The following is a 270,751-nucleotide window of genomic DNA, read 5'->3' as shown; positions in this document are numbered from 1 at the left end:
GCCCAACTGGGCCCAACGTGGTGCACGTTTTGGCACAACATGGAGAACATGGAGCGCAGCATGGCTGTGGACCGCAAAAGCATGGTTCTCTCAAAAAGAGCGAAACACTTTGGCGATCTGGATCATGTTTCCACCCTCAAAGATATGCTATTACCGTCGAGATTGCCACTTTCTTATGAAATGCAAGCATGGAGAAGGATATACCCGGACCACGGCCTCATGCAGGACTGCCAAGGTAGCCTGATCGCAGTTTCTGGAAACGAGATCTTCAGTATCCACCAAATCTTCGAGTAGGAAAAGTGCCGAAACAGAGGAAATCAAGGAACAACACGCCCTTTGTGATTCAAAAACGCTACTGTAACGACAGGAATGATTGTAAACGACGGTAACGACAGACAAGAAGTTGGATTAGGGGTTTTGCGCCGTTGAGATTGTCAAACGACATGATCAGCAGGGCAAGGGTGGAAGGAGTGAGCCTGTGCGGATGGGCAGGTGGAGCAAATTGGAGCGTCAGGAATGCCCATTGGGATGGAATGGATCACCGGGGAATGTTCTCCATGTTCAGGGATCGCTTCCAGTGCGGGCATATCAGTGAGAGAGGATGCAGAGGACACGGGTCGTCGGCGGTGACACGGCGGAAGGGTGCTGAAGAATGACTGGCCGGCCTTGTTGACGAAGCAAGACCAGCAGGAGTTGGAAATCAAAGGGGCGATAGGGGTAGGAGAGTCGTCCGACAGAGAGGGAGAAGCTGTGCGGGGTTGTTTCGACGAGGAGGACTTCTTGGGGGACATGGTGGCAGAAGGAAAGAAAGAATGAGACGAAAAGGAGAGGCGCCAGGCTTAAATATCGAGAGGAAGAAGCCGTGAAGAAGCGTGAAGAACAAAACGTGACAGCGATGAAGCTTCTGAAGCTTAAACTGTATACACCGGCTCAGGGAACACCCGTGGCTGTAGCCTGTTTCAATCATCCCCGGGAACTGCCAGAAAATCCGATTCCATCATCCCTGTGTGTTGCCAGGTCTCTGACAACACTCAAACCCCACCCGTTTCCGTGCTTCCTTGCCGCTGATCTCCGAACTCCGCTTTATCCTGCAGCTTTGATATCATCATTACGACTGATTTGGTCCGAATCATACAATTTTAACATTGTTCTCTACATTCCCTCTGCCATAAATGTTCCCTCTAATATTTCCCGCTCCTCCTCTGCTGCCCAATGACGGACAGCAGCTCCCATTGTTTTGTCCCACTCCTCTCGAAAGCGCACTATAAATTCAGTATGCAGGTACACGTTACGCAGCGCATAAGCTCGGATTCCAGCCGCCGTCGTTCCATCAACGTCTGAACGAACTTCGTCGGCTCGTTTTTGCCATTCTGAAGCCTCCCACTTCAATGATCGCATGACCCGCTTCATCTCCTCTCGCAACAATTCAACCTCCTCGTTCCAGCGTTCCTTCCGTGCACGTGCTTTTGCCCACTCGACACGCATAGCTATGATACCACGTTCAACCGAAAGCAAATGGTCAACAAGCCATAGTTACTCACAGTCATGAAGTTCAACCCCGTCGGCCTGCCCGCCTGCTGCCCAAATCCAGGAAATTGGCGCCGTCTTGGTTTTCTTCTTTTTTGCAGCAGTCTCCTCTCTCGTAGGTCGCGATCCGTCTGCTGTTCGTAAGCTTCTTGCTGCATCTTCGTCACTCTCGATTTCGATACGAGTGTTCAAATGGGCCTTGTCCAATTTTTGAAACTCGGGAGCGTAACGTTTGCCTTTGAGGTGAACGAGAGCCTCGTAGCCTTCAGTATATTTGGCAGCGGCCTTCGTTACACCTTCTTCCATCCGAGCCATTAGAGTGACGGAGCGCGTTCTTCACGTTGCCCCACCATGTTTTCCCCGGAAAACCAAATCATGTGTTGCTTCGAATGAAGCCTCCCTCGTAAGGCAGCCAGTGCATCTGCACACTGTCCCCGACGCAATTTCGCTGGTCTCAATCAAGTCCGCCATGCTGACTTGTCGACACTCTTCCGCGGTTAACTGTGACGGAAGATAAAGCTTTGTTTTCCGGTTGCGCGTCCTCCGCGTCCAATTTATACCGCGCTGCGTCGCGAAGACCCTGAACCCCAGGCATGTAAGTTAGTTGAAGTTTTTCAAGGTGCGCATTTGTTTGATCAGAGATAGACGTAATTCTTGTATCTGGCTCGCTTGATCTGCTGACTTTTTTGCCTTCAGAGCAGTCCGTATATCGACGCCTGGGGATAGTGAATAGAGTGTGTGGAATGAAGACTTTGACATACTGGATGGCCTGAAGCTGCATACCCGCTCTGATGAACGCTGTTATGGTCATTTTACCTTCCAGCAAAGGTTTGATTCCGGCTCGTGCATCTTCCACCTCAGCTCGTTTCAACTCTTCACTTATTTCGCGTTCACTAGGCCCGGCTGTCGAGACAGGTCATCAATGCTACAACAGGTATTCAACGTCATGCATACTGAGCTTCCCACCCTGGACTTCAAATGGATTCGTCTGGGTGTTATCCTTATACCAGGCATCCATCATCTTGGCCCATTCACGTCGTTTTTTTTAGGAACGCTGTCGTCCAGCTCCTGGAATTCAATGCCCTGCCTTTGACGCTCTGCTACAGCGACAATCAAACGTCTTGCAAGTGTCCGCCCTTGCAAATAGTGAGCTTAAACTCTCAAAGAAACCTTAACTGACCCATGCTCCTGTTTTTCTCAAAATTAATCAGGTCGATCTTGTCCTCCAGGACATCATGACGGGCGCCTTCTCCCATTTCCTTTGTCGACCAACTTGCGGGATTGAGTAGGCTCCACAAACGCCGGTGCTTTCCCCATCCGTCTTTCCAACACCCAACAAGTACCTAAGCGCAAACTGAATTCGACATTTGGGGTCATGAGCTTCAGCATGCCAGACCGGCAGTCCGTATTGCAGGCGAATACGGTCCACCTGGTGAATATCTCTTCGATATCCACGCCCGTTGTCTTCATTCGTGCGACGCGCTCAGGAAAGTATACTTGCCAGTGACATACGATGTCGTATGCAAGCAAGACCCACAGAACTTCCTCGTCTGACAGAGTTGATAGCACGGTCCAATCCACGTTTCCATAGCTGGCACAAAGAGTTAGTATCCAAGTTGTTCCTGGCATCAAGCAACTTGCCGTTCTCCACGTTGAAGGTCTCCCATCCCTCGACGACGTACGAGGCCGTGCCGTGCACAGACACAACCAACTACGCCAGAAACTCTCAGGCCAGTGGTCAATTTGGTCTCCTTCTGCAAAAGAGCAGCAAACGCAGCACAAGCCTGGACCTGAAGTATCGCATTAACATGGAATAGATTCGACTAGAGCGCACTGACATCTTTTTCGTCAACGAGCGTTTTGATATGTTCTTTATATGGTCCAGATCGTGACGGGTATCCCAAGCCATCGGTCAACGCCGGATCCATGCGTTCTCCAGCACGAAGCTTGTTCTTCAGGCGGAAATTGGCATCGAATGCCAACATGAGCTTATACAAGTATCTGCACATTTGTTGGTCAAGAATAGTTTGATTAAATAGCTACTCACGCCTTCGACTCCGGAACCTTGTCCCATCCGGAAGGCAAGTTACGAGAAGCATCTGGGCATGCCCAGCAACGCACAGCCAACCCCCCTGGCGGCGTAGTTACAATTCCATTGGCTTCATGCCCGCGACCTCCACGCTTCATCATTTTAAGATAGCTGTATTGTCGAGCCATTCGACCGAAAGCAACGCGACGATCTGGGACCTTTTCCAGTCCGGTTGAATCCGTCAACTTCTCCAACGTGCGCACATAGTCTTGGACATTGATGTTTGCGATGGAGCGCAGGAAGCGAAATGTCTCCAAAACGTTGAAGGTTGCACAGGTCGCAGGGTTTTGTTGTCGTGGCCGGATACCACACATTTCGAAGCAATTGTCTGACGGGGTCGAATCCGAACGGATTCACGCAGCCACAGTACTGCACGTCCAAAGTAAAAATGCCATTGACATCGATGACCACCAACGGTCGACGGTTACTGGGGAATGGGCATGGGGCACCGTCATGACCAAGTTGATAACAGCCCGCCAAACCACGAGCTCCATGCTGGATGGGTCCGGCATAAAACAAGGAGGCCTTCGTCCAGAAGTGACCCGTCCATTCCTAAACAAGCTAGGTAAACAAGTAACAAAATCGGTGAAGAAATAAATACCTGCAATTCATGGAGCGGCAATTTCTGATGAGCGGCTTCCACACAGGTCTCACAATGGAGTCCGTCCCCACATTGCTTGCAGCGAAAAAACGGAGCCCCGTCTCCTCCATATGATTGGCTTGACAATTCACACATTCTTGGCATGCGTTAGGGTTTCCGAGACCGTCTCTTCGTAGCATTTCCTCCAGAAAGAGAGCCGTCAGTGGTTGCCACATTGCCATAGGATCGTCCTAAGGGAATGAGCTTCTGTATAAAGTCGTAGTATCAACCGACCGATGCATAACGTTTTCTCTTCAATGTCGATTCTTCTTCCAGTTGAATCTCCAACGACGACACAGTATCCACCAGCTCTCTTACGTCCTCCAGTTGCGCATCTGGGAATGGCATCCAGTCAGCGAGTTCAGGTTGAGTTTCAATGACCTCTTGATTAAGGCGAGCCTTTTTTTTTAGGCGATGGATTTGTCTGCTGGCTCAGCACGCGCTGTCCATCCAGAGAATAATGAACTTGTAGGTGGTTGAATTCCTCCTCAGCGGCGTCGTCAAAATATGTGTGTCGCACAACGTTGGGGAGTCGAGGCATGCGAAAAGATGGAGGCATCAACTTGATGCGCTGTCCATTTATTTCACGACAATTATTTCTTTTGGTCCATAAGTAATTACAGGCTACTCTGCGTCAACCTTGGCTGGCGAAGTTGGGGGAAGTTCAGGTCGGGTTGATTCCTTGACCTCCCGCGTCGGGCGCTATGTGAAGATAATGGCAGTCATAGAGACTGCCCGTCTCATCGGACAAGGCCCATCCCGCAGTCCAATCCACATTTTCATAACTGTCCAAAAATGAGGATCGCATTGCTCCCATAAGCCAAGAACTTGCCGCTCTCCAAGTTGAAGGTTTCTTGGTGTTTCGTGGATCTTGTGCAGGACATGCGACTGCGGCTGGTAGATTCGCATCGTTTCAAAGAAGTTGGTCGGAAGGGGGCACCTCGCGGCGTCTGAAGTACAGTGTAAACCGTCACGGCTGGTGGATACAGCTCGCAACGTCCGAGAGTTTCGCGAAAGGGCTTTAAAGTACTGTGTAAACCGTCACGGCTGGTGGATACAGCTCATACGTCCGGAAAGTTTCGCGAAAGGGCTTTAAAGTGTGTAAACCGTCACGGCTGGTGGATACAGCTCGCCAACAGCTCGCAGTGTCAAGGAACGAACTAACAATCGGAAGGGACCGCTTCCGAGTCGTCACATCGTCATCACGAGTCGTCACATCGTCACCTATCGTCACACCTCATCAGACTTCATCGCACCAAGGTCACGATTCTGCCATTTTCTCAGTCTGGATCGTGTTGCGAAGGTACACGCTGAACACTGTTCGTTTCTCATGTCTGACAGTTGGCTGCAAGCACATTCTCACCGTGCTCAAGTTGTGCGAGCGGCGGCGACGACATTGAACACTCTCTTCCTTGTTGCTGGATACTCTCTTCCTTCCTCTCTTGTTGCTGGCTTAGACGCTAAGGCGTCGGGTCGGGCCGTTTCTCAGATCTCAAGACTAGCTCAGGCGCTAAGGCGTCGGGTAACAACCCATTCATGGCGTCATGCGAAATGTCGACGTCCGGAAATTCATTTGTGCGGCTGCTACCTCTCAGCGCTTTGATGAGGAGGAGCGACCAAAGGTAACTTAGCTCCCACCAAACCGGTACTCGGCGTTAACCTCTGTTATCAAGACCTCCCCCAAACATTATACTGGTCTTGTGCGAAATAAGCCCGCAATTTTTTTCGTGTTCAACGGCGATCGGGCTGTCATTTACTCCATCCCCAGTCAGCGGCAAGCCCCTCCCACTTCCTCGAACAAAACGCTTAACGGCGAGATGGCCAAAACGGCCTGGCTTAATATGGACCTACCTCACTTGTTATTTATGCCTCGTTTCCACATCTTGCACAATACTCTATTGAAGCCGCTGGACTTTCAGATCGGTGCAACCCCGCAAGAGGAGCTTGTTGTCCCGCATTTTCGTGGTGCGCAGCACGTTCGAGTTAGGGGTATGAAAGGTGACTTGCGTGATCAATGGCTCCGACTCGAGGGTTTTTTGCGAACGACCTTGACTTGGTTAGATCAAAATGTTATGAAAGCGCCAAAGGCTCCGACGGAACTCAAATCTAACGTTCGTCCGTGGCACTCTCTACCATCAACATTCGGGTATACACAACACTTTGACCTTGAATCCCCACAAGATCTACACAAAGCTGTCTTGCAATCTCTCCATGCTTTTCGCCCGCTGCTTGGGGCTATCACATTATTGACTCTAGTTCTCGATGACATTAAAATGCCAGGATGGCGCGAACGCTATATCAAGGAGAGTCAAGTGGATGCGGCACTGTGGGACGAACTAGAAGAAGTCGTTTTCCAGATTGCCGCGGGACCCATTGGAGGTATCTTAGACTTTTCAAGCCCAGCAGCAATCGAGAAAGCTCGGTCTCTGGATTGGCTATTCTCCATGATATTGAAGAATGACATTCGTGTACCCTTGTATTTCTTCTTGAACAGCACCGATCCCGCGTTGTTCAATGCTCTTCCCTCCATGCGATGTTACCACCTTTCTGTCCAATCAGAGCACATACAGAAAGTTCGCAATCTTAGTGGCCAAGATGCAATCATGGAATGGACATTCATCGACAACGCTAGGCGCCGATTTGGAGTATTCCGCAATGCTGATTTCTATGCAACGTGCGCTCAAGCTGAGGAACTGCCAAAGAAGCCGCCGCGCGGAAATGCCGCCGGTTGATCCGAATAGCGGCCAAAGATTCGGCGAGAGTTATCAAGATTTTTTCCTGCGGCGCACCAGACACAACGCGGCGATCAATTCCGCGGAGGAGAAGGCACAGCTTAAAAAACGACAAGAGCGTGTCACGAAGATGCAAGGACTGGGTCCGAGTTCGAAGAACACACAGGTTTTCATGTGGAATGCTTATGACGGCTTTTTGATACGCAGACCGATAACACATTCATTTGCTGTCAGTGTGTGGAAAGATTATGAGCCCTATCAACGTGTCTATGATGTGGGCTCGAATCAATGGGACCTCTGTCCTGGAATCAGGACTTGGGAAGAGAGCACAGCTTTGACGACAATCGCAGATGATCCGGCACCGAGGACGAGAACCAGTCAGAACTCTGCTCCGGGCCAAGCAAAAACTCTCGAATCGGGTCAAAGTTCTGATGATCAGTCCGATGACTCCGAGTCTAATTCGGGCCAGCTGGAAATTCCAAACTCTCAACTTGAATCCCATCCGGTGACTTTCGACAGCGAGTCTGTAGCGAATGGTGTCGGGGATGATGTTCAGCTGGAGCCTGACGACAAGCTGGAGCCTGACGACATCGAGTCTCAAGTGAGCGACTTCGAGTCGAACACGGTTGGGATAGCCAGTGTCAGTGATGTTGCCGACGACTCGGATGCCAGTGGTCGACCTGCCTTCCCAAATCTTCCCGTAAATCTTCCGGATAACATGTCGTTGTTGCTGAACGATGGAGGTGGAGCCTCCGCCAATGTCGTCGCTTTCTACGAGTCTGAAAGAATGGACTTTGAGACAACGCAACTGGAGTCTCTGACAAATTGGGATGATTGCGGTGTCGTCTTAGCAGAACGCTTTGGTCATATAGAAAATCAATCCTTCGACGCTCCAGGACCTGAGGTTATCACATCCGAGAACTGTTTAAATGTGCTCGGAGACCTCCGTTCATCGTACCTAGTGTCAAATTCGACTCGAGTTCTATTCCAGGAGATTGCAAATGCAAAACCCCTAGCCGAAATCCCAGCAGTGTTGCTTGATTTGGCCCAGGCGGAAGAAGAGACGCACCTCTGGAAAGATCGGGGGATTAACGTTGTTTATTTCCGACAACAAGACGCTCCGGTCCACGAGGCCGCGTTTTCGTGATAAACCCCCCGTGGAAGGAACAGCGACCATGGCGAAAAGATTCTGCTTTTCAGTGCGACCACTGTTTTGCACCTCATTCGACTGAGATTTCAAGACTGGGAAGATCTATTGTCGGAACTTGTTCATCTCGGTTGCCCATTCCATATCATACTGGCGAATTCCAGAATCCCATATGCTCCTAGATACATGAGATGGGTTGGTCTTGGGGTTCGTCAAGAGGGTTATCGGCCATCTCGACTCGATTTCTTGTCCTATGTGGCCCACCGAGACCGATTCCTTCACTCTCCACGAGGTGTGTCTTGCGCTATATTCCGGTGGCATCATCAGCCGTATCGCACGTCATGTTCTCGATGATCCTCTACACAGAATACGTTGGAACTCAGTCGACATCTTGCGGGCTGACGCGGAGATTGTGGATCCAAAGTTCGCCGACCACGCGTACTATTACCATCGCCTCACCCCGCAGGAAGAGGACCTCATTTGTGGTGTGTACTTGGTCGAAATAAGTGGGTGTATCCAGATTATTTCCATGACTATCATCCATTCAGTATGTTATTAGACCACCTGGAACATAGTCGTCACGTCCGAGTGGGCGGTCAGCAAACATCCACAGCCAGATTATCATGGTGGCCTCAGCCCGCAGCATTCTTCAAATCAGGTCTTAATGTTGGATGGTGGACGCCTAATTGCGAGCACTTCTTCCGGAAGATATTGAATGAGATGGAGTCGGGTGGTGGCCGGATGTGGACTCACACAAAATGGCGACGAAATATTAAATACTTTCAGAAGGCCCACCACATTTACGAACATCAGGATCTGTTATGCCAAGAATACCTTTCATCTCGATTGTAAACCACTGCTTTGTATGTACAACGTGTCTTATAAATCTTAAGAATTCTTCCAATCATTCAAACAGCGTTATTCTGATGATGCTGATGATTCTGATGTCACGGGTCACGTCACTCTCATCCTCCTTTCAACCAATGACCACGCGCTTCTGCGAGCGTTGCGGGCTTTGGTTTGCGACTGTCCGCCGTGTTCACCGGCAGCAGTGGTCGATGGGACTTAATGACTTGCCAGCTTTGGTTTGCGACTGTCCGCCGTATTCACCGGCAGCAGCGATGGGCGCCTTGTCCTATTCCTTGTCCCGCCGGTTCTGACCCGCTTCCCGAATGGCCGTAAAACGACTTGTCAGGGACGATGGGTCAGTCTTATCTCAGTAATCGTTGTCCTGCTCTGACCCGCTTCCAGATTGGTTGTGAGAGTCTGTGCCAGCTGGTTTGCGACTGTCCGCCGTATTCACCGGCAGCAGCGATGGGCGCCTTGTCCTATTCCTTGTCCTGCCGGTTCTGACCCGCTTCCCGAATGGCCGTAAAACGACTTGTCAGGGATTCAGACGATGGATCAGTCTTATCTCAGTAATCGTTGTCCTGCTCTGACCCGCTTCCAGATTGGTTGTGAGAGTCTGTGCCAGCTGGTTTGCGACTGCCCGCCGTATTCACCGGCAGTAGTGATGGGCGCCCTTGCCTATTTGTTGTCCTGGCTAGTGTCCGCTGTATTCAACGGCAGCAATTCATCTTAATATATTTTTTTTGTCCTTTGTTTCTTCTCTGTTTCTTCCAAGATCGATGCCCAGCTAGCTACCGTTTGTCTCTCATATGCCGACATTCTCCCACAAGCCACAGTCATTGATTACAAGTAAAGAAAACAAAAAAGCAACATTGGTCACAAAGGAAGAAAATAAGCACTTATGTATTTGACTCTTGATGCACGCCTCCATCGCAAAACCAGGCCCTGCGCGCTGAGCTCTCCAGTGGGCAAGCTACCGAAGCCATAATCCGCTCCAAGTTGCAAGCAATTGAAGCCCACGCCAATAAATGGAGACGTCTACTGCAATTCCAGGTTGCGACCAACAAAGGAGTCAGCGACCGATTGGGTGGTATCGTATTCGACACAAACTCTGCTCCCGTGGAAGTTCTCAATATCATTTTTGAGCACTACGTTACCAACCCCTGCGGGTTTCGAAGGAGAAGGAACACCTACGCTCTTGGCGTCGGTCTGTAGACGTTGGAGGGAAATTGTCCTCCACAACTCTCGGCTATGGGCCTCCTTGCGCTTCCAGCGGGTGGATAACCCAGGTTTACCTCAGCTAGTTAGGCTTTGGGCCGACCGTTCTGGCCAACAACTCCTCACATACGTTATCCGCCCTCGGCCTCTCGTTCCAATTCACGACCACTTCATCGATGCAATAAACGCAATTTGCGCCGTCCGAATGCGATGGAAATCTCTCTGCTTGGAATTGCCTGCCGAGCTGCTCTCTCGATTCGACGGACCCGCCCCAAGGTTGAAGGAGTTGACTGTTCTGGGGGAAGGCGTCCCTTAATCTCGACTCGCCCAGCCAACTGACTCACTCCTGTTTTTTCGCTCATCAACCAACACTGGCTCCTTCCAATCTTACGGTGCTGTGCATCAACGATACTCATCGTCCCAACGAGCTTGAGGCCGACCTTGTCGCGATGTTGAATTTTCTACCAAACCTTCGGCACCTGAAATGGGCTGTGTGCCGCAGTCAATCCGACCTTGAAGCCACCCAGGTTCATTTGCCCGCTCTCGACACACTGTTCCTCTTATGCTGCTGCTCAGAGCCTGAAAACATCCGATCGCTCTTCCATCATATCGTCTATGGCCGTTTGCAGAATTTGGTGGTTGCCAGCGAATCTATGGCAGTCGCGATAGAGGAATTGTCCTCGCACCCTCCTCCTCCGCATACGCTGATGTGGTTTGAGCCGACTAATTATGAGATCGACGCGCACTTTGCTCGCAATGCGATAGTAAAAGCCGAGCAAGTTTTCTCCGGCGGACCAACAGCGGATTCGAATAATGGGTCGGACTATATCCGACAAGAAAATATCAATGAGAAAAGCGAAGCAGATTGCGCAAAAATCCTCCCCGTCCTGGTTTAATCCTTCCGAAGATCGGGATAGCTTGCCATGGGAGAAAGCATGCTGGAATGCGATGATCTCACAATCTCATGCCCGAGGCAGGGCTGTCAACGAGGGATGGGGACACCTCCGTGCGGTCGGGTTGGCGGAGTCTCAATGGAGCGTACACTACGGCTGGGGCGAAGTAGGGGACTTGGACGACATGCTGGGAGTCGTGCATGATTGGCTCTGGTGCAATCCGCAACTAGAAGCAAAGATAGCTGCAGCTGGCGAATTTGGTTCCGATTTCGATTCAGATATTGATGGACAACGCCTTATTCAGTAATTAATACATCGAAAGCACGCTAGAAATGTGTAATGTAGTACTACAGAGCTGCTACCCACTCGGTCGCCGACTTATTTCCTGCTGACCGCGCTCGTGCCTCGCGCAGCCAACAATGTGACAAGTCATTGAGTGTCACAACGATGACTCGTCTGATGCACTGTCACCAGCTGCTCGCCAGCGATGACCTTGTTTCCTACTCTTGCTCTTTCATGAATATCACCAGCTGTTCACCAGCGATGATCTTGAATAGGTCTCGTCGATCGTGCTTCGATTGTGCATGGTAATATGTACTATCTACCAAGGCAACAAGGACTCAATTTCGTCTTTGAGAATGTCGCCATGGCGCATGCGAACTTCAACGTGAAACAAGGCCCAGTATGCATTGAACGCATCCTTTTCCTCCTTCTTGGCCATCTTAGCTCGAGCTAGGTGGTACGCGATTTCTCGATGGTGTTGAGTCGCCTTCACATGATGCCCGACTTCTTCGCACCAGTCCGCCACGCTTTGGTTGGCTCGAATAACCATGCCATGATATTGACCACTCAAATCTCGTTTCTGTTTGACCAGGTCAAAATCTCCAGCTAAGGCTTGTATCTGGCGAATAAGGGTTTGAAGTGCTTTGCGTTGAGTATTCAATCGTTCTCGTCGCTCTCGGTGCCTTTGGCGAAGCTCCGCTTTGTCTGAAAGAGAGTCAGAGATGATGACAACGTCGACGTCAAGCAGAGCGTACCTTGACCAGTCAAAGGTCTGGGACTTGGCCGTGCGTAGGTTTTTTTACCTCGAATGATTGCTGGAGAAGCGAAGCCTAGACAAGTCAACGACAAAGACTCTCAAGACGACTGCTGGATGTCCTTACGACCAGACGACGGAGGCTTTTGCGGTTTTGATGGAGGCTGGAAGTGTGAGGATATCTTGCGAGGAGTCGAAGGAACGGTTATATGTCCCTCATCTTCTCCGCGAGGCGGCGCGTCGTAGGACTGCTCTCGCATGGAAGAAATAGGTTGAGGACAAAAAGACGGGCTTGAAATGAGTGAAGCATAACATTTGATGCTGACGCGACCGACCGACACCGGCTACGCCGATAGATCCAAACCCCCGCGCTATTCCAAATGAGAATTGGGCCCGTAACTTTCCCAGTCACGCAAAAAAAAAAATTTCGTTCCACCACCATGGACTCGGATCCCCATACTGAAAACTTGGACGATTCTCGTCTCTCCTTCGAGACTAATACGCGTTCCTCCACGCCTCCAACGCCTCCGCCCCCTCCTCTTCTCCCATAAGTTTCGATTCAGGTCTATCTCCTACTACTTCAAGTCCTTAAATTGACTGAATTGTGGCACAGACGACTGTATGGACGATGAACTTGAAGACGATTCAAGCCGTGCGTCTGAGGACACTACCCACCAGTGTAAGGCCTCGTTTTGTCCCTCGAAGCTGGCTAAATCGTTTCAAAGCTGGTGGTGCTTACTACGCCCTTCGCGATTCCGGCATTATGCGACAACTTGTTACAGTAGACGTCCGAGGTTGAGCTCGCTGAGCAACGGGCTCGGGCTGCTGGCCGTCTCCCCGCAACGGCCCACCAGCTATTTCCCCTACTCGCAGTGGCCCTCCTCGTTTCAACGTTGATCGTTTTGTCCCGAATTTACCGGCTGAACTCGTGCCTCACATGCAATCCGAGCGTCAACGCCTTGTCGAAGGGGGAAGCTATCGAGACAGCATGGGCTTTAAGCCCTGCATCTCGCGGCCGTCGCCAACTGCGGACTCTCAACATGCCCTCGAACCCTTCGCTGGCCCATCTCGAGTATTATCACCTCGGATCACAAAACCATGCCTCATCCCTACTTCGTCGCTCGGTTTTTGAGGAGTTGTACACTGTTGTCGACGACGAGGGCACGCGATATATCCACGAGGGTCGATTGGCACACACTTTGGACAAAGCAAACACCAGGATCGACGCTCACAATCGAATTGTTGTACAAACGTTGGATGGCCCGGTGACATACGCCAGACGAGCAGTGTAAACGATGATAACAGTAGTCAGCGTGTTATTCAGTATTGTTGCCCAAAAAGTTTTCATAAAGTTCCAATGAATATTTATTGAATTGTCGTTATAATAATATCAACTCTTAAGAGTTGATTTCCCCTTGTGTTAATTTTACCTGTATGTAAATGAAAAAAGTCCCAAAAATGCTGCTCATAAAAAAGTCCCAAATAAGTGATGCTGCTCGTCAGATAATTTCTGACCGCCACCGTTGGATTCTTTGTCGCATTTCGCTGTCGTAGTCCTCAGACATCGCGGCATTCATCAACGAGAATTCTGCATAATCACTACGTAAATTGTACATTTTGAACAGATGACGCCACTAACGGATATTGAAAACCTTCCGATCTGCCGCATTCTGCTGAATCAGCAACTCCTTCGGATAACTGTAAGGCCGTGTCAATTGGCCAGTGCGTCCCTCCCGGTTCCGCCGCGGCTTATATTTCTCGTTGAAATACGTCTGCGCGATAACGAAGTGCGACGTGCACACGATCTTCTGGCGAATGCCCTGAAGGAGGAACAACATCTCATAGGAGAAGTCGCCGACCGAGCGGTCGAAGTCGGTAGAGTAGAGAGCATAAGCGAGCGCATTGATGGGCTGCACATAGTCCAAGTACCAGGCGTGCTTCTGCAGGTTGGATCGACTCCCGTGAAAATGGAGGACCTGCATTGTGCTCTGGTAGTAGGCGGTCTTGAAGTCGTAGTCGATCACCATATCCTCGCCCTTGGCCATTATCTCCAAGGCTGGAACGTCCTCTGTATCCTCCTCCCACGCTGGATGTGCACAAAGATGATCGCGGTAATTGTGCAAGATGTATCGACAAATGGGGAAGCCATCAATTGCATGGTCCACTTTCCCAAGACGTCCGGCACGGACAGAAAGGGAGACGGACTTTTGACCAATGTGAATGAGTTGGCACAGGTGTCGGAGGAGAGGGGATTGAATGAATAGCTCCTCCAGGAACTCCTTCGCTGTGTGTGTTTCCGGCTCCCAATCTTGATACAGGGCCCAAAGAATCGGCTCCAGGGGACGAGCGACATATCACCCTGGTCGAAGGAGCTATGACAGGTACCACAAACTGTAAGATTGAGTTCAGCAACATTGAATTCGTCCTAAGTGAAAACCTACGCCACATGCCGTTCTTCGTGGCATCCTTTATGGCCAGTTCGCTATCATGCTTAACAAGACGATCGCTGACGGCACGGTTTCGAAGTTTGAAGGCGACCTTTGCAGCCGCAGGAAGACAATGGGCCATTTGTCCAGACGGATGGGAAACTCTCCAATGAGCAGGGCCCATGCAGATATTGCAGATTCCCCCTTTCGAAAGGATATCCCGAGCCCCACTGAGATTATCGAAGCGCATTGATTCGATGCCGATTGGTGCTTGCGGGGTGGTACTCGCTTCGTCGGAAGTTGCTGATGGAAGTGAAAATTGTATTTGCGCGGATGGCGCAGATGAAGATGGAGAAGGCGAAGTGTGCTCATAATTGGGGAGCTGCCAGACTGATCGCCCTTCGGATTGGTTGGCAGGTTGCATAGAATTTTGGGGACGCGGAACGACTGGCCCTTGCGTTCCTGTAGCGTTGCTTGGGTTTACCTGAAGGACTTGGGGTACGTCGATTTTCATACGTTTCTGTGGCGATACGTCGGTTTTTGGACGTTTCTGTGGTGGAGGCATGCTGGAGGGTGTCTCCGACACAATAGTCTGCATTGAGTTCCAAGAGCTAGCGCCAAGCGTACTACTCCCGGTTGCACTTGTAAATGGAGTCAACCCCTGAGGAAGGCAAAAAAACCTCGCGCACCTGCTGCCAGTAGCGATCTGGGGATCTGGGGAGGGCCCATAGACTCAGTACTCCGAGAACGGGGCCTCTTTTGCTTCCGACCAGTACTCGGGTTTGTCGGCGGTGGTGTTGCACTCTCAAGGTTCATCAAGTTGTGCATCATCCTATCCGCGTTGCCGGTGATCTCAGTATCGCTGGAGATCTTCTTTGCTGGACTCCCACTTCTGTTGGACTTGTTACTCGACCCTTTTTTGATGCTACTTGCCGTGAGCGATTCTATTGTTCGGGAACATGGGGAAAAACGGTTTACAGTCGCTGGTCGTCACTGGCTAGCGAGCCCTGCCCACTTTGTCGCTTTGGTGCTAGAATCGGCGCAGGGAGACGGGTGTGTTGCGCTGAGAACATTAACTCTTCGGGGTCCAACTCCATGTTGGACAGATGAAAGAAAGGTAGTGACAGTCACATTGCTTTCGTCACAGCATTGAGATGACTCTGAGTATTTGTCACCACCAGCGATATCAAAACCTACCCAAAGGCTATTTCACCAGCTGTTCACCAGCGATGACCTCGAATATCGAAACCTACCCAAAGGCTATTTCACCAGCTGTTTCACCAGCGATGACCTCGAATATCGAAACCTACCCAAAGACCATTCTGTAGCATGTGGTCACCAGCTCAGGCTGTTCACCGGCGCTGACCTCGAATATCATTATATCAAACCTGCACGAACTCTCTGTAGAGAGCATGCGGTCACCAGCTGTTCTGTCACCAGCGATGACCTTGGATATCTATGTAAATCTACCAAGGCACTATGATAGAAACCGAACTTTTTCGTCTGGATCTCGGCGCATGCGGTCTTCGTGTAATAAAGACCAGTGTGTGGATGTGTAGTCAAATTTTGCAAGAGCAATTAGAATGGCGCGAAGGCACTTAGAAAGCACTCGGGCTGGCATCCAATGTTACGCCTAATGAGAAATTGCCTATCTGGGTATTCTAGAATTTTGTCGGGGTGAACCGACCAGAGAGAATACTGGGGGGTGACATTTATTGGGTACCGACATGCCCTTGGGTAGATGACAATTGTTTAAAAAGGTGTAGGGAGGACGATCTTGTGGGTCGCGGACAAAATGAATTCCTTACTCGGATCCTCCAACAGCTTCACCAGCCGACGGGAACACGAAGACAGGTTTTGAATTCCAAGCGCAACAGAACCGTGTCAATTACTGCGTTTGTTTGAAAGGGGTAGGGAGGACGATCTTGTGGGTCGCGGACAAAATGAATTCCTTACTCGGATCGTCCAACAGCTTCACAAGCCGCCGGGAACACGAAAACAGGTTCTGATTTCCAAGCGCAACAGAACCGTGTCAATTACTGTGTTTCCTTATCGTTGACTTGAACAAACATACTGATCATGATGACTTGACCAGCGTTCGTTTTGACTTCCATGTCACACCCATTGGCCAGGAAGAAACGAACCAAACGGCCTGACGGTGGGCAACTTCCATGTAATTACTAGTGTCTGACGATTTAGAGTGGGAACCACCACCAGTGAAGAAAAGTAGTTCTAGTAGTAAACACAAAAACTATCGTTTGCGGTACGGATCCAACTAACGCTGCAAACCTGACAACTAAACGACGGCCTCTAGTCACGGGGATGCGATTCGTGAACGGGATAGAATTCGCAAGGCAAATGCCCGGTAATATTGCTTGGAAATAAAGCGACCACCGTTTTTCTCACTGCCATCAGCGCGAAGGCAAAGGCACTGCGTAACGAGCGCAAACTTCCGCTGGGCCGACGTCCGAGTCAATGCCCGCCACAAATTGAATCTCTTCAAACTATGACTTGGACGGAGACTGTCCCACTGGCAGCGACATGGCCTAGCGAGTTGCTTCCCGACTCGCCAATGTCTGACCTGCCAGACTCATCGGTTGAACTTACTACATCGGAGGCCGATCGTGACCGACTAGTAGCTCAGGACGCGTTCAAGTTGCATAATCCTAGTGCCCCGCATTTTGGACTTCAAGTTCAACTTCTTGTTGCTCCGAGTCTAAAAGCTGCAAACAACTTAGATCCCTCACCACTAGCGGACAACATGTCTGATTTGCTAGACCCATTGCCTCCGATATCGGAAGCCCCGGCGAGTGCCTCTCACACATTACCACTGGCTGCACGAAAATCTGTAGCATACAATGCAACTCAATCGACTCCTACTAGTATCTCAGACTCCGAGTCGCAACTAGTTCAAGTTCTACCTTCGGTGGACCGTCAAAATCCCACTAGCAAGCCGCGGTACCAAGACCTGATGATCCTACTGGACGTGTACTAATGTTTTGCAGACTGGGATATCGCACTGTTTCGATTTTCAGTTACCAGGAGGTCGTTCCCTTTGCCGATTCTGAATGCTATGATGATGTTACTATCTTCAAGTCGAATAGGAAACACTCAAAGACAGACTCCGCGTCCGAGTCGAATCAATCGGCAACGACGATTGAGTCTTTTGGTGGGCTGGGGATGCGTGTGGAGTATGGTCGTTGCTGCGGAGACGGGGTTGGCTTGGATATTGTTCCTGTGCACAGAACTATCATCGCAGAAGAGTAGGATGATTCTTGTCGCTGGTTGTATGCTTACTGACGACCTGTGCAGTTATAGGGTGGCGCGGCGTCGCTGGCGTAACTTCAAAGCCTCATCCCGAGCTCACTGGGCTAAATTCTTTACCCCGAACGTTATGGACGACCTAATGAGAGCTTTCGGCCGATTTCCCCCAGGTGTTGCACCACTCACGACACAGCAACAGCAGCAGTGGGCAAAGCTCGGAGAACTTTCAGTTTCTCCAGTACAATATGGTCAAATGCGGGTCTGGGTATTGAACAATGTATGGATTACAGGGACACCGCCTACGACTCGCTGACATGGAGCGATGGAATAGACATCCCATACTGTCTGGAAAGTATCTCAGCGAAGTCAAGATCAAAGTCATCGAAAATTGGAGACATGATGTGACTGAGTCCGAGTCAGAGTAGTCTACAAAAAACTTAGAAAGTGCGACTTGCACGTTTTTTTTTTGGTGTGTATGTGAGGGCAAAAAATACAAGCTTTATGGCCGGTTCGATGAACAGTCTGCAGCAACAGCCAGTCACTCGTCGACGTCACACATCATTCGTGCTCCTTCTCTCGAAGTTCGTCCCAAAAAGATGTCCTTGACTCTTATTAGCGGGTAGCCGTCACACCAGCGCCTGAATTCGACGCAACAGCAAAAGCCAGCTCTCTGAATTCAGCTAATTGAATCGGTGATTCCTTTTGTTGAAGCAAAGTACCACCTGCCTGACATAGTTTTTGCCCCGCTCAAAGTCAATGCCTCCACAGGAACCTTGACTCTTATGAGAAGGCAGCCGTTACACCAGCGCCTGAAGTCGACGCAACAGCAAAAGCCAGGCCAGCCGCTTCTCGGTCTCCCAGCTCCCTGAATTCAGCTAATTAAATCGGTGATTCCTCTTCGTTGAAGCACCTGCCTGACATAGTTTTCCCCCTTCGAGCTCGAAGTCAATGCCTCAACAGGAACCAGCGAGCGTCGCCGTGCCCAAAGCGTTTTAGGCTCTGGATGTCGCAGGCAGCCGTTTCACCGGCGTCTCGAAGTCAATGCCTCAACAGGAACCAGCGAGCGTCGGTGCCCAAAGCGTTTTAGGCTCTGGATGTCGCAGGCAGCCGTTTCACCGGCGTCTCGAAGTCAATGCCTCAACAGGAACCAGCGAGCGTCGGTGCCCAAAGCGTTTTAGGCTCTGGATGTCGCAGGCAGCCGTTTCACCGGCGTCTCGAAAATTTTATTGTCTCCGTCTGGTGTTGTGCCCTCCAAGCCCTTGCCGTTCTCAGATTCTGCATGTCTTGAGGGCAGAATTGTTCATCCTGATTGTCGTATTCGAGACGAAGATATCAGTCGGTGTTGTTAAAGCGAAGTTTCCCTGCAGCGCTTGGCATACTTAGGAAATTTCACTTTAGACGAGCATTCATCGTTCATCTACTACAATCTTTCGTAGAGTTATTTCCTGGGCCAAGTTCTTCATCGCGCCGAGATATTCTACTACGGCGTCCCTGGTGCTTCCTTCAATATCAAATCAAATAGAACTGGGAGACATACCATGTACCCAACATCTGGCGTGTTTTCACTTCGTACACAGTCTCTTCAGGCGTATTGCACGGTGAATCCATTGCTATCGGCCCATCAATAAACGTCGTTGAAGCGTTAGGAAAGGCGTGAGACGACGAAGTAGTTGCCCCTGCTGTCGTCGTTCTGTCCATCTGAACGATAGGTGACAAGTCCTCCCATATTGGTGGCGAGCGCAGAGAGGGTAAGGGAGATGGTAACGGAGAGAATGTGGTGTGGGACAGTGCTTCAAAGGATGCAGTTTCTGAGTTACACGGGGATGGTGGTTGATTAGAAGACGATTTTGGAGGTAGGGAATGGTAGAATCGCTCAATCGATGGCCCATAATCGCCTTCCATTGGACTAGAGGGTGTATTGCAGCCCGGACAGTCTTCCGCTGCATGCAATGGGTGTGGAATTGGTTTGCGAATCGTTATCTGCATGAAACTGTCGGCCCAGTGCTGATTGTTGTCTCGATGTTCGTGGTGAAAGACGCAATTGGCAGCCCATAGGCGAAGGACCTCCTGCCAGCTGACTATTTCGTAGCAGGGGATATACGGCGTTGTCATTCCCAAAGCAATAGGTGTTCTGAAGTCGAGTGAGCTCGAATACCTTTGATGCAAGTTGACTCACTCGTGGGGTAGGCGGAAAGTCCTATCTCCTGCAGTTAACTGATGGTAGAATATTGGCTGTCCTTCGTGTCGGTCGCTGACAAGTGCACTGGAAGCAATGGGTTAGAGTGGACCTATCGAAGGATGCTCACATACCGAGAGGCGTATGCGCCAGACCATTGACCATCCAAAACTACCCAGAATTGGACAGAGGTCTGGCGATCACGCGTGAGATGCTGGAGCTCTTGAGGAGCAAAGAAATGTGGGTGGCAGACATTCCTTGACAGTGGCTGCATGTTGACAAGGTATAAGGGACACGTGATGTCATTTTTTTTCTTCTTCGTTTACATAGACTACAAAACCATGATAAGAGCTTTCAGCGCGCCCCACACGGCCGCAATAGTTCCTCTTCGGAGTCTTATTTGCCAGGTCATTGCCAGAATTGATCGACGGTCAAACGGTCACGGCGTGACATTTCTCATTCGCACCATGTCGTGCTACGTTTGTGGGAGTAGCAATTTTCTCATGACCAATTTTCTTTTCCAATGCAACGGTTGCGTTAGACGCTGCCATGCTCGTAAGTAGATCGTCTTCTCCGCGACGTGACTTATCGACTGCCTTAGGATGTGCGGTTCCAGCTGTTACACCGGAGGAATTCCATGGGTTGTTAATGGCTTGGGATAAAAAAGCACAACGCTCAGATCGTCGTCATCTCCTCCGCTGGTTCTGTCAGGTCTGCAAGGTCAATTTCTGTGGACAGGTAGTTCCGGGTTCTCAACGTTTTTTTAGCCGGGCGCCGGGCACCAGTTCCTCGTCCGCCATTCTGATTCCCGATGGACCTGTGCAACCTTCGCCGATTATTGACCTCACACGAGATATATCACTCGAGCCGCAACAGGAAGGCCAAACTGTCGAATCTCCAACGACGCAGGCTGTCGTTGACCTCACTCACGACCATTCTGACACCAAGACAACGCGCCATACCCCTGTAAAACTTGAAGATGCCGCGCCAGTTCTCCCAGCCCAAATCGGAGCATCGGCCGGGAGTGGGCGAATTCCGATGCCAAGACAGTTCATCGCGTTGATTCCGGATATCTCGATCGCATCTGGGGAAAGAGCGAGACACAGCCGAACGACATTGACGAATGGGCCAATTACGAGGACAACTGGGGGAGAACCCCGTCACCACTGGCCCCTTAGACTAAAATGCATCGCAATAAACATCGTAGTGTCATGCTTTTGCGAAAGGAAAATCAGAGAACTTCATTGTGCGTAGTTTGCTTAGTATATTGAAGTATAAGTACGAGTATAATTCTTTGCGAAAAGTCACGTGTATGCACAGTTCATCAAGTTCGCCATTCGTCAGTTCATCAAGTTCGCCATTCGTCAGATGCCTAAGTCCGCCAAGGTGAAGCACGAAGGAAAGGACGACGACGCCAAGACAAGGGGACTCGGAGGGGAAAGTCTACGCGAAAACGGGGGAAAAGGGAATCAAACAGCCAGAAGATTCCAGAAGATAAATTGGCACCAGCAGACTGGCATCCGACAGTCAACCACGTTCAAACCCGCAAAACGGGCAAGCTACTCAGACCAAATGGCAAAAGTGAAGCCGGCAAGCTGTGAGTAGTGAGGGCCTCCACAAAAAACTACGCTGAAGTCCTCAAAAGCTTACCATGGCTGGATCGCACAAACCGCGCAATCGTCCGCATCGTCTACGGCAGCGATCGCGGGTCATACCCTTACCGCAGACTTGCGCGCATCATGGGTGTGAACCCCATTCAGATTCTCATGGCGGTTAAGAACCAATACAAGCCGGCTGATGACCTGAGCGAAGATTATGCATGCTTGGACAACAGCGACGCATGGAGGGCAGCATTTCCGCCAACAGTAAGTGCCATAGGAAATTGAAGAATAGAACAAACCATTCCAACAGAAAAACTCTCAGGGGGATCTGCAGAGTCAGCGGAGATGCCAACGTTGTCACCACTGGGAAAGCTCTCGACGACCACCAGTTCCGGCGTTCGTCAGTCGGACCGTGCCGCGTATCAGTCCAATCCAATCCAATCCGACAACACGCAAAGAGATCAACAGAATTTCCCGAATGTCATTAACCCATTAGCGAATCACGTTTCGCACCGTCTGCATCATCCCAAACCACGGCAGCTTCACAAGGCAACGATACTACCAGTTCCAACAACACGCAAAGAGACGTCAGACGTCAACAGAATTTCCCGAATGTCATTCAGCGGTTCAACCCATCAGCGAATCATGTTTCGCCACCGTCTGGTTCCGGCATTGTCGATGCTCAAGTCCGATCCTTCGTCGCCAACATTGTTGGTTACGATCTCACCCACCATATTCCGCTTCTCCGGGCGGTGGGACTCACTAACATGGAAGGTTTCCGAGTTATGGCGGGCTGGAAGGACGCAAAAGCGCCTCGATAATGCATTGAAGCGGTTGTTGGGCGGGGACAACGGAATGAAGGGCTTTGAATTGATGTTTTTGAGTATGGCTATCGAGGCATTGGCAGAGTAGCTACTGAGTTTGGCCAATTATACAAATATATGTTCTAATAAAAAGAGTCTATCGATAGGAACAAATACATTATCTGAGTGAAGAAGAAGAGTTGCAGCTTATAAGCGATATTCTCCGTCTCAGTCGCAGCTCGGTTTCCACGATGTCGCTCCGCATCTGGCCTCGTCTCGTCTGAAGAGGTATTGGTGTGGAGCAATATGTGATTCGTTGTTCACCTTAGCCTGGCAGCCCGCTGCTTTTTAGTGATATTCTCTCGGTGTCTAGAATAGTTAGGAATTTGCACGCTTGGATACTTTTGACGGAGTCAGACGGACAAGGCTCGGTAATTTTGGCCAGTGAGCTTGGCCCTTTCGCGGTCTGCCACGCGTTCGCTAGCAGTGCGCTCTGATCGTCGACTGCATATATCTGCTGAGTGCACGAAAAAGTTAGAGATAGGAACCCACCGAGCCATCCTCTCCCTGTCCTCTCTGCCGAACAAGTTCAGGATTCCTTTTCGACATTAAGTTGAAGCGGAGATGTTTGTTGCCTTACACACCTGGTTCTGTACCTGGCGCTAGCTCGACGGGCGAGCCAGAATCGTGGAAAGAGGACGGGGACGGAAGTTTTGGAGGGCATGAGTCAGCGTATGTTTGATCGCTGTCATAGCCGCGGACCACAGAGACGAGCAAACCCAACCCCGTCGTGGGTTCGTTGGTGCAATGACCAGAGCCAGAGACTGGCTGCTGTCACCTCCAGCTGATTGGTTGCCAGGACTTCCACGGTTGTCGCCGGTTGCAACAGCTGACTTTGTCAAGGCTATGGGAGCTGCCAGACCGTGGGTGCTGTCAGGGTTTTCACGGTTGTCGCCGTTGCAACAGCTGACTTTGTCAAGGCTATGGGAGCTGCCAGACCGTGGGTGCTGTCAGGGTTTTCACGGTTGTCGCCGTTGCAACAGCTGACTTTGTCAAGGCCGTGGGAGCTGCCAGACTGTGGGTGCTGTCGGGTTGGAGCTGGGTGCCGCGGTTAGCCTGTCGCTGTTGCAACAGCTGACTTGGACGGTGTGGGAGCTGCCAGACACTGGGTGCTGCCACGGCCCAAAGGCGACTTAAGATTGCTCAGAAGGTAGATGGTCACACTGTAACATGGTCACGGATTCGATCTGATTCGATTCGATTCTGTACCTCTTGCATTCGTACACAATGAGTGGCTAGCCGTTATACCGGCAGCCGTAGCGAGGTTGACTCTGGCGAGGTTGGCTCTAGCTAGACGGTGGTCGCAAATAGATACCGAGCAGTGGCTAGCCGTTCTACCGGCAGCTTTGGCGAGGTTACAGTTTACCGGCGACCGTCCCTAGTTAGTCGTTGGTTACTTCGCAACTACTTGACCAGCAACTGTGTGGGGGTTTCTGATAGTTCGCGTCTGTTTCGGTCAGCCGTTCTACCGGCAGCCGTGGCGAGGTTCTTGATCAACGTTTGCTCTTATTCTTTACGACGTGCTTTCCTGGCGACCGTCCCTAGCTACTGCGCAAATACATACCGAGCAGGGGCTCAAGATTGATTTGCTTTTCACAACAAGCGGCAGCCAGTTGGTCATCTTGACCGACGATTGCATTATTTGCAGATGTTTGTTGATGTTTGCTAGTGGCAGGTGCCAGAAATCGGCATCTTGCAAAAAACAACAACCTTGCTTGCTTCTTCCAGTCCTTGTTTGCACGAGCGGTATGCCAACAACTTGCTCACGAGAGTATCCTAACCTGCTTGTTAGATGACCGTCACAAAGACGAATAAGAAGTTTCAGCGCATGAACAAGAAAGACCGCAAAAACAAGAAATTTTGGGCGGAGGGTCCCGAGCGTATTCTACAACCTCACGTTCAGCGCTATGCGCTGGCACTGTCACTAGACTGGAGGAAAAATCGCGACTTCATTCAGCAAGTCTGCAACGAGTATCACGCCCGCATCCACTGGCGGCTGGAGGACCACGAAGAGCCTGACCTTCCGGATCCCTTACCGCCTTTCAATCCTCTCGCTCCACATCCTGTCGAGAAATTGTCAACCGAAGACACCCAGTTAATGCAGGAGAAGATTAAATCTGACAACAAGGTTTACCGCGTCCTTCTATCAGCTTGTCCAGTCTAGTTGATGCTGTTGTATAGCGTATCTCGCGGTATCTAAAATACCACGCGAGGAATCTCCGTGGCAAATATTCACATCCCGACCTTGATAGTCCTTATACCCGGCTCTTTTACAAGATGGACTGCGCCCGAAACCAGCGAAAGCGCTCAGCTGCTCAGCAATACATGCACGAAAAACAAAGAAGAGTTGCGGCCCAAATATGAAGAAGAGAAAGCCAAAGAAGAGGCGGCAACTGGCCGTAAGGTGACCATCGACGCGCCCGTTTGAGCGAAAGTGGTGAAACCCATTCTTGCCGAAATGGTTGAAGAAGCAATACAAGCATTGAAGGATCGAGCCCAGGCAGATGTCGCAGAGAAGAAAAAAGAATTCGCCGCAAGTTTAAGAAGGACGGAGTGCCCACGACGCCCGAGTTCCGCGAGCGGTGAGCCTTCCATACGTGCGAGTCTATTAGTTCTAATGAAGGACAGGTGTATCGAGGAATTCCAAAACTTCTTTTGGGGGATTGCTATGCGACTTGCCGAGTTCACCGGATGTCATGTCTTTTGCAGGATTGGTGGACCCAGGCCCTCGCTCGGGGGCCGTATATGGACTAAGTCGTGAGTTGTGTGATCGGTCTGATAAAATTATGACTGATTATACCAGGACCTACTTCGGGGCGAACCAGGCACCTTCCCCAGTGCCGTGGCCTGCTTGGGACAAGGAGCGATTCCAAAAAATGATCGACTTTTGGATGGAGTATCTGGAGACAGCCTTCAGTGAGTTTGGCTTCATCGTGGTTGAGTTAGTGTTAAAATTGTAATGCAGCTGAAGAGCAAAAGGCCGATGCCGCTCTGCCTGAGAAGACAGACGTATTAGATGGGTTGATCTCTATGAATGACGAAACCCAGCATGTCGACTTCCTCCAAGTTACCGAGTCAGACTTGGACGAGTCCGACAGCGACAGCGACGGTAGCAGCAGCGATGATGAGGGCAGCGTTGACAGTGGTGATGACGAAGTCACGTCCAGCCTTCGTAAAAAGCGTGATGTCAAGGCAAAGGAGAAGGGGAAGGGGAAGGAGAAGGCAAAGGAGGGGAAGGGGAAGGAGAAGGCAAAGGAGAAGGCAAAGGAGAAGGCTCAAGAGAAGCCAACACCCTCGACAAAAGCCAAAGCTTCAACCTCGAGGAAGGCGCCAACTGTCAAGAAAGCCAACAAAAGCGCGGCATCGCTGGGCGAGGCCCAGGTCAAATCAGCCACTACTTCCAAGAAAAGGAAACGACAGCAGTCAGGTAGTGATATCGAGACCTCTGAAGGTTCCGACATCGAGTCGTCGCAATCGTTGGCTGCTAATAGAGCTCGGAGGAGAAAGAAAAAGGGGAAATCTATGATGCCGGATTCGCAACCGCCTCCGATTCCTCCCGTTGAAAATCCAGTTGTTCCTCCTCCTATTGGCATACAACCGCCGCCTCCGCCTCCAATTCCTCCTGTCGGCTCGCAACCGCCTCCGATTCCTCCCGTGGAAAATCCAGTTGTTCCTCCTCCTATTGGCATGCAACCGCCGCCTCCGCCTCCAATTCCTCCTGTCGGCTCGCAACCGCCCCCCAATTCCTCCTGTTGGAAGTCAACTTGTTCCTCCTCCTATTGGCATGCAACCGCCGCCGCCGCCTCCAATTCCTCCTGTCGGCTCGCAACCGCCCCACCTTCCTCCCGCTGAAGTCAACTTGTTCCTCCTCCTATTGGCATGCAACCGCCGCCGCCGCCTCCAATTCCTCCTGTCGGCTCGCAACCGCCTCCTCCCGTTGGAAATCAACCTCTTCCCCCAACTGATGCACCTGCATGGTTCCACGATCTACACAACGAGTTGATTAGGATGGAAGCGGGCCCGCAATATCATCACATGTTGCGACTGCTGGGGCAACTAGAAAGGGCCTATGGCTGGATAGACAAACAAGCATCACTGTCTAATGTTGATCGACCTAGCCAGGTTGCGGCTTGGTTCAAACGAGCTCGGAAGTGGACGGCGGCCAACGATGACATTCGTATTAAGGATGTGGCTGTTTTTTCGACCCAATGGCGAGCTTGGTGGACTCGACGTCAGCCCACCTGGCGCAAGGGACCCGCCGGAGAACTTTTGCGGGTGGCATCGGATGGTCGAAGTTGGGGAGATCTTGCCTTGCCAGGCAAGAGCGGAATGTCAGTCATCGTTGCAACCCTTGGGTGGTGGGGACATGAGCTTAGTTTAGCTAAGCTGCCCTTGTCGAAGTTGTGGGAGGAGGCAACTGCGGAGGTGACCTGGGTGCTGGAAAATCTTGTCAAAGATGCTCCCACAGAGATTATCCGACTCCGCGCTGACTGGCAGCAGCAGGAAGCTAATGGACAAGGCAAGAAGGGAAAACGTAAACTGTAGTGTAGTCGCGGTTTGTGTAGTGAGAATGTCGAGTCAAGTTGTGAAAGAATTCGTCAAACTTGTTGTTTTTTACTGAGACTGATTTAAATTGTTTCTGCTCTGTCGTAAACTGTAGTTGTGTGTAAATAGTAAGAATGTCGAGTGAAGTTGTGAAAGAATTCGTCATGTTTTACTAGGACTGATTTAAGTTGTTTCTGCTCTGTCGAATTCGCGATTCAAATCAAAGGTAGTCAATTTTTTAGATGAAGAATAAGAATGATCATGGCAGTCGTTGGGCATGCTCGACTATTGTTTGTAACATCAGAAGTGACCTAAAGTGTAAGAGATTGGGACCAACAAACACAATTTGATTAACTGTGATTGCCTGACTGGCACCCGTGGTCCGTGTGATTGCGCTGGTGACGGAGTGATATATCACCTATTTGGCAGCTGCCAGAGCCTGGCTGCTCACAGAAGCTTTGTAATTGAATGGCCTGACAGCTGCCGGGTCATGTTTGATATATATTACAGCTATGGCTCCAGGGAAATTAAACGTCTTTGTGCGCAGTCGCGGAACCGCTCGAAATGGTTAGCAGCTCAAGGGTCTGGGTGATTTGGAAACCCGCGGTGGAATTAAGGAAGCTGACTATTTTTGTCGATTTTGTTGCTCAGCGCACGTCTCAGAGTTGACATGAGTCCCGAATGGTCAACTAGGGAGTTACCTGCACAAGAACCTATCAAAATCCAGTCAAATCCTATCAAATCGCTCATGGTGATTCCAAAATCTTGACTAGGAAAAGTTCGCAGAGCCCGTTCTACGCTAGAATCTATCCAATTCTACGCAAAATACCCAAAGGGAGTGTATTCTAAAAGGCATATTCGGTTTGGCGCTCGGTGGAGACTCGAGATCGACTTCTCCTAGATAAGGGACACCCCTATCTCTGTTGGTATCGACGACTGACATCATTGGAACGTGGTTTCGGATCATGCTGGAGGGTCGAGAGTGCCAAGGGACGGTTAAACGGCGAAAACCTACTCAATTGACTGGGGCCTGGACCTGTGATCAACGGCGACTCTAAAACACTGTCGAGGAACAGATCATCTGAACATTGGAAATGCGCCAGGAGAGTTGGGACAACCACCGCTGAGGCCATATGCACAAGATACGAGTTATGGGTGTCAATCGAAAGCTGGGAAGCAGAGCTATCCACTTATCCTACTCAAGATCGAGGGATTCTTCACAAGCAAAACTAGATGGTCGCGAACACGGAAGATTTACACAGGTCATTGACTCCAATACACGCGATACCAGTCATCTGGACCTGGATTTTCGACTCTGGGCCGTATGGCGAAACGATACCTATACAATTATGCACATGGACTACTTTTCTTACTCGAGATTTTCCCTGATTCTATCAATTTCTGTTTAGTATTTATATCTCTGTTTTGTATTTGGCAGGTTCACGGATTGCCCCGCTCTACTAGGTGCATCTGGGGATCTAGCTCGTCAATCTATCTTGCTAGCTCTTTCGAAATAGTATCATCGCGTCGGGAAGGATTATTGGTTGAGGGTTTCGGTTGCTGAATACAAGAGTTCCGGTTGCTGTTTATTGGGTTTCGGTTGCTGGTCGAGAGTTTAAGGCAGTTAGTTCCTGACTCGAGACAACTCAGAGGGTTTAAGGCAGTTAGTCCTGATCCAACGAGTATAAACTCTCCGGGCATCGTATTGGCGCTTCTCTATTGCTGAGTTTCGTCGATAGTACGCTTTGGGGCACGACAAATCAACGTTTTTCGCAAGAAACTCGTATCTACCCTACAACCTTACACATCTGTGCCAAGGCTCTGTTCACAGGGGCCTGTACTCGCACAAGGAGTTGACGATTTTTTTGGGTTTTGTGACTTTTCCTACTCGACATTATACATCTTTCTCTCTACGACAAGTGGAGTTTTGGTTGTTTTTGTTGGTTTGGTTAGTTAGAGAGCTCATTTGCAGTCCCCACTCCGCACTCATCACCGTACGAACGTAATTCCGGCCGAAGATATGGCCAACGCCTTCGACAAAACCCTCTTCCACTTCGTACGCTGGTCTCTCTCCTTCATTGACCATTCCACTTATCGTTTCCCAGCGCTATATCTTTTCTCGCACCGCCTGCCTGTCCAAAAGTGAGCCCACCTACGCCACGAAAGACATCGTTTTGCTCGTCGAATTAGCCATCCAAGTCCGGGATTCGTTTCCTCCCACTCGACTTCACTATGACTGGCCGAACATGACACTCGAGCACGCAGCTATCAAGGTTCGTACACCCCGTTCTGCTTTTCCTTCCACTCGCTAACGCTGTTTTCTTTGTTTCGTTAGGATTTGGCCCCTTCTTTCTTGAAAATCGTTCGGGGTTTCCCAGCGAGCATTTTCAAGAACCAGAAACAAGTCTCCCACCACAACCCTTCTCTAAGCGGCTCAATCAACAAATTCTTGGAAAAACCCTCCCTGTCGGACATTCACCAGGCCCCTTCTGACGACGGTGAACTCAGCGAAATCGACTTCGGTTCAACCTCCATAACCCCGAAGAAGGAGAAAGGTCGTTTGCGCAGCTCTCAAGGCAAACGCGGCCCTCCCTCTGATGATTCCGACGAAAACGACGAGTTAGAGGCAGAAGAGCCCGAGTCCGAAGAGGACCGGAAGGATCGCAAGGGCAAAGGTATGCTCCTTGCTTTCACCTCTCTTTCACCCTCTAATCGTTTTCTTCCAGGGAAACCTGCCCCCAAGAAACCCAAGATTAAGGCCGAGACCAACGACGACGGGGATGACGACGATGGACAGTCCGTCCTGACTGTTGCAGCCTTGGGTGGAATGGATCCCGAGCTCATTCCTGATGCTCGCGGTTATTTCCACTATCGCGCTCCCAACGACAAGGTTGCATTCAACGCTGGGGTCCCCGCGCACACACATCGCCTTAACCGCAGTTTAATCAAGTTGATGCAGGGCACGACTGGCAACATGCGCGACGTCGTTACTTTGGCCCCAAACAACCGCGTTCGTATCGTCCTCACCGACGTTTCCAAAACGTTCTCCCCGAATCTCACGGCCCTCGCTGACGAGTTCCAACCCAAACTCCCGAAGTCGAAGACCAAAACTCCCGTTTTCGAGTCCTACTACGAGCCCAACGCTCCCATTCCGATCCGCTACGTGAAGCAAGTCATTGCAGAGGAAGCACCGATGCCCGAATGGCCGTGCTTTCTCTGTATGCTTTACCAGCGCGAATGCGTCCCTGCCGGCTACGGAATCCCTTGCAACGGCTGCCACGACGATCCAACCAAGGGTAGCTTGTGCGATCACGAGCGTTCGTCAACGGAGGTGTACAGGGTCATCGATCACCTTCTCCCACTCATCGAGTCGTCCGCCCGCGACACCCAAACGGCCATTCTTCGGATGAAGTACACGATGGAGCTAGCCAATAGTACTGGCGAAGCTCACCGTCTTGCCATGCACGGAGCTCGTCGTTCCTTGCGCAGTTTCCAGAAACACCTTCAACGTGTTGTCGAAGTCAGCGGAACCGAAGGTCTCAAGCAGCGCTTCCGGCTCGACCCTCTCAACCCATCTGCCACCTCGATCCTCAACCATCTCTTGACTTCGGCCTCTGCTAGGTTCGCTAGCAACAACGGTTCGTTTCCCTGTTCCTTCCTTTTACTTCGTTTTCACAACCTCCAGACTCCGAATGGGCGACGGATGACGATGCCGACGAGATCAGCAAGAAGAAGAAGGACGAGGATGAGAAGGAAACGGTCCCTCCCAACGATCTGGGTACTGGTCACCGTTCTATCGTTCCCGACGTCGACTCCAACGGTGCTGGTCCCTCCAAGTGAGGTTCCACTCTGGTCTGGAGTACGCAACGCTCTTCAACTTGTTCCGGTGGCTTGCGCGGGGTGTCCACGGTCTACGGACCTTAAAACTTTTGTATATCAAACAGTGCGTGGGTCGGCGTAGTAGTATTTTGCTTGTACTACTGCGTCGACAAAATAATCAATAGTAATCATTTGCCTTTCCTTTCCCGCGTGATTAAGTCTGAATTAACAGATCTAAACAATCGAGAGAAGTCCAGAAAACGCAGACGTTATCGTTCGTTCGATTCTTCGTTCTTTGTTCCGTTAACGCGACATCTCAGCAATCTGTGATGAGGATTCTCCGATCCACCTTACTCCATCAGCCCTTCATTCGACATTCCATCATCTTGACAATATTCGTGATCGGTCGCCCACACACTCGTTCTGATGTTTCCACAACGAATTTGTAACTCCCAAAAACGAATATAAGTCGTCCCATCCTCTATTATCCAGCGTTCCCTAGTCGTTCGACATGACTGACGCAACGGCATCCCCAAGTATGTCAACCAGCCTATGGTCCCAATCCTCTACACTGGTCTCTTCTCGAAAGAACCCTATCCTGCTATCTTCAAAATATGTGCAAGCCTCGATGTACGTCCTGTCGTTCTACTCCGTTTTTCGAGCGTTTCTTCTGATATAGAACACAGATTCTCGATCCTTGCAGTTCTTGCAAAGTTCTCAACCGTGATTGCGTTCACATCATGGCAGGAATTCCATGTCTCCCTTGCGGTCTGTCGCGCAATGATTCCTGCGACTATTCCACCCTTGAAGGCTTCTCCGTTCTCTACTCCTTCAACCGTGAATCGATTTTGGCGTTCCTTGGTTCGCTCTAATTCCCGTTTTTGTTTCGGTTGACCGTTTTTCAGATCATGACGATACCAAAAACGACGAGGAGAAGATTGCTAAAACCGTCGCTCTACTCCGCAACTGGGATGAGCTTCGTTCCAGTGAGCATCTCGAAACCTTCCTGGACTCTATGCGCGTCAAGGTCCAGAAAACGCTCGAATCGCGGCATCCAAAGCATTTTCGGCACTCTCGATAACGATTCTCTCCAAGGACTTGAGTCCTGTCTCGAAGGGAGCCCCAGCACCCAGCGACTCTCCAAAATCGCCCACTATTCTCGCATTCTCCTCGAAGACAAAGCTGAGATCCGTCGTGACCAGATCCGCAAGAAGATCCAATCTCTGAAAACGGAGTATTACGCTGCCTGCGAGTTGCTCGCTCGGCTCGATTCTGCTTATTCTCAGGTTATTCCCCCCGGTGTCTCTGTTTTCTTTCGGTTCTCAACCCGTTTCCCAGGCTTCCCTTCATGGTTTCGTACAAGATAACGACTTCCTCACGGAGTACGGACACACAACGATCATGAACATCGCCGATATCGCGTCTTCCAGCAGTTCGTCGCTCACCAGTCTTCCTGACCTCGAGGCGGTATCCCCTGTCATTCACCAGACCGTTATCCGTAAGCTTCCTATGGGTGCCACCGATGCCCCCTGCGTTTCCTGCGCTCCAGGTAGCTCACACTCCTTCGGTTCCTGCCCTACCGAACGTCTCCCTTGATCATCCTCCACGAAGATCTCCCTAGTCCAACTCGTAGTCTGTCGTTACCGTCGAAAACAAGCATTCCTGTCGTTACAGTAGCGTTTTGAAATGCCAAGGATGCGTTGTGCCTTGATTTCCTTTGTTCTGGCCCAACAAAATCTCGTTGATAAGGTACTTTTTGAAGATCTTGGTTTCCAGATATTACGATCGAACTCCTTTCAGCGATAGAGCATACGGTCGAGCTCCGGATATATCGTTCTCCACGTTATTTCACACCATAGTTGGTCCCTTCACCGGTAGTAAGGCGTTTTGAGGGTGGAAACATGATGTTCGTCGTTCTAAGGGCATCGCCGTTGGTGCGATTAATTCAATTGCGACCCACAACCATGCTTTCCTCGTCAAACGGCCACGCTGCGCTCCATCCGGACCACGTTGTGCCCATCTCCCCATTTTTAACATCTTGCTGTCCCAGCAATGTAGCCCACCTATTTAGGATGCCGTGGTTAGACAACCCATTCCAGTTCCTCTCCGCTCTCTACCCCAGAACATTCGCTCCATATCTTTCCCCAAAAAGTACGGTTCATCGATCTAGCGACCCGAATCCTTGCGTTAACGAGCTTCCAGTCGTCCTCCAGTGACGAATCCATGGCTGACTCCGAACACGCGCCTCGAGAACCCTCTGAGGGAGTCTCAGAAGAGCTCGAAACCGACGTTCACGAGTTCATTACAACCATCCAGGACCTGCGTATTCGGACCAACGATGAAAACGTTCGCAAGATCCACCAGCTGTATCGTTATCTGGTACGTGCCTGCGGTCATCGCCCGTTTCACAACCATCTGAGACCGTTTACAGTTGCCCCAACTCAAAGACGAAGCTGTTCACGAAACCCCTCGCCCAGCCCGCTCATTTACAAGGACATTCCTCACTGCCTCCAAAAGCTCCACGCTATCCAGAACAACATTCGCAACGAATCAACCTGGGCCACCAAACAGGACCAGCATCTTCGCGACACGAACGCTTGTATTGCCCACTTCAATCATATCGATGCATCCGCTCGTGCGTACGCAGCACAACGCAAGGCCGCCAAGAAGCGAAGAAAAAGGCCCCTGAGACCAAAAAGGCAAGAACAATTCCCGTTTCGGAAACGCTTATCTTATCAATGACAGGCCACCTCCTCCAAGTCCACCCCGGTTCCTCTTGTTACTATTGATAGTTTCCTTCGCAACTCAAGCTCGTTTCAGAACACTCGTTCGACCAGCGCAGCGCAATCCAACAAGGTAAGTTCTCGATCCACACAATCCCCGCGTGTTTATCGACTGCAGCGCCAGCGTTCGACCGATCCAGAAGACGAAGAAGAAGAGGTCCGTCGTTTGTTTTACGATTCCGAGGACCCCGTTCCCATCGCAGCTCATATAGCTGTATCTTTGCAAAAGATGAGGGCTGAGCTGCAAGGCTGTAATGCAAAAGATGAGGGCAAGTGTCCAAAGAAAAACTTATAAGCAATAAAATAATTACTTATAAGCCCTCTGGCGGGTTTTGATTGATGGGATCAGTGCATTTAGATAATATTACCTAATGTGGAACGATTTTTGATTGCCATCACTAGATCTAATGACCAGGTGATGCCACATCAGTCTTACTTAATCTCTGAATTTATTTTCTTATTTCTGCCACATAAGTCCAAAGTATTACCCTACGAGTATTCGGCCTGAAGAAAAGGTGATTTATATGACTATATCAATTTTTAGCTTAGTCATATCTTTCAATTCCATTGAGAAATTCAATAATTAAACCCTGTTTCACATCTTTTGCATTAGAGTCTTGCAGCTCAGCCCACATCTTTTGCAAAGAATGAGCTATATAGGGTGCCCATCGTTAATCTTCCTGTCTCGCCTCGTTCACAGGTCACTTCGGGCGACACTGATAAGAGTCCTTCCAAAAAGAAGCGCACTAAAGCGACTTCCCCCGAGTTGATAGATGAAGCTCGTGCCAAATCCGCAGCGTATCCTTCGTTTTCCAAGAAGAAGGATTCCAAAGACGTTCCCGTGGTCAGCGTTCCTCGTTAGCTGAAAACTCGATCTGATCGTCTCTACTCAAGATTCCCGCGTCTGCTGTTGCTGGCATCGTGCGTTCATTTCAAAATCGACTTCCGCTCAATCGTTAACCCGTTTCCAGATTCTGACCAATCCCTACACTGTCGATGATTCCGCACCTGCCGATCTTGAGTTTAAGACCGTTCAAGAGCTCCTCGACCAATTCGCACAAGGTGGTGAAGTCCGCGTTACGAACAAGCAAATTTTCGCTTGTCTCGAACTCGCTCAACAACAAGTCCTTCTCGCCGTGCAACGAATGGCGTACTCCCGCGACACCTACGAGGTTGTTGCTCGTCGGTACCAAACACTCTTCGACCTTGCAAAGGACCGCGGAATGAAGGTTGAAAGCAAACTTCCGTCCGTAACCCTTCCGTCTTGTCATCGTGTCTAATGCTGAAGGCTCCCCAGTGATCCATCGCAGTATTTGGCCGTTATTTGAGGAAACGCTCAACTCGCAACTCCCAACGGTCCTTCCCACAACCGCAAGTAAACGCTTTCCAGCGTTTTCCCCTTCTCCCACAATACTATATACCCCCACGCTCGTTTACAAGGCCACTTTCCCTAGCCGTTACTGTCGTTACTCGGATTGTATTGTGTACTCGCGCCTCAAGGCGTTTGTATCTTGATGCCGCGATTCCTCTTTAACTCGGTTCGTTTCCTAAGAACTCTTCAGTCTTCGTCGGGTGATCCCTCGTTATCGGACGTTTCTTCGTCATCCAGGTCCAGATTCCCAAACTGCAAGTCTGTCCCTTCGTCATCCTCTCGACTCAAGGCCAACGAATCCAGTTCTTCTTTTGACATATCAATGAGTTTCTCAATGTCTTTCGAGAACGAAACACGTTTCCTTGCTTCATAAGGAATAACCCTGAAAGCGCCCACTTTTCCCGGAACCATTGCTCCGTTCAGTTCGCAAACGAGGTACGATCCACCAGCCGTTCGTCTAACGACGACCATTGGGCCTAGATACCTCAGTTTCGCTTTCTTATCGAGACTCTTCTCAATCCTTGTGTTCCGAACGAGGACTATGTCCCCGGCTTGAAATCGTAATCCTTTATCGTTGCCGTGTATCCGCTCGTATCTCCTAACAGCTTCCAACTTCTCCTTAGTTACTCGTTCTCGCATCTCCTTTATGTGGTTCCTATGTTTCACCAAGGCGCGTGCTCGATAACCGATCAATTCCATGGTACTAATGATCTGCCCCGGGTATTCCACTAGCCAAGTCGCTTCCACGATGTCAAACGGTAAGATCGGATGACAGCCTGTCGCCGCATAATACGGAGAACAGCCTAATCCCCGTCGGATCGTTATCCTATCTGACCAAACAACTTGCGGTAAGAAGTAAAACCACTTGTTAGGGTTCCCTGCACAGGCTTTCACTATAGACTGCCTCACATCCCGGTGTCCACTCTCTACTGGTCCGTTTGCTTTAGAGTTATAGGGCGATATCCGAATGCCTTTGATTCCATACTTGTTTTCCAACCAATCCAACGCTGCGATGAACTGAGGAGCGTTATCTGTAACGATTTCCGCAGGACATCCCCAACGGCAGATTATGTTTTCCAACAGGAACATGCCAATCGCGGCTGCTGTATCAGACCTAAGTCCCTTCGCTTCCAGCCATCTGCTCAACGAATCCCTTGCTGCGATAACGAGCTTGTGTCCGTTCGAAACAGCCCCCATCACCATAACATCCGTGTGGATTTTCTGGAACAAACTTGGTGTTTTCGTCGGAATAGGAGGTATGCGCAACAGTGTACTCTGCCGAACCTGACACATGTGGCACGTTTTAACGTACCACGACACGTCCCGATCCATTTGGGGCCACCACAGCCTGACTTCTATCAAGGATTTCGTAGCATAAGCGCCCCCGATGTCCCAGACTGTCATGTGCTGAACGCATTGCATACATCCGATGTTCCTTCTTAACCACTACTTTGTGCATTCCATCGTTATCCCTCCTGAAGAGTCGACCCTTTTCACTAAGAAAGAACTTGCGCGCGTACTGTATTAACGCGTCGAACGCTCTATCCGTAAAACCACTCGGTCTCTTCTTTGGATTCCTCAACCATTTCTCCACCAATTCCAGTTTTTCATCAGCCCGGATCGCTTCTACGTTTCGATGCTCTTCAGGGTATGGTTCGCGCTTGCGTGCGTCCCATTTGAAAGCCGAATTAGGCAGCAACTTCTCAGGTTCCCGAACAAAACTCGAAATATACTGAGGCAACTCCGTTCCTTCTCGTTGATAAGCGTTTCGAATGACCTCCGCTTCGTCGATAGACTCCATGTAAGTGTCGAGACACAGCTGGCCATGTTTTCTCCACGTTTCGCTTTCCATCTCGTCATCATCGTCAAGATCCAGCGCTCCGAAATAATATCCACCCCGAGTATCGATTTCTGACTTGAAATCATCGAACTCCCTTGGCTGAGGGATCGAGTAATCCCAGTCTTCATGAACCCCAGGCTTGTTTATCTCCGGTCCGTCGTCAACATAGTCGTATTCCTCGTCTCCTGGAACCTTGTCTCGTCGAGACAGTCCGTCTGGCGTGAAGGTCTTGCCCACAACATGCTTCAATTCGAAATGAAACATCAAGATCTGTTCTATCCAACGGTTAATCGTAGCATTCGGGCCCATGCCAGGGTTATCTAGCATTCCCTTTATGTACGACGCATCCGTTTCCAGAACCAAATTTCGACATCCCAGTATCCAATATTGCATATGCTCAAGTCCCCTCTTGATTCCAAACAACTCTCTCTTCGCCTGCGAAAACCTTGCCTGTCGCTCATCCAACAGAATGGACGAAAACCGCGAATAGTATCGTTTCTTCGAGTTCCCTTCTTGATATTGATAGATTACAATGCCGATTCCTTTGTAGGAACTGTCGATCTGAATGACTGTCGTCCAATCCTCTGAATAGTTCAAAGGACGGATCGCAGGACACTCCGCGACAGCCTTCTTTATAATCGCCATGGATGCCTCTTGCAACTCTCCCCATTCGAATTCCACTCCCTTCTTCAGCAGATCCGTGAGCGGTTTGCTCATTATGTGAAAGTCTTGAATGAAATGCTTGATATAGGTGAGGACTCCTAGGAACTGTCGAATCTCCGACACATTCTTGAGAGGAGGCCATCTGGTAATGACCCCTACTCGATCCGTCGATGGCCTTCTGCCTTCATACGAACAGGTATGCCCAACAACTACGAACTCGTCCGCACACAACACCGCCTTCATCCCAGAAACCGTCAAACCAGAGTACTTCAATCACTGAACGACTCGGTTTACGTTCTGCATGTGTTCCCAGAAGAATCTCCTGATCCCCTTGTTCTCTGGAATCGTTTCTGCCACTCCATTCTCATCTTCATATCGGGTTGCAGGTCTACGAATAGGTACGTCGTCGATGTATGGCATCGAAACGTGCGGTACTTCTTCCCTCAGGACGTAATTCACGTCGTCATGAAAGATCGGAACCGAGTTCGTCCATCCCTGAGGCAGTTTTACCAGTCGCAACGCTCCGAAGGGCGATTGGAACGTAGTATAATCCCTTGAGGTTTCCGCTAAGTCCCTATGATTGTATCCAGAATAGAGATCCAACACTCCTCCACAGGCTCTTCCCGAAAAATGGTCTGCAAGTTCCTCCGTTGCTGGGGTATACCCGAATGTGCGATCGTTACCGCGTTCAACGGTTCCAAAGCGTGCACCAAGCGAATACTCTTCCCATCTTTCTTGAGGACTCCGAAGAACTTGGAGCGATAGGATGCGTTCGATGGTTCGTACACTCCCGCATCCAATTTCTTCTTGATAACTTTACAGAACTCTTCCAGTTGTCCCCTTGGAATCGGAATGCTCTTCTCAATCCACACCTTATGCTCCACGGTCGGTATCTCAACAGGCGGAAAGAAATCATGTCGCAAGGTCCCCCGTTCTTCATCGTTCCAGGCGAACGCAGGCCATTGAAGCATCATAAAATTATGAATAACTTTCAACTCCTCGTCCCACAAGAATCCAGTATTATGAACCTTGTCAAGGAATTCCATCCTCTCCTGCGTGTATCGTTCTGTTGGAACGAAGTCCACTGGCTTAGCTGATAACGAGGGCAGTTCCGCGAGTGGATCACCAATTATCTCTCGTTTGATACGGTAACGCTCTGGCAATTCGCCATAAACCGGTCTCGTTTTTAAGTTATACTTCTTGCCTGCGAACGTCTCAAAGATTTCGACTCCTGGTTCCACTGCAGTCCCGTTCTTCTCCTTATCGAAAGCCATATCCGCACATCTAAGACACGGTGTCAACGGATCGTGTCTGTGGACATGTCCCAGATAAGATGCTTCTATTTCCGCTCTACGCTCTTCGTCTTGACCTTCGTCTTCCCTATTCTCCTCTGCTACAACTCTGGTTTCCACCACATATTTCTCCGTTTTTGAATCTGAAGACCTTTCTCGAACGAAATCCTGCAGCAGCTCCTTTGCTTTCTGGTCCTTCCGCATCGCTTTGGAGTCCATACTTGCTGTTAAGTACGCCATTCGCAATTCATCATCCGAGAAACAACGCCCATCCTCAGGTTCCATATATCCTTCCACTCTCAACTCTCCAGACTCGTCTACTCCTACCCTAATACACAGTTCCTCGCCTCCCCAGTCCTCCACTAGTTCCTGGACGAGCTCTGAAAATCCGACTCCGCTTCGACTTTAACTCGATGGTCTCGGTTCTCCTTTTGCCCTGGCGATTCTTTCTGCGCATTCTCAATCCTCTTCGAATTGGTTGTCGATGAAAACGTTCCCCGCTGGGTTGGAATGACACATCGTCGCTCCTTGTTAGGGTCGCGAATGGTGAGCATTTGATTCCCATTTCCAAAGTTTTCCAATTTTGACTCGGGTAACGATGTCGAACGGTCGTCCCAACAACACCTCATACGCTACTTGGTCGATAACGTGGACTTGCAGATACACGGGTATGTCCCCAAACAAGAAACAAACGTTCCGCTAATCCAGCCAACTTCTTCAGTTGCCCGTTCGCTCTGCATGTAGATTTGCAGATCTGGATCCCAAGGGGATTCCCAGCCGCTCAGCTACCGATAACGCCATCGAGACTATCTGAGAGCCACTGTCTATAACGCATTCCACATGTTCCCTTGCTGCGATCAACGGCCATACAACTCGTAACGACGCAGAGTCCTTTCCCCAAAACACTTGTTTAGGCGGTTCTCCTGGGGATAGCGAGCGACATACTGCAGATAAGGGTCGGTGCTAACATAACACCCTTCCTTTATCCCGTATTGACGATCTTCCTCAGTCGAGATATAGAACGAATCAACCATTGGTAGTTCATCTATATCCACAGCATCATTTTGGAGTCGAGCTTCGACACCCTCGTCCTCCATGAATGGATATTCCGATCCTTCGTCAAGTTTTCCGTTAAGTAACACTGGCTTTATCGGTTGCCTCGTTCGATTCGTTGACTTCCTCATAGCTTTGGCATATTCTGGCGAAAGCGAGATCAAATCGCCCACGGTAATATCGTGTACGACTGTACTCTCCGTTTTCTCGACAATACGCTTAATAATATTTGGGTCATCGAACTTGGTGGCCAATTTATACGCCCGTTCCTCGCCGTTCTTGCGTTTCCCCGTTTCTCGCCCTGGAGATTCCGAATGAGGAGCCATCCTCGCTGCGTATTCCAATTTCTCATCTTCCGAGTCTTCTCCTCTGAAACGCGCCTTTCGTTTCTTCTTTGGCACATCCTCTTTTTCCAACACTTCGGGTTCTGTTTCTTCTCCACTATCCGAATTCGACTCCTCCTCCAGTTCTCTTCGGTCCTGCCTCCGTTTTGACGTTTCCTTCGCAACTTTAGACCGGTTCTCAAGAGACTTCGTTGCCTCGGAAGCTTTCTTTCGTTTACTTCCGGTCTCCATCCTCGAACTATCTAAAAATTTTGGTTTCCACCAGCCGAGTTGTCTTTCTGCGAATGTGTGTTCGCGTACTGCGACTCCATCGACTGTCCTCCTGATTGCGAACCCGACCCAGGCGAATTCTGCATTGCCTGGACCATGTTATACATCGTCAAGAACTGTTGAAAGTTCGAATCTCCTGCCGGCAAGCCCGGTTGAACGGGCGCTTGAATGAAGGAAGGATAGGCTTCGTTCCCAACTCCACTCTCCCCCATTCGCTGCTGCGTTCTTCCACCACTTCCGTTTTGCACCATGGGTTCCCGTTGAAGGATCTGTGGATAGGTCTGCACTGGTGCTTGAGGACTTGAAAAACGCTGCTGTTGGCTACCAGTCAACATGCTATTGGCTTGCACTTGTTTCGCCATAACCGCCATCTGGGCCCGCAACGAGCGGATTTCGTCTTCGCTTGTGTCATACAAGAGATTGTACTGCTCGTTCGGAGTATACTCGTTGAAGAACGACGATTGATAGTTCGGCTTGCGCGTTCCCAGTCGTTCCAGCTCCTCCACCCTTGCTATACCAATCCAACACTCGTTGATAACGCGACACGTTCTCAGGATACTTAGGGATATAATATCCACCAGGTAATCGCAAACCCCCATTCTCCATAACGATCTTTCCTTGGTCCAATAACGCCCTCTTTTTCGGACAATCCCGCACCATATGCCCAGTCTCTTCGCAGAAATGGCACTGTTCATTTCCTTGCATTCCACCATAGTTTCGCTCTCCACCCTGGCGATATTCTCGTTGAGGCTGCCCTTGGTGCTGGTGAGTCGCTGCTTCTTTCGATCTAGATTCAGTTGCTACATGCATCTGCTTCATAGTCTCAATCAACTGCTTATCCCGCACGGCCATGACGTCCTTTAACGCATTTATTTCCAGCGCAAAACTCTCCATCTGTGTCACAAACAACACCAATTCAGAGGATGCCAGTTGGCCAGTGAAGGCAAGCAAGAAGCACCGTGAAAAGATATCGTAAAGATGATGCAATTCGAAGACTGGGGTACAAGACGAAATCTACTCTACTTATATACACTACTACCATGTGTTTACCATGCCTAATACGAGAGGCAATGACATCATACTTTAGCCATGCCTTTACGTGCTGTCTGCCTCATGTCCAACTCCACGCTGTCAATCAACATCAGCATCGACATCTGATGATCCAATCACCATCTTATCGTCCATCTTATCTCCTCCTTGTCTTATCTTATCAACCAGGGCCAAAATAAAAGGTTTAAAGGGCGAAGAAAAAGGGTTTTTGAACCCAGGGTTTGACAATCTGGTCTCTAAACTCCGACTTGACCCTCGTGTCCGAGGTTAACGGACCTCCACTGAGATTCGACATCGAGATCGATGGTTTAGCATCATCCCTCGATACCGCATCCGCTTCTCTGCCCGACCAGTTGTTCGCAAGCCATGCCACCACCTTGAGAACCTCCTTGTAACTCCAACGATCCCCTCTACGAGTGTTTGCTGCGTTCTGATTTGCATTTGCGTTTGGCCCTAGAATATTCGCGATATTTGGCTGATTCAGAGTTGCTTCGACTGCTGACGCGAAGTCGCTACGCAACGTATTCAAGATCGAGGACACCAACTCTTTGTTCGTGACCAACGAGGGAGGCAGGAGTAGTTTTTCTGCTTCTGGTACGAAGAACGCACAAAAACGAGTAACCAACCCCAAATCCTCTAGACTCGCCCCCTTGGCTTCCGCGCAAATCTCTCTCAAACGCCTTCTCGACCCTTCGTTCACCTCATCCAACTCTGGATACATCGACTTTATCGCCGTTTTCCACTCATCGAACGTTCCTTCTTCGTACGGCGTCAAGTTTTTCCACGCTTCCTTCACATATCGAGTATCCAAATACCGCAACACCGTCTTCTTCTTTTCCGCCGCTTCAGTAATACCCGCCTGGTCGATAATGCGGTCGCATTCGTCTAGGAATTTCTCCAACTTGCCAGGAGTCTTCCCATCGAAACTTGGACGACCCGAATCCCAGGTTTCCGGTACTTTAAAACGCGCAGCCATACCCCCAAGTCCTCCGTTATTCACGTTTCCGTTATCCCCCATGTTGTTGTTTTGTTCAATCGGTTGTTCGTTAATCCGATTTGTGTTGTGTTCGCCTTCAGATAGGTCCGTTAAAGGCGAAGATGGTGTCGACGATTGCTGTTCTTCTTCGACTGTAGTGTTCCTTTCGGTTGTTTTGCGCTTTGTAGCTGGTTTTGTTGGTAAGCGCTTTTTGCTCGATGCTTGAATCGATTTCCGCGACGAAGATGCTTGAGGTTTCGTCGATTTTTGTGGTGCCTCTCTGTTCCGAGCTCCTTGTGAGTTGAGCGTGGTTCTCGGTGTTGGTTTCTTCGTTAATTTGGGAGCGAAGAGTGGTGTTGGTCGCAGTTCTCCAACGCCTCTTAACAATCCAGGGAAGTCGTTTGGTTGGGAATCAGTGAGATCTTTCTGTTTCCCTTTTGGTGGAATTTTGTACTTTGATCCAAGCGTGTGGGCGCTTGCTTGTCTTCTTTCTTGTCACAGCTGTTTTTGCACTAAACAGAGTTCTTTGCAATATAACACTCGATCACCCCTCGCGGTGGGCTCCAGATGATGAGGGTGGAATGACGGGTGGGGAGACCGGAGATGAGACCGACACTACACAACTAAAACTCAACAACAAAACAACAAATAGTCGTTCTGTCTGAGCGATAACCGTATAACACCGTTCCAAACGTCCAACAACCACCAATAACCGTCTCCTAATACGAGTGCAGAACCCTGGGAACAGAGCCTGTACACGGTTGTGCAAGGTTGTAGGGTAGATCGAATGAAATCTTGTTAAAGATTTGTTTTGTGGTCGTCCTTAAGCGTACTATCGACGAAATCCAGTAATAGGAAAGCGCCAATACGATGCCCAGAACCGTTTATACTCGTTTGGATCAGGAACTAACTGCCTTAAACCCAAGGAGTCGTCTCAAGTCAGGAACTAACTGCCTTAAACTCTCGACCGCCAACCGAAACCAAGTGTACGCCAACCGAAACTCTCTTATACGGCAACCGGAACCCTCAACTCTTTGATCACAACGCCTTTTTACTTGAATGAAAGAGCTAGCAGGATGATATTGACAAGCTAGATCCCCAGATGCACCTAGTAACGCGGGGCAATCCGTGAATCGCTCAAATACAGGACAGAGATATAAATACTAAAACAGAAAATGATAAGATCAGGTAAATCGCCACAACAGAATGATGGTCCATGTGCATAATTTGTAAGGTATCGTTTCGCCATAAGGCCCAGAGTCGAAAATCCAGGTCTAGATGACCGGTAGCGTGTTTGGTGTCAATGACCTTTGTAAATCCTCCTTTCTTGCGACCGTCTATGCGTTTTTGTGAACGGTCCACTAACCGTTGTTGTTATCGTCGTGTTGCTCCACTTCCTAGCTTTCCATCGATATCCATGACTTGAGGTTAACCCCCAGACACCGTTAGGCAAATCTCTTAACGAGATAATCGCAATCTGTTGTCGAGTTGTTCGGTTGGACGGTTGCGGGTTAAGGTCGCCGCGATCTGCAGCCAAGCCCTTGTTTCCACTGAGTCATGCTTCCCGTTTAACCGCACCTCCACATGTCCTTATCCTTGCGTAAGTTCCGAAACCGCGTTCCAATGCTGTCAGGGACTGATCCGTTCGAAGCCTGGTTGAACCTTCGTCGGAGCGTTCTGAGTTCGAGTCCCAGCGTGCCAGACCGAATATGCCTTTTAGTTTACACTCCCCTTTTGGTATATATAAAGGATTGGATGGATCCTCTATGTTGGTTGGGCTCTGCTGTTGTTTTTGGTTGTTGTAAGAGTCGTTCTGAACGGCCAGTTGCTATCAACAACGGTCGAATCGGAACGTCTCCTCGCAGATATCTCCCTAACTGGCCATTCGGGACTCATGCCAGTTCCTAGACGTGCGCTGTACCCATGAAACGAACAAAAATAGTGGTTTCCTATGTGTGTTCCAGAATGCGGCTTATCAGCGAGACATCTGAGGCCACCAGTAGTTCCGGGAGACCAACTCCAGGGTCTTGAAACGACCTGCGTGTCCGGCGACTCGGGTCTCATGGCAGAGCTCGATGATGCGTCTCCGGAGGTCCTTGTCCTTTGGTACGACGATCTTTCCTCGGAAATGGAGAAGACCGCCGGAGACAGCCCACTCATCAGAACGTGAGGAGCGGGGGCCTCAAGCTTGACCTTGAACCTTAAGAAGTTGCCGGGCCGCTAGTGCGACGGGCTCCTCCAGGTCAGGCTCACCGGAGAGGGCATCACGGATGTCGCAGAGGAGTTCAGAGCCGGGACCGGAACGGAAACGCCCTCGAGTGCGCGGACGTGGAAGAGTTCAGGCCGCAGAAGGACGACATCGGAGTTGTCGGAATCGACTCCGTGGTCGGGTCTCCGGGAGAGGGCGTCAGGCCGACCCATATTGCGGCCAGGCTTGTGGTGCAGCGTGAAGTCGAACCGGGAGAGGTACAGAGACCACCGGGCCTGTCTCCGGTTGAGGTGCTGCGTCTTCCTGAAGTACTCCAAATTCTTATGGTCAGTCCAAATCTCGACAGGGTGCGTGGCGCCCTCGAGGAAGTGTCTATACTCCTCGAGTGCGCGGATGATCGCGAGCATCTCCTTGTCGTGGATTTCGTAGTTGCGCTGGACATCATTTAAGCTTTTGGAATAGAATGCTACAGGGTGCCACTTCCCGTCCGGGGCGGATTGTGAAAGAACCGCCCCCGTCGCATAATCAGAGCTGTCCGCCTTGAGTCGGAAAGGCCGTGCGTCGTCCAGAATCGCCAGGACCGGTTCCGAGGTGACCGCGTCCTTGATTGCTTGGAACACGGAGGCCTCCGCGTCGCCCCCAAGTCCATTGCTGGTCCTTCTTGGTGAGCACGAAAAGAGGGCGTGCAAGGGTCGAGAAGTCCCGAATGAACCTGCGGTAGAAATTAGCGAACCCAAGGAACTGCTGAATGTCCTTCTTGTTTTCCGGAGTCGGCCAAGCGGAGACGCCTGCGACCTTGACGGGGTCCACTTCGACGTGGTTGTGGGAGATGATGACTCCGAGGTACTCGATTGACGATTTTTCAAAGTCGCACTTCTCTGCTCGAAGGTACAACTTGTGCTCCCGGAGTCGCCGTAAGACCTCCTGGACAATCTGCCGGTGTTTCCGGAGGTCGGAATGGGCGATCAAGATGTCGTCAAGGTAGATCATGACGTCTCCGGAGAGGATGAGGTCCTGAAAAATGTCATTCATCATCGTTTGGAACGTCGCGGGAGAGTTTGTCAGGCCGAAATACATCACCAAGGGCTCGAACAGGCCTCGGTTAGTCCGGAAAGCCGCTTTCCACTTGTCACCTTCCTTGATCCGGACGTTGTTGAAGCCCCAGCGGACGTCGAGTTTGGTGAAGTAACGAGCGCCTTTGAGCCGGTTGATGAGGTCGTTGATCAGCGGAAGGGGGTACCGGTTTTTGACAGTCATCGCGTTGAGAGCACGGTAGTCTTGGACGAAGCGGAGTCCGCCATCCTTCTTCTTGACGAAGAAGACCGGAGACGCCATCGGAGACTTGGAGGGGCGAATCCAGCCCGTCGAAAGCCCTTCCTCGATGAACGCGTCGAGCTCGCGTTGCTCGAGGGGCGAGATGGGATACACCTTGCAGTTGGTGGGCTTAGCGTTGGGGACAAGCTCAATGGCGTGGTCCCAGGCTCTCCGCTCCGGTAGCGTGTCGAAGGACTCCTTGTTGAAGACGTCCTGGAACTCCTTAGCCCAGTCCGGGATCTCAGAGGGCGGAGGGGCAGAGTTCCTGGCAAAGGCTTCGGCCAGGCGTTGCGAGACAGTACTGCCAGCGCGTATCTCCTCCGAAGGGGCGGAACGAGGTGTAGAAGATGCGGTCACCATCTTCAAGCTGACCATCGTCATCATCGTCGTCGGAGTCCGGCGTCAGGTCAGGCAGGCCGGAGTCGTCACTGGAGACGGAATCGTCTCCGTCATCAGACCCAGAAAGGTCCATGGCGCAGACCGAGGGGAACGGGCCGGAGCGGAGACGCTTCTGAAGCGACCGGAGTCGCCGCAACTCGGTCCGTTCGACGCGCTCTTCCTCACGGCAGGTCGAGCAATTGCGGGGGCACCGTGTCATCTTGACCTCCTTGGTTTCCCAATTGATCTCTGGGTTATGTTTCCGCAACCAGGAATACCCCAGGATGAGGTCTTGCTTGCCAAGATGGGTGACGGCCAGCTGAACTCGTTCGGCATGGCCCTTGTAGCGCAGGACCGAGCTATATACCGGGTCATCGGCCTGAAGAAAAGGAGTTTAAAGTATTATATATGTATTAATATTAATATTATAGGTATTATATAACCATTTATTCCATCATTGATGCTATATTGATCCAGACACCCTGAGATGATTCTAGCCTAGATCACTGGGTACACCTAGGCTAGGTACATTTAGTATTCTAGGCAATGCATTTCCTAGGTGCACCTAAGCCAGGAGGCTAATTCTTACAGCTATGGGTGGCCCGCCTTGCCCCTGAGGCCTTCGTGGTCAACGGAGAGGCGAGCGAGGAAAAGGCTGTCCGCTATGCCATGTCGTTTATGGCAGAAGGACCCGCTCAGCAATGGGCGGAGCGCCACGGAAAGCAAAGCCCCGTTTCCGTTTCCGTCCTGGGGCTTGTTCGTTTCCGAGTTTCGAGTCCGGTTCGTCGAGGAGAACGAGCAATATCACGCTCTCTCCAAGCTGGAGACTTCCGCCTATCACATGGGTACAAAGGATGTCTACCAGTACACTGACGACTTCGAGGACCTGATAGACCTTGCCGGATTTGAAGACGCGCTGGTCAAGGTGACCAAGTTCCGCCACGGACTTGACCCCTTGATCAATAACGGAATCACGTCCTCGAACGACCCCCCGGACCTCCAGGATTACCTTAGCTGGCGCACCCGGGCCTTCCGTCAATATGAGGCCCTGGTCCGGGCCAAGCTGATCAAGTCAGCCGCCCCCAAAACGCCTGGCGGTTTGATCCGGACTCCGTTTCCGGTCAACCGCATCCCGGCTCCGGCCCCCTTCCGCCCGGTGGCTCCGGTCGTGCCACCCGCGGCCCGCGCCCCCGCTCCGGCGCCTCCAGCTCCCGTCCCTATGGAGTTGGATCGCACCAGGGCTCAGGGTGCCCCTCGTCACGCCTGCTTCAGGTGCGGTGACCCAAACCATCTCGCCCGGGATTGCCCCCTCCCCGCCGATGTCCACTCGATGGACATCCTCGACGAGGTGATCCAACAACTCGGTGACGAGATGTTAGCGGAGTTGATCGCCCGCTACACGGACACAGCTGCCCTGCCGGAGACGGCAGCGGAGTCGATGGCCGGAGAGGATTTTGTCCCCGCGACGAGTGACTGGTGTGCCCTCGTTTGCGTCTATAAATCGTTTTGCCTCTTTGTATGATGAATGCAGTTCCTTGCCCTACAATGAGCCCGGACGAAAGACACACCCTCTCCTGCCCCCGCCTCGACTCCGTCTCCGACTCCGCCCGACTCCGGTCATCGTCCTCCGCCGCTCACTGCCTGGGAAAAGAAACTGCCCAAGCAGTACACCGTTGCCGCTGCCCCTGGGGCGAACTCCCTCCACCTCCCGTTAGAGCTCGAGTCCACCACCAGCGCGCTGAAGCTCTCACTCTCTGGGCTTGTCGACTGTGGTGCCACCTCCGACTTCATTGACACGAACTATGTTGCTCGGAATGGCATTCCGGTCCGCACCCTCGATCAGCCGATTCCGGTTTTCAATGTCGATGGCACCCCCAATGACGCTGGCTCCATCAAACAGATCGCGGACTTGGTCCTGCACCCCGGCGGGCGTAGGTGCGGACCGCATAGAGGAACGCGCGGCCGCGTTTCCGGTCGCCGTTGAAGGTGAACGGGGGGTTTGGTCGCAAGACCAATTTTGAGGCGAGGTTGATGTCGCCAAAAAGGGCTTCGAGTCGCCCTGGACCGAGTCGGAGTCGGAATCGACGTCTCCGGCGATGGTGTTTGGGGTCCGCCAGCATTATTAGCGGCAGCAGCGGCAGCGGAAGCCTGGTTGGTGAGTAAAGCAAGGGCCTCAGTTAGGCTATCGATTTTCGCCTCGAGTGAGTCCAGCCAGGCGTCTGCGGTAGGAGTGACTCCGGACGGCATGACGGGTGCGGGGATCACAGGAGTAGAGGAGGAGGGGACAAGTGGCAGGGGTGGTGATGAGGGCGGAACGGACTCGTACTCCGAGCCTGAGTCAGCGCCGAACCTGGCAATCTTGTCCGGTTGATCCCGTAGAGAGTTTCTTCTGCTGTAAGGGCAACCCCGGAGGCCTGAGATCAAGGTCCTAGCAGGGGAGGATCCAAAGCGTGAACATTGGTAAGCGAATACAAATGAAGCTGACCTAGCAGGGGAGGATCCAAAGAGAAGAAACTCTAAGGGTCCGCCTGCTAGGTAGCTGACTATATACTGCTTGTCCGTAGCTGCCGCTGTCGGGCACAGAAGGCTTGGGCGGCGTCGCAGGCGAGGTCCCAGGGCGACCGTCGGGAGGGCGTTGACGGATCAGTGATTGTGCGGGCGAGATGGAGGGCCGGACCGGAGTCGGAACCGGAGTCGGACCGGAATCGGGCGCATCTCCGGGCCGAAAGGGAGGTTCCCCTGACAGGTATCCTGGAATGAAAGAAAAACAATGGCTATTGCATGCTACTAGTAAAATAGACAAGAACGGACCTGAACAAGGTTGAAGACTAAGGCATAAGAAAGCGTTGATTTATCCAGTTGCTGAAGGAAGTATATTCTGACAGCCATGAGCACACAAAAAGACACAATCGAGACAAGACCCACCCAAGCATTACTGGGAGCAGGTACAAGTCTGTCTTACGTAGGAGGCGCGCGTTATCTTCTGGAGAGACGACGACAGGTTTGCGCAAGTTCTCTCCAAGGATTGTCTGTGCCGCGTCACCCTAGTTTCGGGAGTTGTGAGCATTTGCTTTCGGGTCATCGGTACTTGTAGAATTGATGGTTTCGAGATGGGTTTTCTCAGCTTTGTCGAGGAGCGTTGATGGCATGGAGAACCGGAGCGAGCAGCATCTCAATAGGCCCTTTTTGTCACAAACAACACCAATTCAGAGGATGCCAGTTGGCCAGTGAAGGCAAGCAAGAAGCACCGTGAAAAGATATCGTAAAGATGATGGAATTCGAAGACTGGGGTACAAGACGAAATCTACTCTACTTATATACACTACTACCATGTATTTACCATGCCTAATACGAGAGGCAATGACGTCATACTTTAGCCATGCCTTTACGTGCCGTTTGCCTCATGTCCAACTCCACGCTGTCAATCAACATCAGCATCGACATCTGATGATCCAATCACCATCTTATCGTCCATCTTATCTCCTCCTTGTCTTATCTTATCAACCAGGGCCAAAATAAAAGGTTTAAAAGGCGAAGAAAAAGGGTTTTTGAACCCAGGGTTTGACATTACCCCCCTTCAAGGTCGACGTCCTCGTCGACAGAGGGCATTAAAGCACGTTCATCATCCACCCCCCCTTCAGCCTCCACAAAATGGCCAGTCTGATAATTAAAGAGTTTCCGGGATGGATATGGGAGCTTCTCTTGCGTCGGCTTATAACGTTTGACCAGGTAATCCCAATGACCCTGGGCAAGGACAGGCACACTACGGGTCTTGACCACTGGGTTCTTCTGGTTGAACTCGTCTAACAATTCTTGAGAGTTCTCAAGCCTTTGCGCCGTCTCCCATGTATCCTCGCTATGCGGGTATCCCTTCCACTTCACCAGATACTGCCAACCACGACCACGCTTCCGCTTTTTCATAATCTCCTCAACCTCCCACTCCTCGTGATCATCCACAATGTCCGGTGGTGGCCTTTCTTCTCGCCGGTGGGGTGGTGGCTCGTGGTAGGGTGTCAGCTCTGTCTCATTGTAGACTGGATGAGCCTGACTAGAACCTGGCATCTTGAGTTCGTATGCCGAAGGTCCAACCTTTGCCTCCACTTTGAATGGTCCCACACGTCGATCGTTGAGCTTCTCGGATGGTCGATTCTGTTGCACTTTTGACCCTTCAACATACACCTTATCTCCGACTTTGAACTCAGGTGCTGATACACGTTTCTGGTCATAGTACTTCTTCATCCGCTCTTGGGCCTTCTTAATTGCCACCGTTGCATCCTCACGCACGCGCTGCATCTTTTTCGCGAATTCTTCTGCTGCCTCGACCTTAGAGTCATATGGTCCTTCGACGCCTTTCCAGGGATGGTACCCATGATCTAGGAAGAATGGCGAGACCTTGGTCGAAGCATGAGCTTTGTCGTTGTAGGCGAACTCGGCCAACGGTAACCATTCCGACCAGTCTGATTGGTGGTGATTGACATAGATGCGGAGATAGTGTTCAATCTCTTTGTTCATCCGCTCTGTCTGACCGTCGGTTTGAGGATGGTATGCCGTGCTTGGGTTCATCTCTGTTCCCAGCAGCCGATTAAGCTCACGCATGAAGTCGGATACATAGCGGGGGTCTCGGTCTGAAATTATCTTCCGAGGAACCCCGTGATATCGCACAATCCGATCGCGTGTCAAGCGTGCGATTCCCTCGCTGTTGATCTTGATGCTCACAGGCTCGATATGGATCCGTTTGGTAAACAAGTCGACCCAGACTTGGATAGCTGTAAAGCCATTACTTTCTGGTAGTGGGCCGATCAAGTCCATTGACACTGTCTCCCATGGTCCATTGGGGACACTATGGGGTTTCAGGAATCCATGAGTTCGTTGTCTCCATCGAGTCCGTTGGCATGCATCACAGGTTCGGATATACTCTTTGATTTGGTTACCCATTCTGGGCCACCAATATTTACGTTCAATGAGTTCCTGGGTCCGATATTGAGCCCACGCTGTAAGTATTTGCAATAAACCTGTGGTAGTTGCCAGGCTATTTGATTCCAAATGGGCTGGCACCAGCCACCCTCTGGCAATAGCCACGGAATAAAGGCTTTGCTCCTCGGCTGGCTGCGACCAGGCAATCAGCGGGCAGGAAAAGACGGCTTGAACGGCACGCGGCATGCGGGCCACATCAACCCAATATTTGTATCTAAAGTCCACCCTTTTTGGTTTGTTGTGACGCATTCGACATTCGATATTATGGGCCAGTAACCGCGTCTGCAAAACATGACGACCGTTCCAGGAAACTTGGTTCAAGCAACTGCACAATTCCTCCCCTCACATTGCTTCTCTTCTGAGGCGAGGCGGCGAGGCAGCCTCCCCCCTTTCCGCGCATTAACTGCGACTCTTTTTTTCGCATCATCCTGACTATACTGTCGACTACCAAAACATCCCGAACCGCTCAATCGATATTTTTCCACAACTCGGAGCCCTCTCAAATTCACGCGCCCATTCAGAATATCAATTTCGAGTCAATGTGGCGAGTTACAAAGCATATCGTATTTGTACCTACTGTATGTAATAAGGATTCGTTGTCCAACAGAGAGAAAAGCAGTCCAAGTCAAAGAGTTATCAAAGTTACGCGACGACCACGCTGCAAAGGAGTTCCTTGAGCTGCCAGCCATTTCCGCATCTCTTGCGCGAGTGCCACCACCTCGATCATCTTCAATCCACCTCCTCCAATGTCTCTAAGGTGCCGCCCAACCCATTCAGGACCATTGCGGCGAAATGGGGCACGCAGCGTGAATTCGAGAGTCGACAAGACTGCGGCAAATTCCCACCCAGCAAATTGTTGTATCGCATTGAAGTTGGTCCAGCCCACCGCAGCAAACAAATTCAGTCGCTCTCCAAAGTCGACGGTCGGTTTGACTTGGACAAGGAATCTTGCAAAGCCGGGATCGAAACCGGTAGGAAGGACTACGGTGTAGCTATCTGGAGACGGCTCCCGATACTCTGTCGTTTTAATGAGCAGGCCGAGCACAACGATGTCGAAAGCGCCGAGGCAGTGTGGTTGCTTTTGCTGCTCCCCGTCCGATATCCAACTGTAAGTGTTGCGGGAGAACAGCAGTAGCAGTGCTTCATCCACCTCTTCCTGCGGCCACCGCTTCAAGAGCATCAGGTCTTCAAGGGTGGAAATGTCGTGGGCGTTGAAATTTTCGAGTTTGTTGCTCCAGTCAATATAGGGTGGTTGATATAAGAAACTTGATAGTGCTTTTTCGTCTCCCTCGAGCGGTTGACCTGATGCCTGCAGTATATCGCCTTCAACGACGGACAGAGACTCGTCGGGTTCCATGCTGGCTGTTGTTTCGCTTTCGCCTCGGCCAATCTTCTCTTCGTCTATATCCTTGTCGATTGCGATATTCTCTTTGTCGTGTATATTCTCCTCGTCTTTGATATTATCCTCGTCGTTGTCCTATAGATATATAGGTCAATAATAACTAAGAAAAAGATTCTCAACGCACATGTACCTCACGGCCCGCGACATTCTCCCTGTCGTTCGTATTCTCCTCTTCGTTGTCCGTTTCAGCAATTTCATCTTCGCTGGTAGCATGTTCAGGTTGGGAATCCGGTTGCTATTTAGGGTCAGCCAATCGAAATCCCCCATGATTCACTTGCCCAATCCGTCCCGGTCAATTCCTTGTATCGTTGTTTGTCCAAATATTGCCCATCTCGCGCTAATGTATCTTTTGCTGGCGTCTCATTGTGGACAGCCCGAGTAATGTTCCCAGTCCCAGTTTCAAGCTCAGTTCCCACTTGTTCGCGCGTCCAACCCGCATTTGCAAGAGCACGAGCTAAGGCGCGGTCTTGGCGGGAAAGTTTCCCTTTTGCGTATATGCGTTCTTCAGATGGTCTGTGTAGTATACCTAAGTTAGACAAGGGAGACAGCAGTATTGCTTTCACTCACCTCCTTCCCTGTCCCCATGGCTGCTTCAGTCCCGTTGCCCACGGAGGCATTGTAAGGACGATGAGTGGAAAAGAAGAAGAGCAAATTTAAGCTTTGTCACACCAACGCAGCCACCTTAGTCACTTCCTCACTTGCAAGAGTCAAAGTCAACAGATCAGTGCTTTTCGACATTTAACGACAAAATGGACGTAGTAGCCACAGGAGATAATTGTATTATTGATATTATGTGCTGCATAAGTATCACTGCCGTTGAGTCTTTAGTCCCGTCAACGTCGTCGCAGACGCCGCTCTCAGCCGTTCCAACACCCACTCAACCTCATCCACCGCTGCCTCCCACTCAGATACTTTCTTGTCCCAGACTTTTCGACCCCACCAGCTTAGCGACGCAACCAGAACACCCATCCCACTTGATCCCGGCAAGGCCAATGAACCCCAATCTGGGTTATTCGGTTCCAACCGCGAGAGACTGCCATCGGCATTGGCTTTTCGCCATGACGGTTGCAAGCTCCGCCACCAGGCGACCCACTCCTGGCCGAACTTCGACTGGGTTTGGCATTGTCATTTTGTCGGCCTTGTAGATGCGACCCGTCTTGAACCATGTGGCTACTAAAACAGGGCGATTGCGACCAGAGGACTTGGTAGGGCGATCGAGGAAGCCGTATGCAGCTTCGAGTAAAATGAGACTCCGTAAGAGGCGGTTGAACTTGGTCCCAAATTGACCCCGTAATGTCGGAGTAGATCTTGGTGAACCAGGCAGGAGCATCGGAAGGACAGTCTGGGGGTTTGTCGTTGCTCTGTACAGGGGAGTTGACAACAGGCGCAGTGACAGGGCCAGGAACAGCGAGTGTCTTGTTCGTGGGCTGAATAACACTGGCCTCCCTCGCCTCCTTCTCCCTCGCCTCCTTCTCCTTCGCCTCTTTCTCCTTTGCCTCTTTCTCCTCATTCGCAATCCTTTGCCTGTAGCCCGCCAATAGTTTATCGGCATCCGCTCGATCTTTGGCAAGCTTCTTCTGGTAGGCCTTCTCCTTTCGTTGCTCTTTCTCCCGCGCGAGTAGCTTGGCTTTCTCCGATGCCTCATCTGCAAGACGCCTTTTCTTTTCGGCGGCGGATTCCGTCATGCGTTTTGGGCGCTTTGCAACATCTTGTTCTGTTGCATCGTCACGCCCACGTTTTCGACCCCTGGACTCTGATTGACCAGAAGTTTCGCCGGCCACAACGAGACCATTCGGACCCGAGGGGGTAGTTGTTTGAGCCAGGGTCGAGGGACCTGCTTGGGAGGAGCTACCGCTGGTATTGGCCGCAGAGTCGACGGTGGAGGGAGTGGATTTTGGTTTGGGTTTTGTTGTAGTCGCGGCTTTAGTCTTCGCTGTCTTCGTTGTGGTGGCTTTAGTCTTCGTCTTCATCGGCGCCTTTGCTTTATCTCTGCGCTTCTTCGGACTTTCAGAGTCCGACTCATTCTCTGACATGTCCGAGTCTGAGCTGTCTTCATCGGAACCCTCCAGGTCTGAGGCAGTGACGCGGAACTCAAATTCCTCGTGGTCGTCGGGGGCCTCGGTAGGAAGACGGATAAGTTGATCGAATTGGGGTTGGGGGATAACAGGTTTTGCTGCAACAGCGTCTTTGTTACCCAACGTTGCTTCAGCTCGTTCCTTGTCGCCTGTATCCAGCTGGTCAGAAGATGAACTGAAATAAATAAAAAAGGATCACTCACTGAAAGCTCCCTCCAGATATTCGCGAAAGAAATCGACGACGTTTGTCTGGAATCGAGGTTTATCGGAGGCCGGCCAGGAAACTGGATCTGTGGCGCGATTCACGCCATTATAAACCCTGTAGAAGGTGTCATACTTGGTCATTCAATAAGCCGACAACAACTTACGAGGATGTCCAAATTTCGCCACCGTTCTCTGTCGGTTTCAAGCCGCCCACCATGCAAAAGAAATGGAGTTGAGTAATCTCCGTAAACCTGGTCGCGATGGGCCAAATGAAATCCTTGAAGTCTTGCATGCATCTGTGAATCGAGCGCTTTAGCAGCCAAATCTCGTCTTGAAAAAACCCACTCTTCACGAAACTCTGGAGTCATTGGGAGTCCTTCCTTGTCGTAGATCGAAACCTTGGATTTGTTGGCTGCTGCCTCTGCCTCCGCACGCTCCGCATACTCCTTTTGGCTTTCCTCGGGCAATGCTGTGAAAATATCCTTGACCACCTTTTGCCGGAAGGGAGCGTTGATAACGACGGGTTTGGCGCCAGGATTGGCTTCGTTGATGCGATTGGCCTCCGCAAGGTAAACCGAGCGCAACTCTACGGTGTGTTCATGCTGGTACTGTTGTTGGGGCTGAAGTTTGCGCTTCGCCTTGGGTATTGCCTTCAGGCGATGGAAAAGAACGGTGTAAGGACTGTTGGCGACAGGGCGGAAGAATTTCCCTCGCAGTTTTCGGGCATGATACTTCATGTAGCGAGCAATACTCTGCGTTGCCACATGAGTGAGAGAACAGAAGCGGAATAGCGATCACGTGCATACCCCATTGAGATCTTTGATGCGCCCATGTTTCTTCTCGAGCTCCTCCTGCGTTTGTGGCTCCGGCGACGACGGTCTGGCGTGAGGGTTATATGGAGCCAGAGGGTTGGGGAGGTCGGGCTCTTCGTCGTCTGCCGTTCGCCAGGAAATCCTTGCATGATACTCGTTGCAAGCTTGTTGAATTCTGTCGCGATTTGTTCGCCAGTCCAAGGACATGGCTTTGGCGTGACGCTTCGACGTGAGGCCACAGAATGCGCTCTCTAACGCCTTTTGCCCAGAATTTTCTAGACTTGCGGTCAGACTTCGACATCAACCGCTTCTTGCTATTCGATTTTGTGCGTGCCATCCTGCAAGCCAGAATCAGAAAAGGTCAGCAGTAAGCCAACATGCAGAATTGCCGACTTAACACACACGTGTTGTAGTTCTAGTCAGTCGCCTCGCTGTTGTCGTCCTCAAGTTATTGGAGGGGAAGAAAGGTTCCGAGTCGGAGTTGAAGGCCAGAAGAAGAAGGAACGAATTTAAAAGAAAGGACCGTTACTCTGGTTCGGACACACTTGTTTCGAGGGGTCTAATTGTCAAACGCCAAGGCCCAGAATCTTTCTTTTCTGCGGCATCCGATATAAAGTCTCAAAGCTTTCGACCTCTTCCTGCTTATCGTCTCGCATCTTTTGGAGAACTCATGGCCTCTACGCCAGGTCAGACAGCACAGACGGCACCGACGGTAAGATCCTCACCCGTTTATTTTATATAGCTACAACTCACCCACTCGCGCTAGCGTCGATATATCGTCGTCTATCCCATTTCTGGGCAGCGCCAACACAATCTCCACGATTTCTCTACTCCGACTCCGACGTTGGCTGGAGGCCGCGAGAGTCTGGCCCAGTACTGGGAATCTCGTCCACTGTATTGTCTCGAATGTGCCTTCCGTCGCTTTACGGCGCAACCACGGACTTCGGCGGTTCCCTACGCGCTAACTTTCATTGGGTGTTGCATGCACGAGCGACCGCCTGTCGCGCAAAGCAATCTGGACAGAACTCTCAACGATTCCATTGGCACTTTACTTCCCCCCAACTATCGATCAATTCAAGGCAACTACGTGGTCATAAAGCATGCTCCCATCTCTGGTGGGCCTGATGCCGTTTGGGATGCTCGTATTTTCGATGTCGACGCTGCAGATCTTGAGCTCATCGACACTTTTGTGCGGCGGTGTGTCTGTTTCTTCCTTACCTCCGGCTTCTAGCTGAATACTCGCTGATACAGTATCGTTGTCGAGGCGGAGGACCTCAACCCGGCCTTGCCTCCTAATACTTTTGTTTTGCCCGCACCCCCCATGCCTGCCAATTTTGTCCCTCGCGTACCTTGAATCAATCAGCCTCAGTGTGATCTACTAGCCGTTGTGTTGTCGTCATTTGGCGATATCGATCCCGTTCCAAACGCGCCATCTGACTTCTGACCGCGCGGCACAGAACATTTTCCTTGGTTTCTCCCAAGCTGCCACAAATTGCCAAGTCCAAGTCTGAAACAAATGACTACAGTAGATGCTTTCTCGCCTCTGGCTCCTCCTCCCCCATCATGACAGATAAAGACATCGAAAACCTCAAGCAACGCCTCTCCCGAGTCGAGCTGGACCGCGATCAACTACGACTGCGACTCGCTGAGCTCGAAATCCAGTCCCTCCGCCGACGAGTCAGGCAGCTAGAGCTTCGTCTGCACCAGTCTAGTCAGCGTGGATATGACGACCACTCAAGCCTATCTCTGCGTTACTCAGCTTCTCCGAGTCTGATGACCTCCACAAGCACGTCACTTGTGTCTTCGTTGTCGCTGTCCGAAGGGTCATCGTCTTTTGCTCCTTCCCGTTCGCCGGCGCACGAAGCACAAAGAACCCGTCAATTGCAAGTTTCGTTGCCAATTCAAGTTCACGCTCATCGCCAACCGCAATATGCTTACAAAGTACCTGGCCAGCCAATCATTCTCACAGCAGACTGGTAAGAAGCCATTTTCCAATTGCGTATTAGACCGACCATTCACAGGGCTGAGGCGGGCAGCCGTTCCCAGGGTGTTTCCGGAGGTCATGTCGACAAGCTGCATCCTTCGTCCGTCCAAAAGGGTGGTACTGCGAAGTTCTGGGTTGTATTTCGAGGGAAAAGTATTGGAGTCAAGAACACCTACACGTGAGTTCTCTTTTGGCCTTCGCCCCCTGCTGACATTCAACTTGACTTGCAGGCCTGATGTTGAGGAAGCGGTCCACGGCTTTCGCGGCTCAATATTCTCGTCGTACACTCACATCGAACACGCACGCAATGCATTCAAGCTGGCGCTACAGGCTGGACAATGCACAACCACAAGTTTAGCACACGGAACGCTACCCATGCCGTTAAACATGACGCCGCGCCCATTGCAGTCAGGCGACCCCTTGCTAGTCGGAGACCGTCTTCTGGCCCGCGCCCCGAACGACCTTTGGTATATGTGTTTTGTTGGTATTCATCCTGGTGTCTATCCAACCTGGTGCGCTTTCCCTGTCATGCAAAAGCTGCCTCGTACTGACCATCCGCTGCAGGATAGAATGCGCATTAAATTGCATTGGAATTCGGGGTGGTTTACACAAGAAGGCAACGTCGTTTGAAGAGGCGAAGGAGGAATTCGACAGAGCCAAGAAGGATGGTAATTCATGGGTAGCACGTAGTCCAGCATGATAGCAGCATTCCAAAATGACAATTGATAGCACAATGATACAAAGCAAATAACTTAAGATAGCGAAGAGGTAGTAGGGGGAGTAGGGGACGGACTTCAACATGATGGAGTATCTGAATCACTCGTGTCATAGAACGACAGTAGCTGCCGCTCTTCCCATGGAGCCAGAGATCGAGGGCAAATGGAACCATAGCGGTCTTGAATGCTCTATCGCGCATGTGAATAAGAGTATAAGGGCGGGCAAGACATAACGCACTTTCTCCGCTGAGTTCGCTGTTTGACGAGAATTGTGTCCCGATTTCTAAGATGGAAGATTCAGCAACCCCAAGAGAGTTATTTCGGTTTAGTACGCTTCTCTGTATCGTTGGCTGTACTCTCGAGCGCGCCGTCGAGCGCCCAATGCTTGCTCTGCGTCTGAAAGTACTTCTCTTGAAGTCTGTGGCACCAGTCAGTATTCCCAACTGAGGGCAAAGATTGTTGCTGCAAACGCACCTCGCCATTCGTTCCTTGGCCTTCTCCCGCAGCTTCGAGATATTCCTGGTGGACTTGAGTGTCTTCCGACGAAGTGGCCAACCTGCAGTACCATACGATACTTAGCGCAGGCTTCACGTTTCGCTCAAGCACTGTGTTTTCAGCGTTGCTGGGGAAGTGGCGACTGTTGAGTGGAATGCGAGCGGTCCATGAAGAAGCAAGCCGATCAGCGCAAGATAGAGTATGTGAAGAGCAGAAAACGACATGGGTGTAACACACACTTGACTTGTGTAACGCACACTCAAGTGATGTAATGCACACTCTTCGACTTGTGCTTTTGGCCTCGACCATAACTCTAAGGGAAAGTCATCGTAGCCTCTAAAGCTCGGTCAGCAGGTCGTGTACTTCTTCCCCAACCTAAGTCCAGCAATCCCTGGTCGGCGATCTTTGTTATAAAGGGTTTCGTGTTTGTCTGAATATCAGTCATAGGCCACTATAAACCACATAGAACGACAACGTCTCAACCTTTCTTGATTCATATTGGAACTTGAATTTCGGCTAACGACCTATAGAAGTACTGCCTACATCGTAGACAACCCGCTGTGGCTTCAAAACACTTGTCGACATCAGTCTATCGGCCGCGGATGTTCATGCTTGTTCAATCACAGGGGCTTCCCTTTTATCTCCAGTTCAGCTGGAAGGAGTCGATTCAATGCTTGTAAATCCAGAAATGCCGCATAAGTAAGTGCTTTGAGACAAGCTCAGTACACACTCGGCTGACCTTTTCAAGACAAACTATGGGGTGGAAAAAATGTGTCGGCGACTGTGTTGTCTTATCTCGAGAGATGATCAAATAAGTCGATCATCTCTCTCTCAAGATTCTCCCATCTGACTTTACTTCCCTACTAGCTCCTCGGCGTAATGAATTCGCCTCCTCAGCTCAAGACCTCAGATGCCCGCCGCCGTGCATCTGAAAACTATAGGCAGAGGTGGGTACCAACTACTAGTAGCATAAACCCGAGTAAATTGTCAAACTGTCTGGCCAGGAACCTTGAGGAAGTCAAGGCTCGCCTGGAACGAATGAAGCAGTAAGGCTGCTCTCTGAAGACGAGTCCTGCTCAGTCTGACTCAGGTACCGCTGCTATCAAAGCAGACCCCCTTCTTCATGCGGAACATCGAAAGCGAATTCAGATTGCAAACCGCAAGCAGCGTTCTAAACGCGCAGAGACTGCTCAAATACGAACCGATTTGAGTGAGAGGCATGTTTTTTTTCTTCCTTTATACAAAGCCCAGTGTTTTTAATGCTCCGGTCATAGGGAATATGCTCGGAAGCATGGAGTCGATGCTCTGCTCGAGAAACTCGCGAGTGAGCGTTTACGTCGGACAACAGGAGGAAGAGCAGGAGGAGCTTAGAAAGAGGTTAAACGAAGAAAAAGAGAGGAAACGGTGTCGCGCGCTGCCAGAGATGCCATGTTGCATGAAATATACGATGAAGAAGACCAACGTGCGCAGGTTGTCAAGGCCAGCGCATTGCCCGAAAAACCTGGAGCTGGAACAGGCGACGAATCACACCTTACGGATGTCTTATTCTCAGTCCTTTCAGCGCGCCAGCATTGCGAAGGAAAATATAATTTTGTATCCCCAGTACGAGTCTAGATCTACTTCAAGTTGGGCATAATGTATAATGATGAGTGGAGGGAGTAGTCAGGTCAAAGTTTTGAGAGTGCAGTAACGGGAGACGGAATATGAAAAGGATATAAAGGTAACTCTAAGTGCTGGCGGCGGGGCCTCGAGGGAAACGGAGGTCGGAAAAACTGTAGGAGACTCGGGTGGGATCGATCCATTCAGGATAAGCCAATTGAATGAGATGCTCAAACTTGTAATGACGGTGGGGCTGGGTTTGAATCGGGCTGGCGCCATTCGGGACAGGCCCATCGTGCCTGAAGGTTTTTCCGGATACAAGTGTAACAGAATGTGTGTCCGCACGCGGTACTATGAGAGAGTGAGTAAGCCAACGAGGATTTGGTGTCAGTATAGCTGGCACGCACACGACAGGATGGGAGAGCATTTCGTAACAAATAGGACATTCGAAAGCTTTCACGAGGGGATTTGGGCTCGGTGGTGGGTGAAACAGGCCGCCGTCGAGGTAAAGTTGAGTTGTTGTCAATTCCTCTGAGTGCGCGCGATGACCCTCCGCTCTGCGATTAAGAAACCGCTGTCGACGGAGCTCTCTGAAACGCTCCATGTTCAGCAGCGCCTGAGCGCGTTGGTCAAGTTGCTCGCGCTCGTCGTCCAATAGGAAGGGCGGCGGGCTGTCGGCAGTCCCAGTGGTGTTGGATGCGTCGGAAAGTTCTCCTGAGGAGACAGAACTTGCAGTCTGAGAGTCCTCGACTGGCAGAACAGCGATGGGCGGAGAGGAGGTAACACTGACGTTAACCACGGTGTTGACAATAGTCGCGGCTGTTCGTGCGCGTCGAGTAGGTCGCAGAGCCGCTGCCCGTGTCATTTAGCTTGGAAGCAGTCATTGCCAGTGGAACGAGAGATTACCTGAAAGTTCGCTTGCGGCGCTCTCCGCACGCGGCCGTCTTCGCTGCCCTGATTCGGCTGGCACTGTGGAAACATAGTTAGTTAGTAACGCGGAGCCTGAGATTGAGCAGCGCAGACATACTGGAATTGGAGGTGTCCGCTGAGACGTCGACCGATAAAGATGCCATGGAGCCGGGGGAGAGAAGTTGAAGCTGTGCGACAAGTCGGACCAGGCAAATATGGCCCTGGCACCACGGAGAAGTGCGACTTGGGAGAAAGCGAGGTCGTGCAATCGTTGCTGTGGCCTTTTGTGCACCATTGAAGGGCAGTAACGGCATTCGCTAGCCTTGACCGCGATGCATTTTGGTACCTTTTGGTTACTGTGTCCGGGTCCACAGTGACATTGCCAATTTTCATAACCGCATTTGAGTGGCTTGTGGCCGCATTTGAGTGGCTTGTGGTGGAGATGGCGGAAAGAAGCAATCAATTGGGTCACATGAAACAAAAAAAAAACAGAAAAGGCGATCCCGCGGAGCTCGACGCGTCGCAGCCTGTCGCACTCGCTGTTAACTTGCAAGTATCGCCAAGTCATTTCATGGTTACCAAACTCATCATTTTCTCAGCGTGAAATTTGTTCGCGATCTTACGGCAAAATCTGCCCAATTTGAGCGGTTCATGCCTCCGCGTAACGAAGATCTCAGGCTAACCCGCCTAGTTTTACCTCCAAGGCTCTAGGCTACATTTATTTGCGACCCTGCTGGCCCAAAACAATGGTTCAGCGCCAGTGTGCCAACCTTCCAGTTGTCACCAATGCGACAGGGTTATCTAGATTCAAGAGTGTTTCAACTCTTACAAGCCGCTGTAATGCGCCAGTCTGGCTAGGTTGCACTTCCATATAATCAGCAACGGATTTCAAGACACTTCAACTTGAAGTCCTCGCCGCCGCTCACTGGCAGGCTCGTCGAGTTATGCTCTATTCGCCGGTCCGCCGAAACCAGCGGAATCGCCTCTTGCGCTCCCGTGGCAATGGCGCAGACAACAACAATATTTCTACCGCTTCTTCTCCCATTCGCCCTTCACCCTCCCGCCGGCGACGCCAAGTTACTACATCCAACCCAGGAACTCCTTCCTCCGATCGAGTTCTACGTTCTCAAGCTGGGCAAGCGGCATCGTCAGACTCGTCGCCTCCCCCGACCTTCAGATTCATCTCTTCGTCAACTTATGTTCAACCCACGTTTTTACCTCGCTCGACGTCGTGAGTTGCGCCGCGAAGTCCGACTGGGCGGCCCGTTTCATTGTACTTGGTGCTACTCTTCGAATGGTCCACTATATCGTTGCTGCACTCCTTACTGTCGGACGGGCCTCTATGGCTGCGCGGATTGCTTCAAAATAGACCATGCTCGTCGCGCGGTGTGCCCATATATCGAGGTTAGCCCTCCAATTTGCCGTTTTGATTGGATTCCTAAATGTTTTTGGGTAGCGTTGGGATGGGACTGTTTGGCGGCGCGAGCTTATGAGCTCTATCGGTTACGTTTACCAGCTTGGACACAGCGAGCCTATCCAGGGCGAAGTCTGTCCTCACCCCAGCGAACCCGCCATTACAACATTCACCACGCGAACTGGAGAACCTTACGAAGTTACATATCGACGGTGCTTGTGTAATGAGTTCACTGAATGAAATCTGTGCACTTCTCGTTGACTTCATACTGTCACGGCCCGTGTTTGTACACTGCCACTTGTGCCACGATGACTTCAACTTTCCAAAGCAACTCTGCATTGGTGGCTCGACGAGAAGCTTGCGCTAAGTATCGCACGAAGTCAGTGAACTAAGCACAGTCCTTTATTACTGATATGAGTGCCTTGGCCCTACAGAAATCGCCTAGTGCTGAGGAAAAAAGCACGAGAGCGGATGCAGCGGTAAGCCAAGCCACGAAGCTCCTGGCGCCATTGACATCAAACCCTCTGGCCACTAGGGACCGTTTGATACAGAAGGATGCCTCGGAGGACGAGAGAAGAAGAAGGCGCAGTCGAGAGGCAAGCCGTCGCTATCGACAAACGTATGTCTTCCCGCATTTTCTTTCCTGGGACAGAATTGACGAGCTCCAATGTAGACACCGAGATATTATCGTGAATCGTCAGAGAATGGCACGATACAAGTGCGTGTAAACGACATATTCCAAGCAAGAGCAATGCCAGCCCCACACCTTATTTTCCTCAGCGATATAGGAGTTGAGTGCCAGTGAGGGCAAACCTTGATGTACTTTCAAGTTGAAGATTGGATTCAATACATGCCATTACCACGTTAAACGTACACCCAACCCAACAGGGGGTCTGATTTAATGGTTCTGCCTACTGGTTGTGTCGAAGCAACCCTCGATACCCGCAACTCCCCATCCTTTCTGGCACGCGCAAGGATCTCCAGAGCATCTTCAAACGATTGCGCTTGTCTATGTCTACCGCCCTCAATCCCATGCCAGTTGGCAGCAGACTCGATCCTGAGTTCGCTATCAGTGTCCTTCGACGTCTGGGACTGACAATAGATCTCACCATGTTGCATATACGCCTGGTCGGATACCTTCAATGCAAACATACCATGACTCTCCAGGGCGGAGGCTTGGTTCGGCATCCAGGTCCTCGATGTTGACAGGGAGTGGCGTCATCGAGATGGGTAAATGCAACTCTCCTGGCGCTATCGTCTTGCTGGAAGTCAGCCCAAGCATTTCTGCGTGGGACAACGCCTTGAGAGCCATATCAAGATCGGTGTACGACCTGTAAATCATGCCCGGAAAGCCCCAGACGGCTTGGTGGAGGGCGGAGCTTTGTAGCAAACGGTCAATTGGAGTCGGAGTTCCTATCTTTTATCTAGCTGCACTCACAAGCCCTCAGCCACCCCAATCTTTCGGCCCCGAAAAACGGCGAAGAAGAGCCCGTTTGCATGAGCTTTCAAAATGGTCAATTCGTCTTTGAATGTTGCTGAAAAGAAAGGCCATACTTCTAATTTTCTTGTGTAGTGGGACGAGCTGGATGCCTTCGATATTGGCAACCTGAGACTGGAGTCTCTGAACTTCAAGCTGCGCATCTGCTAATTGCGCCTGAAGGGCGGTGGCCGCCTGCTCCGAGTCGTGGGTCAAGTCGGACATGCTTGAGCTTTGTAAGTTGTTGTCAGTGGCAAACTTCAAGGAATCGATAACGTGGTCACAAACAGGCACGCGCCGGCCATCGGTCTGTAAGAAGCAAACAAACGGGCAAGAAAGCAAGGCCAGCAATCAGTATATTAGATTGGCAACAGTCTACGATTCGTCCCGGGGGTACAAGCGAACTAAACGGAATTCGGCTGGAAAATGAAAACCTCTGAATCGCATATCGACTGTGCTCGCATCGTACCACTGCTGGCAGTACTTGCGTCGGATTTCCCACTGGAGGCGACGATTGGGAACAGGCCGATGGTGGATTCGCTGATGACAGGTGGGGCAGTCGTGGTTCTCGATCAGCCATAACGAGAGGCAGACACAGCAGAAGCTATGGCCGCACGGGTCGTCGACCCAACGGAAATCCAGTGGGATGTGATGTAGTCTGGAGAGTGGTCAACATGGTCGGGATTTGAGCACTTGAAGGAAGGAAGCGACACACTGGACGGGCGAGGAGAAGAGCCGATGGCAAAGGCCACACAAGTCCTCGGTGTCTGCCACGACGTTGTCCATGGACGGGGACGCGTTTTGCTGCGGTAAAGGTTTTCTTCGGTCGGCATGGGCGTCCTTGCAGTGAACTGCCGATGCACGCCAGGAGGCGTGTAACCAAAAAGCGCTTGACCATGGGGGATTTCCCTGGCACCCGGAGGCCGGAAATGCGGAACTGCGAAAAAAAAATTGTGCGTTCGTCTAACAGCTATTGCGGTGCGCACCAATAATAAGTTCTTGTTCCTAGCCGTCTTAGCCATCGAGTGAAGGAGCTGCGAGCGTCACCGTGACGGCCAACTTGAAAAAACGACAGGTTGATGGCTACGAGTACGAGACTAGTAGACCCACTTGGCAACATGCATGCAGTTTTCAAGATGCGTCATTTGGCGATAAGTCCCCAAGCGAGTACGGCAAATTCAGGCCCTTTTTTTCTTCGCCAACGGCGATCGTACTGACAACGCAGTCACATGAGGCGATTGCATCGGGTTCACAGACTTTCACTTAAACCCGAACCACGCCATCTGCTTTTTCGTCGCCCCAACAGAAACGCGGCCCCAAAACTTACGCGCCCAAACAAATGTCCAAGTCTCCTTCGCCGCTTCCAGTGACCACGCCCCGTTGTTCGTGTCCTCTATTCTACCTAGCTCTCAGTACTTACTCACCCTTTCGACTCAGCACGACGCACACGACGGCGATCCCCTGACCAATGTGAGCAATGCACTGGCACACATCTAACTTGAATGACGGCTGATATCTGTTCGCCCATAGCCCCACGCCGCCCCTACCAACGCCGCCGAGTAGTGAGCGGCGACCTTGAATGCGCAAGTCTTGACTCGCCGGTCAGCCCTCCTTCTGACGCGACGAATCCACCCACGACCATCTGCGGGGATTCGGACTCGGAGGACTCTGGGACTCTAACAGCCTCCGAGTCGGAGGCTGAGGCCTTCATCGACTTTTTCAACGACACCGCCGAAACTCGTGCTCTGCAAGCGCAACTAGGTCTCAGCTTGCGTATGTTTTCAAATCGGCTTTAGCCTTCATTCGCTTACTGGATCATTTGTAGAGTCGTTTTACTCGACTGACCAAGACCCCGTTGTGTTGAGGCAACTCATCGCCGTGGAGGCAGATACGGAAATTTTGACTCGAAGAGCTGAGGCTGAGGGCCGCGTCCGCCCCATCCCGGGTCTTTCGCCTACCCGCGCAAATGCTACCAGTTCGCGTGTCGGCCGCTTCGATGTGGCCAGTCTGCCAGCATCTGTCCAGGCGAAAGGACAACAAGAATTTTCGCGCATCTCCAGGTTCACCCAGACTCAAACGACCCCTGCCGCAGAAAATACTCCGCGTAACTTTTCGGGTTATACCTTGCCTGCGAGCCCAGAACCTCCTTCATCGCAATTTCGCGTCTCGGGTGACCAGACGTCTTCCAACTCTGGCCCTTCCCAACTTTTTCTCAACTTTCGTCGAGCGAAGGCGACGCAGCAATCAAGGCATATCTCGATGGACCCCTTCCCCTCAGCCAGAACAAGGACGATACTGACCTTCAAGTGGGGGAGCGATTTACCTCTACAGATTTCTTAGCCCTGCGCAGTGGCCGGGCTGACTGGCCCTGTTGAGGATTAGATACACAAAAATCGCTATTCTCTAGTTTCATTGGCGTTCTTCGTACAAAAATACAAAACTTTTCATGTTTTCAGTGGGATTTGCAATCCGATATGACAAACTCGTCTGTCGGCCCGATCAAATCATCAATTCTTCTTCTCTTCTCTGAAAACTCTTCATGGCGCCTCTGACTCGCTCCAGCGGCATGTCTACTTCGACGACAATATCGATTTGGAGCCCCAAGATGAGCAAATCACACTGTCTGTTGATGGACGAAGGGGAACCTTAGCTGGTCTGAATTTGTCGCCTCGAAAGCGTCCTCGCACCCACAAGGTTGAAGAAGCCGACCCGCAACTCCAGGGCTGGATGCCCTTTCCTGAAGACGACGCAGAGGAGCTTGACGCCATAGCGTCCACCATATCTTCCTTCGACGTTATTCTTGATGAAGAACTGACCAAACGAAAGCGGTACAATTCTGTGCGTGAAAAAAAATGCTTATAATACACACTCATCTGTCTCAGGATGATCCAATGCTCATGTGGAAGCGCATTGCCCCAGTATTCTTAGAAGAGCTCGCCCGGCACGACGGTTTGGGCGGCCGAGCTCACTGCAAGCTGTGTTTAGCCCCCATAACTGAGACCGACCATCGGTTCTTTCGCTGTCAACAATGCGGCGACCACATTCTTTGTGAGGGTTGTGTCAAAAAAGAGCATGCTCGGCGTCCCCTCCATACGTTGCAAGTAAGCTACATTACACTTTCTATCCTTCACTTTTATTGACGGCTTCCTTCAGGAATGGACCGGACAGTTCTGGACCCGAAGTTTCCCTCTATCACCGCAAAACTAGCGGTGAGGGCGTCAATGGCCTCGGAGAATTGCATCAACTGGGCCACGATGGAGATGTTTGCCCATTCCCTGGCGCCAGACGAGCCATGGTGGTTATCGACATGAACGGCATCTACAACGTGGACGTTCAATATTGTGATTGCAACAACACCAATGGCACCGACACTGTGGAGCAATTACCGCAACTGTTGGTATCCGGCGACGGTGGTCAGTCCTGCGACCTGTGCGACCTTTGCGGTGCTTGAGCACTTCCGGTTGCTGCGGGCTCTTGGCAACGTCACCACACACGATTTTATCCGTGCATTAGAGAGGCAACAAGACCCAACTCAGACCGAGGATACACCTGTGAGTTGCTTAGTGATTGCATGGTTGCTGTTTTCTGAGATGGCATAACTTACAGGATCGATACAAGGCTTTTGGTCGTATGGCTAGGCAGTACGACTTCTTAAAACGCATGAAACGGGCAGGGAGAGCTCACGAGCCTGGCGGGATGGTGTCAACGAAGCCCGGAGGGCTAGCCGTCCTTTGTTGGGCTTGTCCAGACGAAGGTCGCAATTTGCCGGAAGGCTGGCAAAATGTGAAAAGAGCAAAACAAGTCTGTTTTGCTGTGAACTCCACATCTACAAACTCACGTCTCTCAGATACCTGTATAAGCTCATGCTTTCTATCGACGCAAACTTCCGTTTGAAGAATCGCCTGCGTGCCAACGAACGTGACGACCCCGTCTCTAGGACCAGGACTGGGCTATTTCGTGGAGTCGACGGCCTACAAGGAACACCTCAAGAATTATGTGGCGGAGAAAGACGCAAGTAGTGTTCTCGTTAATGACAATTATACTAATCAGGTTCAGGTCAGCTCTTGCGTGGCCTTCGCGGCTTTACTCCAAAAAGAGACACGTCTCACGACTGGTCTTCGTGTCTCCGGGGTAGCGGGCTGTGTCTGTTCTCGACATGGTCTAGTGCGCCGAAGAGGACTCGGCGATCTTCAGAAGGGCGAAAGGTACAAGTATTCATCTTATCACAGCTGTTTATTTGTCTGATCTTCCCTAGATATGCGAATGTGGACTGGATTGTCGCCTGCACACTCTGGATGGAGAAGTTACTCAGCTATGGGTTTGCATATGACATTATTTGCCAATGGATGGTGAACTTTTTCCAACGCATGAAAAAATACGGAAAGGCAATGCGGATACCAGCAATTTAGCCACAGAATTCAAAACGTCGACATCCAGTTTGGCCTTCCAGTTTGGCATGCTGGCGCCCATGAGCTTCAATGTCGAGCGCAACTTGCCCTTGCCTATCTCCTGGGAATTGGCAAAACTGACGGGGAGGCAATGGAGCGCGTTTGGGCAAGCCTCAATCCTGCAAGCTGGGCGACTAAGGAGATGGGGAAGGCGCACGATTAGATGTCTTGGAGGATCGCATCGATCAGTTGAATTTCGAGAAAAACATCCACTTAGGCAAGTGTCCGATTTATGAAATCTCCAACTTCGCACTGACGATGTTCGCCCAGGAAAGACACTTGCTCGGCGCTTGATTGTCGCCATCTCTGAACGACGAGTGCAAGGCATTGAATTCGCGGAGTTCGACAAGAGCATCTCTAGCAAGAAAAGAAAAGAGTGGAAAAGTCGCATGGATGCCTGGTACAAGGATCCGACGTCGAACGCTAGCCCATTTGTCATAGTTGGTGGGCAGGAAGGTCTGTTATTGCGTAGATTGGAAACTCATTGATTGAGTTCACATAGATGGACCGAGTGAACGTCAAATCGTGGACGAGCTTAAGAAGGCTGAAGTCGAAGAAGCTCGGGCTGGTCATGCACCGCTCTTGGAGGGGACGAAGACTGTGGTTGCATTCATCAAAGCTGGATTACAATTGCAACACATACAGTGAGTGGTGTTTCTCAATTGAAGGTTTGATCTAATTCAAAGTCTGTCTGTTAGACGGAAGATTCAAGCGACTCTTAAGAGCAAGACCTTGACCGCCGACCGTGCGAGCCAAGTTCAAGAGCTCCGAGTGTCTTTTCTCAAACAATTGCGCTCGTTTCAACATCTGCAACTCACCTACATGCCTGGCATTGAAACTCTGCGCGAAGCTGACGATGCGAAACGCGACGTGAACGAGCCCGAATGTCAGCCTGAATATATCAAGTTATATCTTCCCTCCGATCTTACGGCCGAGCAGCGCCGGTCAATTACACTCTCGCGCGTTATCGAAACAGAAGCCAGAGTTCGGTGTGGGCAATGTGCAGATGCCCTCGTAACGCTGCGAACTCGCCTCTATCGAAATGCATATGATATGGTTTCGTGACCGCCATATGGTTGGGCAACGAGCACGTACAAGGTCGGCGACGTTGATGTCGCGATTGGCAGAGGCAATAGCTCGGATCGTGGCAGCTTATCGAGCGAATCAAGCCGCCATCGTTGCTCTAAAAGGACCGGGTTTTGCGCCTGAGTTCAAAAGGCTCAACGACGAGGATATCAATTGTCGGTTTGAAGCTGAGATCGATGCAGCAGCCACGCAGCGGCTTCATGGAGCAGATGGGTCAAGAAAGACACGCAGCGAGCCGAACACCCGCCGAGTTACGAACCGGGTTTCTTGGATTTGGCATGGGTCCAACAAAGGCAGCGAGGTTCATGATTGTAAGTGGGACCCAACATTTCCGCTTTTCTAACTCAACGGTTACATTACAGCAATTCGGGTTGAGTGGTCTAAAAGCTCGCGCTCGTAAGCAGCGATGGGAGGAGGAGGTCGAATTGTTGCGAGAGGAAATGAAGCGAGTCCTGCGGTCGCTCCGATGGACGCAGAATCAGTGGCAGGTTCGTGCTGACAGGCAACGGGACGACGTCAACATGCATGTTGCTGCAGGCCTACGGGCCTATGCATTGCGGCAGGTAGACATTCATCGACGGATGGCCGAGCGCTTCTACTCCGAATGGGGTAGATCCCTTGCAAATGCGGTCCGAGCCGTTGTCAAGGAGGATGAAGGTGTTTTGGATGGTGCATTCGATGGACTTACAGACAATGACATGCAGATTCTCTGAGACGGACATATGAATTGTGTTTGCTTGCTTGTTTGTGTTAACGACTTGGTATCATTGTTGTATCGCTCGCTGTCCTGAATTCTATTCAAGTTTCCAATCACTTGTGCCAGCTGTCGCAAGCGTGACAATCACGAGGGCTTTTGCCGCGAACGAGCAAGAACGACTCGCAGAAGAACCAGCGAGAGTCTTTAACTCGGTGCTGGTCACAGGCTTGGAGGAATTGTCAACATTAGGTGAAGGGAGGGAGTGGCTTAGCCAGTGCTAGTGGAGTTGTTTGTAGCTCCAGCACCGCACCAAGTTTAGGCAGTACTTTAGGACCAATTCAAGGTTGTGTTAAAACTATTTGGGTGACAAACGGCAGAGGATCGGCACAATGACAAGGAATCAATATCAATCACAGGGCCGGCAGGCAGATGGTTGAAATATGTGTGGCTTTGCCAGGCCGCTGGCTGTGCCAGTCTGTTTGAAATCTGATACTGTGGCAACTGCCAGGGCTGATTGAATCAGGCTACAGCCACGGGTGCGATATTCTCCTGGATGTCCAACAAGCGGGGTATCATGATGCAAGCGAATGATCCGTTCACGAAGAGTATCATCTCGAGGCACATAGATCTTATCTCGGTAAAGGATCAGGTCGCCATCTTTTCGCCAATCAGGCAGCGACTTTTCAAGGGCCAATTTGACACTGGTATCTAATCTTCTAGTCGATTTGATCTGACTAAGAAGATCGTCTTCTGGTCCCTCAAAGTGTACTTGAGTCGCTCTGAATAGTTCTGGCTTTAGGAGAATGACGTCCTTGTTATCGTCCTTTCCTTGATCATGATCAGCCCGTCGAGATAGCAGGTCAGCCTTCCGATTAAGCGCTCCGGGTCGATGGTGCAGTGTGAAGTCATATTGTGACAACTCAGTGACCCATCGGGCTTGTCGGCGATTCAGCTTCTGGGGCTTCTTGAAATATTCGAGATTTTGATGATCAGTGAAGATCTCGAACGTCTCCTTAGCACCCATGAGGATGGCACGATATTCTTCCAGCGCGAACATGATGGCGAGCATTTCTTTGTCATAGATTTCGTAATTTCGCTCTGTCTCCGTCAGGCTATGTGACAAGAACCCAACGGGACGCCATACGCCACTCTGTTCTTGACTAAGAATGGCTCCAATTGCACCTTCAGAAGCATCAGCCTCAAGACGGAATTTTCCATCGTCCGTTGGCAGTGCCAGTACTGCATCCTCAGCTATTCGCGACTTCAGTCCATCGAAGGCTTGTTGCTGTTCTGGTCCCCAAGTCCAACCGCCTTTGCCAGTGAGCTTGGTCAAAGGTCGAGCCACTTCGCTGTAGCCTCGAATAAATCGGGTAGAAGTTGGTGAACCCTAAGAAAGCTTGCACATGCTTTACTGTTCTGGGCTGCGGCCATTCCATGACACCTTTGATCTTCACGGGATCCATTTTCATTGAGTTGTGCGAGATAATCACTCCCAGATACTCAATCTCAGTGCGTTCAAATTCACACTTTTCGGGTTTGAGATAGAGTTTGTGCTTCTGGAGAACCTCAAGCACCTGGCGAACAATCTTCCGATGTTCCTCCAGTGAATCCGTAAAAGATAAGAATATCGTCAAGATAGACGACAACGTGTCCTTCATTGATCAGATCACGTAAGATGTCATTCATCATTGTTTGGAATGTTGCCGGCGAATTGGTAAGCCCAAAGAACATGACTAAGGGTTCGAACAGTCCTCGGTTGGTTCGGAAAGCTGCCTTCCACTCGTCTCCCCTCCTTGATGCGCACATTATTATATCCCCAGCGAATGTCAAGCTTTGTGAAGTATCGGGCACCTTGGAGCTTATTGACAAGCTCAGAGATCAAGGGCAGAGGATAACGGTTTTTAATCGTCATCTCGTTTAACTTCCGATAATCTTGCACAGGTCGAAGAGAACCATCTTTTTTCTTGACAAAGAAGAAGGCAGACGCCATCGGTGACTTTGATGGTTGGATGCGTCCGCTCTTTAGGTTTTCTTCCAGGAAATTGTCGAGCTCTCTTTGTTCATCACGAGACAGAGGATAGATTTTGCAATCTACAGCCTTAGAGTCTGGCTTGAGTTCGATTGCATGATCCCATGGACGACGTTCAGGTAGAGAGTCAAATGATTCTTTAGCGAACACTTTGACAAACTCTCGATACTGATTGGGAATCTTCTCCTCGGTCATTCGTTCTTTGTTTCGACCAGCTTCTTCTGCCATTCGCTGTGCTTGGGTCTCCTTCAGTCGGAGATCAACTGCTGGACCAAAGTCCACGAGCAAGATCGACTCTCCTTCTTCCAGATCAGGGTCGGCTTGGAACTCTTCATCACGAGCATTGCATTCAACAGGGCAGCGAGAAAACTTGATCTTTTGGGAGCGCCAGTCAATTTCAGGGTTATGTTTGAGAAGCCAATCGTATCCAATGAAGACATGGGCTTTACCCAGTCCAGTGACAAGGAAGCGTTGCATTTCCCAATGATCTCCAACACCCATGCGTAGTTCGACATAGTGTGTTATTTTGCCATGAGTGTTCTCGGTGCCGTCTGCATTGCGGGCGATAATATGAGAGTCCAGCTCTTTCAACTCAAATCCTTCAGCTTGGGCATATGCTCGGTCAATGCAGGTCGTTGTGCAACCATTGTCAAGCAAAGCCTTTATTGCGCGAACCTTGCCAGTCTCGGGAACCATGAGAGTTATTGGGACCAACATCTCATAGCGTTTACGTTCCCGTTGAAAGTCTTTCAGTTCCTGACTAAGACGATCTGGCTTGGCTCTAGCTTGTCGCGCAGCAGCCTCTTGCATCCGGATAGAGTCTCGAACCCTAGTGTGCGCTGGGACTGGAGGTACAGTCACATCAGCCTCCGCCTCCTCACTTCCTCTCTCAGTCTTTGTTGATGCGGTTTTTTCTCCGCAGGCCTTTTGGAACTCAGTCCACCACTCATCTTTCTCAGCACGCTTTTGTTTCTTTAAGTTATGAAGACGATTCTGATTTTGCAACACATGGATACGACGAGAGTTGTAAAGGAATTCATGTATGTCCTTTCGTAATGAGTCCGAGTCGGTACCATAAAAAGAGTCCGTAGCAGGCATATCGCAAGTCGCATTTAATTTACTAAGAGGGGAATAACGTCCATATTTCGAATCAATAGTTTCGGATCGCTCCGTCTCCTTGGCCAGGAGAGAGGAGCGCTTTAAAAACCCGCCTCGCGCAACTTCTGGATCAACTGCGCTAACGTGCCATCGAACTTGTCACCCTCATCAACTTGAGCCATCAAGGCCCTAACGCTGAGTTTCTTCTGAGGGGGGTCCGGGCAGTTGCGACTAATGTGACCAATTTTGCCACAGTTGAAGCAGCGCAAGGGTTTCCACTTCTGTCGAGCGCGGTCGACATCCATGGCATCGGGATCTTTAGCAGGCGCGGCTGCTTGTGGTACTGGGGCACGTGGGGCGGCGGGCGGAGTACGTTGGAATTGAGGTATGAAACCAAACGTCTGTCCGCGGCGGCCCAAACGCAGCCTGTTCCGAGACAAGTTCGCGTCGATCTGCATCAGACGCTCTTTCCATTCCAAATAGGTTTTGGGCAGGGCAGTGCCTCCCACATAGATAGGACCAGTGATCTCCGTATTGACTAACTCCTCAAGAAGCTGAATCAGGAACGCGTCATATGCACAAGGCTTGGCATTGGGACTATAGCCAGCCTGTTCTGCCAGTAATTCAAAAGACTGGAAGAAGTCGGTCAGCGACATCTTATTTTGACGAGTAGTCGTCAGCTTCAGATGCGCTGCCTGTGCGATGTTCGTATCCTTGAATGAGAGTTCCAGCTCCGCGATGAGATCGTCGAATGTATAGGTGGCCGCAAGCACACCATTCTTAAGGGTTCGCTTTTTCCAATTGCGCACCCAGTCAGCTGCCGTACATGCGGAAGCATCTGCAGATCGAAGGTACGAGATCAAGAACCAAATTCGCTTATGATCCGTATCGAGCGCATCAGCGTAAGCCGCAATATAAGTTGTGACGGAATCGTAGAAATTTTCCCAAAGCGATTTCTCGCCAGAGAAGAGAGGAGGGGGGTTCGCAAGTACGACGCGGGACATGTTGGTTGGTTGTTGGGGTGCGGGTGCAGGTGTTGGTTGGGGTACGGTTGCAGGGGTAGGAGCAATGGCAAGAGTGGCCAAGGCGGAGATTGGGGAAGGAGGAAGAGAGTCGAGGTAAAAGTGGTTGAATGGAGAGGGGATAGGGGAGAGAGAACGGGGTGTAGAATTTCTTGAAGACTCCTCAGAAGGAGCCCCTGACGAGAGGTCAGGGATCAAAGCGCGGAGAGCGCCACAGAGGATGGACCGGAGAGTCCGTTGTCGGGGGTCCAAGAGACCTGTTGCGTGAGAGGAATCCACCGGGGCCTTCTACGACACACCCTGCGCTGGACGAACTAGGGTTCTCCGAAGATTGCCCCTGCGCTCCTTGTAGCAGCTATGACTCTACGAAAGCACCTGGGTTGGGCCAGACGTCTCTCTTGCAAGTACGGCGCGTGTCCTCTCGAGTGGGTCCCTTGGATTGTCGTCTCCGAGTGTACCTAGCCAAGAAGAAAAGAACCTAGAGCAAAAGGACCTAGAGCAGACGACCTAAAGCAGAAGGGAAGAGGCGTGGGAAAGGGATGGGAGGAAAATTGGCAATAGTTTCGGGGTAGGGGAGTGGTTTGGGTAGGTGGTAGGAGGTAGGAAGGTACGAGGGTAAGAGGGTAGTCTTCGAATTATGTCACAAACAACACCAATTCAGAGGATGCCAGTTGGCCAGTGAAGGCAAGCAAGAAGCACCGTGAAAAGATATCGTAAAGATGATGGAATTCGAAGACTGGGGTACAAGACGAAATCTACTCTACTTATATACACTACTACCATATGTTTACCATGCCTAATACGAGAGGCAATGACGTCATACTTTAGCCATGCCTTTACGTGCCGTTTGCCTCATGTCCAACTCCACGCTGTCAATCAACATCAGCATCGACATCTGATGATCCAATCACCATCTTATCGTCCATCTTATCTCCTCCTTGTCTTATCTTATCAACCAGGGCCAAAATAAAAGGTTTAAAAGGCGAAGAAAAAGGGTTTTTGAACCCAGGGTTTGACACTTTTATTTCGTCGTACTTCGCAATCACTGGCAGGTGCTCAAAATGCGTGACACTGTGACGTGACACCGTAACACCGTGACTTTGCCTTGTCGTAACCTTAGCAATATGCCTGCGAACTCATTCTTCCTCAAGTGCACTGGCCATTGAGTCCTCACCAGAATATCCAGTACAAATAGCTTCTGAGCTCTATCATGGAATACCCTGGATCGACAATTGTGGTTCAGTCTGGGTGCCGACCTAGATCCCAGTAAACCCGATCTGAGTCTTGCAACATAACAGTCCTTTCCAGGGCTGCCGTGCTGGTTGATTCTCCATACATATCTTAACAAAGGCAAACCACTTAGTAAGCGGTCCGAACTGCATACAACATACCTCCAGATCTCACATCCGTGATTCAAAAATGTTTAGGTGGGAAACGTTAGTGGAAATATATAAAGTTTTGCAATTAATTTTTTATTGTGTAAAAAACTTTGAGTTTTTCTGCCCAAAAAATGTTGACTTGGCTGGGGAAACGCAGACCCTGACAAAGCTGCGTGACAGATGCGAGAATGAATGTGAAGTTGATTTGTTCGGTGAATTCGAGCCGCGTTATCGTGGTTTTCAAGGAGAGAAAGGCATGAATGTATTCTGTGGTTGGGATGCGGTATAACGGGGTCAGCCCAAAGTGAGTGAGGCCAGGACACATATCGAGGATCTGATTTGTTTGGGCTTCGAATAGCTTCTGATAGGCGCGTGGCACGAAGCAACTCAGATTGAGATGGCGGACAATAAGCCTCAGAGCGCTTGTGTTTTGAAGGGTGCGTGCCAGGGCAGGTACCTGTCCAACCCGCCGCAAAAAAGATATTCTTGTAAAGCATTTCGGTTGCTATCAGATTCCACTGTTTGCATACCAGAGCAAGTGACGTTTTGGCTTCTAAATCAAAGGATTCGAGGGAATCGGGGACTAGCTCCTTGATCCGGTTTAGCATCCACTGTGGAGGCACAACCTCCCGGAAAATCAGTAACAATATTTCGTCCGGCAGGTCTTCAATACGGATTCCTGAGCCGGACCCAGACACTCGTATCAGCGTCAAGTCTTCTTCGTGGCCATAATCTATGAGTTTGTTGGAGAGAAACCGGACCGTTTCTTTGAGTTCCGCATTTTCACGCTCAAGTTGTTTTAATGTGCTTACAAGCGCTGCCCACGCTTCCGCATCCTAATAGTGAGGATAAAACTTGAAGGAAGATTCACAGCAGTCAACTACCTGTGGGTCCTCAACATCCTCCAATACAGGCGTGGTCATGGAGAAGAGGAAAGCGTGATCAATAAAAACGTGCCTGTGGCAGATGATGCTGTCGCGATTATTACGAGTACTTTCGTCTATCAATATCTGTCGTCCGCGTTTCAGAACCTCGATCTTGAGACTAGAGTACACCTATTTTTTTAATGAAATTTGTTGACCTAACCCTAACCCTGGTGATGAATATTGTGATATGAAAATGAAGGCTTTTTGGACTTAGCTGTTTCCGACTTCACTTCTGTTTGCACTTCAAATTCTGTACGAGGTCATGGCTGTACTTTTATGGCTGACATGGCGCCACCCGGACCGTTGATGGGCTTCTTGGCTGCAGCCATCCCCTGGCGGGGGTGGCGGGGAACCCGCTTGCCGCCCACGCTGCTGGTCATCGTTGAGTTCTTGCTTGACGCAAATCCTCAGAGCTTGGCGAGTCCCCTGTTCGGCGTCATCGGGATGGACTGGAACAGCTTCCGGCCATGCGGGTTGCAAGCTGCGGGGGGCAGCAGGCCCACAATTGGCTGTATGTGCAGATCGTGCTTGGTAGTCAGCCAGTGTTCTTTTTTTCCATTGAATTAAGTAGTTATGAATACTTGAAGTACTCTTGTTCTTGCCATTTATTGGCCTCATACCCAAGTGAAGTGATGAGATAAGATAAGCAAGAGTCTAATTACGATCTATGTCTATATGATTCGGGACAGATATGTAAGAGCGTCATGGCATTAGGAGTTCTTGCCAGGCTTCCTGAATTCGACCGATTTGATAGTCTACGATGTGTCAGCAAGATGGCTCAACAAAATTTGATCAGCGCACCGAGGAAAGGACTGGCAGACGTCGCCCGGAAACGTTCGATTGCTTCCACAACGCGTGCGAGGAGAGTTTGTAGCTCTAGATGTTGTCCATGGTACCGAGTGGCCGACATTTCCGACAGTTCGTCCATCAACACCACGACAAGCAAGGCGCCAGACGGTCTACATCCTACTTTCAGATTTCGAATAGAGAAGAAAAACATACATACCCCCATAACTGGGTTGATCGATCCACCGGGAGAACAGTCGTGGTAGCAGTGAGGATATTGAGCAGCATTTGTGCAGCTGTCACACTCTTCCGGCGTGATTCTGGTCTTTCGCGATGGCGATGGAGTTCGATAATCGCGGCGTGAGCGATACTGTGGGCTACGACAAGCGCTCGGCCCATCGTGGCCGTGATATGGGAGAAACTCGTGGGAAGAGGCAGCGATGCGGTAAAATTGGCGAGCATAGCGTCCAAAAAATCGACAGCGGGTTGTGGTGCGGAGGAGCATTGAAGTGCATAAGCGCGTTGCCAGAGAAGAGACGCCTTGGCCAGCAGCGCATGAGTCGAGTTACCGGTGTCCGAAGTTGGAGTCGCGTTGATGAATTTGGTGACAGTGTTACTATATCGCTTCAAGAGTCAAAATGTCCCTAAGTAACATGGGTAAATGCAAAATATCCGGAAACTAAACACGAACGCCTTCATATTGCTCGATCTCGAGCGGCCAGGGTGTGTCGACATTTGCGTTAAGGTCTAAATGAGGACCTTCTTCGAGGGCCACAGCCCAGGTATTGTCCAGGATAACCACCGTCCACCACGCATGGATGCGCTCTCCTTCTTCAACAGCATCGCGAGAAGGAGCGAGCATGTTTGATGGTGACATTGATGTCGGCGAATAGTGTGCAGTCCAGTGCTGAGAGCAAGCGATACACAAGCCGAGGCGTGATATTTGCCCTCGAGGAATCGGCCCAGGCGAAAAAGTAGTAGGTGAGCAGCAATTCCGCTTGAAGGGTATGTAGAACACGATCAGGATGCGGCGAAGAAAGTCCATTCGCAGTCTGTTGCAACGCTCTGGCCAAGAAGACAGGTTCTTGGGCCTGAAGCATTGGCTGGTTAGACAGACGGAGGCCCCAAAGATATGCCGTCGTGAGTAAAGCAGGTAATGGACGTTGTGGGCTCCCAATTGGCTGACGAACAAGTGCACATTGACGGAAGCGTGAACTGTTGAGGAAGAATCCGAACTCAGAGGCTGACAACAGAAATGTGCTGATCCTGGATAATGATTAGCAACTGGTGAATGAGACATAGAATGGCCCACAAATTCTCGACCATGTCCATAGGCGGTTCGGCAGCAGCGGTCCAATTCACTGTAGTGAAATCAGATGTAGGAAAACAAGAAGTAAAACCACAAACAATTAGAAGGGTTTCCAGTTGCATATGGCGTTTGAAGTAAAACACGACCACTTTTATCTGGCTGTCTCTGACGAGTCGGTTGTTGCAGTTCAGAGATGCGTTGTTCGATTTGTGAGATGCTCTCCTCAAGCATTTCCGCTCTCGCACGACGTTGTCCATGAGTATATTCGCAGTTGTCTGGTCGGTTATCGCGTTGACAAGGTCCACAAATCGGACGCGCTCCGTCACATTTCTCGACATTTAGTTCAGAAAAATGCACATTCAGTTGTGTAGACCTACAATTTTGCGTCTTCTACAGTGAAAACACGCTTGGCCGCTGAAGATGGCCTTTCTTCGCGCTGGAGCTGGGTTCTGCGTTAGGCTGCATTCGAGTGGATTGAGATATCGAGCAGGGCTCACTTAGCGCATATATACTGCGCCCATAATTAGCTGAGACTGTCCGTGTTCCACCAGTCGGCGCGGAGAGGCGTGCACGGCGGCCTTGAATGGTGAGCAGTGTAATCGTGAAAGCCAACATTCGTCACTGCACGTGATCGAATTCCGCCTCGGTCATCGACGTCCATCACCGTGATAGCGCATAGCCCTGCTCTTTAACTGCTTCACCTGGCCGCAACTGGGCGGACGACGTCGAGAACTATGTACCTCCCGCAACTTCGCGCTCGTTCGGTGGTGTGAAAAGGTATCCGATGGCTTAGAGTAAACCCAGTCCTTGTTTCTCGCTCAACCGGCTGCAACTTGCAAACGACATGTGTTTGCTGGCCACACCTGCACATATGGTCGGCCTGTTTAGGGAATACCGTGGTCCAGCACTGCTCACGGAGAGGCCTTGACGCTGTTGGCCTACTCATACTCTCTGCCAGCCAGATTCGTCTAGATAATTCTTTAGTATGGACCGCCGTGGCCCGCCAGGGGGATAGCATATTGCTGTGGGCGGAGGCGTTCAACTCAATACAACCATCAAGCTTATCATGTCTGACTGCAACTGGGAGTCTGGGATTTCCGGAATTTCGTCAACCACATATAATCTGATTCATCACTCTCGACAGAAAACCGTGCCTACTATTAGAAACCCAACCTCGCGATAGACGTTCAGCCATATGAAATCGTCTTGCCTGCCTCATCCTGAAAACTGTTCAGCATCTGACACGTTTCCAAGCCCTTAGAGCCGCAACAACGCTGGTTCAGTTTAGACTGAAGTGACAGCCTGAAAATTCGACTTGCTCGGTATAATCCCAAACTGAGTCTGACGATGCGAGCAGCGCTCGGGGCCCAGAGTCATAACTGACATTGTTTATTGTTGGCGAAAACCCACTTCTGGCCTCTGACTAAATGCTCTACAAAGCAAGACCTGGCTTGTCAATAATCGTAAACCTCTAATGCATGCAAACCCAGAGTGCAAAAACAGTCCGCCGGTATCTGGGCCATAGCATACACACTCACCAACCTTTGTGCCGCGGAAAAGAAATTGACTCATGCGCTGGTGACAGAAAGTTGAAATCACGGACTGACTTGAGCAAAAAGTTGAAATCACGGACTGACTTGAGCCGCTCAGGATGGATTCCGGCCATGAACAACGACTGCTTGGTTGAGTCGAAGACCAGATAATTTCCAAAACACGTGCGTTGCCATAGCTTTGACGTGATTCCCAATACTAGTTGAAATTATTGTACCACCCTCTCGCGTTAACCTGGCTCGTCCCTCTGCACAGTGCAAACTAGCTCAGCCACAAGACGTCTGAACCCCAATCTTTGGGGTCCGACGTCACCGATCTGATCTGATCTGATTGCCAAAGCGTGAGCGGAGACGGCAACCGCCGTCCGGTCAAAAAAGTCTCACCATCCCAACTCGTTACACAACCACCACCGCGCATAATACTCGCCAACCCCCCGCTGTCGCTACCCCACCGGGTAGCTGGATTGAAACGTCACCTATTCGGAAAGGAAGGAAGGAAGGGACCTTGAGGGAATCACTGTCAGGAACTGAGGAACAGAAGGACTGACAGCCCACGCACAAAAATTCACCGGGGACTAGAGCAGCAGCCTCGTGTGGGCCACGCGTTGATTCGGTATGGCTGAAATCTCGATGGAGGGTGAGTAGTATACTATTTACTTGGTTGGTTTTGTGCTTACTGTCGCCAGGCTCACCCGGGCCCTCGCCGTACAAGGGACAACGCTATACCCACCGTCACACACAGAGTCTGGGGCTGCTTTCGCCTGTGCCAAGCCGAGACAGCTTGCTTGACTTGACCACCCCATCGTCGCCGTCGCCGCTGAGGAGCCCCACACCATTGAAGAGGAGCGCGACACCCAGTCGCGTGACCACGCCCGTTGCAGTTGTCTCCCCCGTCGTTCACCAGCCTCTGCCACGGCCCCAGCCACACACACCCTCTCGCTCAGAGCAACTCCTTCGTGACGCCCTTAGACGTGGGTCAATGTCTGCCCCACGCCCAGCCTCTCGCCAGTCCCAGACTTCAGTCGTCGTTGCCACACCCGAGAAGCGTTATTACGGCGGTGATGCAGAATTCGCGTCGTCTTCATCATCGCTGTCGTCGTCAACAAGGTCTCATCACCAACACCGCCCACGCACCATGTCGGTCACGCGTGCCCAGTTCGAGGGAGAGCGTGACCCAGCCCATGAGGCACTGCGAGCGCGTCTGGAGAGGATGTTGGCTTTGTCTTCCAGCCCAGTGAGCGGGTCTAGCTCGAGGAGGGGCAGTATGAGTGGCAGCGAGAAACGCGCTAGTACGCAGTCGGCTGGTCAACAACAAGACAGTGAAGCACAGTTGGAGTGGAATGCGCTAATCAGGGCAAATACGGAGCGTAGTGAGCGGGAACGATTGTGGAGAAATGGCGTTAACGTTGACCTGGTGGGTGTCATTGTTCTCTCGTATTCAAAGAACCTGATATAACATACAAAAACAGAACGAGGATGAGGTAGTAATGCCGCTGCCATTGGCAATGACTCCTCGGCCAACCGCAAGACCTGCCCAAGTCGGGAGCCCACGTACACCAGCCTCGTCTGAAGAGAGAGAGGTGGTCAGTCCAACAAGAAGGCGACCGTCTCTGCAGAACGTGAGTTATATTATTGTTTGCTTTATTTTTATGCTCTGTTCCTGGCTTCTGGTGTCTCTGGTATCCTTCGACTCCACAGGCCATTGCTTGCCTTGTTATGTGCTCTACGCTATCGCTCTATAGCAGCAATCCCCCCTTTTCTTCAGCTCCCCAATTCTCTTCTTCCTTTGCGCTTTTTGGTCTTGGCTTGTTTTCTCGAAGCAGAAAGCATGCGAAACCTCGGAGATTCGCGGACGTCGGCCTACGGGGATTGTTGTCTATGGCCCGGGCTGGGCCGGGAGCCTTCTTTTTCTGTCTTCTTAGCGTGTGCGCCAGAAAGTCGAGATGTCCCGATATTATTGGTATCGATACGGGTGATCTTCTCGGATGGGCTTTGCTTGGGGTCGATGCGCTGTTGTTCAACTCTACGCTACCCTGTGCTAGCGGTTTGTGGCGGCACGCCCAGAGAAAGACGCCGTTTTCACGTTCTTTTTTCTTCGCTCCGGTAGCTCCGTGCTACGCCGCGACTAGTCCTAATAATGAAAAGGTCCCGCGAAACCTTATTCTTATTTCCCTTCTTGATCTTCAGATCTTCTCTTTTACTTGGGATGGGAAAGCATGGACACGGACACGGGCGGGTTTCTCCTCGGTCCTCCTTCGCCCGTCTTACTCGTTGGTCGCTGTTTCTTTGACTAGCGGATGGGGTCGTACGATACATTCGGATTTCATGTCCGCGCCGCACTTTTCCCGGGACAGCCATCTGATGGCTGATGGCTCGCGGGTTAATACGAGTCTTGCATGACGCGGGGAAGCTGTCATGTTTTCTGGGGACTTTAGTGCCGCGCGGTTGCCGCGCGTCTTTCTTTGGGAGGATTCACACCGTACCTTGCTCTTTGCTTTCGCTCTACTCGCTCGCAACTGCAGCTGAACTGTTTTGTTGTAGTACACTGGGATCGCTACTATGTCGTCGCCTGTCCGAAGACACCCGAGCCCGCTTCCTCAATCGCCACATTCACGTTCACACTCGCCACATATCCAGACACGCTCACAGTCACCATATCGATTACACACGCCTAGCAACGCTGCCCACTCGCCCTATTCGCCTTCGCCCTATTCGCCGACCACCCACTCACCACATTTACCCACACAGCGACCCAAGACGCCCATAAGACACAACGCCGACGAGGACCGGCCCATAAGCCCAAGTGCCATAAGCCTCGCCAGGAGGCATACATCGCCTGCAGTGCCTGCTAGCCCTGTGAGGAACACCTTCGCGTACGGTAACGTGCAGGCTGAATCCCCGCGAACGCCGTCACGTGCAGGCTCAACAATGCCCGGGAGCCCGTCGATGCGTGCACGGGCGCAGACGGAGCCGGTGCCGGCGTCGCCTGGTCCCATCCCAACAAATCCCATGTCGCTATTGCTCGAGAGGGAGGCAAATGTGGATGGAGAGAGGAGACAGAGAAGGCACGTGAGGAAGAGCAGTGCATATGCAGCGTTGGCTGCGTTAAGCGTTGCTGCTACCAATGGAAGCGTAGGGGGGCATGCGGGGTATGGAGGAGCACATCCAGCCTATCCAGGACTGGGAGTTGGGAGGCCACAGGGTAACATGAAGGAGCCTAGTACCCCAGGGAGCACGCCACCATTGACTGGAGATGTCGATGCTGATGCTGATGGTGACGAAGAAGACGACATATCTGAAGATGAACGATCGCAACCGAGGAGGCTAGGGAGAAGTCAGAGCCAGCGCCAACGCCGACAGCGCAAAATACTGCTAACGCCGCCTTCGACGCCCCCGAGCGAGGATTCAGCATCGATGTTGTCGCTTCGTCACTCACATGATGATTTGTGTGCCCCTCAAATGGCGACCGCCACGTTTAATGCACGTAAGGCGTCGGCACAGTGTCGCCAGCTTGAGGGTTATGTCAGCTTTGCTGCGGTCGAGGGGCTCGGGGAGCCGCCTAGTCCCACGCGGGATGGTAAGTCCACAATTTTTTTTTTTGATATTGAGTTGACTTCCCATAGATGATGCGGATGCAGCTGAACGCAGACGGTCTGGCAAACGCGGGAGTCTCGGCGCTGGCATCGTCGGACTCTGGCGCGGGACGTTCTGGTGATCGCATCCTGCCTCGTTTTCTTCTCTTTCTGGGTTATTTTTTCTTTTCACTTTCGCCGAATAAAGAACGGGCTTTTGTTTCTAATCCAAACACTAATTTCTTCCTCCTGTTTGCTGTGTTGTGTTGTATTGCTCTCGACCATAGAATATGCCCCATCTTTTTGCCCCCCCCTTTGCTGTACATACGTGTTTTCATTCTTTCCTTCTTCTTCTATTCTGCTGTAGCCAATACCTGGGTGTGGGTGAGTCGTTTTTTTCTACCCCGAGTTTTTCGACAAGCTAACGCTCTACTATAGGTTGCCGAACAGAACCGCGAGTGACGGGATATGATGCTACACGAATCGACTCGACTCGTCAAGTGAACCAACGCAAACAACGGGGACCTTGAAGTGCCCGTGCTGATTGGCTCCGTTCCAACGGCACGGAGTTGGCTGGACGGAGACGTCGCATTACCCGTCCATCGTCATCCCCACCGTCATTGCTCTCTCAAGAAGCTAGCCAGACGTATTGTTTGAGGAAGACGCTGCCGCCCATCGAATCCCTCCCGCGTCAGGTGAGGACTTGCGTCCTTTTCTCGAAGTGTGTCTGAATGATGCACATACAGGCTCGATGACAGAGAGACTGCGAATACCCACGAAACCAACTCTGTTTGCGGCTCTGGTGATCATAACGCTACCGCGTGTGGATTCTTAAGCGTCAGGTGCGCGTTTTTGTTGAGGCATATTTATAGCGCGTTTCTGACGAGGCGTGCTAGATCCAGCGTGCTGAATGGGCTAGACCTGTGTTGCCGAGCAAACTGAACTCAACGCCAGATTCAGAAATCTGGGACGAATGGTGACAGCGGACGGAGCTCGGTAGTCCGTCGAAAAGTCAACGCTTGAAATGCTCATGCCCATACCCCTGTTCATGCCAAGTTGCCATTCAGCGTCATCATCTGCACACGGTTCGAACTGCCGGGAGCGTGGCAGTAACTCAAACTGTGTTCTGCGCCACGAAGTCGGGGGGGGCATCAGAACGAGGCTGGTTATGCGACGATGACGGACACTCGCCCGACCTGTTCAAGATCCGGGAACCGACAACCCAACAAACACTACCATATGATCCTTCTAATCAAACAACAGAAGATACTTACACTCGTTTCGTTTTTTTTTCGTATACATACCATAGACGGGTTTTCGGGAGGAAGAAGTAGAAACAGACAAATGTACAGTATAGTTGTCCAAGAAAGAAAAACACTTTGCGTGGTACAGTTCATTGACGACACTTTATCTACGCTTCCTTTGCTTGTTCTTCGTCGTCTCCGTCCCAACTGCCTTCTTCTCCCCATCAACCTTGCGAGCCTCCCCATCCGCCTTGCGTGAAGTGCCCGTTGTCGCGCGCTGGCAAGATATGATCAGCAGCTGATGGTCCGACAAATAAACATACCTGACGGCGCGCTGGTCGACTGGAATTGGCGTCAGCGTTCGGAGTGCGCGTCCGCTTGCCGAGTGTCACAGGCGGCTTCTTGTCGTCCTCGGAGTCTTCACTAATGTCGTCGTCGCTGTTCTGGGCATTGATGGCAGAGATGCTTTGCAAGGGAGGCGGCTTAACGTCCTTTTTCGGCGGCGCCTCCTTGCCCTTGGTGGGATTGAGTATCAGAGAGCATAAAAGCAGAAGACAAACATCTTCAGCCTGTGTGAGTGGACTGGAAGACGACACCCATACATTCAGGTCGATCATCGACTTCCCTTTCGGCGCGCCGTCGCTCTCTTTACCGCGTTCCTTCAAAAGACGTGCAAGCGTCGAACGCAACTCGTCGATCTGGGTCTGTTGCGAATTAATCATGTTCTCGCGCTATTCTTCCCGTTAAGGTTTTGGGCGTAAAGTGAACTAAAAGAACTCACTCTCCGGAGTTCGTTCTCCTTCGTGACCATTTCTTGCTCGTGGGCGGAATTCGACAACTGCATCAAAGAGTTGACAAACGTCTTCTCCGAATCACTCTGAGAAAAGCTCATGAGGCGAACATTTCACACAAATCCAAAGTACCCACCAAATCCCCGACTTCGTATCGCTTCTGCAGTGTCCTCCCCCGGCTTTGAAGCTTCGAGTTCTCCATCTCTAGTTCCTCCATCCGTGCCTGGAGAACGATCGCCTCTCCATTCGGACTTGCGGAAGCAGCATCACGCAATCGTTGCTTCATCTCTTGTGCCTCCTTCCGTGCCGTTTCGACTTGTTGCTCCAACTGTGCGGCAACTACCTTGGCCTCCGCGGTCTCTTTCTCAGCCAACTGCGTTTTGTGCTCTTGTGCTTCGACGAGTTTGGCGTGCATGTCCTTTTGCTCGGCAATTTTGGCTTCATAGTCGACTGTCGCAGCAACAAACCCAGCCCGTTGGATGGCAGCGTCTTCAGTGACTTGGTTAAAGCTTGCTTGAAGACCAGCTTTCTGTTCGCGGAGCACCGCAATCTCGGTGTTGCATTTTCCAATTGTCGATTCAAGCTCAGCCTTGACGCCTCTCAGATAAACAGAGCAATATTAGGAAGATGCTCACCGCATGACTTTTCTCGGCCACAAGTAAACGCTCCTGCAGAACAATTAAAGTATGTTCATTAAGAGAAGAGAAACTTACTTGGAGATCCCCACTCTGCTCTTTGGAGAGTTTCAAGGTGATGGATTGAGCCTCGAAGCGCTCTTGGAGTATCGCGACATTCATATGAGCCTTTCTTAAGCTAGAGTGGATATAAGCGACTGATCGGAGCAAGTGGATGGAAACTCACTCCTCCTCTTTAACTAAGGTATCTGCACTCAGAGTGTTGACCCGCTCGGTCAATTGGGAAACCTTCTCTTGCAGCAACGACTCGCGTAAATTTGCGGCAGCCACCATTTCAACCCTGGAGAACGTTGACATGCATAGAGGTTTATATTAATGTGAACGTACGCTGATTGAGTTCCCGCTTTGGAATCATGGAGCTCTCCTCGTATGCATTGTACTTGTTCGTTAGCCTGATCCAGTTCCCTCTTCAGCTGAGTTGCCTGTGCAGCTTGTTGGACGTGTTGTAATTCCAGTTGGCGAGCCCGATCGGCAGCTAGCTCAAGTTTTGCCGTCGTCCTAATAAAGAAGTCAATTACCTTGTCATTCAGGACCCAGAGACTGACTGTCGATGCAAGTCCTCGGTTGACACCAATTTGGAGCAACTGTCCGTCAATTGGGACTTGAACGAAACAAGCCTTTCGGAGGTTAGAAAAGGACAAGTGTAAAGAGATTCCCGTACTCGTCCTTGACAAGAGATAGTTCTTGCTCTAACAATGTGATATGGCTCAGATGCTCCTTGACTTTGCCTTGCAGCACGTCATTTCTGCAGAAGAATGGGACCAAGCAACACAACAACAACAATTTGAGAACATACCCTTCCTTGAGAGTTCCCGCCTCGACTTCAACAGCTCTTAAAGTAGAAATTATTTCAGTCTGTTCTTGCACTAAACGCTCCAAGGAAGCTTTCCTGGATATCCATGTTATGAGCATATCACATTAACTCAATGTGCATTGCCTACTCGGCTTGCAAGCGGTTCGTGTCGGAAACTGCCTCTTCAAGTGTCGCATTTCTCGACCTTTCTTCTTGCAATTGGTACTCCAGCTCGAGTTTCCTGGGAAGGATTGGTAGGACATCCCAATAAACGAACTGGCCAACCTTTCATTCAATAGTGCCACTTTATCATTGAGATTGTCTAACTCGATTTCTCTGGTCTTTCGGTTGTTCATAGTCTCCAGGAGCCTGGAGCCAGTCAGTGTGCAGGTTGAGTCGGAGATGATGAAATATATATACTTTTCATTGCTATCCTTCAAACGAGACTCCAATGTTAATTTTTCTTCGAACCATCGAGCGCCTTCTTCGGTTTGTTTGGTCGTCGCGGAAGTAAGCTCCTCCAGCCGAGCCTCTGTTCAAGGGCGATTGGTTATCAAGTTTTGAAAAAGAAGAAGGTGCATACCAACACGCTCAATTTTGCCCTCTCTTTTCTGCTCTAAATCCAGAATCCGTTCCTTGGCTTCAACAAACTGGGCACTTAGGAGGTGGAGCTTGTCGCGTAGCATATCGTTCACTTGCTGGGCTATGCAGTGTCAATCAGAGGTCTCAATGAAGAAGGCTTCGAACAGCTTATAAGATCCTGTTGGAGTTCATCAATTAGCGCTCGCGTTTCCGTTGAACGGCTGATATCGTCTGCGGCCTCGATTCCTGTTGAAGGTCAGTAACATGGCGATCAAGCAGAGGGTCCTCTACCTCTTAGATTCTCTGCGACATTATTTCGGATGGTGTTGAGTTCGAGGGAAAGGTTTTGGAGTGACGCCTGAGAAGCATCGTACTGGGTCTTGAGTTCTTTGACATACGTTTGCAATTCGTTGTAGCTAGACAGCAGGCATAAAGAGGAGTAAACAGGGCTATTCGTGGACGCAACTTATTCGTTAAACTCTCAACACCGCTTTTTGCAGCCGTTCGCAACTGGTTAGTTTGGATAGACAGCTCTTGGAACCTTCTTTCTAAGTCGTTTGACTGAGCTTTCGCCATACGCAACTCTTCTTCTGCTTGAGCTCTTCGCGTGGCTTCCCGATCTTCTAGCTCATTGATTCGACGCTTGAGGGTGTGTTCCGAGGCTTCACTTGCAGCAAGCTGAGAAGATAGACGAGATTCAAGTTCGGTATTGATTCGAAGCTAGAGGTTTTGATGGCATATATGTGGATAGATGTCCGCGGCTCTTTATTGCGACGCACTTGTTCGGTAAGTTTAGCCTTGATTTGTTTGCTATCCCGTAGTCGTGCCAGCAGTTGGGAGACGTCGTCATCCTCAGTGTTGAGTTCTTGTTCTAAGGCAAAGGACGGTGAACGAGATGGAGGGAGCTTCTGGGGGTTGTGGGGCTGAAGATGGGCAAGTTCCGATACATGTCGAGAGGCTGGGTTTGGAGAAGAGTAACGTGGTGTAACTAAACTGCGTGAGGATTTGGAATGAGGGTCAAGGCAGATAAATCATACAATGCTGGTCCTCAGGCACCGCATTCCCCATCGTAAATGCTCTGACTTTACTTGTTTGCGTTTTTCCCTGTGGCTGAGGTATGGCTTGACGATTTGCAGAGAACATGATGGCATCGTGGGGTTCTTGTTTGAAATTATGTGTGTCGAGCGCATGTCGGGAGCCAGGGCCATGCGCTATATGAGAAGGGGGAGCTAAGCGGTTTTCGGTTTGGTTTCTACTTTGGGTGTGAATAGAGGCGAAGGGCTTTCGCGGGTTGCTAGGCTTTTGCAGCATTGAAAAGGGAGGGTTTGAAGGCATTGGAGCTGCATTGCGGAGAGCCTTGTAATCAAATCCATTTGGGTCCATGACAACTCGGGGCAAGAGGCGCAGAGTCTGAAAAAGGCAAGTCGTGATATTCAAAACACATCCTTTACAGGCAGACACGAGCAAGTACTAGTAGTAATACATGTAGCAGAACTTCATAGAGGATGCCATGTGAGTATACCAAGAAGAACGAAAAGAGGTTTTTTAAACGTTAGGTCATCCTGAGCCACTGTCAGAGTCAGGGTCGTCGAAATACGACTCGTCTTCGGGATCTTCATCTGGAGTAGGATGTTCGTTGACGAACGAGTCCATCTTTCCTAGAACAAGGGCATCCGAGACTGAATCATGGCCTAGATGCTGCCTACCCTCAGTACCACAAACATCGAGCAATTGAAAGTATACCCACCTCTAGCCATTGCCCCATATCATATACAACGATCTTGCATTTGTGACACGGGTATTTGGGCTTGCTTTGGAAGATGGTCTGAGGGCCATGAGTTTGGGAACGAACTCAGGCTGAGCATACACACCAACAGCGAAAAGCGCTTGTTTGAACTCATTGCAAGGACAGGAGGGGGGGCGGGGAATCCTATGCTCCTCCTCGCTCCGAGCCCTTTGCTTTATACCAGTTCAAGTCTGCGTTCCTGAGACTGAGACCTGCATTGCCGCATTTTCCGTCGCTTGAAGAAGACGGGAAAATGTCTCAGGAATATTGATAACAGCTTCAATATTCTTGAAGAATAGATGCCTTGAATATCCAGATGATTCCGGGCAATGTAAGCAGTACTAGAACTAGAGCAGCAGACAGAAGGTTTTGACGAGCAGGTTGGTAGTCACGAGGTATCATCTTTCTCTTTTGACATGCAACCCCCACATTCTTTCAACTCGCGCCACAGCGAGACACGCTCCCATCGTAGATGCGCCTCAGAACCTCTCTCTCCTCATATTCAAGTCCATCCACTCATTTCCAACCAACCACGTCCACGATATTCGTTCCTTCCGACGCTCTCTAGAAAACCTCCACCAACCACAGAAATATATAGCCCCCATCTTTCACCCCGAGTACCAACGCAACATTACCCACCCACACGAATTGGACAGCCTGCACTCAAGCTCGCCGCTATCAAGGAACGTCTGGCAGATCTCGAGGCCACCAATGAACGCTTTCAGCAACGCATCAACTCGTATGAGACGGACATCGAAATGCTCAACTCAAGCGTGTCGTATTTCAGCAGTGAATACTATTCTGGACTTCTTACCATCCGTGATCTCCGTGCTCGAACGAAGAGGGACGCAGAAGTTCTCAGTTCACAAGAGTATCAGCTGTGTCAACTGAAGAAATTTGTCGGTCTAATGGTGGAAATTGGCCTTCATGAACCTGTTTTGGCTCGAGTGCACAGCGACGTTATCAAGGGCACCAAAGACTTCGAAACCACACTAGTCGAATCCATTCGCAGCGCCGCTGCAAGACCTGGCTCAGCATGGTCCCATATCCTTGCGAGCATGGTTGCTGCCGAAAACATTCCAGTCAACGATTCACAACCCACTTCCACGACCACCACCTTTGATGATGCATGCAGCAATGCTAGCACTGTTGATGATCTACTACAGAGTCTCAAGAACGGCGATATACCTTCAACGAAACATCGGTCCATATTCAGTCAAACAAGCAAAGCCAAATCTCCACCCCAACCAAAAGTTAATCTCAAGTCACCTAAAACGCCCAAACCCCCTTTTAGTATCAGGCCTGCCCTCGCAAGTCTCGATCCCAATCGTGTATCCAAATCGTCGTCGAGTATTCAAAGCCGGGTTCCGACTACGAAAAAGGTACAACGAACTGTGATTGTGGCTTTTCTGACGTGGGTTGGTTTTAGTCAGCTACCGCTCGACGCGTTGAATCACAACGTCGTCCAAAGAAGACTAATGGAGCACCTGCTGATATTAGCGCATCTTCAAACGGCGCTCTTGCGTCTCTTCAACGTATCATTGATCACTTCAGCAGTGGAAGCCTTGGGTCTCTTGAGATGTCTACAGAGGGAACATCACAATGCGAAGACGTCAACGGCGGCGCCAGCTTGTCACCCATCCGTATATGTATCCGCCCACCCACATCATGCTCAGGCCGTGAGCGTGCAACTCGTTCGGTTGCTACTTTGTCTCCAACAAAGGTGACCACGCTCGATTCACCGTTGTTTATCGGATCCCCACCACAACGACGACCTCGCCTCCGTACCACAACAGCCTCGCCCTCTTTGGGTTCGCAGTCACGTAAGACGAAGAGTGGATGGCGATGATTTCCAGTCTCGTATTTTTTTCTGTGTTTATAAATACATTGGGCCAATTGTTGAGAAACTACTTCCAGACGGCGATCAGCCGATAAGCATGTGACCTGTTCCGTCCCATGTGCCGACCCACGGTCGTTGCTCAACACTGGTCATCCTTGTTCAATTTTCCAACAGAGCAGCTTCCATCGTCGGCGCTAGCAACGTGCAACTATACGCAACGAGAAATGATCCACGCATGCTGAACTGGCCACATGTGGACATGTCAACTCGTCTTCTCCGACTTCCCCATACTTAAAATGGTTGCAAGTCGTCCTTCCTCCAGCAGGACCTTGTGTCTCTCTTGCTGGCCCGACCACCTCCCTTCTTTCTCTACTACAATCCCCTTCCCCGTCAGACGAAATGCTCTTCACGCTCCTTCCAGTCTCTTTGCTCGCTTCCACTCTGCCGATCTGGGCTGTAGCTACTCCTCTCGATGAGAGGGAGCCCGTTGAGAAGCGGGCTGTGGATTTTAACAACCCCACTTTAACGGGGGGCTCTTGGCTCGATGCCTCTGCTGGGCTCGGCGAACCGCTCAACGTGGGTGCAACTCCACCAGATAACGACCGGCTGACTTGCCTGCGTGCAAATAGGTCGTGATTTCTGCCCAGAGCTCGCCTGAAGTCCTCACAACTGATGGATTCCTGAAATATGCTAACGCGATTGGATTGTGCGAACCACCCTCGTTTTCACTCACGACGAATTCGAACTAATCAACTTGGTAGTGACAAGGAATGTCTGGGGCTCCACATCGGTAACCCACAACAGGCCAACTTGGGTGATGGACGCGGTTGGGTTAACGAGACGGAGGTTCTCCGAGAGGACTTTGGGGTTCCCGGCTCCATTGGGACTTGTCTGGAAAGTCTGGAGGGTGGGAATCATTTCAGAGTTTGGCAGCAAGCCGGGACCAACGCGATCTTCTTAGCGTGAGTTCGGCTTTGCGGTCCCTTTCACTCAATGGCCTGATGACTCTATACAGTGTCTCCAAGGAAGAAGACGCAGAGGACTCCCATAACATCATACCGGACGGGTTAGTAACCTCCTCTGCCCTGCACATAGAGCTCTAATTGAAGCTGTTAGCTACAATATCGGGCGAGACCTTTTAGTTGCTGCAGCGGTCGGAAAGAAGACTTGGTTCGACATCTCCAAGTTCAAAATCGTGCACTACACGACGGTCTTAACCAACTTGACGGGATTCCTTGCTCCAGGTTCCGATGGAATCAACCATGGTACGGTCTATTTCCAATTTGTTTGTTGTCGCGGCACTCAAACACATCATAGGCATCGCGCAAGACGGAGTCACCAAGCTGCTTACCGTTACTATCTCATAGGAATGACTTTTTCTCCAATGAATATATCCAGGCTTCTACATTGCTTACCGTTTACGTTCTCTACATCTTCGACTTCACGTGCACGCTCTCTCCTGACGCTGCATTGAGATCACGGAACTTGTAATAAAGCTTCAACGACTCGGGATTCGCCACAGTACCGCTTGGCTTCAAGTTACTTCCCGAGACGATTTGCTTCACGGCGATCTCGATGCGTTTCCCGTTGACCGTATACTATAAATCCCTCGTCAGAATTACCAGCTTGAGCCTACAAGAATGACGCACCGGAATGTCTTCGATAGGCAAAATAAACGCGGGCACGTGACGAATGCTCAATGCAGCGCGAATCGCGTCTTTGATCTGTTTTATGAGGTTGTCGTCTAGCGTGTGTCCGGAACGCATCTTCAAGAAGAGTAGCACACGCTCGTCCTTGTCCGTCGCGCGACGCTGGCCCACACAGAGCGAGTCGTCGATCACTGAAGAAAATTGTTCAAGGACATTGTAGATTTCGCCGGAACCAAAGCGGACGCCCGAAGGGTTAAGAACTCCGTCACTGAGTTTCAGCTTTAGTGAAACTTTGAACAGCGAAGCAAAAAAAAACGCACCTGCGACCCAGGATCATGAGCCCCTGGGTCTTAGGGTTCATCACGATGAAGTCGCCCTGCCGCCATATTCCTGCCAGAGACGATGAATTGAACGATATATTACGCACAAGACAATTCACTTACCAGGATACATGTTGTAGTACGCATCGCGGAACTTTGCTCCGGTCGTGTCCCCCCAGAATCCGAGGGGAAGGGAGACGTGTGGGCGCGTACATACCTGTGACAATCAATACGGAGAGGTCTCAGAAGTCACGGTCCTACCAGTTCTCCAGCAACACCAGTTTGTTCAATATTCTTGCCCTCCTGGTCGAATATTTCAATGGCCATCCCAAGAGATTTGCATTGCATCTCTGTTCGTTTCTTGTGTCATAGATTGATGAGTGAATCACCCAGTCAACTGACCTCCAGAGTATACAGGCAAGCTAGGGCACCCTCCTACGACTAATAAACTGTGAGCTGGAGTCACGCGGGGATTAATTTTGGGATACTAACAGCCAGAACAAACGTCAGTGCCGCCAGAAGGAGACAAGATATGGGCGCGGGCGCCAAAAGCCTTGTGAGACCATTCGAACATCGGTGTAGTAAGGACCGCTCCAGTCACGCTCAGTGTCTTGAGGTCCGCAAACGAGCCGATGTCAACTACAACAAAGTCAATGTCAGTTTATACGGGTTTGGTTGTTTACGTGGGTTGATTCCCCGCCCCTGAACCTCTGCTAGGAATCGGGGGCTAGTGCCGAACACCCCAACACTTGTAATACACCGTCAGGCCATGCGCATCTAGAATCTGAAGCAGTTACCGCTGGTCATTAATGAACTTGAGATATGCGTGTAGATCTGGGTGAAATGGGGAGCCGTCATAGAGGAGGAGACGTGCACCGAGTGCCAGACCACTGAGCATGAATGTCCACATCATCCAGCCAGTCTATAATAACGCTGAGTTGGGAGTTAAGTGGGAGTATAGATACTAACCGTCGTGTACTGGAAATATGCTTCGCCTTCCTCAAGTCCGACATGAAGCTTGAGTTCCTTTTGATTTTGCAACAAGACACCCTGTTTATTGTGTTCAAGTTCGGTCCGAGAGAAGACCAGTGAAAAAGTACCCCGCCAGAGTGCACTATGCATTTCGGTGGTCCCGAGGTACCGGAACTGTAGAGAATGAACAATGGCGCACTGAACGGCATTTGTTCGAAGACAAGAGGACTCCCATCGTCCACGCTCAAAAATTGGGAAAGTGTTTTACTGCGTTAACAATGCATCAGAAACCGTAATCTCTTAGTGGGAATGGACGCCTCACCTCTGAGACACTGAGATTTCCTTCCCATTGATCAAACTTGGCAGTGTAATCATCTGCTCTGCCCCGTATTTTCGCAAATCTTGGAAGACTTGGGTTACTTTGGGCAGAAGATCGATGCGTTTGCCAGCATAGGTGACCTCTGTTTCGGAGAATATGAATTTAGGAGCAATTTGGCGATATCTATCGAGGACCCCTTGAGTTCCCATGTCACTTGCGGTACTCGAGAAAATGGCGCCAATGCTTGCAGTAGCCAAACAAATAACAACAGAAGTGATGGTATTGTTCACTATTGCTGCAACACGATCGCCCTTCTGTAGTCCGTGCTTACGCATAGCACAAGTCATTTGTCGGACCAACTCGTGTAGTTCCCGACGGGAGTAGTGGGAAACGCGTCCAGATTCGCCACCAGCAGTAATCACAATACTGTCGGACTTGGGCCGGATTAGAAGGTTCTCTGCATAGTTGAGCCGAGCAGCTGGAAACCAGCGAGGCACTTCTGGTAGGTTTCCTGGCTCCAGTATCTTGCCAATTTATAAATAGATGAGATAGGGCGGCTGGATTCAACGACGAACCTTGTCACCAGGTGGAACTGACGAAGAAATCTCAAGAAAGTCCCAGAGGTCAGCCCAAAAGGCGTAGTCCTCGACGGAGTACTTGTGCAAGGCGTGGAAGTCCTCTGAGCGCGTGTTCCGGACGACAGAACAATTACAATGAAATTCATACCTAGGTTCAACCCGTGTTTCGTGTTGATGAACCGACGAAACCGCTCCACCGCTGTCCACGTAGGTCTCGAAGGAGTCCAGATGAGTTTCGAGTCCGCGAAGTAGGTCGACATGGTGGTAAAGAGCAGCGATCCGGAATAGCCGAAGTCAGCAGCGATAACATAATTGCTATAGTCTGCTGACTAGCGCCAGAAATACGATTGCGGTCGATTTATTCGCGAGGCCTGAGAAGAACATGTTCGCATTTCACAGGCCCATCCTTCGTATCCAAGGCTCTCATTCGTCTCCTCATTCTGACTACGTTAATATTCACGGAAAGGGAAGGCGGCCAGGCAATGCAAGGATATAAGCAGATCGGGTTCATGCTCTGTACGGTGGCAACCTGTTTGCCACCTGTCGACAGGGTTGACATCGTTAAGTCTTCACTGTCCTCCTGGGTCCTTGGAACGACTGGAAGTTGGACCACTATTTGGGGTGATTTAATGGGGCAGTAGAGGAGGTTTCAAGTATCCACTAGCTGTTCACTAGTGCTAATACGTTGTGGAGTTCGATTGACGTTCCAGAGCTGAAGCTAAGTAATGAGCACTGAGCAGCCGCCAGCACGATGAGGAGGTCGTCGTGACACATGTGACATACCATTCGCCTTGACACGAACTTCCTGGCCGCTAATACCTGGCTTGCATTCCACCATATACCACGACTATAATGGACGCCAATGGCCCGCAAGGAAAGCTAGCCAACGGCCATGCCGACGCCGCCTCAGGGCGGCTCCAAATCATAAATGACGAAAAGAAATTCACGTAGGTGTTGTTGAGCAACTATCCACATGTTGCGCTAACCCACAACGCAGACCGGAGCTCACAGCGCAACTCGAGAAATGGGGTCTACGCGACGCTGGCTTCGGCTATAATATTGTTGCGGTCTTTGGTTCGCAGTCGACGGGCAAAAGTGCGTTCATATCCCTTACTCTCTGTTGTAAGGCTAAGATACGCAGGTACACTTCTTAACCGTCTCTTTGGAACTACATTCGATGTTATGGACGAGACACGAAGACAGCAAACGACAAAGGGTGAGTTCACCAGTCTGCTGCTTCTTTGCTCCAACACGTCATAGGCATCTGGATGTGTCGTGGTCGGGACATGAATATCATGGTCATGGACGTTGAGGGAACAGATGGTAGAGAGCGCGGCGAGGACCAAGACTTCGAGCGCAAATCCGCCCTCTTTTCCCTTGCTTCCTCTGAGGTTCTGATAATAAATCTTTGGGAGCATCAAGTCGGTCTCTACCAAGGCGCGAATATGGCGCTTCTCAAGACCGTGTTCGAGGTCAATCTCGGCCTGTTTGGAAAGAACACGGCAGGGGGGCGGACACTCCTACTTTTTGTGATTCGCGACCATATTGGGCAAACACCGCTCGCCAACCTCCAGGCAACACTGACCGCAGACCTGATGCGTATCTGGGAGTCGCTTTCTAAGCCTCCTGAGCTTTCGGACCGCCAACTTTCAGACTATTTTGACCTCTCCTTTACCGCGTTGCCGCACAAGATCCTTGCTGCAGACAAATTCGAATCCGAAGTTCTCAACCTCCGCAAGCGTTTTACGGAGAAGGAGTCGTCTGAATATTTATTCAAGCCTGTGTATCACAAGCGTATTCCGGCTGATGGTGTTGCCTTTTACATGGAGAACATATGGGTACGTATCACGCTTTTCATCTCACAACACAAGTTTTCAATTGCGATCCATAGGAACAAGTTCAAAGCAACAAGGATTTGGACCTGCCGACTCAACAAGAACTTCTGGCGCAGTTCCGTTGCGATGAAATATCAACTGTTGCTCTCGCTGAGTTCAATGAGCAAGCAAAATCACAAAAACGTCCAGTTGAAGCTGGTCGGGTGGTTGAGGGACTTGGTGAACTCATGAGCAACTGGAGGACAGATGCTCTAAGTACGTCTTCCGATGGCTGCTCTTCTTGTGGCTTATGGTTTCCAAGCTCGTTATGACCGAGATGCCTCGCGCTATCATCAAGGCGTCTACAAACGCAAGCGTGCCGATCTTGTTGCCGCACTTGATGCAGTTCTTACCCCACTCTTCCTCGGTCAACTGAAAAATCTGCACAAGACATGTCTAGTTGCTTTCAAGAAGGAGATGCTGGATGGATTGCGCGGCGAAGGATATAATTTTGCCGACGTTGTTTCCAAAGCGAGAGTGAAATGCTTGGGAAGGTTTGAGACTGCGGCCAAGGAGGCGCTGATAGACGGACCCGATTGGACATGGCAAGATGAGCTGGTGTCGTTGCAAGAGGAGGTGAGGAGTGTCGCCGATCAGTGCAGGAAGGATGAGACCAAGAAGATGGTCAACCAAATCGAGGTTCGCATTATTTCGTCCTCCTTTGCATGTAGCTCACGTATTACTGCAGAGGACTTTCAAGAAACAGATTTCAGAACCTGTCGAGCTTGCGTTGAATAAAGCAGCGCCTGACATGTGGGATGACATCCTTCGTACCTTTGCGCAAACTTTAGCCAAAGCTGAGGCTTCTTACCTGACCAAAGCTACCAGTGAGTACTAAATGTATCCATTTTTTCTCCTACTCATTGTGCCCAGGCTTCGATTGTACTGACGAGGAGAATTCGACATCTCTCGCGGTTCTAAGACGACGTGCATGGCAAGCTCTTCGCGAGAAGGTTGACGAGCAAACTGCCGAGCCCGTCATGTTGGCGAAATTACGTGGCCATTTCGAGGAGAGGTTTCGATATGATGCAACAGGCGTGCCACGGGTATGGAAGCCGGAGGACGATATCGATGGGGCGTTCAAGGTCGCCAAGGACCAGGTTTGTTCTCCACATTCAACTGAACTTCAGGCTAATTGAGTATTCAGACGCTCGACCTTATCCCATTATACTCGAAAATTCAACCTGCCGACTCAACATTGGAATATACGCTCCCTGCGGACTCGATTGCCATCACCACCGATGCTAATGAGGAGTTTGACTTTGCGTCAACGCTCGTGATCTTCACGGAGACCAAAGGCTTGGAGCTAACCCAAAAGTTCCGGCGCGAAGCAGACGCATACTATGTCGAGGCCAAGCGGAGCACGGTTGCAAGCATCGCTCAAATTCCTTATTGGATGTATGGTGTGCTGGTCGTGTTGGGCTGGAACGAGGCCATGGCCGTCTTGTTTAATCCACTATACTTCACATTCTTGCTCATTGGATTGGCTTCCGCGTGAGTCGTACTCATGACTTGTCCTTCATCATTCTTACAGGCTTCGACAGATATGCCATCGTGCAACTTGGACTTGTAGGTCCGTTGTTCAGCATAACAAGGACTGTCGGTGGAGAGATCCAAAGGCAGGCGGGCGCTCGTTTGAGAGAACACTTCTCGCAGCCTGTATTGACCGAGCCTGTACCCGTGCGGAATCGCACCTCGTCACGACAAGAAGAGGAAGACGAGGATGGGGTGTTGGAGCGTCGTCGGCCACAGGTCATGTGAGAGAACTCGGAGTTGGTCTATTGTTATTATTCACGAATCTTCATTACCGGCATAAAATATGAACATTGGAAAGAGAAAGCTGATTCGTGTTATGTGAACTGTCCTCAGAATTGCATGCATATGGGAGGTAAGGTCGGTGAGGAACTAAACGGCATCATTCGTGGTCAGAAAGCCGTCTGCACTGGGAGAAACCGATTAGCCTGCCCCTTCTCCAGCAATTGCCGCTGGTGGTCGGTTCGAGCCGAGGATGCCGACCGCCATCTGAATCAATCACCAAAAATTCTCCAATATAAGCGTGCGGCTCAGATTCCGAAGGACCTGGTGAGGTAAGTCACCTATTTCAGATTTAATCATGGTACTGCCCTTACTTATATTCACATATTAGGTGTATATGGTTCTTGTGCGTGCTCATGATTATGAACCTGGGAAGCCTACAACTGGTGTTCCCACAACCCACTGGTACACGCCGAATTGTTCATGATGTAATTGGGTTGTATGCTGTTGTCGCTTCCGACAAGCCCAGACATTCGCAGACCCGTGGAATTTACCAAGCGAATGTTCCTGTATTTAGGCAGGTATTGCCAGCTTCAAGGCAATACTTTCGGAACCGACATGCACATACTTTCCCTGAAATCCATTACTCTTATGCTGGCGGCAGGAGCGGCGATGGCTCAGAACAACAGCAATGCCGCTATCAAGACGATCGTTAACCAACTCGATATGCAGCTGCATCATTTTGGGCCAACCGTTTGTAGGCCGTCGTCTCAGCATTATTAACAGGCCAGATTTTTATGCCTTATAGTGACTCTGCAAGCTAACCACACTCTCAACGACATAACACTGGGGAATCAAATGATCACCATTGGGGCGGCCTTCTTGTAAGCCGACGCCGCTCTCGGTAGAACCCCTGTGAGCACGGGCTCAACCACGGTGACGCCCACAAACGACGACATTAGTATCACGTACTCGGATGTTATGGCGTACGTACCAGCCTCCGAGACCATTGATGGTATGTCATGATAATAAACGTCCAGTTTACTTTCAACAACCTTGTCGGGCGTAATGAGCACTGGTACGATTAGAACTTTCTCGAGCATGGGCGCCGTGCTCGACCCAATCGTCGCCAATACAACCCTTCAGCTCAATAAAACCTTACCAGAGTCCACAACTGTTGTTCAAATTATGTTTGTAGCATTGTTGTGAAACAACTCCAAATACTGAAGTGTTCACAGGATGAGGGATGCGAGACAGTTTTATGTTGCTGAAGGATTTAACAAGACAATCACGGCGTTGGGCTTCTGACTTGGTGTTGATAACGATGAATTAGAGACTTGGTTTATTCTGTACTCTTGGAGAATCACCGCGACGAATTTCCGAGCGTACTAGTTGAGGCATGATAAGTTGATGGTTGTATTGAGTTGAACGCCTCCGCCCACAGCAATATGCTATCCCCCTGGCGGGCCACGGCGGTCCATACTAAAGAATTATCTAGACGAATCTGGCTGGCAGAGAGTATGAGTAGGCCAACAGCGTCAAGGCCGCTCCGTGAGCAGTGCTGGACCACGGTATTCCCTAAACAGGCCGACCGTATGTGCAGGTGTGGCCAGCAAACACATGTCGTTTGCAAGTTGCAGCCGGTTGAGCGAGAAACAAGGACTGGGTTTACTCTAAGCCATCGGATACCTTTTCACACCACCGAACGAGCGCGAAGTTGCGGGAGGAACATAGTTCTCGACGTCGTCCGCCCAGTTGCGGCCAGGTGAAGCAGTTGAAGAGCAGGGCTATGCGCTATCACGGTGATGGACGTCGATGACCGAGGCGGAATTCGATCACGTGCAGTGACGAATGTTGGCTTTCACGATTACACTGCTCACCATTCAAGGCCGCCGTGCACGCTCTCCGCGCCGACTGGTGGAACACGGACAGTCTCAGCTAATTATGGGCGCAGTATATATGCGCTAAGTGAGCCCTGCTCGATATCTCAATCCACTCGAATGCAGCCTAACGCAGAACCCAGCTCCAGCGCGAAGAAAGGCCATCTTCAGCGCGGCCAAGCGTGTTTTCACTGTAGAAGACGCAAAATTGTAGGTCTACACAACTGAATGTGCATTTTTCTGAACTAAATGTCGAGAAATGTGACGGAGCGCGTCCGATTTGTGGACCTTGTCAACGCGATAACCGACCAGACGACTGCGAATATACTCATGGACAACGTCGTGCGAGAGCGGAAATGCTTGAGGAGAGCATCTCACAAATCGAACAACGCATCTCTGAACTGCAACAACCGACTCGTCAGAGACAGCCAGATAAAAGTGGTCGTGTTTTACTTCAAACGCCATATGCAACTGGAAACCCTTCTAATTGTTTGTGGTTTTACTTCTTGTTTTCCTACATCTGATTTCACTACAGTGAATTGGACCGCTGCTGCCGAACCGCCTATGGACATGGTCGAGAATTTGTGGGCCATTCTATGTCTCATTCACCAGTTGCTAATCATTATCCAGGATCAGCACATTTCTGTTGTCAGCCTCTGAGTTCGGATTCTTCCTCAACAGTTCACGCTTCCGTCAATGTGCACTTGTTCGTCAGCCAATTGGGAGCCCACAACGTCCATTACCTGCTTTACTCACGACGGCATATCTTTGGGGCCTCCGTCTGTCTAACCAGCCAATGCTTCAGGCCCAAGAACCTGTCTTCTTGGCCAGAGCGTTGCAACAGACTGCGAATGGACTTTCTTCGCCGCATCCTGATCGTGTTCTACATACCCTTCAAGCGGAATTGCTGCTCACCTACTACTTTTTCGCTTCGGGCCGATTCCTCGAGGGCAAATATCACGCCTCGGCTTGTGTATCGCTTGCTCTCAGCACTGGACTGCACACTATTCGCTCGACATCAATGTCACCATCAAACATGCTCGCTCCTTCTCGCGATGCTGTTGAAGAAGGAGAGCGCATCCATGCGTGGTGGACGGTGGTTATCCTGGACAATACCTGGGCTGTGGCCCTCGAAGAAGGTCCTCATTTAGACCTTAACGCAAATGTCGACACACCCTGGCCGCTCGAGATCGAGCAATATGAAGGCGTTCGTGTTTAGTTTCCGGATATTTTGCATTTACCCATGTTACTTAGGGACATTTTGACTCTTCGAAGCGATATAGTAACACTGTCACCAAATTCATCAACGCGACTCCAACTTCGGACACCGGTAACTCGACTCATGCGCTGCTGGCCAAGGCGTCTCTTCTCTGGCAACGCGCTTATGCACTTCAACGCTCCTCCGCACCACAACCCGCTGTCGATTTTTTGGACGCTATGCTCGCCAATTTTACCGCATCGCTGCCTCTTCCCACGAGTTTCTCCCATATCACGGCCACGATGGGCCGAGCGCTTGTCGTAGCCCACAGTATCGCTCACGCCGCGATTATCGAACTCCATCGCCATCGCGAAAGACCAGAATCACGCCGGAAGAGTGTGACAGCTGCACAAATGCTGCTCAATATCCTCACTGCTACCACGACTGTTCTCCCCGGTGGATCGATCAACCCAGTTATGGGGGTATGTATGTTTTTCTTCTCTATTCGAAATCTGAAAGTAGGATGTAGACCGTCTGGCGCCTTGCTTGTCGTGTGTTGATGGACGAACTGTCGGAAATGTCGGCCACTCGGTACCATGGACAACATCTAGAGCTACAAACTCTCCTCGCACGCGTTGTGGAAGCAATCGAACGTTTCCGGGCGACGTCTGCCAGTCCTTTCCTCGGTGCGCTGATCAAATTTTGTTGAGCCATCTTGCTGACACATCGTAGACTATCAAATCGGTCGAATTCAGGAAGCCTGGCAAGAACTCCTAATGCCATGACGCTCTTACATATCTGTCCCGAATCATATAGACATAGATCGTAATTAGACTCTTGCTTATCTTATCTCATCACTTCACTTGGGTATGAGGCCAATAAATGGCAAGAACAAGAGTACTTCAAGTATTCATAACTACTTAATTCAATGGAAAAAAAGAACACTGGCTGACTACCAAGCACGATCTGCACATACAGCCAATTGTGGGCCTGCTGCCCCCCGCAGCTTGCAACCCGCATGGCCGGAAGCTGTTCCAGTCCATCCCGATGACGCCGAACAGGGGACTCGCCAAGCTCTGAGGATTTGCGTCAAGCAAGAACTCAACGATGACCAGCAGCGTGGGCGGCAAGCGGGTTCCCCGCCACCCCCGCCAGGGGATGGCTGCAGCCAAGAAGCCCATCAACGGTCCGGGTGGCGCCATGTCAGCCATAAAAGTACAGCCATGACCTCGTACAGAATTTGAAGTGCAAACAGAAGTGAAGTCGGAAACAGCTAAGTCCAAAAAGCCTTCATTTTCATATCACAATATTCATCACCAGGGTTAGGGTTAGGTCAACAAATTTCATTAAAAAAATAGGTGTACTCTAGTCTCAAGATCGAGGTTCTGAAACGCGGACGACAGATATTGATAGACGAAAGTACTCGTAATAATCGCGACAGCATCATCTGCCACAGGCACGTTTTTATTGATCACGCTTTCCTCTTCTCCATGACCACGCCTGTATTGGAGGATGTTGAGGACCCACAGGTAGTTGACTGCTGTGAATCTTCCTTCAAGTTTTATCCTCACTATTAGGATGCGGAAGCGTGGGCAGCGCTTGTAAGCACATTAAAACAACTTGAGCGTGAAAATGCGGAACTCAAAGAAACGGTCCGGTTTCTCTCCAACAAACTCATAGATTATGGCCACGAAGAAGACTTGACGCTGATACGAGTGTCTGGGTCCGGCTCAGGAATCCGTATTGAAGACCTGCCGGACGAAATATTGTTACTGATTTTCCGGGAGGTTGTGCCTCCACAGTGGATGCTAAACCGGATCAAGGAGCTAGTCCCCGATTCCCTCGAATCCTTTGATTTAGAAGCCAAAACGTCACTTGCTCTGGTATGCAAACAGTGGAATCTGATAGCAACCGAAATGCTTTACAAGAATATCTTTTTGCGGCGGGTTGGACAGGTACCTGCCCTGGCACGCACCCTTCAAAACACAAGCGCTCTGAGGCTTATTGTCCGCCATCTCAATCTGAGTTGCTTCGTGCCACGCGCCTATCAGAAGCTATTCGAAGCCCAAACAAATCAGATCCTCGATATGTGTCCTGGCCTCACTCACTTTGGGCTGACCCCGTTATACCGCATCCCAACCACAGAATACATTCATGCCTTTCTCTCCTTGAAAACCACGATAACGCGGCTCGAATTCACCGAACAAATCAACTTCACATTCATTCTCGCATCTGTCACGCAGCTTTGTCAGGGTCTGCGTTCTCTCAGTCTCTCTTTCACCGAAAACTATCAGGACTCGTACCCCTACTTGGATTTTCTGAAGCTAGAAGAGCTCCGGGTGAAACAACTCACACAAGACTCAGATGAGTCCATGTTAACACCTACCCTCTGGAATTGGTCGATGCCAGTCCTACAACGACTGTGGTTTACTTCGTGTCGAAGCGATGATTTTTCCGAAAGCTCATTCACCTTGCTATTCTTGAAGAAGTATGCAGCGTCTGTTATTTTTCTTTCCTTGAGCATTGCTTGTTGCATACCGCTCCAGAAAGACAATCTTTGTCCCAAGCTTCAACACCTCTGTGTTGAGGTTTCCAGTAGGCAAGAGACATGGTTCCCAGTAGACGGTCACACCAGCCTTGCATACGTAGATGTATGGTGTCAACCTAACCGTGCATCCAAAGCCATTCCTCCTGACCTCAAATCCCGCTTCCCGGCTCTTAAACTCTGTCGACTGTTTGATTGGAGTTTCCGCTACTTTGAGGAGCTTTCTGTGCAATTCCCGCCTGGCTTGCCTGCGATGCGAAGCGAACTTGACATGAAGCAGCGGGGGCTCCAACAACAACGGCCAAGCTTTCGTGCTCTGCTTCAAGACGCAGAGCAGTTACCTCGGCCAGCATGGATGACCGCGATTTTCGACGTCATATCGCCCGCGTCCGTAAACGGCCAATCCAACTTGGACGACATCGAGGGTGTTGTTTTACCTGTTGATGAGAATCCGGAAGAATGGACGGATGGACGGTTTATTTATCACCGCGAATCCGATGGGGACTCCGATTCCACCGTTGATGAGGGAAGTGTTGGGTGTTTGCAGGACGGACGCGAATTTTATCAGGATGAAGATTGGCAAGCGGATGCAGAAGAGGCACTCGATATATTCTCTTCCATGCAAGAGTAGAATCACCTTTTGTAAACCACTGAAGCTGGTCTGTCGCTCTAGCTGGAGGGTAGCAAAAAGATAATTCTTGGGGTGAAGAAGATTCCGAGACACGTGCCGCTCACTGGTTCTCTGTTCACAACGCCGAATTTCAAGCCAGGGTTCCGAAAATGTCACCCTCTCTTCTTTCTTCCCTGTAAGAACACCGCGGAGAGCGTTTTTGTCAGTCCTCAATGCCGAACGCACAATGCTAGGGTCAGAGTCTGAGGGTCGATTATAAGGTTACACTGGTACTTGGCTACACATTCGAGTCATCCTGCTCTTCCCCTCACAGCCCCTCATGTTCTCGCATTGCTAACGTACATACTTGCTGTAGAATCCGAAGCGCGTTAGTCAATTGGCAAGACCACGTTCCGCTCACCTGAAATTCTTTGCATTCCGCGTAATACCTCTCCACGCTGGCCGCCACCGACGACGTCCCCTCCAAATCGGCATCTAATTTGCGCTGGAAGAAATCATAGCGAGCGGCCAGTCTATCGCGCGTGTCAAATCAAAATCGACGAGGACCATCCCAACGCGATTGGCTTACCTTCGCCCTTTGGCGAGTAAATCTTGGTCTGCGTCTGACTCTCCCGAAGTGAACACATCGAGCTGGATCAACACTTCCTCGACGAGGGCGCGGGCAGCGATGATGGTGGTATATGGGTCCATCGCTTGAATGAGGCCGAGCCCGTGGTGAGGATGGTGCGGCATGTCGAAGCAGGATTCAACGTCCGAGTCGTCGCTTATATCCCAGTCAAACCCGTGAAAGTCGCGCATTGACATCGGCATGTGTGTGGGTGTAACTGTGGGGAAGGCGTGGGTGGATTGGTGTTGGTTATCGGTCCGTTCGCGGCGGGTGGCAGAGGGTATAAAAAAGTTCGAAACTTTGAAACTTGCGAACTCTGGCCCCGCTCTTTATAAGCTGTTGCGCCCGAACCCGCAACACGCCAAAGACAAGACAGCAAAAGGCGCGGCAACAGCTAACATGGCTCGTCCTCAATAGTGACACGCTTCTTAAGCTTCTCGCTTCCCGTTTGTTCGGCCCACAAACGCTGCTTCGGGCTTGGCTTCGGCCAGCAGTCGACTCTATGTGACTGTTTTTACCTCCCTCTCAAAACCATGACGGGGGATCACGGAAAAACGGGAAGACGGAAATAGACTGGAGAGAGGTAAGGTCTACAGCGTAAGACAGCAACGTTGTGTGCGTGATTTCTTTCGACAAGACGCCGTTGATGTTAACCGAAGAACAAAGCTCTACAAAATATATGCTACAGTAAACGCCATCCGTCTAAGTCTCTCCACTGTCACATCATGGCCACCCAATCGGAGTCTTGGCCGCACACCCGCCTTGCGCAGCCACTCGCGCCATCTCACGGAGCCCGTCTCGATGGCCCCTCATGGCACAATAGATAACAACGTGCCATATCGCATGCGAGCCTGCAAGTAAAGAAGTGAGGCTAAGGGAAAGATAGGGCAAAACACGGACCGGCGCCTAGATCATCAACCAAAAACTTGGTGATTCTCCACCGCTTGCTCTTGTCAGTGCCCAGAAAACACTCTGGGAAGCGGGAGCCGTAAATCGCCATGCCTATCAGGTAGAACACGAGCGAGGGTATGACGGGGGCGACAAAATTGATCATTGAACTCCAGCCTTGGAGTGCCGCGACACCAAGCAGCGGGGCAAAGCCGGAGAGAGATATACCGAGGAAGAAGAATACGCGATAGGCCTGAAGTTTCATTAAAACGAGCAATTCACGTGGAATTATAGACAAACCCGATACTCTGGACCGTTAAACCAGTCGCTGAACGCTAGGTAGTTTGCAGAGACGCCACAAATGAAGCAGAGGGCCATGCAGGTTGACCCCCAAGGATGGTAAGTAAGGAACGAATCCACCGCATTAGAGACGGCGGAGATGAGCCACGATAAGCCAAGGAGCGCGGAGGAGAGGGTTGCAAACAGGAACGAGGATGGGTCTTGGCTTGTCGGTATCATGTATTTGAGCAGTGATTCCGTAGGGTGAAGAACTTTGTGTCCTAACGGCGTTGCATCGAGGGCAATTTCCGCACACATGAAGCCGTGATGGACAACCGACGACACCGACCCAGCACTCAACCAGCCAATGCCAACATAGTCCAACCGAGCACAAGTCTCCATTGACTTCTGGTGGGCACAGCCAGCCATCGTGTGCCAAATGACACTACCTAACAGACACCCCAGCGCAAATATCGAGAAATATATTTCGTTGCCATCAGGAGCTTCGTATGGTGAAACGGGTGGATAATTGGCGCTGACGAGCGACCACGGAATCGGCGCCGTTGAGTTTGAAGCCGCGGTGAAAGCTATAACTAGTCCGTGGGAGCACGCGTTGTGAAGATGAACACATACCAGAGAACGGCGTATAGCGCAAAATATCCCGTGTTATCCACTTCGGAAGAACCCAAGTCAACGGCGAAAGGACGGTCGACAGCGATTCGATTGCGCTATCGACGAATGGGTACTGCCCTGGGACGACAAATAGACCAGCGAAGGACGCTATCCAGAGTACAAGTGGGATGAGATGAGTCTGAATATTGAGCGTGTCGTTGTGTAATCGAAACATGGACAATATTAAGGCGGGCCAATTTGACCACGGAATAAAGCTATTATGAGGGGGGGTGAACTTGAGTGGAAAGCCTGAGCGGGGAAAAGTGCTCACCGATAACCACCTAGTACAAAAGGGTTGTTATGCCATGCAACAGGAAGATCGTCCAAATCTAGTAGTCGCCTCCCGTTCTCCGAGATCTTCAATGCTCGAGCGATTGCTGGATCTTCGTCTGGGGCTCGCTTTGATGATGCTCTGGTGAATACCGAAGGGAAAGAGACACCTAGAAAAGCGTCTACATCGTCCTTAAAGGTGTCCAACACATCGGCAAGGTCTGGCAGGTGGTATGCGCTGCCGTCTCGAGCGAATTCAAACGCAAACGAGACTTCCGCGTCAGCTAGATGTGAATGCAGGCGACGCAGACGCGAAGAGAGAGTTGGGACATAGGAAAGTGGTTTGGAGAGGTCAAAACCGGCGACGATGCTCTTGATATCGGGAATGTGCCAGTGTGAGCGGACCTCGTCACGAATTGAGTGTAATGTCTCCAACGCTGTCGAAGCTCCAGCCCGCTCAGCTTCCAACAACCGCTCCTCTAGATCGGCCAGACAGGATAGAATCAAAGTGCGGAGCGATGCTAATGCCTCGGTTGGTGAACCAGTGGGAAGGTCAAGTGCTTCCAGCGAGTGTGAAAGCGGTCGGCAAGGGGGCAGTTGCGCACTGCTGCCTTTGCGGGGCGAAGGGGCCGACATTCGACGGCGAGCAGCAGTGGTCATGGCCCCCCGGAACAAGATTGGATAGAGAGGAACGAGCAGGCATCGGTATAGACATCGCAGTTCAGTGATTAGAGTCGTGACACGAATCGATATCACGCGAACTACCATCTGGCAACGTTCATCCTACAATTGCTTCTCATTGGCTCACCGCATGGGCTGCTAACTAGCTAACCCACGTTCTTAGAGTTCATTCCAGCTGATAACTTTGTTTCTTGCCTTCGAGTAAGGTGGGGACCCCGATAAGATAATAAAAGAGTGCTTATTCTTGGCTCACTACCACACTTATTCGGAGGTGTCGTGTGTCCGGTCACCTGAAACTTCCAGCAGCTGTCGAACATACTGGAGCATCTCCGAATAGCTTGGAGATGGTACTCGTGCAAAGCTGAACCGTGCGAACTTTGTTCTGAACTCCCACTCTCTCGCTGGAGTGTTACGCGACGATGCTGCTAGCCTAACGTGCGCCGGCACTAGCAAGTATACGAGCGTGGCCAGACAGAATACCGAAAAGACGCTTGTCAAGACTGTCAATACCATTACTTATCAGTGGTTTGGTTATCTGATTTGAGCATGATGTCAGGACTTGCAATGTAACACGAACAAATGACGAGAGGAAGTTATTGGTTGTTTTGTAAGATCTCGGCTCTTAAGAGGTAAACAAACTAGGTTTCGCAGCAATCTTCGCAAGGAAGATTTTCGTCTCCGCGAGGATAACCAAACGACCAGGGCCAGCAAAGGCCTAAAGAGTTTTAATATGCTAATATGTGCAGCTATCAAAGGAGAACAAACCATGTTCGCAGATGTTGTGCCAATGAAGAATTTTCCAATAAGAGTGCCGTCTGGAGCCCAGACATGTACCCCATCGCCACAGCCCGCATAAACATTGCCGTCTGTGTCAACTTGCACACCATCAGGTACGCCAGAGTCAACGAACGCGAAGGCACGGCGGTTCATGAAAGCCTGAGTGGTCGGATGCACGTCAAAGGCATATCTATTCGAGACTTAACCACGATGAATAGAGGGGTGTATGACTTACATGGTTGCTGGTTCTGTTTGGTTGTTTCCGAGGAAGCCACTGGTTGATCCAGTGTCCGCACTAGAAACAATGGGGTCAGGAGTTAAATCCATCAGAAACAAAGACACAAACATATATGCGATAGTCCCATCGCCGTTGAATGCGATCCCATTAGATTTGTCGAAGTCGGTTGCAGCGATTCGAACAGCTCGCGTGTCAGGGTCAAGTCGGTAAACTTGACTCGGAAGTAGAGGTTGTGGGCGGAAATGATTCAGCCAGCCATATCTATCCTCGAGGTTAGTTCAAGAAACTCCACGGTAACAAGAAACGGACACTGTGTCAGTGAAGAAGATTTTGCCCGACGGATGAATTTTTACATCGTTAAGTGAGTTGAATTGCCTTCCAAAGTAATTGTCGACTAAGACCGTGGCGTTGTGCGGCGGATTTGGGTTGACGAGGGCAATAGATGGGGGCAGGTTGCCGCGACCCGAGTTTATAAGGATGAGGTTGCCACGGAAAGGACCCGTGCCGCCATTGGTCATCTGAATACTGTCTGGGAGGTTTAGCTGCAAGAGCAGTGTCATCTTCAAGCCTGAAATTGGGCAGGTCAAGATCTTACCTCTGTCACCGGAACTTCAATGGGGGTCCCGTTTAGATTTGTGGGAATAGTTTTCAAGTTTATTGTCCCCACTTTGTTATTGTGGTCAATATCGCTCATGCCGAGTGCCCCTCCGTCGTTGCTGGCGAAATACATGACATCCTGCTTGGCGTCATAGATCCTGTTACCAATTGTGAGTATGAAAAGCACAACGGCGGTATTCATGGCCTTACGGAGCTTCATGAGCGAATGCAAAAGTCGCGTTTGACGCAATCGATGTAATGGTTGCGCTACTCCCTAAGACCTTCAAAAACTTCTTGTCGAATACTTGAAAGAAAGGAAGTGCTGTTCCTGTAGGATTGAACCCAGCGTCAAACGCATTGGTGCGAAAAGTTCCGTTGGCGCCGAGGACTGCAAACGAGGCTGGGTCTACCATCTACCAGCAAAGACTTGAGCGTTGTCCAGATGATCCTTGTAGGACTCACGACTGCTTGTGGAGGAAGCGAGGTCACGTCTGTTTCTCTTGCCCATAGCGAAGTCTCCTTCGCAAATGAAATCGCGACATACGCTACAGCGCAGACAACAATTGAGATGAGCATTGTAAAAGAGCCTGAGTTGGAATGAGCTGTTGTCGGTGGGACTTGTTCGTTCTGTTTCTCAGGGCGCGCCATGCTTTATATATGGCTGAGTTCAGGCTTCGAAGGGAGTGGCTTCTTGACTGGTCACATTGCGATGTTGAGAAAAGCCGACAATGACGTGCGAGGAGCGGCTGTGAGAAGAAAAAGGCATCGTTTGTGAGTGACTGAAAAGATTGGAGGATGGTCGAATCTCACCTACGAACCTATTGGAAGCCGGAAAACGCGCGAAGACGCGTGGAAGTGACAATGTTCACTAACCAGATGGGAGCAGAGACAAAGTTGAAGTTGCACAGCCATCATCATCCAAAAATGGTCGCACGAATAAAAAATCAAGCACACAATAAATAGAACACAGATTTTATGCTCTTAGTAGCCTACATTTATCCGCTTATCCTCCAGCTCATTCCAACGGTCAAGCGAAGTCGCAATGAAGTGTGAGACATCGGCCCTTGATATCGTGTAGCATCCAAGCTCTTCTTGCCCAAACCGATAACCTTGCTTGTTTTTTCCTTTGAGCTCAATCTCGTCAGCCTTGGACTTTCCATCCGTCAGCCACGCAGGACGGACGACAAGAATATGTTTAAGAGAGCCGGGAGCAGGGAGTCCTGGACGCTGTTGCCAGTTTTCTCCAGTTATGTCGCTGTCAGGCTCGCCAGCCGCTGCATCCCACGTCCACCCGGCACAATGCGCCAACACGCGCTCTAACCCAAGTTTGTCCTTGTGCGGAGCGTCAAGCATCGAGTATAATGGTTTCATCAAGAGTGGAAGCGATTTATGCGCTGATGGGGTGAGTCCGATGGAAGAGATGGCAATAATTTTGGGCTGTGGTGCATTCTGATAGGTGGGGATAGTGCAAAGAAGGTTGAACATGCACTGGGTGACAAGGTTGTGTGGGTTTATGGTGATTCCTTTGATCCCCAAGGATGGTGTGCCGCCTGACTTTAATTAGCTAGCGAAACATCATAAGTAAAGGGCTTACCGACGGAAAATATGACCGCATCGACCGTTCCTGCAGCTTCCCAGGCCCGACGAGTATCCTCTTCACTCGTCGCGTCGCCCTTGATAAGTCGAGCCTTTTCGGTTGCAACAAATTGTTGAATGACTGAATCGTCGTCGAATGTCGATGGAGAACGCAGTAGAAACGTAACTGTAGCGCCTTCATCTATAGTCAAGTTAGATGCGTGAATTGGGGGGTAGTCACTGAACTTACTCAGAAGTCTGATAGCAGACAAATAGCCAATATTTCGAGACGCGCCGATAGCGAGGATGTTCATGCTGGGGTACAGGATTTGGGAGTTGAGCGTTGACTCTCTTCTCGTCGGCCTTTTAAGTCAATCTGAGCAACCCACTGTACCAACTCAATTTGTTCCGTTTCCCGTGTATCCGAGCGACCAACCGCGTTAGCGTCTCCGCAACGTTGAGCTACGGAAAGGATTCGAACCACAGCCTTCTATTCATGTCGTTGTGCCAGGCGTTGAGATGAGCAATGCTCTCATTGGACGTTCTGGTTGAAAGAGGCAGCAGATATCGATGCGATCAATGCTAAATTGATGATCCGGAATCTGAGCTGATAGCGGCAAATGTTAACTTAGAGTTTGGTTTGACTTGCAGCACAAGCGGTTCTATTGCCGGAGGGGAGCATTTCAGACGGCCTCTCTCACCTGGAGAATACTTATGAGTATCGCATTGGAGTGCATGGAAAAATTGTCCGAATTGTGATCATGAGTCACCCCACTCCGAAATGCACCCCGGGCCTTCGAGGATGAAGTGTTAGTGTTCTCTCCGGCTCGGGGGAAAGGAATATTATGGTCAGGCCAGGTCAGCGCTCTCCGGTCTAAGAATGCCAAGCCCGAAGATGGCTGTGGCCGTTGGCCCGAATAAGTGAGAAGTAATTTTAGCCACAGAAGACTGAAAACGAGGCCATTAGCCCTGCGCCGAGCCGTTTGCTGTCTCCTTATGACGGCTGGCGGGTTCAGATTTTGGGCTTAAATAGCGGGAAACAAAAGTCTTTACTCACATACACCTTAGACCTTCAGCCATGTGTACCTCTAGCCGCACCGCCGAAATAACCAACCTATTCAAGGCACTGCCAGTGCGAGCAAGTGCTGCTAATCTTGAGTGGGATATCAGAGACGATTCACAATGCGCTGGGCTTCACTCCGACTCCTGCTTCGGCATCCGACTTTTGGATTGCGAAAACGCATTAGACTGGCGACTTATGGAGACGGACCCATATACCACGGTTATAGTAGCTCGGGCGCTCGTTGAGGAGGCCATGATTCAACTTGACGTATTCTCACTGTACGACTCGGACGGCAACCAGGAGTTGTTAGCTCGAGGAAGAAGGTCAGCATGGTTGAATTACTTGTTGTCCGTATTAAGCTGTCTGCAGATTAGCTGCCCGACACATTTCCTTGCAGCGCAAATTCGAGTCGAAGATACGAAGAACATGTTCGGTTGCTGCCAGAGCCAAGAGATATTACGCAGACTGCAAGGAGTTCCGGGTGAGATTCAGAGCTACTGGGGATCATTTTTCTTTGTGAACTGAAGGATTTCAGAGAGCTTGTGAGGCGGCAATAGAGGACTGGGAAGACTTGTAAATGCAGAGGGTGGTCGTCGAGTGGATAACTTCAAGGGCTGCGTGTTTTGTTTGATCATATGTACACACTATCGCGAGTCGCTCTAATCCAACCCATTTTTTGGTGTCGAGATTGAGGTAGGAGAGGATGAGCCGATGTTGATGCCTAGTTGATATAAATCAACGTCAAACGCGATTTTATCTCACGATTGTTCTCTCAACCAAGCGTCCATCCAACTTCGTGCCACTCTACGCTTTGTTCAACAAGGGTTTATAAACCGAAAGTGTGTTACCTGCTGCTCTCTGACTCTTCACTAAACCATGGAAGACGATCCCAACAAGACCCCACCTCGGCGGCCCGTCTCACTTCCAACTCATCTTGCGAGTTCCACTGGTCCACACAGTACACCTTTCAGGCGCAACCCATACACGAACATCCAGTTCGCTTCAAAGACGGAGCTCACCAAAAAGAAACGTAACCCAGTGATGCCATTATGGAGGCAACATGTCAGTGCAGGCTTCACTCGCGTCGTTGAAGTGCGAGAATTCTTGAATGTTCATATGAATGGTGGTCTACCGGGAATAGAGCCGACCGAGGATGATATATCCACGATGGAGACGAACGGAAACTCTGCGCATCAAAAGCTGGTGCAGGCGGTCCGCCGAAACGGCCATGAATCTCGTCTGTACAAGCCTCTGGTGCGCCTTCCAACCCAACATGCCGCCGATGAACCTGACTATCATATTAGGCAAACTATCTCAATGCTTTGTTTCAACATTTCGACGCTGAGGAACGTCCATACTTTGCAGACACCCACTCAACGGTCTTCCAGCCCCTCCACCCAACCGACCACGATTCGATGCCAGACATCGCTCACTCTCTGCACGGAGACGAACCCGATAAATGGCGCTGGCTGGAGACGCCTGGTGTCGTGGAAGCCAAACCAAAGCTCGGCGACATGTTTGACCCAAACAACAAAGCGGTCGGAAAGTCCGAGGAGGCTCGCAACAGTCTACTTCAACTGCTACACAACACCCGGCGAATTATGATGGCTCGTCGGTCCTGTTATACCTTCGTGGTCGCTGTCTTTGACAAGCACGCTCGATTCTTCCGAGTGGATCGTTGCGGATTTGTCGTGTCTGAAAAGTTTGATTGGACGAAGGAAACACGGCTCTTCCCGGAATTCTACTGGCGCCTCTACAAGGCCGGTGGCAAAGGCGTCATCCTAGGCGACGACTCGACCGTTACGATCCCCACAAAAGAAGAGCTGTTGAAGATGAGTGACGTGCTCAAAACCCTCACTGGCGAAAACTCAGAGCTCCAACCGACGCGAGAGACTCGGCCGGCCAACAAGCAGTCTGTTGTCCATCCTGACCTGGTCGACAGTCGTTGGATTAACGTCATGATCGACAACCAAGTTCGTCGATGCCTTACTGTTGGGCTCCCGATTCATCAGTCAACGGGCATGTTCTCGCGTGGCACACGTGTTGATCGCGTACTGTTGGAAAATGACCCACACCCGAAATTCTATGTCCTCAAGGACTCGTGGCTGCAAGCATGTCGTTACCCCGAATATGTCTTCTACGAAATTATTCAAAACTATGTCAAAACGGCGCCTAACTTGGACGCGATGTCGCAAGGGCTGACGACTTGCGTAGGCAAATATGATCTTGGCCGTGCTGATAAGTATGCGGACGCGGGTCACTGCACCATAACCGCGCGACTACGGGACGATGGCCTCGCTGGTCAAGAGCGTCTTCATCAGCGGACGCTCACTTCCGACGTTGGACAGCACCTTGATGAACTGAAGTCGATGCAGCATGTTATACTCGCCCTCCGGGATGCCGTTCGTGGTTCGTTGTTCTCCTACATACCACTCTATTCTCATGTTTTTCAGGTCACAAAGTTGCATGTGACGCCGGTGTTATACACCGCGACGTTAGCATCGGGAATATCCTCAAAAGGCTTGAACCACTTCTCGCAGGGTTCCTGCATGATTTCGATGTTAGTTGTCTCACGGAACAAGGTCTAGCAATGGCAAAAAAGCTATTTCCTAAGCTTGAGCACGGCGACATGGACAAGAACCTTAAAGAGTTGACGGTGGGATATATTCTATTTATCGTGTTCTTCAGCTTATCTTTACTCACAGGGAACTTACCCATTCTTGGCCATCGACCTCCTCGAAGCTCGTCGAAACCATTTGCCCATCCAGCACAAGAGCAAGCACGACCTCGAATCTTTCTTTTGGATTCTCATTTGGATCGTTTTCCGTCACACGAACCACTCTGAACCTAGTGGGGTTGCGGCCGCAAGTGAGCTTTTTGACGCGATCGACGATTATACCGCGAGTGCTGTCAAGATGCGCTTCTTGGATGGTCGGATAACATATCGAAATAGGCTCGTCGTTCCGGAGAATCAACCTCTTTCCTATCTCATCGACGCACTTGCCGCTCTCGTTCGAAACTCTACGGATCTGAAGTATGCAAACCCCACTATTCCTCTCACCCATGAAGCCTTCCTCTCCTGCCTGGATTCCGCACTGGCAAAGCCCAATTGGCCAGAAAATGACCTGTTAGGCTTCAAACTTCCATCCATCGAGAAGAAGAAGGAGAACGAGCCTAGCTTTCCTGCTATTGGTGTGCGTTGGGCGGTTTCGACTGACACTGGTCATGCCCTTCCACTGGACGACGATGAAGTCGTTGAGACTCCGGAGGACCCTTTCAGTGTTACGTCTACTGGCCGGAGTAGTTCTTCGAGGCCTGCCACTGGAGATTCGTGGTTGAAGAGGAAGCGCGAGAATGAACCCATCCTCGGGGATGGTCAGCTGTCTGACGATGAAAACCAGGCATTCAGGGCGAGGGAGGAGAATCTTAAGAAGCGCCGCTTGGAGCTCGAAGCAGAGGAAAAGGCTCTAGAGGCTGCCATACAAGCAGCCGTAGAAGCACGGAAAGCGCGGGTTTCGACCTCTGCGTCGTAGTGTTGTATATGGTTACTGTGCGAACGTTCACAAACAGAATGAAGTTCGGAGTGTTTGTGCTTATGGGTGACCGAAAGTGGGACTGAGTGCTTATCTAAAAGCACACTCGTCAGCAGCTCTGGACCGGTCTTTGATAATCAATCACCACAATCACAGGCTATCACTCCCGGCATGCTGCAGCATCGTGTCCCCGTTGGTCAGGGTAGTATGCAGGTAGAGGGATCGTTGAGCATGTGGCAACTGCGATCCAGAGGAGTTGGAGAACAAGAAAGCACTGGCAGTCAAAGGTAGTGTACTTTTATTGTACAACATGACGTTCTGTTTGCTGTTGTTGTTACACGGTAATAATGCCTCCCCTCGAATACCCGACCATCAATTACTCTGCCGCGCGTCGGCCTTATTTCATTAAATTCATAGGATCTTGTAACACAGTAAGTAAGCACCGGTGTCGTGAGAGAATATTGTCCCACAATCCATTTGGTAATTAGTCGTATGCGATACAATTGCAATAAAAGAAAGCTACTGCTACATCAGTTACATGAAGCTATCATCTGAAAATCGACTCAATGCCTTCCTCCGAGCACGTTCCTTCTCCAATTCAACAGCCTCTGGCGACAATGGCGCACTTATCGCGAGCGCTGGCGCATTGCCGAACATACGCGGCTGGGATTTCACCCGCTTCAGTTGTCTCCGTGCCAGCTGCTGTTTACGTGGCGCTCGTGATGGCTCAGCAGGCGTCACAAGAGCCCCTTCTGGCCCGACAACTTCACTTCCATAAGAGGTAACGGATGTTGTGGGACTCTGTGGGCGAAATGGGGCCAATGGATTCTCGTCAAGACGCTGCATGCTTGACTGTGACTTGGATCGGCGATGCAGAAGCTTCGCAATCGTGGTGCTGTTGTTATCTGGAGACGAGGCGACCAACAAAGTTGGCGTCGGAGCACGAGAGCTTGGTGTCTGCGAGCGAACAGGGAACTGATTCATTCGTTGCGACTTTGCACGCTGGTGGGTATTAATGGGCTCGGTCACCTCCGTTGTGGCTGACGAAGAAGTAACCGACAGTGTCGGAGTTGGAGCACGTGACGAGTCCCCGCTTGGAGGAAACTGGTTGATGCGCGTGCTTTGCGATTGCGATCTTCCTCGTGGTGGAACACCATCGCCAAAAGAGGATGTTGAAGGTGCGGTGGAGGTCATCGATGGGTTTGGAGATGGCCCACGAGTAACAGTAGCGGCCCGCAAACGAGACGGTCTGACGGGGAATTGACTCATTGTTGCTCTTGCAATGGAAGAACGTTGCGGTTGCGATTGGTGGGGAGGTTCGAGTTGATTCTCGAATATCTCGGCAACTTCCGTGGCGGAAGATTCGAGATTTACATTATCTTCAACCTCTGGTTGCGGTTGTTCGGTTGAGATAGGACGCTTCAGAGCTGAAAGCATTTCCGCAGTCGCGAGCTCTGCTTCTGTGGCCATCATACTCTCAGTCGTGATGGAGAGGGTTGAAGTCCGAGTTGACTCTACTACGAGGTTTGTTTCGTCGACTTCCATTGTTTGTGCGGAAGATGCTAAACCAGGAGGTGAAGTTGGGAAAGTGACGTCGGGCTCAGATAGAATTAGGGTGGGCTGAGTGGGCGTAGCCGCTGCTGATTCTGCTTCTTCTTCTTCCAGGTCGAAGTAAAGAGCGAGTCCGACACCAGTTCCTTGTATTGGTGTCTGGGCAGCATCATCCTCAGACTGAGTGCTCTTGTTGTTCTCAGCTCCAACCGGAATCTCTGTAGCTGTCGCGGGAATCTCCACACCCGTGAAGGGGATCTCCTCATCCTGGAAAACTTCGATAATTTGGACATCATTGATCGAGTCGACGTCGCTTCTCGTGGCCACCGACCGAGTGTCCAAGCTCCCCAAAACCAGCTCCAAATCGAGATCAAGAGCATCCAGCGCTGCCTGATCTCGATTTTCTGGCATTGCCATAAAAGTGCGCGGGGTTTGTGGCTCTTTGACCTGCCGAAGGGATCGCTGGGACCGTAACGGGAATGGATGATCACGAGCTTGAGCAATAACCACTTGTCCGCCGACAAAAGGTGCTGCCGGCCCACCAACGTTAACACTTGCAACAGTTGATTGACTTGCAGGACGCTCAAGCCCGCCGTTTACGCCCGTTTGCATCATGCCGAGTTGCTGCCGTTTTTGATAATATTCAAGAGCCCCGACTGCGATGGGCACACGAGAAGGCTTTAGTGCATTTATCGGAAGAGCAGCAGGTTCGGGTTGGGGCGATGTCTGCGGCAAGACGGGGAACGGTGGTCGGGCAACGACAGGTTGTGGTTGAGCAATTGGCATCGTTGCAAGTTGGCCCTCTTCCACATCGGAACTAGAGCCACTGTCTGTGCTATCTGCGACACTGTTCGAAGCGAGGCCACTGGGTCCAGGTGAGCTCATGGGATTCGAGCTTGGGGTTAAGCTTCCATCCGAAGAAAGTGCATCACCATCCACTACAAACATAACCCTTCTCTTCGGGGGCTGAAGAGTGGAGGCGGGTGTAGGGAAAGTAAATTGAGTGTTGATTATCCCTGGCCCCGTTCGCTCGGGGGTTGTATTGGAATTCTCTGCCCTCGTTTGTGAGGACTGAATCGCGTTGAATGTTGTCATATTGGGCCGGGGACTGTCCAAACTCAAGTCCACAGTAACTCTTCGGGGTATAGTTGGCCGAGGCATGGACTCGCCATTCTCGCCGCCGTCATTCTCTAGAGGTCTGGGCTTGAAATCCACACTAGTTGGCGACGAAGATTTTTCGCTTGTCAAAGAGCTGAGACGGGTATGAGCTAAGCTTTCGCTTGCGATGATGAGTAGGAGAAGGGCCGAGGGGTAAGCGCCCTAGAATAGAGGTCTGTGAAGCAGCGAGAGCAAGTCAAGACAACATACCGCTATCTGGACAGCAACTGGCTCATATAAATCTGCCAGTGTTCCTTCCCGCAAAGGAACGACGCTGGAAATGAGTAAAAGAACCTAGAAAGGGCTGATGAAAAAAAACAATCGGAGAAATGTTGGCATGCACACCTCGAAGAATAGATACACCACACCAGATTCCGCAACAAGCCCAAGAACCTGATCGGGCCGGGAAAACTGAAATTCTCCGCCAGGAAAAGCGACCCCAAACTCCTTCCGGTTCCGACTGGCCGTTGCACCCACTACCGCCGCCGTACTGAGACTACACGCTACGGAAAATGCCAAAGTCAACGTTTGGATGATGTCCACAATATTGGTTGGAACGCCAGGGGGTGATTGGGCGAAGGCGACGAAACGCAAGATGACAAGTGTAAGCAAGGTAACTGATTGGTCTCAGTCAGAAATCGGGGAGAAGCAAAAAGACACACTTATTGTCAGGCCAAGAAGCCCAGTGGGTACAAGCAAGTATTGGCGGAGAGCTCGATGGCAGATAAGCCGGGCACGCCAAACAAGAATGCCATTGCTAATTATGAACTACGCATCCTCAGTATATGGAAAACGAGTTGGATGACCACGTACGTTCAGGAGAATGGCAGCATTAACGACCGGAGACCAGCTAACAACAAAGTCGTCTCTTCCTATGTTGCTTCCTTGTGAGCGTTGAGACGCTAAAACAGCTTGATCAACGCGGTCGGCGACTAGAGCAATACTGAAGCTCCAATAAAGGGTGGAGATGATGTAGAGAACGAGAGTAACGAAAATGAGGACGCTTCGGGTCGTGTCTCGTTGCTGGCGTCGTCTGTGAGTGCGGTTAAAATATGATAAGATGAACAGAAGAAGGACATCACTCACAACAGGGCTCGCGTTGAAAGGAAAACCAAGAGGGTATACAAGCCGAAAAAAAGGGTTTGGGCAACCAAACTGAAGACGAAAAAGGCCAACGAAGACTGGACGCCCGCCATCTCGGGTCGGGGTCGTCAGGGAAAGGATAAATTACAGCGGGGAGAAAGAAAAATAAGGCGCGGTGCCTCTCCGGAGAGACACCGCGAAAAGAAGGAAAAAGGAATAGTGGAGGGCGGGAGGCAAGCGGGGGTTGTTATTTGCCAATCGCATCAGATCTTCGTGTGGTCTGGTAACTCAGTCCATAGCCATCGCGAAGGAGAACCCGCTCAATATAGACGGCCAGGGCCCAGAGGCAACTACGATGAGAAGAAGAAGAAGAAGAAACAACTCCATGTCAGGATGCGACTGGCACAAACTTTCGAAGAGAAGTTAGCAGAGGCAATGATGGCCGGTGGCTGTCATCTCCAGTATGGACCATGATGAGAGTCCATCCAACAGCAAGGCCAACTCAGAAGCTAATGAGCTAACTGAGCATCGACTCGAATCTCAGTCAACACATTGACAACATCGCATACATATCTCAGACTTGGTACGACTTCATGGACAGAAATGCGACTCTTCCTCAAGGGCATTGACAATTGCAACCAATCCAAGTATCACAACTCAACGCTCGGAGTCGAAATTAGCTAGTTACATCGAAACTAGAGCAAGCCCTTGCTCAGCCATTCATGTCGGTCTGCTCCTACAGATAGTGGCAGAGCGCCTCTCGAAGACCAAATCGGACCTGAATGGTACCATGGACTGCTTGACGCGAAATTCGAAGGGCAGTCTATCGGATATGAGGCACGCCATGACCTTCAGTCTGTTTATTAGGTCCTTGGCTGGTTCGCTGATGCGGTGAGTCGGGCTTTCGCTCATGTAGTAAAAAAGTCAGGGTGGTTCAAATATTCCAGTTTCAAGATTGAAGACCGCCCAGTGTTATCATCATCAGCTAGACGAGTGGGCGAGCAATTGTGATATCCATTCCAATGGCGCAACTGGCGTTCGTTTGAACCATACTGCTGCTGTTGCGACGACCAAGCAATCAGACTGAAAGTTGGGTCTGCTGCATCTTAAGACGAGCAATAACCATGGCAATTTCAAGTTGACCTTTTACTTGGCCTAGTACGCGCATCGCCCAAAGTGAAAAGTGTTGCCAGTTGGAACTCGTGGAAGAACTCGAGCTAGGAAATATTGTCTGTTGGGTGGGATGTCTGCTGACAAAACATGGTATTTTGGGACCAATCTTTCTCGCAGAAGTGTAAACAAATATGTGCAATCCCAATGGATTCAAGACAAGTTGAAAGGGTTAAGTACAGCCAGTGGATAGATATTGATATAAATCTCTCAGGGTGGTGGGTGGTTACAAGCATGGGTTAGTTACTTGAATCGGTAGCGCTACTTAGCTATAGCGATGGAGAACTCGCGAAAAACCTACTGCGACGATGGAAAGATAACAGAGGTTGTCACGATCGTGACGGCATTTTTTGTCCCGACCACGAACGACAACTGCCAGAAACTTTCGAAGACAAGAAGCCGGCAGAAGCACAGATGGCCGGTGGCTGTCATCTACCACGATGAGCGCGCGTTCAGCAGCGAGGTCCAAGCCACTGCCCAAAAGCTACACCGAACAGCAACTCGTTTTTCTTCGTAGGCAAGTAAAACACCCTCAATCTCCATGACGCCACTTCACCGCTGCTAACAGCCATCTTGCCGAATATGAACGCCGCTCACATGGCCCAGTGAGAGGCGATGCAAAGAAATTCGCGCTTGAACGGGCCGCTGAGTTCATTGTGCGTTTTGGACTCCCTGAAAACGTCGATGTCAGTCATGACACAGACGCTCGGTATAAAGAGGTGTGTAGCCCTACTTCTCTATGCTATAAAGAGTTCATCACTCCGACTTGCTAGCAACTGTACTGTTGGTACAAAAACACCTCTGGGAGGAATCGTCGCAAAGCAGATGGCAAGCCAAAATCGTCGGGTCGAAAAGATACAACAGAGCAAGCACAATGGGAGCAATTCTCAGAGCCTTCTTCTTCGTCGTCGCCAACTATCACGTTCACCGACACGACACCAGCGAATAGCAGCAACGCCCGAGCTCACTACAACAACCCGAGCAGCACACTCGCCAACGCTCTTCAGCCATCTCCATCGCCTCCTCCCCCCGTAACTATCAACTCTCTTCGGGAAGCTTTCCTCGCCAACGTCGATTCATCGCTACTTGCTGCTCAAATTCAGTCATTCGTGATCACCAACCCTTCCCAGCTTCCACTCGCACCAGTCCTTTCCGCACTTTTTCAAGCTATCACTGTTGATCATGGCACACTCCCAAACGTTTATCTGAACCGCTTCCTTTCAGCGACCAAGTATTTCTCGGCTGCTATTAGTCACGCTGGGGCTATCGGTCCAATGGCTGGTGTGCGAGCGTTGCACATGCAGATTCGCAAGGCCGCAAAATGGTCTCCGACTTCCGCCGCCGTCCCTTCTTCAACTTCAACATCGATGTCTGCAGAATTGCAACGCATCACACTTGATCGGGCACGACGGAAAGAGTACATTTTGTGGGCCCGTATCCACGCTGGCGCTTTGGATATTGGTGCTTTCACGTTTGGCTACGAGCTTCAGCAGCAACAACAGTCATCATTATCATCTCATATTCAAGTACCTCCAGACGTGTTCAATGAATCTCGCGTCTTTAGCGAGATTTTTGCGGCTGATACAGTCTGGGAAGAAGACGAAGTTGAATGGGTTGCTGGGGCACTAGTCCTGCAAGCACTTATCCGGTCGTACCTTAATCATCTTCGCACCCTCCATGTGCAACATATGCGCACCGACAAACGCCGCAAATACGAGGAGCTTCTAGCCCGCTATGAAGAACGTTGGAAGGAAATGAAGGATGAGACGAGACAAGCAATTGTTACTGTAAGCGTTCGACTTCTGGAGATCGTCGAAACTCAATGTTTCTAGGAGGCTCTACTGGCGGCAAAGGCAGATCTAGCACGCTTTGGTCCCTAACACCACTTGTTCAAAAAGGCGACTGAACGACGCAAAACATCCTCGGCGTGTTTCCGCTCGACAAACCCATGTGGTTCTCTAGGGTAGACCACCAGCTCCGCACCGTCCTTTCCTCTTTGGGCAGCACATCTCTTGAGGCCGCGCCAAAACCCGATTGACTGCCCCAACGGAACGCGTTCATCGCGATCGCCATGGAGAATCAGGCAGGCAGTGGTGACGCCACCGACGGAATGGACTGGCGATGTTTTTCGTTCTGAAGTTGGGATAAACTTGTCGAAATCTTTCCAAGGAATGCTCCCCCCAATTGCCCCCTCTAACTCCGGAGACCCGCTCTCCATGACCATACCTTCCCAGTTTGTCGCCCCGGCCCCTATAATAGCTGCCTTGAAGCGTGTTTTTGTTTCGGTCACTCCCCACGCTGCTATCGACCCACCATGGCTCCAGCCCGCGACCGCCATCCGACCTGGATCCACCAGTCCACGATTTACCAACTCGTCGACCATGCTGTCGCAGTCTTCCCAGTCTAGAACACCCACTCCCAAGGCTGATGCACTGGCAAAGTCGTGTCCGCGGCCTTGGCTGCCACGATAGTTTGGCGAGATCACGAGGTAACCCGACCAGGCAAACATTTCGCGCCAGTTGCAAAAATAGGGCATGTAGTCAGGTATCATGCGACGATATGGGCCTCCGTGGAGGAAGAGTACTGTTGGTAGCTTGCCAGACTCATATTGGGATGGATACCGAACAACACCGCTCAGGCGCGTACCGTCTTTGGCAATCCAACGCACGTTCTCGGTCCGCAATTTGGGGGTATCTGCTAGCCATTGCAAATGCGAAGACACTTTGACTCGATTGATCAGCCCGCCATCGGTGTTGATTCGGAAGGTATATGCGTTGAGTGGTTCGTGGCGGATTGCCGAACTGAGGATCGTCGCGAATGCATAAGAGACTTGTCCAGTTTCTGCCTCAACAAGCCGCTTTGTATCCCAGGCGCTAAACCAGACCGCATCGTCTTTCGTTTCGAACAGTCGCACCGATCTGCGGACTTGGTTATCTTTGGAGCAAGTCACCACATCTATGTGGGTATCAAGGTCGTTACAGACTTCAACAGCGATGAACCCTTGCTGTTCGGAATTATCATCACCCGGCTCCATATTCACGATCCGCACTGCGTCTTCGACATCGCCATATAGTCTCTTTGTTGAGCCTGTCCCTGTTGGCGAAAACGGCTCGTCCACCGGCGTCACAAACAGCGTTCTAGCGTCAAGAGTGTTGCTGGGCACGTGATTGTGTAGGTCTGCGATATGACCAGACCCAAGCCAGATACTCTGGCCCGCAGGAGAACGTGGATAGGTCGCAATTTGAAGGGGCTTTCCGGCGCCAGTGATGTCGATCCGTTCACAGATGATTGGCATTTCAGCGTATTCGGGACCCTTGTTTTCCCTCAGCCGATAGAGGATTTGTTTGCTGTTTGGACTCCAGGTGAAGCTCTCAACATGCATGTCGCTTCGTACCCCTTCCAGCGGTCTTGTTATGCCAGTTACAAACTCGTAGAGCATTATACGGGCCAGCCCAGTCTTTTCCGAATACACTCTTGCATCGTCCTTTGTTTTGATCCTCGCAGTATACTCGTCTGGCGCTTCCGCGGGACTGAGAAAGGCAATGTACTCTCCATTCGGCGATATATCGAACCCTTGCACCGTCTTGCCGTCTGTTTTGATTCTTTTCGGCTCCGTTTCCGGGCCGTCAACAGCATATTCCAGCGAATACAGACTCGCCGCCTTCCCAGGCGTATCGCGGTCGCTCAAGAATACGATCCGCTTTCCGTCTGGATGGAACACTGTGCTGCCATGGAAACAGTTTGCTTTTGCGAGAGGGCGGGCACTGTCGGGCGCATCGAACTCTGCGACCCATAAATCAGCGTGGGTCCCCGCGCTGTCGCTGGGCTTGTACTGGTACTGGTCCTGGTAGACCACGTGCCGCCCATCACGGCTGATGCGTACTTCGCGGACCTTGCCAGCGGCGCAAATGCGTGCAGCCAGGTCGTTGCCGTTGTCTTCAGGGATGGTTTCGTTCATTTGTGGGTAGGAACTCATAGAAGAGCTTTCCCATATACTTGCGCCGTGTTGGTGGGAAGAAATATGGGTTGCATCTGCCTCCGTCAGTGACAAACGCGACTAGCATTACTTGGACGATTTGGCCGGTTCCCACAAGGTGACTGATAGAAGGGCAGCCATAGCTTGGCTGGCAATTTGAGGAATTACACAGAACAATACAACAATGAGGAACACTTTGCTCTTTAGTTAGGCTATATGCAGACGTGATTCATCCCATTCAACTCCCATTCAACTCCCAGCCACCTTTTAACACGCTGTGTGGTCTGCAACGGATACGAGCGCCAAGAGATGGGAGGTGTCAGCGGGCCACGGACAACAATCATTCTTGCTTGTGGTGGTGGTTCGTGGGTGGAGGGTAGACGATGGGGTGAGGTTCGGACCGAATCCCAATGACCAGTCCAAGTCAGATTTTTGGCAGTTATTAGGCACCTGCTGCACCTCTACACATTAGTCGGTCCAACAAGTTTCAAATTACAGCTATTTGTTTAGTAATATACACATAACTACTAGGTAATACAACAAGTTATTCGGCCGGAAGTGGGGGGTCCACAAACATCTTGACCCACCCCAGAAACAACAACGAGCATCCTCTGACAAATGAGTCAGCTGGCTGCCATTGTTCTCTCAGCGCAGACCTACCCAGCAAGAAGAATCGCGCCGCCCCAAGCCGTCTTCATGGTGGAGATATCACCAGGGACTAAGTCGATCACATTATATGCAAATCGACCCAGGCCCAAAACACTGCTGTCGCAGTAGCACCTGTCAAAGAAGGACACGAACTGAAGAATGCACGTCAGAACGATCCAGACTGCGTTGACTGCGGCCAAAAGTTTGCCCAGGCGGCGGAGGACAATCGAAATATTTGCAGCAAGACGGGAAGCGGTGCTATAGATTGGTTGGTCGTCTTCGTCGATGAAGGTCGGGTGGTCGGAGTAGTGCGCGAGTGCGCTGGATGTCACGAGCATCACCCAAACAATCGTGGACATTGCACCATAGAGTACATATGCGCCGGAACGACATCCAAGACCTGCGAAAGGATCAACCAAGTACAAGCCGCGCAAGACAGTCAACAACAAACCGACTGTTGGCGTAAACCACACAATGATGACCGCTGCACCCGTCGTTGACCAAGTCAGCATCAAGGCAAGAAGCGAGGCCACGAAGAAGCGGGAGAAGACTTGAGGCCCCCAACGACTGCGGTTTTTCTCGCGCCTCCGCACGTACTCTTCCACTTGGATCCTGGTTCCTCTCCGGTTATTTGGCTGCACCTTCCCCGATCTTACATGCTGCCACAGCACTTCCGGGTCAACAGAATCGTGTTTATTGGCTCGGTATGCTGCTGCCTCGAACACATCAAAGACCTCGTTGACAGCCTGAACCCAGGGGAGGAAGCGGGCGTAGTTGTATATTGGCGGACTGCATTGCTCGTCACGGAGAACGGGACCAGAGTGTCGCTTGAGCGAAATGGCAAATTCGACTTCAACCTCTTGCGCAGGAGAGGGGCGCTCCTTATCAGTGGCGACGAAAGCAAGTTCGTTGACTGATTCGACAGCATGGTGGAGGCGGAACGAATCGCATTTAGGTCCAACAAGGAGCCATCCTGGTCACATATTGAGAAGATCCGAAGTACTGTTCGCAAAATTTGTACCTATGACAATGGGCAACAACCAAAGATATATTGAGCCAACACCTTGGCCGTTGGCGTTCAATGTGGATGAGTCGATGGTACCTTGGGTGATGTTGAGAGTCAAGATGTAGCACAAGAAATGCCCTCACCAGTGAAAGAGTCGACAACAGTGAAAAGAAAGGCGACAGTGACCCATAATATAGAGGCAACCGACGAGATTGTCCATGTATGGGTATACTCGAGATCATGGACGAGCTTTGCCCACCACTTGTCATTCTCAGGCAGCACAACTAGCGACGCGAGGAGAGCGTCATCAGATATGATGCGAATTGGGGTTTGTTGTAGCCGGCTAAGGATCTGAATCGCATATCGGACATTCGGGTAAGAAAGCTGGGAGAATCGGCGAGCAATCCAGTGGCCATTGAGGACAGTCAAGGCGAGAGAGTATGCGGCCAGTGTCGGAGAGCCCACAGAGAGCAACACTGCAACGACATTGTCAAGCTTGTCTGTGGCGCCGAAAGGCAATTGGGCCATAAGAGCCAGGAAGGGGAGAAGCCACGCGCTATTGGACTTGCTAGTAAGTAAGATTCCACGAGAGTACAGTCAACCAGCGCACCTGAACTGCTGACTGAAGATATTCCAGACGAACGGCGCAGCCCCGGCCCCGCAAGCCTTAGATTAATGAGTTTGATGTGTTACTCGACATCCGGCAACACACCTTCAGGCAGAGATCATAGGTTACAGCAGTCGCGTCCGAGATGTTCTGCACGGGATTTCCCTTGTTGTCTGTCCCACCAACATGGCCGAAGGTACCATTGCGAACCTGATTGATGCAGGTGGCGAAATCAACAGAAGCTCTCGCTAGAGTTGCAGTGAAGGAGAGGAGGATGAGGAGGGCTCGATTCATGGCATAGACCAGAATGTTCAGAGAGAAAGCGAGGTGTATTGAGCCCTCTAGAACGGTCTTTTACAGCTTTCACAATGATCCCTGTCAGAAATTGCGTTTGTCATGACAGTTCAGCACCCGACTTGGGTGGACTCTGATTTTGTGAGGTAGTGGAGTGGTAGTAACCAGGAGCGGCATTGTAAACGGTGTAGGTAGTTGGGATCGAAGGCGGCTGCAAGAAAAATCTGGCTACAGCCAATCATTCGGATCATCACCAGTGTGATTGATATGATAGCAGAATAATTTACGGTCCGCAAAGATAACCCAATCTACCAGACCAACAACAAAAAGGACACTCTAGCGCAGATTTGAACCAAGCAGTAATGGCCTCCTGTCCGAATGTGGGTCGCGCACGGTTTGCAAACTAATGGCCTTTCCAACACTCCCGCCTTCAGTAAATGCGGCAACATCAGTCGTACCCCCATGGGCCTGCCGTCTGAGGGACCGACGGTACGTGAAGCGGTATATAACCGCCGCAAACGTAAAAAGTAAACAGACTGAACCAATACCAGCGGCGATATATAAACCGTGCCTCAGGTTTCTACACCTGGTCAGAGAAAACGTGATATAAAATTGACGAGCAACATACGCATATCCCTGGGCTCTCGGATCGGTAGGAGTTGCGGAGGAAGGAGATGCAGCAGAGGTTGAACTACCGCTCACAGTCGGGCTCGAGCTAGCAGCCGGTATACTGGCCATCAAGGCAAAGTCGATGGCCAAGTTGTTTTGTGATCCGGAGGGTTGGTTTGTGAGGACGAGCGTGTGGTTCCCTGACCCAAGGGAATCTGTCTGGAAAAGTGCTTGTTGCGAGAAGTAGGTGGGATTGTGTGCATTGAAATTTCCAGCGTCGCTGCCATCGAGTTTCACGGAGTAAGCACCTTGGGAGGGCCCGACCGCGCCATAGAGGACTAATGATTCTCCCTAGCAGAGTTATAGGTTCATTGCGCAAAGCATATGCAGCACATACGGCAAATGTTATGGTCACAGAGGCGTCCTTAGCATCCGTAAGGCTACGAATCTGTTCAGCACATGCGCATCTGTTCGCAACGGCATGGGCACGCACTGCCCTGAGTTATTCAAGAAATTCGAGTATGATTTCCCGAGGTCTGTTTTCCATGCATCTGCGGGTGAGTAGGCAAACAAGTTGGAGTTGTCGTCGAAGTTGTTTGCAGGCAATGGCGAATCGGTCATCCATGTGATGAAGTCAATGTCGAGGAAGGATTTACGCGTGTCGTTCGCTGTGTTTGTTATTGTGACAGTGTGTTGTTGTTGTGGGAGGGTGTCGGAAGCAAAGAGCGGTTGGTTGAATACGGGAGAGGAAGAGAAACCGTTCAAGTCGGTGCTTTTGCCATCAAGCTTGACGCTATATCCACCTTAACCAGACGCGTTTATTGCAGTATCGACCGGCAAGCAACTAATAGACGCACCGTGATTATCCCTCTTGGCTCCAAATACCCATACTCGCGTTCCCGTAAAGATGAATGTTGCGGAATCGCCTTTGGTGGAAGAGACGGTGAAGGTACCGTTATTCGAGTATCTAGTAAAAATGTCTGCGATAATCTTAGCCTCAGAAAGTCCACCAACTGCGAAGACAAGGAGTCGGTCTTGCTTCCCGCAGACCATGAGCCAGAGTACTTAATGAGCGGGCTGATATCGTCGATGGTGTAATTGGAAGGCATGTAGACGGGAATTGGAGGAGAGGGAGAGCAGAAATTAGCGGATCCGACTCAGCAAGTCTGCAGTGGGAAGATATGTCAGCTATGCATCTTGCTTGTTGCAATAGTTGAGTTGTTATGGCTCGGGTGTTGCGGGAAAGTGCCAAGCGACCGACAGACAACGAAATCTTCTTCTTCTACATGGTGCAAATTTGCCTCCGTATGAACGGCTTAAGACTCTCCGGATCCGCCGATGAAAGCGCTGGCGCAGTGGAGTAATCGTAAGTAGGGGTAAGCTAACGGCCGTTTCAGTGGCCGCGGTAAACTCTTGTGAGAATGCCGATTCGGAGCCGGGACTGAATCGAAAGACTCGTGAGATTGTCGTTTCCACAGAGAGGTTGAGTGATTTTGATTGCACGTGATGTCGTGACACTCGCGTTTTTTCCTAGATCCCCATCATGGCATCGCCGAACGACGAAGAGCTCCAGAATTGTGTCCGATCCCTGAAGGCAGAACACCCAACACTCGGGATTCCCAAACTCCATGCACAGCTGCGGAAAGATTTTCCCCAGTGGACAGTGAGCGAAAAACGACTGCGAAAAGTACTCGCTATGCTGGCCGAATTGTCGTCAGACCAGCCGCACCCAACGTCGAAAGTCGTAGACGGCTTGGATGTCTCTCACTGGAGCCCGCGAGTCGAAGTCTGTGTGTTTGATGCAAAGAAAGGCAAGGGGTTGGTTGCAAAGGAAAAGATAAAGAACAAAGAGGCGATTTGGGTCGAAGATCCGTTCATCATCGCACCGGAGTGGTAGGTTGAACGCGCTACTGGGTTGACATTCATACTCAGTCCAGGGAAATATACGACAAGATCCGGGCTGGGACTGCTTGTTCCCATTGTACAACACTTTTCGCGCAACCGTCCGATGCTCGGGCCCGATGTGGCTCTATTGGGTGTCCCGCTGCCTTTTGCAATATCCTGTGTCGTAAACGGGCTATGGAAAAAACCCATCCGATTCTGTGTCCGGCCCAAAACCCGGCTTCACTACCACTCTTGCGGTGGGCGAGAACTCGTGAATGGCTTGCAGTCCATGCTTTGACACAGTGCGCCGCCAGACTGGTTGTCGCAAATAACGCTGGGAGCGATGTGCTGGCAGCGGATTGGGCGGTCTTTAGAGCTTGCGCAGCTTTGGGAATGGAACATCGTGCGAAGTCAATTAGAGTGCAGCCAGACCACACTACCTGGAGAGAAGCATTTGGCTTGTTTTGCGCTGCATTTCATCGGCCATCCACAACACACAAACCTTCAAGTGAAGAGAAACGTGTTGCTAGCATTTTGCAAAAACCGTTACCTGAAGAAATCGAAACAGCTTTGTTCGATTACGACAAGGGCTTCCTGCTGGGGCTGGGCCGTATGAGTCTGAGTAAGTTTTTCTTCTTTTGCAATGGTATCTGATCGCTTTTTTTTAGATCTCGAGGCGCATGGCGGTTTATATACGCTTCATGCACATTTAAATCACAGTTGCACTCCAAACGTGTCCGTCAGACATCTGGACCAACGCAAGGCGCTCTCCCGCATCACTCTTAAAGCCCTCGCGGACATTGGCTCCGGAAAAGAGCTATTCATCAGCTATGTCAATCCCACCTTAGGTTACGCCGAACGACGAAACGCTTTGGCAGAGTGGGGGTTTGTATGTCAGTGTAAGCGGTGCTTGGAAGAAGCCCGTGATTGGAAACCGCCGGAGCAGGACGATCTAGAGAGTGAGTTGAAGGCTGGCTTTGGTGTGATGTGAGGTATACTTGGAAACATGCCAACCCAAGAGTCTATGTATAATCAACGGTGCAGCCCATCTATACGCATACAGAGAACGCTCTCATATAGGTCATCATGAATGAGAATACTTACATTAAAATTGGTGGGATGTCTAATACATAGTGTCTACTCTGCGCCTCGAGATGGGGATGCAGTAAATTGCGCTGTTCCAATGCGCGCTCGTTTGGCCGCTCGCTTGAACTTTCTTGTCAGCGCTCTGACCTCCTGAGCTTCCTTTTCGGCCGCCAGGCGTCGTTTCTCCAATTCTTCGTACTCCTTCTTTTCATCTGCTGTCATCTCCAGCTCACCATCGTCATCGCTGACACTGTCATCCGATAGGACGGCCTCCTCGTATCTTCTCTTCAGCCACGAGTTGCTGGTCCCAGGGCGTGAAGCCTCAGAAGGTGCAAAGAAAATGTCATCAGCGCCAGTTTGAGGAGCGGATGGTGTAAAGTCGTTGCTGGAGCTGTGCTCTCCGGGAAGGTCCAGTGCACTGGCAGGTTTGGTCGACGGTCGAGAAAGCGGGGCTACAGGTGCGTTTGATCGTTCGCTCCTTTGAAGAGTTCCAAAATTGGGGGCCTTGAATTCGTGAAAGTCATCGACAGGCCACTCCATCGCCAATACATCGTCGAAGCACTCGAGAAAAGCCTCATGAGTAGCAGGCATGGGCTGCTGGTCCACCTTGTTACGTGAGAGACTTTTGTCGACGATGACAACCAAGCGTTGGATGAGCAGGGAGAGAGGTATGTTTTCCGGAACGATGGGATTCGATTCACCCTTCTGGCATTGCTCGGTCAGCCAGTCCGCTTTCATTCCACAGGCAACCCGGTCTTCCGTCTGGTCGAAGAGATTGGCCGCCGCTTTGGCTTTGTCGGTCAGGATGTGAGCTCCATGTCGGAGCGTAAGCCAGACAAGAACATAGAAGAAAGATTCTAAGTCGTGCTTGACTTGGTGCTCAATAGGGCGTTGATGAATTCGGGCATCGAGCAGATCAATGGCCAAGAACGGATATGTACCCTGTCGAGCATCAACATTTTGGAGCCGAAAGAAGAGGATCACGCACGGTAACGTCTTTGAGACTCTTGTTGAGATTAGGGCCTGTGGGTTCACCGAATATGTCCTTGTAGCGCTGTTCACCACTTTCCGTCAACGCACTGACATCGAAGTCATGCAGAAACCCCGTTAGTTGCAAAATCTTTTTCAAGACATTGCCGATGCTGACGTCTCGATGTATAACTCCAGCCTTGTAAGCGACTTCGTGTCCTACATGTCCTTGTTAAACAAAATGAGCGAAGTAGGGGGTTGAACTGACCACGAATCGCATCTCGCAAAGCACAAACAATGACTTGAAAGGTCATTTGTCGTTGCCGCGGCCGCTCATCCAAAGAGCTGCCGACTTCCTTCAGTAGTATTCGTCGGTGATGTCGTTCCAGGAGGGCAGGATCGTGCTTGAGGAGGACAGGATCGTGCTTCCGCGCTCGAACGGTCACAGTTCTTTGACCAGTCCGCTCCGCGTCTGCATCATCGCCAAGATCCAAGCTCCCTATGCAGGTAGCAAGGCCAGGGGGTCGGTTATTGTTAAGTTCCTTTTCGACGTAATCATCGATGAGCTTGTAAAAAACTGATTCGGGGTAACGACAAGCTTGTAGCCAAGAGTCTTTGAGAACGTAGAATTGCGGGTCCGGGTCGCCTTCGAGTAAAACACAGTCCACTCTTGTCCCCCGACAAAACAGGCCAGTAGATTGATGAATGGGACCATTAACGGTTAGACATCGCCTGCGTTCACCATTTATCTCGATTTCTACCCAGACACTATTCTGCAGTTCAAGGGGAGGTTGTCGCGTGAAAATAGTTTCAAGGTGACTGGTTTTTTCTCCGAGCCGCTCCAGCGCCTGCCGAAGTGGTTCACGCATTCGTTGGAGGTCTTCGTGTGTCGGGATAGATACCGTGGGGTCGTCGCCCAACAAGCCACCATGTTGATCTGCTCCATGAAGAAGACGCCAGTAAAATTCGGGAATAATACGTGCGTTGGATTGGTCTGTGTAGTCGAAGTCGTGAGAGACGATAAAACCCGTTCGATCGATACGGTAAAACCGAGCCCTTCCATTGACGACAGCAACCACGAAGGCGAAGCAGGTGCGACGAGCCATCATAGCGCGACGCCCGTTATGCAGCAGCTGGACGAGATCTTTGAGGAGCTTTACGTCCTCCGATAGTCTATCATTGCGTCGGATGACATCGTCATTTGGTTTCATTTCAACCGTGCCACCGATTTTGATCCACTGATCGGGGAGTGTTTTCGCACCCGGTAAACCACTGGTGACGTCTGGCTGCGATGTAGGGTCGGTAGGATGAAGTGGAGGAATTGTTTTCCGGTGGGTGTCGAAGAAATAGAGGCGATCTTTCGAGTCAAAGCTGTTCATCAATTCATTGAGATATGTTGTCTACAAGATGTTAGAACAGAAAGGGTTCAAATAGTTGCATACCCAAGGATTATAGAGACGGAATTCAGTCCCCGTCCCACTCACAACACGGCGCAATGCCGTGAGGGCAGAGGCCCCATATTTAACCATGCGGTCGAGGGAATCCGCCGGAGGCTCAATTTCCCCCATATATTGAGAGAAGAATTCTTCGATGGGAACTATGGCCGACAAGCCGGCCTTGACATGAGCTATCCAACTATCCATTGAAGGGTTCTTGTCGAGGATGGTGAGTTCGTGACGAGAACCGTACTGCGTAAGAGTATGCGGTTTCTTGGCGAATGGAGTGCGACCGATGTCAATTTCAGCTGGCCCAGGGTCGATTTGTGAGGGTTGAGGTTGCGAGAGGGGATAGGTAGGTAGGGAGGCGAAGGCCTTGGTGATATTGTCACCAGCGGCTGGTTTTCTGTGAAATGCGCTCATGAACAAGAGAGATATTGGTCCCATAAGTAACATACCCTCAGTTATATAGCGGTTTCCTTCGTTCAAAGCGTCGGTGGCACGAACTCCAAAAGTGGACACGTTGGTTTTGGACAATGCGCAATGATGTGACTCATCAACGTGACGACGTGACATCTCGTGTCTGACAGATCAACTTCTTTCCAGCTTGTCAGACCACATAAATTTCGTCCTATGTTGTCTCTTGATTCCTATCGTCGTGAACGTAGTCGGAGAAAAAATAAGTTTTTCAGGCAACGGGGAGTGAACTTCCTCTTGTTCCTTTAGTTTTAGTTGTAATACATGTCAACTCATTCTGAGCTATGTACAGTCGTCATTAGTTGAAACTGGCGTAGTCCTCCATTTGCAGATCGGATGACCTAGAATGAATATACTAGAGATTCACAAAATCATGCATTTCCTCAATCTATTCGAAGATGCTCTTCATAAGTTTTCCCGGAGAGTTTTTATAATTTACGCACTGCAACAGGCATTGCAAAGTCTTTGTCCAAGGGTAGTTCCCCCGGGGCCCCCGCAGATGAGTGCTGATTGAGTCCGTTCTTGCGACCGCCAGAGCTCTTCCAGTTGCGTATCCGAGTGCAAATCGTTTGTGGCGTGAGCGCTAAATATCATACGAGTAGGAACTCGGAGCCTATTGAAGCCTGTCGTGGATTGTATACTGAAGATTATGATGTGGTCCTCATTTTGGGAGTGATGGTCGGTATGTTTTCTCAGCCTGTTGGCGATAGCGGCGAAAAGAAGGACAGAACAAAGACGATCCGAGTCCGAGAGCTTGAATGTTTTCTAAGTAAACAAGGATCAGTACAGAGGGGGCCGTCCTCAGAAGTGTTGTTAGAAAGCAAATGGTGGATTCAATGGTTGCTTGCTGCCTGGCGTTCTGACACTGCAGGCAGCAAGGTCAAGACGGAGAAACACGTGGTGACTCTTGGGTCTCAATCATCAAGGATCAGGCTGGCATTTCCCACGCAACGCGGCATGTCCTGGTCGACCCATGTTCCTCTGCCGGCGTCGCGCATTTTCAACTCTGAGCCACTCAACTGAGGCAGCTCTACTTGGTCTTCGCTCACATCGACCCCCAGACTCAGTCCCTGACCCCAAGTCGCCACCCGAAATCTCTGACCACGAATGGGAGCTGAGAACGGGACGCGCTATATATGTTTTGGAGCAGACTCTTCCCGATTTTTTCACCACCGGACTCGTCAACTCTATCGATAGTGTTACAGGTACCTTGCGGCCAATCCATGCGAGTCAGAGCAGTCAAGATGTCGACATGATCTACAGCCCAAACATTCGATTGTCCTATACACCGCCGACTGCATTGCCGCCACCGCTACCGAAGACCCTCCACATTGAGGGAATCTCTATGTACCTTGCGTCGTCGGTTTTTGTGCGACACACAATGAACGCGTTGTATGCTGACACGCGTGTGGCCTTAAACAAGGTTGCTGTGGACACTCATGGGGTGAAGAGCAAGGGGAGTCGAGAAAAGAGTCTGGTTGTGGGGTTGACTGCGACTGGTGTGGCCCGAGTGAGTGGAATATCCAGCGAGTGGGAGGTGTTCGTGATTTTCTCTTCCGGGGTTTCCCCACCTGTGAAACTTCTGACGCTTCTGCTCAGGAACTCCACATATACTTTCTCCCCGCTCACCGGCCTCATTCATATCCACACAGTCAACTCCATACATCCAGCACCACACCAGGCAGTCTATGACGCGCTTCGAGCGAGTGTTGGGAATGTGTTTGGTGGAAGTATCAAGGGTCCTGAGCCGCAGGGGCCAGCTACAAATGCTGTCAAGGACTCGTAGCTCGTTATAGTAAAACGAGGAGTAGCCCGTGCTACGCACGGGCGTGTCGTTGCCAGCAAAAGTTGTGTCCCAAATTAGGAAATCCTAACTGGGCCTTCCCATTGGCTCATCAGAGCTGTCACACATACTCTCACGGGTTCTCTCTTGTATAATAAGACGAGGAGTAGCCCGTGCTACGCACGGGCGTGTCGTTGCCAGCAAAAGTTGTGTCCCAAATTAGGAAATCCTAACTGGGCCTTCCCATTGGCTCATCAGAGCTGTCACACATACTCTCACGGGTTCTCTCTTGTATAATAAGATAATCTGAATAATTACATCTTTTCCTGGAGTAATGCTGCTTATCGCACAAATGCTGCGGTCAAACAGGATCTCCATAGTTCAGACTTACAATCTTTGTCTTGGCCCTGAGGATTTGGAACGGGTTCTGACTGTGTTCAAGGTCGGCAGCTTCTTCTGTGAGAGCACTATTTATACCGATTACCCAACATTTGGTGTGACATCGGCTCAGAAATTATCTTACGACCTTTTTACTTTCTCTCATGAGGACCCTGCTCAAGCCATTGGCTATCCATGCAGGTAAGCTCTTCGCTGTCCTTGCACGTCGTTGCACGCGGCTCATCTTGCTTTACAGCTTACTCGCCAATTGAGACCATTGTTTTCTTGTCTGTCTGCGGGACTCTTGCCTACCTCCACATCCTCAATGCAGTAAAGCACTCTGCATTTCTTGCCCCACCACCACCAACTCGCTCTGCGTACGCTCTTTATAATTCGGATGAATGGCTTCCAGTGCGCGAGTCAGTTTGGCTCCGTGACGAGCAGGTCCCTCGCTTAGACCTCCAACAAGTCGTCTTTACTGGCCACCGGCTAGAGCGACCCTCGCTAGAGAACGCGACCAAATACATCTCTTCCACGTACCCAGGCTTCCAACATATCCGAACTTCTCAGGATTCATGGACTCAGACCATACAACTCAACTCAGACTTCCACTTGCGCTCGCTCCCAGCGGACAGCTGGGGCATCGCATACGAAGTTCAAGCTCCTGAAGAAGCTATTTCTCAAATGCAGACCGGTCGCTGGTTTCCATACGCTGTCAAAGTGCTGGTCTTGAGGTTTTATGAGCTCGCCAAGGTGAGTAACGTATACTGTAATGGCCTTTTGCCGACACCAACCGCAGAAAACACCCACTCCTGACATCATGATCATCCTTTCGGGTTACATCTTCATGCACTTCACATTCTATCTGCTCTGGGCTCGTTCGCGAGCTCTGGGCTCATCATTCTCTCTGCCTGTCGCCATCATCTCGTCCTCAGTAACTGCTTTACTCCTTGCAGTGCCGGTTGCGATGCTTCTCCACATTCCAATGCATCCTGTGGCTCTCACCGAGGCTCTACCATTCTTGGTATGCACTGTTGGATTTGACAAACCACTTCGACTTGCCCGTGCCGTTTTCACGCATCCGCGAGCTCTTCGACCAGCATCTACGCCTGCTGGCGAAGTTGTGCTTGACGCGTTAAGCGCCACATATTATCCCATTGTGCGCGACTATATCCTCGAGATTGCCGTTCTCGTTGTTGGTGCCAGCTCTCGGGTGGCTGGTCTGTCGGAAGTTTGCGCTCTTGCTGCTCTTCTTCTAGCCCTCGACTGTCTGATGATGTGCACTTTCCTGGCCGCCATCTTGTGTGTTATGATTGAGGTTCGCCGTCTTCCCCCACCAGTCGCTCAGAAACCATCAATGTGGTCTCGTTATTTCGGGCCTAAAGGCACTCTTTTGCCTCCAAAAGGTTCTCTTGCCGGGAGTCATCCAAGCAAGCCCACAACCACACCAGAAAGCCCTGTTGCACGACTAAAACTCTTGCTGCTAGTCGCCTTCCTTGGGCTCCATGTCCTCAACTTCTCAGCTCCGTTCGCTCTTCCGCCACCACCTCCCCGACCATCCGCAATTCCTGCGCATACAACTCCACTCGATTGGGACATTCTTACTCGTCTAACCCCACCTGTTTCTTCTGAAACGGATTCCCCTCGTCTCCTTGTCCGTCTACGCCCACCAGTCACTCTCCGACTAGCCCGAGACAGTCGATTCCCGATTCCCGTTGGTGCTCGTATCGATACCGCGCTCTCTACATGGACGCGTCTAGTTGGTGACCCAGTTTTGAGCAAAGGCATTGTCGTTGTCCTGGCGATCAGTGTCCTTCTCAACGCATATCTCATCCGTGGTGTCGCTCGTGCTGGCGCGGTTCGTGGTGGCGGGGTTCGGTTTGACGGCGAGGTTAAAGACGAGACCGGGGCAAAACAAGTTAAGAAAGAGAAGGAACCTGCGAAGGAAGTCGAGCAAGATGGTTGGGCCAAAGATGTTGCCGCAACGTCCGCGGCCACTATCGGCAATGCTTCATCGGAAGAAAAGGTTGTACCGATATCGATTGTTCACGCGCAAACCCCTGCGCCGACTGCTGGTGCCGTTCCAACCTTCTCATTGGATGATGTTGACCGCCGGTTGCGCGAGCGAGGTAGGACGATGAGAAGTCGGACGCCAGCTCGAAAGGTGATAGCATATCCCGAGAAAATACTCAAATTCTGACGTTGGAGACTAGGCCATAATCGCCGATGACGACGAAGACGACTACGTGGACTCGGACTTTGACGAAGTGGACCGCGAGCCACGACCACTCGCAGACCTCATTGCCCTCATGGAGAGTACCCCCAAATCGGATGGCCTCAGTATGATGAATGACGAGGAAGTCGTCTTACTAGCACAGAACGGCAAAATCGCCCCTTATGCTTTGGAGAAAGTTTTAGCACCTGCCCAAGAACTTCTGGGACTTGAACGCGCAGTTCGAGTTCGTCGTGCTTTGATTTGTGAGTTTTCTCAATGAATGAGACCTCAATTGAACTCTGTGCAGCTCGCGCCTCACTCACACAAACCCTTGAATCATCTGATATTCCCTTCCAAGACTACGACTACGGCAAAGTACTCGGCGCCTGTTGCGAGAATGTTGTTGGATACATCCCACTCCCGCTCGGCATCGCAGGTCCTTTGACGATTGATGGTGTCTCCTTCCACATTCCGATGGCTACTGCGGAAGGAACACTGGTTGCATCGACTTCACGTGGCTGCAAGGCTCTGAATTCCGGCGGAGGAGTCACGACAGTACTTACCCAGGACGCTATGACTCGCGGGCCAGCAATCGACTTCCCTTCAATCGTCGAGGCGGCTCGTGCCAAGGCGTGGATTGCATCACCGGAAGGTCACGGAGCGCTCAAAACCGCCTTTGAAAGCACTTCCCGTTTTGCCCGTCTGACTGGTCTGAAGACCGCAATGGCGGGACGGACGCTATTTGTGCGGTTCGCGACAGCCACTGGCGACGCGATGGGTATGAACATGATTTCCAAGGGCACGGAAAAAGCCCTGGAGGTGATGCAGGCCGAATTCCCCGACATGATTGTTCTTGCTCTAAGCGGAAATTATTGCACTGATAAAAAGCCTGCTGCGATCAACTGGATCGAGGGGCGGGGAAAGAGCGTTGTTGCGGAAGCGGTCATTCCGGGCAAAGTTGTCAAGAGTGTGCTCAAGACCACAGTCGAGGCGTTATGCAATCTGAACACCAAAAAGAATCTCGTTGGGAGTGCTATGGCAGGATCAATTGGCGGTTTCAATGCGCATGCAGCCAATATTCTGACGGCAATATTCCTTGCTACTGGTCAAGACCCTGCTCAGAACGTGGAAAGCTCAAATTGCATGACACTTATGGAGCCGTAAGTTTGTTTTTATCTTACTTGTCGGTTGTACTGAACAGTTTCTTAGCACCAACGACGGACAGGACCTGCTCATGACCGTTTCTATGCCTTGCGTTGAAGTAGGGACTGTTGGTGGCGGAACTGTACTTACCCCTCAAGGCGCGGTACTCGAGATGCTCGGTTTACGGGGGGCTCATCCAACAAAACCCGGGCAAAATGCGCAAGGGTTGGCGCGTGTCATTGCATCTGCTGTTATGGCCGGCGAGCTCTCGCTCATGTCAGCGTTGGCGGCGGGACATTTGATTCGAGCCCATATGGTAAATTCTTTTGCTCTTGGGTTCGCAGAAGCTTATTTCAATGGTCAGGTCCACAACCGTTCTGCCCCGCCTACCCCCGCCGCATCTCAACCTGCCACGCCGGGGATCGAGGCGCCCGTTGCGGGCCATCTGCCATCGGGTGGTCCTGGTCCAAAATCGGTTGCTGCATTAACCCCCTCTTCCTCGACTGCGTCGTTACCGCCGTATTCACGGACATAGACACAACACCTGACATTATTCCTTGCATATTTTTTCGCCATTCGTTATAAGTAGTTTAAACTGTATTTCTTGCTGCTTTCGATTACATAATTGCTCACAATCTAGAGAATCTTTGTGACTGCTGCTGTGTGGTGTGATCCAACTTTTCGAAGAAGTGGTATCCCCTTATCTGATCTTATCGTTAGCGCTTATCTTATCACATTCCCTTCTTGCTCTCTTCCATAGTATTGAAACTGTGTTTCTCGTTAACGTTGTTCAAGGTACTCGCACAAGTGGAATCATGCGACAGTTACCTAGACTGTCGTTTCAGCTCTAATCGAGACAAGAAATTAATACTTGCCAGTGGAAGCTGCTCCTCGTATACGTGCACTAAAATGAAGTCTGATCTGGGAAGGCAAAGGAGTAACCGGCAGCTAAATAAGTAACGCCAAGCCATTCAATGCTTCTTCCTACTTCCAAGCACTGCAGGGAGAAGGGAAGTTAGGGAACCGAGGAGGGTGACAAACGCGTAAAAGGGGGGCGATCACGCATCACGAAAGTCTCGGCCATAGCGCACGTTTCTCCACTCTCTCTCATGCAGCAGCGGCCAAGCTACAATCGTGGCCCATCTACGAGCTCTACGCCAGCCAGTGTTACACCCACGGTCCTCGACGTCAAGCCTGCGCCGAAACCGATGCATGTGAAGAAGGTGACGCTGACGAGTAAGAAGAATTGGTGGATGGGTGCGTGCCAATGGCCTTATCCTAGCTGTCTCTCGTCTGACTAGAGAAATAGTGGAGATGGACGAGGAAGATGAGCCGCCAGATGTGACGATGTCTTCCAACTTTTCTTCCTCTGAAGAGACTGCCGTGGACAATCTCGATGTGCTTTACAACTACGACCACCACCCATCTGACGTGCATTCAGAGTCGAAAGTAAGGACACAGACGCCTGCTACCACCCAGCCGATCTACACACGCAACCCGCATTCGTTGTTCTCTTTCCCCACGCCAATCGCGTATACCGCACCAAAAGGCCCGTCCAATCCAACTGCCAGCCTGTCGCCCTGTGCCCATGGCTCTGCTTCTGAGCTTTTCAAGTGCATAGTGAAGAAGCCCGATGTCGTCCAACTCGAAATCAACGGCGAGATGCAGTCGAACGCGTCAGACGTGACGGTCCAGTTCCTTGCAGAACTCCGTGTTTACACTTCCCTTGCCAGGCATCGCAATGTCTGCGCTTTCCTGGGCAGTCTGGAGAACGTAGGCATGGTGCTGGAGTATATCGATGGAAGGACTCTTTACGACGTTGTCATCGCCCGGCCCCCATTGACTCCACCCAAAAAACGCGACTACCACAACCAGCTCCTCGATGGATTGACACATCTGCACTCATACGGGCTTTCTCATGGTGACTTGTCGCTGCTCAACATCCAAGTCACCACTGTTGGCGACACCGTCAAGCTTCTTGACTTTGGCCGCTCTGTGTCTGCCTCCTCCACACTTATATCCCCGCATGGCCCACCCGTTGACCCATTCGCCCCACGTGCCTTTTCTGCGGTCGAAATCGAGACAATCCACCCCGGGACCCGGCCATTCTCTGCGCCAGAAGTCCTCCGCGGCGAGTGTGTCGACGCCCGGCTGGCCGATGCCTACAGCTTTGGCATGATCCTTGTCTGTCTCGACCGCTGCGAGAGCGTCGACGTCAAGCCATGGGACCAGCGCAAAGACAAGCTGCCCTCTGACCTGTTTGACGGGTGTGAAGTGTTTGAGGAGCGCGCGAGGGAGTACCTCAGGAAGTGGGATGCGGGAAGGCGGCGGTTAAAGAAGGAGGACATGATGGTTGTAGGGACCTAATAAGAGGATTCGGGTCATCGGGCTTTTATATCGGCCATTGCAGCACGACAAACGGTGACTACGATATATATGGGGACGTCCTGGGTAGCTACTCGGAGGGTGACGCCGCTGAATCTCGCTGAGGTTTGTCGAATAGCATAAGTTCGACATGAATTTATTCAACGCCGTATGCATGCGAATGGTGGACTTGAAAATTTTACTCAGCAAGAGATATTTGTCCCAGGATCATCCATTTTGAGCGAAGAAACGAAGAACTGACCAATGAAATTCGATGATATTATGCTACTGTTCATGTCTTGCAGTTGGAGCTTTCGTTTGCAATGAGGTTTTTGTGATCAATCAATCATCGAGATTCAAAATTACAGGTAGAGCACAAAGATAGCGATGGATTGGAGCATGGGAGCAGATCGACCCATTTCACATCAGAGTACCATGATTACTGTCCATCCTTTCGCGCCCGTTTCCTGCTCAGGGCTTGCAATACTCGCTCTGTCTCTTCTTCATGTACAGCTGCCTTCCTCTTCGCTTCTTCCTCTGCCCTCTTTGCTTCTGCCTCAGCCCTCTTTGCTTCTTCCTTCGCCCGTTTGTTCTTTTCCAACATCTCCCTTAGTTCATCCTCACTCATTTCATCCAAATCAGAACCAACATCGCCACCCGCCGCTTCCACTTCATCCCCCTCCTCGTTATCATCAGCGTCGCGCTTGCGCTTCCCCAGGTCGATGGCATCGTCGGTGACGAGGCTGCGAGACACATGGGGGTTCCAAGTAGAGGAGGAGATTGGTCCACCTTGAATCCGCACAACAGTTTGATAGTCCTGGGTGGCTGCCCCTTCTGCGCGGTTGGGCGGCGTAAACGGCATGGCAACATCGCCTTCTGGCCAGTCATGTTTATTGCGCGCCGCGACGAAGTGGCGGAACATCTTGTTGTAGGTCAGAGAGTCAGGGTCATGGAGTGCCTCTCTAAGTGGCGCCCGAAGGTCAGAGACGAGGGTGGCCAGGTTGGGATTGTTGGAAAAGATCTTGGCATCGCCGGAGAGTAACCAGTCGCGTTTGATTGATAGGGCAATTGAGTCACTTGGATGGTCGAAAAAATTTGCACAGGCCAGAGCTCTGTCTACATGCAAATGTTGGGTATGACGGAGCAGGACCCACAGGATAATCCAGTAGAAAGATTCGATGTCGTATTCGAAACGATGTAGGAGGGATACTCGCTCCTGGTGAGCAGTCAAGACAGCTAACGAAACAAATGCATAAGTGCCCTTAAAACAGAGTTAAAACAAGTGGCAGATAGTTGGCCGAGAGGAACTCACGGTCATATCCTTGAGCTCCTTGATGAAGTTGAGTGCGGCTGTGCTGATAATGTTCGACAGTCCCAGTAGAGTCAATGTCTTCCAGCCTTCCTCCGTGAGCATGGCGACATCGAAGTCAAGAATGAACCCTTCAAGTCCATTTGGGCCTTGTTTTATGAGAACATTCCCAACACTAACGTCGCGATGGACGATGCCGGCGTCGACCGCTGCTTGATGGCCTGAAAGTCTATTATACTCGCCGGAGATGGAATAAAATCCAGGAAATACCTTGCATTGCATCATGCACAGCTGAAATGAATGTCTTCGTGTCCGGATACTCGTACAATGGGATACCAACGTCCTCCATAACTGTGCGTTGCCGATAGCGGTCTTGAAACTCGTGTCCGTCTTCACGAAGGGCGGCAGTTATAGTAGAATGTACTTGGCCGACGCGTCTGCTCAAGTCTTCGCTAGCGATACAGGTGGTCAGGCCTAGGGCCCCTGTGGGGTACTTATGCTCCAGTATCTTGTAGAAGACATATTCGGGAAGGCGACACTTCTGAGTCCAAGCTTCTTTGAGCACATGAAATCGAGGATTTTCCTCGTCCTCAATTAAAACGCGATCCACACGAGTAGCGCGGGAAAAGAGCCCTTTAGATTGGTGCAACGGGGGACCAATGGTAAAGCATCGCCTTTTGTTACTGCCAGTGCCAACGTCGATGCAACGGCTGGACTTGATGACCGCCGCCGCCTGCTTATCGTCCTCGTAGCCCGCAAGGGTCTTGAGCATCTTTAACAAGCGAAGTTGCTGCCGGGGTGTTGGGACGGAAGTAGAGAGATCCTCGCCGAGATAACGACCGTCCTCAGAAGGGCCCATGAACAAGCGCCAGAAAAACTGGGCCATATGGGTGCTCTGTTTGGCGGTCCACTTGAAGCTTTCAGACACGATGTAGCCGGAATGATCGACCCGGAGTATGCGAGCGTTGACATCGAAGACAGAGAGAAGAAAAACGTAGGAGGAGCCTTGAGCCATGAAGATTCGGCGAGCGTTGTGGGTGAGTTGGGCTAGAGCTTCCTGACTCTCCTGTGTATTCAGCGGCCCATTATCGTCGAAGAGGTCTAAGCGACGCTTGAACTCGATAATGCTGGAGGTATGCCACCAATCCCATCGTGGTCTCTCTTCATCTATTTTCTCTGCCTTCTGTCCTTTTCCCCCCCCCTTCCCCCCCTTTTTTCCCTTCCCCCCTTTTTTTCTTCCCTTTCCCCTTGTTCGCTTGGTCGAAAAAATCCTTCGGCAGACCCGGTTTCGAGACAGCTATGTCCGGTTTGGACACATGATCTGTCTTGTGCAAAGTCTTGAAGACGGTAGCCCATGTCGCACCAAAGAGAGGACGCCGGCTGGGATCAAATTTCGAGACTAGCTTCGTGAGATATTCTGCCTAGAAAATGGGTCAGCAGTTGAACGACTTAGTTCATTACGTGTCAAAAACTCACAAATGGCTCGTACATCTGTTTCTCCTGCTTTCCGACTTGTTTGAGGGCTTTACGATGAGATACAGTCGCGCTATCACGCGTGATCCTCAATTCCTTGTTGGTTGGTGGATTCGGCACTTGCATATACTTGGAGAAGAATTCCTCAACGGGTACGATGCAAGAGAAGCCACCTGTGGCCTCCTTCTTCCACAGTGCAAGTTCATAAGAGTTGTCCTGCTTTGCGACGTCATGTGACCCATGCTCGTTCTTGGTTGCCTTGACCTTCATGGGAGTCGAAGTGAGAAAGGTCGAGTGACCCCCGAGGCCAGAAACAGTGGCTCGCCGACGCGCTGGAGTGGAAGGCATGATGGTATGCTTCCAGAGGAGCGAAAAGAACGCACCAGGCTTTTATATGCGACAGTCCAACAAAGCGTAACTTGCCTCGAGGCGTTGACGGTTGAGGAAGAAGGGTAATGTCAATCATGTGCCGTGTGACGAGCGTGGAATCAGCGTGTTTTTCGCACGTTCAACATCAGAGAAAATTACTCCATGCCTATCTACTCGAAATCGTCTGGCAATGTGGAAATGCAGCGTTGTATCTCGAGCAAAATCTTTTCGCGATCAAATGTTTTCTCTCCCGGACAATTCGGGCCGCCGCATTCGGCACTCCAGCACGCCAATGCCTCGTTCCATGCGTCTGCCGCCAAACCAACGACCTTGTCCCCTAACGGGCGAACGTCCATCTCCACAGAAATCTAGCCCCTTCCATCAGAAAATACCTCAAGGGAAATATGACTCACTCTTGAACAATATTCAATCCAAAGACCCCTTGCAGTCGCCTGGACTTCTCCACATTTCTTACACCGCCCCACGACAAGCTCTTGATCCAAAACCACTAATGCTTCGTTCTCCCGAGCCTTCCCTCTTAACATCTGGTCCAAACTATCACGCCGTTTCCTGTGGAATGCAAAAAGTCGGAGGAGAGCTGTGGTTGAAAGCCCGTGTAGCTGCTTTTGGACCTTCTCATCTTCGAAGTTGAATAAAGGCAGCACGAGAGTCCGTCGAGCCGCGTCTCTTGCCAACTGCCCCCATCCTGCGCGCGTGGCCAACGCATATGACCGTATTGGGTCGGCGTTCTCGGCGAGCGGTAGACTGCTAATCGCGTCCCGTACTCTTGAAGCCAACGCTGGCGCATCCCATCGTTGAGACAAATCAAATAGGCTCTCCACAGTGTCCAGATTTTTCAAATCGCAGTGCTCCTTGTCTTCTTTACTGGTCGGCACGAGCCCGCATAAGATGCTGAGAGCAAGAACAAGCAGCGGAGCGGGCTCGTCAAGGGGAATAGGGAAGTTGTCCACTCTAGTGGGGTCAAGAACACCAAAAAAATAGCCGGACGTCCTGCGAAGGACGAATGGCGGTACCGAAAAGTAGGTTGCCGGAGTTTCCTTGGATCGCAAGGTGACATAGACGACATTCGAGTCCTGGCTATCCAACGAAAAGAGCGGATGATAGACTTGAACTTCCGCGTTCGCTGCCATGGCTGAAGGGGGGAGAAGACGATACTACTCAGACAACGTGTGAACCTCGTGGTACAAAACACGCAATACCCGTTGTGTCGCTTCTTACTCCGCTACCAGGACACCTCGATTATTGCATATGGCCTCCCTGAGCTTCTTCATGCCAGCTTCAAGCCCACTCAGTGAGGGGAAATGACACAACTTGATTCTCTTTTGTGGACCGACCGAGTGCTTATAGTGGAAGGGAGACCATTTTACCAGGTATAATCGGGATGGGATGTGACCGTGATAGGGTCGGTTGTGGCCAAGCACGGTGATATAACTGGAGGCAGATATGATGAACCCAATGTTCAAGAGGTCTGGAATACCAACGCACGGTTGTCGATTCATTCTGGAAGCTCGCCGTGATAATTAAATGATCGACCGGCTTGACTCCCTCCAAGTTTTTCGACTTCTTGGTTGCAGTAAACTCAGACAACACTGGAGAACACAACAACCCTTGCACTCTAGGTCGAGGAACGGATAGCGAGATGGCCACCAACATTGATGATTCAACTTGTACTCGGTCCCGGGCCGTTGGCCGGATTCAATACGCCTCAATGGCGACGAAGACATTTGCACCTCCGCACCCAAGGAAACGGCGGCCTCCGGTGCGAGACTAGGAGGCATGCTCGATATGAATTCTTCTTGCTAAACCGCAGGAGCTTTAGTAGGCCGCTCAATGGTCGCACGGCAATCCATTAATTCTTCAAGCTCATACCTTTATCAGTACAGTATTGATCTTGGCCTGCGTCAGAACGTCAGAAAGCAGTTGAAGAAGTAATCGCGGAATTCTGACCGCCCAAACAAGATTCGCATATCCGCAGGTTTTGTGGATGGACCTCTTGACGGCTTATTCATCAGCCGCGGCGTAGGGCAAAATATACCCCCATCCAGCAATTTGGGCAACAGCGCTGCCCACTTCCTCCACAATTCCGACGCCTTCGTGTTCTAATACCATATCGGTGTGCTTGCTACAATCTCATCAGATACGCACCAACTGGAGATTGAAAAGGGACGGACTAATGTTCATCGGTACCACATATGCCTCAACGGTCCGGTCTAATTTTAAGAGCATCCTTACTTACCAGGATACGTGACCTTGATTTCAAGTCTGACTCTCGCGCACTGGCATTTGGTTAGACCGTGGCTCATGGTGACCACCTCAACAATGCCAGCGGCAGAAACCTTGTAAACGTTGTGCTGGAAGCTCATGTTGTTTAAAGCTTGTATTAATGTCTGTCGGAATGGATGCGATAACGATATAGATGGAATGACTCGGATAAGACTTTGTTGAGGCTTCCAATGCCCACGACGAACTTAGACTGTTAGTTCGCCTGAGAGTCTAAGTACCAGCATCAGACGGTGATTGCCAAGTTGTTTCACGCATGCGCTGGCCAGGAGCTGCCAGGAAACACCCGATGAATGTCTTCGAATGCTTCACGTTGAGCCTGAGACGCGGTCAGTGCCAATCGACAGGCCGAGGTAAGAAGATGGCAACTGAGTTTGGGATGCTTACTAGCCTTCCTTTCAGGCTTTTACGAGACACACCTACGGCCGTTGTTCAAGGCGATCCACTAGGTCGATGCTTCCATATTCGATGTTCTTCAACACAAAAGGCGTGGCGGTGTCACGCGTGACTGCGCTGGCGCCAAAAAAACGACTTCGACACCAACCACTGCCTGGTTCCCCCGCGTTCCTCAACGTCAAGCTATACATAGCCGTCGGGTTCCCAGTTCTATCTTCCAAGCACATCTGTACCAATTTTGGTACATGGCGCGGTTTTTCGTATACCGAAAAGCCGACTCGATTGTCGCGCTTTTCCAGACGTTTTTGACCCTGTGCTCATTTGTGCCAATTGTGCCGAAAATGGCTCGGCTCCGCTCTAAGGCGACCATTCGCCATGCGATGTGCAATAAATTCGATGGCCGCTGCTTCTCTGCATTCCCTGAGTCTGCATTTTGTCCGTGAAACGTCCCAGGTAAGCGATGTTCAACTCCCATACAAATACCGCGTTTCTACCAGAAGCTCCGGCCGCTGGACGGTGTTTATGTTGAAAGCGATGTGGTGGGGTCGCTCTGGGAGGGACAATTCTGGTCCTGGGGTGAGGTATCCGCAAGACTGGAAGGATGGTCTGATACTCCATGGATTGGATGGGAGCGCGTGCCAAAATATGTCGCGGAGAGGTGGTAAATGTGCGCATGACCCAAATTCGTGTGACGGTTCACCGATCGACATCGGACCGGTGCTTCCGAGTGCCCATTTCAATAAAATGCGGCCTCTGCCCACTTCTCAATAACCCCAAGCACTTTCCCCACCGCTTACACGCGAATAAATTCTCGAACGACCATCTCCCCCCCCCTCCCTATCCCCTCATGTCTTTACCAACCCAATCTGCCGTCGTCCTCCATGGCGCACGCGACCTTCGTTGTGAAAGTCGAAGGGTTTGGCCGCCAGCAGCCGGACAAGCCCAGGTCTCCATTGTCTCCACTGGGCTGTGTGGTAGCGACCGTAAGTTCTTTTTTCAACGCGTCGAAGACGATGGTCATATATTTCACAGTTCACTATTACGCTCATGGCCGAAATGGTGACTTCCAACTCCAAGCACCTCTCGTTCTCGGCCATGAAGCCGCAGGCGTCGTCACCGCTGTTGGACCCGGTGTCAAAGGTTGGTTTGGCTATACCCTCAAAGACATATTCTAATTATCCGCAGGTCTCAAAGTCGGAACTCGCGTAGCTATCGAGGCTGGGGTGATGTGTAATAAATGCACATTCTGCTGCTCTGGCCGTTATAACCTCTGCAAAGACCTAAGGTTTTGCAGCTCCGCAAAAACCTTCCCTCATCTCGACGGCACGTTACAAGAACGTATGAACCACCCTGCCCACCTCCTACACCCGTATGCCGCTTAACATCTTCCTAAATTCACGGTCATTGACCCCCATGCAGTCTTCCGGAATCCTGTTCTTTCGATGATGGAGCACTCGCGGAGCCCCTATCTGTCCTACTGCACGCTGCAAGACGGTCACAGCTATCAAAAGGCCAATCTGTACTGGTGTTCGGTGTTGGGGCTATCGGCTTATTGGCTTGCTCTGTGGCCAGGTCAATGGGCGCCTCCCGTGTGGTTGCGATCGATATCAACCAAGCCAGACTCGACTTCAGTACTTCACACGGCTTCGCCGAGGCGACCTTTTGCCTCCCTTTTCCCGGCAAAGCGAAAAGTTCCGACGAGAGTCTCCGCTGCGCGAAAGCTAGCATCGAAACGGCTCTTGACAAATTTGAACAGCCTGATGGCTTCGACGTGGTGTTTGAATGCACGGGAGCTGAACCTTGTATTCAGATGTCCGTCCATGTAAGTCTGTTGCTTCGTTTCTCGTTCACTCTCTTAACAACGTTTCTACAGGCTGCGACCATCGGTGGCAAAGTGGTGCTCATCGGAATGGGCTCCCGAAACGTATTACTCCCTCTCTCCGCTGCCGCAACACGTGAGGTGGATTTGGTTGGGTCCTTTAGATATGCCCACACATATCCGGAAGCGCTTTCGCTTCTTGCCGGCGGAACCCTTGGCGCACTCCATAAACTCGTCACGCATCGTTTCCGCCTGGAAGACTCCCAGAAAGCATTCGAGCTGCTCTCGCGTGGCAAGGACCAAGATGGTGGCTTGGTTATCAAGGTTGTGGTCGGAGCCGACAGCGAGCCTGAACCTTAGATTGTTCCTTGAAATTTCGAACCCTCGATAAATCAACCCCCGACACGTTTTCGCATCTTCCCTGCTATTAGATTTGTTTTACGCATCATGGACTTTGTGGATGCCTTACCTGGCACGTTCATTGTACTTTATTCTCACAAAATTGTCATTTGTCTGTTTGCATCCATCTATTCGGAGGTTTATTCAGGTCGATGACGCACAAACAAGCTCAAGCTACCGTCAAAAAAAAGACAGCTTACCGGGCCGTGGGTTACTGTCCTCCACGGCCCGTTAAGCGACGCGGGTGAAGCAAAGTCTCAGAAGCATCATGCATGGCCCAACGAGCTTTGTTCTCTGGCACTCGGCACGGACATACCGGTTTGGTACCCACGCAGACGGCGATCTCGTCGTGGATTAATTGCAGTGGTTCGATTGTTTGTTCTATCGTCAGAAGTTTGTTCCTTTCTGGGCTGAACTCTATCTCGACGCGTGAAGACGTGCGAGTCACGCGACCGTGTTGGTTGGCGGCGCCTTTACCGAAGAATGGCGATAAATAGGCCGACGCGGAACCTCTACGCCCCTGGCGAGCCACGCTCAATCGCCCGCCGTTCGCACACCGTCTGAAAGCAACCCTCTCGCAACACGTTCTCGGCCATCTGCTTCGGAATTCGCCGCCAGGTTACCCACACCCGTTTTCGGAGCCTTACTCTTGATCTTGGGGGGTTTCGCTCGATCGGGTAGGGTTCAGTACATTAGCGACGGGAAAAAAATACAAGCATTCGGACTTAGAATCCACTGGAGGTTGTCCGTAACTGCTCCAGCTTTTTTAGTACCTCTCCAACCGTACGGTCAAGCTCTCCGCCAATAGCGCTCTGCTTCGTTGTAGGCAGCCGCGCGAAATTCTCGCAAAGGTCGCCATCAACGACCGCTTTGACGGGTACATAGTAGCCTCTCCAACTGAGCTGCTCCCGCCCAACAAGACTGCTCTGCTCCGTCCGCATATGCTGTTCAAGGGTCGACAGGAGATCAACGTCTTCTTTTGATACGAAAGGGACCAGAATGCCGATTGTCCCGTGCAAGCATGTGTAGAGCAGGATTTCACGCCCACCGGCGACCATAGAAACCTTGTGGATGGAGGTAATCATGTCGCCAACGTGGAAGTGAGCTAGCATCTTGGTTTTGTGTGGGGCACCCATGAGCTGCGCCTTTTCATGGATGATTCCAGCGCCAGTCGGGTCATCGTCCACCTGTTCCGAAATCTTGGGATCAAGTCGGTTGATGAAGACATTTCCAAAGCGGTCTCCGATGGCCACTGTGTTGTAGTCCACCATCGCCACGGCCGTCACCCATCGCGGCTGGTTATCGTCCGCGAACGTGAGTAACCTGTTTTCTGGTGGCTTATACACGACAAACGACACCGATTCTTGCATGTCGCCCACTATGAGACGTGAGCCCTGCGTGTTCAGGCTAACGATAGTGGAGCCAAATGTTTTGTTTTCGACTTTGCGCAAAAGCTTCTTCTTGCCAATTTCGTAGATTCTCAACGCTTTCCCGACCCCCGCGGCCAGGCGTCCTTGGAATCCCAATAAAGCGAGCGGAACATCGTCGGTTTCGGTCTGGAGTTATGAGCTGCGAAACCATGATAAGTGCGAACTACTGTACCTTGTGCAAAAGCTCCAACCCGGCTCCACCGTTGGTGAATGTGTAAACGCGGAAAAACCCAGATGATGTTGACCGTGGCGACACAATCGTATCTGCAGCGGTTCCGACCACAAGATGCAATTCACCACCACGTGCCGCGAAAGGAAGAATGGCAATTGAAAAGGCCGCTTCATTGTTATCCAGATATATGCATGACACGGTTTCCGCCTAACAAGATATCATTGAAAAAAAAACACCCAACTTATGAAGGAATGCACGTACTCGTATTGGGTCGATGATCCGAATGCACGAAGCCCATGTTCCGGCGGGGGCTTTGATAGGACCATAGACCTCTGGAGGTAGATCCAGTGATGCCGAGTCTATTTTCTTGCCCTGCTTTTTCTGTGGAGGGGTCATGATGATGACAGTTCCGCATGTTGAACCGAACGCACGAGTTGTTCAAGCTTATGTGCTGAAGCTTCTGGTGACCGGACCCGGTGATCCGCTTCAATCATGTAGAAGTAGTGATTGTTGGGATGGGTGATGAATTTGCGAGGCGTATAGGAGAGTGGAATAGAATCTTGTTTGAGCTTCATGCCCAACCGAGTTATTTGGAAGATTCTGTGGTAAAGGTCAGTTCTCGGTCTAAGTGTAGCACTTCACTAACCGAAGAGTGCTTCCAGTAATCCCAATCAGACCTTCCGGGCTCAACTCGGCCGAGAAACTCCAAGCATAGTCGAAGTTCTCGAAGATGAGCGGCGAGAAGTGCATCAGGTTTTGATAAGTGTAGTTCAACCACGACCGAGAGGAAAGAGCCAGAATGCCTGGGTTGCGTTGAATTTGGACTCGAACTAGGCGTATAGGTCGAGTTCCCAGAAAACTGCCCATAAAGTCAATAACAAACAAAGAATGATGATAAAACACAAACCGTGTGCGAGTGTCGGTTAGCTGACCGTTGGTTGGATCCAAAACAGTCCGCAACAACACGCCATTCTGCAGTCCGATATTGACGAACATTGTTGGCTGCGTTTTGTTAATACTAGCATCCAGCATGTCGGCAATGCAAATAGAAGATGCAGGCGAGGTCAGGGCTTGCAAGCTGATAGCCTCCAAAGTAGTGTCTGGGTCAAGAGATACGATGCGAACAGTTTGATCCTCACAACCGACGGCCTATCGACATTAGCGATTCGAACAGATATAACAGGGGAAAATGAATCACCAAGAACGGAGTCCGCTGTCGGCCTTCTGGAACTTCAGCGATGCTCATCGCCAGTACGGTACTGCCCATTGCTTTCCGGTCTTGGTACTCATTCAGTTGGCCATCCAAATCTAACTCGAAGTAGACCAACTCGGCCGAGCTTAGCGCCACAACGACCTGACGTTTGTTCGTTGTCGCACAGACAATAGTTTTGCCCTGAGGTACTCGCCACTCGTTGACACGGCGGTCTGGAAGGACGTGCCGAATACCGTGTGGGTGTACCTGCAGGAGAGCATCAGCACCAATTTGCTGGACGGCAATCGTTGGGGCGGAAGACAAGAACCCCGTATCTTGCACTTCTTCAATTGTCTCGCCAATGGACAGTACAAGGGTTCCGTTGACGAAGGAGAGAATGATATAGGAATCGTACTCGTCTAGTAAGATGTCATAAAACGTAATTCAAGCTAGTGAACTAAGCTCACCGTCTTCCTGCCGTTTGATAGTCCAAACGGCGTTTGGAATACCAGGAAGCTCAGAACTGACGGATTCCTCAACCTCTAATCCGTGACGCAGTGTGCGTAACGAGCTCTTGGCACCTTTGCCACAAGCGGCGAAGATTTGAGGAGAATCCGAGTTGGGCAACACATTTAATACCTGTGAAGCGATAATTGGGTTGAGGGATTCCAATTCATCGGCAACGACAAGGTTCTCGAGGGGTCTTGGTTGGAAGAAGGCTTGGGGTAAAGGGAAATTTGGATTAGCCATGCCAAACGATGGATAAGACGTGGAGCTATATTCGGGTTCATTGTCGTCGTCGCCCAGTTTTTGGAACTGATACAGATAACTACAAGAGAGTGAGAATGGAGAGAAGGAAAGATGCGGACTTACTGGTTTCCAAACTCAGACGCCACAAAGAGGAAACCGGATTTCAGAATGCACAACGAGGATGCAACAGGTATGGTGTCAAAATACTTTATCTTCAAAGCACGGACTTCCTCCTCTTCGTGCTCAATCGTAACTTTGTACAGATCTCCATCTTCGCTTTGCAACAAGAAGAAAAAGGCGCCCTGAAGCAAGTCAGATGAGGAGGCAGTCAACATAACGAGTACGGACCCGCATTTTATGCATGACGGCGGTGACGATGATTAAAGTTCGGTTGGGATCTTCAAGAGGATGCTTTCGTCGGGGAATCGGCACACGGTGCTGACGCGAGTCCATGTGGCGATAGATGATGTGGTCTTCACAGCAAACTAGAACACCAGATGGGCCATCGAAACGGTCGGAGGTTGCGACCTGGCCACCAGGAACTTGAACGAGCAGATTTGCACGTCTATCTGTCGGTTCGCTCCATTTACGGACAACGTGGTTAAGCCCCAGGTCGAGTTCGTAGTATGTCAGCATCTGGAAGGGTTGAATAATCGCGCCATAAATGCCCAACACTAAACCACACACCTTTTCTGTGTCTTTTGCTGCTTGTCCAGTATGATCCTGGTCCGCCTCGGTGTAATCAACTTCCAGTGCCGCAAACATTGGATTTTCAAAACCAACATCGAGACCAACGATGTGGTGGACAATCGTGTTGGCTTTGTGCGCCTCGAGAGGAGACGAAATAGTCAAGTTGGCGGCAGCGTCGCGGTTCAGAATATACACCAGCTTGGCCTTTTCCATTGCCGAAATCATGACAGCGCGTCCCTTTGGGTCAGTCGCCAGATATTGGCCAGGCACGATTCTCCTTGCTCCCGACTTCCCAAAAGTTTCTTGGTGCAGTTTCACAAAGCTGCTCGTTTTGGGGTCGTAGTCGAGTATAACGATACGGCCCGAGTCAGACCCCACTATTGCGTAGTCTGAGAAGACATAGATTAGAAAACAAGTAAAAACAGATACGCACACTGCGAAGCTCACCCTTCGTCCCGCCCGTCAACCTAAATGCAGCCAGCGACCTTATAGAGCCAAATACGTCCGTCGCGATGACAGTGGCGACCTTTCCTGTCTGAACATCTGGTCGCAACAACTCGAGACGCGTCCCATGAGAAAGGATGATTTCCTGCTGGCGCGCCCCAGAGAAATTCCCGACAATTGCATGGGAACCGGCTGATGGGGACTGGAGGGTGAGGTTGTAGAGATGCATGGGCTACGGCGAGCGTCAAGCACGTCGAGCAACAAGCGAGTCACAGGTTGTGTGACAGTGACACTAAACTCGGATGCGTACTCTGTGCGCACTCGCATATTTGCTTGTTGCGAATGCTACAGTGAAGTATGATCTAGACATTCCTAGAATGAACTATGCAACAAGAACAGCTCTGTATCGTACTTCGCCCTCCCGCAATAGCCGCATTCCCTCCTCAACTCCGGTCTTGTTCAGAGGGAACGTCTGAATCACTGGTTTGATCTCATTGCGTGCCGCAAATTCCAGCATACGTTTGTGAATAGCGCGGCTTGCTACCACAGACCCTTGAATGGTCAGTCCGCCCACGAGAATCGACAACATTGGAAATATGAGGTTGGATGTGTCAAAAGTGAGTAGGTAGATCGAGCCTTTCGGCTTTATGATAGAAAGGAAGCTATTTATGTATGAGCGCGGTCAAATCAAGGTGAAAAACAACGAACGGTGTCCAGTCAGGAATGAAGCTGGTTGTAACGAGGAGATGGTCGAGCGATTTAGCGCCTTCGAACCTCTCAACACTTTTGGTCGCATAGAACTCCTTGGCTCCCAGATGGAACGCTTCTTGACGTTTAGAATCCGTACTTGAAAAGACCACCACCTCTGCTCCCATCTTGGCCAAGAATTGAACAGCCATATGTCCCAGACCACCAAGAGCAATCACTCCAACTCGATCGGTAGGTCGTATGTTGAATTCTTCAATAACTTGGAAGACAGTTGCGCCACCACACATTAGAGGAGCAGCATATTCTGGCGCAAGACCAGCAGGGACTTTGAACAGGTAGGACTCGTCCCAGACTGCGTGCGAGCCGAAGGAGCCTTGGTGCAAGTTGCTGCGGCCATACATCTCAGCGCCGGCGCGACAGTAATTGTCTTGTCCTAGCGGAAGATTAACACGAATATCAGGCAAGCAAACGGTTAACCTTTGAGACAGTGTTCACAACGACCGCAAGTTTTGTGGATGTAGCCCCAGCCTACCACATCCCCAATGACGAGGTCAAGGACACTTTCGCCAGTCTGCTCGACAATCCCAACACCCTCGTGGCCAAGGACCATATCATCGTGTTTGCTGTTGCAGATGTGAATAAGGTCAGATAAAGTCAACCAGTACTCACTGGTGCTCGTCCGTACCGCAGATCCCGGAATGCGTTACTCGAACCAGTACTTGAGTACCTGTCGGTGTTTCCAGAACAGTCCTGCCTTGAACAATTCCGTTTTGCGAGCCTTTGAAGACGATGGCTTCGACAGTCATATTTAGTTGTCCGGAAGCCTGAAGGATGGAGAAAGAAGAAGCTTAGTTTGCTGCGTTTGTTGACGACTGATTCAGCTTTTATAGTCTCAGGGTTCCGGCCTGGCGATAATTGCGACAGTGTTGATTACATAGGTGCAACGAGTTTTGCCGGCTTGAATAAGCTGCTGAGCGTCCGACGCGAGCGGGCGACGTATGCAATAGTGTTGCGGTTGAATAACTCGATGCATGATTGAGGTTGAAAAACAACTGCGGTCACGACATGTGACCGCAGTACCGAACTTTAAACCAAAAACTATTCATGGGGAGTAATTATTCTATGCACATTAGATGGTGAATACTACCATACAATCTACATCGAGATTGGATTAAGCAACGAGAACTGCCCTGTATCGTACTTTGCCCTCCCGTAACAATTGCATTCCCTCCTCAACCCCACTTTTATTGAGAGGAAACCTCTGGATCATCGGCTTGATCTCATTCCTTGCTGCGAAGTCAAGCATGCGCTTGTGAATAGCGCGGCCGGCGACTGCAGACCCTTGGATGGTCAGTCCGCCCATGAGGATAGACATCATAGGGAAGACGAGGTTGGACGAGTCGACAGTAAGGGGGGTAAATCGCGCCTTTAGGCTTCATGAGAGCAAGGAATCTACTTGTGCGTCAGCATGGGGAGGCTATGATAGGAAACAACTAACGGTGCCCAGTCTGGAATAGAGCTGGTTGTTACAAGAAGATGATCCAGTGACTTGACGCCTTCGAACCTCTCAACACCTTTCGTCGCGTAGAACTCTTTAGCTCCAAGGTTAAGCGCTTCTTCGCGTTTGGCATCCGTACTTGAGAAAACGACCACCTCTGCGCCCATTTTCGCCAGGAATTGAACGGCCATGTGTCCTAAGCCACCGAGTGCAATGACCCCAACTCGATCGGTAGGTCGAATGTTGAAGTCTTCAATGACTTGGAAAACTGTTGCGCCACCGCACATGAGAGGAGCAGCATGCTCTGGTGCGAGGCCAGCAGGAACTTTGAATAGATAGGATTCGTCCCAGACTGCATGAGACCCGAAGGAGCCTTGGTGGAAGTTGTTGAGGCCATACATCTCGACGCCTGCTCGACAGTAATTGTCTTGTCCTAGTGAGAAATGAGGCAAAAGAAAAGCTTAGTACATGTTGACAAACCTTTCAGACACTGTTCACAGCGACCACAACTTTTGTGGATGTAACCCCACCCAACCACATCACCAACAGCGAGGTCGAGGACACCTTCACCGATCTGCTCGACAATGCCAACACCTTCGTGGCCTAGTACCATATCGGCGTGTTTACTATTGAAGATGTCAGGAAAACAACAAAGAAACTCGACTCCCACTTACTAGTGTTCGTCAGTGCCGCAAATTCCAGAGTGCGTTATTCGTACTAGCACTTGCGTGCCCGTCGGTGTTGCCAAAACAGATTTGCCTTGCACGATTCCAGTTTCCGAGCCCTTGAAAACGGTTGCTTCAACAGTCATGGCGTTGCTTGGAGGAAAAGAGGCTTGAGTAGCTGCGTTTGTTGTCAATGGCGACTCCTCGAATCATTCCGACTTTTATAGTCTGAGTGCTCGGCTTGCTGATCATGGATGATTTAAGTTTTCCCGGATTACAAGACTTGTCGATGACTAGGTATTGAGCTGAGCGACCGACGACGTATGCGATAGTGATGCGGTTGAGGAAGAACCTAGAAAGAGTTGTCATGTTGTGACGATCCTCTCGGTCGCCTCTCAGTCAGCGCCAATCAGCGCCAGTCAGCAGTTCCCCAAATAGCAACTTGAAAATCCTTGATTCGCCAGCTTTCTGACATGCTTTGTAAGTGACCGAGCTCAGAGACCTGTCTAGATCGCTTTTGACAAAATTCGGGCTGGTCTCGGGAGCTACTCATCCGGTTCCAAGATATCGCAGCGGTTACATTCTTACATTCCGCACCTCAAGTCGTTGAGGACGACACCATGTATTCCAATTTCCAAAGCTTCGCCCACAATTTGTACTGCCAGCCTGCCATGAAAACACTTCATTCATTCTACATAAGTCAGATCACTCCGCTTTTCTCTAATGCTCTTTTCCTGCCGCTCCTCCTGGGATGGTCTTTGTGGGGAATTCACGTCCATTGGAGAGAAAGAGGAGGTAGTGGCATAGGCTTGCTCAGGATCGCTCGAATCCGGATTGACTGCAAAACGGAGAGCACTGACGACAAGCGCTCGTTCTCGCAGCCGCCCATTGCTTGCAAATCCGTTCGGTCTTGTGTCGTTCACCATTTCCGAGGTAGGTATGGTCCCCAAAAATTCTGTGTCGTCCGCCGAAGTACGAGAACTGATAAGCAGCAAAAGTGCTGGTGCGTATGCTCCCTGAGAAAGTGAAATTATGGTTGATGGTATCACAGTAGCAACTTACCGCCAGTTGGATGTTAACCGGTACAAGCAGATCGTTCAGTGTTCCGTGTGGAAGCCGAATCAACTGTGAAATGATTCCAATAACCTTGCAACATTAAGTAGGTACAAGTAATAATGGAAGCCAGTACGTATACTCACTCCGGTCGAACAATATATTGTTCCAGACTCGAGTAATAGCAGCAAGACTTGGTTTACTTTCGTGGTTTTGCGTTTGAATGCGCGCTTAATGGTGTTTCGATGTCGCCACGCCTCGATGCCGATAAGTCCAGTTGCACTGAGGTTGGAGAGCAAGGAGGTGGTCATGTTGGATAGCTGCATTATGTCGATCGCTCGGGTGAGAATGGCATGACTGAGCCACCCCGGCTTGACAATGTCAATGGTGCGCAATGCAATGAGGCCACTGGTGGAAGCTTCCCGGAACAGATCAGCAGGGGTGCAAACACAATATGCTGAACTGCCGCACCAATTGTAAGCAGTAAGAATGTACTGGGAATCGATAGATAAACACGATGACTTCGTCTGCAGATGACCCATGCTCTCCATATGACGATCCCATCGCTGATGACAAACTAGAACATGTGGTTAATATGTCTCCAGAGGCGGGCAAATACAAACGTTGATAAGCACAATTGCGTTCCAGAGCGTGAACGGAACGGAGACTTGGGTAAAGAAAGTTGCCCATTGCGTATTGGCCGGATCGATATAGTTCTGGGTAGCTGCGACAACATCCGCCACCGTATACGCCCAATAAGCCGTGGAAATGCAGTACATGAAGAGACTGAGGGCACACAGAACTCTTGTCGACATTTTTTGAAGTCCCCGCTGTCTATTTTTTGTGCGTTGATTAGCGCGCATAATGAGAGCTCGATACTTACAAGAACAGGCGCGTTGCGAGCAGGATCAGCACAGAGTATCCACCAAAGAAGAAGGTCTGCACGGTCAAGCCGAAATTGTGATACATCATAGCTTGGCCCAATGCAAAACTTGTCCGACCATCTGCCATGTTGCCTGACTTGAATCAAGTTGAATGCCAGTGGATGAGAGACGAAGAGAAGGAAGGCCACCTCGTATGGTGGGTGGTGGTGGGATTTAATACCGCTTGATGACACTTTGGAGGTCAAGAATCACGATTCCTCGGTGCGGCGGTTAAAAAAAAGTCAAGCACGAATGAGCCTGGAAATACGATATCGCAAAGAAGTCTGGTCTTCAGCTTGATCTTTGATTGTGCTTCAGTCCGAGTCAACCAATTTTTCCCAATGAGCATACCATAATCAACTCACTCCTGACTGGGAGCACTCAAACTGCTTGCATAGACATGGTCAGCAATTTTCAGGTTCGATAAGGCTGCCTGCAGCCTAAACGATTCAGAACGATTCGGATTTGCAAAGTACTCGTGTATGACTGACCTCGAAACTCGATTCGTCGAAGCCGGTCGATCATGACAGTTCGGGAGGCAGAGGAAAGCAGATGCGCCACTTGCATTTCCCAGCGTCGTGGAATGGAGAGCTGAAAATAGGCGATCATGCAGAGCAGTGACGTGACTAACTTGAATTGACAATGAATCGGAGTAGGCAAACAGCTGACTAGCATTCAGGATTTCAAGGCTTCGCGCTTCCTAGCCTGTAGTACTAGTCTGAAGAGTAGAACTGAACAGGATGATCATGAGAAGGTTGAATTTCACGCCGCCTGTCACGGTCACCACTGTCACATCAACGAGAAGAGATCTTCTCAATCGCGAAGATCATGATGAAGCAGCCTGAGGCTCCGAGTGGTACTACTGGTAGATGCGCATGAGAGTTGATAGCTGCTGCTTGTGTAAAACAGTACAAAAACACTACAAAGCTGGTGGAGGTTGCGTCGTAAAGAGCAGTAAGCAAACTTTGTCACGTGTTGATGCCATCAAAACGTGAGCCGACCCAGGTTCGAACTGAGGACCGCCTGTGAACAACGCGCGAAAGAAGCAGCGAATGTTAGACAGAAGTGATAAGCCAACTACACCATCGGCCGCTGAAAACGAGCCTAAAAACGCTGGAATCGATGGAGAAAACGACGAGAAAACTCGAGCTCGGCAAGGTTGCGGCAAAAGCGTGACAAGAGTCACTCTGCGTGACGTGACCGACTCTATATCGATCCTCGATTATGCATGCGATTCAGGTGCGTTCCCATTAGCAGCAGCAGCAAACAGTTTGACTCAATTTTCTTACGTGCAGCAACATTACTGGTCTGTCCGGGAGTACCTCAGTCCTGTCAGACTATTCCCAACTCTCCATCGAGAGGTTTCTTACGCTTGCTATAGGTGCTGAAGGAAAGCAAATTCAAAGAGCATGGTCGGATTACTCCAGGTGCGTGTCGCTGTCTGGCTGGATCATTCTCAAATTTAACCGATCTGCAGAAGAGTTTGTGGCTGCCGGCGATTTTTTGGCATACAAGTTCCCTGTGTGGAGTTGGTTCGTTCATCCATTTACTGTCAACTATGCCAATCGAGCCACTGTCTAGGGAGGGCGGCGACTCATCGAAAGGGAAGGACTACCTTCCGAGCGACAAGCAGTACCTTGTTACGCGTGGCGTACCCTGTCTCCGTCGCGCCACTGCTTTAGCCTATACCGATGCTGATGAAGACGCCGAACGCCTACTTTCTTTTGGCGACTCTTCTACTGGCGCAGACGAATGGGTCGAGACACATGCTGGCCGGAAGATCAACACCGACGCAAATAACCCTGGTATGATTGACGATATTCCTGACCTGGATGGGGCACACGACGATGACGGAGGAGTCACACATGGAGTCGGGGCGCTTTCGCTGGGCAGTGGGGCGGCAGATGTGACGCCTGATATTGACGATATTCCGGATATGGAGGAGGAAGGGCTAGAAGAGGAGGATGATGCCGCTGCTGCCCCACCAGCCGTCGAGTCAACGTACGTGACATTATTCTCAATTCTCTCTCTCTTATTTGTTTTTTTCCCGCTAGCCAAATCGAGGTGGCCAACGGCAATCTGCTTCAAGTGCGAACTTACGATGTCATGATCACTTACGACAAATACTACCAAACTCCCCGTATCTGGCTGATTGGGTATGATGAGGTGCGTCGTGGCTATCGCGTGGAATATCGAGTGATTCTGATGTGCCAAAAGAACCGAACACCACTGACTCCGCCGCAAATCTTCCAAGACGTTTCTGCAGACCATGCATTCAAGACCGTCACCATCGAGCCCTTCCCACATTCTTCGTCGTTACAGGCCGCATCGGTTCACCCCTGCAAACACGCCAGCGTGATGAAAAAGGTCATCGAGCGAATGAACAACAGTGTGGTCGAAGAGCAACTTGCCCAGCGCAACAAGTCAGCGGCCAAAGACAAGGACGGAGGCAAGAAGAAGTGGTTCGGACGCAAGACCAGCGGGAGTGGTAAAGACATGGCTCCAACAGAGGAAGAGGAGGTCGAGGGAATGCGAGTGGACTTTTACCTCATCGTTTTCCTCAAGTTCATCGCTTCAATTGTGCCCACTATTGAGGTCGATTCAACCACCTCAATGTGAACAATCGGAATATATACCCACCAACACTCCAAGTTGTATCTGTACAAACTTAGAAACTACGATGTATGCCTTTTTTTTTTGTCAAGAAACCTCCGTCGAGGACTTGGATTTTTTCTTGTCCTTTTTCCGTATTGGGGCTTGGTCGACAACCTCTCCATCCAGATCTTTCTTCCTCTTTGACTTCTTCTGAGTTCCCGTCTCGTTCTCGTCCTGGTTCTTGGGCTTTTCGTCAGCCACAACATCGCTCTGCTTCCCCGCCGCCTCTTGTTGAGCCTTCAACTCTTTCTTCCGTCGCTTCTTCTCCGCTTTTTCGTCTACCGCGGATACGTCTGCGGACGGCTCTGTTGACTTTTGCTTCTTTTGTTTTGATTTCTTTTCGGTGGGCTCAACGACAACAGCAGTAGTCTCAGCCTCTTCGCGTTTCCGCTTTTTAGATGATTTTTTCGAGACATCGGGATCTGCCGCCACCTGCCACCAAAAAAATCAGTTGAGAACATCCAAAAAATAAGATCAAGTTATACCGTCGTTGTTTCCGGCTCCGCTTTCCGTTTCTTGGACTTTTTCGTAGGTTCAGAAGCAGGCTGTGAGTACAGTATTAATGTGGGACTTGGGGAAGCAAGGAAATCATACCGTCGCATCTATAACTGCATCTTCAGCCGCTGATTCGTCGTGTTTCCGTTTCTTGGACGACTTTTTTGTAGGTTGTGATTCGGCCTGCCCGTGAAGTATTAGCGAATCGCGTCATATTGCGAGAAAAACACGGACCACAGTTGAAGGCGCGCTTTCAGCCGCTTTCTCTTTCTTTTCCTTCCGTCTTTCTTCCTTCTCTTTTTTCGACTTCTCTTTCTTCTCCTTCTTGCTTTCTACCTCCACGCTGGCCTGAGCTTTTGGGTCCGCTACAGCTGCTGCGGCGGCTGCCTCTGGTCCAGGCACGGTCACGGGCGACATTCGATTGGGTGTCCCCAACGGGGTTTCGTTCCCGCCTGTCGCAGGCGAGCGATTCCACCTATTGTTATTATTTCCATACCCTCCCCTTCCCCTCCCTCCATACCCGCCCCTGCCGTTGTTGTTTTGCCAGCTGTTGTTGTTGTTGCCATAACCCGCGGTCTGCTTCCAGATCAGCACAAAAGTAAAGATGGACAGGATATATTCACCCTGGGTCCGCGATAGACGCTCTTCTCGTACTTCTCTGCCTCGCTGATGCAGGAAGTATGCCCGCGGAACTCGGCGGGGCTGTGGAACGACTTGGAGCAGTCGATGCAGTCAAAGCCAGAGTAACATTTGTTGTAATGGGCCTCGAGCTTGGGTTTCTTGACCGTGTCTTGGCAGGCATGGCAGCTGGGGAGGAACAAATGAGGCGCGGATGCGTAGACGAGATGTAAGGACCATACGAGAAGGAGACCATAATCGGTCCGGCCAAGAAAAAAAAGTTGGAATGTTTGATGGCTGATCTCGACTTTTCACTTTCGCAGTCACCGCTCCAGGGTGAAGAGAAAAACTCGTGAATGTGATCAGTACGAACAGTACTCTACAGCACAGCTACTATTACAGCCTTAACCCATGATAAGTCAGTTTACTTCCAGTTTCAATCCATCTGCTCCAAATCCAGTCACCCAAACTTGACGACCCAAGTCTCGGCGCACGCTTCCGCTCCTGGCAATAGTCGAACCTCCGTGAACTCCTCCATCCTATCGAGACCCTTGCAGACTGTGTTGCTCCCCAACCAGTCAATGCGCTTCAGCATTGTATCACTATCGCTCTCGATTCGTTTCTTCCACGCCTTCTCGATTGTTTCACGCTGTTTCTTATCCATGACGATGATACCCCACTCCGAGTCTGCGATGTGTTCTTGGAGCTGTCCACCTGATCAATGGCTTTCCTCTCTGTCTTTTTTTGTAACTCACCCCAGCATGGAGGGCGTCCCACACCGCCTCGCACGTTACCGGCGTGCTACTCATGATATCTATGGACCACGGGAAAGCCTTGCTTATCAGCCGTATATGGCTTGCGCTGCTCGCTGTCGCAAACAGCATTCTGTTTGGCGCGTAGATGTGTGCCGGGACATCGGCCCGGGCCTTCTTCCGCACATCGTATCGGATTTGGGTCGTGTCTGATGCCAGCACTGGATTGAGAGTAGGGTACTTCGTGGAGAATCCTGCTCAATATGTCAATTCGGGAGGTATAGAGTGGTCAGAGTGGACAAGTTACCTGCGTTAGTGGCAGTTGGCGGAGCCCAGCCCGCTTGACCCCAATAGCCCGGCTGGGCCGCATACGGCTGCTGGGGAGGGGGACCGAACTGTGGGGGTGGGTAGTAGCCACCCCATGGATTCGCGTTTGGTGTCGCCCAGCCCGGATTCATCGTAGTCGCTACCGGTTCACTTGAGGCAATACCAGAGATGGAGAAAGAACGGAAGAGAGGTCGAAATAGGGCGCCCGAGTCAGACGCCCAAGCGTCTGCCGTGAGAACAGATGACTCTTGCTGACTCTTTCCAGACCAACCGCAAGAACGCGACAAGATGAGATTGGAGAGATAGCGGGCACTGATGACGTGATGGCGAAACGCGCTCATGTGAGGCTTCAAATTTCTTAGACACGTCCAGCTACATGTTCAAAAAGGACTGTCGATCTGAGAGGATATTATTCACAACAGCATCTGGATCCCAAACTGCATCATCGGCATTCCATAAGTGTGAAGCGTGTTTGCAAAGGAATGGCCCATAGACAACAACGCCGAGCTCCAAGGCCGCGGAAGAAGTTGTTGGGTTCAGTTCGCTCTGATCTCCGGCACGGCAATTTTTTTTCCAAGGGTTGTCAGTCGCCGCACGAAAGCTCTAATTGAAGATACTACTAAGTAGTTCGCAATCAAGTCATTATATGGCCAACTTGCATAAAGCAAAAGATAATCAACGTCAGCTCCCAATCCTCAATTGGGCTATTCAGTGGAAGAAGTTTGGCGGCAGTAGCTGATAAGATGCCGTACGAATCTGCCACAAGCAGGGGCTCCTGCTTGTTGCGAAAGAAGAATCGATTTTTCCTGTGGAAAGGCGAGGCGGCCAAGCGACAGGGCACATATAAAAGCATGGGTCATGCATGCTAGAGAACCCCACACCCACCCACGATGCCCATCGATTACACCGTCTACAAAGGCTCAGCAAACGGCGTTGAAGAGGCCACCGTCCATGCTGACGCCCTCACACCTCGTCAGGTCCTCGTCAAGATCACCCATGCGGGAATATGCGGGACCGATGAACACTATAAGCAAGCGCCCATTGGAATGGGCCACGAGGGAGTTGGCACGGTACAGGAAATCGGAAAGGACGTGACCGAATTCAAAGTCGGCGATGTCGTCAGCTGGGGTTTCCTCCACAAAACTTGTGGGCGTTGTGAGCAATGTGCTGCTGGTGAGTGGTCACGTTTCTTGGATTCCTCGACGTTGAAGAGTGTGGATAGGGTACGATGCTTATTGCGTAACCCGAGAAATGTGAGTTGATTGTCGCAGTTGTTGGAAGTGAGCTGAGACAGATCCAGTCATGGCCAAAACGACGGCCACCAAGGCGCTTTTGGCTCACACGCAATCTGGGATGCATCGATCTTGTTCCTTGTTCCGGCTGGGCTTGCGCCAGAAGAGGCTGCACCACTCATGTGTGGTGGCGCCACCGTTTTCGAGACCATCGAAGAGTCAAATATCAGGGCGACTGAACGCGTTGGAGTTGTTGGTGGGTATTATGTTCTCTGCGGTGATTTATCTGACTTGTCGAACAGGCATTGGTGGTCTGGGTCACTTGGCAATCCAATATCTGTCGAAGATGGGTGTGGCCGTCGTCGCGTTCTCCACCACAGAGTCCAAACGGGAGGAAGCACTACAGCTTGGTGCATCGGAGTTTGTCGTAGCGAAAGAAGGCAGCGAAGAGCTCAAAAAAATAGCGCCAGTCAACCACCTGCTCGTCACTAGCAACGTTGTGCCCGACTGGAACCTGTTGAGTCGCTTTTCAGCTCGAAAGCCACACACTCACGATATGCAATCAGATACCTCGGTCTCCTCAAACCACGCGCAACAATCCATCTCCTCACCATCGACTTTGGCTCATTCTCTGTGCCTGCATTCCCGCTGGTCGTCTTCGGTCTGAATCTGAAAGGCTCTGCCATCGCCGGCCGGAAAAACACACAAAAAGCCCTCGACTTTGCTGCTCGTCACGGTGTCAAGCCTGTCGTCCAAAAGTTCCCCATGACCAAAGCTGGAGTGGAGGAGGGTATGGCGAAACTGCGGGAGGGAAAAGTCCGTTATCGTGGCGTGCTAGTTGCTTGATATGTTGATATGTACGAATACATTTGTCGTCGTCGCAGAACACAGAAAGTTGTAAAATCACGAGATCATTTGTTTCTTGACTTCAACGGCCACATTGAGGCATGCTAGTGGATGCTTGCTCGTTGGACTCTTCGCACGTGTGCCAGATGGTACAACTCGCTAGCCCTGCAGCCAACAGATCTGCTGGATAAATACCATGGACTAGTCAAAGGAAGGCAGATTCAGTACGACGAGGACCAGATTCGCGTGGTGATGCAGGTGCTTCCCACTGAAGTACATCGCTATAAAACAATAACAATATGTTTCAGCTCCGCAGACTGCAGCAAGAGCTGGTGGATTACACTCCTATGGTAGCTCCTCGCCTTCTTGAGAATCCTCAAACATCTTCTGCATGGTACTCCGACGAGAGCGCTTCAACGCAATCCGCCATAGTTTCCCTTAAAAGCCATGTCGAAGAACTAGCCAATCTCGAGACGCCCAAGGTCTTCACTCCGTCTCTCAACTGCATTCACCTGACTACTGTTCCAGGGCATGCTATTGACCGGCCCACCGGGTTGTGGGAAGAGTTTTCTGATAGACCTCTGGCTTTCAGGTTTATCCACTCCATACAAGACACGAAAGCACTACAACCAGCTTGTGCTTGAAATATATCGGGGAGTGTGGCAGGAAACGCAACGTCGAATGCAAACTCCATCCACCTACGGAAACAGCGAAAGAAGTACTTGGGATCGGTCAGTCCGCGAGAGATGGCGTCGACTCGTCCGAGCTGGGGGTCTTCCCAAGATATGGCCTCGCATGACGAGTTTGCCTGTGACATCCAACCCGACCATCGCATTTTCTGTCGCCCAAAAGCTAGTTCTTCGCCATTGGCTTCTCGTATTCGACGAAATACAGCTGCTCGATATTTCTAGTGCTACACTTCTTGCAGATGTGCTTTCGTGGTTCTGGCGGATGGGTGGAGTCATTGTAGGAACGTCGAACAAAGTCCCGGATGATATCTACAAGCATGGTGTGCAGAGAGAACGACTCGAGCCTTTTGTTGAGGCTTTGAAGGTCCGCTGTCCTGTGTTGACTATGCGGAGTGAACAAGATTGGCGGAGACGGACTTATCATCCAGCCCAGAAACTTGGGTATTGGTTGCTGGAAGGACAGGAATCCGAGCTCGACAGGCTTCTACAAGGAGAGACGTATAACTCGGGAGAATACGGAAAGACCCTCAACGTTTTCGGAAGAACGCTCGAAATTCCTTGGTCGTCCGGTGGCAAAGCCAAATTCACTTTCAACCAATTATGTAAAGAAACCCTTGGACCTGCAGACTACCTCACCATTGCTGGCAACTTCCACACTATCGCTCTAACACACCTTCCGGCATTGCCGCTCTCAGCCAAAAATCAAGCACGCAGGTTCATATCGTTAATCGACGCACTCTATGAGGCGCGTTGCCGGCTTATTTGTCTCGCAGAAGCGTCTCCTGAAGATATATTTTTCCCCGATGCGCTTTTGGACGAAGAAGCAAGCAACATTGATATTTTGCATGCTGAATCTGTGAGCGAAACCACGGACGGATACCGCCCAAATGTCTCTTCCTATGATGCCCCTTCAATGCAACATCCACATAAAATTTCAGAGGAGACAAATTCGTCATTGTCTCTTGAAACACTCTCGATTTTCTCCGGTTCGCCCCCCAACTTTTTGCTCGTCCTTATTTCTGATGATATCAATATAGGTCAAGAAGAGCAATTTGCCTTCAAACGTGCTCTTTCGCGCTTGATCGAGATGACTGGTGCAGAATATTGGCGTTCTGCGCAATGGTCACCGTTGGCTGTCACGGATCGCGCTTGGGAGGGACGTGGTCACGGATCGACACCAGCAAGAAATCGGTCATCAACAGCCATACAAAACGACGATGATTTTGCCTCGGAAGCAAATTATGCAGATGTCGCGGCAAGTAGATTGATGCGGCCCGAAGCTCCTCGATTGAAGGAGGAGCATATGTGGGGTGTTCGGGACGACTGGGGTGATGGTGCGAAGAGTTGGGGTAGAGGAGTCAAGGCGTATGAGCGAAAGCAACAGTAAAGGTTTCTTTCCTCTTTCGCGCGCCATAATATAGGCCAAGTTATTTTGAGTTGCCAACAGCACGCATGGAAGGCATCATGGGACTAAGAATAGCGTCTCTTTAAGAGCAAAGCATCTTCTGCCTCTCCTGATGCTCGTCTGCTAGAACCACAATGGCCAGCGACCTCTCGTGGGCTGCTCAAGGTCAACATACTTTGTACATTGACTACACGATGCTTTTGGGGAGCTTGACGTTTGGTGAATATCCATTTTGTCCTTTCTGTTGTGTGTTGATGTTTCCCCCTCAGGTGGATATACTGCCCTAATCTCCGTTTCAACACACATTCTTCTCCGACGAGGCCTCAGAAGCACGTCTTCAAAGGTCCTCTTTTGGCTCGGAATATTCATTATCTTCCCTCTGCGCTTCATACTTGTTTTTTGTTAACGGTACTTACCCACCTGGCAGGCGCCATCGACAAGCTGTCAAGGCAGCACTCGGAGGAAAGACCAAAGCCATGAAAGCTCTTCTACTGCTTTTCGAATCTGGCCTGATATATTCCTTCCTTGTGGTGAGCTCCTCCTCTTCAAAGTTTGGCAAGCAATTGCAACTTGTTTTCGGAAGATATTCGCCGTAGCAGCCCAGTTTGTGCGTTTACCCTACGGAACGCTCTGCGATTTGTGCCTTCCTATCCTCGTACATCTTGCGGTACGTGGACCGGAATGAATTACCATCCTCTGAATGTGATTCTTGCTAGGGAGCATACGCGCGGCATTATTGCTTGTCCTTGGGTCAAACAAACAGGGAGGTGATTCGGAGATGGTGCTTGGGTCGATGCGTTTACCAGTGTCAATGTCCGTCACGGTAGCTGTTGTGTCTGAAGCAGAGGCCATGGCGCCTGGCAATGTTGAGAATTAAAGCTATTGGATGTTTAACTGCGAAATGAAATTGATGCAGTCTTGATGTCCCATCGTGATGGCCTTCAATCTTCTCTAGTGATTTACCCATAGAATCAGCTTGAAGGGTCCTAGATCAATGATCCAAATCGTATCCGACTCGTCCCGGTATCAACTCCACCGGGCGATGCAGATAAGAACACTGCGCTACTACCTATTGGCCTCTCCATATACCCTGTCTGTGCTATAGTTATCCTTCTGTAACACACTCAGAGTTCTTTGACAGATATCGACGCCACCCAACTTGAAGAGACGATATTAAGGCTCACTGCCCCCCCGACTATGGCCGGCATTCCTCTTTCTTCTCCCCATCCTCTTTGGTGTTGTTCTTCTTCGAGTAGCGCACCATGGCTTCGACGCGCACCGCGTTTCAGCTCGGGCAGGCCATGATGTACCATAATTTTGGATTGACTGTGCAAACCTTTTTCTTTGGCGGGTACTCTGTTTTGATTTTGCTTGCGACACGGCTCTTCTTGTGAGTATTGCCCCATGGACGAACCTGCTTACCGACAAATATCAGACAACGCGGCCTCAAGACGCTGTCGACGAGGGTTCTGCTTGCCCTCAGTCTCTTCATGTACATTGTCTCTACTGCGTTCTGGGCTTATACGGTCGCGGACGTCGTTGCTGCTACCCAGAACTACATCGATCCGACAAACGTCCAATGGGCCAACTTCTTCACCCAAGTTTCCGTTCCGTTCACACTTTGGAATGCGATTGTTCTTGTCAACGTCCGTCTTTCATTCACCTCCTCTCTCGCCGCATGCTGAAATTCATCCTAGTTCGTCGTCAGCGACGGGATTGTCATATGGAGGGCATGGGTGATTTGCAGGAGAAGTCATCGTGTCTATCTCTTGATTCCGACTGCGTTCTTGCTTTTGACTGCTGGTGAGTTATTCTACGATCCTCGACGCATCATACTCATATGCATCACAAAGCTTCCACCAGTGGCCTCATTTCACTCAGAGCAATTGACATCGTCAAGCCAGGATGGATTAGTCGAAAGCCTTTCACTCGGGCAATCGATGTCATGCAGCTGTCGAACATGACCACTTCTCTTCTATCTAATCTCACTGCAACGGGCCTGATTGGCATTGAAGCATGGCGACACCGCAAGACGATCAGGCGCGCCTTCCAACGAAAGACTACGAAAGTCAACCAAGTCCTATTATTGTTGCTCGAATCTGGGACTCTATACTGTTCGACTGGGGTAAGAGTAGTCGGTTTTCCGCGATCTACTTCCTGAATATAAGACAAAAGGTCATTGGCATCATATCACAGTTGATTCGTCTTCCCCATGGAACTTTGAACGATCTGCTTGTTCCGGTCAACATTCAACTTGCTGTCAGTCTTTTTTCCGACTTGGGTTGTTCGCATCCTAATGTGTCTTTAGGGAGCTTACGCACCCGCATTACTACTGCTGATCAGCAGTCATAGTACTGCTGACGAAACAGAGTTCCTGGGGACTTCCATTGCGGTGAACGTTGTCACCCATCCAGGCCCACGAAATGATGTGAGTGTTGTTGGGCGGCGCCGAGAGAGACCGCCAGTGCTGAGTGCAATTCATTTTGCAGTCGGCACTGGCTCAGAGGGGCTGGGGCTCCATGAAACGTTCTCGACGTTTTCGCTGTCCGATGATGGCTCTCCGAGGCATAGTCCTTCGCGAGCATTGTCTGGCAATGAGGAGAAGGTGACCAAGCCACCGGGTGACTTGCATTATGTATAACCATATCACTTGTACTTTTCTGTATCGACTTTGGGAGAGTCACCAGGACTGTTGTTGGTGGTGGTGCCTTTTCCAACTTGAAAGATGCATATCCGAATCAGGCTTCATTGATAATGATGCTCTGCTACCAAGCTGGCTCAGGAGGGGGTGCTGATAAGGCGGAAGCGTCTGAGTTGCAGGTGACGGGAGAAGAGCAGGATGCTTATTCGGGGCAGCAGGTGTTGGTGGAGGCACAGACGCAGAGGATGCGATAACGCGCGGGCTCGGGGAGCTGACACTCGGAGAATTTAGAAGGGATAGAATGGACGAGCAGGATGCTGGCTCTCAGCTCGCTGTCAGCAGAAGCTAGTGAGAGGGAGGACATAACGAGTCAGGTTTCTCTTGGTCTTCCTCTATCGTTGGAAGCTCACGGTTAGAGTTTAGGGGCTCGTGACACAAAGTCAGCAAGTTGGAAGAACATGTTGTCGAACAGTTGAGTTACAGTGTTGTTCAACCTTCTCAGCAGTGTCAACACCCTTGCGCTCAATTGATGGCACGAGTCTATCAGAATCGCCGGAAATCCGACTTGACCACCTTGGTTACTAACTTACTGGTTGCTAGAAGTCGTACGCGGTGATATGGGCTGACGAGTAGGAAGGGAAACCGTGTCCATAGGCAGTGGCCGGAATCTAGCGGCGGATAGTTGTTGTAATTTCTTGCGGGCAGTCCGGTCTTGTTTCCTGTGCTCACGGAACACAGAGGCTGCTGGGTTGGCAGGAGTGGGGGTGCAAGGACAGAATGCATGACGGTTGTTTCTTGCTCGACGGGATTGGCGGTTGGATGGACGCGGGTGGCAAGAATCAAGACCTGGATTGCCAGTGCGTTCAGAGTAAGTGTGAAATATTGAATTCAAGGGAGATAGCGAGTCACGTTTTGCATCTTACCTCTTGCAACCATCATCTCGGCGCACTGCGTCTAATAAGTACTCAGGAATTCAACAAATGTCAGCTTCGGGATGCATACCACCAACGTGAAATACGCAGTAGGTCTTGTTCGACCTGACTTAGACTATCTTTACTGGAGACGATTCCCGTCCACCAGTGGCGAACTTCGTCAGTTATTTCCGCAGTGATGTCAGTACACCTTGCTGGCGAGCCCACTGGCAAGGCCCGCGGCTCACCAAGATTCGGGAATTGTATCTAGATCAGCACCCATGGCTGTTTCCCATCCAATGCAGTACAATAATACCGTGACTTTAAGAGCTTGGTCCGCTCTTGGTTGCCATTGCGCGCCGCCGTGCCTGCCTACCACCTTCATCTGCTTCCTGGTCGAAGCTCTAGTTCTTTTGCACTTGTTTATGCCCACTTCAGCTGCTCAAATTCGCGATGGCCAAACAGTCCTCTATTATGCGGTGACGCTGATACCGCAAACCTTATGCTTGGGTACGAGGCTGATTTCATGATTTCAGCTCCTTTTCTGACGCTGGAAGGTGGATATACTGCATTAATTGTGTTTTCATCAAGGGCCCTCTTGTAAGGCCAGCTCTCTTCGTGAATTGACGAGCTAATCCGCACTGCAGGAAGCGTGGGTTGAATACTCAGGCGACAAAAACACTCTTTTGGCTCAGCATCTTCATGTACACCATGTCGCTCGCTTATTGGTCGTTCTCGGTCATCGACTTTGTTGCTCGAATGCAGTTCTTCATTGACCCTGAGAACCCGACGTATGCTAGCCTTTTCAACGGAGTTGCAATACCGTTCAATCTTTTCAACGCGCTTGTGCTCATTAACGTGTGTTCATAATCACCAAGCTGACATCAACGCTGAAATCCCCTACTAGTTTTCGATCACAGACGGCATCGTTGTTTGGAGAGCGTCCGTTATCTGTCCCCGAACACAACTGCATCGGAGACTCCTCTGGATTCCCACGCTGTTCCTGCTGCTCACTACTGGTATGTTGCGCAATGGATGTTCAACGAAAGCTGACTGAAGTCGTAGTTTTTGCATCCATCCTCATCGTTTTGAGATTCATCGCGATGTTCTCTACCGAGTTGGTACACCGACCTTTCTTCACTCCTATGGTCGACACGTTGCAATTTTTCTCCGTCATCACCTCACTGTTCTCCAACCTCAGTGCGACAACTCTCATTGGTGCAACCGCTTGGTAGGCATGTGCGTGAGATTAGTTTTAATCGCTCATATTTACCAACAGGCGGCATCGTCAGCGAATAAGATTCGCTTTTCACCAGAGGTCAAAAGCAGAGCACACTCTTATGCTCTTACTTGAATCCGGGTTATTGTATTGTGCTACCGCGGTATGTTGCTTTTTCGCATTCTGCTCTAGCCTTGACCTGGCCCCAGGTGTTTGTTGTTGCCGCCCTGTTCATCCGGCTCCCTCACGGAACCCTCGGCGATATCTACTTGCCAGTCACAGTTCAACTCGCGGTTTGTGTTTGGCCTGTTGTTGAGTGAATGCTGAGCGAACGAAAAACAGGGGGCCTACGCGCCAGCGATATCGCTTCTGATTCTGAGGAATAGAACCTTGAACGAGACAGAGTTTCTCGGCACGGAAACCAAGCTGAATGTCGACGCGGAAGCAAGAGGCCAATTCAGTGGTCCAATCCAGTTCGCCAACTTGAATTCAAGCTCAATTGCGACGTCGAGCAGTCCATCGTAAATCTGTGCCGTAGCAAAGAAGAGTTGGCCAGCAGTGTAAAATCTGTACATTAGACACAAGGACACATAATCATATACGGCCCTGTAACACCAGAAAGTGACTTGATTCCCGTGCAAACACTTGGTGGTTGCACAACACACGTTGTCACGACGTGACCATTCTCACTTTCCATGTCTCAAGTTTGGAACCTCCAGCGCTCCAACAATGACCCCAACTGCAGACCCTAGTATGTTCTCTGTGACATAAAAGGCCTCCAGGCGGGATCGGCAGCAAAATCAGGGACTCTCAACAACCCAACAAAAACGATGTCTGTCGAAGCAACCGTCTTCAGAGGCTCGCGAGACGAAGGAATTGTACAGGGTACGACTGTTTTGGAAGCACCGACCGGAGCCCAGGTGCTGGTTCGAATAACGCATTCTGGTATCTGCGGTACGGATGAGCACTAGTGAGTGCTCCTTGGATTTATGGTGTTTTCCTGACATTTGCGACAGCAAACACAAGAATATGGTGCTCGGCCACGAAGGCGTCGGTATTGTTGAGCAAATAGGGCAAGGTGTCCTTGAACTTGCGGTCGGCGATGTGGTGGGCTGGGGTTTCATCCACAAAACGTGCGGTCGTTGTGAACAGTGTCTTACAGGTTTTTTTTCTCTGCCGTTTTAGTTATTCTCCCTACTAATCCAATATCCCACTAGGGCAAGACAACTACTGTAGAGCCGGTGTCGAGATGTATGGCCGGAGCAACTTCCACCAAGGCTCTTTTGGCTCGCACGCAGTCTGGGACGAATCGTACGTGTTCAAAGTCCCCGCCGGTCTTGCCCCGGAATATGCTGCGCCGCTTATGTGTGGTGGCGCAACGGTGTTCCAGGTCATCGAGGACTTCAACATCCGACCTACCGATCGAGTGGGAGTTATTGCGCTCGGTGGTCTGGGCCATATGGCCGTTCAATTCCTGGCCAAGATGGGGGCAGACGTCGTCGTTTTCTCGAGCACGGATGCCAAACGCGAAGAAGCATTTGGGCTGGGGGCCAAGGAGTTCTATGCGACGAAAGGTGTGGAGAAGTTCGAGGGAATGAAGCCGTTGGACCATCTCCTGGTAACAACCAGCTTCATTCCAGACTGGAAACCGTCAGTCATTTCTCATTTAGACTACAGCCTCTTTTCACGCTTAACAGATATATTGCCATCATGAAGCCCAAAGGTGCAATATACCCGCTCACAGTCGACTCCTCCAATCTCGTCTTGCCTATGATCCCCGTCCTCATGGGCGGATTGACCATACAAGGCTCTCTCGTCGCTGGCCGGGCTATCCACAAACGAATGCTCGATTTTGCTGCACGGAACGACATCAGACCAATGATCCAGAAGTTCCCTTTCACCAAGGCTGGGATTGAGGAGGGAATGCAAATGTTGCGGGAGGGAAAGGTTCGGTACAGAGCAGTCCTTGTTGCCTATAAGGCAGCTCTTTAAAAAAAAATATATAAACGACTCACCGGTTCGGCAATCTCTATACCCGAATCTTGAAAAAATGGGATCATTGGCGCATGTCTATATGTGGACGTATCTCCGTATGGACATGCGCCATAGCCAATGAAAATCAAAGAAGATAAGATGCTGATAAGATTTGAGTTGTTGATGGATTATCAATTATAGAAAATACACATTATTACAACAAAGTAACCCCACAAGAGACCTATGTATCGCCAACCCACCGAAACATGCAATCGTTGGGACGACTCGTCACCAATTCACCAGCGCCAGCCGCCCTTCATCGAGGCTTATTCCCGAAACCAGCTCATCTCAGTGAAGAAGCAGTGCTGCAGATGCTTCTCCCCCAAGCGATCCCATGGAATCAGAGAAATAGCGACAACGTTGGGTGACACACGCGCCGCCCATTTGTAACAGCCCACAAGGGCGGAAACGTCCGGTGCATGTCATCGCTCCCCGAAAAGCGGTCTCAGGACAACAATCCAAAGCAAGCAAGAGCACAGCACAGATGTGGGATGACAATGATGGAACACATCATTGGCGGCACTCGCCCCACATTTGTGCTGTGCTGTCAAGCCACCCCAGAAAGAGCTCGAAACCAATCGTGGAGCGGCGCAACAACGCGCGATAGTCTCAATGTCTACCAAACACTGCAAAGCTGCTCCTCTCGGGCCACAAGGGGTGCAGAACTTGTCCCCCAAGAGCAGCAGCATCACATTGTTTGGGACATCGAGATTTCGTTTGTCGTGCGGTCGTGGGTTTCCGTGACGGGCCACATATTGTTGGGTAACTGCAAATGCACATATTAGAAAAAAGAAATTAGGATACTTACCCCCCTCGTCCCTGGCCCTAATCGCGGCGTTGGGAGTCCTGCGCCCATCCCGATGCGCAATACCGTTGGCCTCCAGAGGGGTCGGTGAGTAACACGTGCTTGAGCGGCGGTGGAATGGTGAGAGGCGGGAGCGACTGCTTAGAGGCAGCGTGGGTGGCCGGGAGGCTAACACAGCTAAGTCAACAGAGGAATAGAGTAAGAAAAGAAGCGCACGACGAGGGGGGCGTGCTCTCCGGTGACGTCAGGTCCGTAGAAGCCGACGACGACACGTCATCTGAGTCAGATTCCGAGGATTCCGACAAGAGATCGGCAAGAGAAGGGAATCCGTCCGTGTTGGGAAGCCTGACGATATGGTTCAGGGACGAGTTACATAATGACATATAAAGAGGCTTACACCGAGGGCGGATCGTCCGAGAAGTCCCGCAGGAGCTCAGCCAGCGGAGGCAACGAGTCGGTATTGGGAAGCCTAGCATTTGAATCAGTATTGAGAACCCTGTTGAATTGAAGAGACATACGACGGGATGGACTCCAGACCAACTAGTTGGGAGAAAAACGATGAAGGCACGACTGTGTCGGGTGGAGGCCTATCGAATGTTGAGTTAGTGCTGTTGGAGGTAACGAGGTAAAAGGTGCATACGAAGGAAGTCGCGGGGTCGTAGTAAATTTTGGTCCGGGCGTTGGCCAGATGAATACTCGCGAGTCGAGAAGGCTGAGCAGAGATAAGTCAAGAGAATTGGCGACAACAATGTACTCACGGCAACAACGGCGTTGCGGGCTGGGGATCGACAGATCGCCGAAGCGCCTCCAAGGAAGCAGATGCATAAATGTCACGAGTACGAAGAGGCGGCAGCAGGGGCGAGGCTGTGTGCGGAGTTGAGACCTCTATCTCCGGTAAACTCTCCAAAGCTTGCCCAAGTGAGGGCAGCAACTGGCGAGGGACGGTCTTGCGTATGAGTGATGGTGGGAGAGACGAAGAATCGCAGCCTACAACAATACGATCAGGAGCTCAACCAAGTCTTGGGATAAATACTCACTCTTGGTCATCCCCAATGCCGCAAGGACAACATCTGCCGAAGACTGTGGCCCGACCATGGAAGCAATGGAGAAAACTTCGATGGGCAGCACCATTTCACGCATGCAGGCTAGGGATGGGCGGAGAATGGGCGAAATGGAGAAACACCTTCTAAAGAAACTCGCTGCGACAGGCGACAGCAGATGCTCGTCCTGAAGAAAGGTGTCAGGGTCGACACGAAAAGCTGCGTAGCGGGGGTCGTCCATGTGTGCACGAGTCCAGGGCACTTCTCCGGTGATGAGAACAAAGAGAAGAACTGCAAGAGCCCACAGGTCAGCACCCTGAGCGGAGTGGGACAGAGCCAGTCCGCTGGTCGCCTCAGGAGTCAGATAGGCAGCCTCTCCTCGACCAAGACATGCGTTTGGCTCCTCCGTGGCAAGACCAAAGTCAGTCAGTCGGATATTGAGGCCGTTTGTGTCACATAGGACATTTGCCGGGCGGATATCACAGTGAAAGACTTGCGCGGAGTGACAGGCCTCAATTGCGTCAAGAAGTTCGCAGAAAGAGCGGTTGATGACCATGAATCGGTCGGAGAAGTGGTTGATATCGAGGATTAGACGCTCGAAATTTGTTGGGACAAACTCGAGCACCAGAAAAACGAGCTCGTCGTTGGTACCAGGTGCCTCGGTGAAAACACGAGAGAAAGATGCGACACCAGGCAGGTCGGCAACACGGGCATGTAAATAAATCTCGCTTCGCAACTCCTCGAATCTCTCGGCGTCAGAATCGACTCGGCGCATGCACTTGATGGCGCATGGTGGCAGGTCGGGATCGGTGATTGATACAGCCTTATAGACTCTGGAGAACCTCCCGATGTCGAGGAGCTCGGTTAAGCGAAAGAAACCGTCGTCAACAATGGCGCCGACAAGGTCAGGTAGGTCCGCAGAGAGTGAGCAAGTTGAACGCATTGCAGGTGATGTGTTTTGTGAAAAATTAGAGGGTTTGGGCGAAGAAGTGGACCGGAAGCACAAAAACTCAATTAGCCGTTCGAGTTTCCTTTATACGAGTGCAAGAGTTCGCTTCCGAGACTATACTCGGCCGCGAAACATCCTTGCGATGTCTTGCATTTTCGGATGACTGTGGCAGTGAGTCACGGTCAGTCACAGGCGTCGTGGTTGTCCTCGATGGCTCTGTTGTTTTTTATATTCGCCCTTGTGTTCTTAACAGAGCTAATTGCATGGATCGGCCAGTCCGTTCTCCTTGAGTTGGTTTGCGAGCTATTTTACCCCCCAAAAATATAACTCATTCCAAACGCAGGTGTACGGGCTGCACTTGCAACTGTTCCACGCGGCAACCGCGCAACGACAAAAGGCCTTGAAGAGCGAGCTACTCACGCTTAAGGCTGAGCTGCTACGAACGAGCGCGCAGGACCAGTTTGCAAAGTGGGCGAAGCTCAGACGGTCGGTGGACAAAGGTATAGCTGAATTGGAGAAATTGAGTGCGTCGAGTTGGGGGAAAATATGCGAGGGCTAACACAAGACAGACGGGGAGATTGCAACGCGACGAACGACGTTCTCTCTCAAGTTTAACACAGCCATCTGGGTGTTCACGACTGGGCTACAATTCACGGTTGGGTGGTGGTATCGTAAGTCGGCAGTGTTCTACCTGCCGCCAGGCTGGCTGGGACCATTGGGGTGGTGGCTGGCGCTTCCCTTTGCGCCTAAGGGTGGGTTGTTATCGTTGTTGAACCTGTTGTGTGGAAGCACTTATGGTCGTAAAAGGTTCTGTGAGTGTTGGAGTTTGGCAGATGGCATGCCGTCGGGTGCTTAAAGTTGGAGAGCGGGTCGTAAAGGAACTCCTTGCCGGTGCGTATCTGGATTGCATTTGATATTTTATCTTCGGCTCATACGCGGGTAGCCGAGACGGAGACGGAAAAGGAAAAGGAGGAGCCGATAGCCAACACCGCAAACTCGACTTGAATGCGAGGTTACTTCAGTGTAAACCAACTTATTCGATTCGTGGTGAGAACCAGACGAAGCCTAGCCTAGTTTAAACATCGGAAAAATATTTAGACAACGGTAATCCCTGGTTCCGTCGCCGAAAAGCCCTTGTGATTAAGCCCGGACCTGTCAATGACGCGCAACCCCTTAAATTCCATCACGGAGTGCCGCTTTAACGCACTCATTTCCTTCTTGTCTTACTCCACCATGGTCAAGGGCGTCCAAATCCACTCTCGCGTAGCGCCCAAAGCGCAGGAGGTCATCCTTACCGATGCTGCTCTCACTTTTCTCGCTACTCTTCATCGCACATTCGAACCAACTCGTAAAGCTCTCCTTGCTGCTCGAGCCGATCAACAACGCAAATGGGATTCTGGTGCACCCCTCGACTTTCCTCCAGAGACTGCTTCTATCCGTTCTGAAGCTGCATGGCATTGCGCTCCCCCAGGCCCTGGGCTTGAAGACCGTCGCGTTGAGATTACCGGTCCAACTGACCGCAAAATGGTCATCAACGCGTTGAACAGCGGGGCGAAGACATTCATGGCTGACTTTGAAGGCAAGCAAAACCTTTTTTGCCTCGGAAAACTTACTCATTGAACCAGATTCGAGCGCACCGACGTTTGCAAACATGATCAATGGTCAACTCAACCTCCGTGACGCCGTCCGTCGCCAAATCGATTTCGAGTCCAACGGGAAGCAGTACAAACTTGGCGAGAAGCCTGCTGTGCTGATTGTACGGTGTGTCTATTTATTCTCTTTATCGCAACTCGTGTTTATTCCTATTCCTAGTCCTCGTGGCTGGCATCTCGACGAACCTCGTGTAACAGTGGATAACACTCCCGTGTCTGGTTCTATCTTCGACTTTGCGCTTTACTTCTTCCACAATGCCCATGAGCTCATCAAACGCGGTTCTGGTCCCTACTTCTACCTTCCCAAAATGGAACACTACAAGGAAGCGCGTCTATGGAATGATATATTCCTCCTTTCCCAGTCCTACCTTGGCATCCCACACAACACCATCCGCGCCACTGTTCTCATCGAGACTCTCCCAGCCGCATTTCAAATGGAGGAGATTCTTTTTGAACTGCGCAACCACTCTTCTGGTCTCAACTGTGGCCGTTGGGACTATATCTTTAGCTTCATCAAGAAACGTCGTGCTGACCGTGGTGCTGTTTTGCCTGACCGCAAAGACGTTACGATGACCGTTGGGTTTATGGATGCTTATGTTCGGCTGTTGATCCAAACGTGCCATCGTCGCAAAGTTGCTGCGATGGGCGGTATGTCCGCTCAGATCCCCATCAAGGACGACCCTCAGGCAAATGAGGTTGCTATGAACAAGGTCCGCGCCGACAAACTGAGGGAGGTTACCGCTGGCCACGACGGGACTTGGATTGCTCACCCACTTATTGAGCAAATCGCTCGTCCTATCTTCGACCAGCACATGCCCGGGCCCAACCAGTACCACAACCGCCGCGAAGAAGTCCGTGTTGCTGCAAACGACCTCCTCAACACCACTGTGCCTGGTCAAATCACCGAGGCCGGCGTTCGCGAGAATGTGGCCACTTCGCTGGCTTATACGGCTGCCTGGATTGGTGGCAACGGCTGCATTCCACTGAACTATCTCATGGAGGATGCTGCTACTGCGGAAATCACGCGTGTTCAGTTGTGGCAATGGGTCAAATACGGCGCACGGATGGAAACTGGGGAGGCCGTGACGGCGGAACTCGTCGATCAGCTCGTGAAAGAGCTTGCGCCGACTGTGAAGAAGCTTGCTCCCGGCGTGAAAGAGGCAGATGTTGGCGTTGCGGTCGAGTATCTCAAGGGGCAAGTGCGAAAAGAGTGGGCGAGCGAGTTTTTAACGAGCGACTTGATGCCGTATCTGGCGATGGCGGATGGCGTTCCCTCCAAATGGCAAAAGGCATCTTTGTAGAGTAAAACCATGGACTTGGTCATGAAGACACATCGTAGTGTACTATGTACTATTAGTTTGATTTATCTAGAGTATGAGGCTTCAAAATTCTGAACGGCATTTTGCAAAGTTGGGCACCCAACGCGGGTCACGTGCCGGACAGGGCAAGTTCTTCGGAACTCAAACATAGAAAATTGGTCATAGACTAACCAACCTAAGATGGAAATACATGTAGTTTACGATACGCCCATTATTACGAATCTTCTCGAAGATTCCGGTGGCCTAGATCGTGTATCTACCGACTATCAGCGCAAAGCGCAAGTTACGGACCGAACACTCACCGGAACAGAGGACTTTCGCTGCCCATGTCCCTGAATTCTGCCCTCCGGCTCTCGTCAATCCCCTCGCGCGCGCAGTACTCGTCGCGCTTCTTGTTAAGACGCTTGAAGTCCCACATGGCGAAACAGCTCAGGAGGATCCTGGGCGAGGAAAATAAAATAAGAGACCGATATGACAACAGGGGAACATTAGCGCACGAAAGACTGAGCCAGCCCATGATCGTGCCGTGGCCGATGTGGAAGCGCGGCGGTTGATAGTAGATGAAGGAGGAGCAGATTCTGGGTGCTTCAGTGTCAATGTCTATGTACCTTACTGAACAGCGCAACTCACCCTCCAAGGTTACCGAGACCGATAACCATGGCAATGACGACGCCCTTGCGAACGTCGCCGCCCGCAATGCTCCCCGCCCATGCCAAGTTCACGGCAATGGTGGGGTAGACACCCATCGCAGCCAAGATAGCACCAACATAGGCGGCACCTGGCTTCGTTTGGGTGTAGAGTACGATGTAACTGGGAAGAGTTAGGTGTGGCAAGTCAAAAACTATGAAATCTAAGCAAACCCAATCAATGAGACAAAGGCAGGACCGATGATGAAAGGACCCCGCAGATTATATTTGTCGGAGTAAATGCCAATGGCAATGGTTGCAATACAACCGCAGATAAAGGGTGGGACGGTCAACAACTGGGCCTGGGCGGCAGAGTACCCCAGTTGCTGGACGATGGTGGGAGTAAACAGAGCGATGGCATAGACGGGGATGAGCACTCCCATGTAAATGCCGATTTGGACGTAGGTCCGATAGTCGGTCATGGCTTGCCAAACAAACTTGGTCTCATAATGTGTTGCCAGGTCTTGGGCGTCTTCTCTGAGCATATAGACGATCTCAGCACGTTCACTCTCAGTGAGGAAGCCCGCAGTGGCGGGGTACTATAGAAGCTCGTTAACGCGGATCAGAAAGGAACCAACCACATACGTCGTGCATATAGAAATACGACGCAAAGGCAACTGCGAAAGTGTTTGTTCAAGGACCAAACGGCTATGTAGATTTCATTACCGATGATTGTCGCTGAATGGGTGTCAGATATGTGTTCAATCCAGCGCATAACAGACTTGCCTAGTCCCTCCAAGCAGAAGATCCATTGCCAACCGTGAAGCTAAGGAACAAACCCGATGAGGCCATGACAGTCAAGGTTAGTCAGAACACATACACCACCGATGCCGTCCATCTTCTCGATGCCAAACGCAAGGATACCACCAAACGCACCGGCAATAGTCGCAGCTGAGAAGAATATAGCCACACGGGCAGCTACATCCCGTCTGCGATACCAAAGAGAAAGGTAGAAGGTGATCTATCTTCTCGTCAAGGAGAGTGTGTGACTGCCGGAAGGTTGCTTACTCCAGGAAACAACCCTGCTTCGGTAAGGCCAAGGAAGACTCGCGCACTATAGAAGATTGTGAATTGAGTTTTCGAACAACCGGACTGAACCTACATCACGAGCTGCTCATATGTCTTGCAGAGACACATCAAGGTCATGACGAGTCCTAGCACGAATTGTGAGGTGACGCGCAAGGATATCAAGTCGACCAACCCCATGAGAGCATGATAGAGGGAACTATATCGAGTTAGAGGTCGGACTCTATCGCAATGAGACCCACTCACTCCATCGCGATGGGCGGACCAACTTCAAAATGATGTTTCTGACAAAGATTGTGAGGCGCCAAGAGTACGACAGATTGTGCTTACGATGGCACTTCTGCCAATGCATACGGAATCTTTCAACAGACATGAGAAGAAGCGCGACATAAGGCACGACGCGCATACGAAGAAGACTGCCGCGATCTGTCGTAAATCTTAGCTGTAATTCAGGAACAGAATCGCGAAAAACCAACAATGTTGTAGCGAAAGCCGACCAGGTGGGCGTCCCTCGCCATGCCTGAGCTCTTCGCTTCAGAATATGCAGGATCAGCGGAGAAGGAAATTGACCAGCGACGCGAGCATTGCCCTAAGAGAAGACAGTCGGTCATCGGACAAGCAAGGACTGAAGACAAAACACGCACGATATTCGCTCGATCCCTTGGTGGTAGAAGGTAATGTAAGCCATGGAGCGTGGTAAGGTTTGGAAGGCGTACAAGAATGAGAGCAGGTAGAGTAACGCGACGAATGGGAGGAGATGAACGTCGAGCTTCCTCAATATTCTCTTGCGAGAAGCGGGATCGGAGTGCTCGCCGGTGTATTGTTGCTCTTTGCTTGCGACCTCAGCCTCTTCGTACGAGGCTTTTTCGTTGGTGAGGGAGCCGGACGCCATTGCTGTGGTGGTAAGAGACAAGAGCCGACGCTAACGGTATGATCTAGGATAGTTTGCATTTTTCTTTCGGTCACGTTCCGTGTGGGGTAATTTCCAGGGAACTTGATGGGTAAACGGCTGTAAACGGTGGCCGATCATTACCGTGTTGTTGTCAGCTGACGCTGCAGCAACGCTCCAGGAATCCTCAGGAACATTCAACGCGTTCTTCGCTCGGCTGGACTTCAACTGGACCTGAGGCCTTGACTCTTGAGAAGTACAATTGTTCGCCATCATAGTCCAGATTACGTTGTCTGATGGCGTGACGCATCACCAAGCCACATTCACAAAAGCCTTTGCCGATTGATGGCCGATCACCATTATGCACTGGCAGAGTTCGGCTCAGCATTCCCCCGTTTCATTCCAACCAGGGAACCAAGGGTAGTCGCGAAGTTCGCTGCTGAACAAGGGACTATTAGTCATACATTGGTAAAAAAGAAATACAGGGAGAATTGGATTATGTGGGGATACTGTAGGTACTAGTTGTTGTCCTTGATTTCCCTCGCCCACGTTTCGAGCCCCCTCTCGTGCTGCCTTGACTCTTACTCCTCCCACCACCTCGAGTCTTTGAAGGTCTAGATGATGATGATGATGATGACGCCTTTCCATTTGGACATGCTTGGAGGGTGTTAGATATATCCGACTCGACACTTGAATACGCACCCGAGGAGTAATGTCCTTCTTCTCCACAGCTAAAGCACTTGGCATTGCTTTTTGATCTGCCACCGTTGGGGCAGTCTTTCCGGTTTCAGTCCAAAAAAATTGACCAACAAAATTATTACGCACTGCTTGAATAATGCCCTTGCTCTCCACATGTAAAACATGAACCGTTGGCAGTGGACGTTGTTGACTTGGATCTCTTGGCTTCGCCGCCACTGGGACAGTCTATGCGCTGTCAGTGGAGGAAAACGGAAAGTCCGCCGGACCAACCGTTAGAGATATGCCCTTCCTGGTTGCACCGATAGCAAGGTCCCGTTGGAGCATTGTACTTGTTGCCGCGTGTGGCAGGACAATCTAGTTACAATCTGGTGAAATAGCACTTGCTGTGGGTGAGGCGAAGCTTACCAGCAGCCCAATGGCCAATCTCCTTGCATTTGAAGCATTCGGTGGCAGATCCACTCCCGGATGCTGCTTGTGAGGAAGGTCCAGCAACACTTCTTGGAGGCTCATCGTCCCACTCGAAGAAGTTACACTCGGAGCCTTGAGGTTTAGCGCATTTCCAGAACTGTCGACCTTTGTTCTGGCTTTCCTTTTGTACTGTTCTTTGGACAGCAGGATTTCCGCATCTGCACTGACGATCTTTTGAAGGTTCTTGTCGCTATGAAGACCAGCCTGAGCAACGATATTGGTGTGATTATATCACGTACCTGTGAGAAAGTGCGTTTCTGTGGTACATTCGTACTCTCCTCAACCCATTGGAAGAAGCCGCAGTTCTTTCCGGCCCCACAACTCCAAAACTTTCTGCCTTTGGTTTCAACTTCTTTCACGACCGTAAGCGTTATCGCTGGGGCATGACATTTGCATTGAGGGATCGTCGGATCATGGTTTACTGCAGAGGCTTGTCTTGGGGAATCAGGTCGTTGTTGCTGATGGGCCCTTGGAGCCTGACGGACTGGTTGAGGAGCAGGTGGTGGTCCGCCATGAAAGTCTTGTTCGTCATCGGGATCAAAAGGTGACGGAGTACGATGGCGGGAAACAGGTGCAGCTCTTCCCCCCCTCCCACGACCTGGGCCACCACGTCTTGGAGGTCCATCAGCACCGCCACCATTCCCGTGACCGTGCCCGCCCCCACCTCCGCCTCCACCTCCAGCCCCATTGCCACCACCCCCACCTCCAGCCCCATTGCCACCACCCCCACCTCCACCCTCATTGCCACCACGTGCCCCATTGTTGTTGCCACCGAGATACCGCCGAACGCACTGAAACATTTTAATACGACGACGGATAGTAGCTGAAATCATACTGCAGTCACACGATTGAACTGTCCTCTGGTCGAGATGAACATCGCACGGTATTGATCGATACTTTCTTGGAGCATCACGTCCTTCGTCTTGACACCATTGCAGATTTGCACCATGCTACGTTCTGTCTAGATACATACTCAACAAGGATGGGTGATGGAAACCTTAGGTCACGTACCTCGCGACGAAGTTGTGGTTTGCTCAGACTCTGTTCAAGGCCAAGATCATTGTAGCCCTCAACGAGACCAATACCAAGTGTCGATGGTAGGAGATATTTCGTGCCACCTTCTGCCTTCTCAATCACGTATTCACGGTTAATGATCGTGTCGATGTGTTGGGCAATAGTCGCGTCGGTGCCTGCGAGATAAGTCAACCAGGTAGAAAAGTAAGATTCTGCGACTAACCAATGCCATTTTTGTCCATAAGCGTAACCAAATCCGCTTCAGTCAGATACTTCGGTGAGGTAGTACTGCCTTGACGAAGCTCCAAAACGGACGGCTGGAACTCTTCACCCTCGGCGAAGTCCGGAACCTGATTGCCAGTCCACTTTTCGTAGGTGTACACCAATAAATAGTTTTTCTGGTGGACGACCAAGCCTAGATGATCATGTTACTGAAGGTTGTGACCGAGGAATGAGCGAACCAGTTGCGAAAAATTCTTCGCCGCCGCAGATAACCTCAACCGTTGTCAGAGAGCCTTCTGCATCCTTGGAACAGCAGGCAAGAAAGCGACGGGTCACAAACTCAAACACCCGCTTTTCTTCCCCTTCCAAGTTAGCGGCATAGCCTGTGGGATGGATGGGAGGATGGGCCTGATCATTCTTCTTGCCCTTGCGGGGAGTATTGAAACCCCCTTGCCGTAGGCTATAACAATTGAGCACAGTAGAGATGAAAAAGCTTTGCGTGCCTGGTTGCAAAATTACCCCATTGCCCATCCTGCTCTTGTTTTTCAATAAGAGTCATGAAGTCGAAGGCCGGATCGTATTGGTCGGTTTCTGTGCGAGGATACGAGAGAAGACCGCGCTGGTAAAGTTTTTCCGCAACCTGCATCGATCTTAGTCGAAGAAAACGCGCAATAAACCGTTTCCTCCAACCTCAAGAACGCGTTTAGGTGTCATCTTGAGAAGCCTGGATCCAGCTTTCTGAAGTTCGACCGTTGTGAGTGGCAGAGGCTTCCTTCAACATATTGAGCGGATCGTATCACAAATGATCAGAAAATGGACCATTTCTTAGTGTCTTTCTCTTGAACTTTGGTGACTTTGGCTCGTCGATTATCGGCGACATGTTCATATATAGCGGTCGAAACGTCTTGGTCGAAGAGGTGCCCTCTCCTCCATTTAAATTCAGTCACGACATTGCCACCTTGTGAGGCATCGGGACGCGAAAGAGACAGAAAGATGTACCAAAAGGGCTCAGGCACGAAGTTTTTCACTTGAAGAAATCGTTGAACAACGAATCCAAGGGTTGGAAACTGGCATGGTCCTGAAAACATGAGGTAAGATAACAATCCGAGCGTTGTTCCTGACCAAGTACCGTAAGACACAATGGCTTTCTCGGGTATTTGAGGAACACCAGGTTTAAGCGTGAGGGTTTGCATGCGCGTAAAAGCAGCACCGATACGAAGATCAAGCAAGATACGAGCTTCGACAGCATCTGCTTGAGCTTGATCCAAGTCGACTGGGTGTTGTGCAGCGTTATGTATTTGTCTATAACGACGTTAACGGGGAAACACGAATAAGAAAACAACGCACTGAGCAATAATTGCGCTAAAACGGGCCCGCTTGACGACAATGTTCGGTTTAGCCTTCCGACATATCGTCCGGATTTCAGCGCCAATGTGCTCCCCCTCTCTATCACAGTCGGTCCAAATCATAAGCATATCTGCACGTCTTGCTTCATTCCTAAGGTTCTTTTCGATGTGCTCTCCATCCTTGCCATTCGTCTTGGTCACGACTGGTGCGTCGAAAAGGGTGAGAGGGTCACAAGAAGACCAGCCACGGTAACGGTCAGGGAAGTCGTGAGCAATCAAGTGGCCCGCGACGGCTGTAACTGTATACTGTGCCCGCGTGTAGTTATAGTCAAAGTCGTAGTTCTTTATATACCCAATGCTCGAGTTCCGCTATAGAAAGTTATTGAAGGGCCGAAAGCAGGCAAAAGAGGACACAACAGTTTGGAATTGGTTCCCCGACAAGATTTGAGTGATAGATTTTGCAATGGAAGGTTTCTCCGCTACGCAAAGCACGCGCATGGAGAGCCTTGACGCGTAACTAGAGCAGTGAGACTGAGTGAAAGGGTGTTGTGGTCAAGTCGCGCTGATCACATGATCACGCAATGGATGCAGGGGCGACCACCACCAAGCTGCTTACACTTCTCAATGTATCGGCAACCAAATCCAGCAAGCGGAAATGGGCTGCAGTCGATGATTTTCCGTCTAAAAAGCTCAACTCCCGGAAAGTAGCCCGCTTCGAGACTGAAGAATCGACTCCGATTACCAAAATTGTGGTGGAGACGAAGGAAATCGTCGAAGTGCCTGAGGATTATGCAGACGACGACACAGGAGATGACCCTTATGAGTCGCATTTTGGACGAGCGCCAGCACTGCTCTCCGAAGAGTCAAGAACGGCATTAGAACAAAAATTGTGGTCTTCGACCCGAAAAACGCTATCAACGTTAGGGCAAGCCATCGAACTTGTGCCTGAGGGGCAGAAGGCCGGTCAGTCATCAGGCAAAAACGTGAGTGGTCTTAGCTTGCGGTAAATTTTGCTCATCTGTCCAAAGCTCCTTGAACGCTTAGAAAAACCATTTCTGGCCCGACAATCCAAGCAAACTCGCGGTAAGCGCTATATCTTGGCCCGCTACTTTTGTTGAATCCACTTCTAGAAGAAATCGGCATACAAAATGACCTGCTGTCCACACTTTCTTCACATCGCGACCTCTACATTCCGTCGAGTTCTTGGGACCACAAAAAGTGTACGCGGGAAGCAATATCCCTGCACGCGATCAACCATATAACCAAGTGTGTCCTCCCTTCTCAACAATAGTAGCAATCTGACTTGGTAAGGAAACGGCGGAGAGTTCTTAAAAACAATGAACGACTGGCTCATGCTTCAAAGGCTGATCCCAATGGCTCACCGCCTGACGATATTCAGGACCAGGGATTTACTCGACCTTCCGTGCTCGTCTTACTCCCATTTCGCAACTCCGCGCTGGAATGGTTCCACGCATTGACATCCCACACGCCCTCCCCTGCCTTCCAAGTCGAAAACCAATCGCGATTTCTGAACGAATATGGTCTATCACCGGGAATGGTTGATAAACTGGCTATGGCAGAACCTGGAACATATCCTCGAGACCAAATCGAGACCTTCAAAGGGAATGTTGATGATAACTTCCGCGTGGGTGTCAAATTAACACGCAAGAGCGTGAAAATGTTTGCAGACTTCTATGGCTGTGATGCCATTTTGGCCAGCCCTCTGGGACTGCGGCGGTCAATTGAGAAAGAAAAGAGTGCTGACTATCTCTCTTCTATCGAAATCCTCATCGTCGACCAGATGGAGGCTTTGCTTATGCAAAATTGGGAACACGTCAAGTTCGTGCTTTCACACCTAAACAAGCTGCCTAAGGATTCGCACGACGCGGATTTCTCTCGTATAAAGCCATGGTACCTGGATGGACAGTAAGTCTCTACGTAATCCACATTCTTCCTTTCACCTGATTTCATTGTCCAGGGCCGAATATCTGCGTCAATCGATACTGCTTTCAAGCCTTGAAACACCAGAGACACGACAACTCTTCAATGCCAATCTCAATAACGTCGCCGGCAAGCTCAGAATTGAACGCCGATGGTCTCCAGTGCAAGTACCTGACGGCATTGAGCAGAACCTCACACCATTTGACTGCCCCAATCCAAAGGACGAGGCAGACAGGCGGTTCCAATACTTCACCGGTCAAGTAACTTGTTTGTCAGCGTTGGTTTTGCGATCTAAAGTGCCCTCAGATTCTGCCTGCGGTGCTTAAATCTGCGGTCCAAAGCTCAAACACCGTCATCTTCATCCCGTCATCCTTCGATTTCATTCGAGTGCAAAATCACTTCAAGAAGGAATCTGGTGCTACATTTGCGATTCTCTCGGAGTGCGTCCACGTTTATTTCTGCATCATCCTGACTTGCAATCAAAGCTGACAATGACAGGTACTCGTCACCGCAAGATATTTCTCGGGCCAGACAAGCTTTTTTCAGCGGGAAAAAATCTTTTCTGCTTGTGAGCGAGCGTTTCCACTTTTACAAGAGGTATGTCTTGCGCGGTCATGTGATGAGAGAGCCGAAGTTTTTCAGGTACAAAATACGCGGAGTCCGAAACCTGATATTTTATGGACCCCCGAGCAACCCACAGTTCTACACAGAGGTGCTTTCTTGGCCTTTCGTGGATGAAGGTGTCGATGCCTCAGACGTCACTTGTCGACTGTTGTACTGTAAGTACGACTGGTTCCAGCTGGAGCGAATTGCTGGAACAGAATCTGCCTCCGAGTTGATCAGGCAATGAAGATTACAAGAACTTTACAATTACATGGCATAACATATGTGACGTGGAGGCTCGCTATAGCATTGAACGCAAGAGCCTTTTTAGTACCCTACGTTGATGCGTTTGCCTTGCATCTGATCCCATTCCGAAAGGGCTTTGACAAGGAAATGTGAAATGTCCGCTCGCGAGATGGTGTAACAAGACGGCAAGTCGTGCTCACTGTAGCGATAGCCTGGCTCCTTCTCGTCCGCGACCGATTTCCCGTCAGTCAAAAATGCCGGCCGAACGACAAGTACTTTCTTGTGGCTTCCCTCAGCTGGCAAGCCCGGTAGCTGCTCCCAACCCTGCGGTAAGATTGCTCGGTCGGCCTCTACGTTGTTCTCGTAGCCCCATCTCCAGCCTGCCAGATGTGAGATAACACGTTCCATCGCGAGCTTGTCGTTATGCGGCTGCTCGATCCAGTTGTAGAGCAGGCGCATGGGGAGGGGAAGCGCTTTATGGGCAACGGGGGAGAGTCCAGTGGAAGAGCACGCGATGATTTTCGGTGCCTGGCTGGTGGGCATGGTGCACACAACATTGAGCAGACATTGAGTGACCAGGTTGTGGGGTGTTTGAATGAAGCCTTTCGTGACAGAGAAACTGGGAATACCACCTGACGAACAGATAAGAAACCAACGCCTGCTTCACAAGAGCCCGAAAAGCTCACCAACAGTGAAAAGAAGCACATCAACATCACCAGCTGCTGCCCAAGCTCGACGGACATCTTCTTGCTTCAACCCATCTCCCTGAACTAAGCGTGCTTGACCGCTCTGGACAAAACGTTGCATGACTTGATCCCCGTCGAAAACTGACTTGGAGCGCAATAAAAGAGTTACAGTCGCGCCTTTCTCTATGTGATCATATCAACAACCCCGCTGCAAATGAAAATGACAAGCACACACGCACCAAGCAGACGAATCGCCGTCAGATAACCAATATTGCGGGACGCCCCAATCGCAAAAACGTTAAGCGTATTGAAGGTTGACATCGCAAAGGAGGGAGTAGTTAGAAAGAAAGGATTCAGAGTCGCACTTCGTTTAAAAGGGTCCCAAAGCTCGCTACTTTTTACCCGATTTGGGCTATCCGCATTATCTGTGACATGTTCCGAGGAAAGCGCTCTTCGGAAGGCTACGAATCCTCGCTGCTTCAAATGCCAAGTTATACCTGGTGTCGTCCGCAGTAGCAGCACAGTCGGAGGAGAACAGTTTCCCCATGATAGTCGGGAATCAGGTCTGATATGTCACGTGCACTATGACGTTGAGGAAGCCTCAAGTCCATCTACAGGATCGCTATCTAAGTATCTATGATAATCGTTTGTGACAACGTCGATGCGGCGTCCGACTCCTCGAGACTACCGGATCATTTCGATTGTGGGACAGTCCGCAAGAAAACGGAGAGACTAGATATGATTACATTTTGAGCATGACAGAGAGAACGAAAATCACCATGCTAACGAGGAGGCTCTAAAACTCAGCCACACTGCAACTTGCCTGCAACCATGATTTTCAAAAAAAAAAATCAACGTAAACCTCTCTTATCTGTTTCGAGACTAGCCTCTTCCATTCCCCGGGCCTTCCTATCGGTATCGTCTTGTCCAAACATGACACCATCCTCATCTGTATGGTGGGTAGTTTGCACCTGTGTGCGAACTTGGATTCGTTGGACCCCCCCAAATGTCCCCAGTTCGACGCCCCGTCCACCACTCGGACCCGTTCTCCTCCCCCCACTTGGCCCTTCGTTGCTACTAGTGTCATGGCCCGACGAACCGGCCAGGCGTATTGCGCGCCGAGAGTTCAAGGTATACATGGCACTGACGGCATATATTTTGGGGAGGATATCAGTCGTGATGATGGAAAGCATCAGGGAGACGTTGAATGGATTGCTTGGATTGACTGAAGTTCGCGAGGTTATGAGGTTCATCATCGCACAGACGGCACCCGGCGCGGCGGACTGAAAGGTGAGTCTGAGGATTGCATTGAGCATTCCTGCAGTCTGGGGCAGGACTTGTTTGGAGTGTTTCTATACCGTAAATCAGTCTAGCTCCAGTGTGAAGAAAAGGCCCTCGCACCAAAAGGAAGTACGCCGTCGAGAAACAAAGAAGAACGTCTCCACCGAACACAATGCCAATGTGGATCGAAACTGTCAAGATTATTCAGCCAACTCGTATGCAATCCAAAATTACCAACTCCATATGCCTCGCAGTGGCGAATCGACGTTATGGAAAGAGAAGACCATCTGGGCGAAGTCAATGGATGCATCACGACAACGGAGCCGATACACACCGCCACCAAAGACGCAACCCACGCAAAGCTAAAGACCACCAATAGCGTAGCGACGATGTAAAGGTTTTTACTAAGGACCTATAAAGTCGTCTGTCAGCCGGCTAAGTAAGTAGTTATAGCAAACGTTATTACCCAAAGACGGTGGACGAGAAACAGTTGAACGTAAAAATGCACGCATGCGCCCAAGCCTGCAGAAAACGTAGATGAGCAAGGAAACAAATATAGGTCCCAGAGTCGATACCCAGGCTGATTTGTTCAGTCCAGTGAGCAAGGAACATCCTCGCTGCTGGGGCGATTTTGGTGAAGTAGACGACATTTTGCACCCACATAACAGCACTGAACAAAATCCGTCAGCTCAACATCTGAAACGAAGCATCGAGCCACGCACATCATTTGCATCGACTTGAGCGTTGTGAGGAGCAGGAGACCAAGGACAAACATGCGAAGCGCTGGCACATCCGAGTGGTAGAGACTGAAGTAGTGCGATATTTGCGCGAAAATGACACCCTGGAGGAGGAGATCCCCGCAAATACCCAAATCCTAACCAAGCAAAAGTGAGACTTGGGAACCCGGAAACCACCATAAGAGACTCACCCAACCGCCCAAGACGTAGACAACGATTGGAGGAGGCGGAGCCATTGTTCAACGGATCCTCGTTTGGCTTGGAATCACTTTTATACGCGCTTCGGCGGCTGTTGGCCATATGACGAGAACCCCTGGGTGGATAGGAGTCTCCACAAAAAGATCGTCGTGTTGTGGATGGTCTATGCTGAATGCAGACTGTTCGCAAGAAAGCAATCCCTGGCTTATTGAAGGCCGCTGCTGCTTCCAATGAATCCAATCAGCAACCAGGAAACCCGTCTAGAGCTGCATTTTCGCGTGGAATCAATGATCAGCTTGAAAATGCGCACAACTGTTCGGTCGGCCCTTCAGGCACCCAACATTCGGGCCCTCAAAGCCGGGATTTTTTGAGGTTAGGGAGGACTGTCAAGTGGAACCGTCTGGAAGTCAGCGGAAGTTGAGGGGAAGGCACGAAAATCATCAAGTGTGAACATCTATCGAGACGATTCACTTCAGTCCTGTTCGATGACATTGAAAATCATTGGACCCCTTGCCACTGAAAACAGTCTATGCATCTGTTTTTCAATTGCCAGTGGGATGAACCTGATGAACAGGCACTCAAAATCGACACGCGAAGGTGACATTTGGACGCCGGGATATGGTCCCCTGTAAACATGTGTGGTAGGCGCAAACGAATTAAAAGGGCGGACCGTAACTTGTCGACCCATTCAATAAGCCTGCAGGCTGCAGCACAACTGTAGCATGAGGTCTGCTTGGTGATGACAGTTGCTGCCAGAAAGCAATTACATAAACAGACATGTGGAGCTTTCATTGACAAGGAGCTTTGGCATTTCAGAGGAAGGCTACGGCACGACTTTAACTTACAGCGATTCCTGAATGTAATGACAATGTCACATTTTTTTTCGCGCCCTTCTCAAAAAGGAAACCATGCCTCCATTTGCGTTTCTGGCATTGACTGAGCCTCAAACTGTATCCAAAATCATATATACTGGTAAAGAGATGTACCTACACCATATAATGGCTAACATAGAAGAATTTCAGTCAGTAGATGTAGTTGGTCGAGAGTAAAATGTGTTGTGGCTAAGCAAGAATGTGTCATGCCGATCGGTGCCTAGCGCTCGATGAACCTGTCGCAAAACTGACCTTCAACCCATCCACTATCCTTGAGGACAAGTAATTTGAGTGTCCACCATAGCTATGAGAAGTATTCAGTGCACTGAAATTGTTTGTAGTGCAATTGGAAGCTTGGGAGCCATGATTTCCTTTTTGAGATGGGGCGCGAAAAAAAATGTGACATTGTCATTACATTCAGGAATCGCTGTAACGTTCTGGAAGCAAGACGAATAAAAGACTACTTGTCGGTGTTTGGAGGTTCAGAACAGAATGCGTGCGCGCTGTTCAGACCAATCGAACAATCAGAGCCTGCTGCCTTTACAGTGACAAAATCCTAGGCCACATTAAATTTTCTAGATCTTCGGACAGACTTGACCCAAATGAAGCAATTTGCACTCCGCAACCCTCCAAGCACGGCTGGTGCCTCAGAGCGCGGAGTAAAAAAAATTGGAGTGGCCTAGGATTTGGGCCAACAGCCTGTAAGTTTCTTTTGCTAAGATAAAATTGTAATCTATAGTACTGTAGCTGTCACCAAACTTAAGAGCGAGTAGGTATTGCAACCAGCAAATGGCTGTCCAGCGCATTATGCGACTAACACCGCCCTATAACGAACCTTGCCCTCTCTGAGCTTCTGCATGCCGTCCTCAACGCCATTTTTGGTCAGCGGGAAGCGCTCGATGAGGGGCTTGATCTCGTGGCGAGCGGCAAACTCGAGCATACGATGTTGGATTGAGCGGTTGGCGACGGTGGAGCCTTGGATGGTAAGTCCGCTCATGAGGACAGCCATCATTGGGAATACGAGGTTAGAGGAGTCGACGCAAAGCGGGTAGATGACCCCCTTGCACTTCATGATGGAAAGGTATCTGAAGGACAGGTCAATCGAGAGCAACAGATACAGAGAACGAACGGGGCCCAGTCGGGAATGGCGTTGGTTGTGACGAGGAGGTGGTCAAGTGGCTTGGTGTCGAATTTATCCACACCCTTGGTCGCAAAGAACTCCTTCGCGCCAAGGCTCAGCGCTTCCTCGCGTTTGGCATGTGTGCTCGAAAAAGCGACCACCTCTGCACCCATCTTCACAAGGAACTGGACAGCCATATGGCCCAGGCCACCAAGCGCAATCACTCCAACACGGTCAATAGATCGAATTTTGAACTCTTCGATGACCTGGAAGACGGTGGCGCCACCACACATCAGAGGAGCGGCGTATTCTGGTGCGAGACCAGCAGGAATTTTGAACAGGTAGGATTCGTCCCAGACCGCATGCGAGCCAAAAGAGCCTTGATTGAGGTTGTGGTAGCCGTACATCTCAATATCGGTGCGGCAGTAGTTGTCTTCGCCTGCTGACGCGATTAGCACATCGCGGGTAAGATAAAGCGACAGACCTTTCAGGCAGTGCACACACCGGCCACATGTTTTGTGAATATAACCCCAGCCAACAACGTCCCCGACTGCGAATGCACGGACACCATCACCGATCTCTTGGACGACACCGACACCTTCGTGGCCAAGGACCATATCGAGATGTTTACTAATGCGTTTTGTAGTCAATTCGTAGTTTTTTTTTCAAGGGCGGAAGACTCACTGATGCTCGTCGGTACCGCAGATGCCTGAATGCGTGACGCGGACAAGTACTTTGGTGCCTGTTGGGTTTTGCAGAATGCTTTTGGCTTCGACAATGCCAGAGTTAGCGGAGCCCTTGAAAACGGTCGCTTCGATGGTCATTGCCGAGATTTCGTTGCTTGTGTGCAGGGAGGAGTTGTGGTTGCCATTGAGGGTCTCTAACCCAACCTTTTATACACTACGGTCGCGCGTGATCCCATGAGCTTAGAAATGCATTGCTCAGCGAGCAGTATTGTGAACGCGGATCGAGAATCTCCGGTCAGGATATGCACATCGTTGTGGTTCAACGTTGACGACAAGTGAACGAGGATCATTTGTCAGCTAAATCATGTGGTTTGTCGAAGGAACAGCGATTGACCAACAAGCAACATTCTCCTCGACGGTCACAAACAGTTTCTATACCAGCGGCATGCAACTTTATTTAAAATTTCTGCAGCACCAATAGTTACTTTTAGGCTGATCCAATTGGATCGACAGCTTCTGCTGGGTCAGTAATCTGTCGATGCAATATGTGCATGCCCCAAACGGAGTCCGCAAGTTGCTGGCTGAAGTCCCATCAGATGAATGGATTCCAGTCGACCACGGCGGCGCATAGAGTTGGAGAGTAAAGAGGCTCAATGTAACACGGCCCCATTCATATGCTCGCGTTGACGCGTTCCGTTCTCGCTTCACAGTTTTTTTTTTCTTGAGTGAGCTTGTCATGGTTCTTGAAGGGAAATGCGACCAGTCACAAGGTCAAGTTGTTACGAGAATTGGATAAAATTCTCGAGATACATGGACTGTGGCAACTGAAAGCGAAAAAAGCGGATTGCCAATAACAGCCTACAAACTGACGATGGTTCATCAATTGAAGCGCCCTCGCAATGACTACAGGGAAGGTACTTGCAATCCCCGAAAGCCCTGAACTCTGTCGGGTCCAAACAGCGGGAGGTAATATAGCCCAATCAGCTCGAATCCCAGTTGCGGTCAAGACATATTACTAGTGGTCTGCTGCGTGTCAGACGGGTGTGCAAGCAGGTTGAGCAAGTACTTGCCGTGTCCGGCCCCATTATTCCTTAGCATTCAGTGCGACCTTTTCAATCGCATCGACGACTATATCTACGCCATCCCCCGTCCAAAACTGTTTTTCATGTGAACTGAGCTTGCCAAGCACGTAATCTGACATCTCGACCGAGGAAGCCTTCCCCACACCAAGCCTCAAACGATGGAATTGGTTGGTCCCGATTGCGCTGATTATGCTCTTGAGGCCATTGTGGCCATTTGCGCTGCCGCCGAGCCGATATTTGACTTTGCACTGGTCGTGTTCGGTCGAATCCGAGATGACAACGAGCAGGTCGGGGCGTATGTTGCGCTTTCGACAGGCTGCAGCGATAGAGGGACCAGATATGTTCATGAGATGTTCTGCGAAAAAGTTACAAAAAGTGACAGGATTAGAGGCGTTGTTAACGCACTCGACTTGTAGAGTGTTAACGACAAGAGAGTCCCCCCGAGGTAAACTGTGGCTTCGCCCGAGAAACCGTCTCGTTCTGCAGCCATTCGAATTCCAGTTCGCCAGGCAAGTTGGTCAATCACCAGTTGCCCAAGACTGTGACGTGTGTTTGGGAAGGGCAAGTTGCCGAGACCAGCGACGAGTAGTCTAGGTACGGAAGACATGGATCGAGTGCTTGAGTATGTTGGTATAGCTTGAGACTTGCTGACACTGGAATTTATAGGTTGAGGATGTGAGTCAAGCCGATTCTGCACAGCATTTTTCAAGTTCCATCCAATGACAAAGCAAACAGTCTGAGCTGACTGGACATCCAAATAGCTAAAGCAGACAGGACATATACCCTCTAGACTGAGGAAGAAACCATCCCAACCTCTGCCATGGCTTCCTCCACCAATTTCTTCATATTCATCTCAACATTTTTGAAAAATTCTAGGGCATCCGCCAACCTCTGTTTCGTGATTTGGTCCCCCTCGATTGCCTTCTCCAGAGCCTGTCCGCCATTCGCAAGATAGTCGATGTTCGTCGATGCCAGTATGCCGTCCCAACCAGGAGTAAGTGGGTCCGTCTTTGAAACTGCGGCAAGACGCTCAGGAAGGGGGCGTTCATCAAAATAAGATGGTATGCTAGCGACTTTGAGCACACCGGGGATACGGGCTGACGGACTAGGAGTGGCAGGAGTTTGGGAAAGAACACGGAGAACGCTAGCCGGGAGCGTGGCTGAATGAACTTGCATCTCCCCGAAGGCCATTGCTTCTTCAGCAGAGATGAAACTAGCGGCCTTGATCATGGGTTGCTCCTTGCTAGTCTCGGTCGCAAGTTGTTGGTAGATAGCACGGATTTGCATCATCCGCGCCGAGCTTGTGTGAAGAAGCGCAGGGTCATTGGAGCTCGGCCAAAGTTGTGGGTCAGTATGTGCGTTGATTTCTTCCGTTGTCTGTAAATAACAAGTGGAACGCAAGGTCATGAACATACCATTGTAGTATGGGCTGATATAGAGACACCCAGCCTGGCTCGCGGCAATGGCTTGCGCGACAGAAAAAAGTGAAGTTCCCAAAGTTCGAATGCCTTCGTTAGCTAAGATTGGTGCAGCATTGATAGCGGGTCCGGTTACAGGGATTTTGATACAAAACCGCTCCCTTAGTTCGAGGAAATGAGCCTCAACGGTCTGCCGCAGTTAAGCACTGATTACTTGGAAATGCCGACTTTCTCGAGTTCGACAGCATATCGTTGAGCGTGGTCAATAACCTCTATCGTGTGAATGAGCAAAGGGCATCGCAGAGAGAAGGTAAACAAAGGCACTTTGGGTATCATACGCATGGAAAGCGGAGGTTTGAAGGAGCACTCGGCCTTGAATATTATCAATGTTGGCGGCACATAGTTGTGCACTCTATTCGGGATTGGCAACGATCAGCAAGGGGATGAAGGGTTACAATTCTGTCCACCACGGCCGCCCATCCCCGCTCACCGTACTCCTTCGTGGCCTGTAAAAGGAGCTCTCGATTATCCTTTAGCTGCATTTGCTCAAGCACGATGAACTGGTTGCTTGTCATGTCGTGTGGCTTGAACGGAAGACTCTTCGCCGTATTTGGGTCCATAGTATCGACATCGACGTTTAGTTGGGTTTCAAGGACTTCGATGAGTGTAGCCATTTGGTGGAAGAGTAACTTCGCGTGGAATTCATTTCGATTTTTCTGGCCAGCTAGAAAACAAAACCAAACAGAATCGGCCAATCAAGTATTAGTAAGTAAGATCCGAACCTTGATCGGGCCATGACATGATAGCTATTTCGTCAAGTCGGGCAGGACGAAACTTGTCGATCCTCGGTTAGGCGGCTAGGGATGGGCGGTGGCCCGGATCTGAGTGTGAGATCGGGTTGCGCATTTAAGCCATCAGGCTGTGGCTTAACCTCGAGTTCTGGGTTGGGTCGTGTTTTTGTGAGAGCGTGGCGAATTTATGTCTGTGGTTCTGGTCGTATGTGTTGTCCAACTGTTGTACCTGAGCGTTCGGCGTGACAAAGAACTCCGAAAAGGATCGGCTCATTATGAACTTAGTGCAAACCAGTTTCTTTCTTTCTTTCTACTCTCATCCTGGAGGGTCCGGTGCGCTATGTCCACATCCAACACAAAGCTACGAAGATTACGGGGTGCTTGTGACATCTGTCGACGCCAAAAGAGTACGTTCACTGCCTCCTCGATGTTTGTGCCTGACCATCTGCAAGAACGATGTGTGGTCTTCGAATAAGTTTCGGGTCCGACGAATTTTAACCGCTCCAAACAGGCGATAGCGCAAACATGCCCAACAATAAATGTTCTAGCTGCATTGCGTTCAATTCTGAATGCACTCATACCTATGTCAAGCCCAGTGTGCGTGTGTGAGCCTAGTCGGGTTAACAAACACTTATTCCAGCAGACAGAGGACAAGAAGCGAAGGTGTGTTTCTATGCAGTCTCTGGCCACGGCAGACTGAAACTCGTCCTGCAGAAGTCATCCCGTACAGCAGAAGCCTGTCAGTCATACATTGCGTCAGGGTTTCCTAGGTTGACTATCATTAGGCGTCGTCCGCCGGAGCAAGCTTTGTCGATGTAACCCGGACGATGGTGAACAGTATATTGAATGCGACATATGACTACCCTGAAGAGAGAAGCGCTCTGATCCAACTTTTGCATGACATTGCGCGTTATGCAAGAACCTTAGAGCAGAACCAACCAGAGAAGGAGACCAGCCCTCGGCGCAAGTCGCGAAGGTCACGATCACCCTCGTTCCTTTCCACCTCCAACACAATCCAGTACAACGAAGACGAGATCGACGAATTAGCTGATGACGACGACGGAGTGGTTGTTGACTTGAACCAACTGCCAGAACATCTCCAGCATATTACTGCCGCATTTGCGAATAGCCGGTTCTTTGGGAAACAAAGCAACCTCTTGCTGACCAAAGGCGCGATAGTAGCACGCTCGACGCCCTCAGCACCCAAATCTACGCTTCATCGACCCCAGTTTTGGGCCGCTGCATCTGTAAGTCATCTACGGACGGGTAAGGAACCTTTTCTAACCTCGCTACAGTGGGAGTCGCGATCAGACCCTCCTCTATTTATCCAACGGTTCCCCCCGGCCGACTTGCTTTCGGACCTCGTTGACATCTACTTCAACCAGATTAACATCTTCTGCTTCATACTACACCGACCTTCGTTCCAGCAGGCCATAGCGGAAGGGAATCACCTGAGGGATCATCGTCTCGGTGCTCTTGTCCTTGCAGTATGTGCGTTGGCAAGCAAGAACTCCTCTGACCCTCGGGTCCTCCTCCCTGGCACCAAAAATGAGCTCAGCGCTGGGTGGCAGTGGTTCTCCCAGATTCGTCGACCGTTCAGTGGGCCTGTTCCACAAAGCGTGTCGCTATATGAACTGCAATTGTGTTGCGTGAGTTTCTCTTTCTACCCCATGCTTTTGTGTTTACCAAGAGCTCCCAGCTTTATGTACTTTTCCAACAATCGGGAACCGATATGGCGTCTTGCTGGCTTCTTTGTGGCATCGGCATATTGTACGCACAGGATATTGGGGCTCACAGACGCTCCCCGTCAACCGTTGAAGGAGAAATGTTCAAACGGTGCTGTCTTTTCCTCCAGAACTTCGACACTCTTGTCAGCGCCTGCTTTGGCCGCCCAAGAGTAGCCCCCGCATATCAATTCAAGATTGAACCACCTGCCCTCTGTGATGACGAGTACTGGGACAACATCCCAGATCGAGAACTAACATTCAATCAACCGCCAGGGATGCCTGCCAAAACTGAGTTCTGGGAGCGGTTTACGGCATTGATCAACCTTTTTGCTTCCGCTTCGGTAAGCTATCAACACCTTCCTGGCCGTTTACCCATCTCTATAGCGACACTCATGTTCAGAAATTGCATCCATTGAGTGAGTGCAACTGTATCGGCCTTGTTATTGTAACCTGATGTCGGCAGTGCCGCGATGGACGAATGGGTGGACATGATACCCGCACATCGTGGGTTTTGACTTGAATCCCGCGAGGTACTAAAACATCGATAGTTGCGTGGAATCCGAACGGGCAAAATGACATCTTTTTTGAACAAAGCGCAAGTACGTGCCTTGGCCTCTTCATTTGAGTGGAGTGCTCAACAAGGGAACAGCACTTCACGCATTATATTACCACAGTTGGTCGATTGTCAGCTATACTGATCTTCATTTGATTCTATTTTGCAGTCCAGATTTTGATTCATCGCCCCTTCCTGCGACCGAGGTCGAACCTGGTTTCCAACTCACGGGTGAGAAATGAGTTCTTTTGGTTGACCGCGCTAATCCCGCCAGGCACTGAGATCACTGGCCATATGTACGAATGCAGCTCGCTCATGCAGCCATATTGCCGAGGTGAAGACTCGGCGTGGGTTCCTTGCGAATGGACAACTGATGGTCTGCATCATTTTATGATCAACCTCGAAACCACTCATTGATGACATAGAAAGCTGTACTCGATTCTTCCGCCGTGTTGCTGCTATCTGTCCACAACGGTGCACGTGGCGGTTTGGCGCTTGATGCGCATCGCGAGCTCGCAGACGTTTACCGATGCTTAGCCTTTTTCCGGAAATGCGAAAAACGGTACGTCACCCATGCCTTGCATAAGATCAGCGATTTAGCGTCAATACTAGATGGCGGAATGCTGGCCGTTTCCAGTAAGCTATTCGTCTGCTATAACATTCTGTTCTCATTTTTCCAGCGACGTTCTCTGTGATTTCATCAACGCCCATGGCTTCCCACTCCCTCCCGCTAAGCATTGGATTGGCGAATCACCCAACGCATTGTTCCCCCTTGGCGAGAAAGCATTGGCGGCACTGCCTGTGTATACGTCCGTCTATTTTGACGTAGAAGATGATGACCACGGAGTCGAGCATTCACGCTCGACCTTTGTTGAAGGGCCCTCATCCGAGTCCATCGCTTACATGCTCACCGACACCGTGTGGTCACCCGACTCGCCCGCGCATGGCGAGGTGGACATGGATGTGGCGGAATACTTGTAATGTGTGTTCTGTTGTGTTATTGTTGCTCATTCATGGGTAGATCTCATTGGGCCCCTTGGTTCACCGGCGTCGAGGCCATGGTACGGGAACAGCTGCAAACGATGTAGAGTGTACTTCTATCCACGCTAATTAAATCACTCTCATCGGCCGTCGTGACTGTGAGATCAGATGGCTTGAACCACCTTTCCTCACAACTTGACTTCTACTGAGCTGAGTACGGTCAATTCGGATTGCCGCCATAGTTTTAACTTAAACAAAGCAGCCACGTGTGCTTGAAGAACCTCACCAGAGCACCACCGAGATAACAGATAGGACACGGTCACCGAGCTCGACCAGTCTTCTGCTCGATGAGGCAATGAGCGCTGCACCTGAAACAGCTTAGGCATCGTGAGAAGACACTTTTAAAGATCTTCTGACCGTCCTGTCCGCAAATAATCTTGTTCTCACCACGTCGTTGATGAGATAAAAGAGCTCGGACGCTCAAGCTCTTCCTCCACATTCGTCTGCCCTCTTATCCAGTCATGAGCGCTACTGTCGAGTACACGGTCTTTAAAGGCTCTCCCGGCGGCGGAAACGGTGTTATCGAAAGCAAGACCGTTCGCCCGGCACCAACTGGCAAGGAAGTCAGTCGTTGAACTATCAAGTTCCGATTATAGCATGTTGAAATACGTTGTCGCTAGGTTTTGGTGAGAATCACTCATTCTGGAATTTGTGGAACGGATGAGCACTAGTTGGGCTTTCCAATGAGCGCTGCTTTGCAGTTGTAACACATTTCTAGCAAAAATGCCGACATGGCTCTGGGCCATGAAGGAGTTGGCATAGTCGAGCAGGTTGGCGATGCAGTCACCCGACTGAATGTCGGGGATGTCGTTGGATGGGGGTAAGCGGTAGGCAATAGCGGTCTTCATTGGGGCTGATACCAACAGGTATATTCACAAAACCTGTGGTGAATGCGAGTCGTGTCTACGTGGTTGGTGGTTTCCTGCTATACTCTATTACTGTTGATCCACTTCTGATACATCGATGCAGGTCATGATCAATACTGTAACAAGCGGGAGTGGTATGGGACCCATAACTTCCACCAGGGCTCTTTTGGGTCGCACGCTGTATGGGAAGACACCTTCTTGTTCAAGGTCCCTCCTTCCCTCAAGCCAGAATATGCTGCTCCCCTTATGTGTGGAGGAGCAACAGTGTTCAGTGTCATCGAGGCGTACAACATCAGACCAACTGATCGGGTGGGAGTTATCGGAGTTGGTGGTTTGGGTCATCTTGCGATTCAATTCCTTGCCAAGATGGGTTCGGATGTTGTGGTATTCTCTAGCACCGATTCGAAGAAGGACGAAGCGATCCGTCTTGGTGCCAAAGAATTCCACACCACAAAGGGAGTAGAACATTTTGAAGGTGTGAAGCCGCTTGACCACCTCATCATCACGACGAGCTTCTTGACGAAATGGAAACCGTGCGCGGGCCTACTTTCATTGTCCTCTCTCGTTGGGTCCTGAGCAAAGCCGACAGATTCATCGACATCATGAAACCCGAGGGCACTATTTACCCCATCACAATCTCGGGAGATGACTTGGTCTTGCCGATCCTTCCAGTTGTGCTTGCAGGTATCACTATTCAAGGTAAGCCAGACATGCTTCGATATTGAGGGCGACGTGTCAATCCAATGAACAGGAACCGTCGTTGCGTCGCGCTCTGTTCATGCGAGAATGCTTGAATTTGCGGCTCGCAACGATGTCTATCCCATCATCGAGACTTTCCCAATGACGAAGGACGGCGTCAATGCTGGGATGCAGAAGTTGAGGGATGGGCATATGAGGTACCGGGGTGTTTTGGTTGCCTGAAGCTTCAAGAGTTTAAGCACTGCGAATTAAAGTCAAGAAGCCTATATCCTGCAGTAAATTTTTTGCCGTGCGACTGAAGTCTTTTGAAGTTTGGTTAGTCACAGTCACGGTCACAGCGCCTCTTTCACTCTCCTTTTTTTGCGTACTTATCCGATCCAACCAAGATGGTCTCAAATGAGGTCAAGAAATTCAACAGCCTCAAGCGAACGAAGATGGCACCGTCAGGCCTAGTGCCTAACGTGTGGCACTTTGATATCCGTTACATTCACCTGGAGCCCCATCCTGGCCATGTCCTTTTTCTGTTCCAGCCCGAAAGCGAATTTATCCATCTCGAGCACCTTGGAGGTGTACCAAATGGCTCCATGCACTCTTACGAATACTTCCCCGAGTCTGCTGACCAGGCCGCTCCTGAAGTCGTCAATGCCCTCATCCGGTCTTTCAATAATGGTTTTGCGCAAAAGGGGATCCCAACGCAGACGCCAGAGCTTCGCGCTCCATGGTCTCTCAAGACCGAAGACAAGAATTTTGCCGTTGCAGTTGGTAAAGAACTCGCACGGGTGGGAGTTACACGAGCACTTTGCACTATCGAATCATCTCCCAAGCGGGTTACTAAAGCGGCGACGATGAAGTTTATGGAACTCTTTGTGACCATTGCTGGTGGGCTACCAAGCTCACCTCTCCAGATGCCGAACTCCATTGCCTTCGACTACAATGCTCTTGCACGAGCTCCCGAATACGATGACCCTAGCAATGATGGCGAATTGAGCGAGATCAACCGGGTCCTACAATATGTTCGTTTTCTTGACTCATGCTCCCCATATACCAAAGAGAAGCTCGATGGGGCCTGGCATCTGCAGATGGCACAAACAATCCAGCAATCCGAACAGATGCTTAAAACACCAATCGAAGAACTCATCGAACAAGGAGAAGAAGGAAATATCTCGGCTTTCATCGATTGTGCAGCCAGGTTTGAACTCTTGATTTCGAGTGACTCACATACTCAAACTTATCAGGTACTATCTTGGTCTCGGATGTGTTAGGGACCGTCAACTTTGTCGCAAGTATCTGCTCCAAGCCGCATTTCATCCTCTAGCCCATGATGCAACTCGAGCAACGGCTCACGCCATGATCACACGCTGGTGTCACGAAGCCACCGACGAGGCGATTCGCACTCGTTATCTGTATGCTAGTCTCCACCATGCGTGTCTTGCCGTCAAATTTGCTCGTTCTGTTGCCGCGCCTGGACATAGCATTCCCCAAATCCTTTTCGCCTTCAAGAACATGACGCCGATGCTGGTTAAAGACAACCCTGATGTCAAAAAGCAGTACCCGGAAGTTTTCCGAGCTCTCAGGGAGGCAGATGAGAGGTTCCAGCGCGACACTCAGACCACCCTCAAACGAATGAAGCAGCCGTTGCGATATCGATGTGCGACGTTAGAGTGTGGAATTGAGGCTGATCACGGGCGAATGCTGAGCAGATGTAACTATCGTTTTCTTCCAGATGAATGTGTCTAAACGGCGCATGATAGGTGCCGGTAAATGTGACGAGGACAAGAAACCACATTACTGCTCGCGCGAATGCCAAAGGAAAGATTGGCCAAACCACAAGCCGTTCTGCAAGCCCGGCCAACCGTGCTCTGTCATTGACGCCGGAAAGGCGCTTAAAGCGGCACCCTTCGGTGGGAGCAGCAAGCAGGGGCAACGGAGCATGGTTGTCAATACGCCTGGTGGAGAAATGAGCTTATCATCATCGACAATGTCTGCAGAGTTTATGAAGGAGGTGCGCGAGGGAATTGAGAAGATTTCAGTGGAAGGGGATCCAGAAGACCAAGAGAAATTACGGCGCGCTATGGCTTCAATGGATCGCATGGCTGTGGAGACGTTCAAATTGGAGTAACTTGGTGGACTTCGAATTCGAGTCTTGTGACTAACAACGACAACGTTTTACTTCCATTGACTTCAACTGCTTTCTGTTTAGGCCTCTCGTTTCTAGTTCTTGATGCACGTGCTGGTCACTCACTCTTGCGAGACAAGCGCATTCTGTTGATGTACGCACTAAATATAACTAAGTGCTTATATATCGGACGATGTCATAGCTCATAGTCGCATCACTCGTTTTCGCACGCGGTTCCAGATGAATCCAGTCAGTGACATACCAAGGGCAAGAACTTGAAGAAGCATGAGAGGAGCCCACGACCTCGGTGATTGGTTGGATTGGCTACGAGATGTGTCTTGGACGACACCGTGAGCAATGCAAAGGACAGCTGACCATGTCTATGACCAAATTAGAAAAAAAGTTGCCACTTTCGTCCATGAAAGCGGACTGGGACTTGTTCAGGACGTGTCCGGTGGAGGCAAGGTGAAGGACTACGCATGATTGACGCGCTTCGGATAACTGGTGAGCAACCGGGGGCCCACGATTGGCTGACGACATCTAACAGGGCCGAGTCCTTATCACCCGGGTTTATCCGTTCCAGAACTTTCTCTTTCTCTTTTCTCCTCCAACTTCTTTTCAATGTCGCTCGCTGCTCTGCGCGTATCGGCTCGTAGGACCGCTTGGCGCGCTGCTGTCCCTCGCTCCACCTCAGTCGCCCGTGCTCGCCCTGCTTTTAGAAAATATTCGACTTCACCGCCCGAAACTGAGTCATCCAAATCTAGCAGTGGTCTCATTGCTGGTGTCGCCGCTGCCGTTCTCCTTGGTGGTGGCGCGTACTATCTGCTCTCAGGAGATGGAGAGAGCGCTGCTGCAGCCAAAGCGAACTTCGTGCCCACCCAAGAGGACTATCAAAAGGTTCGTGCCAATTGTTTCTTGTTTGCTACCTATTGACATCTCAGGTCTACAATGCGGTTGCTAGTCTTCTCGACGAAGCTGGGGACTACGATGGTGCGTATTCATAGCTCGGTGTTCCAATCTAACACCTCTTTCAGACGGTTCATTTGGCCCTGTGATCCTCCGTCTTGCCTGGCACGCGTCAGGGACATACGACGTTGCTACCAACACTGGTGGAAGGTTCGTCGCCACACTAGCCATATTACACGCCCTGAAAACGTGTCAGCAACTTTGCCACCATGCGGTTTGCCCCCGAATCGCTGCATGGCGCCAACGCTGGCCTGGATGTTGCCCGCGGGCTTATGGAGAAGATCAAAGCACAGTTCCCCTGGATTTCCTACGGTGACTTGTGGACCCTGGCGGGTGTTGCGGCAGTCCAGGAAATGTCTGGCCCCAAAATTCCATGGCGTCCTGGCCGCATCGACGGGTTTGCGGAGAACGTTACGCCGGATGGACGCCTTCCAGATGCAACCCAAGGTGGCGCCCACCTCCGAGCTGTAAGTTTTTGTCAACGGTGATAACGGTCGCTTATGTGCAAATAGATCTTCGGGCGAATGGGGTGTGTAGTATGATCCTCTTCTTTCTACTGATCTAAACAACGGTCTAGTTTCAATGATCAGGAAATAGTCGCTCTCTCTGGCGCACATGCGCTCGGCCGATGCCATACTGACCGCTCGGGATTCCATGGCCCGTGGACATTCTCGCCGACTACATTGACCAACGACTACTTCAAGTTGCTGTTCAGCGAGACGTGTGTTCTTATTCTCACTGTTTCTTGTATTGACGCGACTGCAGCTGGGTATGGAAGAAATGGAACGGCCCAAAACAACTAGAAGATAAGAAGACGAAGTCGTTAATGATGCTGCCGTTTGTTTCTTCTCTTATATATCGCGCTTGAACTAACCAAGACCTTTCACTAGCACCGACTATGTCATCATCTCCGACAAGGGTTTCAAGAAATACGCCAAAGCGTACTCTGAGGACAACGATTTGTTCTTCAAAGAGTGCGTCTTCTTTGCCATATTTACGTTGTTAACATGTCGAAAGCTTCTCTGCTGTAGTCGCCAAACTGTTTGAGCTTGGTGTCCCTGCCTCTCAATGGGTATCACCTGAGCCGTGGACGCTGCAAACACTGGACGAGCAGAAGAAGTAACCAAGAAGTCTGGCCCAACTGTGGGGCTTCGATCTAGATTTAGATTCTATAGACATACAGTGTAGTGCCTGCGAGCTTAGAAATTTAGAATGCTGTAACTCAAACAAGACCAACGGGCTGGATGAGCAAAAATAATGTTGGAGGTGCTGGTACACAATGTTATTGGAAATAGTAGGGTATCTACGGCCGAAACCCCGCAAGAGACCCATCGCCCACCCACCGAAACATGCAATCGTTGGGACGACTCGTCACCAACTCACCGGCGCCAGCTACCTTTCACCGAAGCTTATTCTCGAAACCAGCTCATCTCGGTGAAGAAGCAGTGCTGCAGATGCTTCTCCCCCAAGCGATCCCATGGAATCAGAGAAGTAGCGACAACGTTGGGTGACACACGCGCCGCCCATTTGTAACAGCCCACAAGGGCGGAAACGTCCGGTGCATGTCATCACTCCCCGAAAAACGGTCTCAACACAACTATCCAAAGCGAGCAAGAGCCCAGCACGGATCTGGGACGACAATGATGGAACACATCATTGGTAGCACTCGCCCCACATTTGTGCTGTGCTGTCAAGCCACCCCAGAAAGAGCTCGAAACCAATCGTGGAGCGGCGCAACAACGCGCGATAGTCTCAATGTCTACCAAACACTGCGAAGCTGCTCCTCTCGGGCCACAAGGGGTGCAGAACTTGTCCCCCAAGAGCAGCAGCATCACATTGTTTGGGACATCGAGATTTCGTTTGTCGTGCGGTCGTGGGTTCCCGTGACGGGCCACAGCTTGTTGGGGAACTGCATCGCTAATAAAAGGTTAGTATACTCACCCCTCATCCACCCACTCCGCCCCTAATCGACCCACAAGAGCTGATGAGGGAAATATGACACAGCCCTGCGAGGAAGGCCAGAGTCGCGGACGTGTCGACGGAGGAAGCTCTCCCTCGCCGAAAGGGTGGTCGCCGCACTAAGAAACTCTGTTATTGACGATGATCATGATGGGCAAGAAAAAAGCACGTACAGCACGATTGGCTGGCTTGCTATCCCGGGGAGCAGCCATCGTCAACGGCGGAGCAGTATTGGGTACCCTAGAGATGGCAAATCAGTTTGAGGACCATATGGAAGAGAATACATACGGTGCTAGTTGGCCCACTGTGTTTTGAGGGGAAGTAGAAGACGGGGATGCATTGGGCATACTGTGAATCAGGTTGATGGTCATACTGAGCTAGAGAGAAAGGTTCATACGCCGTGATAAGCTGACTCAGCGGACTCTGGGAGGTCGGCGCCGACGAAACATCTGACGCGCTGATGAACACAGTTTAGTTTATAGTGATGATAATAATGCATGAAAACAATACGTACACTGGGACAAGCTGGCCCACTGGATTCAGGGGTGAAGACCACGAAGTAGGATCAGTCACGTGCGAGCCACGAAGGAGTTCGGCTAGTGATGGCAACGCATCCGTGTTAGGGAGACTAGGCGTTGATTGCACAACAATAATGGGCAGGGTTGAAAATTGTGGTGACACTAATGGCTGTGGTAGTACCGGAGTAGAATCAAAGTCGAAATAACGATTTAACGCCTGCGCAAGTGACGGGAGCTGGATACTGGTCTGTGTAGGTTGCTGATTGCGGGGAAGGTCCAAACCAGCATCAAGACAAGGGGCTAACAAAGTACCATTAATAAAGGACTGCTGAATACTAGAAAAGACCGACCATTTGCAAGTGACGAATGAACCACGTCTGTCACAGACAGAGGCCCAACCAACGAGGCCAACGAAAACTGCTTGATCGCCATGACCGTGGCTCGCATCTCAGCCAATGATGGCCGTGACGCCGGAGACAGAGAAAAGCAGCGTTTAAAGAGGTTGGCTGTTTCTGGCGACAGCATATAGGCATTTTGCAAAAAACCGTCCGGGTTGAGACGGTATGCCGAGTATAGGGGGTCGTCCATGCGGGCCTCAGACCAGGGAACGTTGCCGTTGATGAGCTGGAATAGAGTAATGGCCAGCGCCCACAAGTCGGCTCCTCTGGCGGAATGCATGAACTCGAGACCGGTGGTTGCCTCCGGACTAAGGTAGGATGGCCGACCGGACCCCAGGCGAGCTTGAGGGTCTTTGGTGGCCATACTAAAATTGGCCAGTTGGATGCCAAGCCCCTGGTCATCACAGAAAATGTTCGACGGATCGAGGTCGCAGTGGAATATGCCGGATGCGTGACAACTGTCAACAGCATCCAAAAGTTGGACGAATGCTTGTTGAACGAGCCGAGGGTGGTCGATGTAGGAGCCCTGGTCGATTAAGCGGAACATGTTGTTGTCGACGCCGTCAAGGACCATGAAGAATAGTTCGTCGTTAGTTCCAGGTGCCTCGATGAATGTGTGCAATAGCGAAACCACCCCCCTGGTGTGGCTGAGGGTGGAATGGAGGGAGACTTCATTGTAGTAGTAGTCGTAGCGTTCGGTGCCTGGACAGACCTGTCGCATGCACTTGATGATGCAAGGAGACGAGTCGGGGTAGACTGTAGATATGCCCAGGTATATTTTAGCGTAGGCCTCGGTTTCGACGAGTTTGACGAGCTGCAGGTAACCATCATCGACATATTTTCCAGTGAGCGTTGGAAGGTCGGAAGAAGACCACCAGTGATCCAAACTTGAAGCGGATGTGGCAGAAGACATAGGTGAAATTTATATATAGCGTAGGTAGATGGTGTGAGCGTGGGGGAAGCAGGTGAGAGAAACCATTACCTCCCCAAGGCCATCTTATATACCTCCACCGGAAGTTTCACAGATCGAAGACTGAAGGGGATCGGTCTGGGATGAGACCGAGGATGGTGACAGTGACCAAAACGTGACTCCGTGACTCGAATCTTTTTCCTCTGAGCGCATCGCCAGCGCTGACAGCCTCGCCTTTTAACTTCCCCCAGTTTATGCACATTAGGACAAACAAAGCTTCACAGAACAAATTATCATCGAACCAGTCTACTCAGCCGCTTTCCAACTCCCAATATGGCATTCAAGTGCTCCCTGACGAAAGTCTTCTGCACATTGCCTCCCATCTGGACCCAAGGTCACTCTACTTCCTCGCCCAAGTCAGTCGCTACTTCAATCGACTCGTGAGCGATGACCATACCTGGCATCGAGCTTTTCTCTGCCAGTATTTCGGCATCAGTCCCGAAGCAGACTTGAATGACGCAAAATGTCTCCTCTTGAGGCGTTCTAGCGCCTCCTGGAAGTTAGAGTTCACTCGTTACTACATCCTTCGCAGGTATGTCATCCTCTCTGAAGTTATCTGTCTGCTCTGACTAGTGCCAGACGATGGGAACGGTCGCGAAATGCAACTACGACCCACATACCACTTCACTCAGCCATCTCTAGCATGCATCTGATGCCTTCCCATGGTCTGATCTCTTCATCTCTCCGATACGGAGTCGTAGCTCGTAGTCTTCCATTCACGGGTCGGGTCCTTCGGGGTTTCCTCGATGCTTCTGGGAGTGGCACTGGTCTCGGCATCGGAAATCCAAATACTGAATTCTCTCCCAATGTCTCTGCTTGTTCATTGGCCTCGGATGGCGGAACAGCGAAGATTGCATGGGGCTTTCGCAATGGCGAGGTGTGTCTGGCTGGATTCTGACTGCACTTGAAATTCATCACTGCTTAGGTTGCTTTCACCTCCGCAAACAAGGCCATGGATACTGCAAGTCGTTCCGCAGCCAAATTTACTAGATGCTCTGTGGAAGACGCTCATCATGGAGCCGTCTCTGAGGTTATCTGGGACGGCAGTCTAGTCGCGTCAACGGGAAGTGACGGCAAAGTCAAACTTTGGGATCCCAAGCAAGGCCGTTGTCTGTGGACATCCGCAGGATCAATTGTGCAGGAAGAGTGTATCAGGATTGCTGCTGCGATTGACCAAGGCATCATCGCTGCTGCTTATGACAGCGGTACTATCTCTGTCTGGTCTGGAATTTCGGTCAGCCAATCCCCTGGTTCGGTGTCCAGCGTCACGATTCCGGCCCCAATGGACGATTCCGCCCCGCATTCTGTTTCTGGTCTCTATATCGATCGTAATCGGGTGTTACTTGCCTCATTTGTGGACTCAATCTTCTTCTATCGTTTCCACATCGACCCCACCACCAATGCCATCAATTGCACTAAATTTGGTGATGCAGCATTGGGATCTATCACGACGATAACTCCTTTTTTCGCGGAAAAAGCAGGGGAACCGAGCCTCGTCATTACAGGCACCCAATTGGGCTGCATTGCTATCTATGACTGGTCCCAGTCAATTAGCCCACTACCGACCTACAAATTTGAGGCATACGCAGACGGAACCAGCGTCACTGCTTTGGCGTGGAATGGTCTCACCCTCGTTACGGGATGTGCCCAAGGGACAACCAGAATTTTCGATGCGCTGACTCTTGAATATCTGCGCTCATTTCCTTCGCCTATTCCTCGTCGCCGAACCGCCCCTGCATTTGCTGGTGGACCGCTCGCAGAAGACCCCGCTGTCAAACAAATTCTTCTCGGTTCAGAACGCGATGTTCTATTTGTTGCCGTTGGAGATCGTGTCGTCGCGTGGCGTGCGGGACCTGTACCGAAAGGAGGGTATCGCTCACCCGCCAAGAGCCTCTCTGGGAAGAAACGGGAGAGAGGGGACGCAAACTCCAAGGCTTACCGTGAGATCTCATCGAACCTCGGAAGACCGTTGCTCACACACACCCAGAACACATAGAGATGCGCCAAGCAATTAGTGACTCGAAATATCTCCTCGCAGATGAAGGTCGTCACTCTCAGCGAGCATATGGCCGCGAACGCGAGCAACGGGCCCAACTCGACACATTGGGCTTGAGCGAAGTCGAAGCGGTTGAATATGTGCTTATGTTGAGCCGTGAAGACGCAATTGAACGGGCTTCTCATCAAAGTCAGCCTCTAGACGAGGGCGAATGGGACACAAGTCGGTCTTCATCATCCACTGCTTCGTCGTCTCCATCTCCTTCAACATCGCGTGGCCAACCAATCATGATTCCCCGTGCATCCAATTCAAGCTCGAAGGTTCAGGTTTCTCCGCCTGAGTCGATTGAGGCATTCCTTCAATCGGCGACTTCTGACACTGTCGGCAACTTCCCCCAGATCGGCGGCAGCATTAGTCCTCCCAGAAGTGGCGCGAAAAAGTCCGCTTGGAGTACGCCGTTGACGACTTCACCTGTGGTCAGTCCGGCGAACTCTGATGGTGTTACGTCCTCAGCAGCCAATACCAGTAGGAAGGAGGACGAAATGGATGACGACCTCCAACTTGCCATTGCACTCAGTTTATCCCAGATGAAATAAATTCCTAACACGTTTTAGACAAGAGTCTCATCTGTACCGTTTACAAATAAATAGCTAGGTATGACATGACGACTTATTACCTTGTCCAGTGTCTATAGCCTCCTAGATCATTTCCGTCTACAACGTATTCTCGAATGCCAACGCGCGTTTAAGACTGCTGGCCAGCATTGTTTTAACCCCGTCGTTAGTGGGGGGTAGAGGGACGCGTGTTGCACCACCCAGCTTGATGTCCGATTCGACATACGTGTCGAGCGCGTACTTGGTACCCTGAATACCAGCCTTAACAATTGCCCAGTCAGCTTCGGCGACAAGATCTTGTAACGCCCGTGCTTCTTCCAGGAGGGCCATGTCGTTGGAAGCCAACGCGAGAATGGCGGTGTCGTAGAGCTTGACGATGGTCTTGGGGATGACATTTCCTATGTTTCTCATTCAGCGAATCATGAATAATAATTCAGCGACAAGTCCGTAAAGCATCACGGTCAGCTGCTGGCTGTGATGTCACGCGACTTGTGGAGTCGAGGATTGGAAGAAGAGAAGAAGAAGAGATGACGAACCAGTCCCTGTGATGCAGCCCGACATGCGGGAGATGAGGGAGGGGAGGAGGATGTCCGAGTAGCCCGGCAGCACGAAGAAGGTTTGTGGATGTCGTTCCTTGTAGGCGGCAGATTGAGTGTGGAGGGCCAAGCGGTGGCCCTTGCCGACCATGGCGCAGGTCAGCTTGGCACCAAAGCAGTTCTGGTGCTCAGATAGCTCGATGAGGGTATCAGAGTTGAAATCTATGCCTGATGCAGCGCCACTGGAAGGAAATGCTAAGCGAGATTGTGTCGATCGAGAGAGGGAGAGACAAACGGGAAGTTGTATATCATGACTGGTATAGGGGAGCCATCGAGGACCTTGTAAAAGAAGGCTTTGAGGGCAGCAAGGTCGCGCCCAATCGCAAAGTTGAAGTAGCCCGGAGGAATGACGATAGCGAAGTCGGCGCCAGCATCGCGGGCTTCTCTACACAGTCTGACGGTTTCCTTTGCACTTCCCGTACCAGTTCCTGGTAGAGTTGGTCAGATTTTGCCAGCGGTGCGACCAAAGGAAACACACCAGCAAGGATTGGAACGTGGGTGAAGCCATTGCTGTCCAGAGCAGCCCGAGATTCTCGGATAACGGCGGAGCGCTCGGAGTCGTTAAGATGAGAAGCCTCTCCATTGGTTCCAAGCAGAACGATGCCCATCCTTGCTTTGGCTAGACGAACCACCTGCGCTTTCAGCGCGCTATAGTCGACTTCCTCGTCGGGTGTAAACGGAGTTGTCACGGGACACCAAGCGCCAGCGGTGAAAGGGCGGGAAAGCGTTGCAGGTGCCATATCGTTGGGAGTGGTCATTTTGGTGGGGGCGGAGGAAACCGTTTATATACGCGCTGTTGGAGGGTCGCTTCCCGGCCCGGCCCGCACCCGGAAATTCTCACGGTCGCCAACCCTGCTTCGGAGCACGGCCCGGGTCTCCCATTCAGGTTGCGTTCGCCCTTCATGTCGTTCCTCGAGTCGCTGTTCTCTTTGCAGGGCCGTCTAGCACTCATAACGTGATTATGAATGCAATCCGCTTTTCTTGGGCTCAACATCACGAACACAGGGGTGGAACTCGAGGAATAGGGCAGACAATGGCTCTTGCACTTGCTAAAGCTGGTGCCGACCTCGTCCTCGTCCAGGTTTAATATTTTCTGCGCTTTCTTCTGGTTTAACTACATATCCTAGCGTGACCCATCCAACCAAGACACAGCCGATCAAGCTAGAGAACTTGGTCGCCGTGTTACAGTTATCGAGTGCGATTTGGCAGACAAGGAGAGTGTGAGCACGATTGTGCATAGAGTCACTGCAAGCGAAGAGGACGGAGGTCTTGGCCTTACGATCGATATTCTCGTCAACTGTGGGGGGATTCAACGCCGGTAAAGAAATTTCTTGAGAAGACGATTACATAATGGCTTACCGCCGCCAGAGCACCGGCAGAGACGTTTACGGACGAAAATTGGAATGAGGTGACTTTTGAACGGGTCCAAAACGTTCTTGTTCATATCCAAAAGGTTTTGCAAGTCAATTTGAACGCGGTATTCACTCTTTCGCGTGATGTCGGTGCACATATGCTCAAGACGCGCGGAGTTGGATCGCAAACACACCGAGGAAAGATTATCAATATTGCGAGCCTATTATCTCACCAAGGTACGTTAATTACGAGACAAAAAACCTCAGCACCGCATCTCCAAAAGGTGGATTGACCGTACCTGCTTATGCTGCCGCCAAACATGGCGTTTTTGGCTTGATAAAAGCTCTCTCAAACGAATGGAGCCCGAAGGGCGTCAACGTAAATGGGTGGGTTGCACTGCCATTTGGTGCTTGAGCACTCAAGCTGACAGAATTTCGCCTGGATATATCGCCACCGAGGTATGTTCGTTGCTGTGGTTTGGAGAAGGTATTGACCTCGCAACTTGGAAGATGAACACTGCGCTCATTGCCGACCCGGTACGATCACGACAAATCTTAGAGCGCATCCCTGCACAGAGATGGGGCTCTCCGGCTGATTTCGAGGGTGCGATCGTGTTTCTTGCGAGTAGGGCATCAGACTATGTCTGCGGGGAAAGTTTAGTAGTAGACGGTGGGTGGATGGGACGGTAATCAAGTCGACAAAGATTAAATAACCAGGGGAAAATTCGAGTAATGCGACTTGAGCACTTAAGATGTGGACGATGACCACTGTGTGGCTCGAGTGTGATTCAAGCCGTAGAAGGAGTGAGATCAGAGGGAGAAGGTTGCAAGGGAAGGGATTCAGTGACTTGAAATTGGCGAGTCAGGTTAACTCACGCCAGCTTGGGCTTTGCTGCACTAGTGGCAGCAAAGCGTCACGAAAAAACCAACGAGTCTTAAATAAGTCCCCTACTCGCGAGTGAGGCACATGCAGCAATTACAAACAGTCAGATTGAACATCGTGGACTACCCAGACGAATACCATTTCGCAGTGCCAGTGACCACTAGTGAGCAACTCGATTGCGTTATGAGTTGCGACGTTGACAACCTGAGCGCGGAGCGAGTGAGTAAATAGTATGATTCAGTGGTCGTGGATGAAAGCAAGCTTGATTTCCGGCCCGTCCCGATCTGATGACCCGTTAGCGTCAACTTTCTTCCTCGCCACCACGACGAGCGTGTGCGGTTTCATCCCTGGTTGCTCAGATATATTCAACTTGTTGAGGTCTGGCTTAAGTTTTAACGGACACGATTAAGTACTTACCACCAAGTTGCCACCCAGTACTACATAGTGGCCCAAGCCGCGGCAACACCCATCAACTGTCAATGCGTTAGCCGTGGGCGTTTCTCTGGCGTCAACCACACATCTTTACAGGAGAACCCGACACCCAACCCATTTTTGCGTGGGTTTAATTCCATGTCTGCTGGTGGCAAATAGAAAAGCAGGAACATCGGTCAACCCCAATCATTCGCAATACTCATGGGCTCATTGTTTTTGTATGGAATCCAGACTGGTATGATACCTCTCGTCCATTTCTGTACTTTCTCCTCAACTCAACAAGCTTACAATGGTCGGCAGCCGGCCTCAACTTGGCTTGATAAATTATGATTAAAGTTCCGCTTTCGAATGTTGAAATGCTTGAAGAAATCAACCGAACGGCCGCCGTGTATTTCAAGCTCTGCAAACTATAAACTTCAGTCTCCTTACCTCGAAGCAGCGATGGCTTGTCGATAGACCATGCAAAAAGCCGCAGCAAGGTAGCAGCATTCTGCATGGACACTTTCCACCACAACTCGACGATTTTTTTTTGTCAAGACACTCCTATTTCATCGGCATGCAAGTGCCAACGAGTTGCTACCATATGGCCTACTGGGGCCGAGACATATAAAGCCAATTCTAAATCGAAAACTACTAGGTAGTATCCGCTCAACGATGACCCCACTTCCTCCAGTCATTGTTTACGTTCTGGGTGGTTGGGTGAGTCTGTAGCTATGACCGATTTCCCACATCTAACATTTGCGTGGCTAGGATTTAGGTATTTGCGGGGATCTCCTTCTACAGGGTGTCATTTTCGCGCAAATATCGCACTACTTCACTCTCTATCATTCTGATGTACCCGCCCTCCGCCTGTTCGTCTATGGTCTCATACTGCTCACGACGCTGAAGTCGATGCAAATGATGTGCGTGGCCGAGTGCCTTGTTTTCGATGCGAAACCGACATGTTTTGTCCACTGTAGCGGCGTTCTATGGGTTCAGAATGTCATCCACTTTGCCGATCTCAATGCAGCGGCGTTAATGTTTCGCACCCACTGGCTTGAACAAATCAGTCTAGGCAATGAGCAATTGTCCAATCACTTTCATATATTCATCTCTCACACTAGGCTTTGGCGCCTGCATATCCTTTTATGTGCATTTGTTTCTCTGTCACCGTCTTTGGGTAACCCTTTCCTCCAAAGACTCATTCCAACGACACTCAAGGTTTGCAGGTTCTTTGTAAAAACATCTACATCGTTGGCACTTTGGTGGCCATCTTTTGCTTTGCGTTCATTGCGGTTGTGGTAACGGTATGTGTCCGTTCTCCATTAGTAAATCATTCATTTAGGATCTCGTTCAGACCGTCTTCACGTTCCGTAACGTTGAATTGCTGGGAGGCATCTGGCGTGAGTATACATCGGCATCCAATCCATACGAGTTGAAACCTCACAGTTTCCATCCACATCGGTGTCGTATTTGGTGGAGACGTCCTTCTGTGTCTAACGACGGCATACTTCCTCTTGGTGCGAGGGCCTTTTTCTTCACACTGCAGCTAGACCCATTTACAGTATAGAAACACTCCAAACAAGTCCTGCCCCAGACTGCAGGAATGCTCAATGCAATCCTCAGACTCACCTTTCAGTCCGCCGCGCCGGGTGCCGTCTGTGCGATGATGAACCTCGTAACCTCGCGAACTTCAGTCAATCCTAGCAATCCATTCAACGTCTCCCTTATGCTCTCCGTCATAACGAGCAATCTCCTCCCGAAATTGTATGCTTTCAGTGCGATGTGGACCTTGAATTCCCGGCGCTCTATACGCCTTGCCGCTTCGTCGGGCCGGAACACGAGCAGCAACGAAGGGCCAAGTGGGGGGAGGAGAACGGGTGCGAGTGGTGGACGGGGCGTCGAACTGGGGACATTTGGGGGGGTCCAACGAATTCAAGTTCGCACGCAAGTCCAAACCACGCATCATACGGATGAAGATAGTGCGATGTTCGGGCAAGACGAAGCTGATAGGAAGGCTCGGGGAATGGAGGAGGAGGCTAGTCTTGAAACGAATAAGAGAGGTCTACGTCGATAATTCCTTGAAAAATTATTCTTGCAGGCAAGTTGCGGCCGAGTCTAGGTTTACGGGTTCGACAGAGCTTTGAGGTATGGTGATTTCCGTCCCTTCAAATTTTAGCGTACTCAAATCATGGAGAAGCAATGAGTAGTAGTGAAGGTCTCCGGTAGGATCGTCGCACGAACCAATTGATCCGGCATACTTCCAAGATCGGGCCCCGGTAGAGGCAAATGGCCCATGCTGGTTTCTAAGTGACTAATGGTTGTTTCATGGAGAAGTCCAAAGTACTGTCGACGAAGAGCATACCCGTCAAACAACTACCTACGTATATTACCTAGCACACCGTCACGTGCAAATAATACTTGGTTCAAGAGGCCGACGCGTGGCGGAGTACCAACAGAACATCATGTTGTACTTTCTTGTTCGTGCCGCATGAGCCGCATGTAACTGCCGAGTCCAGCCGCAGTACCGTGGTTGGCGCTCTAGATGATCGAGGGACGAGAGTGATCGAGAGCTGGGTTTGCGGATGAGAGGTGTCGCAGACAGGAGACAACTCTCCTGCCTTCTGCGACACAGACAACGCGCGCGAAGACATACCTAGCCACTAATTGTTTCTTTGGATTACTTTCTCATTTACTCTCCGCTACTCATAGTCACCCAAAACTATGCCCAACAATCCTAACCCTCGCCTCCTTTCCGATCCCAACCTGGCAATCTGTCCCGACTTCAGCAGTGATGCATACGATATCATTCGAGCAGCACTGACCACTCAGAACTCGGGGATAACAGACCCGATTGCTGCCCTCCAGAAGTCGTGGACCGACAACAATGAAAAGGAGAAAGAACGCTGGGCCAACCAGGTGGCCGCTGACGAAGCAGAGCGCGCAGAACAAGAGCGTCTACGCCGGGAGGCAGAAGATCAGGCGGCAGCAGCAGTAGCTCAAGCCGCAGAAGCCGAAAAACTTGAAGCGGAGAAGAAAAAGCCGAAGCTAGGCGATTTTAACATCACTACGGCGCCACCTGCACGGCTCGAAACCCGACTTTCTCACTACGCACAGAAGAAACTCGAAAAGAAAGAGTATGTATACCTGTGGCCTTTCACACCGAAGGGTCTGGCGGAAACCGAGATAGCCTCTCTATCCTCAGCAGACGACAGCTCCACCTTCAAACTCTCCCAGAATGCCGACAGCGAGCTGACCGTGCTAGCGGGACCATCAGCAGGATCTCATAAGAGTATGCGCCGAGATCAAGAGCTTGAGTTCCGCGAGTTCGAACTGGGCTCCAACCGGTACCTAGCAGAGCTCCCTCGGTTCAACTTCCCAGAGCAACACGTCAACGCCCTGGCCGTTTTCTTCTACGACGTCGTCTCCCACCCCATGCGTGCCCAAGCTCATGGAGAGCAGATTCTCCTGAAATATGCAGACCGGTACCGTGAAGAGTGGTTCCGAACTCTTGGGACTCCAGCGGCATTCAACATCTCTCTGATCAACGAAGATGGACTTGAAAGAATTCGGCGTGAGCATATGCAAAAGCTGGAGGCAGATGCCCTATCGCGGTAAGCCCTAGAAAGCCGAGTCAATACCCTCACTAACGGAAACTTTGCCTTCTCACTCACTTCTTGTCATTTGCCGCTGCCGCTTGCCGTTGCCGTCTGCCTTTGCCGTTTGCCGTTGCCGCTCGCCGTCGAACCGCCTCGCGGTCATCTGCCGTTTGCCATTGCCGTTCGCGTTTTGCCGTTGTCGCAATCAGACTAGCAGCTGCAAGCTATCGAGAGCTGTCAGACTCAGGACCAGCACGATCCACCAACCGCGCCGACCGTACAGAAAGACGGTTTGACCCGACAAGCTCTCGCCGGAGGAACGACGCAAGCTCATCCGCAGATCGCCTTTTTCAAGGCAGCGCACACGCAGGAGCCGTTACGTGTGCGCTGTGCCTCGGGCTCCACCCAGACGCGTCAAAGTGCCGCGCAGAAAAATTCTGGAATGGAGGTCGAACCAGATGCACTCGCGAACGAGGCGTGTTGGAAACCCGAGACCATCGTGTCCTGTGCCTCAACTGGCAGCGAGAATCCGGTTGCCGGCAACCAGAATTTGGGAGGAAACACAACCACGAGTGCTCGGGTTGTGGCTCAACCTCTCACGGCGCTTCAGGCTGCGATCGCCGACAGAAGGCTTAACCCTCTCACCCCTCTTAGAGCAGAAGCTTGGGAAGATGCGCTCCGTAGAGGCCAGCTCTTCGACAGATACCCCGACATCCCAGCAGGGCTGCGGAACGGTTTCAATATCTCCATTCCTCCCATTTACTCAACCATTACCCCGGCGAACAGCAAAACTCTCGGGGAGCACCAGAAAGCCTTCTTGGACGTCATATCATCCGAATTCAGCGCTCGCCGCTACTTGGGACCATTCAGTCGTCCACAAATGGAGGCGGAGATCGGCCACTTCCAATCATCACCTTTATCTATGGTGCCCAAACCTCACGAAATTGAAAAGATGCGGCTGGTCCAAAACTACTCATTTCCCCGAACCCCCAAGGAAGGCCTTTTCTCAATCAACTTTTACATCAATTCGGACGACTTCCCCTGTACCTGGGGAACGCTCAACGCTGTCTCTTTCAAAATCTGCATGCTACCGCCAGGTTCCCAAATCGGTATTCGCGACGTATCAGAAGCCTACCGCAACATTCCAACCCATGAGTCTCAATGGCCGGGGGCGGTGGTTCGTCTCCCACAGGAGGTCTTCGATCTCTCAAACCGACCAGATCTGGCAACCTCGAGAGAAGACGTTTTTGCACTCGACACAAATGTCTGCTTTGGAGAGAGCTCAGGAGCTGGAGGTTATGGGCGAAGTCGGAGATGGACTCGCTGACATTATTCGCTCGAGAGGTTTGGGACCCATGTCAAAGTGGATCGATGACTCATGCTTCCTGCGAATACGCCGAGAGTTTCTACACGAATACAACAAGAACCGCGCCGCAGTTGCAGAGCATCTTCAAACCTGGGGAGGCCAACATCATTCAGCGGGACGCCTTTGGTGGGGTGGGGAAGAACTTCCAGATGGACGAATTGAAGAGTATGATGAAGATTTCGCAACCCCGATCGAAGATTGGTCAGGAGTATCTAGCCGCTCTGTCGCTGACGCGGAATTCTGCTACAACTTCAACGACATCAACGCAGTTACAGACCCGCTGGGGGTACCATGGAAATCCAAGAAGGACATCCCCTTCAGCGAAGCAGCGCCATATACCGGCTTTATCTGGAATCTGGCAGACCGCAGTATCAGCCTCACCCCGGAGAAGGCCGAGAAGTACAGGAATTGCATTACAGCATGGCTCGCAAAGAGGACGCACACACTGCAGGAAGTTCAACGACTGTTCGGGAAGCTCCTGCACGCTTCAATCATTATTCCCGCTGGACGTGCCTATATCACGAAACTGGAGTACATGCTGGGTGTTTTCCATGATAAGCCGTTCATGCCCCGCACTTCCCCGCGAGGAACGAACAGCGACCTCGAATGGTGGCTACACGCCCTCAACAGACCGCACCTTAGCAGACCGATTCCCGGTCCCTGTGAAGTCAGCGACACTCAAGCGTACTCAGACGCAAGCTCGGGAGTTGGAATCGCGATTGTCATCAAATCTCATTGGCGAGCTTGGAAATTATGTCCTGGGTGGAAAACGGTCGGGAGAGATATCCTCTGGGCAGAAGCTATCGGCTTCGAATTCCTTATTCGAACCCTTATCGCGGAAGGAGCTGAGAACCGTCACATCGCAGTCTACGGCGACAACGAAGGAGTGGTCAAGGGTTGGTGGGCAGGTCGCAGCAGGAACCAAGAAGTTAACGACGTCTTTCGGCGCATACACGCGATTTGCGAGAACGCAGGCATCTCAATCCGTTCCCGCTATGTCCCCTCGGAGTTTAATCCCGCCGATAACCCTTCACGCGGGGTCTACCCGGACAGGAATCAGCTGCTCCGCCCTATCCCAATCCCGACAGAACTCAAAGACTTCGTGGTCAACATCGGAGACAGAGATTTCGACTTACCCGCGGACTCTACGTCCTTCATCGCGTATCCTCCAAAACAACGTTCTCGGGAACGCAACATCGGAAACTCAATCTACAATGCCGACTGGGTCGCACAATTTCAATGGGACCCTTAGAGTTAACAGCCGGCCGCGAAATCTCAGGTAACTTCCTTTGAAAAGCCTACACGCCGCAAACTCGACTGGTGCTAATCAGCTCCGTACAGATCACGTCCACGTCCATATCCCGCCCATCTGACACTAATTCCTTCCCCGCTGAGACCCATCTGTTTCGCAAGTGACAGGTTGTACGCCTGGTCACCAGCCTCGACATCCCGCCAGAACAGCATCATATCTACATCGGACCAGGAGAACATCAAGCGCGTGCTCTCATTTGCGTGGCGAGACGGGACACTCGAAACGTATGGAACAGGTCTCCTGGTGTTTCATTGCTTTTGCGACACACGTAACATACCCGAGGCACAACGAGCTCCAGCAAGCCGCGAACTTCTCGCAGCCTTTGTAGCAGCAGCCGCAGGTTCATACGGAGGTAAGACACTGGAAGGGATGCTCGCCGGGGTGCGCGCTTGGCACATCATTCACGGTGTCGACTGGTTGGCAAACGACTCAGAATGTGAGGCGCTGCTGCGAGCAGCCAGCGCATTAGCTCCTGAAACTTCCAAACGAAAGCCGCGTCGACCGTTCACCCTTGAAATAATCGAGTTGATCTGCAACAACCTCGACAAGTCGAAACATCAAGATGCGGCAATATGGGCGTGCCTCACTATTGCGTACTACTCATGCGCGAGACTGGGAGAGTTGGTGGTAAAAACATTGGCGAGCTTCGACGCTACAAAGCACGTCACCAAATCTGGGCTGCGAACAGAAACGGACAGGCATGGACTCGAAACGATCGCTTTGCATATACCAATAACAAAAGCGTGCCCGACCGGAGAAGACTTAGTCTTTGCAACTCAAAGTGGACCTTCCGACCCGCGAAATGCGCTTGCACACCATCTGTCCTTAAATCTCCCGGATACCCGCTCCCACCTGTTCTGCTACAAATCAGGCCGAGCTCGGCGGCCTCTAACCAAGTCGGCATTCTTAAAGCGCATTCATCAAATTCTCAAAGCGAACAACCTCGACCCGCTTCAAGGCCACGGAATCCGCATTGGTTCAACTCTGTTCTATCTATTGCGTGGAGTTCCTTTCGAAGTAGTCAAAACAATGGGACGCTGGCAGAGTGATGCGTTCCAGCTATACCTCCGCAAACACGCTCAAATTTTGGCTCCTTACATTCAAGCAAATCCCGAACTGCACGCAGAATTCATCAAGTTATCTATGCCTCCAATACGCTGTGAGTCTCCCTCCTAAAGAGCTCTGGGGTTCCGCCTGGATGCGTCGTTAGACTCCTACTGACTGTGGGCTTCCATGCAGAACCCCGTTGTGCCGGAAAGCAGAGCTGTCGAGCGGGCGCGAAAGTCACACGCCCGCAAGACACCTCTCGCCTTTCTCCCACCTTCCGTTTCTGACTTCACACCACGCGCGAACGAATCCGCAAATTGGCGCTCTAGATGATCGAGGGACGAGAGTGATCGAGAGCTGGGTTTGCGGATGAGAGGTGTCGCAGACAGGAGACAACTCTCCTGCCTTCTGCGACACAGACAACGCGCGCGAAGACATACCTAGCCACTAATTGTTTCTTTGCCCACCCTCCACTCCCTGTAATGCATATTATTATTGACTGGAAATTGGCTTCATGAAAATCTCTTGGGCCAACGGGCTTCCATGCAGAACCCCGTTGTGCCGGAAAGCAGAGCTGTCGAGCGGGCGCGAAAGTCACACGCCCGCAAGACACCTCTCGCCTTTCTCCCACCTTCCGTTTCTGACTTCACACCACGCGCGAACGAATCCGCAAATTGCTACCATAGTCAATGATCGATCATTAATCTCGGTCCCAGATCTTCAAGGGCCGGGGGATGGGGCATCACACATCACGTCAGAAAAAAAGACAGTATCAAACTGCTGTTCCGCCGGCTCCGCGAAGCAGAGTCGCTCGCTCGGCCCTATGGATGTCTGGGAACTAGTGAAGGTCAATCTACGGCAAAAGTGCAGGCGTGCGTCTTGAGCGCTTGAGCTTCCTTCAATGACCCGAGTTACTCGATAGCGGAGAAGAGAAATGTTTGAGTTTCTGATCATTGACACGCATGCTGTCATGTCCGAATGACGGTTTGAACTTTTTTTACATCAACCACTATCCAGCCCTCGCCGCAATCTCGTCTGTTATGCCAGCGAACCGTTCATATGTGCTCCTCGATCAGCCCAAGACTAGAAAAGCGAAAATAGGGCGATTGTGCCTGCTAAGTCGGGCCAGTGGTGGGACCTCCGCTTCGTGTCATTCTTCGACTCGAAGCTGTTCTGCGGAATGTATTCCCTTTCCCCCTGTCCTCCTTTTGGATCCACAGGAAATGCGACAAGGCACAGTGCGGTGACCCGTCTTGACTGCCATTCTCCTAGACCGCCTCTACACTCAATCAAGTCCGCCTTATCTCTAACCTCATAAACGGGCCGATTGCGACATCAATTTTGAACATCTGGCTCGAGAGTATAACTCGATCTTGCTTCTTGGCTAAATACAGGAGTGTCCTTCCTCTCTAGATTCTGGGCGGAGCCTTATGCAGCTTGAGGATAGACAAACTTCTACGAGTTGTAGCTGGACGTAGGCCACTTTTTATAGCCAAATTTTGCATCTTAAATTGGCCATGCCAGGATGTTTGAAACTTCAAGTCTTGCGAGAGAGATCTTCGTTAACCGGCTTGAGCTCCTATCCATCGTCATCTTCGTCAGTTCCTATCACGTTTTCCCTGATATGATTATACTCCAAGCCGCTCGACGAAGAATAAATAAACAGCAGATGAAGCCAGAGCTTCCTGTCCACAATGCCACTCCCTGTCGTCACCTATGTTTTGGCCGGTTGGGTGAGCTTCTTATTACTGCTTGAACCTGGGAATGAACCTGATTGACGCTTAGGATCTGGGTATCTGTGCCGATCTCCTACTTCAGGGCGTCGTTATTGCCCAAGTAGCCCACTACTTCACTCTTTATCATTCCGATGTCCCCGCCCTTCGCATATTCGTTCTCGGCCTTTTGTTCCTCACGATACTCAAGTCGATGCAAATGATGTGCGTATTCTGGCCCTCCAATTGCAGTCTCAAGATTAACTATGTAACTGTAGCGGTATAATGTGGGTTCAGAACGTCGAATACTTTATGAACCCTGGCGCTGCTGCTGCAATGTTCACCAAACACTGGCTCAAGCAAATCAACTTGGGTATTTGCTTATTTTTCGCTCGCTTTTCCGACTCTAACTCGAGATTTGCTTCAGGATTCGGCGGCTTGATAACCTTTTACGTTCAAGTGTTCCTCTGTCAACGTCTTTGGGTGGGTAGAGTTCTCTCTTTCTCGGCTCGTTGAACTCACCCAGTCTTAGGCTCTCAGCAAAAACATCTACATCGTTATTCTGCTTATGTCTGTTTTCATCTTCTCGTTGCTGGCGGCATTTGTGGCGGTATGCTGGATATCCTCGCGGCTTTGATCAGTTGCTTAATATCGTCCAGACTGGTTTCACGTTTAGCGACCAGCCGCAGCGAATAAACTGGAGTGAGTATTCTTTTCCCCCGCCACAGGCGCTTTTCATGTAGTACAGTTTCGATTCACCTTGGGGTTGTCTTCGGCGGAGACCTCTTACTTTGCAGCTCAACAGCTTACTTCCTGATGGTGCGGACCCTTGGATTTCATGTTGATCCCGCACTAATACTGAGTTGGACAGAAACACTCGAAACAAGTTTTACCGCAAACGGCAGGAATGTTGAATGCCATTCTCAAACTGACGATCCAGAGCGCTCTGCCTGGCGCACTCTGTGCCATGATCAACCTCATTACTTCTCAAACTGGCGACAAGTCCAACCCATCGAATCCATCCACGCTGATCTCCATCATATCTACTGATATGCTACCCAAGCTTTACGCGCTTAGTGCAATGTGGACGCTGAATTCACGGCGCTCCATCCAACTTTCGCGCTCAACAGGCCAGAATACGAGTAGTACAGAGGGACAGAGTGGGGGACGGAGAACTGTCAACCCTAGCGGTGGACGGGGTGTTGAACTGGGGAACTTTGGAAAGGTCCAGCGCATCCAAGTTCGCACTCAGGTGCAAACTATGCATCATACAGACGATAACGTTGTGGTGTTTGCCCGTGACGACGATCTAAAGCCGAGGGGAATGGAGGAGGCCAGTCTCGATGCAGAGACCGGCTCAACGAAGATGTAAAACTACCGAATTGTACACGGAGCTTTGTTGTTGATCAAGTTCCAAAAGACATACCTCTTTCAAACTCATTTGAACCTGCCTCTCGCGTTGACCTTCTAGATAAAACTTGCCAATTGAAATAGAAATTTTTGTTGCGACGCATAGCTTTACCACCAATATACTAGTGAGTAAGCAAAGCTTATATCTGACCACCATGACCAACGGACCACCTGCCTCAGCTGCGGGTCCCAGTCGGCCCGTACAGCCTCAGCAATACCAGCAAATTGCTCCAGGGCCCCATCCACACCCATACTATGTTCAGACAAGAAATGTCGAATCGGGAAGGACTCCCTATCAACAATGGACCAGCCCGGCCCCTTGGACAGCATTGGCTGGCTCGGCTGGGAGAGGCCAGTATGTAGGCAACCCCCCACAAATGTACACGCAGCAAGCACAGCGAGGACGTTATCCCGAAAGTCATGCACAACCAAGGCCACAACAACCATCGGTCCAGCAACCGGTCAAGACCGTAGACGCTGCCACATCTCCCCCACCGAGTCCAGTTACTCCACCACCTCCAGAATATCGGCAATGGGACCGTGTTATGAAGGATTTCCTTGTTAAACTTGGGCTGAAGCAGGCTCTGGCGGGGTTTGAGACAGATCTGTTGCTGATGAACGAAGACTTCGAGCATAAAACCGTGCCTAGCGCGATGGATGAGGTTATCCAGGGGTTCACGGTGCGTGCTCCGCGTCTGCCACTTTATTTTCCACTGGAATTGCCTAGATGATTCAACAAGGCTCGTCATTACCGAAAGACAATGTGCCTTTGGAAGAGCGCAAGCTGGACTATGTGCATACGCCAAATCCGGTATCTCCAACAACTGTGAATGGGTCGCCTCAAGTTCGGATCTAGCTAATACTTCCTAGATAACCAAGTCGATTTCCGTCTTTCTTGCTCAGAATCGCGCCAAGAATGACGCGTCTAATCGTGCCGAATTTCTTCTTTCACTTGCAGAAAAAAGGAAGCAGGTTGAAGCGGAAGGCAGTGACTCTTCTTGTGCACGTACCGACGCGAAACTCATTGACCGCGATGTCCAAATGAAGTATGACATTGCGCGCAACACTGACGGGCCGCTTCGTCGGACAGTCAAGATCCCTTCGACAGAGATACCTTCAACTTCCCCTGCAACATCTCGGGCAAGGACCAAGTCAATGGCTCGAGAGGAGAAAAAACCGGAGGAAGCGGATGAGAAGACCAACACACCAGTTAATGAAAGGCTCACAAACGTAGAAACACACTTTTCTGTTCGATATGGTGCGAATTTTTTAGGTCTCAGTGGCCATCTTACGTTTATGTAGTTCCTGGCCCTCCGGACAGCTTCGCGTCGCGGCTTCAGTTCCTCGAAGACCACATCATCCGATTGGAGAAAGACTATCCGCCATGGGCAGCACTGCACTTTAACCAGCCTAATCGTGGGGTTCGTGAGCCATTTTTCAAACTTTCCCTTGCTCAAAACACTACTGCAGTGGCCCCCACCGCCTCGGGCTACACCCATCATTGTTCCCCCACAACTTCGGACCACTTCATCAGCTCCCCTGCCCCCTGCAAAGGGTGGCAGAACCAAGAATACCGGCTCAACCCTACAAAGGGCGGCTATGGAGCAATTGGCCATCCGCGAAGCAAAGAACGATCTCGCAGGCCACAGCCAGAAGCCGGTGTAAAATTATTATTAGTAGTGCTGTATTACCCAATCAAGACATGATGTTTCTTCTCCGACGCTCATGTCAAAGGAGCCTTGGAAATCCGCTCTCTCCAACTCAGCTGCTGCCTCCAGACTCTCGACAGTAAAGACTTACGCGTCCCAACGCGACTTTCGAAGCCTTCAACGCGGTGTCAACACTGATGGATCTCGGCAGTCATGGAAAGACTGGGCTGGACAAAAGATTGCGTCAGCGACGGGAGGGATTCGTGGGGGTGGGGTAATTGCGAGCGAGCGGATTGCTTTATTTCCTGGGTATGCAACTAGGAAATATAGGGCAGATAATAAGGGTGCGTGCCTACTTATACACCTGCCGATGACTCCCTTCTTACATATACCCCCAGAAGCATTCGATGTCGAGTTGTTTGTCTCGGGTTTCGCGTCCAGTCATCGGGCACCAGAGCTAGCCAGTCGTTCTCAACGAGCGTTTATTCGACTTGCCAAAGGTTGGTTCGACAACTGTGTTCATTGCGTTATTGTGACCCTTGACAGGTTTCGCTGCTCTCCCCAAACTCGATGGTACCAGCGAGCTCACACAATCAACGGAGAATTTACTTTCCTCGGTGAAGCTTCCTCCAAGACCATCTGAGATGACCGAAGACCTGGAGGTAGAGGCACTAGAACGACAATTACAGAAGATCAATCGGTCAGACGAAGACGCCGAACCACCTGATTTCCCCTCCTCGCCGATTTCAAGCCATGGGTCGGTTTCCAATGACCTGCGCCGTTGGCACAACAATTTGGAAACCCGCATAGAACCTTTCTGGTCATCCGTCCTCTCTTCTCGCGCCGTCCGTTTCGATCTCTTTGCATCACCCCTCAAGACACCCGCTGATAACCGACCAGCTCATAATAGACAAGAAGAGCATGATGCATTGCAACACGGACCTATTGCCGCTCGCGAAGTAATCACAGGAGTTGATGGGAGTTTCCAAGCGCGTTTTAGCGTTACTTGGGAAGAGATGTGTCAGCATCCAGGTGCTCTACATATCGCTTTTGGCGAGCCCGGCACAGAACATGAATTGCTGGTGACTGCTGCTTTGCTACCAACGGTGGCGGCGGCAGCATTACAGTCCTCCATTTCCGAAACCAAGCTGCTCCATATCACTCTCACACATGCGCCAATTCGCGTCATATCAGACGTCGACGACACGATTAAAGTGGCTGGGGTAGTTGCTGGAGCTCGAGCCGTTTTCCACAACGTTTTTGTCAAGGATTACAACGATATCATCATTCCAGGTATGGGTGAGTGGTATACGGGAATGTGGAGACGAGGCGTGCGTTTTCATTACGTTTCAAACGGGCCGTTCGAGCTTCTACCTGTGCTATCCGACTTTTTCCAAGTCTCTCAGTTGCCACCAGGTGAGCTCTGCAGCCAATTATCATGGCCTTGAAACTCACATGGTTGTTTCAGGATCAATAAAACTTCGCTCATATGCCGGCCGTTCATTGTTCAGTGGGCTGCTTTCCGCCCCTGCTGCACGAAAGCGGGCTGGCGTTCTCGATATCCTCCAGGCATTCCCAGAGTCGCGCTTTTTCCTCATTGGAGACTCCGGGGAACAAGATCTGGAGCTTTATACTGAGTGTGTTTATTCAGGCGTAGTTTCTTGCTTTCTGATCCCGTGAACAGTCTTGTTCGCGAGCGGCCAGACCAAGTATTGGCCATATTCATTCGCGATGTTGACACCGGAGATGTTATCGAAGATCCAATTGGTTGGAAGGCGTCAGGCCTGGTTAATCTCGACAACGAAAATCCTCCAACGTTACATGCCAGCCCTAGCCCACTATATAGTCTCCCCCCTTCCCCGACTGCGAACTCGCATAAAGACTACTTTAGCGCAACGCCGCGCTCTTCTCAACCCGATCCGGTCGTAGACATGAACACTACGCCTCGACCAGCAACTCCACAAACAGCAAATACTCGGTTTACACGCGCGAGAACATTTACTAACAGCACAGTTTCATCTACCTCATCATCTACCTCCTCCTCCGGTTCATCAACTCAAAAACTGATGCGCGAAACGGAGAAACGGCGGGACGAATTGCAACTACGAATTTGGAGAGCACGGACAGCGTTACCTTCCCACATCATGTTGAGGTTATTCCGAAATCCGGGGGAGTGTGTAGAGGCAGATAAGATATTGAGAGAGCAGAAGTTGTAAATGTCCAGTGTACACGTAAATGATCCTGTTGTAGAAATCAGCTAAGTATCGCGAACTGCCAAGCTGAGCACGTGATCGCGGATCCGAACCTGCTTTTTCTTCCTCACTTCATGCTAGTACCAAATCACTCTCTACCATGTCTACTGCCACCCTCCCGTCACCTAAACACCGCCGCATATTCAAACATACCTCCCCGATGAAGCTGAACAGAAACCGGGCGAGTTTCAGGGCTTCGGTTGGCTACGACGAGCAACAATCGAGAAAATCGTTCGGTGGCCTATCTCCTGGGAAACGTCGATTGCCTCCGCCTCAGGCTGAAAGCACTCCTCCCAGGAAGAAGGCTCGGTTGTCGAACGGTGTTTCATCGACCATCCAAGAGCAGCGACAGGATCTACCTATTGCTCGAGGTGGGTGGTTTGACTTACATTCGCTTTCATGTCAACTCACGGTTAAATAGGCAGGGAAGCACTTGTACACGAAATCTCTGCAAACGAGGTGACTATTCTCATTGGAGAGACTGGGTCTGGAAAAACCACGCGTTCGTTTTATCTGCCTCGTTTTCCCTCTTTCCTTCCCTGATAGCCGATGCCCTGCAGAGGTTCCCCAGTATTTGCTCGATGCTGGCATTTCCGGTGAAGGCACTATTGGAATAACACAACCTCGCAAGGTCGCGGCGACGTCGCTTGCTTCCAGAGTTTCGACAGAACAGGGAACACCTGTTGGAGGAAGAGTCGGATATGCTGTCCGGTTCGAAGAGAGGGTTGGGCCTGACACGCGCATCAAGTACATGACCGACGGTATGCTCACGAGGGAGTTACTTGGCGATCCGTTGTTGAGTCGGTATTCGGTTATCGTCGTCGATGAGGCACACGAGCGGACGCTGCGGACGGACTTATTACTGGCCAGTCTGAAGAAGATACTAGGACAAAGGAACGGGAAGGAGAAGGAGAAGGGAAAAGGAAAGGAGAAATACAATCCTCTCAAGGTAGTCGTGATGAGTGCGACGCTGGAGGCACAGAAGTTTAGTCGGTTCTTCAACAAGTACGTTCGTGGTCTTTCGTGAACCTCACGCTAACCCGAATCTAGTGCCAAAATTCTCTACGTTAAAGGCCGACAACATCCTGTTAAGATTTATCACACCGCTCACAGTCAAACGGACTACGTTGACGCTGCGATGCGGACTTTTTTCCAAATTCATATCGACCAGCCTGCAGGCGACGTTCTCATCTTCCTTCCGGGCCAAGAAGACATCGAATCGCTGGAAAAGTCTCTCGAGATGTTTGCCCGCCAACTCCCGGTCGATTTTCCATCAGTCAAAGTAGTGCCTATGTTCGCTGCTTTGCAACCATCCCAACAACAGGTGGTATTTGCCCCTCCACCTAAAGGGTCACGCAAATGTATTCTGGCGACCAACATCGCGGAAACATCTATTACCATACCTGGGGTGCGATATGTCATTGACACTGGAAAGAGTAAAGAGAAGCGATATCTTGCAGGCCCAACTGGAGGAGGTTAGCTGTTCCATCGAATTCCTCTCAGTACTAACCCATTCAAGGCTTGGATACACTTCTGACTCGCGACATCACCAAATCAAGCGCAACGCAGCGCGCGGGACGAGCGGGCCGTGAAGGGCCGGGTTTCTGCTACCGTTTGTACACCGAGGAAGCCTTCAAGAAGATGGCAACAGCCCCGGAACCAGAAATACTGCGCTGCAGTCTTTCACAAGCGATCTTGCAACTGATGTGTCTGGGCCAAGATATTCAACAACTCGAGCTAATGGATAGTCCTGACGATGATGCTAGTGAATTTGACCCAACTTTTTTCCGTATGACCGTACTAATCATCGGTGTAGTTATTTCTGCTCTCAAGAGTCTCTTCTTGTTGGGTGCGATAGACTCTAAACGCGAGCTCACGCCGCTTGGTCGTGCCATGGCCAGTTTCCCACTCGAACCAATTCACGCCCGCACGGTGATTGCCTCGAAAGACCTTGACTGCACTGCCGAAGTTCTTGATATTGTGTCTGTTCTTGCTTCGAGCTCGAAACTTTTCGTTGACGTCACCGACAAACGCACCGAGATCGCGGATGCTCGCAGGAAACTTGTCCATCCGACTGGAGATCATTTAACACTACTCAACACACTCAAAGCGTACCGAGCGGTTGGTAGTGAAGACCAAGATGGCGACGACATCGAAGACAAATCCTTGGGAAAGGCAGGGCGCAACACTCGTAGAGAATGGGCCAGACAGCATTTTGTGAACGAACGAACTATTCGGGAGGCAGCGAACATACGGAACCAGCTTCGTATCAGTTGTACGCGAGCGGGAATTGACTGGAAGACGAGCTGTGGCGACAAGGATGAACCAGTTCTTCTGGCTCTTACGCACGGGCTGGCCCAAAATACCGCGTTAATTACTCCGGACGGGACATATAAGCAAACAATGGGCCAGCAAATTGTGAAGATTCATCCTAGTTCGGTCATGGCTGATAAGAAGGTCCCTGCGATTATTTTTGACGAACTCGTGAGTGTTCACCTCTTCGCTTTTGCTGCCTCTCACACTTGGGAATTAGGTATATACCAATCAAATCTACGCTCGTGGCGTCTCGTCGATTCAGAAGAGCTTTCTGGCGTCAGTGGGCACGTTTAGTCGGAGGGAGGCGTAGTAGGGTTGCTACAATGCTATTCGTAGACTAGTTGTGGTATTTTGGAAGGGACAGTGTGCCACATATCAGGCACTGATTCTGTCGTTCTGCAACTCGAAGTTGATCATCATTCAGGTCACGGGACCTATACTTGCTTCCTCTCAGCCATCGGGCTTCGCGGGCTTCGGATGTCGTGCGCTTTCATGGGCTCCCGAACGTCCGCCACCACCACATTTCTCATTAGAACGACTCGACAGCCATGAATCAGCAAAGGACGGTGGAAGGCGGGCGCCGGTTTAACCTGGAAGAGTTCCTCAAGTCAACCGAACAGAATCAAACCCACGCTGATAAGTAGAGCAAACAATCGCGAACTTTCGCGCCATTACATTGGTATCCATGCGCGGTTGTCGCTTGTTTGGCTGTCTCATAATATCCTCAGAGTTAAGGTTGCAGTCAGTCTAACGACAAGTCCAGTTGAAGAGCGTTGTGTTGCTTCAAGTCAAGTTTTGGGTGCCGTTTTGCAATTCAAATATTGGCCATTGTTAGCACAAGTCCAACAAATACTGGACTGTAGATGTGTCAATCGGACGAGACGGCTGCTCACATCTATCGAAGAAGCCCCACATGCCAGTTTGCATTCACTTTATAAAAGGTGCTCCACTCAATTATCGAGAGCCCCCGTTCTTTTGGCTTCTCCCCTGCCATGAAGGTTGTGTCTCTCCTGGCGTTGCTGGGTGCATCGTCTGCTTGGGCAGCCAAAGCTTCAATTTCAGACGTCAAACGCGTCACCAACTTGGCTGTTGTTCCCAACAAGTTCATCGTAGAAGTAGCTACTGCCTCCGACCTCCCCAGCAAGCGGTCACTGGGTACTGTACGTGTCGCGGCCGTATGTCAACATAGAATTTGACTGAACAATTTACAGCCTCATGAGCAATTATACCGCTCCCTCAAGGAACGCAAAATCTTGTTCAACGTTCACAAGGAGTTCGATTCGCCCGGACTTTTCGTCGGTGCTGCCCTTACTCTAACTGTACGCCGTCTTTTACTGCTAGATCCCTAATTCTAATGTGTCTGATTGTAGAACGCTCAAGTATGCTTCCTTGTGCCACAACTATCCGCTGTTTCACACGCTTGCTACTCAGGATGTCTCCCAAGTATTGAAGGTTGATGGCGTTTTGGCTATTCGACCCATCCGTTCCTTCCCTCGTCCCAAGTGCGTTGGCGCAGCGTTCCTCCCACCCAACTGGCTCACATCACTTTAGACCTGTCCTTTCTCGACCTGGAGTTTCTCCCGGCGATCCCGGTCTGCCTGATTCCGAGTCGACACACATCATGACGGTTTGTGGGAGTCCTTTCCTCGACATCAAGCCGCTGTATCTCCTATCTAGACTGTCGACAGAGTTCACGCATTGGGAATCACTGGAAAGGGCGTCAAGGTCGGAATGTGCGTGATCGTTCCCAACTGCAACCCGTAACCGAGCTTTTTCTTAGCCTTGATACTGGCGTTGATTACACGCACCCATTCTTAGGCGGTGGATTTGGACCAGGTCACAAAGTTGCAGGAGGCTTTGACCTTGTGGGAGATGCCTATGACGGAACTAATGACCCTGTTCCGGACAACGACCCAATGGATTGTGCTGGGTGAGCATTCTTATTATCTCATTTATTGGTATTTATTTTGCGGTTAGGCACGGTTAGTCATAAGTTGGATTTGGTTGTGTCTTCTCATCTCATCTCATCATCTTGGATTTTAATTCTAGGAACCCATGTTGCGGTACGCCTTACCACGAATGACTATCCCAGAAACTGACCATCTTCTTCTTAGGGTATTGTCGGTGCTAACCCCGTAAGCGGATCTATAAATTTCTATCGCGCGCACACCCACTCAAACTCCTCTGCAGGGGAACGAGTTTAAAATCAGCGGTGTTGCATATGGCGCGACCATCTTGGCATACCGGTGAGTCCACCGTCTTGGGACAGCAATAAAGATTGAATCCCAGTAGTATTTTTGGTTGTGAAGGTTCTGTCAATGATGATGGTAGGGTATTCCGGTCAGAACGAGGAACATCTTACTTAAAAGAGCTTTAGTAATCGTTGATGCACTGCTCCGAGGTGTACAGGATGGCGCGGACATTCTGACAATGAGTCTGGGTGGAACCGATGGGTGGACAGAAGGCACTGGCTCAGTTGTTTCGTCAAGAATAGCCGCCACTGGCAAGATTGTTACTGTTGCTGCTGGCAATGAGGTCAGTTGAAGAGGTTCGTGGTCCGAGTTACAATTCAAACATTATATAGGGTGCGTCTGGCTCTTGGTTCACATCCGGTCCTGCAAATGGCATCAACGCCATCTCTGTTGCCTCAGTTGACAATGTTGTCATCCCACTGCAATCGCTCGACGTGACTGGGGTTACACACGACCCCATCACCTACTACGCCGTTAGTGATGAACCATCATAAGTAACTTTCGACGCTCATTGCAGACCAGACTTTCCCCATACCAGTGCAAGGGACATTGCCGCTTTTTGCGACTTCTAAAGATCCGACTGTTGTCGACGATGCTTGCAACCCCCTCCCAGCCAGCACGCCCGATTTGAGCAAGTTTGTGGTTCTCGTCCGTCGTGGAACATGCACATTCGTTACCAAATTGACCAATATTGCTGCTTTTGGCGCAAAAACCGCACTTATCTACGAGTTGAGACATTTCTTACCATCCGATCGACCTGGCTGACGCAAGGTCTCTAGCAACGGTAACGGATTTGCCGCCATCAATGTCGGAACCTTCACTGCTGTTCTAATCCAAGCTCAAGACGGTGTTTTCGTACGTGTCTACTTCAATTTTCAGGCAAAGTCTAATTTTTTTGTTGTTCTTTAGCTTGCTGAACAACTGGCTGCCGGGGCCCAAATCTCGGTTTCCTTCCCTCAGAACGGCGCTACGGTCAACTTTGAAGATCCCACTGGTGGTCTCGTATCCTCATTCTCCACGTTTGGCCCAACAAACGACATGTTCTTCAAGCCGGCGGTTGCTGCGCCAGGCGGCAACATTCTGTCAACCTTCCCAGTCAACCAGGGTAGCTGGGCTCTTCTCTCTGGCACTTCAATGGCAACACCTTTCCTTGCTGGAAGCTCTGCCCTTCTGTTTTCGGTCAAGGGCAAGTCTCCTCTTGTAGGGCTGACTGCTCGCACTTTATTCGAGTCGACTGCTGCTACAATCCCTTCTAGCAAGACGGACGGTGATCCGCTCCAACCTGCCACTCAGCAGGGTGCCGGTCTTGTACAGGTGTTCAATGCCCTCTTCACAAAAACCCTACTCTCAAAAGGCGAACTGTTGCTCAATGACACCGCTCACTTCGCCGGACCGTATGTATTTCTTTATCTTATCTGATTTCGTTCATGTCAGATAGGCAAAAGTTTACTGTCACCAATATCGACAAGAAGGTCAAAACATATACTCTCCGTCACATTCCAGCCGGAACAGCATTGACTCTGGATTCAGTGAGCATTTTGTCGTTATAGGACAAGTACTGGGGTTGATATATCATGTTTAGGATGGTTTTGCTGTGGATTTCCCGGTGCCAATCTCAACATCAGCAGCTAGTGTGTCGTTCAACGCCGCCAAGTTTACGCTGTTCCCTGGCCAGTCGCACGAGGTCGTGGCCACAATCAAACCGCCCAAACTCGATGCGGCGTCACTGCCCGTCTACTCTGGCTATATCTTCGTAACCAGCGGCAACGAGACTGTTCACGCCACCTATCTTGGTGTTGCAGCTTCTTTGAAAGATGCCGCAGTGATCGACAATACTGATATTGTCTTCGGAGCCAAACTGCCCATCGCTCTTGACGCTCAAGGCAACGTTCAAGACGGCCCTGTTAATTATACTCTCACTGGTGGTGATGCGCCCACCCTTCTTTGGCGCCAACTATTTGGAACGCCAAGCTTTCGACTTGACCTTGTTGATGCTGCGACGACATTCAAGCCTACATTGACCTCGCGATCGCTCATCTCGTTCTCGCAGAAACATGGCGGAGGCACCTTTGCTAAAGTCCCCATCCTTGGTCCGCTATTGGAACTCGATTGGCTCACCCGCAACGACGACGTAAGAACCATTTCATCCTCTGTTCGTTTCGTGTCGCTAAGTTGACTATCTAGATTGACCTTCTCGATAACACGGTCGTCATGACCAACACGTTTGCCAATGGGACTGTTATCCCGAAGGGAACATACAAAGTTCTGCTCCGCTCACTCAAGGTGACGGGCGATCCCAAGAACGAGGCAGACTGGGAGAGCTGGTTGTCGCCTGTCGTTGGTGTCGTCTAGCAAGACATGATAAGCCTGGGGTTGGCGTGGGACTCTGTAGCTTGGAATATATCCTGTGTGTCCTTCGTCAGCCAGCAGGTGTTGACTTTAGCCGGATCTGGAACATGAGCATCCCCAATAACTGCATTTCGAATTGTGCTAAATATGACATCTCCATAAACCTTGCAGCGTTAGGGTAGGCTATTCTTTGTCGAGCCAGACTCGGTACCCTCTTCCTCCATCCCCTGGCCCTTAAGGTCATGGGAATGAGTGAATACTCTTGCCTCGTTGTCTATGTGATGTGTGGTTTGCACCTGCGTCCGAACTTGGATATGGTTAACCTTCCCGAAATCCCCGAGCTCTACAGCACGTGCACCACCAGTCCTCCTTCCCCCGCTCTGGCCCTCGTTGCTACTCGTATTTTGGTCACTCAAGCGGGAGAGCAGTATGGTGCGCCGTGAATTCAAAGTACACATTGCGCTCAGAGCATAGAACTTGGGCAGTAGGTTGGATGTAATGATTGATATCATCGTCGACGGCTTTGCTGGATTGGCTTTTTCTCCGACTTGCGAGGTGACGAGCGTGAGCATGGCACAAATCGCGCCAGGCATCGCGCTCTGGATGGTCAATTTGAGGATCGCGTTCAATATGCCTGCAGTTTGAGGTAAAACTTGTTTCGAGTGTTTCTTGTTCAGATTAGTTTCACACACTCGCGCTGCATACGTCAGCATACCAGGAGAAAGAAGACCATTGCGCTGCAAAGCAGGATGTCCCCGCCGACAACGACCCCAAAGTGGACCGTTACTACCAAAAACACATTGATAGAGCCAGTGGCAAATGGGAGACAGACGCACTCCATGCAGATCTCGCCATAAGCCTGTCGTTGAATGTGAAGCCGACCTGCGTAGCATTGAGCTATATCGATTAACATATGGACAAGACGGGTACCGCTATCAATGCTGCGATCACTGCGAAGGTGAAAGTGGCCATCAAGGCTAGGACGATGTAGGGGTTTTTACAGAGGGCCTGGTGAAGATCAGAAAATGTTGAATAGTGGGAAGATCTTCACCCAAAGACGCTGACACATAAAGGTCTGAATGTAGAATGCGATAAAAGCGCCAAATCCTAAGGATATTTGAAGAACATTGGGGCGAATGAGACCCAACTATACCTATGTTGACCTCCTCGAGCCAGTTGGCCGTGAACATCATACCCGCCGCACGAATGTCAGTGAAGTGGGTGACATTCTGAGTCCATAGAATAGCACTACGCCAGTCCTGGGTCAGCGATGCAGAATAACCGAGAACGGCGGATGCATACATCATTTGCATTGACTTGAGCGTTGTAAAAAACAAGAGACCGAGAACGAACATGCGAAGGGCGAGCAGATCAGAATGATAGAGAGCAAAATAGTGCGCTGTTTGGGCGAAGAGCACGCCTTGAAGGAGAAGATCCCCGCCGATGGCCAGGTCCTGAGTGCGCGAAAGGTTGGCCTAGCAATTGCAAGTTGACGTACCACTGACCCAAGCGCCCAAAACATAAGTGACGATACTGGTAGGAGACGGCTGGGACATTGTTGAGCGGGGTGAAGAAAATGCATTGCTGCCCTTGAATTTAAGGTTATCGTGGTACAGGGCCATTCGTAACTTAGGGCATTGTTGAAGATAGCTCAGCCTATGCGAACTCGTTAAGGGGTCACTGGTAGCGCCAAGTTTATGCATGAACAAGTCATCGTCATCTGCGCGGGTCGCCAGCAATAACAGAAGAGAACGAAACACAAAGCGCGTCGACAGAGGAACATAAAAATCCGACTAAGATGCTCTTCAGAATACGGGTCCCCCTTGGAATGCCCTGACTTGTTTCCGATAATTTGTTTCAGCTTCCGCTTTTCCGGGCTTTTCCAAGTGGCTTGATGGATTGCCAGTGGGATGGAGACATGTCGCGGACAACTCGGAGTGCAAAGGAATCGCCACTGCGGACCCGAAACGAGGGGCAATCGGCATACAGATCAGGGACCATGATGCACAAATGTATGTTGTTCAAGAAATGATTGGAAGTCACGTGTAGGGCGAGGAAAGGATGGTTTAACGAGCTGAACCTCATGAGCATTTTTGAGTATCGAAGGTCATCTGGTATTTGAGTCGGGAACTGGGATTCAAGATAGCTCGAGGAGAAACATCGACGATGCTGCTGTTTATTTATTCGCATACGACGTTCCACCCATTCCATTCTTCGCTCCCATCCTTCAAGGCACCCAGCTTCTCATACAGTGCCTTTCCGACCTGACCCAGGCCCTTCAAGCCACCCTTCATGACGATATCCGTGATCTTGGGTGTGTTCTCTGTGTGTTCAGAATCGATGGGCACGGCAGTTGTCTTGGACAAAGGGTAATACCCAATGCGCTCAATGGCAACGACGAGAACGGCGGTACCTGTGCCAAAGCATTCAAGCAGACGGCCGGCCTGGGCAGCTTGGGCAAGTTCTGACAAAGAAAGTGGTCGCTCGATTACGGAGATCGGGCCGGAGCCGGAATGGAGTGGGGAGGAAAACGGTGATGTGGAGGATGTTGATAACGAGTCGGCATGGGCTCTCAGCAGTTGTAGCGCTGAGTCCCGCGTGATCCCAGGGAGGATCGTTCCATCCAACGGAGGCGTAACAATGGTGATTCCACCATCTGAGCCCTCGTTCGCCAAAACAGCGAAAAAGTTCATGGCACCGGCCTCACTGATGACCGCGCCTTCCTCCGGTTTTTTTCCAACATCCAAACACCATAATACTTGATCATAGCCCTCCTGCGCGGCAAGGGTCTGTGGGACAAAGCCAGGCGAGTAGTTCAAGCCGAGTTTGTATCCGCCAGTACCGCCAGGCCACGACCGCACATGCTCTGAAATGGCAAGAAGGGAAACGCCAGCAAGCGTTGGGTGGGGGATCGCAGGGGAGATCGGAAAGTAGGGGCCAACGGGTGTGACGAGGGTATATAGCAACGCTGAGTCTGACTTGCCCACACGAATCGCTGCTTCAGGTTAGGACACGACGAAGGAACAAGCTGATAAGGACAAACAGGCTTTGGTGCCGATCATTGTCGGCCGAATGTAAAGACTATGGCCATTTTCTGCAGGTATCCACCTTCTTTCGATGCTGACGAGCGCTGTAATGCATTTGAGAAGTGCGTCGGGGTCGAAGGTCTAGAAAAGATCAGCGACCATTCCGTTGGGGAACATGTAACACACCGGCAACCCCATCCTTTCCGCAGACGAGACAAGTCTCGTCATATTTTGGTCAGCGCGAAACATTCGCGCCTTTCCGTCGGGCCCAATGAATGCCTAGATAAGTCTTCATGTCGTATGATAGAGGGATTGCAGAAAGCACGCACCTTCATCCCCTCAAAGACATTAGTGCAGTATTGTAAGCAGTTGCTGCAAAAGCCGTCATTGGGCCATCGAATATCTCTAAAATAACCACCAACCTCGCGGGGTCAAGCGCTAGTGGTCCATAGGGCTTGATTTCTGGCGCTGACCAGCCAGATCCTGCAGTGTACTCCATAACCAACATGTAGTCCGTTTTAATCTGGAGAATCAGGCGTGTTAGTGTGATAATAAGACCAGAGCATCCAACCAACATCTCCAAATCCATATGTTCCGGGCGTTGGGACTGGCTTCAAGGTCTCCACATGGGTGATTTTGAGTAAGGACGCCTGGAAGAAGTTAGCAAGCATTATACACAGAGGAAAGGACGCACGTCGAGAGGCGCAATGGGGTGTGCATTGCCGTTCATGGCTCAAAATGCTTGACTAGCAAAGAAGTGGGTGGGGTACGGAGAGAACGAAGGTAAGTGACATTTTATACTTGGAGAAAAAATTTCTGGCCGCGGCGAGATAGAAATGACTCATTAGAGCGAGTCATTTCCCCAGAGTACTATGGGCGGCGCCTGGGGCCTGAAATGTTGCTCTCCGCAGCTTTCGGCTAGTCGTCGACGTTCAGTGGTGGATCAAATTTGTGATCAAAATGTGGTTCGCTGATCAGCCTGTTCTGTTTCTGTTCAAGTTGCGTTCCCCAACGAGCCAGTATACGTTTATTCTGGAACTCGGGAAACAAGCCGCTTTTACTCGCTGCACCAACCCCATTGCTTATTTTCCTGGTTGATGAACCTGTTATTTCTCCACAGGATGATAGCTTCGCTTCGCGCTTTCAAGACTGCTGCTGGGGCTTTTTCTGTTCGATAAGCTCTAGGCCTGCGGTTCTCTCTCTCTCTCTCTCACGCATTGGGGCTCTTTTAAAGGGCGCAGCTCCAGCTTTATCTGCCTTTGGACACCGGTATGAATTGTCTGGAATAACCCGTTGCACAGGATCTTCAGCTGATTTCTGTCGGCCATGCACTATACGCCTCGCTCATTACCAACTTCACTAATCCAAGAGGCAACGATGGGCATTGACTCGGGCTAACTACTGGATGACCCATACACCATAGGTCTTTGCGCCGTGGAGTTTTAACTTTAGGCTACCACGCATGTTTAATAGTATGTCTACGAATTTTGACCTGCTACCTACCATGTCAAACTTTTACACTCATCGTGTCTGGATATGTGAGTCGCAACATCATGATTTGAGACGAACAAAGAGTTGATAGTTCTTATAGTGAGTCTAGTCCTCACCGCTGCTATCGTTCTTTTCTCATTTGGACCCACCGAGTCTTTTGCCAGTGGTCTACGACTCGTTGAATTATTTCAGGTGTACAGGTCCGAGCCTTCCAGATATTCAAGGATCTGAGAATGCTGTTCAAACTAACTAGCGTTGTACTGGCTCGCGCATTGGTTGCTGATCTTCTCATTGCCGCCTCCCTCGTGCGTAGTCGCACTGGTATCAACAGATTCCAACAAAACTGACTCTATCGTCAACAAGTGTATGCCATAAAACACGGGTTTGTTGACAACACATGTACCCAACACACACTTCACTCCTTCCTTGTCCGAGCTCCAACTCCAGAGTTGTAAGTCCCGCTTCAGGATCACAAAAACGCCTCGATTGTTCCAATTTCTTGGCGATGCGCCAGGATATGATACACCTTGCGGTGTCTGGGAAACGTCAGCTTGCTTACATCATTTGTGTCGCATATTCGAATTTCGAACGGTTGACTTGCGACTCTCAACTTCCGCGAACAAGTGCGAAACCGATTCGGAACGTCATACCAAAGCTATCACCCCCAATGCAACGCTCCGCTTCAACAGGGAAATCACCACTGACGACGTAGATCTCTCATACTTGTTCAGGTCCCAGCAGTTTTGGTATCGGGTTGCAGGCGAACGATGACGAGACAAAAAAACGGGCCAGTTTCAGGTTTCCTATAGTCGTTAAACAGTTACGTGACTTCGAGAATACGAGCTGAGCCTAGTTTCAGAGACGCTTTTTTTGTGCAAGTGCTTTTCTGTCGACGAAGTACATCATATCATGAGGCGATTGAGGTAACATTGTCATATGCATTTGTTGTCTTCGACACGGTGTAGTCTTCAATCTATCCTGCTGGCCTGGATTTGGACTGTCAAATTAGTTGCGTCGGAGTTGCAGAGAAAGAGGCTGTGTCACGGTCCGCGTCACGACCGACGCTGTTTGCTCTCCTCCCTTTCAATTTCCTTTGTGTTGTGTGGCCGCTCCTTCACCTCGGACGATAGTTCGAAAGCCACTTTTGTTGTTCTCTGACAGCATTGTACATATCATTGTGCGTGGCTAGAACTCATCAGTCGACTTGGACCTTTGGTTTCAAGGTTAAATCGACCACCTCCCTGCCTTGTTCGCTTACACTCTCGACCAGATATCACTCGCTGTTGTTCATAGCCAACGAAATCCAACTCTCATATTGGCTGCTCGCCCAGTTGCGAGCATAGTATGCAATGTACTACCCACAGTCGCCTGGAATGTCGCAGAAGCTGCCAGCGCACCATGACCAGAACGTTAATCCATGGAATCGACAGCATCTCGGTGTCGGTGTTAACCCACAGGCCCAAGCGCCCCCTACTTCGCCAGGCTACACCATTTACACCAATGGAGGACTTCTCCAACACCCTCATATGGCCCCAATCCCTCACCACCACCACCAAAACTCCCTCGGCCACTTCCCATCGCCGCCAAATCTCCAGCAACAGTCGCCGGCTGCTCAGCCTATAACCCCGCATTGGTCGGAGCAGCTGATGAAGTACGAGGTACGTCTTCTTTGTTCTTTCTTTCTCTTTCTTCTAACCGATTCCAAGTCTGTGCGAGGCACACGGTCCCCCCATCACCGTGCAAGGGCGAGTGCGATAGCAGCGAGGGGCGTAACGAAGTCTGCTATTACGATCACGAATCCAAACAAGCCCCCAGAAGACGACACGCCACCGTCTCCATCCTTGGCTTTAGCAAACGCACTAAACCATCCCTCCTCCACCGTCGCTCCTTCAACCGAGAATGAGGACAGGCCGACAATGTCGAAGCCACCGGACAGCACTTGGCATCGGCTTGATATGGGCGGCGTTGGGCTCAAAACAATACCACCAACATCAGGATTGTTCGCGTTCAACTTCCTCCAATGCCTCTTCCTCAATCACAACGCACTCAGCGTGATTCCTGGGGAAATCTCCAAGTTGCGTCATCTCGAACTTCTCGATCTTTCTGGCAATGGGCTATCCTCGCTCCCACCTGAAATAGGAATGATAACCAGTCTCAAGGAACTGTTTCTCTTTGACAATCTTTTGACAACTATTCCTTATGAATTTGGGATGCTACATCGCCTGAGGATGCTGGGCATTGAGGGTAATCCCTTTGATGCTCAACTGAAGGCAATGTTGCAGAAAGACGGAACCCCCGTACTAATCGCATATCTTCGCGACTCATCTCCAATGCCAACGCCGCCTCCGCCACGACCCATTGTCGAGATCAATCCAACTGAACCTGACGCGGAGATGTTGAAGGTCATTTGCTTCAACATTCTTTGTGAGCGCGCTGCAACGACCAAGATGTATGGTTATACCCCGGCTTGGGCTCTGGCCTGGGACTATCGTAGGGCCCGGATCATGGAAGAGGTGACTTCAAGCCAAGCGGACATAATCTGTCTCCAAGAAGTCGACATTGGGCAGTACGAAGAGTTCTTCTCCAAGCAGTTGCGGGAACTAGGTTACGACGGAGTCTATGGTGCTAAGTCTCGATATCGGATGATGAGCGAAGCCGACCGACGAGCAGTCGATGGATGTGCCATTTTCTACAAGAAGGATCGGTTCGTACTTGAGAGATCTTTAATGAGTGAGAATGCTGATTTTTGTCTAGATACCAACTAGTCGAAAACCATCATATAGAGTTCAACGCCATCGCCATGCAACGACACGACTTCAAGAAAACGGATGCCATGTTCAACCGAGTACTTGGTCGTGACCATATTGCTATCGTCTGTTTGTTGGAAGATATTGAGACTGGCACAAGGACTATTGTGTCCAACACCCATTTGCACTGGGATGCCGCCTATTCGGACGTCAAGCTCGTCCAAACCGCGTTACTTTTGGAGGAGGTTGAGAAGATCGCGAATGCTTTTGCCAAGTACCCCCCGCGACCACCAGTCACACCCGGTGTTCTTGATATGGAGCCACCCCCACCCCCACCGACATATTCAGATGGCGCAAAAATCCCTGTTGTGTTCTGCGGCGACTTCAACAGCATGCCCTCCTCTGGTGTCTATGAATTCATCTCCTCAGGCTCACTAAACGCCAATCACCCCGATTTCCTGTCCCATACTTACGGCAACTACACCTCGGATGGTCTTAGGCATAAGCTTGGCTTGAAGAGCGCCTACACGACAATCGGTTCAGGTGGTGTTCAGGAAGAAATCTTGGCCATGACAAATTACACACCAGGCTTCCGCGGAGTCCTTGACTATATCTGGTATTCGACCGCCAACCTTGTTTTAAACTCGGTTGTAGGTGAAATTGACAAAGCGTATTTGGACAAGACAGTGGGTTTCCCCAACACCCACTTTCCTTCAGAGTACGTTTCTATCGCTCCAGCCCTCTTCTTCTCTAACTCGAGAATCTAGCCACATCGCTCTGACGGCCACCTTCTCAGTCAAACCTCCACGGGAAGCAGCTGCTCCGAGGCCACCACCTGTATTTTCATAAGCCGAGTCAACTCTACTCTCCTTTTCCTTTCTTTCCTTTTTGCTGCAACTATTGGAAACCTAGGGCAATATATGGTCTGGTTCGGTACTTGCTACATGTTCTTTTTCCTTTTCAATCTTGTTTACTCTTTCTCCTGAATCTTATTTTCTTTTTTCTTTGCTTCTTTTGCATGCTTTCGTCGTCGTCGCTTAGTGTCATCGCTAGTTTCTTATCGTGTAGCACTGTACAGAACCACCAAGTTTGTAGTACACGGCCTCTAACAACAACAACTATATTCCTCTCTCAATTTGTTTCCTTCACCGTCACGTGAAGAGCCGATTTCTTGTCTTTCGCCTCGATGGCGACCGTCCCTCTGGCATACACCGTTGCTGCGAGTACGCCACATAGTGGACCGTATCGCGCTGAAAACATCCTCGTCGACAACCCGCAAGAGCAGGCTAGTCGATGGAGTGGTGGGCCGCCCGAATCTGGTCTTGCTCAGTGGCTTTTATTGCGATTGGAGTCGTTAGCTGTCGTCCGTTGAGTGCCCTCTTCAATTTTCGGAAAATGACGGTCTGAAAAGTCGTCGAAGAATCTATAACATTCGGAAAAGTATGTGTTTGTCGCGCTATCTTGAAACCCGTCTTAGAATCGTTCGCCTAGTTTTCTAGTGGTGCGTCATACTAGGTTTATACACTAAATTCTAATCCTTCAGCTCATCCATGCAACATGAAGGACTTTAAGGTCCTCGTAGGATCTTCTGAAGACACATTAACCGAAGTCCTCCATTCCCAACTCAAGAACGATGCAAACGCAGAGACCTTTGACTTGCGGCACGTGAACCTCGAGGGAACTTTGACACCCTGCCGATTTCTTAAGATTATGCCGCTTAGGTGGGTCTCGTTCGAACTGTCCCAATCGTTGACTTATGGTGGCTCTAGCTCTCATGGAAATAGCTTCCATGTTTCCGTTTGGCACGTTGCTCTCAAGGGAATCAAAGACGACGTGTTTGTAGAGCAAGTCAGACTCAAATATGAGCAGGTGCGTTATCGTTGTCTTGCCTCGAGGCATTCACCGAACAAGATCAGTCTCGCGAAACGTCGGCCATGCGTTACGTTCTCAAACATCTCCGTCAACACCGTTTTCTCACACCGTATAATGCAATCCTCTCTCGATGTGGGTTGCAGGTTGAGCATCCACTTGTCACAGAGCTCCACGCAAATTTGGTTCTGAAGGGCGACTGGGCAAAAGCAGAAGAAGTTTTAGGCCGCATTTCTCAGACGGATTTATTCGACGAATACCGCAACTCGAATCAATGTCGTGCTGTTTGGAACAGGTTGATGGGTACTGACCCCAACGGAGATCGGCCTTCAGAGCGTGGAGGGCATGCTATGTGTATTGACCCTGTTGAAGATGTTGTTTACCTCTTCGGAGGGTGGAACGGGTCGACCAGTCTGGACGACTTTTGGGCCTACGACATCAAGGCAGATAAATGGCGCGTGCTCAGTTATTCGACAAGCAGAGAACGTGTCCCGAATGCCCCAAATGCGCGGTCCTGCCATAAAATGGTGTTTGATGTCAAGACTGGCGCTATCTATATGCTAGGTCGTCTGAATGATGCAGACGCACAAGCCATCTCCTCCGCGACTGCCCCTGTTCCGACAGACCCTCCCCGACCAGTTCCTGGCTGCGAACTTTACCGGTACCATACCCGCGGGCCATTGGCCGAGCAATGGGAGTTCTTGTCTCCCGACCCTCCTGTAGATATCGTCTGTTTTCTTCCTCTATCCCCTTGTTGAGTTATTTCCAGACTCGAGGGTCACCGCCACTGGTCTATGATCACCAAATGGCCATGGATTCAGAAGCTCAAGTCTTGTATATGTATGGTGGTCGCGTCATCGACAACGACTGGGCGAACACAAAATATGCTGGACTGTACAGCTATAATGTTGCAACAGCTCAATGGCAACTTTTACAGTGGGTTGCTTATGTAATTCTAGCAAGAAGCTCAATAGCCGCAGAAACGACCCAAAACTCACAACGGCGTTCAGTGGAACAATTATTCCCGCCCGACATGGTATTGAAGCTCGACTTTTTAACTGTTGTTCACGTGCTTAAGTTCCCAAGGGCATGCAATGGTTCTCGATGAGCAAACGCATATGTTGTACATCTTTGGTGGCAGGATGAAGGACACCTCACATTTCGACATGTATTCTTATGATTTGACGACCAAGTCGACACGACAGTTGTTTTCAGACTTGCAGCGGGACTATGGGCACGAAGCGTCGTTTACTGTCAGAGGAGTGATTGACCCCAAGCTTCAGGAGATTTATGTGTTCGTGCTAGACCTATTTTTCCTCAGTAACTGACAACGGAATATAGATTCTCTGGACTGGACCCCGATGACTTGAAGATCCCAACGACCTCCCCAAACCGTGTGTTTCGGTATAATCCACCGCCAGGGAAGTGGGATTTGATCCCGACTGTGACCACCTCTAATGGTGTGGCGCTCGAAGAACCTGTGCCGCGATTTGCACATCAGGTTGTGTACCATCCAACAACGCGAACTATTTATCTGCACGGTGGGAATGGCGGGCTGAAAGCTGGTAACGACAGTGCGACACCAGAAGAAATTGATCGTGATCGGCGTTTGGACGATTTTTGGCAAATGTCTCTGACACGAATGTCTCCTGAAGAAATAGTCCGCAGGGCGACTATGCAAGTTCGCAAACAGCAGTATGGATTTCCTTTTCTCGGCAGCAAAGCAACTGATAAATCGCTAGATTCCGCGAAATGTGCGAGGACGGTTCACACGCCAAAGCCCTGCGATTCTTGCGGAACAATGTCCTTCCTGTTGTGGACCAGCACGACGCGGAGGAGAATGCTGACTATCGACGACTCATGGCCTATCTTGTAACACCACCATCGCCAGTTATATCCACGACCCATCCGCACTTGAAAACACCTCTGGCAACTTCTGAACATGAAGATTCGCCGCCGAAAAAACGGTCACGACCCAACACCCCGGAGGACAGTGAAATGACGACGGAGCCTGTGCTTGAGCCTCCTGCGCCAGTCGCAAAGATGCTGCCATTCGATGTCCAACTCGTCAAGGACTCGGATGACCCCGAGGAGACGAAGAACGGGGCCATTGCAGTGTCAACGGCACGATTCCAACAGCGGAATCTATTGTTTGAGGCGTTGTTGGGATTCATCTCGGAGGACGCAAAGCAGCCTACTGGGAGCTTGGTCAATGCATTGGATAATTTGATGATCTAGTCCAGTTGCTTCCTTTTTGTGTGTCTTGCTGTATCTTGTAGCCGCAATCATTTACTTGTCACTGACCCAACTAAGTAACAGGAATTATTGAGGTGTTGAGGAACTATTGTCGTCTTGCCTTATCGTGCTTTACTTTGTGCCCACACTAGCACTTCTCGATCCTTCAACGGGTAGCTAGATTAGAGAAGACGGTTCTTGAAGGTGCTCAAACGACTCCAATCAATCTAAATTGATAGCAGATTTGAATTTTCCATACAAAATGACTTTGAGCTGCTGCATCTCTCCCTCGCAAGCCTTCACAGAGCTGGTGAGCGTGTCAACCTGTGCTTCGACCTCCGATTTGTCAGTTTCAAGGCGTTTACGGGCGCGGGGCAAGGGCATATGGATGAATGTCTCGCCAATTTTGTAGCTGGGCTGCAGTCAATTACAGCGGAGAGGAAGAAAAGGCAAATACGCAACAGAACGGGTTCATCTTCGTCCAATATCATCTCAAACTCCTCAGACAGGTCTTTGAGCGCGTCTTTTTCGTGTTCGAGCTCAACTAGTTTGTCCTTCATGCTTTGGAGACGCGTATTGAGTTTCGAGAAGGTGTTTATGCGTTGCTGGTCCTCTTTGAGGTACTTTGTTATCTGAAAGCGGCGAAAAAAAAAATAAGAAGTACGGACCCCAGGTAACTTCCTCAGCCTCGTCATTCTCCTCGTCGTGATCAAGCTGGATCAGAGCGATAAGAAGTTTTGAGGTTGATGGACTTGGTACTATACCATTCGGAGACTGTTCATAGTTGGTTCAGGTACGCGTCAGAGGCCGTTTGTCTACGAAGGGCCGAGTGGACCGTGAAAGTCAGGTTAAAACGTGACCGGCAAATGATGCCTCCATGTGATTCCCCACATTCACTTTTCTTTCTTGCCACCATGGACGTTGGCCGGGCAACTCGGGCGTACGAGGCGCTCAAGTCCCTCCTTTTCTTGTACGTCGTCTCGCGGTACGCGCTCAAGTCACAGCGCCATCTTCGCGCGCGGGGAGTCCTTGCTTCGGTCCGGGAATTCTATAGATGGATCACTCAGGTTCGTGAATTACCCGCAAGCTTATTTCTTATAAAGTTAATTATATTGTAGCAAGTCTTGCTCTTAGTTTTGCGCCTGCCCAAGATGAAAGCTAAGGTTGCGTTGGAGATGGGTCAGGCGAAACTGGACATCGAGAATCGATTGGTGCCAAAAGGTCCGGATGTCACTCGGCATCTCTCCCTACCAAAAGAGGGCAAATCCTTGGAATGGATTCTGGCGGAAATGGACAAGATGGATGACGAAATGAGCCATGCGACCAACTGGAGGCAGGGAAAGATTTCTGGAGCAGTGTACCGTATGTTCTCTTTCTTTCCTTCCGTTGTTTGGTTGTCTGATAGACAAATTTATAGACGGAGGAGAGGACTTGGAGCGCGTCATTGTTGCCGCCTACGCTAAATATGCTGTTTCGAATCCGTTACATCCAGACGTCTTCCCTGCTGTCCGCAAGATGGAGGCAGAAATTGTCGCACAGACGCTTCAGTTATATAACGGTCCGAACGGCGCTGGTACCATGACATCTGGCGGAACCGAGTCTATCATCATGTCCGTCAAAACCCACCGAGACTGGGCTCGCGCTGTCAAGGGCATCGCCGAACCTGAGATGTGTGTTGTGTTTGTTTTGTTTCCAAGCTGTCTCAATGTCGGAGCAAAGGATTATACCGTCGTCTGCCCATGCTGCCTTTGACAAAGGAGCTGCCTACCTCAAAATCAAGGTGCACACAATTCCTGTCGATTCCTACACGCGCAAAGTGGACATCAAAGCGGTTAAGCGAGCAATGTACGCATTTTACCAACTCTTCTCCTTGTGACTTTTCTCACTCATCGCTTCCAGCAACGCCAATACCATTATGGTGAGGCAAAAGACAGTCGCAATGGAACTATCCTCACGCTTTGCAGCTTGTCGGTTCAACAGTCAACTTCCCTGATGGAAATCAAGACGACATTGAAGCTCTGGGCAAGCTAGCCGTTAAATACAAGCTCGGTCTGCACGTCGACAGCTGCCTTGGCAGCTTCATTATACCCTACCTCGAAAAGACTGGATTGTCAGAGGGCTCTAACGGAAAATATAAGCTCTATCCATGCGACTTCAGGGTTCCTGGTGTTACTGCGATCAGCTGCGACACCCACAAGGTCCTTTTATCTTATCTCTGTTTTTGATGGTGGCTGACGACATTCTCCAGTATGGGTTCTCGCCAAAGGGCACTTCAGTCATCATGTACCGAGACGCTGAATTGCGCCGTCATCAATACTATGTGTCCCCCGACTGGGCGGGTGGGGTTTATGCTAGCCCCAGCCTGTCTGGCTCACGGTCTGCTCTGCAGTCAATATTGTTCTTCGATTCTAAACAAACTTTCATAGACCTGGAGCTTTGCTCGCCGGAACGTGGGCCGCCATGCAGTATATGGGGTCGGATGGCTACTTGGAGTCATGTCGCTCAATCGTGACATGCGCACGAACCATCGCTGACCGTATTGTCTCTTCCATTCCCGAACTCTACATTCTAGGGTCCCCGCCCGCATCACTCATCGCTTTTGGATCGAAGCATCCCAAAGTGGATGTGCTTGAGGTCGGCGACAAGATGTCGCAGCGTGGATGGCATTTGAACGCCCTGAGCAACCCTCCGGCTGTGCATATCGCCTGCACTGTTAGTTCTTTTTAAAGGCGAGCAGGAGACGTGACTGACGCGAAGTTTTAGCGGCTGACTGTGGGTAAGGAGGAAGAGTTCATCGCGGACTTGAAAGATTCGATCCGTGAAGCGAAGCTTCAACCATCAGGGCAGGGCACGATGGTGCGTGTGTATGGTAAGCTGAAGCAATCTTTTGTTACTCGATTAAGCTGACCACAACTGCCAGGATTGGGCAAATCAAGTGCTGTTGGGCCAGCGATGGTTACGCAGTTGGCTTCTGCGTATGTCGATGCTATGTATAAGGCATAATCGGACTTGTTTTCCCACGTACAAACACAAACTTATACCCATTGTGAGGAATGTGGCAGAATTTATCGCCCAAAAGATGTTGAGGAAAGAGTATGGGGCTATACGAGGTTTCTGCTTATCTGGGAATTTGTTTGGACGAAAAAGTATCTAGCAAAAATGCAGAACAGAAGCTCGGGAGATTTCCGGAAGTGCTGTTGATTACATACGCAGTTTGCACGTGCTTCGGAGTTTCTTGTTCATCTCCTGCAACAACGATGGTCTAAACACGCTACAGACCAGACATCTGTAGATAACCAGCTAGGACCGAACAAACAAATGCAACAAGAGGTTGCTATCGGTCCGGATCGCGCCTATTTGGTGTCGTTATCTTGTTCTCCGTGGGCCGGCGCGACTTTGAACCGCCTCATCATTATGTATGTAGTCGCGACCCTCCTTCGTTTCCTTTTCGCTTCCACCCCCGACAACCGACTCACGCCCACCAGAACTTCCCTGCACCCAATCCACCCTACTTCCATTCCGCAGAAAGCAGCCTGTGACGCTCTGACCCGGCCAAGCTAATTGTGCTGGGATCACCTAATTCCGGCTTGTTACAACCCAGCCACTGCCAGTTGGCAGCCCCATTATGACATTCTCTTTAACTTCTAGGCCACCTTCTCCTACCAATAGTAGCCACCCACAAATACCGCAAGATGGCCACTCTGGGGTTTCTACCGACTCTCACCATCGACCCGCATTTGCCGACGCTGAAACCATGAAAGAGCGGCCTGTGTGTGGTTCCCTCTCTCGCTGGCTCTTCTTGCTGACTGCCAAGCCTGCTAGTTTCTGGAGATTCGTCTTGACAACGATGTTGTCTACCTCAAAGGAACAGGCAACGATGTCGAGCCCGCTCGGCTGACTGGCCATGTTGTCTTAAACCTCGCCGAGTCCACACCCATCAAGGAGATAACTCTGCAGTTTCGCGGCAAGGCGCGGTTGCCTCCCCCCTCCCCACGACTCGTGCGTGTTGTTTGTTCCCCTATCACAAAGGATTGGTCTCAAAGATAAACAATGACAGCTCGATGCACTCTGTGGCGACCTATGTGATATGCAACCATGACTGGTCGTTCCTCGAGGGAGAACGCAAGCACAGCCATACCCTCAAAGCGGGCCGCCACTATTTCCCGTTTCAACTCCAAATCGGGGGCTCCCTACCTTCAAGCATAACCACTGGGGTATTCGGCGGCGCCTCAGTAGCCTATAAGCTTCGCGCACATGCAGTTCGACCGGGGCTCGTAAACTCTAACCTTCAGACTACCCGGGCGGTTCAAATCCTGCGTGCCTTTTCTGCAGAGGCACTCGAATATCAGCAGACCCTCGAAATCGAAAATACGTGGCCAGATAAACTGATGTACTCGATCATGATTCCACACAAGGCCTGGGCAGCTACAGACACGTTGACCGCCCTCGTCAAGTTCAGTCCGCTCGTCAAAGGCGTCGGAGTTGTCAGTGTTGCGAGCGCCATTCACGAGCAGACAAAAATATATGCAAGAAACACAGTTCAAGAAACAACGAGAATTGTCGCGTCGGTCAAACATGATATCATTGGGGGGAAGGCTGTAGAAGTTGTTGACCGGCCCAGATGGACGATGGGTACTCCTTCCGCTCCGAGTGCCTCTCCATCAAGCAACACTCCTCCCCTACAGACCGCGAGTGGCGGATATTTCCCCTCTTCGAATGCCCAACCCGAAGCTGGACCATCGACACAACCCGAGACGCTGGAAGTGGAGCAAGGCCAAGACGATGTGGTCACTTTCATAACCCTCCAGATCCCCGCCTCGGTCACGCCTACACATCCGCTGGAACCTATCAGCGTTTCCCACCGCTTGCGATGGAGTATTCTAATCATCAACCCTGACGGACACACTTCCGAGCTTCGCTGTTCACTTCCTCTACATCTTCTTGACCGCCGATTGTTGAAAGACGCTCGTGCTCATACCTCTGCGACCAGGCGGCTTTTTGTTGGGAGGGCCAGAACGCCCCCCAGACGACGAAGAGGAGATAGAGCTGCCCAGCTACAAGGCCCATGTTCGTGACCGTGTTGCAAATATGTATCTTCCCGAGGCTGTCACGGTTCGGGTCACGAATCCGTTCATGGCCGCCAGCCCTGGTCATACGCCCCCAGCAAGCGGATTGCAAACTCCAAGTGCACTTGTCTCCCGTTCTGGCCATGCGACCCCCATGCATCCTCAGTCACTCTCACATCTTCCTCATGCACCTGGCGATTCCACTCCTCTTGAGTGGATAAATTCCGAGCTTTTGCTGTCTGTTCAGACAAGCTCTCCGCCAACAGAATTTCCTCCGTTGCCAGATAACGAGCGGAGCCGACCTCCCAGTGCTAGGCCTAGTCGACGGCCCAGTCGTGCTCCCAGTCCTGAACGTCATCACTTGACATCTGATGCGTTGATGGCAAACGAAACATACGTCCATAGTAGCAACGCCAGTCGCAATCTTCATGCGCTTTTCAGCGTCTCCATGAAGCCCGCCTCCGCACATCCTCATTGGCCTGGTATCGGCTCCCGCTCTACCTCAAATCTGAATTCGTTGAACGATAACTCACATAACCGGAACCCCACGCGCTCGAATGGTTCTCGACCCCCGGCTGCTCCCGAATCAACCACACCCACCAATTCATCACTCCTGCTACGTGCATATACGGAGGTACCCAACTACTCCGTCGCGGCACGTGGATTTCTCGGCGGCGTCCAGCCACTGTCCAGTTTACAGGGCTTACCCTCTTACGAGGAGGCAGAGCGACACGTAGGGCATATCGCCAGCAACCACGGAGCGCCAGTCATGCCTGCTCACTAACATTTGCGCCTTATTCGCATTCACTCCTACATAGACTTTGCATTTTATCTATAGACGTATCTAGACTTTTCCCTTGGCCTCAAACAACAACAAACAAAAAGGTATATATCGAGTAATGACTGTTCGTGTAGCATTTGCATTTTGTAGTTGTACTAGGGGTCTTCGGCGTAGACGCCGAATCCGTAGACCTTGCTTTGTCGTGTGAACAGGAGAGTGGGTATAGGCTGTGCTTTGAGGTATAAAATCTGCTGACCCAAGTGAAGTTGTTACGAGGCGTATTGCGAGTTATGAACACCGGGCAAAGAGACTAAGTGCGATTTGAGTGTGCCGCCAATTTCGGGATTGCTTTAGATCACCGGAAAACACCGTTGTGGACCATGCAACTTCTTTTAAACGAAGGAAACATTTGTGTTAAATTAAGTCATCGACTATGGAACCCGCTCTTACTTACGGCGTGCCCCTCCCTCCATACATGCAAAACGAGACCATCGTTTTACAAGTGGACGACAGCACACGAATGCAACGAGGCTCGACAGAGGTTCGGCTTGTTAAAGACATAGCCGCCAATACCACAGGCAGATTCTGCCTCAAGTTAATTGGTTCTTTGAGAGTTATAAGTGATGACCCTTATTCGGGTGTACACGGACAAAAAGTGGGTTTTTTCTTTCTTCAGACATTTTGCGGCGTTGTTCATACCGTGCAGGTTCTTATTCTTTCGCGGCCTGACGGTATTCACGGGGATTCATTCCAATCTACCCTTAATGCTCTAGCCCAACTCACCGGTGGGACGACGCGCGGTATCCGAGTGAGTAGCGTAAAATGTCGGTCATATTCAAGCAACTTTGTCCATTGCAGTCGCCGTTCTCAATTCGTCGGTGTTTTGTTCAAGCTTCTGGACGGTCTTCGGGTCGCATCCTCGTGGAGTACGGTGACAAGACTCTCAAGGTTTGAACAGTGTCAGTGTATTGGAAGACTACTAACCATACGTCTTTTAGACCAAATTAGACTTGAATCGGTCCCGTCACGTACCACTAGCAGAGGCGGACTGCCCGATTTTGGAACCCGGAGCGCTTATTCATGTAGAGGCTCTTATTGCTCGTGAAGATCAGCCACTTTACGACGGGGAGCTATGGGAAACAGTGAGTTATATGTTTGTCAGGAATTATTGTATAAAGTTTTGAACATTGATTCGATAGAGCTGGGTTCTCCGGGCGTTAGTTGTACGCCACGTGTACTCTTCCGGGGCTCCTCTGTAGATGACGCGTCCTTTGTTTGATTCCCGGTCGTTTGCTCCTTTGTTTTGCGTTAGTTTTTGTATGCAACTTTTGAACATGACGTAGAATCTCCTACTCGGGTTGGGTGGGGCAAGGGGAAAGGAGGGAAACCGAAAACGTCAACCATTTAAGAAGACTCGTTGCGAGAGTTGCGAGAGCAGTATGGCTTCCTTCCTCGAAAACAGAAACCCCTTGTTCGAACGAGAGGAAAAGTTGTTGTGTCTCGAGAGTATTCCCAGTGTTACTCCTGAGGGGATTCAAGTTCGACGCATCATGATGGAAGGCGGCGACGTACAAAAACCGTACTCGTTGTCATTTTTCGGTAAAGTGGAGGCTGTTTTCACAACCGAGGACAAGGGTTTCGTACGTGCTCCCATTGAGAAGGTTTTCTTTACTGACACTGTCATCTAGATGCTGTTGATGGGACCTCCATCTGGTCCGTTTGGAGGCGGTTTCCGTCGCACGGCCCTGTTCTTAGCTGACGTGCAACGCACGTGGAGGAATTCCGTACACGCAAGTGCTATCCTCATGTTGAATACCTTTCCTAACTCCGTATCAGACACCTCTACAAGTCCATTCCTGTGTACAGTTAGATTATATTGAGCGTGCGGACAAAATACTGGTGTACATCGATTCCAACACGTCGTTGGTGAGTTCGCAGTCTGTTGCAGGGTTTACTCGAGTTCAGTAACTTAAATCCCTGACAGAGCAGCAGCATTTGGTTCACTCCTTCTGAGCGCCGTCATCTTGACACAGACGTCCCGTTTGCTCCTTTGGATTGCGCCGTAGTGGAGGCCGGGGCACTATTGAGATGCGAGCTGACAATGTACCGGCAGGATACTCCAAGTCTTGGGGGCCGAGTGTGGAACACAGTTTGTCTCCGTGTGTGTTGGAGGAATTGCCTTGCCTAACAAAAATTATCAAGGCCTGGTTTTTAGCCGCAAATGAAGTGGTGCGCCGGTACCGATCGAAGGGAGGGTGCTCCAATACTGTTGGTCAAAGAAAAGGCAACACTCAGGCGGCGACAAAGGAGGTGGGAAATGAGCGGTCCCGTAGCAACGGTCGCATAGTTTTCACCCCTGGTGCTTGAGTGGTTTGCGACTATTGGTTGTCTTCTTAGATTCCTCTTTGTTGCGTCGTAGGGCCAATGTCCCGTAGAAAAGGTGATGTTATTCTGCGACGTGTTTCACCCAGCGAAGGTTTAAATAAGGTGGAGTGTACTGTGAAACGGAGGAAGTGGAGAATAATTGGAGGTGTGAGAACCGTGACGGTATCACCTGTGACAGAATTTGGCGTCACGTGGGTTATCAACTCTACCTTTTTCTACTTCTTACCGGGCTCTGATGGCGAACGCTTGCATTTTGTGTAGGGCTGCACATACAGCGTGTGAGGGGGACTCACCCTGTCGGAGATGCGTGGCAAGGTCAACAGTACACGAATGTGTCCCGTCCCCTCCCGTTGCTTTGAAGGTAGGTAAACAGTGCAATGGGTGGTATCAATAGCTAAGACCCCCGTTAGCGCTCGACTCCTGTACAGCGACGAAGACATAAATCTACTGTGAAACAACGCGGAAAAGGTGGGACACCGAGTGTCGCACCAAAAGAAGCGAATCGTACCAAAATCCCTCGACCCAGCAACGCTTTCCTATTGTTTCGGTTAGTGGCCTGTAAGATTGTGGGTACCTTACACATTGTTCCAGAAGTGACTGCGTTCGCCAAACGAGGAGCCACCCGGAATCATCTCAAACACTCAAATCTAAAGTCATAGGTCAGCTTTGGAAAGAGTTTCCGGACGAACATAAGTTGCCTTACTTCAAGCGCGCCGAGGACCTGAGAAGGGACCATAAAGAGCGAATGTGCAGTTCCGAGTCGATATTCGCTTTGAAACGGAAACGCCGAGGAGGGCGTCTCAATTCTCGCGACGAAGACGATGGCGGGCAGCGGAAAATCGCATACAAAGCAGCGCTTAAGACAGCTATTATCGGGGGAGATAAGACATTGGAGTTATGGGGGCTTATGGAAGGTAGGATTTGGGGTTATATCCGTTTTTTGAGGGACTGATACCGACAAGATCCAACCGCAAATCACAACTCCGACGCGGAAACCCTCCAGTCCGTTTAGGCCAAGGCACGGGTTTAAAGGTCAGTACCAACCTATTATTTTTTATATATTCAACCGAGCAGAAACCGTACAGGCATACCCAACCTCAATGGGGAAATTGATTCACCAGTGGTTTGTTCTCTAGTGATTCGGGAGGCGGGGACGAGACGTTGGGTCGATTGCGATGAAGGGTTGCCTGTCGGAGACCAGAGTTATAGTTTAATGGGCCATGTTAAGTTTTGTTTCTTAGTGCCGTTGAATGATCAGCGTTTAGCTCAGCAGCACGTGCGTCAATCACCGGGTCATTTCTTTTTGCCGGCCGTCAAAATGCCAATAATCAATCTTTAAATGTCATCTGATCTCAGAAGTCGCCTCTTTGTTATGCCACACAGTTAATTGGGAGTGCTTACCTTCTTACTACCATTTAATGCTAAAAGATCTAAGGAAAAGCGGATTGAGTTGCGCGTTCGAATGTCCTGTTAAACGGGTGGCTTATCAGTGCAAGCAACATGCAATGCTACGCTCGCTCGTACTCCTTTCAAGATATGAAGACAGTCATCTTTGGTCCATGTATGGACATGGTATGTAGGTTCCGGATGCTTTTTGTACAACCATAAAATGACGGTGAATGTCAGCTCTTACTGGTTTTGTGTTTCGTTCGACTTTCAGGATAGAATCCAACTTCGCAAAAACTTCAATATGAAAGAACTGAAGATGACTCCGCAGACCCAGTATAGAGTGTCACACGCGCACAGGATTTGTCCTTACCCGTCATCACTTTTTCGACTCTGACCATGGAGTATCCTCCCTGCGGTCTACACCACTACTACCAGCATTTCAAGCGCTCCCATACGGGTCCTGGACGGGCCTTCGGTATGGTTGACGCCCGCACAGGTTCGTTTTTCTTTTAAGACATTGTAATCGGACCCATTGACAACAACTCAGGAAGAGGAACTTAACGACGCTTGTGGACATTTCGAGGGACCTATCGGCAGTGGTCTTTTGGCGCGAAGTGTGTGGACCCCAATCGCGTAGGAGTTTGCATGGTGACTAGGCTGTCGCTTGCTGATTGTTTCCTTTCGGTATAGGCGTCTAGTTTCTATCAGAGGTCAGCCAGTCTCATCGAGACAATATCGTTGCTTATTTAAGGACAGCCTTAATAGCCCACGCAGAAACCCATATTGCTATTGAAATGTGGAGCAGTTCGAGAAGGACAGAGCGCAATATCTTCATCAGCAATTTCATCGCCTGCAATTTGAACGATTGCATCGCGATTGTACAAATCGCTACTTTCATTCGCCAGCTACGCAAAACTGCACGAGCTGCTTGGTGTAGGCGCTGCATCCCTCTAGTATTGTAAACTAACTAGCTCTAGTACGAAAGATTCTTGGGTCATACAGACCGTCGACGGACGTTGCTCGTGTCTATTGCGTCGTTCCTTCCTGGGTCAACAACTTTGAAAGACCGAACGAGGAAGGCTGCATTTCACTGCCGGTTCTCAGCGTTGGTCCCAAATTCATTACTTACCAGTCGCGCGCGGTGGTGCATCCCAATTACTCGTTAGGACGAGTCCCGATTGATATCGTCCTTTCTTCAGACGACGGCGCGATACAAAGGGTAGCCGCAAATCCATCTTGCATGGATCTGTACATACTCTCGCACCGTCGTTTGGCCATACGAGACATAACAGTACACCGTCGAAAGCTTACCCGATGACCCCGATCTATACAACTATGGGCTTTCCCTCGTTCCATGTGGCTTTATCGACGGCGAATTCGGGACGAGACTGTGGCGATATCGAGGACCTATCCTTCCTTATCGAATTACTGATTTGTTGGACAAGAATAAAGGTAGGTATTAACGCACTATGATGAGGAAAACACTCACTAAAATTTTGCTTTGAAGTGCTTAAACTCGAATACACCCTCTGTCTAGCCGGTAATCGGTCTACTACGCCTTTCGCGGTTGTAACAATAGACCTCGAGGAACATAACTATCCTGACAATTCTATCGACGGCATGACTATTTTCGAGCTCGAGGGTGAGCCGTACTCCGACTCAGCGCCCCAAGGAACGGAGTCCTCTCTCTCGTGGCTACCTGGAGAGAACGAAGGTTATTGTGAAAGTCAACAGTCCTCGTTACCAGAGGTGCAAACAGTTTTATCATTATCTCCGTTTGAGGCTTCTTACCAGTCATTGCAGGGAAGTATCAAAAACGACGAGAGAGCCAGATCAGTCCCAATGGTCTGCTTGCCAGACTCTGCGAGCACTTCCTTAGACAACATTACTTTGGACCGTTTATGGCAACCGTTTCCCGAAGCAGAACAACGCATGTTCCAAGCGATGGAGGAAAACGCACAATCTCAATTTTACTGTCGTCGCCTTGGTGGGATACCCCCCCCAATCCTGGACACAGGACGACTTGTACAGCGGCTGCCATTTCTCAAGCGTAGAACAGAATACGCCTGGTGCTACTTTTCCCCTCCCTCCAGGTTGGGACTTTCCACTGGTAGAATACAACGTATCTACATACTCCACCCTTTTGGGTTGGGATGATCCCTTGTAATCTTTCGCTTTTCATTTTATATATCCCTGTTTACTAAGAGAATCGAGACATATAAAAAAAAGAACGAACGTCGCTCGACGACCCCTTTTTGCGCCACAATTAGTGTCAAAAAAGGAAGACAGGTTACGAAAAAAAAGACATAGTACACAACGAAGTATAGGGAAGGTTTAAGAGACACCCGAATTCTCCTCCACCACCTCGTAATCTTCCTCTTCCTCCGTAACAGGCGTGTGGTTCAGGGGAGCAGAGTTGGGTGCAGTACGGTTCTTCTCCTTAGCGCCTGCGATGCGGCGGCGCTTAGCTGATTAATGGTTAGTGTCCGTATAATGAGGAGGGGAGGATATTCACGTAAAGGAGTACTTGTAGCTCCAACGGTGGAATTCGGAAGAGTAGAGTTGCCCGCTGACCTCGAAGGGATACTAACTGCTTCGTCTGCTAGGGTGGCATCACTAGCAAGACGAGCGTTGGAGGTTTGGTCTGATGGCGCGGGAGTTCCCTCTTCCTCCTTCGCACGTTCGCGGCGATGGCGCGTTGTGACGTACTCGCACAAGTCATCAGGAAGTCCGCTTTGCAGTATGTTGACTTCTACCACAGTAGCTACGGTGCGTTGAGAAGGTTCCTGTCGAAGCGAACAAGGATTAAACGCACCAGTGAAGCAATCATAAAGCTTAGGAGGAGTATAATTCACGTCCCTTAGCTTGAAGTGTTTGAGGAAAAAATTGACTTCCACGAGACTTCCAACGACCAGGTCGCGTAGCTCATCACCACCGATAGGGGCGCCGTTCTCGTCGTAAACAGTGAGAGGACGGATGTGGTGAGTTTTGCAAGTTTCCTCGAAGGCATCTTGGCATTCTTCCGGTACCGTCCATTCCATAGGCCAAACAGCAGTATCTTTAACAGTCTCTATTTAGAAAAGAAATCAACAAAATACGACTCGCTCACCAGTGTCCTCTTCCGCTTTCTTCTCAAACACGAGTTTTGAGAACTTAAGAACACTACCAGAAGGATCGGCGGACAAGAAATGGCGAGAGTCAGTGTTGTCGCAGATGCCCAATTGGACTCTGTTAACGTTGTCCACTTGACGGTCCCAATCCCTTGCAAAGATAGTGCCCTCTAATAAACACGTTAGACACGATTAAGCAGAAGCGAGCTACGCAGCCATACCCGCTTTCTCGAGGAAAAAAGTAAACTTGGCCTTGTCCAAAGTTTCACGAAATGAGGGCTTCCACCCCCCAACACCGTCGACATTTGCCTGTGCACCTGAAAGCTTGCCAACAGCAGACAACACGGCAACCTTGCCCCGTCTACCCGCAGCGTCGATGACACATACGATGTGCCCGCTGTCTTTGCGCTTCCAACCGTGTATAAGTTTCTTACTGCCTAAGTAGAGCGGAGAGTCTTGGAGGTCACGGTGAATAAGTTCGACACCTGTAAATGAGCAGACGGTTGCAGTGAAGGTGAAATGCGTACTGGTCATGGTGAAGCGTTGCCGTGTACGATGAGGAACATGGAACAAAGTGCGGTCGTCTTATATGGGGACATGCAGGTCGCAAGCTCAACAAACAATTGTGTGACTAAACAGGGCCAAACAACCGGTAAATTAACGAGAAAGCCGGTAACTAAAATTGCCTACACTGCCTCATCGACGGTCCGATTCAAGGAAACCAACTCCGCAGGTTGATCCACTGGATCGGTTCTATAGATTCTCGCAACTTTCTTCGCCTCTATCTTCCAACTCTACAGGTGCGTAAGCAGAGCCCGAACGGTACACAAACTAATCACCGTATTTAATGCTTGGGTTCCTAGAGAAAAAATGCCGACTACTGTGTCTTCTCGGAAAAGTTCACCGACAATACCGTATAGACTGCCCGGTTTCAAGAAATCTTCGAAGGGGTTACCCAAAGGGATTTCTAGTGCGTGTGCTTCGGTTCCAGGTTCGGGAACACGCGCATTCCAATCCAAGACTTCCTTAATACGGTCAGATGAATGGTACGGAGTTCTGGTTGAAATTGTGGTACCCAAGCAGTGTCGCCGACCCATTTCACGAAAATTTGACCTGGGTCGCTAGGAGACGGTTCATTGCACCACTTTTCAGTGGAACTGTGAATCTCACAACTAATTAGTTCTGGAATATTCGAAGGTTGTAATGGGACGGACTGCGACATGGGGGGTTTCGTGTGTCATAATACAGGATAACCCGCTGACTGTCGAGCGAAATACTGAACGCAACAAAGGAGCATTTAGGCCCGGGGAGGAGAGAATTAGGGTCTAGACAAAACCGTTATGAAACAAGAGACAGGTGAGATGTCCGCCTACATAGTTTCCGACAGAGTCTTCCTTGTAGTCCAGTAGCACTCCAGGTATAACAACTTTCAAGGGGCTACCGGTGCGTACTAAGGCGTACGGTCGTCTCGACGTGTGGTCATTCAGAGCAGAGGGAGAACCTAAGACGAAGTCTTCATGCAAAGTGAGGTCGCGAAGATGGAAAGCCATAATCTACAACAATCCATACCGAAACCTCTTAAAAGCGTTTGAAGGGTCGTGGGACGAAGAAGGAAGCAAGTGTTTATTCGGCCGGTATTTACCAACAAAAAAAAAACGAAGAGCAAGAGACCGACATAGTTAGGAATACACGGACCGAAGGTTCGCGGGAAAAGTTTGACAACTGACGTGTGACATGTCACTGACGTGTGACAAGTCACAGCCTCGGCTTCACCCGTACCGAACAGGCATTCGTCTTCCCCCCACCTATGGCAAAACCAACTAAGAAAGGTAGGTAGTCAGCGAGCGACGCCAGAGAGATGCAGACACTTACGCCTTCAAGTAATCCTTCACGACACTAAGGTCTTCGAACGCTACTCGCGGGTCGACTATTTCCCCATCGACCAGACATACCACAAGAACATCGCCCTTGATTGAGTTCACCGCCAGTTCGCCGCGAAGATGGTGAGTCTTTTCCATAAACTGGATGTTTGGCAGCGTGTAACGGTAATCGTTCATGCGAAATACTCCCAATTGCAAACGGCCTTTGGAACCCGACGCATCGGTAGCCAAGGTGAAGTGGGAAAACACGTAGTTATCAACAACCACCCCTCCGAAGAAGCGATTGGGAGCAGCTAAGCAAGACACCTGGTTGTCGTCTGATGAGGTAGGAATGGATTCCATCCACATATCAACGACCAAGTCTTCCACCCGAACGGCATCAAGTCGGGCGTACGGAGAGACAGGTACCCTCACACGAGATGCAGTAGAACTCAACACTGGAAACAACAATGCAAACACGAAACGACCAGAAAATGCCTTCAAATAAATCAGCTCCTGAAGCGTCATGAGTCAACACCCACTTTGCGCACTATGGTCGCGTTGTTCTTGTTGATAGCTTCAATGCGCGCTTCCTTCAAGTTTCCAGTTGTTGCCAACATGGACCAAGGAGAAGTGGATATGCCATTTAGGAACACGCTGTTTTTGCATCCGAGACCGTCGCACCGGTCAAAAGTGTACCGAAAACCGAACGGGTACGACTTGCAGCCAGTGTCGAGTTCAGAAACCAACCAATCCATTTCTTGGACACGCGAGGAGTTTCTTCGGTATGTGAACGCGCAATGCCAACGGGTGTCTCTCATATGCACTAGTTGCATAGGACAGTCGCTGGGATTGCAGACAGCCGTCGGGTCACCTTTCAAGTTGGACATCGACTGCAGGACCTGGAAGCCGCGTCGTCCCATTTCTCTCTCGAACGCCACGGTGTCGTATCCAGGTATCGTCATAGAAGACGCATCTCGCTGCCGAACTTGACTTTTCCTCCAGAGTTTTGGGAAGTCGACCCAAACCGACCCGGCCCCCCAGAATATGGCGTGGTAGGTGTTGGTGTACGTCCGATGGAAGAGCGAAAAGGGTACATTGCTGCAGCTTTCGCTCACGGTGACAACGCGCATAAGAGGTGGTTTTGTGTAGTCGACAATAGAGGGGGACAACCCGGGAACCGACGATGAGGAGCTCACACTGCTATCTTCCCAAGAGGCGTCCGAGTTGTTATCAGGATAATCACCTCTATCACTCTCAGAGTCCTCCTCCGTACTTTCCCAAAATCCTTCCTCCACCATCGAAATGTCGCCAACGTCATCACCAGCCGCCTCCGGAAAATCGGCCCAGTCACGACTAAATTCATGATGGATGCCACTCCAACGCGTTCCTTCGGGGTAGGCGGGGACGAGCACGTCCTGAGATGACGGCTGTACATAGGGAATGCGCGGTTCCAGCGAAGCGGGGGCGGAATAGTGTAAGGACGCAAAAACACGGTGTAGACTCCTCAGTCCGCCACGACCCACGGCCAAGTTCAGGTTCTGCAAGTACCACCTGCCCTGATCGGAGTTCTCCGGGGTGCACAAGAAAGCCGCCCCCGAGCCAACGATTCCGCCCTGATGACGAGTAAGAATACCAAAGACATCCTCCCAACGCCGTCCAAAGAAGGTCTTCAACATTTTTTCGAAGCGGCGGGCAATATAACTCTGAACTTGAGTTCGAAGGATGGAGTTGGCCCCTGCCAGCAAGACGAGATCCAAAAAAGAGAGATTGCGAAAGATCATCTCCACAAGTTCAGGAGGAATGCCATCGCCAACGAGAGGAGGTCGTCCTAAAATTCCTGGTAACGCGTTTTGTAACCCGCGTCCCTCCTCGAGAAGGGTGGTTGGGGGAGATGGGGAAGGAGTTTCCGTTAGATCTTCAGGGTCGGAAGATGACGGGGGTTGAGAAGCGCTGCGCCGTGTAGGCACTACAGGAAAGTAAGCAAATGTTTTTCACTATCGAATCCATGAGGAAACGAAAGCTTACTGACCCTCATTTACAGGAGGCGTCGGCGAAAGGCGCGCATCCACAACAGGCACAGCCCGTTTACGACCATCCACGTTTACATAGGTGTAAAGGTGGTCGTCCAAGCCAGGCACAAAAAAAACATCTCCCGTGTCCACGCGTTGTGTCCCATCTACCTCTTCTACAGACTGCACAGAGAGCGAAGGAGAGGGTGGGTGAACAACAGTTTGTGATGATGGGAGTACATAAATGTCAGGCGAGTAATCTAGTCTAGTAGTGGAATTGGGTTCGCCTAACGAAGAAGAAAACAACAAGAAATCAACGACCACAACACAGTGAAATCCGAGGTAAGCCCACCTTCGATGAAATTCGAACTTTCGCCGGTAAGAGTCGTTTGTTCACTTGGTGGCGTTTCTGATGAGTTGCGTTCATCAGCGAGAGTCCTCTCAACGTTTGGTGCACCAAAGGAGTCGGCAACGACCGTCCCAGCAGAGGGAAGCAAGAAAGGTGAGGCGTGAGGCGAATTGTCCATGTCTCGTGAGTCAATGCACTCAGGGTACAGTATAGCACGGTGCTCAAGGAAGAGGAAGGGGGCGGGGAGATTCAGGAAGAAGACGAGAGAGGCAGGACGATGTTATAAACGAGTTGCGCACCTTTTTTGCGACGCCGCCAGCCTTAGACGCAACAATGCCTCCACCGAGTCCCTTATTCTGGTCCCCATTTACCCGATCATTCGCGCCAAATAACTTTCCAAAAGCCGGTCCCACGTCCATCTCGGGCAGGCGTGCATTAACATGTTCGTGCTTCTTTGCGTTTCGTTGGTCGGAACCTGCGTATTCGCCGCCGGTTTGCTCTTGGGTAGCCTTGGGACGCTTCGACGCCGGTCTTTTTTTGACCAATCTCTTTCGGGGAGTTCCTCCGAACAGGCGAATAAAAAACGTGTGCAATCCTCTCAACATACGCGATTCACTTGGTGTTGGATAGAGATTCGATGTTAGGATTGAGAGAAGGGTCTGGAAACAAACGAGCGCGATAGGCGCCCAACCGGGCAGAGCGAAGGCCATCAATAAATGGCTTAGTAATCGTGACTACAAGCGTGTGCTACACTCGATGTATTCCGCCTTTGAAAGGACAACGTCGGTTCAAACACAGACCAGTGAGTTGCCATTCGATGTCTACATCGAGTGCCAACACGAGGTCGTTCTTGTCCTCGGAGATTCTGATAACGCAGAACCCTTTGAAGCCTGTCCAACTTCGCACCAAACGGCTACACTCCAGTCCACAAGGTCCGGTGAAGCGATAAGACCCGGAGAGGAGTTTAATCCAAGGAAAGAGCGGGCCTACGTTGTAAGAAACGTAGTTTAAATACCACGCCCATGAGTTAGGATGGGCCCAAGAGGGGAGTGCGACGCGGCGGTTCGTGAGACGAGGATAAGGCGAGACTAAGTTGCGGCCCGTGAAGAAGTTCATTTGGGAGGTGAATCTTGCTGCAAAGATGGCGGGAACCACGGTCCGCGAGCTGGACACCAAAAGGCGCACCATGAAGTACTATAGAATTGTCATTAGAGCCTTCGCCGTACATGCCAATACCACAGAGCACTGGCAACTTAAAACGCACATGGGCTGCATGAGTGAATCCCAAACATTCGATTACTTTGCAGTCGTATTCGGAAGTAGGAGCAGGGTGGATGTACCTACTTGTCTATATCAGTTCCTTGTGTTGGTTAGCAGTCTGAGGAAAGGATAACTATACATTTGAAAACCCAACTCAATGGCAAAAGAACGATTTCCATTCGCCGACCGCAGCTTTGGTGCAAACTAGATCCAAACAATTGATATTCGCTTCATGGTCCTCCAAAGCCGAGAAAGTAACTAGAGCGAGCGGCACGGCCCCAACAACGGCGGATTGTGTCGATTGGAGTTTATGCATGAACTGGGAGACAATAGTTCGAGTGTCCTGAGATTGCTGAGTAAAGTGGCCGGAGAAAAAAGGCGCCAAGCGAGTAAAGATTCTGTCCTTCATCACCGAGCGAGAGACAGCAGCTAGATGTCGATTTGTCTGCCTCAGAGCATGGAAAGTAGCCCAAGGACTATGCTCAAGACAAATTCGAGCTATGGTTGGCGTGTGGAACAATGATTCGGAAGGGGTTACAGAAGACATCGGAGAGACAGTACTAAGTACAAACAACCACCGCCTTTATATGACGTTCAACTGACCATAAGGTCACGACCCACTAACCGTTCCCGTACAAGCCTGCAAATAAACATAAGAGCGAAACCGGGAACCTTCCACGCAAAAAGCACTTACAGCTTGACGATGGCCTTGGCCGTGTAAACATCTGCCCGAGTTATATGGCCCACACCGTCATCCAATCCGCCTAACGCTCGATTGCGGAGGGAGCGAACGACCAATATATTACCAATCCACGGAACAGGGTAAGAGGGCAGCAGAGTTTGAACATAGGCGTTAGCAGGCTGCTCGGTCTTCTTGGTGATGAGCGGTTCTCCTGGTTGAGGAAGCGTGAATACTGTGTACGCCGTAATCAAGCGGGTCGGGATCGTCTAGAGGCCAATGCCGTACAATAGCCATGGATGCCGAAAGGTCTACCACCGCAGCGTTGCGTTCAGAGGGTCGAGGAATCCACCGAAGCACGTCCAGATCGCGAGGGGACGAAGCTACGGCGAGTTGCGCTTTGATAGGGACCCGTACAATGACTGGTTTGTGCATCCCAGTTGGAAAGAGCAATCCAAGGTAACTGCGAGTGCCTTCGGTAGGCTACAACGAGTTAACAAGGCAAACGAGATGGAAAGATTGCCTTACCAAGCCAACGAGGTCCATTTCGAGATTGACTTTCTCGATAACATCCAACGTGAAAAGAGGAATCAGATGAGTATTTCCGGTGGCCATTAACACGGAGTGGGTAAGCTCGACAGCTAACCGAAGTTTTGGAAGCCTTTATAAAAGCGTCTACGCCGGTGAATAATAGCACAACGATGACGAAAGGAAGGTAAGTAAGTCACTCCGTACGTGACAGAAGAAATTGATGTCACATCGCTCCTTCTCTCAGACTTTGAAAGCCGTTTGCCTCTTACATCGCGTTCTCCGCAAGAGGAATTGAGGTGCATTCCACTTAAAGATAACAGGCAATACAGATACCGCGCTACGAGACGACGCCGTGTAAAGCTCAGTCACCCAACTCAACGGTAGCTTTCTTTCATTGCAATCCTGTCGTCAACGGTCTGAACTGCAAGACAAAGATTAGTCAAGACTCAAATCAGGTAACTGGAATAATAAGAGTATGGTACCTTGGCCATATTTCTGCGAAGACGAGGAACTAGAAGCTTCACACTCCAAACTTCAATGACATAAACCTTAGATAGTCAGCGACTGACACCTCCAACATCGTCTAGAACTCACCAGCTCACAAGTATCAACAGAGGGTGCGCCAGGAAATTTTTCTTGTCGCCGAAGTCCGCACTCTGCGACGATGGTGTCGCCGATCGCTAACGGGAGTTGTGTTTGGTCAGCAGTATCATCGAAGGTGGTGTATGACCAATCGTTAAGGGGCAAATAAATCTTGGGTAATCCACCCTGAGCTGGCGTCCAAAGGTCAATATTCCCACCCCTCATCCAAGACACGAAAGTGAACGTTTGGGGAGACTGAGCGTGCGGCGTCTAAGCTTTCTACGGTGATGTCAACTCCCAAAAAAAAACTCACCCAATTGCCAGACGCAGTACGGACTCTATCTTGAGTTACCACATCACGAAGAGTAAACGCCTGCGCATCCCAGACTGATTTGAAAACTTCTCTGTCCCAATTTGCAGACCGCCAATCGGGCTCGCTCAACGTCATCCGGAAAGGTT

The 270,751-nt window shown here is 50.6% G+C and overlaps 70 protein-coding genes across 70 annotated transcripts; 40 read left to right on the top strand and 30 right to left on the bottom strand.

Moving 5' to 3' along the window:
- Window positions 1-1,152: 1,152 nt before the first annotated feature.
- Window positions 1,153-1,842, bottom strand: MIND_00099000 (CxC2 domain-containing protein; the record flags this gene model as incomplete). The annotated part of the gene is made up of 2 exons (XM_037357941.1): window positions 1,153-1,487; window positions 1,542-1,842. 2 exons carry the CDS (start codon window positions 1,840-1,842, stop codon window positions 1,153-1,155), a joined length of 636 nt encoding a protein of 211 aa, XP_037225851.1.
- Window positions 1,843-3,350: 1,508 nt separating this feature from the next.
- Window positions 3,351-3,930, bottom strand: MIND_00098900 (CxC2 domain-containing protein; the record flags this gene model as incomplete). Its single annotated transcript, XM_037357940.1, has 2 exons — window positions 3,351-3,528; window positions 3,575-3,930. The coding sequence occupies 2 exons, from the start codon at window positions 3,928-3,930 to the stop codon at window positions 3,351-3,353; spliced, it is 534 nt and encodes a 177-aa protein (XP_037225850.1).
- A 62,974-nt stretch (window positions 3,931-66,904) lies between these two features.
- Window positions 66,905-69,041, top strand: MIND_00098800 (CxC2 domain-containing protein; the record flags this gene model as incomplete). Its single annotated transcript, XM_037357939.1, has 8 exons — window positions 66,905-66,919; window positions 66,993-67,268; window positions 67,313-67,440; window positions 67,484-67,531; window positions 67,584-67,843; window positions 68,368-68,635; window positions 68,686-68,779; window positions 68,832-69,041. The coding sequence occupies 8 exons, from the start codon at window positions 66,905-66,907 to the stop codon at window positions 69,039-69,041; spliced, it is 1,299 nt and encodes a 432-aa protein (XP_037225849.1).
- Window positions 69,042-69,267: 226 nt separating this feature from the next.
- MIND_00098700 (CxC2 domain-containing protein) lies at window positions 69,268-69,943 on the top strand (the record flags this gene model as incomplete). Its single annotated transcript, XM_037357938.1, has 3 exons — window positions 69,268-69,334; window positions 69,381-69,522; window positions 69,577-69,943. 3 exons carry the CDS (start codon window positions 69,268-69,270, stop codon window positions 69,941-69,943), a joined length of 576 nt encoding a protein of 191 aa, XP_037225848.1.
- A 197-nt stretch (window positions 69,944-70,140) lies between these two features.
- Window positions 70,141-70,677, top strand: MIND_00098600 (CxC2 domain-containing protein; the record flags this gene model as incomplete). Its single annotated transcript, XM_037357937.1, has 2 exons — window positions 70,141-70,275; window positions 70,327-70,677. The coding sequence occupies 2 exons, from the start codon at window positions 70,141-70,143 to the stop codon at window positions 70,675-70,677; spliced, it is 486 nt and encodes a 161-aa protein (XP_037225847.1).
- A 10,698-nt stretch (window positions 70,678-81,375) lies between these two features.
- Window positions 81,376-84,475, top strand: MIND_00098400 (uncharacterized protein; the record flags this gene model as incomplete). The annotated part of the gene is made up of 5 exons (XM_037357936.1): window positions 81,376-81,397; window positions 81,447-82,174; window positions 82,230-82,379; window positions 83,302-84,337; window positions 84,384-84,475. The coding sequence occupies 5 exons, from the start codon at window positions 81,376-81,378 to the stop codon at window positions 84,473-84,475; spliced, it is 2,028 nt and encodes a 675-aa protein (XP_037225846.1).
- A 1,264-nt stretch (window positions 84,476-85,739) lies between these two features.
- On the bottom strand, window positions 85,740-89,820 carry MIND_00098300 (uncharacterized protein; the record flags this gene model as incomplete). The annotated part of the gene is made up of 20 exons (XM_037357935.1): window positions 85,740-85,853; window positions 85,900-86,091; window positions 86,137-86,307; window positions 86,358-86,453; window positions 86,504-86,956; window positions 87,003-87,035; window positions 87,081-87,180; window positions 87,229-87,342; window positions 87,390-87,560; window positions 87,608-87,679; window positions 87,724-87,951; window positions 88,004-88,096; window positions 88,141-88,224; window positions 88,276-88,387; window positions 88,439-88,558; window positions 88,603-88,683; window positions 88,729-88,853; window positions 88,904-89,157; window positions 89,217-89,425; window positions 89,475-89,820. 20 exons carry the CDS (start codon window positions 89,818-89,820, stop codon window positions 85,740-85,742), a joined length of 3,168 nt encoding a protein of 1,055 aa, XP_037225845.1.
- An 819-nt stretch (window positions 89,821-90,639) lies between these two features.
- MIND_00098200 (uncharacterized protein) lies at window positions 90,640-93,430 on the top strand (the record flags this gene model as incomplete). Its single annotated transcript, XM_037357934.1, has 8 exons — window positions 90,640-91,605; window positions 91,653-92,046; window positions 92,371-92,639; window positions 92,693-92,769; window positions 92,825-93,025; window positions 93,079-93,129; window positions 93,180-93,328; window positions 93,381-93,430. The coding sequence occupies 8 exons, from the start codon at window positions 90,640-90,642 to the stop codon at window positions 93,428-93,430; spliced, it is 2,157 nt and encodes a 718-aa protein (XP_037225844.1).
- A 60-nt stretch (window positions 93,431-93,490) lies between these two features.
- On the bottom strand, window positions 93,491-96,176 carry MIND_00098100 (AMP-binding domain-containing protein; the record flags this gene model as incomplete). The annotated part of the gene is made up of 14 exons (XM_037357933.1): window positions 96,050-96,176; window positions 95,899-96,002; window positions 95,327-95,847; window positions 95,133-95,271; window positions 95,002-95,082; window positions 94,830-94,954; window positions 94,716-94,780; window positions 94,525-94,671; window positions 94,435-94,473; window positions 94,294-94,382; window positions 94,156-94,249; window positions 94,033-94,102; window positions 93,713-93,980; window positions 93,491-93,661 (listed from the first exon to the last, which is right to left on the bottom strand). Exons 1-14 carry the CDS (start codon window positions 96,159-96,161, stop codon window positions 93,491-93,493), a joined length of 2,025 nt encoding a protein of 674 aa, XP_037225843.1. The 5' UTR covers window positions 96,162-96,176.
- Window positions 96,177-96,753: 577 nt separating this feature from the next.
- Window positions 96,754-99,536, top strand: MIND_00098000 (Protein SEY1; the record flags this gene model as incomplete). Its single annotated transcript, XM_037357932.1, has 10 exons — window positions 96,754-96,848; window positions 96,899-96,996; window positions 97,043-97,117; window positions 97,162-97,739; window positions 97,793-97,991; window positions 98,038-98,414; window positions 98,464-98,602; window positions 98,649-98,875; window positions 98,923-99,269; window positions 99,320-99,536. 10 exons carry the CDS (start codon window positions 96,754-96,756, stop codon window positions 99,534-99,536), a joined length of 2,352 nt encoding a protein of 783 aa, XP_037225842.1.
- A 2,194-nt stretch (window positions 99,537-101,730) lies between these two features.
- MIND_00097900 (Zn(2)-C6 fungal-type domain-containing protein) lies at window positions 101,731-103,393 on the top strand (the record flags this gene model as incomplete). Its single annotated transcript, XM_037357931.1, has 6 exons — window positions 101,731-101,899; window positions 101,946-101,994; window positions 102,041-102,617; window positions 102,665-103,090; window positions 103,138-103,294; window positions 103,341-103,393. The coding sequence occupies exons 1-6, from the start codon at window positions 101,767-101,769 to the stop codon at window positions 103,391-103,393; spliced, it is 1,395 nt and encodes a 464-aa protein (XP_037225841.1). The 5' UTR covers window positions 101,731-101,766.
- Window positions 103,394-104,098: 705 nt separating this feature from the next.
- MIND_00097800 (uncharacterized protein) lies at window positions 104,099-105,784 on the top strand (the record flags this gene model as incomplete). Its single annotated transcript, XM_037357930.1, has 2 exons — window positions 104,099-104,137; window positions 104,186-105,784. 2 exons carry the CDS (start codon window positions 104,099-104,101, stop codon window positions 105,782-105,784), a joined length of 1,638 nt encoding a protein of 545 aa, XP_037225840.1.
- A 307-nt stretch (window positions 105,785-106,091) lies between these two features.
- On the bottom strand, window positions 106,092-106,594 carry MIND_00097700 (uncharacterized protein; the record flags this gene model as incomplete). The annotated part of the gene is made up of 3 exons (XM_037357929.1): window positions 106,092-106,133; window positions 106,185-106,296; window positions 106,353-106,594. The coding sequence occupies 3 exons, from the start codon at window positions 106,592-106,594 to the stop codon at window positions 106,092-106,094; spliced, it is 396 nt and encodes a 131-aa protein (XP_037225839.1).
- A 520-nt stretch (window positions 106,595-107,114) lies between these two features.
- MIND_00097600 (uncharacterized protein) lies at window positions 107,115-109,223 on the bottom strand (the record flags this gene model as incomplete). Its single annotated transcript, XM_037357928.1, has 5 exons — window positions 108,502-109,223; window positions 108,192-108,445; window positions 107,580-108,145; window positions 107,292-107,532; window positions 107,115-107,242 (listed from the first exon to the last, which is right to left on the bottom strand). Exons 1-5 carry the CDS (start codon window positions 109,158-109,160, stop codon window positions 107,115-107,117), a joined length of 1,848 nt encoding a protein of 615 aa, XP_037225838.1. The 5' UTR covers window positions 109,161-109,223.
- Window positions 109,224-109,803: 580 nt separating this feature from the next.
- On the bottom strand, window positions 109,804-111,441 carry MIND_00097500 (SGL domain-containing protein; the record flags this gene model as incomplete). Its single annotated transcript, XM_037357927.1, has 8 exons — window positions 109,804-109,896; window positions 109,947-110,148; window positions 110,194-110,253; window positions 110,305-110,457; window positions 110,506-110,738; window positions 110,792-110,951; window positions 111,004-111,206; window positions 111,256-111,441. 8 exons carry the CDS (start codon window positions 111,439-111,441, stop codon window positions 109,804-109,806), a joined length of 1,290 nt encoding a protein of 429 aa, XP_037225837.1.
- A 333-nt stretch (window positions 111,442-111,774) lies between these two features.
- MIND_00097400 (NAD(P)-bd-dom domain-containing protein) lies at window positions 111,775-112,682 on the bottom strand (the record flags this gene model as incomplete). Its single annotated transcript, XM_037357926.1, has 3 exons — window positions 111,775-112,343; window positions 112,388-112,570; window positions 112,619-112,682. 3 exons carry the CDS (start codon window positions 112,680-112,682, stop codon window positions 111,775-111,777), a joined length of 816 nt encoding a protein of 271 aa, XP_037225836.1.
- A 764-nt stretch (window positions 112,683-113,446) lies between these two features.
- Window positions 113,447-114,008, top strand: MIND_00097300 (uncharacterized protein; the record flags this gene model as incomplete). The annotated part of the gene is made up of 3 exons (XM_037357925.1): window positions 113,447-113,754; window positions 113,801-113,912; window positions 113,967-114,008. 3 exons carry the CDS (start codon window positions 113,447-113,449, stop codon window positions 114,006-114,008), a joined length of 462 nt encoding a protein of 153 aa, XP_037225835.1.
- A 299-nt stretch (window positions 114,009-114,307) lies between these two features.
- MIND_00097200 (uncharacterized protein) lies at window positions 114,308-116,964 on the top strand (the record flags this gene model as incomplete). Its single annotated transcript, XM_037357924.1, has 4 exons — window positions 114,308-114,685; window positions 114,736-115,840; window positions 115,885-116,087; window positions 116,137-116,964. The coding sequence occupies 4 exons, from the start codon at window positions 114,308-114,310 to the stop codon at window positions 116,962-116,964; spliced, it is 2,514 nt and encodes an 837-aa protein (XP_037225834.1).
- Window positions 116,965-117,361: 397 nt separating this feature from the next.
- Window positions 117,362-120,869, bottom strand: MIND_00097100 (uncharacterized protein; the record flags this gene model as incomplete). Its single annotated transcript, XM_037357923.1, has 8 exons — window positions 117,362-117,384; window positions 117,435-117,483; window positions 117,535-119,835; window positions 119,884-119,967; window positions 120,019-120,290; window positions 120,336-120,441; window positions 120,487-120,706; window positions 120,760-120,869. 8 exons carry the CDS (start codon window positions 120,867-120,869, stop codon window positions 117,362-117,364), a joined length of 3,165 nt encoding a protein of 1,054 aa, XP_037225833.1.
- A 1,497-nt stretch (window positions 120,870-122,366) lies between these two features.
- On the top strand, window positions 122,367-123,806 carry MIND_00097000 (uncharacterized protein; the record flags this gene model as incomplete). The annotated part of the gene is made up of 4 exons (XM_037357922.1): window positions 122,367-122,443; window positions 122,495-122,645; window positions 122,700-123,713; window positions 123,759-123,806. The coding sequence occupies 4 exons, from the start codon at window positions 122,367-122,369 to the stop codon at window positions 123,804-123,806; spliced, it is 1,290 nt and encodes a 429-aa protein (XP_037225832.1).
- On the bottom strand, window positions 123,803-125,884 carry MIND_00096900 (Peptidase-S9 domain-containing protein; the record flags this gene model as incomplete). Its single annotated transcript, XM_037357921.1, has 1 exon — window positions 123,803-125,884. One exon carries the CDS (start codon window positions 125,882-125,884, stop codon window positions 123,803-123,805), a length of 2,082 nt encoding a protein of 693 aa, XP_037225831.1.
- A 562-nt stretch (window positions 125,885-126,446) lies between these two features.
- On the bottom strand, window positions 126,447-128,457 carry MIND_00096800 (uncharacterized protein; the record flags this gene model as incomplete). Its single annotated transcript, XM_037357920.1, has 7 exons — window positions 126,447-126,513; window positions 126,563-126,950; window positions 127,002-127,523; window positions 127,572-127,652; window positions 127,700-128,124; window positions 128,167-128,222; window positions 128,269-128,457. The coding sequence occupies 7 exons, from the start codon at window positions 128,455-128,457 to the stop codon at window positions 126,447-126,449; spliced, it is 1,728 nt and encodes a 575-aa protein (XP_037225830.1).
- A 336-nt stretch (window positions 128,458-128,793) lies between these two features.
- Window positions 128,794-130,175, bottom strand: MIND_00096700 (uncharacterized protein; the record flags this gene model as incomplete). Its single annotated transcript, XM_037357919.1, has 6 exons — window positions 128,794-129,037; window positions 129,086-129,417; window positions 129,464-129,506; window positions 129,560-129,869; window positions 129,924-130,033; window positions 130,081-130,175. 6 exons carry the CDS (start codon window positions 130,173-130,175, stop codon window positions 128,794-128,796), a joined length of 1,134 nt encoding a protein of 377 aa, XP_037225829.1.
- Window positions 130,176-130,609: 434 nt separating this feature from the next.
- Window positions 130,610-131,941, top strand: MIND_00096600 (Set-like protein; the record flags this gene model as incomplete). The annotated part of the gene is made up of 3 exons (XM_037357918.1): window positions 130,610-130,959; window positions 131,004-131,572; window positions 131,619-131,941. The coding sequence occupies 3 exons, from the start codon at window positions 130,610-130,612 to the stop codon at window positions 131,939-131,941; spliced, it is 1,242 nt and encodes a 413-aa protein (XP_037225828.1).
- Window positions 131,942-132,087: 146 nt separating this feature from the next.
- On the bottom strand, window positions 132,088-134,864 carry MIND_00096500 (uncharacterized protein; the record flags this gene model as incomplete). The annotated part of the gene is made up of 4 exons (XM_037357917.1): window positions 132,088-132,978; window positions 133,025-133,224; window positions 133,274-134,405; window positions 134,448-134,864. The coding sequence occupies 4 exons, from the start codon at window positions 134,862-134,864 to the stop codon at window positions 132,088-132,090; spliced, it is 2,640 nt and encodes an 879-aa protein (XP_037225827.1).
- Window positions 134,865-135,870: 1,006 nt separating this feature from the next.
- Window positions 135,871-136,704, top strand: MIND_00096400 (uncharacterized protein; the record flags this gene model as incomplete). The annotated part of the gene is made up of 2 exons (XM_037357916.1): window positions 135,871-136,457; window positions 136,518-136,704. The coding sequence occupies exons 1-2, from the start codon at window positions 135,892-135,894 to the stop codon at window positions 136,702-136,704; spliced, it is 753 nt and encodes a 250-aa protein (XP_037225826.1). The 5' UTR covers window positions 135,871-135,891.
- Window positions 136,705-137,213: 509 nt separating this feature from the next.
- Window positions 137,214-140,972, top strand: MIND_00096300 (3-hydroxy-3-methylglutaryl coenzyme A reductase; the record flags this gene model as incomplete). Its single annotated transcript, XM_037357915.1, has 7 exons — window positions 137,214-137,280; window positions 137,336-137,832; window positions 137,879-139,243; window positions 139,293-139,557; window positions 139,602-140,454; window positions 140,504-140,753; window positions 140,802-140,972. The coding sequence occupies exons 1-7, from the start codon at window positions 137,244-137,246 to the stop codon at window positions 140,970-140,972; spliced, it is 3,438 nt and encodes a 1,145-aa protein (XP_037225825.1). The 5' UTR covers window positions 137,214-137,243.
- A 574-nt stretch (window positions 140,973-141,546) lies between these two features.
- MIND_00096200 (Protein kinase domain-containing protein) lies at window positions 141,547-142,804 on the top strand (the record flags this gene model as incomplete). The annotated part of the gene is made up of 2 exons (XM_037357914.1): window positions 141,547-141,694; window positions 141,747-142,804. 2 exons carry the CDS (start codon window positions 141,547-141,549, stop codon window positions 142,802-142,804), a joined length of 1,206 nt encoding a protein of 401 aa, XP_037225824.1.
- A 436-nt stretch (window positions 142,805-143,240) lies between these two features.
- MIND_00096100 (DAD domain-containing protein) lies at window positions 143,241-145,853 on the bottom strand (the record flags this gene model as incomplete). The annotated part of the gene is made up of 5 exons (XM_037357913.1): window positions 143,241-144,062; window positions 144,114-144,331; window positions 144,381-145,211; window positions 145,393-145,531; window positions 145,587-145,853. 5 exons carry the CDS (start codon window positions 145,851-145,853, stop codon window positions 143,241-143,243), a joined length of 2,277 nt encoding a protein of 758 aa, XP_037225823.1.
- Window positions 145,854-146,122: 269 nt separating this feature from the next.
- On the bottom strand, window positions 146,123-147,103 carry MIND_00096000 (uncharacterized protein; the record flags this gene model as incomplete). Its single annotated transcript, XM_037357912.1, has 2 exons — window positions 146,123-146,320; window positions 146,366-147,103. The coding sequence occupies 2 exons, from the start codon at window positions 147,101-147,103 to the stop codon at window positions 146,123-146,125; spliced, it is 936 nt and encodes a 311-aa protein (XP_037225822.1).
- Window positions 147,104-149,496: 2,393 nt separating this feature from the next.
- On the top strand, window positions 149,497-150,828 carry MIND_00095900 (PKS-ER domain-containing protein; the record flags this gene model as incomplete). The annotated part of the gene is made up of 5 exons (XM_037357911.1): window positions 149,497-149,632; window positions 149,682-149,789; window positions 149,835-150,018; window positions 150,069-150,471; window positions 150,523-150,828. 5 exons carry the CDS (start codon window positions 149,497-149,499, stop codon window positions 150,826-150,828), a joined length of 1,137 nt encoding a protein of 378 aa, XP_037225821.1.
- Window positions 150,829-151,592: 764 nt separating this feature from the next.
- MIND_00095800 (CPSF-A domain-containing protein) lies at window positions 151,593-157,059 on the bottom strand (the record flags this gene model as incomplete). The annotated part of the gene is made up of 16 exons (XM_037357910.1): window positions 151,593-152,423; window positions 152,470-152,676; window positions 152,731-152,850; window positions 152,901-153,069; window positions 153,116-153,328; window positions 153,377-153,618; window positions 153,668-154,080; window positions 154,129-154,490; window positions 154,535-154,713; window positions 154,760-155,047; window positions 155,099-155,490; window positions 155,549-155,777; window positions 155,958-156,207; window positions 156,254-156,686; window positions 156,731-156,876; window positions 156,923-157,059. 16 exons carry the CDS (start codon window positions 157,057-157,059, stop codon window positions 151,593-151,595), a joined length of 4,611 nt encoding a protein of 1,536 aa, XP_037225820.1.
- A 492-nt stretch (window positions 157,060-157,551) lies between these two features.
- Window positions 157,552-158,562, bottom strand: MIND_00095700 (NAD(P)-dependent alcohol dehydrogenase protein; the record flags this gene model as incomplete). The annotated part of the gene is made up of 4 exons (XM_037357909.1): window positions 157,552-157,705; window positions 157,752-158,184; window positions 158,232-158,377; window positions 158,426-158,562. 4 exons carry the CDS (start codon window positions 158,560-158,562, stop codon window positions 157,552-157,554), a joined length of 870 nt encoding a protein of 289 aa, XP_037225819.1.
- A 540-nt stretch (window positions 158,563-159,102) lies between these two features.
- On the bottom strand, window positions 159,103-160,480 carry MIND_00095600 (uncharacterized protein; the record flags this gene model as incomplete). The annotated part of the gene is made up of 6 exons (XM_037357908.1): window positions 159,103-159,432; window positions 159,479-159,562; window positions 159,616-159,887; window positions 159,941-160,046; window positions 160,093-160,303; window positions 160,353-160,480. The coding sequence occupies 6 exons, from the start codon at window positions 160,478-160,480 to the stop codon at window positions 159,103-159,105; spliced, it is 1,131 nt and encodes a 376-aa protein (XP_037225818.1).
- Window positions 160,481-161,598: 1,118 nt separating this feature from the next.
- Window positions 161,599-163,011, top strand: MIND_00095500 (Autophagy-related protein 3; the record flags this gene model as incomplete). Its single annotated transcript, XM_037357907.1, has 7 exons — window positions 161,599-161,631; window positions 161,688-161,723; window positions 161,774-161,819; window positions 161,870-161,924; window positions 161,974-162,393; window positions 162,447-162,558; window positions 162,610-163,011. Exons 1-7 carry the CDS (start codon window positions 161,617-161,619, stop codon window positions 163,009-163,011), a joined length of 1,086 nt encoding a protein of 361 aa, XP_037225817.1. The 5' UTR covers window positions 161,599-161,616.
- Window positions 163,012-163,092: 81 nt separating this feature from the next.
- Window positions 163,093-165,580, bottom strand: MIND_00095400 (C2H2-type domain-containing protein; the record flags this gene model as incomplete). Its single annotated transcript, XM_037357906.1, has 9 exons — window positions 163,093-163,479; window positions 163,533-163,592; window positions 163,642-163,725; window positions 163,777-164,017; window positions 164,063-164,118; window positions 164,166-164,349; window positions 164,655-164,866; window positions 164,916-165,166; window positions 165,220-165,580. 9 exons carry the CDS (start codon window positions 165,578-165,580, stop codon window positions 163,093-163,095), a joined length of 1,836 nt encoding a protein of 611 aa, XP_037225816.1.
- Window positions 165,581-166,129: 549 nt separating this feature from the next.
- Window positions 166,130-169,393, top strand: MIND_00095300 (Mitochondrial ATPase; the record flags this gene model as incomplete). The annotated part of the gene is made up of 9 exons (XM_037357905.1): window positions 166,130-166,412; window positions 166,462-166,492; window positions 166,540-166,727; window positions 166,774-166,987; window positions 167,038-167,287; window positions 167,426-167,575; window positions 167,626-167,799; window positions 167,846-168,992; window positions 169,044-169,393. The coding sequence occupies 9 exons, from the start codon at window positions 166,130-166,132 to the stop codon at window positions 169,391-169,393; spliced, it is 2,787 nt and encodes a 928-aa protein (XP_037225815.1).
- A 1,280-nt stretch (window positions 169,394-170,673) lies between these two features.
- MIND_00095200 (uncharacterized protein) lies at window positions 170,674-172,052 on the top strand (the record flags this gene model as incomplete). The annotated part of the gene is made up of 6 exons (XM_037357904.1): window positions 170,674-170,801; window positions 170,847-171,057; window positions 171,109-171,214; window positions 171,265-171,536; window positions 171,587-171,670; window positions 171,720-172,052. The coding sequence occupies 6 exons, from the start codon at window positions 170,674-170,676 to the stop codon at window positions 172,050-172,052; spliced, it is 1,134 nt and encodes a 377-aa protein (XP_037225814.1).
- Window positions 172,053-173,343: 1,291 nt separating this feature from the next.
- Window positions 173,344-174,707, top strand: MIND_00095100 (uncharacterized protein; the record flags this gene model as incomplete). Its single annotated transcript, XM_037357903.1, has 8 exons — window positions 173,344-173,473; window positions 173,521-173,563; window positions 173,611-173,821; window positions 173,871-173,982; window positions 174,029-174,194; window positions 174,243-174,345; window positions 174,392-174,475; window positions 174,525-174,707. Exons 1-8 carry the CDS (start codon window positions 173,389-173,391, stop codon window positions 174,705-174,707), a joined length of 987 nt encoding a protein of 328 aa, XP_037225813.1. The 5' UTR covers window positions 173,344-173,388.
- A 204-nt stretch (window positions 174,708-174,911) lies between these two features.
- Window positions 174,912-176,174, top strand: MIND_00095000 (NAD(P)-dependent alcohol dehydrogenase protein; the record flags this gene model as incomplete). Its single annotated transcript, XM_037357902.1, has 5 exons — window positions 174,912-174,933; window positions 174,987-175,152; window positions 175,199-175,344; window positions 175,400-175,832; window positions 175,880-176,174. 5 exons carry the CDS (start codon window positions 174,912-174,914, stop codon window positions 176,172-176,174), a joined length of 1,062 nt encoding a protein of 353 aa, XP_037225812.1.
- Window positions 176,175-177,041: 867 nt separating this feature from the next.
- Window positions 177,042-179,004, bottom strand: MIND_00094900 (Protein kinase domain-containing protein; the record flags this gene model as incomplete). The annotated part of the gene is made up of 7 exons (XM_037357901.1): window positions 177,042-177,189; window positions 177,238-177,366; window positions 177,419-177,490; window positions 177,540-177,608; window positions 177,662-177,733; window positions 177,780-178,008; window positions 178,059-179,004. The coding sequence occupies 7 exons, from the start codon at window positions 179,002-179,004 to the stop codon at window positions 177,042-177,044; spliced, it is 1,665 nt and encodes a 554-aa protein (XP_037225811.1).
- A 201-nt stretch (window positions 179,005-179,205) lies between these two features.
- MIND_00094800 (Protein GET1) lies at window positions 179,206-180,015 on the top strand (the record flags this gene model as incomplete). The annotated part of the gene is made up of 5 exons (XM_037357900.1): window positions 179,206-179,304; window positions 179,354-179,534; window positions 179,580-179,762; window positions 179,818-179,901; window positions 179,954-180,015. The coding sequence occupies exons 1-5, from the start codon at window positions 179,221-179,223 to the stop codon at window positions 180,013-180,015; spliced, it is 594 nt and encodes a 197-aa protein (XP_037225810.1). The 5' UTR covers window positions 179,206-179,220.
- A 228-nt stretch (window positions 180,016-180,243) lies between these two features.
- Window positions 180,244-181,963, top strand: MIND_00094700 (Malate synthase; the record flags this gene model as incomplete). The annotated part of the gene is made up of 3 exons (XM_037357899.1): window positions 180,244-180,589; window positions 180,636-180,771; window positions 180,823-181,963. 3 exons carry the CDS (start codon window positions 180,244-180,246, stop codon window positions 181,961-181,963), a joined length of 1,623 nt encoding a protein of 540 aa, XP_037225809.1.
- Window positions 181,964-185,163: 3,200 nt separating this feature from the next.
- On the bottom strand, window positions 185,164-188,880 carry MIND_00094500 (DNA topoisomerase; the record flags this gene model as incomplete). The annotated part of the gene is made up of 18 exons (XM_037357898.1): window positions 188,749-188,880; window positions 188,333-188,700; window positions 188,115-188,287; window positions 187,805-188,063; window positions 187,676-187,757; window positions 187,463-187,625; window positions 187,225-187,434; window positions 186,987-187,178; window positions 186,761-186,939; window positions 186,585-186,710; window positions 186,414-186,540; window positions 186,235-186,361; window positions 185,989-186,184; window positions 185,687-185,953; window positions 185,552-185,635; window positions 185,408-185,506; window positions 185,285-185,359; window positions 185,164-185,196 (listed from the first exon to the last, which is right to left on the bottom strand). The coding sequence occupies exons 1-18, from the start codon at window positions 188,827-188,829 to the stop codon at window positions 185,164-185,166; spliced, it is 2,841 nt and encodes a 946-aa protein (XP_037225808.1). The 5' UTR covers window positions 188,830-188,880.
- A 32-nt stretch (window positions 188,881-188,912) lies between these two features.
- Window positions 188,913-191,122, top strand: MIND_00094400 (DUF1253-domain-containing protein; the record flags this gene model as incomplete). Its single annotated transcript, XM_037357897.1, has 8 exons — window positions 188,913-189,314; window positions 189,360-189,414; window positions 189,462-189,597; window positions 189,643-190,257; window positions 190,310-190,532; window positions 190,579-190,712; window positions 190,771-190,869; window positions 190,915-191,122. The coding sequence occupies 8 exons, from the start codon at window positions 188,913-188,915 to the stop codon at window positions 191,120-191,122; spliced, it is 1,872 nt and encodes a 623-aa protein (XP_037225807.1).
- An 80-nt stretch (window positions 191,123-191,202) lies between these two features.
- Window positions 191,203-192,362, bottom strand: MIND_00094300 (NAD(P)-bd-dom domain-containing protein; the record flags this gene model as incomplete). Its single annotated transcript, XM_037357896.1, has 3 exons — window positions 192,047-192,362; window positions 191,808-191,990; window positions 191,203-191,753 (listed from the first exon to the last, which is right to left on the bottom strand). Exons 1-3 carry the CDS (start codon window positions 192,126-192,128, stop codon window positions 191,203-191,205), a joined length of 816 nt encoding a protein of 271 aa, XP_037225806.1. The 5' UTR covers window positions 192,129-192,362.
- A 296-nt stretch (window positions 192,363-192,658) lies between these two features.
- Window positions 192,659-194,061, bottom strand: MIND_00094200 (uncharacterized protein; the record flags this gene model as incomplete). Its single annotated transcript, XM_037357895.1, has 8 exons — window positions 192,659-193,159; window positions 193,209-193,279; window positions 193,327-193,375; window positions 193,423-193,500; window positions 193,555-193,610; window positions 193,664-193,758; window positions 193,811-193,962; window positions 194,017-194,061. The coding sequence occupies 8 exons, from the start codon at window positions 194,059-194,061 to the stop codon at window positions 192,659-192,661; spliced, it is 1,047 nt and encodes a 348-aa protein (XP_037225805.1).
- Window positions 194,062-195,700: 1,639 nt separating this feature from the next.
- Window positions 195,701-196,839, bottom strand: MIND_00094100 (NAD(P)-dependent alcohol dehydrogenase protein; the record flags this gene model as incomplete). The annotated part of the gene is made up of 4 exons (XM_037357894.1): window positions 195,701-195,980; window positions 196,025-196,454; window positions 196,500-196,645; window positions 196,700-196,839. The coding sequence occupies 4 exons, from the start codon at window positions 196,837-196,839 to the stop codon at window positions 195,701-195,703; spliced, it is 996 nt and encodes a 331-aa protein (XP_037225804.1).
- Window positions 196,840-197,785: 946 nt separating this feature from the next.
- Window positions 197,786-199,875, bottom strand: MIND_00094000 (uncharacterized protein; the record flags this gene model as incomplete). The annotated part of the gene is made up of 6 exons (XM_037357893.1): window positions 197,786-198,138; window positions 198,189-198,528; window positions 198,588-199,362; window positions 199,416-199,473; window positions 199,526-199,613; window positions 199,657-199,875. 6 exons carry the CDS (start codon window positions 199,873-199,875, stop codon window positions 197,786-197,788), a joined length of 1,833 nt encoding a protein of 610 aa, XP_037225803.1.
- A 258-nt stretch (window positions 199,876-200,133) lies between these two features.
- MIND_00093900 (Fungal-trans domain-containing protein) lies at window positions 200,134-203,360 on the top strand (the record flags this gene model as incomplete). Its single annotated transcript, XM_037357892.1, has 18 exons — window positions 200,134-200,399; window positions 200,445-200,450; window positions 200,504-200,589; window positions 200,636-200,655; window positions 200,707-200,731; window positions 200,778-201,239; window positions 201,288-201,641; window positions 201,692-202,060; window positions 202,104-202,135; window positions 202,183-202,223; window positions 202,268-202,318; window positions 202,369-202,392; window positions 202,442-202,503; window positions 202,547-202,648; window positions 202,698-202,834; window positions 202,885-202,908; window positions 202,953-203,249; window positions 203,294-203,360. Exons 1-18 carry the CDS (start codon window positions 200,333-200,335, stop codon window positions 203,358-203,360), a joined length of 2,226 nt encoding a protein of 741 aa, XP_037225802.1. The 5' UTR covers window positions 200,134-200,332.
- Window positions 203,361-203,774: 414 nt separating this feature from the next.
- MIND_00093800 (NAD(P)-dependent alcohol dehydrogenase protein) lies at window positions 203,775-205,100 on the top strand (the record flags this gene model as incomplete). The annotated part of the gene is made up of 7 exons (XM_037357891.1): window positions 203,775-203,876; window positions 203,934-203,983; window positions 204,032-204,133; window positions 204,180-204,223; window positions 204,283-204,712; window positions 204,769-204,878; window positions 204,931-205,100. 7 exons carry the CDS (start codon window positions 203,775-203,777, stop codon window positions 205,098-205,100), a joined length of 1,008 nt encoding a protein of 335 aa, XP_037225801.1.
- A 164-nt stretch (window positions 205,101-205,264) lies between these two features.
- On the top strand, window positions 205,265-206,997 carry MIND_00093700 (MYND-type domain-containing protein; the record flags this gene model as incomplete). The annotated part of the gene is made up of 3 exons (XM_037357890.1): window positions 205,265-206,067; window positions 206,114-206,580; window positions 206,630-206,997. 3 exons carry the CDS (start codon window positions 205,265-205,267, stop codon window positions 206,995-206,997), a joined length of 1,638 nt encoding a protein of 545 aa, XP_037225800.1.
- A 476-nt stretch (window positions 206,998-207,473) lies between these two features.
- Window positions 207,474-209,083, top strand: MIND_00093600 (Peroxidase; the record flags this gene model as incomplete). Its single annotated transcript, XM_037357889.1, has 10 exons — window positions 207,474-207,498; window positions 207,542-207,891; window positions 207,936-207,984; window positions 208,029-208,110; window positions 208,157-208,427; window positions 208,473-208,489; window positions 208,538-208,681; window positions 208,726-208,797; window positions 208,851-208,934; window positions 208,978-209,083. 10 exons carry the CDS (start codon window positions 207,474-207,476, stop codon window positions 209,081-209,083), a joined length of 1,200 nt encoding a protein of 399 aa, XP_037225799.1.
- Window positions 209,084-209,897: 814 nt separating this feature from the next.
- MIND_00093500 (Protein kinase domain-containing protein) lies at window positions 209,898-211,748 on the bottom strand (the record flags this gene model as incomplete). The annotated part of the gene is made up of 6 exons (XM_037357888.1): window positions 209,898-210,038; window positions 210,093-210,159; window positions 210,208-210,267; window positions 210,317-210,376; window positions 210,434-210,737; window positions 210,788-211,748. The coding sequence occupies 6 exons, from the start codon at window positions 211,746-211,748 to the stop codon at window positions 209,898-209,900; spliced, it is 1,593 nt and encodes a 530-aa protein (XP_037225798.1).
- Window positions 211,749-211,999: 251 nt separating this feature from the next.
- Window positions 212,000-214,397, top strand: MIND_00093400 (uncharacterized protein; the record flags this gene model as incomplete). The annotated part of the gene is made up of 4 exons (XM_037357887.1): window positions 212,000-212,337; window positions 212,385-212,682; window positions 212,731-213,745; window positions 213,793-214,397. 4 exons carry the CDS (start codon window positions 212,000-212,002, stop codon window positions 214,395-214,397), a joined length of 2,256 nt encoding a protein of 751 aa, XP_037225797.1.
- A 117-nt stretch (window positions 214,398-214,514) lies between these two features.
- Window positions 214,515-215,769, bottom strand: MIND_00093300 (Dihydrodipicolinate synthase; the record flags this gene model as incomplete). Its single annotated transcript, XM_037357886.1, has 4 exons — window positions 214,515-214,813; window positions 214,952-215,193; window positions 215,247-215,439; window positions 215,490-215,769. 4 exons carry the CDS (start codon window positions 215,767-215,769, stop codon window positions 214,515-214,517), a joined length of 1,014 nt encoding a protein of 337 aa, XP_037225796.1.
- Window positions 215,770-215,838: 69 nt separating this feature from the next.
- MIND_00093200 (ATP-binding cassette transporter) lies at window positions 215,839-217,053 on the top strand (the record flags this gene model as incomplete). The annotated part of the gene is made up of 6 exons (XM_037357885.1): window positions 215,839-215,966; window positions 216,017-216,092; window positions 216,139-216,329; window positions 216,380-216,600; window positions 216,648-216,750; window positions 216,795-217,053. The coding sequence occupies exons 1-6, from the start codon at window positions 215,914-215,916 to the stop codon at window positions 217,051-217,053; spliced, it is 903 nt and encodes a 300-aa protein (XP_037225795.1). The 5' UTR covers window positions 215,839-215,913.
- Window positions 217,054-218,332: 1,279 nt separating this feature from the next.
- MIND_00093100 (uncharacterized protein) lies at window positions 218,333-219,734 on the top strand (the record flags this gene model as incomplete). Its single annotated transcript, XM_037357884.1, has 7 exons — window positions 218,333-218,377; window positions 218,429-218,580; window positions 218,638-218,837; window positions 218,879-218,964; window positions 219,015-219,060; window positions 219,107-219,177; window positions 219,228-219,734. The coding sequence occupies 7 exons, from the start codon at window positions 218,333-218,335 to the stop codon at window positions 219,732-219,734; spliced, it is 1,107 nt and encodes a 368-aa protein (XP_037225794.1).
- A 647-nt stretch (window positions 219,735-220,381) lies between these two features.
- Window positions 220,382-225,110, top strand: MIND_00093000 (Reverse transcriptase ribonuclease h; the record flags this gene model as incomplete). The annotated part of the gene is made up of 5 exons (XM_037357883.1): window positions 220,382-221,231; window positions 221,283-221,437; window positions 221,498-222,433; window positions 222,477-223,783; window positions 223,964-225,110. The coding sequence occupies 5 exons, from the start codon at window positions 220,382-220,384 to the stop codon at window positions 225,108-225,110; spliced, it is 4,395 nt and encodes a 1,464-aa protein (XP_037225793.1).
- A 1,565-nt stretch (window positions 225,111-226,675) lies between these two features.
- Window positions 226,676-228,065, top strand: MIND_00092900 (uncharacterized protein; the record flags this gene model as incomplete). Its single annotated transcript, XM_037357882.1, has 7 exons — window positions 226,676-226,714; window positions 226,767-226,918; window positions 226,972-227,176; window positions 227,226-227,303; window positions 227,353-227,395; window positions 227,442-227,512; window positions 227,565-228,065. 7 exons carry the CDS (start codon window positions 226,676-226,678, stop codon window positions 228,063-228,065), a joined length of 1,089 nt encoding a protein of 362 aa, XP_037225792.1.
- Window positions 228,066-228,258: 193 nt separating this feature from the next.
- Window positions 228,259-229,768, top strand: MIND_00092800 (uncharacterized protein; the record flags this gene model as incomplete). The annotated part of the gene is made up of 5 exons (XM_037357881.1): window positions 228,259-228,783; window positions 228,831-228,929; window positions 228,974-229,361; window positions 229,406-229,524; window positions 229,574-229,768. The coding sequence occupies 5 exons, from the start codon at window positions 228,259-228,261 to the stop codon at window positions 229,766-229,768; spliced, it is 1,326 nt and encodes a 441-aa protein (XP_037225791.1).
- Window positions 229,769-229,819: 51 nt separating this feature from the next.
- MIND_00092700 (uncharacterized protein) lies at window positions 229,820-234,614 on the top strand (the record flags this gene model as incomplete). The annotated part of the gene is made up of 10 exons (XM_037357880.1): window positions 229,820-230,096; window positions 230,151-230,252; window positions 230,299-231,168; window positions 231,221-231,389; window positions 231,437-231,904; window positions 232,086-232,375; window positions 232,426-232,506; window positions 232,565-233,009; window positions 233,055-233,479; window positions 233,524-234,614. The coding sequence occupies exons 1-10, from the start codon at window positions 229,829-229,831 to the stop codon at window positions 234,612-234,614; spliced, it is 4,209 nt and encodes a 1,402-aa protein (XP_037225790.1). The 5' UTR covers window positions 229,820-229,828.
- Window positions 234,615-239,094: 4,480 nt separating this feature from the next.
- Window positions 239,095-240,477, bottom strand: MIND_00092500 (uncharacterized protein; the record flags this gene model as incomplete). The annotated part of the gene is made up of 8 exons (XM_037357879.1): window positions 239,095-239,589; window positions 239,637-239,707; window positions 239,758-239,803; window positions 239,852-239,929; window positions 239,973-240,028; window positions 240,075-240,169; window positions 240,224-240,375; window positions 240,427-240,477. 8 exons carry the CDS (start codon window positions 240,475-240,477, stop codon window positions 239,095-239,097), a joined length of 1,044 nt encoding a protein of 347 aa, XP_037225789.1.
- A 624-nt stretch (window positions 240,478-241,101) lies between these two features.
- On the bottom strand, window positions 241,102-242,677 carry MIND_00092400 (Branched-chain-amino-acid aminotransferase; the record flags this gene model as incomplete). Its single annotated transcript, XM_037357878.1, has 7 exons — window positions 241,102-241,916; window positions 241,965-242,088; window positions 242,134-242,226; window positions 242,277-242,319; window positions 242,370-242,470; window positions 242,523-242,597; window positions 242,642-242,677. 7 exons carry the CDS (start codon window positions 242,675-242,677, stop codon window positions 241,102-241,104), a joined length of 1,287 nt encoding a protein of 428 aa, XP_037225788.1.
- Window positions 242,678-244,787: 2,110 nt separating this feature from the next.
- Window positions 244,788-247,034, top strand: MIND_00092300 (uncharacterized protein; the record flags this gene model as incomplete). The annotated part of the gene is made up of 4 exons (XM_037357877.1): window positions 244,788-245,096; window positions 245,145-246,142; window positions 246,193-246,903; window positions 246,953-247,034. 4 exons carry the CDS (start codon window positions 244,788-244,790, stop codon window positions 247,032-247,034), a joined length of 2,100 nt encoding a protein of 699 aa, XP_037225787.1.
- Window positions 247,035-247,371: 337 nt separating this feature from the next.
- Window positions 247,372-250,292, top strand: MIND_00092200 (Muskelin-N domain-containing protein; the record flags this gene model as incomplete). Its single annotated transcript, XM_037357876.1, has 9 exons — window positions 247,372-247,548; window positions 247,701-247,906; window positions 247,955-248,054; window positions 248,102-248,782; window positions 248,824-248,990; window positions 249,035-249,090; window positions 249,141-249,348; window positions 249,396-249,749; window positions 249,797-250,292. The coding sequence occupies 9 exons, from the start codon at window positions 247,372-247,374 to the stop codon at window positions 250,290-250,292; spliced, it is 2,445 nt and encodes an 814-aa protein (XP_037225786.1).
- Window positions 250,293-250,511: 219 nt separating this feature from the next.
- Window positions 250,512-251,071, bottom strand: MIND_00092100 (Prefoldin subunit 4; the record flags this gene model as incomplete). Its single annotated transcript, XM_037357875.1, has 4 exons — window positions 250,512-250,701; window positions 250,752-250,902; window positions 250,958-251,003; window positions 251,054-251,071. 4 exons carry the CDS (start codon window positions 251,069-251,071, stop codon window positions 250,512-250,514), a joined length of 405 nt encoding a protein of 134 aa, XP_037225785.1.
- An 84-nt stretch (window positions 251,072-251,155) lies between these two features.
- On the top strand, window positions 251,156-253,292 carry MIND_00092000 (Sphinganine-1-phosphate aldolase; the record flags this gene model as incomplete). The annotated part of the gene is made up of 10 exons (XM_037357874.1): window positions 251,156-251,356; window positions 251,408-251,651; window positions 251,707-251,959; window positions 252,009-252,134; window positions 252,189-252,207; window positions 252,254-252,487; window positions 252,538-252,665; window positions 252,716-253,001; window positions 253,053-253,158; window positions 253,210-253,292. 10 exons carry the CDS (start codon window positions 251,156-251,158, stop codon window positions 253,290-253,292), a joined length of 1,680 nt encoding a protein of 559 aa, XP_037225784.1.
- A 622-nt stretch (window positions 253,293-253,914) lies between these two features.
- MIND_00091900 (Arrestin-C domain-containing protein) lies at window positions 253,915-256,139 on the top strand (the record flags this gene model as incomplete). Its single annotated transcript, XM_037357873.1, has 4 exons — window positions 253,915-254,058; window positions 254,112-254,288; window positions 254,333-255,257; window positions 255,304-256,139. The coding sequence occupies 4 exons, from the start codon at window positions 253,915-253,917 to the stop codon at window positions 256,137-256,139; spliced, it is 2,082 nt and encodes a 693-aa protein (XP_037225783.1).
- Window positions 256,140-256,569: 430 nt separating this feature from the next.
- MIND_00091800 (uncharacterized protein) lies at window positions 256,570-257,395 on the top strand (the record flags this gene model as incomplete). The annotated part of the gene is made up of 5 exons (XM_037357872.1): window positions 256,570-256,791; window positions 256,843-256,944; window positions 256,995-257,084; window positions 257,135-257,278; window positions 257,336-257,395. 5 exons carry the CDS (start codon window positions 256,570-256,572, stop codon window positions 257,393-257,395), a joined length of 618 nt encoding a protein of 205 aa, XP_037225782.1.
- Window positions 257,396-270,751: the final 13,356 nt, after the last annotated feature.

This window comes from Mycena indigotica, assembly GCF_014461135.1.
Source record: "Mycena indigotica strain 171206Taipei chromosome Unknown Mind.scaff0001, whole genome shotgun sequence".
In the NCBI taxonomy this organism is placed as follows: Eukaryota; Fungi; Basidiomycota; class Agaricomycetes; order Agaricales; family Mycenaceae; genus Mycena; species Mycena indigotica.
This window is presented reverse-complemented; position numbering and strand designations above follow the sequence as displayed.